Source organism: Myxocyprinus asiaticus, chromosome 26 (assembly GCF_019703515.2).
Source record: "Myxocyprinus asiaticus isolate MX2 ecotype Aquarium Trade chromosome 26, UBuf_Myxa_2, whole genome shotgun sequence".
Taxonomy (NCBI): Eukaryota; Metazoa; Chordata; class Actinopteri; order Cypriniformes; family Catostomidae; genus Myxocyprinus; species Myxocyprinus asiaticus.
Window position 1 is genome coordinate 5,517,815 of NC_059369.1, and position 244,056 is coordinate 5,761,870.

At 40.1% G+C, this 244,056-nt stretch overlaps 1 protein-coding gene across 1 annotated transcript; it reads left to right on the top strand.

Annotated features, from left to right (window-relative positions):
* Positions 1-12,801: 12,801 nt before the first annotated feature.
* Positions 12,802-211,416, top strand: LOC127417341 (UPF0606 protein KIAA1549L-like). The gene is made up of 22 exons (XM_051657312.1): positions 12,802-13,210; positions 73,534-73,878; positions 87,537-88,037; positions 88,629-88,744; positions 93,254-93,473; positions 97,013-97,146; positions 97,427-97,592; positions 105,737-105,796; positions 105,978-106,129; positions 107,145-107,316; positions 107,696-107,859; positions 124,030-124,065; positions 126,903-127,093; positions 127,622-127,752; positions 142,142-142,266; positions 145,455-145,684; positions 175,528-175,663; positions 192,026-192,394; positions 193,517-193,614; positions 194,619-194,755; positions 200,193-200,344; positions 208,151-211,416. Exons 1-22 carry the CDS (start codon positions 13,033-13,035, stop codon positions 208,433-208,435), a joined length of 4,098 nt encoding a protein of 1,365 aa, XP_051513272.1. The 5' UTR covers positions 12,802-13,032; the 3' UTR covers positions 208,436-211,416.
* The last annotated feature ends 32,640 nt before the right edge of the window (positions 211,417-244,056 follow it).

Consider the following 244,056-nt stretch of genomic DNA (forward strand, 5'->3'; position numbering starts at 1 on the left):
GAAACATCTCAAAGATGATCCAGAGAAATGGGATGCACCTGAGCTAAATTTCAAGTGTCATAGCAAAGGGTCTGAATACTTATGTTAATGTGATATTTCAGTTTTTTTTCTTTTTAATACATTTGCAAAGTTCTGTTTTCTGCTTTGTCATTATGGGGTATGGTGTGTAGATTGATGTGAAAAATAATATAATTTAAATAATTTTAGCATAAGGCTGCAACATAACTATGCATATATATATATACACACACACACACACACACACACACACACACACACACACACACACACAGTACTGTGCAAAAGTATTAGGCACTTGTGAAAAATGTTGCATAGTGAGAATTTCTTCAAAAATAATGCAATAAATAGTTTTCATTGATCAATTAATGTCATACAAAGTCCAGTAAACATAAAAATAAATAAATCAATATTTGGTTTGACCACCTTTGCATTCAAAACAGCACCAATTCTCCTACGTACACCTGGACACCTGGACTGTTTTTTGGCAGATAGGATGTTCCAAGCTTCTTGGACAATATGCCACAATCTATTTAGGCTGTCTCAATTACTTCTGTCTCGTCATGTAATCCCAGACTGACTTGAAGTTCAGTGGTGGGCACTGTGGGAGACATGCCATGTGTTGCAGGGCTTCCTGTTCTTCTATTTCATTCTAATATAAACTCAGCAAAAAAAGAAATGTCCTCTCAATTTCAACTGCTTTATTTTCAGCAAATTAACATGTGTAAATATTTGTATGAACATAAAAAGATTCAACAACTAAAACATAAACTGAACAAGTTTCACAGATATGTGACTAACAGAAATGGAATAATGTGTCCCTGAACAAAGGGGAGGTCAAAATCAAAAGTAACAGTCAGTATCTGGTGTGGCCACCAGCTGCATTAAGTACTTCAGTGCATCTCCTCCTCATGGACTGTACCAAATTTGCCAGTTCTTGCTGTGAGATGTTACCCCTCTCTTCTACCAAGGCACTTGCAAGTTCCTGTAAATTTCTGGGGGGAATGGCCTTAGCCCTCACCCTCTGATCCAATAGGTCCCAGACATCAATCAATGGGATTGAGATCTGGGCTCTTCACTGGCCATGGCAGAACACTGACATTCCTGTCTTGCAGGAAATCACGCACGGAACGAGCAGTATGACTGGTGGCATTGTCATGCTGGAGGGTCATGTCAGGATGAGCCTTCAGGAAGGGTACCACATGAGGGAGGAGGATGTATTCCCCGTAATGCACAGCGTTGAGATTGCCTGCAATGACAACAAGCTCAGTCAGATGATGCTGACACACCGCCCCAGACCATGACGGACCCTCCACCTCCAAATTGATCCCGCTCCAGAGTACAGTCCTCGGTGTAACGCTCATTCCTTCGACGATAAACGCGAGTCCGACCATCACCTCTGGTGAGACAAAACCGTGACTCGTCTGTGAAGAGCACTTTTTGCCAGTCCTGTCTGGTCCAGCGAAGGTGAGTTTGTGTTCATGGGTGATGTTGTTGCCGGTGAGGTCTGGTAAGGACCTGCCCTACAAGCCCTCAGTCCAGCCTCTCGCAGCCTATTGCGAACAGTCTTAGCACTGATGGAGGGATTGTGCGTTCCTGGTGTAGCTCTGGCTGTTGTTTTTGCCATCCTGTACCTGTCCCGCAGGTGTGATATTCGGATGTACCGATCCTGTGCAGGTGTTGTTACATGTGGTCTGCCACTGCGAGGACAATCAGCTGTCCTTCCTGTCTCCCTGTATTGCAATGTCCGTACTGTGAGACACCTAAGACAGCGCCTCACAGTACGGACATTGCAATTTATTGACCTGGCCACATCTGCAGTCCTCATGCCTCCATGCAGCATGCCTAAGGCATGTTCACGCAGATGACCAGGGACCCGGGGCATCTTTCTTTTGGTGTGTTTCAGAGTCAGTAGAAAGGTCTCTTTAGTGTCCTAAGTTTTTATAACTGTGACCTTAATTGCCTACCATCTGTAAGCTGTTAGTGTCTTAACGACCATTCCACAGGTGCATGTTCATTAATTGTTTATGGTTCATTGAACAAGCATGGAAAACATTGTTTAAACCCTTCACAATCAAGATCTGTAAAGTTATTTGGATTTTTACTAAATTATCTTTAAAATACAGTGTCCTGAAAAAGGGACGTTTCTTTTTTCTTTCTTTTTTTTTTTGCCGAGTTTATTTGCAAAAGGAATGTTTGTCTAAAATGTATATTTCCCATTGACATACTAAAACTGAAGATATAAATAACCATCTTAAGACAAATGTTTTTGTGAAATATTATGAGCCTAAGACTTTTGCACAGTTTACTGTTTATATAAATTATATAAATACTGTATGTGTTCCATAATGTTCTATGATGCTTTTATTCTACATAAATCTACATTAGTTCCAATGTTTTACATCAGATTTCACCATCTGTCAAAGATATTTCACACTGCAAGTTAAAGATTACTTTAATTTAGAGTTTATAAAATTTAACTGTTTACTATTTTTATATTGATATTACTTTTTATTTAGTGTTTTGTTTAATTTATTTGATTCAATGCCACTCTAGTTTGTCACAAAGACAAGGAGAACTTTGAATATAATGACTTTTCAGAGTGTAATTGGTGTTTCCTCTCTAGTTCTTAGTGAATAAAGATGTGACCAAGCCTTCTCTTCTTAGTCACATTAAACAGTTTTAAGAGTTTCTAAGTGACTTATAGTGAGTGAATAAGCATTAGTGGTTTTCTTATTGTCAAAATTTAGATTGAACACACACACACACACATACAGTATATATATATATATATATATATATATATATATATATATATATATATACACACACACATATATATATATATATATATATATATACATACACACACACACACACACACACACACACACACACACACACCCCACGGGTCTGTTGAATGCTTCTGATTGGTTGACAGACATTCTAAGGTGTGCAATTATTTTTCAGTAAAAGCACAGCTGTGAAGTAGTTCTAGGTCTTGACCACATAATGGTTCAATATCACTTTGCCCAGTTATTTCAAAGACCCGTACATGCTACCACAACAAAATAACAAATTAAAACAAAGTCACTGGCTAAGTACATCGGATTAGAATGACAATGTCTATATATCCTATATTTATGTAAATTTCGGTTGAAAAGTGCCCTTACACTCCCTCTCTCTCTCTCGTTTCACCCACATTTACACTGTACAGGCTACCAGAGCAAAATAAAGCATAGTAAATCGGTTAAGAACAACAAGAATGTCTAATATGCTACATTTATTTACATTTCGGTTGAAAAGCAGCCTTGTGCTCCCACTCTCTCGTCACCCACACTTACACGCTGACACATACAGAGACTCGAGTCGCAACCAACAGAGTCGCACTCCCGCGACTTGATCAATACAACCATTTTTGTTATCCAAAATAACTTTTAATATGTACAACTTTTAATGTTCAATGTATTTCACCCTAATCACCCTCACATAGCCATAGTGGAAAGCACCATCGCGATACCCCTCCCCTTCTCTTTTGCTCTCACGCAAACTCTCTCAGGACAAAGTCAGCACACCCCCGCGATTCAGTGGGCTTGTAAACAGTTGTTTAGCACTGGAAAAGCTATATACAAGAATGGCGACACTCGCTGCTGAGAAGTATACTTAAACTTACATTTTGGCAATTTCAAACGATGTTATTCCTGGCGATAGCCGCTTCAAACAGGTAATTCCCCTGTGATCTCTCTCCGTTTCTCTCTTTCAAACTAGCAACGAAGGCTTGCGCTTTTTCAAAGCTAGACGCTGAATCCATGGTGGAAGAAAGTAGTTCCTCTCACGTGAGCGTTTTAGGGACGAAAACCAGAACAATGTCTTAAGGTGTGGTAACCATGGTATAAGCAGAATAACTGACTCCGGTTGAATTATTGAAAAATATGTATGTGTGAAAGTGTATGTTAGCGTATGCGCGTATGCACAGTATGTGTGTCAGTGTGTTTTTGTTTGTATGTATGTGAGATAGTGTGTGAGAGGGGGAGGGCGATGGAGCTTTCCACAGGTATTAAAAATTGTTTCGGATAATATAGAAGCTGTTGTATGGATCAAGTCGTGGGGGTGCTTTTACATAAAGGCTCTGTTTGTTGGTCGGTCGAATTCCTGTAACTTGAATTCCTGTACACGTATGTGTGGGTGAGACGAGAGGGAAAGAGAGAGAGAGCAAGGGCGATACGATAGACATTGTTTGGCATTCTTATCCAATGTACTTAAACAATGTCTTCATTTTAATTGGTGATTTTGCTGTGTTAGCCTGTAGGGCTCTTTAAAATAACTTAAATAATTTGAAGTGATATGGAACCATTATTCGGTCAAGACCTGGAACTATTCATAGCCATGCGTTTACTAAAAAATAATTGCACACCTTAGAGCATCTGTCAACAGATCAGAATCAAGCATTCAACAGACCAGTGGTATAAATAAATGTATACCTTGTTTGAATACTCGATTCTGATTGGTTGGAATGTGCACAACAATACAGCAACAAGACAGAGATAATAATAAAAATAAAATAAAAATAGAATAAAAATAAAAATTGAATAGAAAATAAAGTATATATAGAATACACAATAAGACTAATATATATATATATATATATATATATATATATATATATATATATATGTATATATGTGTGTATATATGTGTATATATATATATATGTATATGTATATATGTGTGTATATATGTGTATATATATATATATATGTATATGTATATATGTGTGTATATATGTATATATATATATATATATATATATATATATGTATATGTATATATATGTGTGTATATATATATATATATATATATATGTATATGTATATATGTATATATATGTATGTATACGTAGAGCATATACAAATCTGTTGTAATGGCAGAAGAGGTAGAAGTGTTGGATAAATATAAAATGACTAAACAGTGTATTGCATATAATTATTGCTCAATGGGGCAGTTTTAACTGTTCATGAGATGGATAGCCTTTGGGAGAAAAACTGTTCCTGTGCCTGACTGTTCTGATGCTCAGTGCTCTGTAGCGTCGGCCAGAAGGCAACTGTTCAAAAAGGTAGTGGGCAGGGTGAGTGGGGTCCATAGTGATTTTTCCAGCCTTTTTCCTCATTCTGGAAGTGTACAGTTCTTGAAGGGAGGGCAGGGGGCAACCAATAATCCTCTCAGCAGTCCGAACTGTCCTTTGTAGTCTTCTGATATCCGATTTCATAGCTGCACCAAACTAGACAGTTACAAAAGTGCAGGGGACAGACTCAAAGTCTGCTGATTAGAACTGGATCAGCAGCGCCTGTGGCAGGTTGAACTTCCTCAACTGGCAAAGGGAGTACAATGTCAATGCGGGTCTCCCACTTCAGGTCCTGCGATATGGTAGTGCCCAGGAACCTGAATGACTCCACTGCTGCCACAGTGCTGTTCAGAATGGTGAGGGGGGTCAATGTTGGGGTGTTCCTCCTAATGTCCACAATCATCTCCACCGTTTTGAGTGTGTTCAGCTCCAGGTTGTTTTGACTGCACCAGACAGCCAGCTGTTCAACTTCCCTTCTGTATGCAGTCGCATCATCATCCTGGACGAGGCTGATGACAGTAGTGTCGTCTGCAAACTTCAGGAGATTGACAGAGGGGTCCTTGGCGGTGCAGTCATTTGTATACAGGGAGAAAAGTAGTGGGGAGAGCACACATCCCTGGGAGGCACCTGTGCTGATTGTACATATGCTGGAAGTGAATTTCCCCTGTCTCACTAGCTGCTGCCTCTCTGTCAGAAAGCTGGTAATTCACTGACAGATAGACGTGGGAACAGAGAGTTGTTGTAGTTTAGTCTGGAGAATAGCTGGGATGATGGTGTTGAAAGCTGAACTGAAGTCCACAAAAAGGATCCTTGCATATGTCCCTGGTCTGTCCAGATGTTGCAGGATATGATGCAATCCCATGTTGACTGCATCATCCACAGACCTGTTTGCTTGACAAGCAAATTGCAGGGGTTCTAGAAAGGGTCCAGTGATGTCCTTCGGGTTGGCCAACACCAGTCTCTCAAATGATTTCATGATCACAGACGTCAGGGTGACGGGTCTGTAGTCATTAAGTCCTGTGATTTTCCGGGTTTCTTTGGGAAAGGAATGATGATTGAGCGTTTGAAGCAGCATGGGACTTCACGCTGCTCCAGTGATCTATTGAAGATCAACGTGAAAATGGGGGCCAGCTGGTTAGCACAGGATTTTAGACAAGCAGGTGAAACGCCATCTGGGCTCTGTGCTTTCCTTGTCTTTTGTTTTTGAAAACAAAAGCATTCTCCCACCTCTGTAAGCATTTTCTTTGGCCTGACAAAGCTGCCTGAGTTCTACTGTAAACCACGGTTTGTCATTGTTGTATGTTAAATAAGTCCTAGTAGGAATGCACGTATCCTCACAGAAACAGATATATGATGTGAGCTCATCCAGATTGGTGTCTGCAGCCTCAAAAACTCTCCAATCAGTGCAGTCAAAGCAGGCCTGTAGTTACAGCTCTGCTTTATTGGTCAGTCTCTTTACAGTCTTTACTACAGGTTTAGCAGATTTTAGTTTCTGCCTGTAGGTTGGAAGAAGATGAACCAGACAATGATCAGAGAGTCCCAAAGCTGCTCTAGGGACAGAGCGATATGCATCCTTTATTGTTGTGTAGCAATGATCCAGTATATTTCTGTCTCCGGTTGGGCATGTAATGTGCTGTTTGTATTTGGGCAGTTCACATGTGAGGTTTGCTTCGTTAAAAACCCCAAGAATAATAATAACTGAGTCTGGGTATTGTTGTTCTGTGTCTGTGATTTGATCAGCCAGCTGTTGCAGCGCTGAGTTCACGCACGCATGTGGCAGGATATAAACACTCACCAGAATAAACGAAGAAAGCTCCCGCGGTGAGTAGAAAGGCTTACAGTTAATAAAGAGTGCTTCCAAATTAGGACAGCACATCTTCTTTAACATTGTTACATCTGTACACCAACATTCATTGATGTAAAGCAAGTTCCTCCGCCTCTCGTTTCCCCTGTTAAATCCACGATGCGATCCGTCTGAACAGCTGAAAGCCCGGCAGATGTAACGCACTGTCCGGAATGGCTTCACTCAGCCAGGTTTCTGTGAAGCACAAGGCAGCAGAGGTTGAAATGTCCTTGTTTGTATGGGTGAGGAGATGTAGTTCGTCCGTTTTGTTAGGAAGAGAGCGGAGATTTGCAAGATGAATACTTGGCAGGGCTGTTCAAAAGCTGGGCCAATGGAGCCTGACCAGTACGCCAGCTCATCTCCCTTGCCTGCGTCTTTTGAACAGCACAGCTGTGCCTCTGATTAAAATGTCCAGCAAAGCGTCCGAATAGTCAAAAACTGGGAAAAGATTGTCTGGTATGTGCTGCCAAATGTTCAGCAATTCATTCAAATTCAAATTCAAAAAAGATTACTAAACACAGGACAAACAAACAAAAACAACAAAAGAATTGAAGCGCTCCACACCGAGGCTGCCATCCGCGGCGCCATCTTGTATAGTATTGTGTGTATGTATGTATACACACACACACACACACACACACACACACACACACACACACACACACACACACACACACTGGTGGCCAAAAGTTTGGAATAATGTACAGATTTTGCAGTTTCGGAAGGAAATTGGTACTTTAATTCACCAAAATGGCATTCAGCTGATCACAAAGTATAGTCAGGACATTACTGATGTAAAAAACAGCACCATCACTATTTGAAAAAAGTCATTTTTGATCAAATCTAGACAGGCCCCATTTCCAGCAGCCATCACTCCATTACCTTAACCTTGAGTAATCATTAGGGTTGTACCAATGCATCGCATCGATCTGACGCAAAAAATTAAATGCATAAATTTTTAATTAAAAAAATCGATTATTTATATTTTTATCAATTATTACACATAATAAATAATGCTATATGTATAACACGTACATTTCCTTTGCCAAAATAAATGTAACATATTTTAAGTTTAAGTTTATAACAATTGCCAAGTGCGCAGTTTACAATCAACTTCCGGAGCAGTCATGAGAGTGCCGGACAGACAGGTGAAAAAACAGTGCGAGCGAGGGTGAAGAGGTGAAAACGCAGGTGATGGCGTCAAGCTCTACTTTTAGTCAGGAACAATTATATGATCCTCCTCATATGAAATCGGATGTTTGGAAACATTTTGGATTTAGAAAGAAGGGCAGCACTCTGGACAAAACGGTTGCAATATGCGAAATATGCCGAACAGAAATTAAGTACTAGGGGAACACAACCAACATTGCAATCCATATTAAGCGAAGGCATGAGGCATGCAGTCAGCAAACTTCTAAGGATGTTACACCTAATTCAACATTGTATTTTACAATTTTTCGGCAGTTCTAAGCGGGCTATGGAAGTGACTGCTGCAACTGCAACATTCATATGCAAAGACCTTCGGCCTTATAGTGTGGTGGATAATGATGGATTTCGTGAACTGATGCAAGTGTTGGAACAGAGGTATCAGCTGCCCAGCAGACCATATTTTAGCCAGACTTGCATTCCAGCATTGTATGATGAGGTAAAGATGCACGTTAGTCAGTCTTTGGGGAGTGCTGAAAGAGTTGCTTTAACTACAGACGGCTGGACATCTTGCTCAACTGAAGGCTACATCACAATAACATCACACCATATTTCGCCTGACTGGACCATGGAGAACTATGTCGTACAGACGCGTGAACTTCATGATGCATGCCACAAGTGGCGTATTCAAGACAAAGACCCCACGCTTGTAACTGACAATGCGAGAAACATGACAGTGGCAGCTGTGGAAGTAGGATTTTCCCCCCCACGTAAGGTGTTTCGCCCACCCTTTAAATCTTGCCACCCAGAAAGCTTTGAAGTGTAACAGGGTCCAACATCTGCTTGGCAAAGTAAGGAGAATTGTTTCATTTTTTCATCGAAGCACAAGGGCAGCAGACGTTTTAAAGGTGAAGCAGAAAATGCTTGCCGTCCCACAGCACAAACTAATAGCAGATGTTGTCACAAGATGGAATAGTTAATATGCAGTGTTGGGGAGTAAAGGAATACATGTAATGGGATTACGTATTTAAAATACAAAATATAAGTAACTGTATTCCAGTAATTGTAGTCATTGGTAATTAGAATACAGTTACATTCAAAAAGTATTTTGATTACTGAAGAGATTACTTTGCATTTTATTGTCATTTGTTTCATTTAATATTTAGTCCTTTCAGATGGAAAACATTTATACATATAAATGATGCGATTCAAAGTGCATTTGAACAGCGGTGAAACACTTTCTTATGATGTGTTACATTCATACGAGCAGACAGAGAAGTAAGTTTGAAGTAAGTTTGGAGCAGAAGAAATAGAAATAAACCTTGTGTAAATTGTCAGCTTTACGCTAAGCTAAAATGCTATTTCTAGCCATTTTACATGCACATGTTACCAGGCACGATCATATTTTTTTATCAAGAAAATTCACGTTGGATAATAATTTCTTTTTTTCTAGTAAGACCTTTGATATTAGGGCAAAAATCATATTCTTGATAATAATTTTTGTATTGTTTTCCTGTAAAAATATCTAAAAATCATTAAAACAAGATCAATTTGATTGATCTTATTTTAGAAACAACACTGCATAAGATATTTTGGTTTTTCAGAGAATGTATTTTTAACGTGTATTTTGTCTTACTGTACTGGCAGAGTTTTTATAGTCAAAACAAGTGAAAAAATCTACCAGTGCTGAAGAAGTAATCCAAAGTATTTAGAATACATTACTGACCTTGAGTAATCTAACGGAATACGTTACAAATTACATTTTACAGCATGTATTCTGTAATCTGTAGTGGAATACATTTCAAAAGTAACACTCCCAACCCTGTTCATATGATATTTTGCAAAGGCTTCTAGAGCAACAGACAGCAGTGTATGCTACTCTGATGGACAAGCAGGTCAGAGGAGTATACTTGTGCACTCTCTCTGACAGCGAATTATCAACAGTTGAGGACATTGTAAATCTCCTAGGACCAGTGAAAACTGTAACAACAGTAATTTGCGAAGACAAACAACCCACACTCCCTAATCTGACCACTTTATTCCAAATTAAGGCAACTGGGAGTTAGCAAGCATGGCAAATCTCCTCTCATCGCCGAGATGAAGTCAATAATGGTAAAAGACCTAAAGGACCACTATGACGATGTACAGGATGTACTCCATGTTGCTTCAGCCCTTGACCCTCGTTTTAAGAAGTTGCGCTTTTTGAGTCAAGAAGAGAGGACCCTGACCTACGAGATTGTGACATCAGAGGCAGATGGTCTTAGAGTGAGAAAAGTAAGTAGATGCTACCATTTTAATGTGATAAATTGTTAATTTATGTAGGCCTGTCAGAAAAGATAGTGAAACATCACTGGAAACATAATCTTAATAAACTTGTATTGAAATATATTTAATATTCAATAACATTATATATTAGGTGACTGCTGAAGCCTGTGCCCTCTCCACATCTGCTGAAGCCTGTGCCCTCTCCACATCTGCTGAAGCCTGTGCCCGCTCTACATCTGCTGAAGCCTGTGCCCGCTCCACATCTGATGAAGCCTGTGCCCTTTCCACATCTGCTGAAGCATTTGCCCACTCCACATCTGCTGAAGCCTGTGCCCCATCCATATCTGCTGAAGCCTGTGCCCCATCCATATCTGCTGAAGCCTGTGCCCTCTCCACATCTGCTGAAGCCTGTGCCCTCTCCACATCTGCTGAAGCCTGTGCCCGCTCCACATCTGATGAAGCCTGTGCCCTTTCCACATTTGCTGAAGCATTTGCCCACTCCACATCTGCTGAAGCCTGTGTCCACTCCACATCTGCTGAAGCCTGTGCCCGCTCCACCTCTCAATCACAGTATTCAGTTTAGGTTTTTTAAAATGGGTGTGTGGTTTTCTAGTAGCAAAAAACTTGGAAAAACCTGTTTTAATTCTAAAAATTATTATTATTATTATGTTTTTTATCATTTACCCTGCTCATAGCATAATTCAAAGTCACAATCATTGTATGTTTTATTTCCAAAGAGCCAGAACAAGATGGTGCTCCTGTTCCAAGAAAGAAATCCAAAGCACTAGATGACCTATTTGGTGATGAGTTCTTCCAATTAACCTCAGAGACTGTTAAGACTTCCAGAGACATTGCTTCTAAAGAGTTCAAAAAGTTTCAAGAGAATGATTCTCTCCTGTTGAATGGTGACTGTTTGGAATGGTGGAAAAGGCATGAATTTGAGTTCTTCTTGCTCTCCACTTTAGCAAAACGCTACTTGTGTATACCAGGTATTAGTGTGCTAGCAGATCATGTCTTCAGTATTGCTGGAGACATTGTTAATGCACAAATAAGTACTCTCACTCCAGAGCATGTGGATCAGTTAGTTTTTCTGAAATCAAACCTGGGAAAGAAATAAAGGCATTGTGTTGACACTTAGCTTTGAATGACAACTCCCTTGATCAGGTTCCAAATGATAAGCCACATTTTAAGTAGTTGGAAAGACCTGTTACTGTTTATGTACTTGTGCTATTGTGAGTTTCTGAATGTTGTTCTCACTAGCAGCTCTGTAGGTATTTTATTTCTTGTTTACTGGTGTATTGTCACCTTTGCACTTTGTTTTTGTTTGACACTGTATGGCAAGTACAAAGAACTTGCCAAAATATGAGATTTATGTGCTCATATTATAAAGCATTGATGTCTGATGTGGAGTATTTTTACTTTGTATTACATTTTTGTTTTAGAGTTCAACAGTGGATCCTCAATTCAAACATTGTTATTCTGGATCTACTTTGGTTAAAACCAATGTGCTGTGAATGTAAAACCTCATGTCTGAGTATTCTCACTATGTTGTATGTTGTGAACACTGTTACATTTGTGCTTCAGGAATCGTTCCACTATAGTCAAACTAAATCGAATCGTGGCCAAATTTCAGGTTCCATGATGCATCATAATCGTAAGGTAAATAATGTTAATCGATTCGAATCGAATCGTCGTCTGAGCAAATATTGACACCCCTACTTATAGGTCATGTGCTATAGTAAAAGTGTTTAAATATCATACAATAGAATTGTGTGAGGAACAGGGAAAAAATAAAGTCTTTGTGAACTGATAATCTGGTATTTTGCTTGTGATTTGTGTGAAAATGAAAAAAAGTAATGTTGTTGTAGCGCCTCTAGTGTTCATTTCTCTAGGAAACTGCCGTGATATTTACAAAGAGCCACATAAAAATCATTTCGCAAAAAAACTGAGGTATAGCAACGTGACTCTATGAAACCAGGTTGTTAATTTTGGTTTGTTCATCACACGATGCTGTTGTATGGCTTCAGAAGACTTATCGTGCATTAGACCTATGGACTACTTTTTTGGAAATGGAAGCTCATCTCCTTTTGTTTAACATAAAAAAATAAAAAGTCCTACAGATTTGGAGCGACACAAGGGTGAGTAAATAATGAAAAAGGTTCTGGTGGATGCAATGAGCATTATATGTTTGTGTATTACCTACCTTATAATGGAGGTAAAAGGGCACTACAAAGTGTTAGAGAATGTGAATGTTTTATTAGAAGCTGGAGGATTATAAATCAGCCTGATGGTAGTGTGCTCCACTGACCACTAGAGCATGCATATGGCCTAAAACTACAGCCCGCACTCACGCATGCACTTTTTCACAAAACAGCTTCGGTGAACAACTAAACAGAACTACGTGCAATCCTTCCGATATCTGATCATACTATGGCCAGTAAGAGGAGTTAAACAGAGAGACAGATAACCCGTCAGAGATGCAAACCGCTCTCGCATCCCCGGTGTCGCAGCGATGGATAGACTGTGGGCATTTCCACGAATGCAGCTCTCACTGACCACTTCACGTGCCATTGACTCACGAATCTGAACACATGTCCGGTCCGGAATCGAGACCGCGCCACCTTCCCTGGATACACAAATGGCTCGTGGTGTAGAGCGACTCTGGAGAGATTTACACAGATTGAGACGCAGCGTCCCGCGCGCTGGACAGAGGATGAGAGGATGCTCGCGAGATACGGCCGGAGGAATGCGGAGCACCAAACTCTCGTTTTTAGCAATATTCCTACTTCTGTTGCCAAGTGCGCAGGCTTCCGAGGGTAAGAAGACAGCTCATTTCTGCATTTGTGTCTTAAAATAATACCGGACGCGATTTTTCTGTCAGGCAAGCGTTGGCAAAAATGGGTGAAACGTTTGAAAAGAAAGCATCGAGAAAGCATTCACTTGAGAATAGCGCCTCAAATCTGACCACGATTTGCGGATTTCACCGGGTCGCTGTCCAAAAACATCATATTAAACTTTTGCGCAATCAGAGCTTCAAAGTAGCCTATTATGTAAATGTGGCTATTATTTAGAAAGAGGCGGACTGTAGGCTACTTTTAGCGATTTTTTAACCTCTTCACTTTTTCTTATTAGCCTACATTTTTATTCTAATATTTTTATTTATTATTATTATTATTTTTAGAACATTTGCGCTCAAAAATTGTCTAGGCGACATGAAGTTGAGTGTGTACTTAACTAAAGTTTGGGGACAAAATTATTGTTTGATAAATCTGACAAAATAGCCCTTTGGAGATATTTTGGGGACTTAGCCTAGCCTACTTATTTGGCAAAAAAAAAAAAAAAAAAAGGCATTACCCGCGCGCGTGTGTGTGAAATGCGAGTGATGTAATGTGATGGAGCGCACGTGAGTGCGGTATGTAATGAAGTGTGTAGGCGCGCGCTTGAGACTGCAGCTCTGCGCGAGATTGCAGCATTCTTTTGTCTTTAAAATACACAAATAACACGCTGAAATCACCTCAGTTTCCTCGACATAGTGAATGCATATCAGTTTCAATGCATACATCTTTTAAAAGCATGACATAACTGCACACATTCAAGCCCAAAGCGTCTAATCGGGACTAATCATGTGTTGAGAATGAGATCATATTGCAAGGCACGCCTTCATAAATCAAGCAGCGCAAAGCAGCATTAAAACTGTCTGATTTTAAATGTTGAGGCTGCTGGTTGATTTTGTGCCCTGAAAATGCTGGAGGAGCATCTGCAGAGGTCCTAGTTTTCTACACTTGGTGTGTGTGTGTGAGTGTGTGTGTGTATGTGTGTGTGTGTGAGAGAGAGAGAGAGAGAGAGTTGGTTTTTGTGGTTTACAGAGACATTTTTTTAGGTTACACACTAGTAATTACGAGAGTATTATGCTATAAATGTGGTTTATGAGGACATTTCTAGTGTCCCTGTAATTCAAATGGCTTAAACATACTAAACGATGTTTTATTGAAAATGTAAAAATGCTGAAAAGTTTCTGTGAGGGATAGGTGTAGGGTTAGGGGATAGAACAGCAGTGTAGTCTAGGGCATACGCAGGCATACGCCGTATGCCCACCCATTTTCTTAGGATTTTGCGTATGCTCACCTAAAATAAGTGATGATAAGTATGGCTGCCAGAACAACGAGTAGGCGTTTGACCCGGAACTTTTTCCAATCGGTAACACTTTATTTTAATGTGTCCTTGTTACACATATTACATGTATTTACTACAGAAATAATAGTAAATTATGCGTAGTTACAAGCAACTATTCTTAAACCAAACCCTTACCCTAACCCTATAGTAAGTACATGTTGTTAATTAGTAATAATCAGTAATTACTTGTGTAATTACACTGTAACAAGGACACATTAAAATAAAGTGTAACCTTTCAATCTACTAACGCGATGCCGCAGCACCGCTGAGTGAATTGTGAATTTATTTTAATTTTAAAAAGTGTACAAAGATTCTCTCTAAACGCGAACGGAGCTGTGGGAGGCAGGAGCGCAACTGATGGCACGGGCAAGACAGACAGTCCAACGAAGCTGATTTTTCCATGCACAAGTATCCCTGGAGTAACATGCAATATATATAGCCTATATTTAAATGTAACTTATGCTATTAAACTTTGAGAAATACTGCATATTATTGCACCTGTGCTAGTTTTTGATGCTCTTCGCAGATGCTGGGCAACTGTGTCCCATAATTATATCATTGTTTTTTTCTTTTTTTTGCCTGTTACTGCTATCAGTGGTGCTTTTTCTCGTGATATCAAATCATTTCAATTTATATTACGAAGTAGGAAACAGTTCCACTATACACAAAAGCACATGATACTGCACAAATAAAACAAATGACCATTCATTCTTATGTAGGCTATATACTGTATGGTAATACAAGATAATATGTTAACTTGAACATTATACTACACTCATATTAGCTATACAATGCTTAACAGTTTATTGCATATTATGTATGTATAAGCTTATTAATTAGAGTAATTATAAAGTATTAGCAATTTTTATAGTAGCCTAATGAAAGGAACATTAATGACACCTATACATTTAAATACATATTTACCATGGTTCTTATTAGTGTACTGTACACCACCCCAAACTTACCCTGATATACATTTTGGAAGCTCATGTGGGACTACAGTCTTTTTTTTTTTATGGAAAAATATATCTTACACATTTTAGATATGAAATGTATATAAATGTAAATCAATGAATTTTAGATATCAGGTAAGTCACTGTAATGATAGGAGTACCAACATGTATGTGTGTGTGTGTGTGTGTGTGTGTATTCAGTGGTGAAATGAAGTTACATTTACATTTACATTTATTCATTTGGCAGACACTTTTTATCCAAAACGACTTACAAAAGAGGAAAACATAAGCGAATCATCTTAAGGAGACAGTGGTATGAAAAGTGCCGTATTACAAAGTTTCACTAGTATCAGAATAGAATTCAAAACAGAATAATGTGCAACAGGAATTATTTATTTATTTTTATTAATGACTGGTTAAGTGCTCATGGAAAAGATGTGTTTTTAGTCGTTTTTTGAAGACAGAGAGTGAGTCAGCTTCACGGATGGAGTTGGGAAGGTCGTTCCACCAACGTGGTATGATGAAGCTGAAAGTCCGGGAAAGTGTTTTGGTGCCTCTTTTTGTTGGTACAACAAGGCGACGTTCCTTAGCCGACCACAGGCTTCTAGTGGGCGTGTAGCTCTGCATAAAAGATTTTAGGTATGCTGGAGCAGACCCAGTGACTGTTCTGTATGCCAGCATCAGAGCCTTGAATTTGATACGTGCATCAACGGCAGCCAGTGGAGAGAGACAAGGAGTGGTGTAACATGCACTCTCTATGGTTCATTAAAGACCAGATGTGCTGCTGCATTCTGGATCATTTGCAGGGGTCTAACTGCACATGTAGGGAGGCCTGCAATAAGAGCATTACTGTAGTTCAGTCTAGTTATGACAAGTGACTGAACAAGAAGTTGTGTGGCATGTTCAGAGAGGAAGGGTCTTATCTTCCTGATATTGTAGAGTGTAAATCTACATGATCTTGCAGTCTTTGAGATGTGGTCTGTGAAATTTAGTCTGTTGTTGATGGTTACCGCTAGATTTCTGACTGTTTTGAAAGGTGTTACTGTAATTGAACCCAGCTGCATGGTGATGTTGTGTTCAACAGCAGGGTTGGCTGGAAAGACAAGGAGTTCAGTCTTGGCTGGGTTGAGTTGCAGGTGGTGCTCCTTCATCAAGGCCGAGATGTCTGCCAGGCAGGCAGAAATTCGAGCAGTCAGTGTGGTGTCGTTGGGCTGGAAAGACAAGTAGAGTTGCGTGTCATCAGCGTAGCAGTGGTAAGAGAAACCATGTGCCTGAATGATGGGTCCCAGTGTTGTTGTGTATATAGAGAAGAGAAGTGGCCCAAGCACTGATCCCTGAGGTACCCCAGTAAGTAGCTGATGAGGCTTGGATACCTCAGCTCTCCAGGCTACCTTGAAGGACCTACCAGAGAGATAGGAGTTAAACCAGTCAAGCACAGTTCCTGTGATGCCCAGCGAGGAGAGGGTAGAGAGTAAGATCTGATGGTTGACTGTGTCAAAGGCTGCAGAAAGGTCCAGCAGAATCAGGACGGATGATCTGGATTCAGCTTTCGCCTGTCTCAGTGACTCAGTGACAGCCAGCAGGGCAGTAAGTTTCAAGCATTAACTGGATAACTGTGCTGTGAGTGAGCTGATAGATCAGCGTTTGACCTGTTTGAATACTTCTCTTAAAGATTTTAATTAAATATTTAGTACATGCATTGGCACTGCCAAATAACTTCTATATGTGGGAAACCAGGGCTAGTTGCCAAATGGGAAAGTTGTCACAAAGCAACTTTTTGGGACAAAAGTCCAACAACACAAATGTGTGTTTTCCTAACAGTGGATTTACATGGTGATTGATTTCAAATTTATAACTCAAAACTCTCTTAGATTAGGATTATTTTTTATGAATTCTTTCACAACTCAAGACAGACACTATTGAAGGGCTTGGGACCCCCTCTTTCAACACACCTGCCAGTCATTTTCAAGATCTTGATTCAGGTGTTAAAGGTACATCTGCAGGAACAGGTCAGGACTGAGCACTCCTGCTCTGTACTAAATATTTTAGTTCATCAATATTTCTTTCGATGTCTTGGCTACCTGCCTTCATGTCAAGCCGCAATATTTGAATGGGATGAATTTGAGTCTTAGAAGAGAAAGAAACGTAGTCACTATACAATTATAAAATATAAAATATATAGTTCCAATTCTGACAAATTCTGATTGAATGAGCTGCATTTGAAGCCATTGTAAAATGCACACCCCTGTGACAACATGTTCTGTATTAATGCTTCAATTTACTGTGTTGCTTGGCAACTGTAAACAGCCTACAGTTAAAGGTGCACTCAGTAATTATTTATTTAATTATTAATAAAAAAATAAAATACAAAAAAATTACTCCTAAAAATCCTGAATAGTTATTTGGAGACATATGTATAAAATCATGACCGCACATATGAGATGAAGACTCCAGTCATATTAGTAACCTTATAAAAGCTGTTATATTCTACATGGGGAGGGTCCCCTCATGGGGGCAGCCATGTTTAGGATCACATGACCAGCTGAATACTACTTGCTTAATCTCAGTAACTGCCCTGTTATTGGAAACTTTCACTCATGGATTAAATTAATCCTGACTGTAAGTAGTACATTTGCACAATGGCCTCTCTATCTGAAAACTATTGATTTTAGTCATACACACCACTTGGTGACACACTGGAAGTCAAAGATGACAAAATCAAAAAAGTTATTGAGTGCACCTTTAACATAAAGAACTTTGTTAGGCTACTTGACATAAAATTGTTTATCCCGATTATTAACCTAATATTAATAAATTGAACTTTGGTGTCTTTTGGTGGTGTCCGTTGTGACTCATCTTGCTGTTATTTTTGGTGTCTCGTTTTTAAGATGCCATATTTACATTTACATTTGTAGCAACTCATAATGTAATAACTGCACATAATGTAATAAGTATTACATTATTAAATGTGCTATATGTAATATTTTTACTGTACTAAATCATAAAATGACCATAATGTGTCATTAGAGAATTAGGAAACATGCTAAGTTGAAATGCTGGCTTCTCCTATAACAATGCTACAGCCAGTATATTCTACTTTGAAGTTTCCATTCCGGCAGGAATTTCTGTTTATGTTTTGGCCTGTGTGATCCCGCCCACTGCCCACTCATCAATAGTATTTAGACACCGCTGGGTTGCCAGATTTGAACAAGTTTATAGGCAAACAACACTGCATGCAGCAGCCATGGAAGCCAGCAAACTAACTGGATCAGAGACAACAGATTCCACCCAACCTAAAAAGCCGTGCTGTACGTCTAAAAACCACCATGATCAGAGGCGTAGTAAAACAAGGATAAATATTGGAGATGCCTTTGGAAGATGGAGATAGCTTAAAGCCCAGAAATCCTTTAAAACGGATGCTGAGTTGGCTAATTTGTGTGTCAACATTCTGGCAACCCGCATGAGCTTCGAGTCTGGGGCAGGACAGACAATTCTCCAATATTTAGAATTTGGGCTGAAGTACCCATTTCAAACGCTTGTTGTCAATCTTCTATATAGCACCTTTAATGTAATAAAATGTTCATAATGTAATAATTTTCTCTAAACTTCTTAAATCTTGAGCTTATTATGTAATAACATTTTTTATATTATGATAAATGTATTACATTATGAACTCAACAAAAACATTTAAATTAAAATGTAATACATTTGTCATAATGTAATAATTTCCAAAAACAAAACAAAAGGATACTTTTTAAGGCATAAGACTTTGGTATTCCTTTACAGTACATTTTTAAAATCTAAATCTTGTCTTAAACTACCCACAAAATGCACCAGATTAAAATATTAATGCATTTATTATTATTATTATTAAAATGAATATTATTGTTGTTGTCAATGTTGTTGGTGTTATTATTATTACTGTACATTACTTCTAATATATATACATAAGCCAAAGACACTTGTAGTCTTTAGTTAGAAGAGGATATAAAATGCTTTTCTATTTGACAATGAAATGGTAAATATGTGGGCCCCATAGATTATACAAGGGTCCCTCAACAGGGCCCTGTGACTATGAGGGCCCCCAGCACTATTATAGGACCATTTTGACTTCCTGTTTCTCATTACATTTTTTGAGCCACTCTTTAATCTTATAACGCCACCTGGTGAAAGTTTCCATGCTCTTCTGGATGTACAAGACCTTGTAAAATTATTTTCAAAATAGTTACCTTCATATTTTGATGCACTCATCTTTTTTATGTGAAATCTTTGCTGATTTTGATAAAGTAAAATTAACAATAATGATTTTATTGTTACTGATATTTCAAAATGAGTATTTATTGAATTCAAGCAACGTGCTTAAAATGTTATTATTTTATAGAAAATAGGTTTAAACAGGTTTAAAAAATATAAGTTTCTGACTATTATTTCATATGTTAGACTTTATATAGTTAAGCTTTATTCGTTGTATAAAAGGGCTGTCGAACAAAAACTTTTATTATACTATTCATTGCTATAACTGCATGTTTGCCCTACATTTCCAAAAAATTACTTGGCTTAGGTGGTTGGGAAAAAGAAAATATTGATATTTTATATTGTGTGGTTCAGAAGTACTGATTAAACTAGATATGTAAAGTTTGTTGAGACAAACTATAATGTTGTTCTGATAAAACCTTGTCTGAAAGTTTTAAATAGTTTTAAATGCTTGAAGTTAGAATTTTTTTTACAGGTTTAACAGTAAGAAAGAATGAAAGACCATCTAAAAGCAGATTAAAGGGCTTGTATGTAAGTTTTGACAGCTAAAGTCTGAAATTACGAACATTCCAAAACAGACTCGTAGCTCATTTAAATATTCTGTCAAATGTAATGTAGTCTAGGGGATTTTTGTACACTTTGAAAAGGCTTAAATGATGCCTTAGCAAGGCTTTTTTGATGGAAGAGTATTAATGGTAGCCAAGCTGTGGGGTCATTACAAACATGGTTGAGGGGGATGCATATTCAGCCCAGAAACATTTATTGTTATAGCATTATAACAATAAAACAAGAACACAGCATGCAAATAATAATAATAATAAAATAAAAAAAATATGCAATTACTTGAAAATTATTTAAGCTCTCCATGTATTTATACCACATATGGCATTCACTTAGATTTACACTTACTGATATAAGACTTCATTGTCAACATAAAAAATAAGTGAATCTTAAAGAAATTGTTCACCCAAAAATAAAAATCATTTACTCACACTCATGCCATACCAGATGTATATGACTTTTTTCTTCTGCAGAACACAAACACATTTTTTAGAAAAATATCTCAGCTCTGTTGATCCTTTCAATGCAAGTGAAAGAGAAACAGTGAGAAACAGATCAATATTTAAGTCCTTTTTTACTATAAATCTCCACTTTCACTTTTCTAAGGGCACTTCTATCTTAAGAGTTCATTTTTTGTGATTTATATTCTTTGTGCAAATCAACACCTACTGGGCAGGGAGGAGAATTTATATGATGGCTGGAGGGTGAGAAAATGAAAGAATTTTTATTTTTGGGTGAACTTTCCCTTTAATGTCAAGTTTATCTACCTAGGTCTACCTAGGCAAATAATAACACTATAGAACTGTAACTGTACATAAATATTTCAAGATGTACAGACTCAATTCAAATCTTCAGTGCTTTGTATTTTAGATAATTAGCATAGCAACAGATCCATTGAAACGTGCAACAATGAAATGCTCAAGAAACAATGAAGGATGAGTGATTGTCTTTACATTTTTACATGCCATTTAAGAAAAATGCAATTTACCAACAATAAAGAGTGAAAAAAAGACTAAAAAATAACAAAATTTCACTTTTCTTTTACTTTGAATGTAAATGATGTGGACAGCGGCACTATGGTTATGGAAAAGAGGGTTTTCGCACATGATACAATATTGAAGGCACTCTACAGAGTTTAATCGTTTGAGAGCTGTAAAGTCCCATTATTTTCGTACAGTGTTTTGCTGTTGCATCTGTACTAATTTACTTTAAGTATTCTTTTATTTTGTGACAGTAAACAATATTGTTATCATTCTGCAATGCTAGGAATGAGGATTTCAGAGATTAACTGATTGAGATTGTGAGACTAAAGTCAGTATTAAACTTGTGATGATCTTGTACCTGAAGCACGTTGTTCATTCATTCAACTAATAGTATCTGTTCTCGCTGGATCTTCCGTGATCCTTCTCCCGCTGTTAAGTGAAGCGTCCGTAATGGCGCAACAGCCAAATGTGTCATCTCTCACAGCCCGCTCCCTCATTTGTTTGGGTGTGAGATGATAAAATACAGTAGAGATTGCATTTGCTACGGAATGCAATACTGATCCCTTAAATACAGGATGACACAGATGGTCGGCAACCGTTATGCGACACACAATGAAAGTTTATTAATATACATGCAAACCTGCAGACCCAATTTTTGACTGGCCCACCGGGATTTTTCCCGATCCTCCCGATTAGCCACTCCGGCCCTGCATCCAACTAATATGTTGAAAAATACAGTACAACTTACATTTACGTATCATCTCTCATGTATTTGCCTAAAGCTGTTTCAACCACGGGAAGACATTAGTATAACAGTTTGTGAAGAACTTGTCACCTAATGTTACCTCAGGAAGATTTAGCCAACAGTGTCCTTTGCTTGTTAGTTAGCTAGAAAAATGAATGACAGCCATTTAAATTATATCTCAATGATTAGAAATGTAATAATTACATCATTAGAAAGCGGTAACTTTATATTTCAATTTAGTGCATAAAACTTATAAATGTGTTTCTGGATCAGAGCGACTCAGAATTTTGGAGCAAGTCATAATCACAAAATTAGTAATGTAGCCTAATTAGCCTACATTTCTTTAAATGTAATAAAAAAAACTATAATTAAGTTTTGTGCCCATAACTTTATTATGTTGAGAGAAAATTATTATATTGTAAACATTGTTTCACTTATACATTATGTGCTGCTATAATGGTGATTATCAGAATCAGAATCAGTTTTATTGCCAAGTATGCTTACACATACAAGGAATTTGTCTTGGTGACAGGAACTTCCAGTGTACAACAATACAAAAACAATACAAAAACAGCAGCAAGACATAGATAATAATAAAAAAATAAAAAATAGTTATACACATTCGTACATACACACACAGACATGTACATACATACACACATACACATACGTAGTGCAGTCTAATACAAATCTGTTATCTGTTATGTACAGAGCAAATACAAATCTTTTATGTACAGTGCAAATGTTTTGTTTTGTTTTTTCCCCAGAGGAATGAAATGGCAGAAGAAGTTGGATGTGTTGGATAAATATAAAAAAGACTAAACTGTGTATTGCACATAGTTATTGCTCAATGGAGCAATTTAACTGTTCATGAGATGAATAGCCTGAGGTAAAAAACTGTTCCTGTGCCTGATGGTTCTGGTGCTCAGAGCTCTGAAGCGTCGGCCAGAAGGCAACAGTTCAAAAAGGTAGTGGGCAGGGTGAGTGGTGTCCAGAATGATATTTCCAGCCTTTTTCCTCACTCTGGAAGTGTATAGTTCTTGAAGGGAGGGCAGGGGGCAACCAATAATCCTCTCAGCAGTCCGAACTGTCCTTTGTAGTCTTCTGATGTCTGATTTCGTAGCTGAACCAAACCAGACAGTTATTGAAGTGCAGAGGACAGACTCATTGACTGCTGAGTAGAACTGTATCAGCAGCGCCTGTGGCAGGTTGAATTTCCTCAGCTGGCGAAGGAAGTACAACCTCTGCTGGGCCTTTTTCACAATGGAGTCAATGTGTGTCTCCCACTTCAGGTCCTGTGAGATGGTAATACCCAGGTACCTGAATGACTCCACTGCTGCCACAGTGCTGTTTAGAATGGTGAGGGGGGGTCAGTGTTGGGGGGTTCCTCCTAAAGTCCACAATCATCTCCACCGTTTTGAGTGTGTTCAGCTCAAGGTTGTTTTGACTGCAGCAGACAGCCAGCTGTTCAACCTCCCTTCTGTATGCAGACTCATCATCATGTCGGATGAGGCCGATGACAGTGGTGTCATCTGCAAACTTCAGGAGCTTGACAGAGGGGTCCTTGGCGATGCAGTCATTGGTGTAGAGTGAGAAGAGTAGTGGGGAGAGCACACATCCCTGGGGGGCACCAGTGCTGATTGTACAGGTGCTGGAAGTGAGTTTCCCTTGTCTCACAAGCTGCTGCCTGTCCGTCAGAAAGCTGGTAATCCACTGACAGATAGACATGGGAACAGAGAGTTGGTGTAATTTATTCTGGAGTATAGCTGGGATGATGGTGTTGAAAGCCGAACTGAAGTCCACAAAAAGGATCCATGCATATGTACCTGGTCTGTCCAGATGTTGCAGGATATGATGCAATCCCATGTTGACTGCATCAGCCACAGACCTGTTTGCTCAATAAGCAAATTGAAGGGGATCTAGAAAGGGTCCAGTGATGTTCCTCAGGTGGGCCAACACCAGTCTCTCAAATTATTTCATGACCACAGACGTCAGGGCGACAGGTCTGTAGCCATTAAGTCCTGAGATTTTTGGTTTCTTTGGGACAGGAATAATGATTGAGCATTTGAAGCAGCATGGGACTTCACACTGCTCCAGTGATCTATTGAAGATCTGTGTGAAGATGGGGGCCAGCTGGTTAGCACAGGATCGAAGACACGCTGGTGAGATGCCATCTGGGCCTGAAGCTTTCCTCGTCTTTTGTTTCTGAAAGACGCGGCTCACATCATCTTCACAGATCTTAAGTGCAGGTTGAGTAGCAGGAGGGGGAGGAGGGGGGTTGCAGGAGGTGTTGGTGTTTGTGCGAAGTGAAGGTCAGAGTGGGTGTGGGGTGTGAGATTGGGCCTTTCAAATCTGCAGTAGAACACATTCAGGTTGTCAGCCAGTTGTTGGTCCACCACAGGGTTGGGGGTAGGAGTCCTGTAATTTGTGATGCAGGGTCGTTAGCTGAAAACTTGTTTTTCAGCTTCTCAGAGTATCTTCTTTTAGCCACTCTAATTTCCTTGTTCAGTGTGTTCCTGGCCTGATTGTACAAGACTTTATCCCCACCCCTGTAAGCATCCTCTTTGGCCTGATGAAGCTGCCTGAGCTCTGCTGTAAACCATGGTTTGTCATTGTTGAACTTTAAATAAGTCCTAGTAGGAATGCGCATATCCTCACAGAAAAAGATATATGATGTAACAGTATCTGTGAGCTCGTCCAGGTCTGGGGCTGCAGCCTCAAAAACACTCCAATCCGTGCATTCAAAGCAGGCTTGTAGTTCCCGCTCTGCTTCATTGGTCCATCTCTGTACATTCCTTACTACTGGCTTGGTTGATTTTAATTTCTGCCTGTAGGTTGGAAGAAGATGAACCAGACAGTAATCAGAGAGTCCCAAAACTGCTCAAGGGACAGAGCAATATGCATCCTTTATTGTTGTGTAGCAGTGATCCAGTATGTTCCTGTCTCTGGTGGGGCATGTAATGTGCTGTTTGTATTTGGGCAGTTCACGTTTGAGATTTGCTTTGTTAAAAATTCCAGGTATTGTTGTTATCTTATAAGTTGCTACAGTGTGTTCATAATTTAAAAAATTTCCCATACAATAACCTATTTTGTTATGTGAAAAACATTATTATGAGCTCAAGATTTTAAGTTTTGAGAAAATTATTACATTATGAACATTTTATTACATCAATAATGTAATTCTCATTACATTATGCTTTGTTATTACATTATGAGTTGCTACATTCATTTAGCAGACGCTTTTATCCAAAGCGATTTACAAATTTGGAATACAGCATAAGCGATTCGTCCTGAGGAGATGCTGCAATACACAGTTTCAGATTTCTCAGAAAAGTACAAGTAGATAGGAAAGTGAGAGACAGTGGTGAAAGAATGGATTGAGAATGTTTTCTTTTTTTAATTTAAAGACAGTGCATTCAGTTCATATCAAAAGATTTTAAAATAACGTGTCTCTAGACACCTGCATTCTCTTTCATTGCACTGTGCTCCATCTAGCTGTTTTGTAACAAAATAACATGGCTGCCCTGTGTCTACACTAAATTTTTGATTTTAGCCATTGTTTTTGAAAAGAATATTCTCCTGTGATTTGGATCATTGTCATGCTACCCTGACATTGTTGTAGATACATCACTGGTTGGAATTTGTCCTTTAAAAATCACAAGCAATCCAATCAGTCATGCATTTGGTAAGTTTGTATTTTGGGAGAGGAAAAGACAAATGCACATCACTTATCCACCTTATTTTTAGGGCTAGGTATTGCCAGCCACCTCACGATACGTTACGTATCACGATACATATGTCACAATTCGATATATTGCGATGTATGATGATATCATGGATTAATTTCCTTATGATTCACATGCTCTCAATTTAATTCCAGTTCATATTGTTATATTTCAGTTATGTCCATTTTGCTTACAAATGAAAGAAATTCTCTCTCAGCTAATGTTTTTATCAGTAGTTTTTATAATTTTGGTCACATTTTAGTATTTAAAAATATACAAATTTCACGTATTCCATCAGTAAATATGATGTAAAAAGAATGCATGTGTGTGTGTATATATATATATATATATATATATATATATATATATATATATATATATATATATACAGTTGAAGTTAGAAGTTTACATACACTTACTGTAGGTTGAATTCATTTAAACTCATTTTTTTAACCACTCCACATATTTAATATTAGCAAACTATAGTTTTGGCAAGTCGTTTAGGACATCTGCTTTGTGCATGACACAAGTAATTTTTCCAACAATGGTACAGACAGATATTTTCACTTTTAATTGACTATAATCACAATTCCAGTGGATCAGAAGTTTACATACACTAAGTTAACTGTGCCTTTAAGCAGCTTGGAAAATTCCAGAAAATTATGTCAAGCCTTTAGACAATTAGACAATTAGCTTCTGATAGTAGGTGTACTGAATTGGAGGTGTACCTGTGGATGTATTTTAAGGCCTATCTTCAAACTCAGTTCCTCTTTGGGAAAATCAAAAGAAATCATAAAAAAAAATTGTGGACCTCCACAAGTCTGGTTCATCCTTGGGAGTAATTTCCAAATGCCTGAAGGTACCACATTCATCTGTACAAACAATAGTATGAAAGTATAAACAACATGGGACCACGCAGCCATCATACCGTTCAGGAAGGAGACACATGCTGTCTCCTAGAGATGAATGTAGTTTGGTGCGAAAAGTGAAAATCAGTCCCAGAACAACAGCAAAGGACCTTGTGAAGATGCTGGAGGAAACAGGTAGACAAGTATCTATATCCACAGTAAAATGAGTCCTATATCGACATAACCTGAAAGGCTGCTCAGCAAGGAAGAAGCCACTGCTCCAAAACCGCCATACAAAAACCAGACTACAGTTTGCAAATGTATATGGGGACAAAGATCTTACTTTATGGAGAAATTTCCTCTGGTCTGATGAAACAAAAATGTAACTGTTTGGCCAAAAAGACCATCGTTATATTTAGAGGAAAAAGGGTGAGGCTTGCAAGCCGAAGAACACCATCCCAGCCGTGAAGCATGGGGGTGGCAGCATCATGTTGTGGGGGTGCTTCGCTGCAGGAGGAACTGGTGCTCTTCACAAAATAGATGGCATCATGAGGAAGGAAAATTATGTGTATATATTGAAGCAACATCTCAAGACATCAGCCAGGAAGTTAAAGCTTGGTCACAAATGGGTCTTCCAAATGGACAATGGCCCCAAACACACCTCCAAAGTTGTGAAAATTTGTGGGCAGAACTGAAAAAGCATGTGCAAGCTAGGAGGCTTACAAACCTGACTCAGTTACACCAGTTTTGTCTGGAGGAATAGGCCAAAATTCCAGCAACTTATTGTGAGAAGCTTATGGAAGGCTACCTGAAACGTTTGACCCAAGTCAAACAATTTAAAGGCAGTGCTACCAAATACTAACAAAGTGTATGTAAACTTCTGACCCACTGGGAATGTGATGAAAGAAATAAAAGCTGAAATAAATCATTCTCTCTACTATTATTCTGACATTTCACAAGTAGTGATCCTAACTGGCCTAAGACAGGGAATGTTTTCTATGATTAAATGTCAGGAATTGTAAAAAACTGAGTTTAAATGTATTTGGCTTAGGTGTATGTAAACTTCTGACTTCAACTATATATCAGCCACAACATTAAAACCACCTGCCTAATATTGTGTAGGTCCCCCTCGTGCTGCCACCACACCAACCCGCATCTCAGAATAGCATTCTGAGATGCTATTCTTCTCACCACAATTGTACAGAGCGTTTATCTGAGTTATCGTAGACTTTGTCAGTTCTAACCAGTCTGGCCATTCTCTGTTGACCTCTCTCATCAACAAGGCATTTCCATCTGCATAACTGCCGCTAACTGGATGTTTTTTGTTTTTGGCACCAATCATTGTAAATTCTAGAGACTGTTGTGTGTGAAAATCCCAGGAGATCAGCAGTTACAGAAATACTCAAACCAGCCCGTCTGGCACCAACAATCATCCATGCGATTATCTAATCAGCCAATTGTTCAGCAGCAGTGCAATGCATAAAATCATGCATATATGGGTCAGGAGCTTCAGTTAATGTTCACATCAACCAGAATGGGGAAAAAATGTGATCTCAGTGATTTGGACCGTGGCATGATTGTTGGTGCCAGATGGAATGGTTTGAGTATTTCTGTAACTGCTGATCCTTTATGCAGCAGCGAAGCGCCTCCCCTCACCCGTTTGGACCGCTGCGCTAAAACAATAGTTTAAACTTTGCCGGTTACAAGTGGTTTAAAAGGAAATAACTGTCCGAAAAAAAATAAAAAAGCGGATATATACACAAACATGAGAACTTCATAGATCTTCTTCAGTATGTCTGAAATCAGCATGCAAGGACACTTATGAGAAGCACGAACATCTGCAGCTCAATACAGAGTCCCTCCCTTCCAAATCCGAACACAAGTGGTCAGAGGAGACACATTTAAGCGACCAGGTGTAAACAGTGATGTGTCTCACCAGACCACATGTGATCAGAGACGCATCTTAATACCTGTTTTTTTTTTTTTTTTTTAAATCAACAACTAACTGTAAAGACAAAAGAGGGAATTATAAGAGACATTATCAATGATGAATGGATTACGTGGATCTCACCTTTGGACACACATTACAAGGCAAACCAAACTTTTACTCTCAACACGCAGTGAAAGGATGCTGAACTTGGTGCTGAACTGGTGAGTAAAATCTGAAATATTGCCAGGCAGTGGCTAATTACAGACATTTTATGTTGCGTATGTGAGTGATATTCTCATTGTAAAGTGCTGTACATAGAGTAAAAGATTGGTTTTGGGATGTTAAGAATCAATATAGATATAATCAAATGAAGATCGCGATTAGTTGGAAAAATCAGTATTTTTGCACGGCCCTGGTGTTGAACGCGTGAGAGAGGACAAGCGTGTCTGCGAGAGAAACGGGCTCATTTTCAGTCTCTCTCGCACTTCATAGAAGTGTCTCTAACTGCACTAAGAAATGCCGCTCTGAGATTGCACTTATTTAGACAAGCGTACAAACTGAATCATATAACAGTGCTCGATCATTTTTAACACCCAGTCTAACACGCCCTTGAGGGTTTGCCACGCATTCGCGCAGCAGGACAGCAGCCTTATTGATTCATCTGGAACAACCTCCATCGAGTTATTTGCAAGATTGTGTATTACGGCTCGTAACACTGGTGCATCTTCGGACAGAACTGTGGAAGACAGAACACCGTTGAAATGGGGTGGCCGATGTGCAAATTGGATCGTATAACCATGTTCGATAGTTTTTAGCACCCAATCGGAAATGCCCGTAAGAGCTCACCATGCGTCCGCGTAATGGGACAGAGGGCGATTTGGCTCATTCATTATATGATACAGTGCGCCACTCATCATTGGAAAGCGGTTGTGCGTAATGTGTGGGCTTTGAAGTGGAAAAGAGCTCTTTATTGAGGAAGTGCGAGCGTCTCGTGCATGTGCAATGTGCGCTGTACTCTTTTTTTACATTCTTTATTTGAATGTGAGACACAGAAGCAACATTTTGAACAACATTTTAAACAAAAATATTCCTTTCTCTACAAACAGCAGTGGGGAAGAGGGGAACAGCATTGTGTGTCTCTAATCGAGCCTTCTTCGGGACAGCTCCGGAAGGAACTGCAAGCTCTGCATTCCGCTTCATAGCACTGTGCTCGTTAGGAGTCCTTTTGCTGCATGGGTTTTTTTCCCCATCGGTGCAGGGCTTGCGTTGAGGTGGCTGCTTATGTTTGGGCCATAGCTTGCACGGCTTTACCAGTGCTGAGGCAGAAGGCGTGGGGGTTTTAGCTGGGCGCTGGCCCGAGACAGAGTGGGAGTGAGACGGTTGGGATGAAGTACTGCTCCATTTTGGCATAAAATGTCTCATCACCTGCAAGTGTTGCTGAGCTGTGAGGTAGCGCTCAGCGTACCCATCCACAGAGCTGCCGAATAGACCGGCTGGAGACACGGGAGCATCAAAGAGGGTGGCTTTTTCCGCATCACGCATTTTAGTGAGGGTCAGCCAGATGTGACGATCCAGGACCACCAGGTTGCCCATTGATTTGCCAATGGCCTGTGCAGTGACTTTAGTTTCCCCCAGCGCTAAGTCGGAGCTCTTTAAACATCTCTGGATCGTAGCCTTGCTCATCCATTTGCTTGAGGAGCTTAGCTGGAAAACTTGGAGCACTGCCTTCACATGGAGTGCTGAACCAGCTTGGCCCGCTGCTGAGTATGCTTTTCCAACCAGTGCGGATGTTAGTTGACACGGCTTGGAAGGATGAGTGGGGCATGATTTCTACGCCCTGCTACTCGCCGGGCAGAGATATGCCTCTACCGCAGGGGTGTCAAACAGAGTTTAGCTCCAACCCTAATTAAACATACCTGAAGCAGCTAATCAAGGTCTTCAGATGCGAACACATAAGCGGCAATTTTATATATATATATATATATATATATATATATATATATATATATATATATATATATATATATAAAAATACACAGATATAGCAATAAAGGATACTCAGGCCGAAGCGCTGTGTGGAGCAGTTGTGTCGCTGTAGCAAGGACCCGTTCACCAACGAAGCATCTAGCGGCGAGGTATAGAGTGTCCACCGGAACACTGCAGAGGAGCGGAGAGTCTTCTAAGCTTGCGAAGGTTCCATCCGCTGACTCGTGTATTTCTACAGCAATGAATGTAGAGGGCTTCTAAGATGAGAGATGAATCGCTTTCTTGAAGGAAGAAAATTTTGAGGAATCGTGTTTCTGCGCCCGCTTATATACCGGACAGCTTCGTGCCTAAAATGGCAGGGCTTAAACATCATAGTGAATCTTAGAATTGGCATTATTGTAGAAGGGTTCCAACTAGGTTGTCAGAAAAGGAATTTCCCATATGTGTCAGCATGACGCAATGTCGATTTAACTGAATCATAAGGGAACTCTTGAAGTGCACTGCAGAAAAAACTAGCTTTACCGCAAAACTGAACAATTTAAATGTTAGACAAGAGACGCTAGTTGATTGGCTAACCAATAACAAGTCAGAGGACCAATCAGCTTATGCCATGCGAGCCAATTGGCTTAACATGTCACATGTGAGCAAGCTGATTGGCTAACAGATAACAAGTCAGATGACTGTCATGCTACCCTTCGGATATTTAGCATGTAAATGTGGGTATGTCATATTGATAGGATATTGGTCTTGGCGGACTAGATCTGCTACACTGCTGCTGCTACGGAGAGCAACTACAGAGATTTGTTACTGCTAGAAAATACACAAATACTGAGTTAATCTGTTTAATATAATGACTTAAGATAGTGATGTGTGCCAGCCAGATTTGGCTAAGGCTTACCTTTTTAAGATGTGCTCCTATGTGTCATGGCCAAAGCAGACCTTACCATGCAAGCTGCTAGAAGGAAACCCCTAGCAAACTACCTGAGCAATTAGCATTTTCAGAGAGAAAACTCTCAAAGCGTACTGCAGAAGAAACCAGTTTAACTGGAAAACTGAGTCATTTAAATGTTTACAAGAGAGAGACGAAAGTTGACTGGCTACCCTATAACAAGTCAGAGGACCAATCAGCTTACGCCTTGCGAGCCGATTGGCTTAACATGTCACATGTGAGCAAGCCGATTGGCTAACAAGCCAAAGAGCCTATCAGCTTGTGCCACATAGAGTTGCATGGCTGAACTTTGGTCATTTTTGATTTGGCTTAATCGGGTTTGCTGAAATAACTACGCCATTTGTTAGACTGGCGTTGACAGTCTTTGAGGGGAAATCCCATTTGAATGTTTTGTCATCACTAAGCACTCAATTTGGAACGGGACACACCTGTGAAAGTTTGGTTTGTTAATGTGTCATTGTTTGGTTGCCTTGTTAATTCACCAATTTGTAAGTTACCTGTGTGCAATATTGTTCGTCTTTGAACTTGGAGCTTTCCCCTGATAGGTATAGCAAAGTGTTTCCTTTGAGATATGTAGGATGTTTTGTTTTAGTAGTGTTGTGGTGAAAGCGGGTAGAAGCAGTTGTCTCAGGGGGCACATCCGTGGTGTTGTGAGTGCCGCTGGCCTGACCAGTAAAATTTTTCAAAATGAACTTAACTACTGAACAACAGAAGGAGTTGTGATTTTACAAATGGAGAATGAATAAATAAAGCAGCGATCTGAACAATGTAGGGTTGATTTGGAGAAAGCAAAGATAGAGTTGGAATTTCTCAAACTTAATCTTATAAAAGAAGGTAAGATTATTGGTGATAATTCAGATGACAATGATGGTTGTGGTTTCTCTTTCATACCAAATTTAAAGTTGAAATTTAATTTAACAAAGATGATCCTGATGCTTTTTTTTTCAATCTGTTTGAACGTGTTGCTGAGTTGTGGGATTGGTCTGATTCACATTGTTTTAATGTTGCAGTGCATGCTGACGGGAAAAGCCAAATTAGCTTTTTCCTTTTTAAGTTCTGAAGACTCAAGATTAAGACAAAGTTATATCTGCAGAGTAGAAGGCATATGAATGTGTGTCTGAAGTGTATCAACAGCATTTTAGGTCTCACAAAAAAAGAAGAGATGCAAACTCACATAGAGTTTGACATTAAAAATTTTGATTATTTCGATTATCAACTGATGATACTAGAACAATTGAAAAACTCTGTTCCTGACCATATTGCCACACAAATCATGAACATAAATTAAATTCCCTGAAGAAGCTGCTGCATTAGCTGATGATTTCATACTCACCCACAAAGGTAGCTTTGTTGATTGGGGTACTCGTGATGGAATTAATGTTGCTCGCCCTGATGCATTTTTGAATAGTCCTTCAAAATCTGGCCTTTTTCCCACTGGTAAATTCATTCCAAACAAGATGTGCAATTATTGTCGCGAGAAAGGTCACCGGAAAGCATACTGTCATTTACGTTCTGGATTTAATTCACATTTCAAGTTTGCTGTCCTTGCAGCCCCTGATTGTTTTTCCTGATATTCCCCTTTTATTACAGAAGGTCGTGTGTCTCTTGTTGGCAGTGATGAGGAAGTTCCTGTTAAGATATTATGCGATTAATGGAGCTATGAATTCATTCATTTTGGAGTCCATGTTGTCGTTTTCTTTGAAGTCTGACATTTCTAAATCTGGTTTTATTATTTACTAACTGTGATGTGTTTAAATACATGTTTTCTGGCAGCCTATCCGTTACTTAATATCACCTCTCATTCGATAGTGAACGCTTTGACACAATTTATATCTGTTTTTGGCATTCCTAAAATTATTCAGAGTGACCAGGGTACTAACCTTACCTCTCACCTGTTCCAACAGGTTTTGAAACAGCTGCGCATTAAACATAACCTCTCTTGTGCGTATCATGCGCAAAGCCAGGGCGTGCTGTAAAGATTACACCAGATGTTAAAGTCTGTGGGAATACAAATTAATGAGTTGATTATCTTTTTTTTCTAATGTGTGTTGTATCTAGCATTCAGGACGAGCACAGATAAAAGATGCCTGTTTCTTAGTTCATTCTTTTCTGAATCAAACTGTGCGTGAATGTTGACCTGTCTCTTGTTCTCAGGACCAGTTGGGCCTCAAGCCCTTTGGTGATACAATTTATCTTGATTAGGTATGCTGGAGCAATATACTGTATACTTAGAGTTATATAGTTATGCTGATTTGATTGAAATGCCAGTCTGTGGCAGGTTCCTATAACTGCCTTCTCCCCCTTCATTCTTTGTTTAAGGTTATAATCTGAGTGCTTTTTCTCCACTTATAAGGACTGCCCCCTAAAATGTATATATAACTACAATGCATGCCCCACAAAGTTAGACTTGATGACTGCAGCACGAAACGGCACGTTCTGATGTGTAGATTGGTGTTTTGATCTTCTACAATAAAGACTTCTGCTGAAGCTTTATCCAAGTCTCCTGGTCTTCTCTGCGAGTTTCCAACAAGTTGCTTCTCCATGCTTATTGTATGCAGTTTAAGAGGGACTGGGAATAGGGTTTACATTTGCTGATGTTGGCTTCATGAGAGGTGGTAAAAGAAAGTACAGGGTTCAGTCCAAATGATTTAGTGTTTGGCCACAAGGTTTGTGGGCTTTTGGCTGTGCCGCTCTCCATGCTGTTTGAGTCTCTGGCTGTAGTTCTGACATAGTGTGGAGATATTGCACCCAATGACTGCATTTTGCATGGACGATCTTATTGTCTTTAGCGATAGCTGGGACACCTTCCGTGTTTAAACTCTTGTCTGAGGCACGGCTCAGTGTGAATTTAGCAAAGTGTGAGTTTGCTTAGGCCACCGTGACATACCTTGGGAAGGTGGTAGGAAATTCTGACGTTCGTCCTGTGCAGGCTAAAATTGAAGTCATTTAAAATTTTCCGTCTTCTATGACAAAAAGGAGCTTGTGCGGTTTTTGGGATAAGTGAGATATTATTGCTCTTTTTGTAGAAAATTGTCAACCATTGTAGCTTCAAGTCCCTGTTATGCTCTGCTCATGTTCTTGCAGAGTCGTGCTTTGACAGGCCATTTTTTTTGCAGGTCGATGCCAGTAATGTCAGAGTTGGAGCTGTACTCCGGCAGTCTGACTCGCAAGGTGTGGTCGATCCTGTCAGCAGCTTTTCAAGAAAGTTTAACTCATACCAACTTAGCTACTCAGTTGTGGAAAAGGAAATGTAAGCTCTCATTTGGGCATTGAGACATTTAGCTGTTTATGTTAGTTCAAGTGTGCCTGTTGTCATCTATACGGATCATAATCCGTTAACATTCTTGAACTCTCTTCAGAGACTAATCCACAGGTCTTTGTTTCTGCAGTCGTGTTGTCTTGACATTCCATGCATTCGTGGGTCAGAAAATGACAACGCATCAGCCACGACATGCACCTTATATATTAAAAGTACATGCTGCTCAGTTGGTTATTTTTTGTTTTGTTTTGTTGTTTTCTAATGATGATATAATCTTTCAAAATGTGTAACAGGGTGTCTGAGAGAGAGAGAGAGATGTGACCCACCTTAATTTTTTGTTTCTTATGTGAACAGAGATTTGTTTTTTTCTTTTTGGCCATGTGTGTTTTTAAATTGTACAATGACTCTTTGCTTGTGTTAATTATCTCCCCACACTCGCATACATCCTCACCATCAGTAATTGTCATTGAGCATTTGTGATCAGCCTCTTTCTTATAATATCTGACAATCCATCTTTGTGTGTGACCGTTCAATTAGGCATGATCTTCGAACAGCAAGAGAAAACTGTCTGACAATCCGACTTTCAGAAAAACCTCACCTTGCTCAAGGCAAAATCATGCTCCCACTCTGCACTTCTCACTTGTACTGTTTGGGGGCCCTGCTACAAACCGGGGATCTGGGCTGCAGCCCAGGTTAGCCCATGCATTAGCCCATGCGTTAATCAGCCGCAAATTTTCCATTGATTATTTTCACATGCAAATTAGCTTTGTGGCAGACTGTCCATTGTTTGCAAAGGTTTGCTGCAGGTTCACCACTACTGGTGAAGAGCTGGATGTTGCCGACAGATGCTGAGCGGTGGCAGTGGTGTGGGTACCTTCATAGAAAATAATTGTCTCAAATTTTAGAAAGCACCATGACGTCCGCCAGACATGTCCGGTGTTCGACCCCCTTTAAGTTACCCTGCCGCTCACACTTTACGTTTTACTTTACGCTCGTAGTTTAAGTTGGGTTGAGAAATATGTATGAAGTGACAAAGACTATTGTGCAACAAGTAGCCCTATTTACAATATATCTAAAATAATGCAGACATAGATCGATAATCATTCAGAAAATTTTCTGATTATCAATGTGTGAAAAAGGCATGGATCCCAAGCCTACTAACAAGGCAAGCAAATATTTTGTTGGTTAAAAAAGCCTTTATGATTGTGCAAGAAAAAACAATAATTTGATTCAACCTGTTTTTGAGCAGGACTAGCTTTGTTAGTCTCAAAAAAAATCCCCTTTTTTGAATTGAAGTTTACTTGAAGCCATAATGCTATTTGTTTTCTTGCACTATGGAGAGATACAGCAGTGTGAACTGTCAGGGTGCATGAAAGCACAGGAGAAGTATTTGATGTTAAAAAGCGTCTGTTCTTTTCCACCTACATAGATTAAAGGCAGATTGTCAATGGATTACCAGCATCTTCTGCTCAAAGTCTCCATGTAGAGAAGTGTTGCTCTGAAATGGGATTATTATTGACAATTTAAAGAGATTACAGAGTGTGAGGTTTGCATGGATTTATTCCGAGAGAAGAACTGGAGATATTTCTGCTGCTCACATGGAGACAGTTTAGCGTTTGGAAATTTACTGCCTGGGGTGCTCCTTTGTGAAGTCCGTCCTGGAAGTGTGAGTTTAATTGCTTTTCAGGAGCAGGGAGAAAAGCTTTGTGGGATTAGATGAAATGTGTTCCGTCTCTGGCCTTGTTGGAAGTCTCATCCACGAAATGATGCGAGAGCAGGATGTGCTGCTATTCAGCAGAGGCATTAGTATTTGGCTGTGAGTGATGCTTTACCAGTGCTCATTATTTTATTAAATGGGATTGGCTAGTAAAGCCGTGATCTCTCTCTCTTGTGTATGATAGGCTGTTCTGTGCCAGCAGTGGAACCTCTGTCACCATGCAAACTGATGCATTCATAAGAGGGAGGATAGAGGCAAGAGGAAACATGATGCATGGACATTACATACAGTATACTGTCTTGATTATCTGCTAGCTGAGAGAAACACACAATGTATGTTTTTAGGAGACAGTACTGTATGTAATGCATGGGAGTAATTGTACTTCATGATTACTTAAAGGAATAGTTCACCAAAAAATGAAAAGTAATTATTTACTCACCCTCGTGTCGTGTCATGCTGTTCTTTTTAAAGGGACACTACAGAGGATTTCTTGTGGCCCACAATAATGACTTTAAAATGTTCGTAAACGAAGAAAAGAAGGTCCAGTGGCAGATGACACTTTTTTTTTTTTTTTTTTTTTTCAGATAAATGTCTGGTAGGATTTTCTTCTTAGTATCAGTGACTCTTGATCATAGTGACCATCAGTGTTAATCTTGTCAGTGAATTTACTGACAAAAACATTTGTTGACAAAAGTTTAAAAAAATGTTTTTATTATTTCGTCAATAATGTAGTGTACTGGTCACCCTGGGACCGCAGGACTGATGAGAGAAACTACAATGAAGAGAGAGCTGTAATATATGAATGAATGACTACAAATGTTTGCAGTATGTACACCAGGAAAAGACAGACACCTCTCACACATGCCAATAATCAAGTCATTAACAACTAGTTGTTCAGTTCGGTTCCGTACACACTACGTGGAATTTCTGTAAATGCAGTTGCCACTACCTGAATTTTTCAGGAGTTAATTCGGTTGTAGAATGCAGTTGTCATTCTCGTTTTGCTGAACTGCATGTGTACAGAACAGGATTAAGCACTAAAAGGTGAACTGACAACTGAATTTAGCTGCAGTGTGTACTTGGCCTTTTATATGTTTGATAAATGCTTAAATTAATAAATTTGTATAAATTTTTTCTAAATGTTTGAATATTTGATTGAAGTTTAGTCTGTTAAGGTTTAAGACCCTTTTTTGTCATTCTGCTCATAATCATCAACTAAAATATGATATTTTCATTTGACTACAATACAATGAGTAAAACTGACTCAATTAATATGACATGTCGAAATATTAACTTAATGTAAAGTATATTTTTGTCAGAAGATTAAAGCTATGACTAAAACAAATTTACACTGGTGACCATGTCTGTCAAGCTGCAGAAAAGACAAAAATGGCAGAACTCGTGCACTTCATTTCTTTTGAAGACATACAACTGCTTTGTGTGAGAAACAGATTTAAGTCGTTATTCACTGAAAATCCTCTCAAAGTCCTGAAATCGTTCTCCTTCTGCGTATTCCAGCTGGTGTGATACGTTCAATGTTCGATACGTTAATTTAGTCAACCCTGGTACAACTTAAAAATGAGATTTCGGGAAATTTTTCAGTAGATAACAGCTTAAATTTTGGCCTATTTCTCACACAAAACTATCGTAAGACTTGGTTATTGCTTCGGAAGACTTGAGATATAACACATAAGCCATAATGACTGCTTTTATGGAATTTTTGTCCTTTTTGGAGCTTGACAACCGTGGGCTCTATAAACTGGCCTTGTATTGAAAAGAACTGCTTGAAGATTCTTCAAAGATTCTCCTTTTGTGATTCACTGAGAATAAAACAACATACGAGTATGAAATGACATGAGGTTAATGTTCCCTTTTTATAGGTTTAAACACGGGTTCATTACTGACTAATAATTCATTTTCAAATGCTATAAATCATTGATATGCAGTTATAACAACATGCATAAAAAGGGTTGACTTTCATGCAATACTGTACCTGCCAAAGATTGAGCCATTTCACATCACATCACATTTTATAAATGCTTAAAGGAAAATTCCGGGTTCAATACAAGTTAAGCTCAATCGACAGTATTTGTGGCATAATGTTGATTACCACAAAAATGAATTTCAACTCGTCCCTCCTTTTCGCTAAAAAAAGCAAAAATCGAGGTTACAGTGAGACACTTACAATGGAAGTCAATGGGGGGCCAATTTCTGAACAGTAAAATTGTCACATATTCCCTGTTTTTTGTCTTGACTTTTATGTTGAAATTCTAGTTTCTGGTTTCTTTGTCAGTCTTCATCTGTATTATGCTGTACTTTGTTCCCTGTGTTTTGTTTCATTATGCTCTGAGTTACCTGGTTTACCTTTATTTTATTAAAAAGGCTGCATTTAGATCCTCATTCCTCTCCTGTCTCGTCACAGAAAGACTGACCAAGAAATGGATCTAGTGGCCATCAAGATTCTACTCCTTCAGCAAGGGGACCGTCCAGTTGAGGATCACGCCCGTGAGTTTTTAGAGCTGGCAAATGTAGTGCACTATCCAGACCGCTCTCTGGTGGTTTTCTTCCTGGCCGGTCTGAATAGTGCACTGAGGCAACTCATGCCTCCGGCTGATCCTCACTGGACACTTGGCGATTATGTGGAGAAGGCTCTGGAACTTAGCGGTTCCCCTTATACAGTGGATTATGGCAGGAACCCCGGGCCAAAACCTGCGTCCACGGCCCCTGTCTCGAAGCCTTCCACGGCCCCTGTCTCCAAGTTGTATGATCTGCCACTGATGTCGGTGCATAGGTCCATGAAGACCCTACCTCAAAAATTGTCTGCGCCCATGCCTGCCATGGCCAACGAGCCAGTGCCCACTCCTGCCAAGGTCAACAAGCCAACGCCCACGCCTGCCACGGCCAATGAGTTGCCAGCCTCGCCCGTCCCAGAGCCAGCATTGCCAGCCTCGCCCATCCCAGAGCCAGTGTTCCCAACTTCAGCTATCCAGAGGAGGAGGAAGAGAGGAAATGTTTCCGTTCCCGAGTCTCATCCCATGTTCACGACCACGGAGGTCGTTTCCGAGTCTCTGCCCATGCCCACGACCACAGAGGTCGTTCCCGAGTCTCTTCCCATGTTCGTGACCATGGAGGTAATTTCCCATTCATCTAGGTCTCTTTGTCTCGAGCCTCCCACGGCTCCGCCTTCCACGGCTTAGCCCCTCGAGCCTCCCACGGTTCCGTCTTCCACGGCTCCGCCCCCAGAGTCTTCCACGACTCCACCCCCAGAGACTATTTCTCCAGCGGCTCTGCCCCAGAGGCTATTCCTCCAGCGGCTCCACCTGCTCCCCCAGAGACTATTCCACCTGTCCCTGTCCTATGGCCACCTCCTGACCCTGTCTCGGCCCTGCGGCCGCCTCCCAGGATTCCTGACCCTGTCTCGGCCCTGCGGTCGCCTCCCAGGACTCTTGACCCAGTCCCCACCTTGAGGTCATCTCCTTGGTCTCCTGGCCGTCCTGATCTGCTCTGGTCTCACTGGTCGCCTGGCCGTCCGTCTGATCTGCTCTGGTCTCCTTGGTCTCCTGGCCGTCCGCCTGATCTGCTCTGGTCTCCCTGGTCTCCTGGCCGTCCGCCTGATCTGCTCTGGTCTCCTGGCCGTCCGCCTGATCTGCTCTGGTCTCCTGGCCGTCCGCTTGATCTGCTCTGGTCTCCTGGCCATCCGCCTGATCTGCTCTGGTCCCCTGGCCGTCCGCCTGATCTGCTCTGGTCCCCTGGCCATCCGCCCGGTCTGCTCTGGTCTCCTGGCCGTCCGCCCGATCTGCTCTGGTCTCCTGGCCGTCCGCCAGATCTGCTCTGGTCTCCTGGCCATCCGCCAGATCTGCTCTGGTCTCCTGGCCATCCGCCAGATCTGCTCTGGTCTCCTGGCCGCCCGCCTGATCTGCTCTGGTCTACTTGGTCCTCCGAGCCTGCAGTGTCACCCTGGCTCTCCATCCCTCCAGCTCCACTTTGGTTTCAAGCCTCCATGACTTTGCCTTGTTCCTCTGCTCCCCTTGCCCCTTGTGCCCCCTTGAACTACCTATTTTCCCCCACACCCAATGGACAATTTGTTTTTGTTTTGTTTTTTGGAGCATCTGGAATCCGCTCCTTAAAAGGGGGGCTCTGTCACATATTCCCCGTTTTTTGTCTTGACTTATGTTGAAATTCTGGTTTAGTTCCCTGTTCCTGTTTCCTGTTAGTTTTGTAGTCCTTTGTAGTTTCTTTTCATGATTGGTTTTCCCCTGATTATTTCCCCAGGTGTTCCTCATTCCCTAGTTTCCCCTGGTTTCTTTGTCAGTCTTCATCTGTATTATGCTGTGCTTTGTTCCCTGTGTTTTGTTTCATTATGCTCTGAGTTACCTGGTTTACCTTTATTTTATTAAAAAGGTTGCATTTAGATCCTCATTCCTCTCCTGCCTCGTCACAAAAATACTAACTTTTTCAAAAGTTTAGCCACAAAACATAAACAATATGCATGTAAACATGATTTTAGTGTGATAAAATTGCTTACTATTTATGTGTGAAGTTATAGCCAATTTTACAACTACGTTGCCATGACTATGTAATGTCAACAAACCCTAAAATGACTATAAAAATGACAATTTAAAGCTCAAATAATACAAGTTTTAACAGAAGAATTAATGTATGTGCTTATATAAAATTATAAGCTTCACATTTCTGCCTTTTAAACCCTCAAAAAATTGGCCCCATTGACTTCCATTGTAAGTGCCTCACTGTAACCTCGATTTTTGCTTTTCTTTCAAAAAAAAAAAAAAAAAAGGAGGGACGAGTCTAAATTAATTTGAGTTAATCAACATTGTGCAATAAATGCTGTTGATTGAGCTTAACTTGTATTAAACCCGGAATATTCCTTTAATAACACTTACTCAACATTATCAACCCATGAAAATATACCCTAATTTAAAGTAAACACAAAGCATTTATTACGAAGTTGCCAACATTAGAAAACTACGGACATAAAGTTCAGTATGGTTTAATGGTCATCAGGCTTTTTTATATGATATCTACTGTGAATGAACATGAAGAGCTGAAAAGTGTTTTTACAGAGGACTTTAGGTAACTAGGACTAGTTAAATTGTGACAGCACTCTGAGTAGTATCATTCTTTTGACATCAACATGACAACACAAGTGAGTAAAGACATTACAGTAATGACTATAAACACAAAATGACATAAACCCTCCTTTTAATCTCACTATAATAGTCTATTTTTGCTGCATTGTGACATATATAATATATTAGGGTATTTTATGTTTTTGATTAATGGAAGCATGAATAAGGGAATTTATTTACTAAGCATTTATAAGATGTAAATTAAAATGCTTACTATTTGACAAGTATTTGATGGAAATTGCCCCATTTGTGCATGTTCCTATAACTGCAAATAAACGATTTATAGAGCATTTGTAAATGAATTATTAGTCATTAATGAGCTCCTTGATAAACCCTTAACAAAGGGATCATTAATGTAAAGTGTTACCAGGTTGACTAAATGATGAACCAGAGTAAAGTTTGTGTATACTGTATAAGACAGACATTCACATTCAATATATGTTCTCACTCTCTCAATCCTTGTTTTATTCATTCTCTTTATAACACTTTGGCATTCTCTCTTCTTCTCCCACACAGTTACTCCTTATGTCTTAGAGCTGTGCTAGAAAATGTTCCCTCTTTACAAGATATTAATAGACCAGTGGTTCTCAACTGGATTTGCTTCAGGACCCAGATTATACATTGGAGATCAAGTGGTGACCCACTATAGTAAAAACGTAAATGTATTTAATGTATCCTGGGTCGCATTTCCTTTTATCTTGCATGGTTTTCAAGTATAAGGACATGCATCAAGTGGTGTTATTTTGGTTGTTGACGTCAACAACAAAATCGACAGGAAGTTTTCTCTCTCCCCTTTTAAAAATTGAAGAGCACATTTACTTATATGAGCCCATTCTTATCGCATTTGTTTCCTAATTTCAAACATAACTCAGACAAAACATACATATTACACAGGAGGAAAGGCTCCTCATTACCATGGTTAGGTCAGTGTAGCTAGTCTTAAATAATAACAAATGATAGTATTTATGAAAAAATAAATACTAGCTGAAACTGTAACGTGGGTGTCTTGGAGAGGAAGAGAGGAGATGCAGGAGTAGGTTTTTTTAAATCTTTTTAATTATAAATGTTGGAGTAGAACAATTGCAGGAGTGGAACAATCACTGGGGTGGAAACATAAGAAAGGCTCAACAATAGTAATTGCTGGAGTGGAACAAACACTAAATCTCAACATTCAACCTAAGCTTAACATAACACCTCATAACAAAACACATCAAGGACTGACAAAGACTTAACAGAACTAGAGGGTATTTATACACTGAGAAACTAATGAGGGAATAGAATTCAGGTGCAGATGATGAAGAACTGATAGAATTGATTAGGACAGTGAATCCTGGGAAATGGAGTCCGGGGGGAAAACTTCAAAATAAGAGTCCTTGAAGAATGAGGGAGACAGACTGTGACAGAAACACATCTTGAAACTTTAACTACAACTGCCATTGTTGATATAAAAAGAGGTCTAATAGATTCTACCTTTAGATTATTTCATATGAAGCTATAACATTTTGTCAAAATAGTTACTTTTACTCATGTAAAATCATGAAACAATTTTGTAAAGGTGATGATGTGTAATGAAAAAAAAATAATCGCATAGCACAGTGTTGCTCTTTTCCTCCTCAGTGCTGTTTGGCATGTCAGGACTGCCTACTGTTTGATGGGTTTGACTTGACTTCCTCCGTAACGCTTTAAACTAGAAAAGTCTTACTAGAATTGAAATTGGTCACATCAGTTTTGAGGTCTGCACTCCACAATATCGAGGGAAGCCCGGTTGTTGCACGCGTGCGACAGAGAGAAGAGCAGATCATGATCGCGAGCTGGTTCCGTTACACTCGTGCTAAAGTGCAGATGAGAAGCCTTTAGCTGATTGCGAGATTATCAATAAATCTGCCTCGGCAGTCCTAAATAGCCTATCACTTGGGCAGCCACCGAAATATCTTCAATGGGAGAACCATGGCATTGTTCTTTCCCTGCTGTCCGCGATCCAGTCCGAATAGACCTTGCGACCCACTTTTGTGTCGTGACCCACCAGTTGAGAAACACTGTAATAGACTATATTTCATAACACTCCCATTTATGCAGAGCAGTCCAATGCTGCCACATTTCTTTCCACAATAAACACTTGATAGTAAAGTACAACATAGGAAAGTAGACTGGGCAAGATAAATCAGTAAACAGACTAATTTCCTACTATCAGAAAGTTTATGTTGATGTGCTGTTCCTGTGTGGTGTGACTCAAATTTTGAATTACAAGGTAAAGCTGAAGTGTGTAGTTTTGATGTTAAATACTTTTCCTATCCCAGCTTAATATGCAGAGACAACTATAAGTTAGCCATTTGTAGGTTGATTCCCTGAACATTATAAACACTGTGACTGTGGTACTTTCAAAACATTGCTCTGTTTGTTGAGTTTGGGGTGGATCTATCTGTTTGGGAGATGTTCAGATGGGGGTGTTTTTGGGAAACGTATTTGAAAACACATAAGGTGGAGCAGAAATTGCACAATTCATTTCTAACATAAGAAAACAACAATAATTCATGAAATGTAACAAATAAATAAATAATTAATATTGCCTTAAAGCAATTAGATTGTCTTGATAGGTGTTATCCAACACTCGCATAGCATATCTGACTGCCTCAGGCATCATCTCACTCTCAAACTCAGCAAGGTACTAAAGTAGGTTGAGGTTTTGATGGATTTTTTTATATTATTTAGGTCAGTGTACTGTGACACAGATTCCACCGCACTGCTGTGCATTATCTACATGATGGAGTCTCTCTGCTGTGAAGTTCAAGGTTGAGGTAGTTTCCTATATAGTCCATCTCTCACTACAGCTAAGGTTTCAGAAAGAGTGAGACAAAATGTTACCTACATTTTTCTTTTTTTTTTAATTAGAGGTGTTGCTAAGGCAAACATCATTGTCATAATGACTCATACTTAAGAGTTTGGGATTTAAACAAACCTCAAATCATGCAGCTTGTTGAGGAGCTTTTAATTTCGTAAGCGATCAAACTTACAGTTTTGACCTTGCAGACATTAAAACAGGTGCTGCAATCCAAAAGACTTACATTGAAGGAGGTACCGGAGCCATATCATATTTTGCAAAATGATTTTCATGTGGCTTGTTGTACATACTGTTTCGTGTCAGTTTCCTGGTGAAATGTACACTACAACAACAACAATGACTTTTATTCACTTTCACACAAATCACAAGTAAAACAACCGATTATCAGTTCATAAACACTTAAGGCACTGTCACATTTACATTTGCACAGCGAAATTCTACAGGCAAAGGCGTGGGGGAGGTTAAGCGTGTGTGAAACTAGCAAAAAGAAAAAAACAACAACTGCCAAACAGCTTCTTTATAATATTGCACTTTATACTCACCGCTAAAATGATATCCTTGTCCATTGTGAATATTCAGTGTAGCTGTGTATGAAGCCCGCCCACACAAAGGCCACTGACAAACCATACAACTTCCTATTGGTCAACCCTGGCAAATTCACATGTCAAAGTTCACGAGTTTGCGAGCGGAAATTCTTCACCCCTGGAAGTCCATTGCATGAAATTCACGATTGCACGGATTCCCGTTGAGATGACTATATTTCACCTGTGAAATTTCACCGTAAAAAGGACTGGCTTTTTGTCACATTTTTCCTTATTACTTCCTGAAACATACATATTTCATAGGCAATGACTTATCATAATTTACAGCAGATTATCCCGATTCAAACAAGCCCAAACACAACATAATATGATAAGTGCACAAAAGGGTGCTCAACACACATTGTGTGTGTTGTGTGTGTGCACATGTCGGAGGACTTTGTGTGTGAAAACACACATATGTGCTCATCTAAAGGATTGGGATGATCCGGAATACTTAATATTTCTAATCCATTCATTTCCAATGGCCGGTCATTTTCGACCGGGAACACAAGTGCAACAAAGTTAAATAAAACCAAAAAAATGTTGAGAAAATTGACAATTTGTTGTGTGTGGTTTCAGGTCCCATATGCTAACAGAGACAAGGAATTTTATTCCTACTGGATTAAGTAAAAAAAAAGTTGTCCGAGTCAAAATTACTAGAACACAACATAAGGGTTAAAACATAATGCTAAATTACTTTATTTTGTTATGAATAATCTTACCTTAAGATAAAATACACCTTTAGAAAAAAAAAAAAAAAGGTACCCAGTACCCAGGTCCCAGAGGAACAAAACATACAAATGTATCTTTAAAGGTATATATTAGGTCCTTAGGGTACAATTATGTACCCAAAACGAGTTTTACTTTTTAACTAGAAGTAAAAAAAGGTAAAAAATGTTAACCCTCTGGGGTCTGAGGGTGTTTTGGGCCCTGGAGAAGTTTTGACATGCCTTGACATTTGTGCTTTTTTCAGTTGCTTAAAAACATATTAATGGCTAAAGTCTGATAACACTGTATTCAGCACAAACTGGGCTACAATAATATGTGAACAACATGTATGTACATGTTTGTATTTTTGAGAAAACGTTTATGCGTGGTTTTTGAAAAAACTAAAATTGTAAGTCACTGAAATAAGGCCATATAACACATACTAAACATTTGTTCACAAAACTTTTGAGAACTGGATCTTGTAGCCTAGAGTTTCTGCTACAAAAATGATGTGAAACCATCCTGATCACCCATTCATACAAAACAATATAGTCATTTAACTTTTGTAAGACCCTTTTAGTGTTAGAAAGGCCATATGCGTGGAGGCGTGGATGATCATGAATATTGATGTGATTCACACCTGAGGAGACAAAGACCCCTCCCCTGAGAGAGAATGAATGTGAGGAGACTTAATGATTGAATGTATTATCTGACTATACATTTTCTTTACATAAAGACTTTACTTAAAAACTTTAGACCTACACTACCGTTTCAAAGTTTATAGATCTGAAAGATTTTTTAATGTTTTTAAAGGAAGTCTCTTCTGCTCACCAAAGCTGCATTTATTTGATCCAAAATACAGCAAAAACAGTGATATTGTGAAATATTTTTACAGTTTAAAATAACTGTTTTCTATTTGAATATATTGTAAAATGCAATTTATTTCTGTGATCAAAGCTGAATTTTCAGCATCATTACTGCAGTCTTCAGTGTCACATGATCCTTCAGAAATCATTCTAATATGCTGATTTTCTAATATGGGCATATTTACAGCACATTTTACACATTTACACCCGAACAGATATTTGCAAGCACAAGCTTCATTGATGATAATGAGGCAGCATAAACACTAGTTAAAATATAATCTAAACATTCATATTATTTTTATATCATATTACATATCATATTTATATCATACAGCATACAATTTAAATACCTGCTTTAGCTGAAACAACATTTAAATGTAACTAAAACTTGCCTATTAGGACATATTTCAAATTTCAATACTTTGAATCCTGGCTGGCAAGACTGGAAATAGTCCAGCTAGTAAAATATGTACATGTTTATATAAAATAGCATGTCAACTAATGTAAGTAAAACTAAATGACTTACTCATCCGGAATTGTATCCTCGACTGGATCAAGACACTCTTCAAAATGTAAACGTTCATCGTCGGATTCCCGCTCTTCTTCTGAGGAAAATGTGAACTCTTCGTCACTATCCAGTACCATCTGTAGAGCTTCCTCACCTGTGTAGCATGCCATCTTCCAAACACGCAGGAAAGTGAATGAATTTGATGATAAACTTGATGTTTTTTAAGGCATTGTTGGGGGTGTTTACCATTTGCATTGATCGCCTCAGCACATTACCGTATGAATAGCGCGCTCTGTTGGTGGGTGGGATCACATTAGCGATAACGAGCTGAGCCAGGAGAAACTGTACATCGCTTTGTTTGATACAGATTACATTGCAGGAGAAAACATTTCTTTTTTAAATTTGAATTGTTTTATTTAAAAGTAGACATTTTAAGCTTTCTTTAGACATATGTTTCATGTTTGTGTGATAAATATTCGCGGAGTTTCAGTTCATTTTTGTGACGTGTTTCAGAAAGATGCTCACGGAGACAGAGACGGCTGAAAGCGCACCCTGTTTATTTTCTTTATTTTACAAAAGCACAAGGTTTTGTTGTTATTGTGAATGTACACAAATAGTAGACACTTTATAGTTTCTAATGATGTCTTACACTTATCTGTATTCCCAAAAATGACGGAGTATTTTAAATTGTTTCCGCTGTTATGCAGAAAAAATCCAGCAGGACGCGCCGGCACGTCCGTCGACCCCAGAGGGTTAAGGGGGGCTCTGGAGAGAGTTTAGGGTCAGCTGTGGCCGCTAGGGAAAGGACAGAGTCGAGAGCTGCAGAGGCGAGGGTGGGTGCCTTCATGGGACAGCAGCGACGAGGGCGGGCACCTCCAAGGGGACTGCAGGGTGGGTGCAGGTGCCTCTAGAGGGGCTGCAGTGGCGAGGGCAGGTGCCTCCGGCAAGGAGGCACACTGGAAAACGTAGCCAACACATCCCAGAAAGAAATAATCCCCAGCCTTCCAATCTGCCAAGAGCTGAGGGGCTTTTTGACGCAGGTGTTGAAAATGTCCTTGAGAGAAGCATCTTTGAAGTCTAGCCCGTCTGCTGCGATAAGGAAGTTGCAAGCGAAGTCCCTGATGTTAGCCCTCCCATGACAAGGGGGAATAGATCTGGTTGAGCTTGAGTATGCGCTCTCTAATGGACGCCCTGTGGGTGGGAGATGGGAAGACACAGATGCCCATCATTCAGCTGTGTCCTCTTCTTTGGGCCTGTTCTTTCAGGTTTAGAGAAGGGGTGAGGACTCAATTGCAGAGATAAACAAAAATCTATTTAAAAAGCAAACAAAACAACTAAAAGTTCCCCGAAAGGCAAGAAAACTCAGTCTGGGAGGTGAGCAGACTGGTTGGACTGGAGAGGGGAGCATGGTGTAAGCTGATTGGTCCTTTAATGGGGTATCCAACCAACTTGGGCTCTCTCTTGTTTAACATTTAAATTTCTCAGTTTCAATGCAGCACACTGCAAGAGTTATTTCTCTGAAATGCTATTTGCTCAGGTGGTTTACTGAGGCTTTTCTTCTATCAGCTTGCATGGTAAGGTGTGCTTTTGGCCATGACACATAGAAGGGCATCTTTAACAAGGCAAGCCTTAGCCAAATCTGGCTGGCACATATCGCTATATTAGGTCATTTGATTAAATAAATCCTCTCAAGTCACTAGTTACATAAGCTCTGTGCTTTCCTGGTTAAGGTACACATTATGAATTGGGTCACTAACAGTTTAAGCCATTTGGCCAAGCAGGCCAAGGCACACACAGTAAATAATTTGTTCATTAGCTTTATGCCATTTGGCCAGTGGCCAAAGGCACACCAAGCTAGCATACACTTATAGCTGCACATGGCTCTTTGGAGCAGCAGTAGTACATAAGTGTTGGTGATAGATCTGCTTGGTTGGAGGGTTCTGTTATGTGTTCATGTTGTGAGTTTTATGCAGCTTCCCTGCTTTGTTCAGGGATTGTTTGTTATGTCTGTTTGTGCAGCTGCATATCATACATGCTCGATTGAGCATGTCTTGCGTTTTTTGTAATTGTGTAGCAGCAGCATGTAATCTTGCTTAACTCAGTATGTCTGTGTATTTTTTTAGCAGTAGCAAGTCTCCATACTTGCTTTGCAGCAGCAACGTAGCAGATAAATTTCACCAAGACCAATATCCTTTCAATATGTCATACCCACATTCAGGGTTGGGAGGGTTACTTTTGAAATGTATTCCACTACAGATTACAGAATACATGCTGTAAAATGTAATTTGTAACGTATTTCGTTAATTACTCAAGGTCAGCAACGTATTCTAAATACTTAGAATACTTAGAGGTAGATTTTTTCACTTGTTTTGACTATAAAAACTCTGCCAGTACAGTAAGACAAAATACACATGTTAAAAATACATTCTCTGAAAAACCTAAATATCATATGCAGTGTTGTTTCTAAAACAAGATCAATCAAATTGTTTTAAAATCTTGTTTTAAGGATTTTTAGATATTTTTACAGGAAAACAATACAAAAATTATTATTAAGAATATGATTTTTGCCCTAATATCAAAGGTCTTACTAGAAAAAAAGAAATTATGATCTAACGTGAATTTTTTTGATAAAAAAATATGATCATGCCTGGTAACATGTGCATGTAAAATGGCTAGAAATAGCATTTAAGCTTAGCGTAAAGCTGACAATTTACACAAAGTTTATTTCTATTTCTTCTGCTCCAAACTTACTTCAAACTTACTTCTCTGTCTGCTCGTATGAATGTAACACATCATAAGAAAATGTTTCACCGCTGTTCAAATGCACTTTGGATCACATCATTTATATGTATAAATGTTTTCCATCTGAAAGGACTAAATATTAAATGAAACAAATGACAATAAAATGCAAAGTAATCTCTTCAGTAATCAAAATACTTTTTGAATGTAACTGTATTCTAATTACCAATGATTTAAATTGTAACTGTAGTGGAATACAGTTACTTATATTTTGTATTTTAAATACATAATCCCGTTACATGTATTCCGTTACTTCCCAACCCTGCCCACATTAACATGCTAAATATTTCCAAGAATTGTCATGACTAAAATGACCAAAGTTCAGCCATGAATTTCCATGTGGCACAAGCTGATTCTTTGAGCTTATCTGTTAGCCAATCAGCTCGCTTACATGTGACATGTTAAAGCAATCAGGTCACATGGTGTAAGCTGATTGGTCCTTTGACATGTAATCAGGTAGCCAATCAACTTGCGTCTCTTTATTTGTGTAATATTTAAATTGCTCAGTTTTGCAGACAAGCCAGTTTCACTGCAGTGTGCTGCAAGAGTTTTTGTCTAAAAATCACCTCCACCCCAGCTCCACGTAGATCTGCTATATGGGATTGTTTGTTATGTCTATTTGTGCGGCAGCATGTGCATACATGCTCAATGCAGCATGTCTTGTGTTTTTTCTAGTTGTGCAGCAACAGCATGTCCTCATGTTTAACTCAGTGTGTCTCCGTGTTTTCTAGCAGTAGCAAGTCTCCGTACTTGCGCTGCAGCATCAGCATCATCATCATCAGCAGCAGCAGCAGCGTAGCGGATCTAGTTTGCCAAAACCAATATCCTATCAATATAGCATACCCACATCAACAGCTAAATCTTTCCAGGAGTTGTCATGACTGAACTATAAACAAAGCAAATAGGATACTGACTATATGAGATACTCTTCAGGAGTTTAGAACCATAAAGATGTCTTTATACCCCTTTAGACTCGTTATAGGTTATAGTTATAGGTATCTCCTCACCTCCTCACACACGTGCTCTTGACGTGCACATCCACTGTTGTTGTTTCTACCTTTGTCTTCTGATGTTTATGCCGATTACGTCGTCTTCTAACGCTTCTTCATGACAGCAAAGGCTCAATTGCTAGTGTTGCCACCTTGTGGACCCACTAGTTAGTGCAAATAATTCCAGGCGCATGTGCATTCTGCGTATTCAGAGTACACATGGTTAGAAAAATCTGGCTGCACGCGTTCAGTGCGCGATCACTCTGCTGATGGTGACATTTGCATCACGCCTTCTGTACACAGAAGCTTAGCATTCACGTCAGACACTTTGGGCTTACATTAGGTTACACCAACAAAACTAATTTTAATCAGGTAGAAATAGCTCCCTATGGTAGCAGCCTACTACTGTTTACAGTGTATATCATGACACCATTTCAGTGATATGAATTCAATCATACATCACTCATACAGGATATACATTTTGGTCCTACCACCCATCTAGTATCAACTTCTTAGGAAAAATACAAATATACACATAATTCAATTGTTGACATAGTAAGAGTGTAGAGCTACACAATTAAAGTGGAGAGCACTGGGCATGAAAGAATTTGAGTTCATATTGAAATTTGTGATTCTTGATTGCAGACTCTGAATCTCTTTTGAAATTCTAGAAGAGACACTTGTGAGATTGCTGGGGTCTTTTTTTCCCAGAAAAAAAAATAAAAAATAAAAAGAAGATAATCTTTATTTAATCTCTATTTAATGCCATTGCTGTCTAAGAGAAACAAATCAGATATGAAATAGATCTTGTGTGTTCTTTCCTGTGGGGTGTGCCTTGTAGAAACTTGCAGAAAGTATAGTTTGCCTGTTCCACACCACAGGGAAATGGAGAAGTGTGTCAGGCAATGGTGTATGAAGTATGGGACAGAGGGACACTTAGACTTTCACTGTTATTCAGCATAAGTAACAAAACTCTGAACAATAGTGCGTTCCAGATTCTTTACAGAATGGCCACTCGGAGCTCATGGGATCCAGCTGTGCTCTATTAGCACCTACAGCTCTGTTCTCCATCTCTAGAGATTTACTGTATTGACAGAGGGGAACTCAGACAGAGACCTGGTTATATAACACACTATAACAGATCCTGAAATAAACAAACTTTGACATTTCATGAACTATTGGGATCCCTCAATTATTTGTAGATTATTAAAGGGATTTTGGAATATTATCTTTTAAGGGACACCCAAAAATGTATTTTTGAAGAATGTCTGTGCTGCTCTTTTCCACACAGTAAATGCATAGTGACAAATGGCTGTCAAGTAGTACGTTTCTTAATTTGAGGAAAATCTCCCCGACCCTCAGTAATTGTTCCTAACTATCTATTAAACGAAAATACTAAACAAAACAATATTATTTTTGATAATTTTATTTTATTTATTATTAAAATACCATTTATTACTAAACAGCTCCAGGTAACACTTTACAGTAATGTTCCATTTGTTAAGATTAGTAAATGGATTAGGAATCATGAACTAACAATGAACAATATTTTTTAAACAGCCTTTGTTAATCTTGGTTAATGTTAAATGATAAAAACACAATTGTTCATGTTTAGTTTATGTTAGATTTTATTGTATTAATTAATGTTAACACACAACTTTTAATTTAAAACATTTAAGTAAATGCTGAAATTAACTTTAACCAAGATTAATAAATGCTGTAAAAGTATTGTTCATTGTAGTTAGTACTGTTGAAATGTAGTTAACTAATGTTAAAGGTGCAGTAAGGGATTTTAGCCGTAAGGTGAGCCGTTGGATTAGCAATGCCCCTTTTTCCAAAACCCTGCACCCCAAAGATACCAAATGAGCTTTATTGAGACCGACAGGAGCAGGAATGGTTGTCAAAAACAACAGCAGCAAAATAGCGCCCTCAACTGACAACTGTTATGAGCAACATGCCATAAAAATGTTGTTACCGAGTCTAGAGCTGTCACAGAGACCGGTGGGATATCTCATGACACTTTCAGGGAGCAGTAACATTTTTGCATACCTTTTCATGAAAAAAATCACTTACAACACCTTTAACAAATAGAACCTTACAGAACCATAGTGTGATGTGTAGGATGTTTTGGCCATGTTGTTGAACAACCAATCAGTAATGAGTGAACAACCAGTCTCGCACATAAATTGATAAATCATGAGTTTAAGGCTAAATTGAGTTAAGATTAATTTGTGATTTTTATTTAATTTTTTTGCTGATTCATTACAGTCATTTGAGTCATTTGTTCATGAATCAGACTACACTGATGTGTCTTTGGGGCTGGATCTGTAGATTCAGTAGCAGTGTACTACCGCCACTGAATAGTGATACAGTGATACAGAGAACAGTGTGTTGCAGTGTTATGCTCCAACCATTTTGGTATAGGAATGCAGAAATTTGAGAATCATTAACCAAACCAAATGTCATGAAAATCATTTGGTTCCATTATTTTTAATTAATACATAAATGGTTAAGAATGGCATTTAATTCTCAAACCTATTGTCAAGCTCTAAAAAGGACAAGCAAGCACCATAAAGACTTGTGGGCTATATTCCAATTCATCTGAAGCCATATGATAGCTTTCTGTGAGGAACAGACCAAAATTTAAGTCGTTATTCACTGATATTCTTTCCCCAATGGCATTTGGCATCATTAGCTGGGTTTCCATCCAAATGTTTTGCAATTTAACGTGCGTTTCTGAAAATTAGGCTAAAAAAATGTGAGACATCCCATGTTTCAATCACATTATCTTAAGGCGGCCTGTCATGTGTCATGGAACAGCTGAACAACCTCCTTGTTTAGGGGAGATTTGTATTTGCTGTAATAGAGCAATTGTGCATTATGTTAAATGCTGCCAGGAGACTCAAGGGACACATCATCCATCACAGGTTTCCATCAATTTAATGTACATTTTAAATTATTCAAAACTTCATAAAATCCACCTCATCCTAGCAAATAAACTGTTAAGTGAAATTTGAGAGTTTTGCATAAAAAGCGTGAGGTTTTCTTATGCATAATTTTAAAGTTTGTAAAAAAGTAGTTAGATTGAAACCGGGCTATTGACATCAAACGTTGTGCGACATGTCTTCATACGCCAAGTTTGTGTACATTTAGTGTACATTATACATGGATACACTTGAGTAACATCTGTAATAGATGAAGACTTAAGCAAAATTCACAATTTTCTCTCCATTTAATGTCCATTAATGTCCATAACAAGATTCTATTAATTACTTGTTTGTATTAATCAAATATTTATGGAATCCAGATCCTTTATGATAATGTGAAGCATTTTTTATTTTTGTAGATGCTATACTAATTGTGTTTGTTTGTAAATTCTGTGTGCAGCTCTGAGATATATTTTTATAGAATTTTCTTTTTTGATTTTACAATGTTTCTTTTTTCAGTGGGCAGACAAAGATGTATTACTACACGAACAAAAACAGGACAAGCTTAACTGATTATATGTCTACCAGTAAAGTGTTTTGGTCACTCATAAACTTGGTTCCCTGAAAAGAGGGAAAGAGACGCTGCTTTAGTAGCTGACGCTATGGGCGAAAACGTCCTGGTTATTTGCGTAACCTCCATTCCCTGATGGAGGGAACGAGACGTTGTGTCAATGTAGTGACACTAGGGGTCACTCTTGGGAGCCCAAAACACCTCTGGTATTTGAAAAAAGGCCAATGAAAATTTGCATACCACTCCCCCGAACATACGGGTATAAAAGGAGCTGGTATGCAACCACTCATTCAGGATTTGTGCTGAGGAGCCGAGACAAGATCCTGGCCATTTCAGCGGGTAGTCCAGCGTTGTGGCAGGAGGGACACAAAGTCTCATTCCCTCCATCAGGGAATGGAGGTTACGCAAGTAACCAGGACATTCCTTATCTGTCACTCACTCGATGTTGTGTCGATGTAGTGACACTAGGGGTCCCTATACAAAACGCCGCAACTGGCTGAACTGTGTTACGTGAACTGGCGGTGTGTGATGGGCAGACCACTGTGTGCCTCATAGCCAGCGCACCAGGCTGACACGTAACCTCTCCCAATGCTGTTATGAGTGTCAAACGGCCCTTCGGGGACAAGTCGACTGCCCAAAAGATAGAGACAGGCTAGCCTAGTAGTTTTTCCTCTCCCCAAAAAAAGAGTGAAATTTGTTAACCGACTGGGGCCACCAGGTCTACACTGGGGGGGGGTGTCCCTCCCAAGGGGAAGACACTGCGGAGACCACACCCCGCCCAGAGAGAGGGGGGATATTTTGAGTGGAAATACATCACATGGTCTTGCCAAGCTTTGTCGGAAGTATGTCATGTGGAGAAGTCCCATGGTAGGTCCTACCCTACGGGGGAGGAGTTTCTACAAACATGGTGACTGGGGCAGAGGGGCCTCTGCCCAAGGAAGACGCAGTTTACCAACAGGGGAACGAATTAGCAGAAGATATACGTCGCATGGGGTTACCTATGGGGAACCAACACATGCGGAGCACCTACCCCAGTACAGGGCTAGTTAGCACATGTACTGAGCCGGCAGCGAGTTTCTCCGCAAACTCGTCTGCCACAGGGCTCGGAGGAAGTCATCCAGGGAACACAGTTTGTGAACACTACTGGGAGTCAACAGTGCATGTCTTCAGCTTAGGGGAGGTGAAAGGCGCTATGCGCAAGCGATACACCCGACCAGCTCTCCCGGACTTACCTACTTGTGCCTGCCACTACACGGGACGAAACCGGTTCCACCCGGAGATTGTAGATCCTTGCAAAGGTGTTAGGTGTTGCCCAGCCCGCTGCTCTGCAAATGTCTGTTAGAGAGGCGCCACTGGTCAAGGCGCAGGAGGCCGCCACACTCCTGGTAGAATGGGCTCGTAGCCCTGCTGGGGGCGGCACGTCCTGAGCATGATATTCCATTGCTATGGCGTCAATGAGTCAGTGGGCGATCCTCTGCTTGAAGACAGCGCTTCCTTTCCGCTGTCCACCAAAGCAGACAAAGAGCTACTCATAGATGTGTAAAGCACGCACCGGACACAGCAATGTCAGGGCTGGGTCTGCCTCGTCCTGGGGCAGTGCTTGCAGGTTCACCACCTGGTCCCTAAAAGGGGTCGTGGGAATCTTGGGCACATAGCCCAGTCGGGGTCTCAGGATCATGTGAGAGTAGCCCGGACCGAACTCCAGGCACGTTTCGCTGACAGAGAACACTTGCAGGTCTCCTACCCTCTTGATGGAAGTGAGTGCAGTCAGGAGGGCAGTCTTTAAAGAGAGTGCCTTAAGCTCAGCTGACTGCAGGGGCTCAAAGGGGGCTCTCTGTAGACCCTGTAGAACTACAGAGAGGTCCCATGAGGGAATGAGGTGCGGTCTGAAGGGATTCAACCTCCTGGCACCTCTCAGGAACCTGATGATCAGGTCGTGCTTCCCTAAGGACTTACCGTCCACTGTGTCATGGTGTGCCGCTATAGCGGCTACATACACCTTCAAGGTGGAGGGGGACAGCCGCCCTTCCAACCTCTCCTGCAGGAAGGAAAGCACTGATCCAACTGCGCATCTCTGGGGGTCTTCGCATTGGGAAGAACACCACTTAGCGAACAGACGCCACTTCAAGGCATACACTTCAACAGGTCTACCTGTGCCTGCCTGAATCGACTCCAAATCAGCTAGACTACCTGAGGGTGGAGTCTCCACTCTCCCCTGAGGGAAACCTGTCGTGACAGCGCATCCGCTGCAGTGTTTAGGTTGCCCGGGATGTGAGTGGCCCGCAGCGACTTGAGGCGCTGCTGACTCCAGAAGAGGAGACGGCGGGCGAGTTGTGACATACAACGGGAGGAACGTAAACCGCCTTGACGGATGATGTATGCCACCATTGCCGTGTTGTCTGTCCGAACTAACACATGCTTGCCCTGGATCAACGGCCGAAACCTCCGCAGGGCGAGCAGAATTGCCAACAACTCAAGGCAGTTGATGTGCCAATGTGGCCGCGGGCCCATCCAGGAGCCGGCAGCTGCGTGCCCGTTGCATACAGCGCCCCAGCACATTTTGGAGGTGTCTGTCATAACCACGACACGCCTGGAGACCTGCTCTAGGGTAACGCCTGCCAGTAGAAATGTGAGGTTGGTCCAAGGGCTGAAGAGGCGATGACAGACCGGCATGATGGCCACACAATGTGTCCCGCAGCGCTATGCCCATCGCGGGACTTGAGTCTGGAGCCAGTGCTGAAGCGGTCTCATATGCATCAACCCAAGTGGATTGGCCACCGCTGAGGATGCCATATGCCCCAGGAGCCTCTGAAACCCTGTGTGCACACAACACATCCTGAGAGTGAGCTATGATTAGCCAATCATCGAGATAGTTGAGGATGCGAATGCCCACTTCCCTTAACGGGGCAAGGGCTGCCTCTGCGACCTTCATGAAGACGCGAGGGGACAAGGATAGGCCGAAAGGGAGGACCTTGTACTGATACGCCTGACCCTCGAATGCAAACCGCAGGAAGGGTCTGTGTCGAGGTAGAATCGAGACGTGGAAGTTTTTGCATCAGCATCTTGAACGGGAGTCTGTGTAAAGCCCGGTTCAGTACCTGCAGGTCCAAGATTGGCCACAACCCACTGCCTTTCTTCAGTACAATGAAGTAGGGGCTGTAAAACCCCTTCTTTATCTCGGCCAGAGGGACAGGCTCTATCGCACCCTTCCAGAGGAGGGTAGCGATTTCCGCGTGCAAGGTAGCAGCGTTCTCGCCCTTCACTGAGGTGAAGTGGACGCCGCTGAACCTGGGTGGACGCCTGGCGAACTGAATTGCGTAGCCGAGTCGGACGGTCTGGACAGCCATCGCGATGGTTTGGAAAGTGCAAGCCACGTGTCATAGCTCCGGGCGAGGGGGACCAAGGGGACAATCTCGTCGGACGTACCGGTGGGTGGGGCCGTGTGGCAGGGTGGAGCCTGAGGTGCCACGCCGTGGCATGGCTGTGCTGAGTTCAGAGATATCGAAGCACTTACCTGGCTCCTTGTGACCACCCCCGGAACAGCCTGGGACGGGGGAGGAAGAGGCCTGTCCTCGTGGCACGTGGAGACCATTACATCGGGGGTGGATTTGTGCCACAGCTAGGCGTGCAGGAGCGGGGAGACCGCCGCTGGAGTGCCAATCCTGCCAAAATGGAATGGTGGACAGTGGTCGTGATGACGGCTGTGCGCACCGGGTATGTGACCCAGGGAACAAGGAAACCACTCTTTTGCTGAACTTTTGGGTACCGCAGCCACTTGGGCATGCGGCGAAATTAAATGAAAAGGTAACAAAAGATTCTCCTCCCGGCCCTCCACCGGGGGATGGAGTGGTCTGCTTATCAGCTCCACAGCAGCGGGTTCTTGGCGGCCGGCCGTGAGACGGGTTGCATCTGCTTCCTGCGGTGGGCTCCACGCCGGGCACAGGGGCGGGCTGCGGCAGAGCCGGTGCAGTCACCGCAGGGGGACGCCCTTGGCGATGAGCAGACGGGGTGCATGATCTTGAGCCGCGCCGGGGCAGGATGTGCTGGATAGCCTCTGTCTGCTGCTTCACCGCCGAGAACTGCTGGGCAAAGTCCTCGGTGGTGTCGCAGAACAGGCCAACCTGGGAAATGGGGGCGCCAAGGAACCATGCCTTGTTGGCCTCTCCCATCTCAACCAGGTTGAGCCAAAGGTGGAGCTCCTGGACCACCAAGGTGGACATCGCCCGCCCGAGAGACCGCGCTGTGACCTTCATCACCCGGAGAGCGAGTTCGGTCGCCGAGCGCAGCTCCTGCATCAGTCCTGGGCGGAACTACCCTCGTGCAGTTCCTTTAGCGCCTTAGCTTGGTGGAATTGCAGGAGAGCCATGGCATGCAGGGTGGAGGTGGCTTGTCCAGCGGCACCGTAGGCTTTGGCCGTCAGGGACGATGTAAACCTACAGGCTTTGGACAGGAGCTTTGGGCACCTGTGCCAGGTGGCAGCGCTCTGCGGGCATAGGTGCACTGTGAGCGCCTTATCCACCGGGGGGATCGCCGAATAGCCCTTGGCCACCCCACCATCGAGGGTAGTGAGGGCGGGGGAGCTGAAAGATCAGGACCGGGCAGTAAAAGGTACCTCTCACAACCTTGTCAGCTTCTCGTGCACTTCCATGAAGAAAGGAACTGGGGCGGGGCGTGGCTGTGAGCGGCACCGCAAGCCCAGGAACCAATCATCGAGCCACGAGGGTTCAGGGGATCATCATCTCTGCATCAGCCTGTGACTGGGCGACCATACCCGAGGGGGGGAGCCCAGCTGAGGCTTCCGCATCCGACTGGACAAGCCCGTTCTCCGATGCTGTGCTCGAGAGCTCATCACCTTCGCGGGCTCCGAACAAGAGGTCAAACTCGCCGTGAGACGAGACGGCGGACTCATACGGAAGCCCAATTGGGGCAGATGAGCGTGCTGGGGAATGGGAGGTCTGCGGGGGGATACCCGGCGGAGGTGGTCCCATTGGGGTCCCCAAATCACCCCCAGTGATAGCCGCGCTGGTCTCATACCCATAGGTAGAAGGACCGAGGCGGAGAGCCACTGGGGTGGCGTGGTCATGTTCTCGCAATGAGTACATGATCCATCCATGAACGCTGTCTCCACGTGGGTAGCGCCCAGACATGAAAGACAATGATCATGACTATCAGAAGGCGAGAGATAATGACCGCAACCAAGAATAACACACAAACAGAAAGGCATCTTTAAAAAGACGTGTCTTTAAAAAAACATTGCGTGTGTGCTGCCCTTTTAGAGAAATATACTCTTTTTTTTAAATATACTCTTTTATTTCTGCTGAAGCACCCAGGGGCATTCTCTTCAGTGCACCAGTACAGAGGGGGGAGAAGCCGCTGAAATGCGGCGTCAGATCCAGCAGAGGTGAATGAACAGCCGTCGGAATTCAGCTCAGTGAACATCGACCGTTTGGCTCCGAAGAGAAAATCTGAATGAGTGATTGCATACCAGCTTCTTTTATACCTGTATGTTTGGGGGAGTGGTATGCAAATACCACTTGCCAATTTTCATTGGCCATTTTTCAAAGACCAGAGGTGTTTTGGGCTCCCAAGTGTGACCCCTAGTGTCACTACATCGACACAACATCGAGTGAGTGACAGATAGGGAAACTTGAACACTTGAAATCCTATACCATCATGCCAATTTGATTGGCTGGTGATGCTTGGTGCTCCGCCCCATGCTCGCATCATTGTGGGCATGTTTGCCAGAGCCCAGCGTCACACAGTCAGGATTTTCAGACTGAAAGGCAGGAGAGTGTATCTCTAGTCTCTAAACAATGAAATAATCATTAGCTGCAGCAAAGTTATGCAGAGTATTGTTCCCTACTTTCAGAGAACCAAGGTAACAAGAGTAACCAAATCATTCCCTTTCAAGAAGGTAACTTCGATGCTGTGTCAGTAGCTGACGCTGTGGGAGCCGTATACCAATACGGCATAGTACTGATGGGGCAATGACCACTAGCCAGCAGGGTGGTAACAAGGCATTGCTATAACCACCCCATATTTTTGAAAAATAGGAAAGGATAGTGGGGGAACAATAAACCAATGGTTCGATGCCAAGACAAAGACACTAGCCATGCTGGGTAATGGTCCAGTATCTTAACACATTTTCCTTGGTTAAGGGAGCATAGTAATTATCTGGCAAAGGATTTTGGTACATGACACAAGCCAACAGAGTAGTGAAACATTGTTCGCATGCTCTCATTCATACCAGTTGGTCAGTGATAAGCCCTCATCTTTTGTGAGATCTGGTAAGAGAGGGAAGATACATGCAGGTTATAAAACCTGGCTAAGGTGTGTGGGACAAATCATAAGCAAGCGCAATAGCATCCATGACCCAGTGGAAATGTATTTGCTTGGAGACGCTAAACCATGTGTACAGCCTCCAAAGCAAATAAATAGTTTTTACAGATATCCTACAGATAGTAGATTTGTTCAGTCAATGTACATCAATGTACCCTCACAGGGCAGAGCATGTGTAGTCTTTTACCCTCATCCACCTCAAACACCTGCAGGGTAACAACTTGAGCCCTAAAAGAAGTTGCCAGCGCTTAACCCACTCTATGCTTGAGAATGATTTTGACAAGCCCGGTACGAACTCTAAGCAAGAGTTTTTGACTAAAAGTGTTTAGTCAACAACGGCAGTGACCCTGTTCTTAAGGCTCAAGCAAAAACTTCAAGCAACTCAGTCTCAGAGGCCACTTTGTCCCGTTTCCCTCCTGAACATAACTGTATCACGTAGTGGTCGACCGATATATCATAGAGGCCGATAAATAGGCCTCTACTATAGATAGACTTTTTTAATTATCGGCACCGGACAATAATTTTTCCATTTTGGCCGATTTGTTTCTTGAGAATCAAGAGCTTGATGTGAAGTGGCTGAGACATGTAAACGACAAGTCACGGTTCATTTTGTTGTTACGTGCCATCGTGTTACTACAATAATAGACCGGTGTGCAACACAGTGTTATTTAAACGGTCCGCATATCAGAGGCAGATGCATTTGAGCTCATAATGTTAAAGTGCTCACCTGTTTCATTCACCCTCTCTCTCCTCAACAGTTCCCTGTAACATTTAACTGTCTTTTCTAATGATAAAAAGGCAAATATCAATAAAACTAATATCATATACCATCTGCAAATATGCACATATCTCGTTTAAACAGATATAATAACCCAACCTCACACAACTTCAGCAGATCCAGCATCCTGTGGATAGCTCATATATCTTCCTCTGAAGCACGTATTCTAACAGTCTCCCCTCAACAGTTTGCTGTCACCTTTAACATTCTTTTCTAATGATAAAAGATAAATATCAATAAAACTTGTATTATATACCATTTGTAAATATGCAGATATCTCGTTTAAACAGATGTAATTCACGAACCTCACGAAAATCCAGCGTTTTCTTCCCATCGAGCGCTCATCTGATATCTTCCTCTGAAGCGCGTATTCTATCAGCAAAATAAAAAACTTCAGGATCAGAAGTTCCTCTGATTCACAGATCATGTTGGTCGGTTTGTGTCAATCCAAGTAGGCGATCCAGGCCATTTAAACTGTCAGGAAATTGTTGCTCGAGCTGGATGCGCACGAGCGCGTGAGTGCAACATCAAGGCTGCATCCGAAATCAGGAAAATGCTGCCACTGGAGGCTGTATATGGATGTAGTATAAGAATACCAGTTTCCTTAAGAGTTCCATTCATTCAAAACAGCAGTCCTTTTTCCTAATATATTAACAATTTCTTCACGTGCAAATAAATTACAAAAATTTGTTGACAACATAAATCTGAAGAAACTGTTATCTACCATTTAAAATACAATATTATTTTTTAGTTTTGTGTGAAATTGAGTAAACATAGTGCTAAGTAAGAGTTCAATAATTTTATATATATATATATATATATATATATATATACACACTACCGGTCAAAAGTTTTGAAACACTTGACCGAAATGTTTTCCATGATCTTAAAAATCTTTTGATCTGAAGGCGTATGCTTAAATGTTTGAAATTAGTTTTGTAGACAAAAATATAAGTGTGCCACCATATTAATTTTTTTCATTATAAATCTAAAATTTAATTAAAAAAAAAAAAAAAGTTTTTGAAATTGATGACTTGGCCCAAAAAGCAGCCAATAAGTGCCCAGCATAGATGGGAACTCCTTCAATACTGTTTAAAAAGCATCCCAGGGTGATACCTCAAGAAGTTGGTTGAGAAAATGTCAAGAGTACATGTCTGCAAATTCTAGGCAAAGGGTGACTACTTTGAAGATGCTAAAATATATTTTGATTTATTTTGGATTTTGTTTTGTCACAACATAATTCCCATAGTTCCATTTATGTTATTCCATAGTTTTAATGACTTTACTATTATTCTAAAATGTGAAAAAAATTATAATAAAGAATGAGTGTTTCAAAACTTTTGACCAGTAGTGTATATATATACATACAGTACTGTGCAAAAGTTTTAGGCACTTGTGAAAAATGTTGCATAGTGAGGATTTCTTCAAAAATAATGCAATGAATAGTTTTCATTGATTAATTAATGTCATACAAAGTCCAGTAAACATAAAAAAAGCTAAATCAATATTCAAAATAGCACCAATTACACCATGAAACACATTTTATTTTTTTATTTTTTTTGGTTCCTGGGTGGTAAATGTTTTTTCCTAATTGCTTATGCCTCAGAAGTATAGAAAACGTCTATTATTCCCCACAAACTTTGCTTTTGTGACCAAGACAGTGATATTTTGAAATGTACCTATTTTCCAGAACATTCCAGATAGATTCAGTGCTGAGTAAACTTGGAGTATTCCAGTAATGCAAATAGTAGTATAAATACAGGGGCCTTAAGCCCACCAGTTCAGTTTACTTCCAGCTGCCTAAGTGGGCACATACACTATATTGCCAGAAGTATTCGCTCACCCATCCAAATAATTGAATTCAGGTGTTCCAATCACTTCCATGGCCACAGGTGTATAAAATGAAGCACCTAGGCATGCAGACTGCTTCTACAAACATTTGTGAAAGAATGGGCCGCTCTCAGGAGCTCAGTGAATTCCAGCATGGTACTGTGATAGGATGCCACCTGTGCAACAAGTCCAGTCGTGAAATTTCCTCGCTACTAAATATTTCGCAGTCAACTGTCAGTGGTATTATAACAAAGTGGAAGTGACTGGGAATGACAGCAACTCAGCCACGAAGTGGTAGGCCACGTAAAATGACAGAGCGGGGTCAGCGGATGCTGAGGCGCATAGTGCGCAGAGGTCGCCAACTTTCTGCAGAGTCAATCGCTACAGACCTCCAAAGTTCATGTGGCCTTCAGATTAGCTCAAGAACAGTGCATAGAGAGCTTCATGGAATGGGTTTCCATGGCCGAGCAGCTGCATCCAAGCCATACATCACCAAGTGCAATGCAAAGAGTCAGATGCAGTGGTGTAAAGCACGCCGCCACTGGACTCTAGAGCAGTGGAGACGCGTTCTCTGGAGTGACGAATCACGCTTCTCCATCTGGCAATCTGATGGACGAGTCTGGGTTTGGCGGTTGCCAGGAGAACGGTACTTGTCTGACTGCACTGTGCCAACTGTGAAGTTTGTTGGAGGGGGGATTATGGTGTGGGGTTGTTTTTCAGGAGCTGGGCTTGGCCCCTTAGTTCCAGTGAAAGGAACTCTGAATGCTTCAGCATACCAAGAGATTTTGGACAATTCCATGCTCCCAACTTTGTGGGAACAGTTTGGGGTTGGCCCCTTCCTGTTCCAACATGACTGCGCACCAGTGCACAAAGCAAGGTCCATAAAGACATGGATGAGCGAGTTTGGTGTATATTAGAAATGTTATGTTTGTTTATTACTATATTAAATTGTGTGATGTTTCAGCCTATTGGCCACCCTGCCTCTGGATATCAGCATCGGCCATTAAAAACCCCATATCAGCTGACCACTAGTATCATGCATGCCGATTCCTCCTAAACTCTCTGCGCTCTATATCCCATCTTCTCGCATCTCTCTCATACGGTCCCTCGGGAGCCGCAGAGGAGCAAGCAGGAGGAGAGGGGAGTAGCTTTGGCTTTCAGAACATTTTCATGTGCTCACAGTGAATGCAGTCAGTCTCAAAGAGCACTGTTTTTTATCCCCTTATCTCCCAATTTGGATGCCCAATTCCCACTACTTAGTAGGTCCTCATGGTGGCGCGGTTACTCACCTCAATCTGGGTGGCGGAGGACAAGTCTCAGTTGCCTCCACTTCTGAGACCGTCAATCCACTGTTATAAAACAGCACTCATGCACCTCAGACAGAGGGATGTATTGCTCATAAGGTGGAAAACACTTGCGAAACATTGCCATCTTTAAAAAGATATGTTTCAGCAAGAGACTATTTTAGTTTTCTCTTTTAGGAGTGCAATGTAAACACTGCAAACCTGGAAAAGTTTTGAAGAGGTGCTTCTTTTGCTGAAACACTCTAGGGAGAAGAATATAACTGGTTCTTGCTGACTGGGTGCAGATCAACAGCAAAGCATTGGGTTTAGGGTTTCAGAGCACAAGAGATGTCTACGCTAACCTGAAAGAGGAAAATTCTGATGGTGTGATGCTCAGCTATGGCTTATATGCCCACAGTGACGTGAGCATTGGGCGGAGCACCAAGATTCACCAGCCAGTCATATTGGCATGATGGTATAGGGTTTCAAGGTCATCGCTCCAGGGAAGTGCTTCCATAGAATCAGCTACTGGCGCAGTGTCAAAGTTACTTTCTTGAAAGGGAACCCCATTGCACAAATCCACTAAATAAGTGGTTCTCAACTGGTTTTGTTTCAGGACCCAGATTTAACATTGCACATCAAGTGGCAACCTAACTTCTAATAAGACTTTAAAACAAGTATAGGCTAACAAAATATTCTCTATATTAAGATAGATAGCCCTATAAAAAAGTTTAGTGTCAAACTGAAGACAAACTGATAACCCAGAGGTGCAGTTCAACTTAATGTGATGTGTTTTGGTTATTGATTCATTGTCATTATTTCATATAATTCTTAATATTCATTATTTTATTCTATTTTATTTTTTCATTATATTTAATACATTATATTATGGTGTCTTAATATTGTATAAAGAATTATTATATTTCTAAATGCCTTCCCTGACTTTTCATTTAGTTTGATGATTGTATTAATAGTTGTTGCTGCTTGAACTTTAATGAGGTGAACGTGTGCTCTCTCATGAGGGCAAGAGATGAAAGGAAAGCAGAGAAAGAGTGCATGTTTCTGGATCTGCAGGTGTTACAATTGTTAATGCCGTTTACCAGGAGATATTTAATAAAGATGTTTGAATTACACCACATCTTGTAACTCGTGTTATTACTGAGATGCTTATGCCTGGCAGAGACTGAGAAGCTGCTGCCATAAATGATAAAAAAGGTCCGTTTCACATCTCGCACTGTTTTCCCTTTGCCTTGTCGAGTGTGAAACGCCGCATTAACAGTGCAGTACACAAACTTTTCATATTCGCCATACCTCTCCCACTGCGTCGTTCTTTACTGCTGAATCAAGTTTGTTGTCTTACAACACTATGCCAGTACGCTCCCCACACTCCTAGTCCGTGATGCCATTACAGTGCTGCTTAATTCTTAAAGGAGCCACGCGTCTTTTGCGACATGAGCGATCGGTTTATGCGACCGGCCAAATTACTGATCACCAATCGAGTCCTAGGACATGAATATCAGCCGATACTGATCAGTGGCCGATCGATAGGAGCATCCCTACTTTTAAGACTTTAAAAACGTATAAATGACATGAAAAATAATGTTTTAAATATCAAAATATTTCTAAATACTTAAAATATGTCTCTCTTTTTGGTCAACTTTAGTTTTGGTAAATTTTACATTTACACAGTTTTTTTTTTAATTTATTTTTTATATTTATATTTTATTAGATTTATATAATATTTTATTATATTATGCAATAGTACAATATTTCTGTCCTAATTTCTTCACTTTCACATTATTTTAATGCTCTGATTAAACCCACAAGCTCTTATTTCTCATGAAGCAAAACCTTTGAGATTTCATTTCATAATTTCATCACTGCACAGAAATAGAGTAAGGTGCATCTCCTCTGTGTTACTGCGTGTATGAACCAGGAACATTTGCCATTACACGATCTTTTAAAGTGAAACAGGAGTGCTTTGCGTTCACTATCAAAGTTTTTATTTGTTCATTTATATTTTTGCGGGAGTTTGGTGCGAGCCTCTGCTGAAAGCACGTGCATCAGAACAGTTGCGAAGAGATTCACGCGCTCTTCTGGACAGGAGCTGGTTGACCTCCGCAGTGCGGTTCAGTGACGCTCGGACTCAGAGTTCAATTGAATTATACACATGGCATTTATACAGTAAATTCTCTTATTTGGGAATTTAAATGTGATTGGAATTAGAATGCCCAATAATCACGGTTATATCAAATAACCACAGTTAGATCAAGTAAACGCGATAAGATGTTTTTTTCATGATCGCGACAGGCCTACCCAGCACAGTACCAAAATTGTTTGTGTTCAAAAGAAAGCAAAAGTGTCCTTAAATTTAAACATGAAATTTATTAGTCTTACCCAACACTGCATAGGCCCAACAATTATTAATATGATATAGGCTGCATAGGAACACATTGAGGTTTATCCTCATTACAAGTGAACCCATATGTAATGCATTCTGGTTTCCTTTACCTTGCATAGTTTTGTTCATAGTTTTTGAGGATGACGGCATGTCACATAATCTGTCCATGTTAGCATCTGCCTAGTTTGACTAGCCTTTACCAAATCGCAGATGAATTTGGGCCAAAATACTGTAGAGATTGATTGGGTGCACAGCCATAGATGTCAAAAACAAAAAGCGTTTTCTCCTTCTTTTTAAAATTGATAAGCCTACAATTATATAATTAGTTGCATTTCATTATTTACATTGAGTTACATTCAGATTTATTTGTTCTGTGTGGTCCATTAGAACAGAGCTGTGACCCATTTTAGAGTAGCGACCCACCAACTGAGAACTACTGATTTAATTGTGCTGTATAATGGCTTTGCATATGTGTTATCCTAAATATGTTGATGGAACCATTATTAATGTTTGTAGGTAATTTGAAGAGGACTTAACTCCTTTCATGACTATCATAATTTAAGACAGTTTCAAAACAGTGGTTCCAAACTATTGATAGCTGAGAAAGTACTTTAGAGATTATGGTTGATTAACATACTGTAATATTTTATGGTGACCTTGGGGCTGCAAATTTCAGCCCCAAATTACATCTCCAGCATCCTTATATAACACCATAATGTATTTCATTCTTCTCAGTGCTCTTTGAAGCATCAGCATCTTTATTGATGTGCTTTTTATTGAAAAGCCCTTTTGTATTGTGAAAGGTTTGTTGAGAGCTGTAATTTCCCTCGCCTTTATCTCACGGAAACAATTTCTGAATAGTTGAGAAGAAAATTGCAGTGTGCAAAAGTTTCTCTCAAAATGAACAAACTGTAAGAAGAAAGGGGATTGGTCTGCCTCAGGATCAGGGGCACATTTATCATTTCTGGGGGCCCAAGCAAAGTTTGGTTTTGACACTTTAGTAGTGTTGTGTAAGTTACTCAAAAAAGTAATCCACTAAAAATTACGAATTACCTCTCTAAATATTTAAACAAGATAACTTAACTCATTACTTATTTGTTTTTCCATTCAATAAATTCAAAATAATGTTTTGCATTTTCTCGTTAATTGGTGCACAGGTTACATTTTACATTTACAATTACATTTCCTAAAAAGTACTTAATTGAATTGACTTTTAGTAGGGATGTGCCCGAAGACGAATACCTTATTCGGAAAGGCACGAATAATGACTTCAAAATGAATAACGGATTCATCCGAATAATATAAAAAATATTGGTATGACTGATTATCCAAGAGGCACAAGGATAAAGCGACATTTTAAATAAACATATACAAAATTACAACGAATTTATGAATCTGTGCAGCCAGTATTTCTAAAGTGAAAATCTTATGAATGAAAATGCGCACGTTGTGATTTCAGATCGGATGGGTGCATCTGGAGCTTATAATGTGTAACATTAACTAAGATACGACATCCTGTACACTTTCCACTTCTTGAAATGTCTTTGTTAATGTATCACATGATGCACACGTGATTCTCATGTATTAATTTATAGCCTAAACCTGAACGCAATGTTAAATTCCTGACCTGAAGTGATGATTTCACATCGGAGCTCGTCTAGCCATCTCTTAAAGTTCACCACATTTATGTCCACATCAGCGATTAAGAAAATGATCTGGTTAAGACTTTATTCTGAAAAAAAAAAAACAAACAAAAAAACAAATGCTCCATAGAGTATTCATCTATTAGGAATATTCCTCCTTATGTAAAACGAAGAAACTGAAACATTCTCTGTCTTTTTTTCTCCTTATTTACTGGGCTACCTCTGGTAAATGTAACATTATTATTATTATTATTATTATTATTATTTAACTAAATAATGGTGTCTTATCGTAAAAATTCCTTATAGATTTACGGGACTTTCACCTGTTTGTAGGCTATATTTTATTTTCATTTCTTTTAATGTTTGAATTTGTATTTATTATTCACTGCAAAATGTGTGCTTGACATTTCACATTTTGCTTGATACCTCCTGCCTTCAGAATATTGTTGTTATACATGCACAGACAAATGAAAATTCTGTTTCATGCAGATTTTATTATCAGAAATACCAGGAGAAACCACAGTTAACAACATATTCCACAGTTAATGTAGCCTACAAATTCAGCTTCATCTGGTAAGAAAAATAATAAAATAATATTTGTTTAAATAATTGTTGTATAGTGATAATAATAATAATCATTATTAGGCTATTATTATGAAAAGGCATATACAAGGTACATTTTATTAATAGAAACTATAAATGTAAAAATAACATTAAAAAATGGGCATTTTATTTAGTTTTGATGCAATTCCAGTTTAAGCCCCGCCCACATCTGGTTATATCAGACAGATCATTTTTAGGAACTGTAATCTGATCACAAGAATTTAATATGTAATGCTTTACATTACTTTTTGACATACAAGTAATGAGATTACAGTAATTAATTACTTTGTAATCAGATTACACCCAACACTGATACAGAATTGGATTCAGAGCATTGGTCAGTGGCACTTTGACTTGGTGTAAAGTAGCCTACACAGTGATGACCCAGTGATGCTCTATGTTCCTCATTGTCTTTTAAATGAATGCAGTTATTCACACACGAGTGAAATCCCCTGCTACTAAGAGATTGCTTCGTCTTTCAAAAAGCATTCGTCAGGATTACGGCTGTCAATCAATTAAAAATGTTAATCAAATAATTTAATGATATGCCAATTAATCAGTCAGTCAACCTGATCACAATTAATCGCATATCTCAACATTTGCAGAGAAAGGCCTCCAAATAAAAATAATTTTATTTATGATTAAATAGCCTAATTATAAATAATGATATTTGAATAATTATACATATGATATGTATAATACATATGATTATACATATATTATACATATTAGTGGCTTTAGAATATATATTTTTTTTTTTTTCATTTCTATATTATTGAACACTAGCCTATCATTGATCTTCAGTCCACAGCAATACATTTTGCAACTGAATTCATCAGTCTGTCCGACATAGATTTATTATAAGGGCTTTTCTTAGGACGTGTCTATGTACACGTGATAGACTGATGCTTTGAGCATGTCACATTGGTTGCGTCACATCATAATCAATGCTTTTAAGATGCTGTATAAAGTTAAACATAGAATGAAACTTAGGCTTTTTTCACTCTGCTGGAAAAATAAAACATTTTCTCAAATCTGATTTTTTAAGACTCACTTTTCAAACTGCAAGTTATATGTGGACAGAGCTGAATTTTTTTTTTTTTTTTTTCTGTTCAGACTGCAGTCACTTTTGCTAGCACGTCTACAGTAGTTGTCATAGTTAACAATGCAAACTTCCATATGTTCACTATTCTTGAGAGTTTAGCCATGGAAGTTTTGCCAATGTTTTTCATGAGGGCAGTATCCAAATATTAACACATTTGTCACAGACAACAGCTTAAAAAATGGGAGAGGTGTCATATGCAATGCTTATTGCTGCTAGGCTTTATAACTGTCCCGTTTCAGCCGGGACATCCCATATTTTGGCAGAAATTACACCGTCCCATATGGGACACCTATTGTCCTGTATTTTAGCATGCAACAAAACGTCTTGTATTTAAGGCTTTGTGTTTTGTATTGAAGCATAAAAGGGTCGGACAGTGAGACCATCGAAGAGAACCCCGTCCTGTATTGAAGTGCTCACAATTCTCATTCATATGAGACATTCAATACCTTATTGTGTTGTGGTGGCTCGCAGCCAGTGTGTGTTACCGCACCTTAGTGCATCTCTTTGGGTGGGTAAATCCAATATCTGTATTATTTTAAAAGAGGTTTGCACTGCTTTGGCTGCCTGTAACTTATACATGACATATGGTTGTGTTCCATTCAGAAGTGATCATCCCTATATGCCCTATTCCCCTCAAAGACTTTCCCTTCCACTGTCGGACAACTGAAAGGTGTAATTAAATGGTCATTTGAACTCACTTTTTAAGTAATTTTGTTATTGAAAATGATCTTGTAATGATCCTACAGCAGGCCATCAGTATTGTTTTCCCTTCGAAGTGCCCTGTAAAGGCATCATTTATGCCATTTGGAACACATACAGTGCATCCGGAAAGTATTCACAGCGCTTCAGTTTTTCCACATTTTGTTATTTTACAGCCTTATTCCAAAATGGATTAAATTCATTATTTTCCTCAAAATTCTACAAACAATACCCCATAATGACAACGTGAAAGAAGTTTGTTTGAAATCTTTGCAAATTTATAAAAAAATAAAAAAAATAAAAAAAATCACATGTACTCGCATGTGATTCACAGCCTTTGCCATGACACTCAAAATTGAGCTCAGGTGCATCCTGTTTCCACTGATCATCCTTGAGCTGTTTCTACAACTTGATTGGAGTCCACCTGTGGTAAATTCAGTTGATTGGACATGATTTGGAAAGGCACACACCTGTCTATATAAGGTCCCACAGTTAATAGTGCATGTCAGAGCACAAACCAAGCCATAAAGTCCAAGGAATTGTCTGTAGACCTCCGAGACAGGATTGTATCGAGGCACAGATCTGGGCAAGGGTACAGAAAAATTTCTGCAGCATTGAAGGTCCCAATGAGCACAGTGGCCTCCATCATCTGTAAATGGAAGAAGTTTGGAACCACCAGGACTCTTCCTAGAGCTGGCCGCCTGGCCAAACTGAGAGATCGGGGGAGAAGGGCCTTAGTCAGGGAGGTGACCAAGAACCCGATGGTCACCCTGACAGAGCTCCAGCATTTCTCTGTGGAGAGAGGAGAACCTTCCAGAAGAACAACCATCTCTGCAGCACTCCACCAATCAGGCCTGTATGGTAGAGTGGCCAGACGGAAGCCACTCCTCAGGAAAAGGCACATGACAGCCCACCTGGAGTTTGCCAAAAGGCACCTGAAGGACTCTCAGACCATGAGAAATAAAGATTGAACTCTTTGGCCTGAATGGCAAGCGTCATGTCTGGAGGAAACCAGGCACCACTCATCACCTGGCCAATACCATCCCTACAGTGAAGCATGGTGGTGGCAGCATCATGCTGTAGGGATGTTTTTCAGCAGCAGGAACTGGGAGACTAGTCAGGATCGAGGGAAAGATGAATGCAGCAATGTACAGAGACATCCTTGATGAAAACCTGCTCCAGAGCGCTCTGGACCTCAGACTGGGGCGAAGGTTCATCTTCCAACAGGACAACGACCCTAAGCACACAGCCAAGATAACAAAAGAGTGGCTCCGGGACAACTCTGTGAATGTCCTTGAGTGGCCCAGCCAGAGCCCAGACTTGAACCCGATTGAACATCTCTGGAGAGATCTGAAAATGGCTGTGCACCGACGCTCCCCATCCAACCTGATGGAGCTTGAGAGGTCCTGCAAAGAAGAATGGGAGAAACTGCCCAAAAACAGGTGTGCCAAGCTTGTAGCATCATACTCAAAAAGACTTGAGGCTGTAATTGGTGCCAAAGGTGCTTCAACAAAGTATTGAGCAAAGGCTGTGAATACTTATGTACGTGATTTTTTTTTTTTTTTCTTTTTCGTTTAATTTTAATACATTTGCAAAGATTTCAAACAAACTTCTTTCACGTTGTCATTATGGGGTATTGTTTGTAGAATTTTGAGGAAAATAATGAATTTAATCCATTTTGGAATAAGGCTGTAAAATAACAAAATGTGGAAAAACTGAAGCGCTGTGAATACTTTCCGGATGCACTGTATGTCTTCTCGTCGCAAAACCTGACAAAACAACCCGTTGCACACAACGAATGATGAAAAAAACACATACAATCTGATCTAACCATTATTTTTTTTTATAAACGGTATGAATGTGGTCTGGATCAGGCTTGTAAAAATTGGATTTTATGTGTTTCTCGAGACCCCTGTATTCAGAGTTGTGATCAACCTACAGTAACTGTGTTTGAGCGCAAGATCTTGTGCTGTCTGCTGACATTAAGTGAGGTTTGTTGCCTGTACAGCTGGAGCTGAGCTTACTGCCCCCTACTGACTGGAATGTAAAGTTGGTACTTCAAGCTTAAATTGCTCCGATGGTGGAAATATTCCTTATTAGTCTGGGGGCATGATTATTTTCATACATCGTTTTAACAGATTTTTTTTAAATAATTAATCATGCTGAATTAAAATTAAATTGACAGTCCTTGTCAGAAACTATGTATAAATCACCATTTCTTAATAAACTAACCATTTACTGTTTATTTTCACTGTTTTTAATTTTCTTGTGTTAACATTGTTACCGACAAGGGAACTGTAAACCAAAATTTTTTGATGAGATTTATTATAAGTCCTGATTAGCTGACTGCCAAAAACCTCTCTGGCCCCAAGTATGTGTGTGGTTTGCATCAACAGCACTGTTCAGAATAGATTTATCATGCTCTTTCTCTCTGTTTCAGAAGACTCTGGGTCGGCAGGATCATTTCTGGATGTGGCCACCTCACCATCCTCAGCTCATCTTTTGGGTGGCTTCATCATTACAGACAAGAACGCAGTGTCCGTCATCCAATCAAATCTCTCGGGCTCATCAAAGGGCAACAGAGAACAGCCTGAGTTTACTTTACTGGCCAGCACAGCTCAAAAACCTCCTGAACTTCTGCTGTCAAAAGCCACTCCTGAGAGTCCCGTTACAAGAGTCAGTGAAACTCATCGATGGCCTTCAAACGTATCTTTAGAGAGATTGGAGTTGTCATTCACCCTTCCATCTTCTTCTGAACTGGTCAGCAACCACTCTTCCAACTCAGGTTTGTCTCTCAGCTTGTTGAAAATGCTTCTTCCAGCCTGAAGGGGCAGTCACACTGACTTTGTGTTCCACTAACTTCCCTTCATACGCATGCAAACGTGGCAGAGCAGGAATGCAAGCATATGCATAGAAATTGTTGTCTTTCTTTGTGTACAAAATTTAAGGTTTGATATCTGTCTTGCAAGCTCGTTTAGCAAAAAAACATTTGACTCATAAAAGAATCGAAATATCACAAACTGACATTTTGACTGATAATCAAACATGCAGGGAATTTTCATTATGGTGGTTTTAGACCAATGCAAGAAATTAAAAAGAAGCTGTGTGGTTTCCAGTGTGTGGGAAACTTGAGCAGTTGGTAAAGTTCTACATTTGTATGAATTATTATTAACAATTTATTATTTGTTCAAAACAGAAACCATGGAGTATGACATCATATCCTGTTGCCAATATGTCTTGTGGGGTCTGAAATAATTTTGCATGCTTATAATCTAATGTGACCATCCCTTAACACTGTCTTGGCCATTATTTTACTCTACAGTGTGACAGTCATTATCACCATATTTATCCCCTTTGAAACAGTTCTATTGAAATCTTCTCAGTGACCCAGTGAAATACTACCAACTTCAAAACTGTTGTGTAAACAGCTTATAAAATCACACTTCCATTTCAGAACTGTCTTTTCTAAAAGCTGTTTCAACAGCCACAGGGCATTATATAAATGACACACTGTTGCTTCAACACAGTATGCTGCTTCAGGACAGAAGCAGTTTACTAAAGTATGTGCAGTCAAAAGCACTAAAACAAGACTTGATGTTTTATTAAAGGCATTTACAAAAACTGGCAATGGGCTGGTCTAAAGATGTCTTCCACATGCAGTGGCTACAACTATCCCAAATTGCAAATTGTCCATTAACTGCATTCGTTAATGGACCCCCATTGATCATTATTGGATGTTTCTTCAACTTCGGGCACTTTTGTGGATTTCTTAAGTAAAGTCTCATTAAAGCTATTTTTACACTCTCAACTTTTTCTATTTATTTGTGTATTACCATTGCCCGACAGTGTATGTACATGCAACACAGGAGATTTATGTCATTTTTGTCTTTTTTTTTCCCTGAAAGTCATGAAAATTCCAATCACAGTGTCATATCCAGCACATCTCAAATTCTGTATTGTTTAATAGAATTCTATGATGGAAATTACACAGATAGAAATTATATTATATGTTTTTTTAAATAAAATGGATGACTCCTTCATAAGGGGCAAAATTGTTAGGTGTGGTAGAAATAAGTCATAAGTGTTGTTACAGAAATCATTTCCACACAATAAATAAATGTTTTATGTTTATTCTCTGTTTAGATTATCATACTTTTAATCATGTAATAATTTGTGTTTTTATAATGGATTTTCACAGTTTAATATTGAAAGTCTGGCCAAAAATAAATGATTATGGCCTGGTAAAAATATAACAAAAAAAAAAAACAATGTTTAAAACTTTTTTTTTTTTTTTTAATAAACATTAATTTGCCCAAAGTTGAAGAAACGACCATGCAGTTGACTGACTTACTAATAGTGATTTCCAATTCTTGAGCGAATTGTTCTTTTGAGCAGATTTTCAGCAGGTAACCGGTCGAGCCAGTTTACAAAATCGAACTGAATCAAGCTTTAGTTCCGGGTTGATGACACAAGACGCACAGCTGAAACTGTACTAAGCAGCACGTCGAACTGTCTGACTCAAAAAGAACCGAATGAGCCGGTCCCACTAACTGTCAAAGTTTGCAGAGGATTACCGAGGACTTGCTATGTGTTGAGAGGTTAATGGCAGTAGCCGAATAAAACATATAAAAACCTACAGATGTTTCTTTCTGTGTTATTTTTGAATTATTTTAAAAATATTTGCAAATGAAGGTCTTGAGAATTAAGAAGGCATTTTTACTAATTCAAATTATTAATAATACATTTGTTTTCTAGTTGTATTTTTATGTAATGGACATTTTCAAGAAATCTGAATTTCATTAACTCATGTATCAGCAACAACATAACAACGCTAAATGCTGACATCTTGAGACTAATACAGGCTGGGCGGCTCTTAAGGGCTACTAGACCATTGCCAAAGAATCTGTCCGAAATGAATCAAATCTACAGGCAGAATTGAAAGTCAGCTTTTCAGTTGTGTATGACTCAAAAAGAACCGAATGAGCCGGTCCAAATAACTGTTGAAGTTTGCTGAGGATTACTGAGGAGCTGCTGATACTATGAGCATGCATGTACCGAGGACTTGAACGAGCCTGGGGCAAAATGTAAGTTTCTGTAATAACAAAAAAAACATATTGGAAATATGCTTATGACTAGTTTTATTAAAACATTTTTTTTTTATTAAAACATGCAAAACCTTTTCAGTCGAGAGATGTAAATGAATTTTACTATTGTTTATTGTGCATGTAGATTATATTTTAAATTGTTATAATCTGAATCATGTTTTCTGCTAAATTGATTAAGACTAGTTTATTTTCTCTATATGCTATAGACTTATACTGTAGAACACGCATTTGTGCATCAGTGTCTATATTGGCCACTTTAGGTGCAAAACTTAATGTTGTAAACTTATCCAAGATGTTATCAGTATTTGTCAGTCGTGGCTATTCGACATGCAGGATCATAGAATAAAAAACTGATGACAATAAACACCCTTATTATTATAATTTAATTGAATAAAGGTAATAATCAGCAATAAGTTTTCACATATGACTTAAGCGAGAATACCTTTACACCGGAATGTTAGAATTACGTACTAATGACGTCATTACGTGAGAATGTAAAAGAACCACTGAATCATTTTTTTAATCCCTTTCATTGAAAAACCGTCTGAAAGAACCGATTTGCGGAAATGAATCAGACTTCCTATCACTACTTACTACCACCAATAATGACAATAATAATAACATTTTTACTTTATATAGCGCTTTCAGCCAATGCTCAGACATAAAAGTATATGATTCAAACAAAACAAACAATAACACAACAAATCCAGTATACTAACTACAAACAACAACAGAGCCCAAGTCAACAGTATAGTCCAGAGTGATAGTATATGAACAGGAGTGTAATCCACCAGACAGTCTGAACAGAATGAGTGCAAGTTTAAAGATAAAATGTCCAAACAAGAGGTCCCTGCTGGAGTCATAAAAAAAACAAACTGCTACTACCTGCAGCTCTCACGGCGTAGATCAAGGATAAATGGCACAACATCAAATGGCAAGCGTGAATACATGTCGGTGTTTAGTCAGCAAAGAGCTTGCGAGTCATGGCTGCCCGGTCACAGTCCAGCGCGCAACAGTGCACAAAAATTTGTTTGGTTGAATGCAAGAATGTCCATTATAGGGATGTGTGGATTATGAAATGGCTAAAAATGCAGACTAAAAGTAACAAAACAGAAAATAAACATATCCAGTCTAAAGCGGCAGCACTTAGTAAACAAACTTCCAGTATCAAGGACGACAGGTGTCAGTATAGAGTCCAGAAGCACAAGTACTACTGGGATCGATGGGACGAGTAAGAGCCAGCTAAAAATCTTACTGAGTGCACCTTTAAGCTTTGGTATTTTTTTGGGAGGAAATGGTAAATTACTTTGCCCATTGTGTGGCAGGTGTACCACTCTTTTTAAGTACAAAAAGCCTCTCTCTGCACCTGCTGATTCATCAGTTTTTGGAATGCATCATCAGGAAACACCAGATTTATTTAATCAAATTTGCTTGGGTCAAGGAGTTCAAGAAAACTTCAAGAAAAATTTCCAAATTCAATGTGAAATTCCATCATGTGTGAGCATTTCTAGGCAGCCGGGAACATCCTATGGCACTCAAGGATCTGTATAGGAGTATAAGCAAGCAGGAAACCGCGCACCCTGAGGCTGCGTTCATTGTGACCGGGGACTTTAACAAAGCCAATTTTAAATCAATTGCACCAAAATACCACCAAAACATCAGTTTCAACACATGAGGGGACCGGGTTTTGGACCATTGCTACTCTCCCTTCTGGGATGGCTACAAATCCCTCCCCTGCCCACCATTTGGCAAATCAGACCACTCTTCCATTCTGCTTCTGCCCGCTTACAGGCAGAAACTGAAACAGGAAGCACCCACCCTCAGAACGATCCAATGCTGGTCGGACCAATCAGATTCCATGCTACAAGACTGTTTGATCACGCAGACTCGGAGATGTTCCGGTCCACCTCTGATGACGAAATCGAGCTTTACGCTGATAGCGTAACATGTTTCATCAGAAAGTGCGTAGAGGATGTTTTTCCGACCAAAACAATACGGATCTACCCCAACCAGAAGCCATGGATAAATAGCGATATTCACGGTGCACTTGATGTGCGGACCTCCGCTTTTAATTCCGGGAACGCGGAGGAGAATAAACAAGCCAGTTATGCCCTCCACAAAACTATCAGAGCAGCCAAACACCAGTACAGGGACAAGATTGAAGGACAGTTTAACACCACCAACTCTAGAAGCATGTGGCAGGGAATTAATATCATCACGGACTTTAAAGGGAATAAAAACTCTGTCATGAACACCGCTGCCTCACTCCCAGATGAGCTAAATACTTTTTATGCTCATTTTGAGGGAAATAACTCCGCCCTCGCAGAGAGAGCTCTCGCAGCCAAAGCTACAGAGGTTAGTTCACTCTCCGTCTCGCAGCGGATGTAACCCGACCCCTCTGACGGGTGAATATCCGTAAATATCCGGGTCCAGACGGCATTCCGGGCCATGTCATCAGAACGTACGTGAACCAACTGGCTGGTGTTTTTATGGACATTTTCAACCTTTCCCTCTCCTTGTTTGTGGTCCCCATGCTTTAAAACATCCACCATTGTGCCTATACCAAAGCAATCCAAAATCCCTTGCTTAAATGACTGGCGCCCTGTTACTCTGACCCCCATCATCAGCAAATGCTTTGGAGACTAATCAGAGATTACATCTGCTCTGTGCTGCCTCCATCACTGGACCCATTGCAGTTTGCTTACTGCAACAACCGCTCCACTGATGATGCCATTGCATCTACAATACACACTGCTACAAAGGGATGCTTTTTAAACAGGATTGAAGGAGTTCCCATCTATGTTGGCACTTATTGGCTGCTTTTCTTTATTATTTGGTCCAAGTCATCAATTTCAAAAACTTTTTTATTTTTAATTAAATTTTAGTTTTATAATGAAATAAATTAATATGGTGGCACAATTATATTTTTGTCTACAAAACTAATTTCAAACATTTAAGTGTATGCCTTCTGATCAAAAGATTTTTAAGATCATGAGAAACATTTCAGTCAAGTGTTTCAAAACTTTTGACTGGTAGTGTATGTGAGAATGCTGTTTGTAGACTACAGCTCAGCATTCAACACCATAGTGCCCTCCAAGCTTTATGTGAAACTCCGGGCTCTGGGCTTAAACAGCTCGCTGTGCAGCTGGATCCTGGTCTTCCTGTCAAGCAGATGCCGGGTGGTTAGAATGGGCAGTAACATTTCATCATCACTGACCCTAAACACTGGAGCCCCGCAGGGCTGTGTTCTCAGCCCACTCCTGTATTCCCTGTACACACATGACTGTGTGGCAACACATAGCTCCAATGCCATCATTAAGTTTGCTGATGATACGAAGGTGGTAGGTCTGATCACTGACAATGATCAAACGGCCTACAGAGAGGAGGTGCACACTCTGACACGCTGGTGTCAGGAGCACAACCTCTCCCTCAACGTCAGCAAGACAAAGGAGCTTGTGGTGGACTTCAGGAGAAAAGACAGAGAACACAGCCCCATCACCATCAATGGAGCACCAGTGGAGAGAGTCAGCAGCTTCAAGTTCCTCAGTGTCCACATCACTGAGGAACTCACATTGTCCGTCCACACTTAGGCCATTGTGAAGAAGGCTCATCGGCGCCTCTTCTTCCTGAGACGGCTGAGGAAGTTTGGAATGAACTGCCACATCCTCACACGGTTCTACACCAGCACTGTAGAGAGCATCCTGACTGGCTGCATCACTGCCTGGTACGGCAATAGCACCGCCCACACCCGCAAAGCACTGCAAAGGGTGGTGGGAACTGCCAGACACATCATCGGAGGTGAGCTTCCCTCCCTCCAGGACATGTATGAGCCATGGGCTGCTCTCACTGCCACCATCAGGCAGGCGGTATCGCAGCATCAGGACCCTCACCAGCCGACTTCATGATAGCTTCTTCCCCCAAGCAATCAGACTTTTGAACTCTTGATCTCTCACAATCAATATACATCATCACTGCACTTTATTAATATTATTATCTCACACTGGACTGTCATAAATTATATTCTCTCTTAACAACACACTGGCAACTGACTATCAACCAACAGCCTGAATGTCAATACAGTACAAAACCTACTGTATATTTTATATATACTATATATACTATTTTTATTGTATAATGTGTATTCTATATTGTGTGTATGTGTATTCTATATTGTGTGTATTGTATACTGTACAATATTCTATATTGTGTGTATTGTATACTGTACATTGTATATTATTATTTGTATATTGTGTGTAATTATGTATATATTAGATATGTAAATTGTGTTGTGTAAATCTGATGTTTATTGTAAATTGGTATATGTCTCATCACTGTCATGACTGCTATGTTGCTCGGAACTGCACCCAAGACTTTATGACTATAAGACTATATGGTTGTGACAATAAAAGTGATTTGATTTGATTATATATATATATATATATATATATATATATATATATATATATACAGTTGTGCTCAAAAGTTTGCATACCCTTGGAGAATTGGTAATAAATGTACCATTTTTAAAGAAAACATGAGTGAGCAGGCAAAACACATTTCTTTTATTTCTTGTGGGATTCATATTCAACTGTAGGTTATAACAGAATGGCACAGTCATAAAACAAAACATGGCAACAAAGAAAAAAATGAAATGACCCCTGTTCAAAAGTCTGCATACCCTTAGTTCTTAATACTGTGTATTGCCCCCTTTAGCATCAATGACAGCGTGCAATCTTTTGTAATAGTTGTCTATGAGGCCCCAAATTCTTGCAGGTGGTATAGCTGCCCATTCGTCTTGGCAAAATGCCTCCAGGTCATGCAAAGTCTTTGGTCATCTTGCATGAACCGCAGGTTTGAGATCTCCCCAGAGTGGCTCGATAATATTAAGGTCAGGAGACTGTGATGGCCACTCCAGAACCTTCACCTTTTTCTGCTGTAACCACTGGAGGGTCAACTTGGCCTTGTGCTTAGGGTCATTGTCATGCTGGAAAGTCCAAGAGTGTCCCATGCGCAGCTTTTGTGCAGAAGAATGCAAATTGTCTGCCAGTATTTTTTGATAACATGCTGCATTCATCTTGGCATAAATTTTCACAAGATTCCCCATGCCTTTAGAGCTCACACACCCCCAAAACATCAGTGAGCCACCACCATGCTTCACAGTGGGGATGGCATTCTTTTCACTCTAGGCCTTGTTGACCCCTCTCCAAACATAGCGCTTATGGTTGTGACCATAAAGCTCTATTTTGGTCTCATCACTCCAAATTACAGTGTGCCAGAAGCTGTGAGGTGTGTCAAGGTGTTGTCGGGCATATTGTAACCGGGCTTTTTTGTGGCATTGGCGCAGTAAAGGCTTCTTTCTGGAAACTCGACCATGCAGCTCATTTTTGTTCAAGTATCATTGTATTGTGCTCCTTGAAACAACCACACCGTCTTTTTCCAGAGCAGCCTATATTTCTCCTGAGGTTACCTGTGGGTTTTTCTTTGTATCCCGAACAATTCTTCTGGCAGTTGTGGCTGAAATCTTTCTTGGTCTACCTGACCTTGGCTTGGTATCAAGAGATCCCCGAATTTTCCACTTCTTAATTAGTGATTGAACAGTACTGACTGGCATTTTCAAGGCTTTGGATATCTTTTATATACTTTTCCATCTTTGTAAAGTTCCATTACCTTGTTACGCAGGTCTTTTGACAGTTCTTTTCTGCTCCCCATGGCTCAGTATCTAGCCTGCTCAGTGCATCCACGTACGAGCTAACAAACTCATTGACTATTTATACACAGACACTAATTGCAATTTAAAAAGCCACAGGTGTGGGAAATTAACCTTTAATTGCCATTTAAACCTGTGCGTGTCACCTTGTGTGTCTGTAACAAGGCCAAACATTCAAGGGTATGTAAACTTTTGATCAGGGCCATTTGGGTGATTTCTGTTATCATTATGATTTAAAAAGGGGCCAAACAGCCATGTGATAATAAATGGCTTCATATGATCACTCTCCTTAAATAAAAGACAGTTTTTTTGCATGATCAGTCATATTTTCAAAATCAATGCCAAAATTTCACAATTTCTGCCAGGGTATGCAAACTTTTGAGCACAACTGTATATATATATATATATATATATATATATATATATATATATATATATATATATACACATATCTGTAGATAGATAGATAGATAGATGTGTATCATTTTATCGATCTTTGTATTGCAGCACTTCTCATGGTATTGCCCCCTTTAGGATGAATCATTTATTTTGAATCACTCATTTGTAAGCCGCTTTGGATAAAAGTGTCTGCTAGATGAACAAATGCAAATGCACATCTACTTCTATTAAATAGCCCTTTTCATAAAGTAGAATCTTGCAGAAATATCATGTCAAACCTTTCACCTTTACAAGCAATCATGTCTGACAGCACTGACAGAACGTTCATAGAGAATATGAGAGTATTGACCTTGTCACAGTGTATAGTGTCTGTTACCACATCTAACACCACAGTAACACAAGTCATTACTGTACCATACAGCATCAGCAGTGCTGATTGACAGAAGTCACTCACAATCCCAAGGTCTTACACCTAATCTGTTGAAATCAATGTTAAATTCAACTCATGTAAGACAGTGTGCCATCTAATTCCCCTGGATCAGAGGAGACTTTGGTTGTAGTTAGTCATGCACAGTGCAGACTCTTAAATATTTAAAGACGAGGCCATCATCCCTGTCAAGGGTTTTGAATGAGAGTTTTCCTGACTCTATAAGAAGTCACATCGTTAGATCCTCTGAGAACATTTTCAACACCAAGACGAGATTCTATTTTACTGAAATAGTATTATAAGCCTCAACCTCAAAAGAATATCCAACAACACAAGAAAAGGTAATTGACTAAATTTAAATATGACAATAAGTTTTATACAATGGGAATGAATCATTCAGACCAGTTTTGTAAACCGGATCTCAAAAGAATGATTCATCCACAAATCGGACATTGCAACTTCTCTAATGAACTCAATATAGATCTATAGTGAGAAAAAGAACTTCAGTGAGTAACGACATAAATTTTGGTGTGTTCGTCACACAATGTTATAAACTTTATATGAGTGGCCAAGACATTCTTTAAAATTTCTCCTTTTGTTTTTGACAGAAATTATGCTGGATTGAGCAGTTTACCAAAGTCATCTGAACAATTTGTAATGTTTTCCCGTAAGGATAAAGTTACATGTGCTGATATTCAACCACAGATGCATTTACTTGGTGAATCTATCAATTCAATATGAACATTCCTCATATATATATATATATATATATATATATATATATATATATATATATATATTCTTTTTATTTTTATTTTTTTATTTAGTGACCAAAACAGAGGAACCTGGAAATGCTCTTATTGAGAAAAGACTAATGGCAAAGCCAGTCATATTGTTGATGAAATCTCTTAGATTCCTGGAAGAGATGACTACTTCTGGCTCAAAGGTTGAGAACATTCATGACAACTGTACAGAGAGAGAGAGAAAGATAAACAGAGAGGGGTCATGGAGCACCATCTTTTATATCAAAGGCCAGATCAGATACAGTTCACTTTATGCCATCAGCGACTAGACACTTTAAGACTGAATCACTCTCTTTAAATTACCTTGCAGCAGAGAGTTACACAATTACCATCACCACCACCATTACGTCACCATCATCTTTATTGTCATCATCATCACCATCACTACCATCATCAGAATCAGCATCAGAATCAGCTTTATTGCCAAGTGTGCTTACACATACAAGGAATTTGTCTTGGTGACAGGAGCTTCCAGTGTACAACAATACAAAAACAATACAAAAACAGCAGCAAGACATAGATAATAATAAAAAATAAAAAAATAATTATACACATACGTACATACACACACATACATACATACATATATACACATGGGTAATGCAAATCTAATACAGTCTGTTATGTACAGTGCAAATACAAATCTGTTATGTACATTGCAAATGTTTGTTTTGTTTTTTTTTTCAGAGGAATGAAATGGCAGAAGAGGTTGGATGTGTTGGATAAATATAAGGAAGACTAAACTGTGTATTGCACATAGTTATTGCTCAATGGGGCAATTTAACTGTTCATGAGATGGATAGCCTGAGGTAAAAAACTGTACCTGTGCCTGACGATTCTGGTGCTCAGAGCTCTGAAGCATCGGCCAGAAGGGAACAGTTCAAAAAGGTAGTGGGCAGGGTGAGTGGGGTCCAGAGTGATATTTCCAGCCTTTTTCCTCACTCTGGAAGTGTATAGTTCTTGAAAGGGGGGCAGGGGGCAACCAATAAAACTGTCCTTTGTAGTCTTCTGATGTCTGATTTCATAGCTGAACCAAACCAGACGGTTATTGAAGTGCAGAGTTCAGACTCAATGACTGCTGAGTAAAACTGTATCAGCAGCACCTGTGGCAGGTTGAATTTCCTCAGCTGGCGAAGGAAGTACAACCTCTGTTGGGCCTTTTTCACAATGGAGTCAATGTGGGTCTCCCACTTCAGGTCCTGTGAGATGGTAGTGCCCAGGAACCTGAATGACTCCACTGCTGCCACAGTGCTGTTTAGAATGGTGAGGGGGGGGTAAGTGTTGGGGTGTTTCTCCTTAAGTCCACAATGATCTCCACCGTTTTGAGCATGTTCAGCTCAAGGTTGTTTTGACTGCACCAGACAGCCAACTGTTCAATCTCCCTTCTGTATGCAGACTCATCGTCATCTCAGATGAGGCTGATGACAGTGGTGTCATCTGCAAACTTCAGGAGCTTGACAGAGGGGTCCTTGACGATGCAGTCATTGGTGTAGAGTGAGAAGAGTAGTGGGGAGAGCACACATCACTGGGGGGCACCAGTGCTGATTGTACAGATGCTAGAAGTGAGTTTCCCCTGTCTCACAAGCTGCTGCCTGTCCATCAGAAAGCTGGAAATCCACTGATAGATAGACATGGGAATAGAGAGTTGGTGTAATTTATTCTGGAGTAGAGTTGGGATGATGGTGTTGAAAGCCAAACTGAAGTCCACAAAAAGGATCCTTGCAAATGTCCTTGCATATGCAATCCTATGTTGACTGCATCATCCACAGACCTGTTTGCTCGATAAGCAAATTGAAGGGGATCTAGAAAGGGTCCAGTGATGTTTTTCAGGTGGGCCAACACCAGTCTCTCAAATGATTTCATGACCACAGACATCAGGGTGACAGGTCTGTAGTCATTAAGTCCTGTGATTTTTTTGTTTCTTTGGGACAGGAATAATGATTGAGCGTTTGAAGCAGCATGGGACTTCACACTGCTCCAGTGATCTATTGAAGATCTGTGTGAAGATGGGGGCCAGCTGGTTAGCACTGGATCAAAGACACGCTGGTGAGACGCCATCTGGGCCTGAAGCCTTCCTCGTCTTTTGTTTCAGAAAGACGTGGCTCACATCATCTTCACAGATCTTAAGTGCAGGTTGAGTAGCAGGAGGGGGGAGGAGGGGTGTTGCAGGAGGTGTTGGTGTTTGTGTGAAGTGAAGGTTAGAGTGGGTGTGGGGAGTGAGATTGGGCCTTTCAAATCTGCAGTAGAACACATTCAGGTTGTCAGCCAGTTGTTGGTTCCCTACAGGGTTCGGGGTAGGAGTCCTGTAATTTGTGAGCTGTTTCATGCCAATCCACACTGATGCAGGGTCATTAGCTGAAAACTTGTTTTTCAGCTTCTCAGAGTATCTTCTTTTAGCCACTCTGATTTCCCTGTTCAGTGTGTTCCTGGCCTGATTGTATAAGACTTTATCCCCACCCCTGTAAGCATCCTCTTTGGCCTGACGAAGCTGACTGAGCTCTTCTGTAAACCATGGTTTGTCATTGTTGAACTTTAAATAAGTCCTAGTAGGAATGCTCATATCATCACAAAAACTGATATATGATGTAACAGTATCTGTGAGCTCATCCAGGTCTGTGGCTGCAGCCTCAAAAATACTCCAATCCGTGCAATCGAAGCAGGCTTGTAGTTCCCGCTCTGCTTCAATGGTCCATCTCTTTACAGTCCTTACTACTGGCTTGGTTGATTTTTATTTCTGCCTGTAGGTTGGAAGAAGATGAACCAGACAGTGATCAGAGAGTCTCAAAGCTGCTCTAGGGACAGAGCGATATGCATCCTTTATTGTTGTGTAACAATGATCCAGTATGTTCCTGTGTCTAGTGGGGCATGTGATGTGCTGTTTGTATTTGGGCAGTTCACGTGTGAGATTTGCATTGTTAAAATCCCCAAGAATAATAATAACTGAGTCCGGGTATTGTTGTTCCATGTCTGTGATTTGACCAGCCAGCTGTTGCAGCGCTGTGTTCAAACATGCATTTGGTGTGATATACACACTCACCAGAATAAATGAGGAAAACTCCCATGGCGAGTAGAAAGGCTTACAGTTAATAAAGAGCACTTCCAAATTAGGACAGCACATCCTCTTTTACATTGTTACATCTGTACACCAACTTTCATTGATAAAAAGCATGTTCCACCGCCTCTCGTTTTCCCCGTTAACTCCGCAATGCGATCCGCTCTGAACAGCTGGAAGCCTGGCAGAGGTAACGCGCTGTCCGGTTTCTGTGAAGCACAAGGCAGCAGAGGTTGAAAAATACTTGTTTGTGCAGGTGAGATGTAGTTCGTCTGTTTTGTTAGGAAAAGAGCGGAGATTCGCTAAGTGAATACTCAGCAGTGCTGTTTGAAATCTGTGCTGACGGAGTTTGACCAGTGCACCGGCTCGTCTCCCTCACCTGTGTCTCTTGAACAGCAGAGCTGCGCCTCCAACTAAAATGTCTAGCAAAATGTCTGAATATTCGAAAACTGGGAAAAGATTGTCTGGTATATGCTGTCGAATGTTCAGCAGTTCGCCTCTGTTAAAACTGACTGGAAAAAGATTACTAAACACAGGACAAACAAAAAAACAAAAACAAAAGAACTGAGGAGCTCCACACCGAGGCAGCCATCCGCGGCGCCATCACGATCTGCAACCATCATCATCAGTATCATTACCTACCATAATCTTTTCACCATCATTGCCACAATTATCCTTATCATGATCATCTTTATCACTGTCATCACCACCATCATTATTATCACCACCATCATCTTTATCACCATCATCTTTATCACTATCACCATCACAGCCATCATCTAAATCACCATCGTGGTCAGCACTATCATTACTATTATCCTCAAAACATCATTGTCATCACCATCAGCTTTATTTCAATCACAATCAACAGCACTGTCTTAACTGTCATAATCTCAATTGCCTATAGTCTCTTTCTCTCCTTCTTCACTAAAAGTTTTGTGTTGTTGCAGAGTCTGAGTGGATATCTGAACTAGTTTCATCTGAGTCTACATCCAAAGCTGCAGACCCTCACCATAAAGCCAATGATTCCAACATATATTCATCTGAGCAGAGAAACACTGCTACACCCAACAAAACTTCTGCCACAACTGTGTACACACAACGAGAACGAGTAGAGGTCACGACTATTACTGTATCTCAACCTACAATGTTTACCAGCAATACTGTTACCATGACCACAACCAGCACCCCATCTACTACAGCCACAAAGCTGACCAGCACTACTCATTTAACCAGTGCTAAACGAAACGCTAAAACAATTACAACAACTATCAAAACAACAACCCCACTCCAAGAATCATCAAGAACAACACGTAGAATGCTGTCCCCCTCAACCTCAAAAAGTGCTAAGACCACCCTATCAAGAAGTACTTTAGGCCCTCTAAGACCTGCTGCCACTGAAGCGACGTTGCTCATGTGTAACATCACTGACAGGATGTGGATAAAGACAGGTGGGATTGCTCAGTTCAGATATTGAAACCATCATTACAAAATGACTAATAACTGCTGTAAATATCAATGTGTGCAAATTGGTGTATGCAACTCAAGTTACTGTTACCTACAATAAAACTGTGTTAGCCCCTGCTGGTAGATGCTGTAGCTACAACATTATTCAGATAAATGGCATGTTTCTCCATTAACTACCATTCAGAAGTAGCCTTGTAGTATGACGAAATAATTTTTTTAAAGCAACATATAATTTGCTAATATTTGATTATATTATAGTAGATGTTTCTCCAGTGACCTATTTTTTATTTTTTTTTGGATGGCTTTTAACTACATGAAAATACTTGTGTCTGTCTGCAGAAACTAACCAGCCAAACCTTGACCCCATTGCACTATGCAATTTCTGCTGGATTTTACAGTAGTAAAAATAACTGTAGTAACTATAGTGTTATGATGAAAACTATGGTTACCATGGTAATGTATTGCAAGGTTCCCAATTAAAAGGTTTCAATTGATTAGACGTTAAGTTCTTCACAGTTTCACATACTCAACATTTGAAAAGCTCTTTGAGTAATTAACTTTTTTATTTTGGTCAGTGCTGTCCATACAGTTACGGAGGAGTCGTCTAGACAGCATTTTGAAGCAGAATCTCCCTAGAGGACTCACTCAAGCACTGAAGAAGGCCTTGAATGATAGCACTGTTCAGGCTAAGGTTTGAACTTTAAGTTCATGCATGCATTTGAATAATATGCATGCATATATATAATACAGTATATGTATGCATTTCTTCAGCCTAAAATAAGCACCAAACACAAGTACACTTAAAGCTGCTGTAAATGATCTTGCAAATCATGCTTCAGAGCTCTGATGAAAACTAAAGGCTATTGGATATTTAAAGTAATAGTTTACCCAAAAAGCTAAATTCTATCTTAATGTACTCACTCTCATGTCGTTCCAAACATGTATGACTTTCTTTTGTATGAGAAACTCAACAGATGTTTCATTGAATATCAATTTTTTTTTAGCGCTAAACAACACAAGTTATTGTGTGAACAAACGATCCACTGTGAACGTGCTTCTATCATAGCACTCAAGAACGTGCAACTGCGTCAAGATTTACACTGAAAAATTACTTACATTTCAGGTGGTTTCTCACCAAATCCTCTCGGATACCTTCAGAAGACTTGGATTATGATGCACAAGTCATATGGACTGTTTTTGTGATACTTTTGAATCCTTTTTTAAGCTTCCACTGCCACTGTATTCAAAAGACAGCCCATGATATTTATACATTTTTTGTTGTTGTTGCTTTTGTTGTGTTCCGCATAAGAAAGAAAGACATACAGGTTTGGAAAGACATGAGAGTAAGTAAATTATGATAAAAAAAAATTATTTTTGGGTGAACTAATCCTTTAAAAGGGACTCAATAGGAAAAACGGCAACAGGAAAGAAAACTGTGCTGGTCAAGCCATTTTTCTTTAAAGAATCATGCTTTAATATCAGTGCAGCTCTCATTTTGGTAGCAATCAAGGGAAAAATGACAAGTTAGCAGGTCTTTGTCCATCAAAGTGGTAGTTGAAGGAACTTAAGGGTTGTCAATTTGACAGTCATTTCTTTAAACTCTTTATTTCTCCCCACCCCTCCCATCTTCTCTTTCTCATTTTAATATACATTTACTTCAGTTGAGTCACTTAGTGAAGGCTGTGGACTTTGGGACAAGCATTTTTGTTTGCTTTTAATCACAGAATTAATGTGGCACCAGTTTGGAGGAATAGGGCAAGACTATAATAGAAGAAAAGAACAATCTGCAATATTGTATCCATTAATGAAACATAATGAAAAAAAAACAACAACACCACAGCCACAAGTATATCTTGTTTCAGCCAAGAGATGTAAATTAATATAATTCTCTGGTTAAATGCTCCAATGATATTTTGAATTAAAGGCTCAGAGTTTCAGATTTACACAGAGGCTACATGAAACTGAATCACTCAGTAACACGTGTTGGGTTTTTGCAAACACCATTCACACAGTCAATCAGTATGAATTTTCATGCTAGTCCAGGCTGGTTTATGATGGTTTGGTGCTGGTCTAGATGGGTGGACCAGTATAGCCATCATTATAAAAAAATATATATATATATATATTTTGCCTTTTAGTTATCAAAACCTAAAATGTAGAGTTAGAATATCTGCCCTTGATTGATCTTGTTGAGTTTTTTGTTGGCTGAACTTGTCATAAGTTATTGAACTTCGAAAAACTATTCAGCTGAAATAAAAAAAAATAAGCCAAGAGAACGAAGCACATCACGCTAACATATTCCGAGTCACAGCATGCACTGCAGCATGAATAAATTATACAAATTGTAGTGTTACTGTCTTTTATTTATTTAGTTAGTTATTTTAACTATTTGCTGCTTTTATTTATGCTGGTGGTTATTGTGTTTGTTTTCACTTTCAGTTATTTGTCATGTAAAGTGTTGAGGCCCATGTGTGTCTCCTTAACAAGCTTAAGTCTTATTATGATAGAAGGATCAGACATTGGTCTCTGATTTTATTTTATTCGTTGTATTATTTTATTTGACCTCTGACAGTGGGATGGCCCTACCTAACTCTATGGTTATTAGTAATATTAAATGATAATATTAGTGGTGGTGATTTTTATTTATTTCAGTGACTCGAGTCTTTTGAATCCGTTCACCCAAAATATTCGGTCAGATTCTTTCAATGACTCGTTCGTTGACCATGTCTGCAAGTTACGTTTTTGCGGCAGTAGATGGTGCCAAATGACGTCTTTTAAGTTATTGCATTGAACTAAAAGCAGTCATTCACAACCAGAACAAGTCTAATTACCCTTTATTAAAATTTGCATGTCTACAGTTCTATTAGAGACTTCTACACTGCAGAGTGTTTAAGCATTATAAGCGTTTCTCCACAAATGACAGCAAGGCATATCTATCATACTCTTAGCTACTAAGCATGACTTTTCAAGCTATACAGAAAAAGACAACAATACTAGCCAAAAAAATAAATAATTAATATTGAGTTTCAGAAACATTCGTATATCATTGTAATGTGTGGTCATCAGTCACTTTTTTTCATAATTAATCCAGCCCCTTTTCTAGTAGATTGACAATTTGAACAAACGACATGTAGCTCCTCCTCTTGTTCAGCCGGTCAACAGATCCTCATTTATTATGACTGATTCATTTTGTTTGTGAATGAGTGTACCAGTACATTCAGTTCGGTCATGAACGAGATGACCGACTGGTTCAGTGAAGGGGTGTATTCATTCAGTGGGTCAAATCAATGATATGCTCCTTCACAGCCCGCTCTCGAATGCTATTGGTTCGCTTTATAGTCACTCTTTAAAAGCAGGACAAAGCAAAACAAATAGAATTTGCATGTCTACAAACGTATAAAGCCACTTTAAAAATGGAGTTTAAACATCATAACCGTTTTCACCACAAATGGTAGGTCTGACTTTTACCAAGACATCGAAAAAGTTCAAGAAAAGCCTAATGATATCGTACACTCTGCACCAAAGCACAACATTTCCATTCGTAATTCATGTCATTTTAACTGTGTGGTCTTTATAATTTTGTACACATTCATTAATTGGGGATTATGTTTTGTGCATACCTATAAACTTGTCTTAGTGCATTTCGCCCCGTTCTCTCCTTGTTGACCGAGATTGACTCACATGCCGAACTGAACAAAAGACATGCCTCCTCTTGTTAAGCTAGTCAGCAGATCTTCGTTCACGAACGAGATGACTGAGTGATTCATTCATTTCGATCGCGAATGAGTTTACTAGTACATTCAGTTCGTTCATGAATGAGACGTCTCATCTCATTTAGACTCAAATGACCGACTCGACTGGTTCAGTGAAGGGGCGTATTCGTTCAGCAGGTGAAATACCGAATGCTTTTGGCTCATGCTATAATCAGTCTTCACAGGCATAAAAACTAACAAATAAGCCTTTCACTTCAAACTAGAGCTCATTGGCTTTGAAAGAGAGAGACGTCATTGAACGTGAAATATGAGTCAGTGTATTGAGGTGAATGAGAATGTTTCGTTCACTTAAAAGATTAGTTCAAAAAGACAGATTTATTTTTTATTTTATTTTTTTCTCCCCAATTTGGAATGCCCAATTCCTAATGTGCTCTAAGTCCTCGTGGTGGCATAGTGACTCGCCTCAATCTGGGTGGCAGAGGATGAATCTCAGTTGCCTCCGCATCTGAGATCGTCATCCCATGCTTCTTATCACGTGGCTTGTTGAGTGCATTACTGCGGAGACATAGCGCTTGTGGAGGCTTCATGCCATCCACCGTGGCATCCACACACAACTCACCACGCACCCCACCGAGAGCGAACCACATTATAGCGACCACGAGGAGTTACCCCATGTGACTCTACCCTCCCTTGCAACTGGGCCAGTTTGGTTGCTTAGGAGACCTGGCTGGAGTCACTCAGCACCCCCTGGATTCGAACTTGCGAACTCCAGGGGCGGTAGTCAGCGTCTTTACTCGCTGAGCTACCCAGGCCCCTAGAAAGAAAGATTTGTTCATGAACGAAACATTACTAACTAGATAATATATTTAATTGAACTTCTATATTTGGTTTGATCTGGATTGGAATGAAGCGGATTGAAATAAGAAAGTCAAGTTTACTTAAAAAGACATTAAGCTCATTTAACAAGGTATATTGATTTAAGTCAACTTTATGTACTGTACAAACAACTTTCCCTCTTATGCTGACACAACTTAAAATTTTAAGGCAGCAAGAACACTTACTTTTTTTATTTTGTAAAAGTGATGCTCTTCACCAGAAAAACTTGACTGGTAAAGCTGGTCAACCAGCAAGGATCCTCTAGTAAAGCTGATTGACCCAAAGTATACAACCTCAAGCTACATATATATAGTTATCTAGCTAGTTACAGTATTAAGACTGTTAGGGACACAGTGGGATATTTTACACTTTGACACATTAGACTCTTCCTTCATTTTTTTTTCTCTTTGTCTTTGTCTTTGTCTGCATCTTGTGTTTTAATTGAATTAATAAATGCCTCCATAGGCACCCTTGCAAAAATAATTTATTTGAAACAAAGTAACAGTAAATATGTAGCAGATTTGCAGCAAACAAAACAATCTGAAGAGTTTACCGCAAATATCTTCCTATATTATAATAATACAGTTTCAAAACTATGATATCTTTCTCAGATTGAGAGCATCTCCAGCGCTCCTAACGTGACAGTTGGTTACTATGTGATGGGTGGAGGGATAGTATATACTGCCTCAGTGGTGGTAGAGGCTGTGATTGTCTACGGTATTGAGAGATTGATGGCGGACATCCGGCAGTTTGTGCCACTGGTGCAGGCCGTACCCGTCCCAGCTGCCCCCTGGAGATCCAGCCCTGCCATCTCACTCATGCTGAAGACAGGTCAGACACACAGCTGACTAATATGTTCATGCTGCTTCTCAGAATGTACGTTGGTAAGAAAAACTGTGTAACCCAATAATGAAAATTCATAACACTCTACAGTAAGGTTCTATTCTTTAACATTAGTTAATGCATTAGGTATCGTGAACAATGAACAATGACTTTTAACAGCAAATATTAATCTTGGTTAAGGTTAATTCATGAAAATACAATTGTTCATTGTTAGTTCATGGTAGTTCATAATGCATTAACTAATGTTAACGTATACTTTTTTTTAAATTGATGTTGAATTAACATTGAAAATGCTGTTAAAGTATTGTTCATTGTTAGTTCATGGGAACTAATGTTAATAAATATAACCTTATTGTAAAGTGTGAACATTCGGCAATCATTTACTTATTTTATGATGTTTTTTTTTTTTTTTTCTTCGCCAGCTTCTGGTCACTGTATGCTTGTGTTGTGTGGAAAGGAGTAAAAGAGTAGCATGATGGTGGATAAGTGATGGCGGAATTTTCAACTTCCACAAAGACCCTGTTTTATAAAAATCTCATAGTAATTAGTAATGTAATAGTCATAAGAAACATTAACATTAAATATTAAGTATGCTACTTTTGTGAATGCCACTGTCTTGTTTTCTGTATGTTTGTGCTATACTATACTATGTAGTATGTTCATTTTTTTCTTTCTTTTTTTTCCTGATATTTAGTAAGTTGTCTTTTTCTTTTTGTATTTGTATTTATTTATGTATTGGGGATGATACACATTAATTAACATCATGATGAAAATGTGCCAGATTTATCCAAGAAGGCAAATTTGAATCTGCTGTCCTTGGGCAGGTTGGGGTTAAAAAGGAAAAAATTGCACTAAACCAAACAATCTTCAGACTACAAACTATACATCTAAAAAAGAATCACCATACGAATCAAATCAACTTACAATAAACAAGTACCAGTGCATATGAATCAAACATATGCAAGATTAAACATTAAACAGTTTTGATTTTACAACAGCCAGATTTAAAATGTTCTTGTTTGTACTTGTCAGGTCTTTTAAGTCTACTGAAAGTCTGCTCCAGTCATTGGTTGCTCTGAAAGCAAGGGCTTATTGACTAAAGGTGCTTTTTCTTAATGGTATGTTCACAATCATCCCTTGTACCAGCCCTTGCAAACTTTTTTTTCAATTGTTTTTTATTTTTATATGTACTCCTTGGATACAGGGAGAGCAAGACCATTAAGAATAAAAATAAAAAAAAACATGATGTGCCAATTAATTAATCACAATTAATCACATATTAATATTTACTGTGAAAGGCCCCCAAATAAAGGTAATTTAGAATACTGTATAATAATTATAAATATAATACATATTATAATTCAGATACATTGCTCCAAGAGTAGGAACATTCAATATTATTATGGAATTTACATACAGGTCAGGGGCATGATTAAGACGTTATTTTTCATCAAATTAATCGCACAAAATTAACGCCTTAACGTCAGTAAATACATCTGCAAATTTGACATGTAACGATACACAAATTTCACTATACGATACGATAAAAAAAATTAATAAGAAAAAAACAGCGCCCACAAATGTTTGCTCAAACTTATTCAAGGATTCAACATAAATGTTTTTTTTTTGTTTGTTTTTTTTTTTCATAAATGACAACAGTGTCTGACATTGGCAACAAAAAGCAGAGCTCTATAATAAATTAACTTAAACAACAGCACTGCGTTTATTTTGTTTAATTGTAATGAGACGCTAGTCATTTATATTTGTATAGCACTTTTCACAAAACACATAGTTTCAAAGCAGCTTTGTAGAAAATCATGTCTTGTTGTCTGAAAGCCCCCAGAGAGCAAGCGGAAGGCTGAAGTGACTGTAGCAAGGAAAAAACTTCTTTCAATGTTATTTATTGGCGAGAAAAAAAAGAAGAAGAAAAAAACTCTAGAGGAATCTGACCTCTGGTTTTGCCGATCAGCACACCTGATTTGTTTGGCCCCTTCCCCAGTGTTCGAATTGAGTCTGAGCATGTGGCTGAGAAGCATAGTGTATTGAAGAGCTATAAGTTAGATGTAGCCCTCTTCTGATTGTTGTGTTTTGTCCAATTGAATTGTTTTCTTTCTTTTGTCATCGCTATCGTTTATCAGCATGGATTGCATATTTAAAGATATTGAGAAAGGGCTGCTCGTCACAGGCGCAGCATAATAAATGGACAAAGATAATCTTAACTGTTCAATCGTGAGCTAACATGTAGTGTTAGATACAGTAAGTACCGGCAAAACGAAGTGCATATTAACTGCGTGAATATTAACTGACCTCTAGCAACAAAAAAAAGATGAATGTTAGTAATTGAGGAGTACCAACAATCATATATCAAAGAAGAATTATATCCTGCCATGATTGATAGGTGAAAATCAGTATCCACTCTGCCAGTGTCACTTAGTCACCATCTGTAAGTTCCTTTAGAAAACAGCGCACTGCGCAGTCGGGCGTGTTTAGAACTTTTCGACATAAAAAAAACAACTTATTTGGATTATTTTTGAAAACTGGGCCTGATAATGGCCAATGTTGCATTGTATCACCACAAACATGTAAAGAAATCTAGTTTTATGTTTGTAGTATTCTAGTTTTGATGAAACAGCAGAGGACCCCCCCAAAGTTACATTATGTTCAAGTGTTGTACTCATACCTGTTTACATTTAGATGTCAAAACCAGAGAATAATACGTCTCATGTAAAGTTGTCAAGTTTTTAAAAAAACTTGTTTTTGTTACTTATGAGCATTTTGCTCAGTGTCTTCTGGGAGAGGCGTAACTTTGCTGCTGCTGTTTCTGCATCGCATATCCACTGTTTCGCGCTGATGTCGACATAAATAAAACGACATGTTTGATGTACTGTAGTGCCGGGACATGACACTGTTGTTTGGCAAATTCGACAAGCTGTACCGCTACAATCTACTTGGTGTTTTCCATCAATCTTCTCGCCTATGTACTGTAGATCTTTTGCTCTGTTTTCTTGTGAGCGCTCAGCGTTGCCTCTCCATAGAGGAGACTGTTTCGTTGGTCTCAATGTTGCGCTGATTGGTTTTAATTACACTATAATGTGTTTGTTTATGTATCGTATGATACATATGGTATTGAATCATGAGCATCATATCGTAAGATACAATATTTTTTTACACCCCTATGGCAAATCTAATCAGATGTTCCTAACAAAAATAAATAAATAATACAAAATAAAATCAAATATTTGGCTAAAATACCACAATGATGAAACCTATTTAATTTTTTGAAAAAAACCTTAAGAGCTTGCATATAAACACTTTCAACTGGCTTGAGAATGTGATATGGGGAAGAGTCGTAGCTGCCTCTGTTGTCAAGCTGTTTCTAATAAATCTAAAATCAGCTAAATTGAATTTCACTATATTCACAAGTTTCTGTGGGATCTTCTGGTCAAGTTTTTTTTAAAGAAAGGTGGGAGTTTTAAGTCTTTGGTCCATGTACATGTCTTTATGTGTCTCTGTGTGTGTGTGTGTAGTTCTGAGGTTTGTTGGTGGGGGTGATGACCTTAGGTCCTGTAGATTTGCTCAGACGATGGAGCAGAGACTGGAGAATGCTTTTGCTGAAGCAGAGGCCATTGTTCTCAACTCACACAACGCTCTCAATGTTCAGGTGCGACAGTTCAACACCTAACATTTTATTAACTCATAACATCCACTATGTGAGGTTTTAGGGACATTGCATCTTGTGCTCTCAGCTTTAAACTTCACATTTATGTTTATGATATACATTTCTCTTTGAATAATTTAGTTTATTGTGGACAAAAGACAATCTTGGACATTTTGAGAACTTGAAATGGCTCTCAAATAAGAAGTTGAAACATGCAATGTAATTTCTTTATTTCTCTCTTGAATTTTTCATTTCTCTTATCTTTTCTTTTCTTTTCTCCCAGATCTTGAGTGTATCTCAGTCTTTGGGTTCTGCTGTATCTCTCATATATGTGGTGCATAATGGAAGTGTCATTCTCAGTGGAATAACAGCAAGTAACCTCCTTAGCCGCTTGACAGCTGAGCTTGTGGGCTACTTTCTGTTTTACCCTCCACTGATCACTGCTGAGCGTAAGTGCTTCCTGGAGTTTCTTTAAATCTGCCAGTAGGATGTAACATATGCAACTGCTAAACTTTTTGGTTTGATGGATATATATATATATATATGTACACACACACAGTACTGTGCAAAAAGCACATAAGATGTTTCACAAAAAACATTTATCTTAAGATAGTTATGTATATCTTCAGATTTAGTGTGTCAATAGGAAATATACATTTTAGACTCCCAAACATTACTTTTGTTAATAGAATAGATTAGAATAGAAGAACAGAAAGCATGGCCCCCACTGACCCCTAGAACATTGAGTCAGTCTGGGATTAAATGAAGAGATAGAAGCAATTGAGAGAGCCTAAACAGATAGAAAAACTGTGGCACATTCTCCAAGAAGCTTGGAACATCCTATCTGCCAACAACCAAGAAAAACCAGGTGTACCTAGGAGAATTGGTGCTGTTTTGAAGGCAAAGGTGGTTACATCAAATATTGATTTAGCTTTTTTGTATGTTTACTGGACTTTGTATGACATTAATTGATAAATGAGAACTATTTGTGGCATTATTTTTGAAGACATCCTTACTCTGCAACATTTTTCACAAGTGCCTAAAACTTTTGCACAGTACTGTATATATATGTGTGTGTGTGTATCCCCCCCCCCCCCTTTTTTTTTGTTTTCTTTTATCCTAGTTTTACCATTAATATTTGTATAGCTTTGAAATCTGTGAACAAGGCTGTTCAGACAGAGAGAGTGAGAGAGAGAGAGATTAAATTAAAGAAGGAGGGGGGTAAAACATGGGAGAACAAAACTTGTTTTGTAGGTGTGGTGAACAATCGGACCAGATGACATTCCATGAGCCAGTTTATGGCAGAGCCCCTCTCTAACTTTCAAGGCAAAGAAAAGTTGCTCCATTTTGATTAGATCGTGGCAGGACCAACACAAACAAATGTCGAGCACAGCCATCAGATAAGCTACCCGGACAACTCCCAGACACCCCTCACAAGGCAGGAAAGGCCTTCCAACACCTTGGAAAAGACTTCTCATTGGTCCATGTGTGGTTTCTTAGCAACCTCTCATACCCCCCATCCTAAGGCCAGAGGTGAGAAGAACCATACAATTCTTCAAGACCTCTCGAAGCAGTATTAACTTACCATGTGGCAAAAGCTGAAACTAAGAAGCCACAAAGACAAATCTTTACACACAAACTTTACTCCTAAAATGGACTTCAACTGCAAAACATCTACTCCATGTTTGTTCACTGAACTGTTGATGTAAATTTCAGTTGTTCAATTAGCACAATAGTTCACACAAACTGAACTATAGTGGTATAAATTAATGCATGCGTAATATTTATGCATAATATTTAATCTTTCAGTATTATGTTTGGAATTTTTGAAGAGGTTTGGAAAAGGATCAATGCATAGATGAAACTCTAAAGACATTGTTCTAACAAGTTGTGTGCAAATTTTCCACACAGAGAAGGGAGGGTGAGCCACACTGTGTGGGCCCCCTCCGATCTCAGCAGCCAATCATGACCCTGAAACAGGAAGGCGCCAAACTGAAATCTCCTCCTCATCAGGAAGGTATAAATCTATCCACTGGATGACCACACCTTTGTCCTGAGTTTCTGAAGAAGACATTAACAAGACACACTTCTAAAACACCTTTGTTCTGGTCTCACTCTACAAGAGAGAGGCAATAACAGAATAATAATCAATGTTCTGAGTTCCCAGCTGTTTGAGTTCAGGAGCAATAACAGAATAATAATGAACATTCTGAATCTCTGGTCTGAGTGGTAGGAGATGTAACAGAATACAAACCATCCAGCATGCTAAGTCTCACACCATGAGAGAGAGAGGATAACAGATCATCTAACTTTCTTAGTCTCCATCTGAGAGACAGTAGAATTTCGACCAAGTACCAGTCTCACTACAAGAGACTATTGCAATGGCAAGTTCGGAATCCCTATACCAGTGAGATAACTACAGCGACCAGGTTTAGCTCTGGTGAGCAAACCTTCTCTTCAAGTTCCGTGCATCTATGTGTTCCAGATGAAGAAACCTGCACCGACCAAAGGGCTATATATCTGCATGTTCCAGATTGCTTGAACCCCCTCGGTGCTTCCAGGAGATCAGTATTCCTCAGCTCCTTCATGCCCAAGGATGTTGAAATGGAATCCAGCTCCTTCCCCTCTGTAACGTGGCGCTAGAAATGTCTTCATAAACCACATTTATAGCATTATACCCTTGTAATTACCAGTTTGTAACCTATAAAAATGTTCTCGTAAACCACCCACACACACACACATGTCAGAAAGTGCATAGGCAAACCAGACTGCTGATATTATTTGTTCATTTGTTTTTTACAGCTATAAAAACAAAGTAAATAAAACAAAAACAGTACAGCAGACATAACCCATTTGTTCACGTTTACTATATTATATACTGTATTTTTTTATGCCAAGAAATAAAAAAATTATAAAATAAACAAAATACTAGTCTACACTCTACCCCCCTCTACCGGCTGTGCAGTGTCATGTGCAAAAATAACTCACTCCAGGGGGCACTGCAGAGGAATTTAGACCCTACTCATGAAAATGTTAAGAACGGACCACTAGGGCTGCATGGTTAGGAAGAAAAATGTGATATGCGATAAAATTGGATAATGTGACAGGGATATACGGTGTGATAAACTTAAGTTTAAGGGATCAAAATCAAATGTTATCTTTTTTGAGAACATTTACCTCAAGAAAATGATATCCTAGGGACATGAAGTGAATTTCTGTCAAATATATTATCCATCATTAAACAAATGGAAATCTAAGCAAAGTGTAGAGTAAATTTACAATTAACGTGCAAAATGATATCATAAAATAAACAAAATTATGAGGAGAATGGAACATGGACATTTTTCCCCACTTTCTGCTTTTCAACTCCCCTCACTCCAACATAATCTTGTCTCATATTTCTTATTTATATGTACTTACACTTTTAGCTAAATAAGTAGGCCTCCTGAACAAAGTAGGCTTTAGGCTTAGCTTACACCTAATGACACAAATGCCTTTTTTTTTACTGACAAAAAAAATCTATTTTCCAACCTATCCCTATGTTCTTCTCTAATGTGCAAAATAAAACATTTATTGAGAGTTAGACTAGCATCTTAAAATCCTGCATATTTGACACAATCGTTTACATTTTAAAGTGGGCGCTTACCGGTTGTAAAAGCAGAATTTTCCATTGAGCTGCATGCAAAACTCAGGACATTTTTTACTTTTTGACTGGAAACATTTGTACACAAAAAATATGCTTGTTTAAATCAATTAATTTCAAAGATTGGACATAAGAGACTGTTGTAGGATGGCGAGACCTTTATTGAGTTTTACGGAGATGCATACAGCAAAGCCGGGTCTATGCAAAGACAACTTAGTGGTTACGAACACAGATTTTATAGCCATGAGGCACCTGCAGAAGAGAAGCAAATCAAACAAAGAACATTCTAGAAACTAATACAGATAACAGCAGAAGCATTTCACCACAGAACAATGTAGAGACTTACACAGATAACAGAAATAGCACAATATTTTGTGAGAAACAGACATAGGAACAAAGACATTATTCATTGAAGTACATCTCTGGGGCCTACACAGACTTTAAATTTGTTTCACCTATGTCCTCCCTTCTGCCTGCCCAGGCGCTTGCCCAGGTCAAGGACACAGATGGCCCTCTGAGGGAATGTGTGCAGAACACTGCTCGCTGTATAATCTCCCATAACAGAGACCAATGTAAATCCGACCGTGTAATCTCCAGAAATGTATTTTTTAGAAATCGTACAAATGACTGTACAGTGCTGAGGAAAGTAACAGGTGCCACGACACCATTTATGCGCTGCTTCAGAAGTGGTATGACAATAATTTACACATTAATAATTATACTAAGGAACTTTAATAATTGTCATAATTAAAATAAATTAAAACATAGTATAAAATTAAAGAATATTCCATATGGTAAAATTGCCCAAATGTTGGTCGGGACATTTTCAATTTTCTGAGAGTTGGTAGGGACAATCTACACCTAGGCATGGTCCATTTAATAAATTTGAGCCATCAACATATTTTGGCAAAGTGCATTAAAACAGCATTGATGATACAAACTTTTTTCAGGTCATGTTCATCTAAACATAAATGAGGTATAATAATATGATCCTCTACCAGAGAGATGAAATTATTTGCTGTTTGTTTTGTACTGTTGTCATTTGTAAAATTACAGCATACACAGGAAGCAGAAACTGTTCATGCACACATCAGCTAGGGCACAGCACGCACATCAAAGCCAATTATGAGGAGAAATAATTAACAGTGGGGAATCCTATGTGTGTGTGTGTGTGTGTGTGTGTGTGTGTGTGTGTGTGTGCGCCTGTGAGAATCTAACACCTCTTAGTGTCATGCTTGCTCATGTTGACTGCGAGGCTGCTTGCGACAGACCTGTTTTCTAAAGTGTTTTCTCACTTTGTCCTTGCAGTTGGTCGTGACTGCTTTGACTTTGCTTTGTTGACTGTTTTATTTATCTTTTCCTGAAGTGAATTCTCTCCCGTTTAACCCTTGTGTTGTGTTCGTTTTTGTGCTAACACATTTTGTGTTCCCGGTCAAAAATGACCGGCCCACTAAGATTGTTTATAAATCTCTCATATTGCATATATTATCACAGGATATTGCATTAGATCTTTTATCAACTTCTTTTTTAGTAATTATGTCCTTTTTTGAACATATTTAAATGGCACTACCTGCGAAAAAATAAAATAACAATTACGTAATAAATTAATAATCACTTGCTTGATCTGAACAAAATAGATGTCATTTTTTAAGCCTAGAATCTGGACTTTACAATACTGATAGCATGTCTGAGGACTTTTTGTATGCAAACACACATGTACAGTATGTGCTCATATAAAGGATTGGGATGTTCCTGAACACTTAATATTTCTGTATTTTGTAGTCTAATCCATTCATTTCCAATGGTTGGTCATTTCTGACCACAAACACAAGTGCAACAAAGTGAAATAAAACCAATAAAATGTAAATAAAAAAATTAAAACAAATAAAAAAAATAAAAAATCAGATACCTTATGTGAACAAAGTCAAGGAATATTATTCCAATTGGATAAAAAAAAAAAAAAAAAAAAAAAAATATATATATATATATATATATATATATATATATATATATATATATATATATATATATATATATATATATATATATATATATATATATAAACGTCTGAGTCGAAATGACTGGACCAAAACAAAAGGGTTAAAGGCTGATAAACACTATACGTTTTTTCCTGATCAACAAAAACACGACAAAAACACATCTGTATATTACTTTGGGACCATTTTTGACACATTTTCAAGTATTACTTTGTGAAACATTAACGGAATGTGGAAAATGTCACTAACAACATACAATCTTGATTAAAACAAGCCCAAAAACAATGTAACATGGTGCATAGCTGTTAAAATAATCCTTACAGAGCGACATGAGACGTTAACCTGGTTAAAACACTGTATGTTTACACACTAAAATTGAGCCTGTTTACATGCACACCAACACGTTGATAACTCCCAAAAATCTAATCCGCTTTTACGTGAGATTTGAAATAATCTAGTTATTCTCTGCTTTTGACATCAAACAATGAAGAGGCATGCAAACAACACCCTGGATAAGCCGGTAAGAAGGCCAGTAAAGGTGTTTGCATGCAATGCGAAAACAGGGTAAAGGTCAAAAATCTACCCGTGTTTATCGGTTTATTCTTAAACTGTTTAAGTCCTTACACTGATACCGTTTAAGGTGTTTACATAAACCACACACTGTCCGCTTAAAAACATGCATGCAAAGGTGTTCATTGTGAGTGAAATTAATGTGCTTGTAGTATTTAATTCATTTAAACTTTTCCAATTATATGACACGACTACCTGATCTGTATGATGTTTTTACCTGTTCCAATTATGATTATTATGATCATATTTAAATAAATTATAAAATAGAACTGTCACAGATGAGTGCTGCACAGTGTGTTTGCTGCCATAAATATTACGCATGGTTCCCATGGGTCCTTGAAATGTCTTTTATGTCTTTAATGATTATTGAACTGCAAAATGCTGCAATATTATTCAATAAGTACATGATCTGTGTATTGCACACTTTAAAGTGAAAATGCAGCACTGTTGCATATCCTCCAAGCATCCTAGCGATTTTCTTCCAACACCTTTTTATCATATCAGCTAAATCCAATATATGTCACTAATTTTATTTGCTCAGTTTAAAAAACAAAAAGGCCTTTAAAAAGTCTTAAATTTGATTTTAAAAACTGTGATGCAGCCCTGTTAAACCACGTTTACAGATATTTGTGTTTTCATCGTGTTTGTATTGTTTGATTTGTTGTTTAATGTATGTGACTTGCTTTAATTTCTTGTTTTGGTTTCATTCACTATTACATATGTTTAATGGCACTTTGATAGCAATTCATCAGGATTACCATAAATACTCATATAAATGGACATGATAAAATTTGTGCAGGTTTAAAATCATTTATTTTTAGAATCAAACCAGCAGAACATATGTAATACAATCACATTTACTGATTCAAGTGAGCAGTTTTTAATGAATTAGCCACAGTAGCAGCTCTATTTTAAATGATCAAAACACAAAAAGATAAATTAACTGTTATCTGTATTGGTCACAGATATCTGCAAATTATTGGTTATTGAATTGCCCACAGTGAGCTGTAAATTATTGATTATCAGTATCGGTCACAATGAGCTATAAATGATCGTTTATGGATATTATTTGGCCATGGATATAATATTAGGCTAAATCACTTAATCACATATCAAGGTTTTAACTATGACCTAACTGTTTCCTCTGTCTCCTCTGGCAAATCACAGTTGTTCTATCCAACCCTCCCCTTAGAAATTCCATAAAACAGTTTAGTTTCCTGTTTGTACCTCTTTGCTGGTGGACGAGTCCATCTTAAGGAACTCGCAGCAGGTACCAAACATTTTAGTCAAAGAAATGAGAACAGATCTAAATAATGTTTTAGGGTACCGTTGTAGTCAAAAGGACTTTTGCTGGTTTTGGCCACAACGAGTTGTGAATTATCAGTTATTGTATTGACCACAACGAGCTGTTAATTATCAGTTATCGTATCGGCCTCAATGAGCTGTAAGTTATTGTTATTGTATATGCCTCAACAAGATGTGAATTATCATTTATCAGCATCGGTCCAACAAGTCGTGAATACTGGTTATCGGTATCAGCTTCAACGAGCTGTGAATTATTGTATCGGCCTCAATGAGCTGTGAATTATTGTTATTGTATTGGCATCAATAAGATGTGAATTATCAGTATCGGCTGCAACAAGCTGCGAATATCGGTTATCAGTATCAGTTTCAATGAGCTGTTAATTAGTGTATCGTCCTCAATGAGCTGTGAATGATCGGTTATTGCATTGACCACAATGAGCTGTGAATTATCAGTTATCTTATCAGCCTCTACGAGCTGTGAATTATTGTTATTGTATTGGCCTCAACAAGATGTGAATTATCAGTTATCAGTATCGGCTTCAACAAGCTGCAAATATCAGTTATCAGTATCAGTTTAAACGAGCTGTAAATTATTGCATCGGCCACAATGAGCTGTGAATGATCTGTTATTGTATTGCCCACAACGAGCTGTGAATTATCGGTTATCTTATCGGCTCAATGAGCTGTAAATTGACGGTTATTGGTGTTGAAACAGAAATTCCAGATCAGTACATCCCTAATCTTAGCCTCCAATGAAGTTCTGACTGTTCTCTACTTAACGGTTCAGATTTAGATCTTAGTGGAGTAAAGTAATACAGCATCTGTTCAAATTTCACAGGCTGCTTTGAGATATTCCCTTGAAGACAGTGTGCCTTTAATCACACTGCCAGTATGCAATAGAGAAAAAGTTTAATTTGGGAAATGTAGCTAGACTCCCTTTAATTTCTTCTGGAGAGTAGATGTGCTAAGCTGAGTCTCTGGACTCACGATCAAAGGAACTTTCTTTGGAAACAAGCCCTCTTATCTATTCTCTCTCCCACATTCTTTCTCTCTTCCTCCCGCTACATTTCCTCTTTAGCGCTGGAATACCACAACCTCAACACTTCTATAGCAACCAGGCCCTTTTGGGTGATCACAGGTAATCATCTCACCGTAATTATACTGTACATAGCCAACCATATCAGTGAAAGAGCTTAATTTACAAGGTAGAATTTGTTTACTTTCTGTTAACAATACAGTGATGGATCTACTTGGAAGAGAGGATTTCTTCCTATAAAACAAGTACAAGTAAACTTCTTCCTCTTTCCATGTATGTGCAGTGGTTCAGGATGTGGAGAACTCGTCTCTTGAGGGACAGTACCAGAGCTTTGCCAGTCTGATGGAGGAGCGTTTCGCAGAACTCTTTATGGTGGCCCATCAGCAGGGTGTTCGCTTCAAACGGGCAACAACAGTGGGCAGTTACACCGTCCAGGTACATTAGGAAATAAGGGTGCCTAGATGTTGGTATGTACTACTATGTACAGTTTATCATGAGTTCTTTCCATTGGGTGGGTACATCAGACATCTGTTATTGAAAATGGCTGAGATACCCACCTATTTAATTCTCTTAGATGAGTGTATTTGTTTACCAAAATAAATGAAATGCATTAATAATTATATATTCATTTGTTCACCAAAAAAAAAAAAAATCAGCATTTAGTGTATATATATATATATATATGTTTAGTAGGGGTGTAACGGTACACAGAAGTCACGGTTCGGTATGTACCTCTGTTTTGGGGTCATGGTTTGATACGAGTTCGGTACAACAGGAAAAAGCAACAAATCCCAAATGCTAGGTTTCTTTTCATTTATTTTGAACAGACAGTAGTGCAAATTACAGTTTGTTCCACCTAGCGGCATTTAGTCCCCCCTGAGGTAGTTGGTACAGTACAGCCTCCTTTAGTGAATTAAGCACTAAGTAGTAAACAGAATGCACTCTTGCATAGGCCATATTTTTTTGTAAGGTTGATAAAAAACAAAAGGTATTTGGTCACAATCAGCTACAAAACTGAAAGGCATATCTTGTGTTATAAAAGTACAAAATAAATAGAATAATGAAAAATAAAACTTGTGCATTAGGAGAAGCCATTCTTGTTTTGGGTTGGTGCGTTGATGGTCTCTTCTTCTTCTGCTTTTTTTCCTGTTGTGGCAGTTAGCAAACAGCATTGCATTACTGCGCGCACCCCCTTCTGGATTGGAGTGGATCGCCTGTAACTGACTCAGATGTATTCTTCATCTGACTGCATGCACCGAACCGTGATGTCAGTACCGTGACGGTTCGGGATGATTACATGTACCGTTACACCCCTAATGTTTAGTATGAGACAAATTCAGTATGAGAATGATGCCCTTGAGCAAGACACTTAACCTCAATGTTAGAGTGAAATTAATGTCACCAAGTAACCTGCCGACAGCTAGTGATCAAGATGTTTCATTGAATTCAGATGGTGAGCATCAGGCGTGTGCATGGTCCAAAAAACCCAGCTGAGATGACTTACTACGTCCAGCAGAATGGGACCCCACTACTCGGCACATCCGCAGCCAAACTTCTCAACACAGTGGATTCACAGACCATGGCGCTCACGCTGGGATATTTTGTCCAACTGCAGGCTGAAGGTGAAACAACCTTCGCTCGCCAAGCTTTACATATTCTTCATACCAGTTAGAGTTACTGAGCCTTATACATGAAAAATGAGGAGTACACATTTCTATCACATTCATTTATATGGTTAATTAATGAGGCCCAATATGTACAAAGTTACCTAAATCACTTAAGATTGAAGATTTTGAAGGTGCACTCATGTTTTGTTTATTTTGCTGTGGTTGACATGGTAATCATCTTGGACCTATACTGACACCCAACAGCATGGATGCAGCATGAACGCATTGAATTCACGGAAATTGCCACTGGCATGTTTTATGTCAAAACTTTATATAAACACATTTTGCATGTTGCAGTGGTTTCATGTGACCAACATTATTTCCCGCCGTGCAGCTGTGGTGAAGAATCCACCCAACAACCTGTGGATCATCGCTGCGGTGCTGGCGCCCATCGCTGTCGTAACCCTTATCATCATCATCATCACCACGGTGATGTGTCATAAAAACAAGAGCGATTTCAAAAGTGATCCCATTGGTAGCTTCAACCCCCGAGTCAAGGTATGCTAGCACAGGGATATTATCGTTTTTAATTTGTACTGTTTTTTTTTTTTTTTTTTAAAATGTTTTCACTCTAAAAAAAGTTTCAGTTTAGTTTTTGTTTTTCAGTATATTTAGTTTTTATTTTAGTTTTAAGAGTTACCAAAGTTAATGCATTAACTGATATAATTTAAATACTGTATGTCGCCATTAAAACTCTCAGGGCTGTTTAGTGTTATTGCTATCTAGTGGCATTTTCACATTTAATGAAGGCAGGTTGTGTTTTAAAGGTCTAAAGATTCATAATATACTGTGTATCCATAACTAAATTTAATTTGTGGTCATTTTTATTTTACTTTATTTGGGAGGGAATTTATTATCTACATAACAGTTCTGTTCCCTCTCAATAAGTTTTACCTTCCCTTGCAATAGTTTTGCTTTCTCTCTCAAAAAGTTCTGTTTTCGATCGCAATAAGTTTTGTGTTCCCTCGCAATAATTTTTGCCTTCCCTCGCAATAGGTTTGCGTTCTCTCACAATAGGTTTTGTGTTCCCTCGCAATAAGCTTTGCGTTCCCTCGCAATGATTTTTGCATTCTCTTGCAATTGTTTTGTGTTCTCTCACAAAAAGTTCTGCTTTCCATCTCAATAAGCTTTGCGTTCCCTCTCAATAAGTTTTACCATTCCTCGCGATAGTTTTTGTGTTCCCTCGCAATAAGGTTTGCATTCCCTCACAATAGTTTTGCGTTCTCTTACAAAATGTTTTTTGTTCTCTCACAAAAAGATTGGCCTTTCCTCACAACAAGTTTTGCCTTCCTTGGAAATAGTTTTGTGTTCTCTCACAAAACATTTTGCGTTCCCTCTCAATCAGTGCTTGAAGTGGAAGAAAAATTGCAGGTACTCTCCTTTTTAGTATTAAACTTTTTTTTTTCTTGGTAAATAAATGATGCTGAGAGACTGTCTTTGTTCACAACATATATTTATTTAAAAATAAATAAACTTGGGGTTTTATATTTACAGACGGGTTCTTCAACTAGCCTACTTTCTTGCGGGGGCCAGATTATCCAGATGAAAACTCAACTGGGTCCAAACTTTTTTCTGTATTTATCTTACCTAACACATTTACTATAACTAACATGTTAACATGAAAAACAAAACGGTTAATAATGTGTTTCTTTACATTAAAATAGTATGTAATTACATTAAAATAGGTATTTAATTAACATATTTAAGGTCTGGCTGTAAATTCCTTCTTAAGATCTGGCTGAAGAACAAACATGACCTCACATCCTCAACTAAAACATAGGTTTTGATTATCTTTACTTTGAAAATAAAAACATACAATGTAGGATTATTGTTTATGAAAACTGAGAAAGAATATTTAGATCTGCTAAAGTCTGTATCTTTGACAATATGAACCCACATAAGAGAACAATGGCAATCTAATGTAGAACTGTCTTTTTACACAAAATAATGTATCCTAAAACTGAAAAAAGAGCATTATGTCTGTTTTTCCTTTTTCTTTATTATCCTCCCATTCAAACAGGGCAAAATTAGCCTTTCCTTGTCCTGCACACATGAATTTGCACACAGCAGCCAATTACTTGTGCAGATAATAAATAATCATTAGAAACTGGTGAACAAAGCTGATTTGATGATGTTCAGGATTGTGAACACTGATGCACATCTATATGTAGAACTAAATACTGTCAGGATTTTGTCATGTATTTTGAGGAAGGACCCAAGATGAAGGATGGCAATGAAAGGGGTTTTATTGAAAAAACAAACAAAAAATCTCACAAGGGAGAAAACAAGTATGATAAAACAACAATAAAACTGCAAACAAACCGACTGGAGATAATTGGGAATGACAAGTACAACACGACTAGACTGGAAGCAAAACACAATGATATGGCAAAGAAGATGAGACCAAGGAGAGAATATATCCCCAATATTCCTGAGTCCCATGATGCTTTGCGGGCGATGTGGGCGGAACTTCCAGTTAAGCGTAAACAACCGTTATGTTTTGTACTCACGCAGCATTAAAAATGACAGAAACGATCACAGAATTAAAGCGAGGTGATATTGTTCTTTCTCACCTATCTGTTAATGATTATGGGTTTGAGGATGATGGCCAAATATCGCAAATAGAACCATTTTAGTTATGCTTATCCATAGATGGAAGAATCTGAACAAACTAACCTGAAAAGCTATGTAACCTATTAGCGACTTCACAGCTGTAAAGTTGGACATGTTTTGAGAACTGTAGATAATTATGTTGATTTTAAAGCATATATTGAGTTTAGTCAGAACCTGAAGAGTTTGTTGTACCGAGATTATGTACTTACAGCAGATACAGGGGAGGTCCAGACAGCAGGATGCTCATGTATTACAGGACTCAAATACAATTATTTTGTGGGAGATGACTGTGTAGTAAACTCAATCTAGCTTTATATTTGTTAGTTTACATACATAATATCCGAATCTAAATGCTATATACATGAAATGTTTTAGTGTTGACTGAACAACTGATCCTGTTGATAGATTTAATTAATTGTTCTTGTGTAGGAAATAACGATGTATTAGCAGCCATACAATAAATGGTACCTTACAAAAAGATCTACATGCAATACAAATAAGCATATTTATTTTGACATACATTATAAACATTGTACACAAAAGTTCAATATTCTCTGTAAAGCAACTATAAAACAGTGTGTATTATTAAAAGCACTAGCTGTACAATGACATTTAATTGATACTGAATTAATGTCCATACTGTTTTCCAAATCACCTTTTCCCCTGAAGGGAAGACATGCACATTCTGCAAAGACACTCAAAAGAAAGTGAATTGCAGGAAAATTGCTGGAGGGAAATAATAATACAGTTAATTTCAAACGTGATAAAACATCTCACTACTGTACATGTCTTATCTAATAATTATGGTCTTCCACTGTAGAATTATTCATTTAGCATTACAGAAGGAAAACATCATTACTCACACAGTTCAGGTAAAACACTATTCCATTTTGTACTCAGTAATAATGCCATTTCAAAATATCAAAATCAGAATCAGAATCAGCTATATTGCCAAGTATGCTTACACATACAAGGAATTTGTCTTGGTGACAGGAGCTTCCAGTGTACAACAATACAAAAACAATACAAAAACAGCAGCAAGTCATAGATAATAATAAAAAAAATAATTATACACATACGTACATACACACAGACACACACATACATACATACATACATACACACATACACATACGTAGTGCAAATCTAATACAAATCTGTTATCTGTTATGTACAGTGCAAAATACAAATCTGTTATGTACAGTGCAAATGTTTTTTGTTTTTTTTCCAGAGGAATGAAATGGCAGAAGAGGTTGGATGTGTTGGATAAATATAAAAAAGACTAAACTGTGTATTGCACATAGTTATTGCTTAATGGGGTTATTTACCTGTTCATAAGATGGATAGCCTGAGGGAAAAAACTGTTCCTGTGCCTGACGGTTCTGGTGCTCAGAGCTCTGAAGCATCGGCCAGAAGGCAACAGTTCAAAAAGGTAGTGGGCAGGGTGAGTGGGGTCCAGAGTGATTTTTCCAGCCTTTTTCCTCACTCTGGAAGTGTATAGTTCTTGAAGGGGGGGCAGGGGGCAACCAATAATCCTCTCAGCAGTCCAAACTGTCCTTTGTAGTCTTCTGATGTCTGATTTCGTAGCTGAACCAAACCAGACAGTTGTTGAAGTGCAGATGACAGACTCAATGACCACTGAGTAGAACTGTATCAGCAGCGCCTGTGGCAGGTTGAACTTCCTCAGCTGGCAAAGGAAGTATAACCTCTACTGGGCCTTTTTCACAATGGAGTCAATGTGTGTCTCCCACTTCAGGTCCTGTGAGATGGTAGTGCCCAGGAACCTGAATGACTCCACTGCTGTCACAGTGCTGTTTAGAATGGTGAGGGGGTCAGTGTTAGGGTGTTCCTCCTAAAGTCCACAATTATCTCCACTGTTCTGAGCGTGTTCAGCTCAAGGTTGTTTTGACTGCACCAGACAGCCAGCTGTTCAACCTCCCTTCTGTATGCAGACTCATCGTCATCTCGGATGAGGCCGATGACAGTGGTGTCGTCTGCAAACTTCAGGAGCTTGACAGAGGGGTCCTTGGCGATGCAGTCATTGTTGTAGAGGGAGAAGAGTAGTGGGGAGAGCACACATCCCTGGGGGGCACCAGTGCTGATTGTACAGGTGTTGGAAGTGAGTTTCCCCTGTCTCACAAGCTGCTACCTGTCCATCAGAAAGATGGTAATCCACTGACAGATAGACATGGGAACAGAGAGTTGGTGTAATTTATTCTGGAGTAGAGCTGGGATGATGCTGTTGCAAACTGAACTGAAGCCCACAAAAAGGATCCTTGCATATGTCCCTGGTCTGTCCAGATGTTGCAGGATATGATGCAATCCCATGTTGACTGCATCATCCACAGACCTGTTTGCTCGATAAGCAAATTGAAGGGGATCTAGAAGGGGTCCAGTGATGTTCTTCAGGTGGGCCAACACCAGTCTCTCAAATGATTTCATGACCACAGACATCAGGGTGACAGGTCTGTAGTCATTAATCCTGTGATTTTTGGTTTCTTTGGGACAGGAATAATGATTGAGCGTTTGAAGCAGCATGGGACTTCACACTGCTCCAGTGATCTATTGAAGATCTGTGTGAAGATGGGGCCAGCTGGTTAGCACAGGATCGAAGACACGCTGGTGAGACGCCATCTGGGCCTGAAGCTTTCCTTGTCTTTTGTTTCCGAAAGACCCGGTTCACATCATCTTTACAGATCTTAAGTGCAGGTTGAGTAGCAGGAGGGGGGAGGAGGGGGGTTGCAGGAGGTGTTGGTGTTTGTGTGCAGTGAAGGTTAGAGTGGGTGTGGGGTGTGAGATTGGGCCTTTCAAATCTGCAGTAGAACACATTCAGGTCATCAGCCAGTTGTTGGTCCACCACAGGTTGGGGGTAGGAGTCCTGTAATTTGTGAGTTGTTTCATTCCATTCCACACTGATGCAGGGTCGTTAGCTGAAAACTTGTTCCCTTTCTGTCACTCACCCGACGTTGTGTCGATGTAGTGACACTAGGGGTCACCCTTGGGAGCCCCAAACACCTCTGATCTTTGAGAAAAGGCCAGTGGGAATTGGTGAGTGGAATTTGAATGCCACTCCCCCGGACATATGGGTATAAAAGGAGCTGGCTTGCAACCACTCATTCAGATTTTTTCTTCAAAGCTGAGCGGTTGTGTTCAGCGAGCTGAATTACTCTGCCGATCCATTCACCTCTATCCAGTGAAAGCTGTTGGATTTACAGCGGTTTCTCCCCATCTTGCACCGGCGTTGTGCAGAGAACGCCCCTGGGCGCTTCAGCAGCTAAAAGAGTATATTCTTTCCTCATAAAGAGTATATTTTCTACTAAAAGAATGGCACTTATGAAAGCGTCTTTTTCAAGATGTCCTTTCGTTTTTGTATTATTCCTGGTTGCGGTCACTATCTCTCCACTTCTGATGGCCACGATCGCTGTCTCACGTGTTTGGGTGCGTCCCATGCGGAGACATCTTTCGTGGATGGTTCGTGTCCTCATTGAGAGAACATGACCATGGCAACATTGCAGTCGCGGCTTTCCTTCATCAGAGGGAAAGCCATCCCAGGGGCTCCCCACCTCGGTCCTTCTACCTATGGGTATGAGGCAGAGATGGTTAGCACTGGGGGCGATTTGGGGACCTCAATGGGAGCTTCTCTGCTGGGAAACCCTCGCGGACCTCCCATTCCCCAGCATGCTCATTTGCCCCAGTCGGGTTCTGGGATAAGACCGTGGACTCGTCTCAGGGCGAGTTCACAATCTCATTCGGAGCTCACGAAGAGGATGAGTTATTGATAGCAGCATCGGAGAGCGGGTTCGCCCAGTCCGGCATGGAGGACTTGGCTGGGCTCCCACCCTTGGGTGCTGTAGCCCAGTCGCAGGCTGACACAGAACTGCAAGCATCAGGCTGGAGTGGAATCCTCCACTCTCCCCTGAACCCTCGTGGCTCGATGATTGGTTCCTGGGCCCAGAGCGCCGCTCACGGCCTTCGCCCTGCCCCGGTACCTTTCTTCCCGGAGGTGCATGATGAGCTCACGCGATCATGGCGGGCACCTTTTACTGCCCGAACCCGGTCCGCATGCTCCTCCAATCTCACTACCCTCGATGGTGGGGCGGCCAAGGGATATTCGTGATTCCCCAGGTGGATCAGGTGGACTTGGAGTGTGACAGCTGGCTGGGTGTACCGCTTGCGCATAGTGCCTTTTCCCTGCCCTGAGGTGAAGATGTGCGCTTTTTACCCCCAGTTGTGTTCACGAAGTCATGGACCCTGGATGTCCTTCCTCCTTAGCCCTGTTGCAGGCGGGTTTATGGAGAAACTCGCTGCCAGCACAGTACGTGTGCTAACTAGGCCCTGTACTGGGGTAGGTGCTCCACATGCGTTGGTTGCCTATACGTAACCCCATGTGATGTATCTTCTGCAAAAAGAGTTTCCCTGTTGGTAAACTGCATCTTCCTTGGGCAGAGGTCTCTCTGCCCCTGGTCACCGTGTTTGTAGAACTCATCCCCTCTCGGGTAGGACCTACCACAGGACTTCTCCATATGAGATGCTTCCGACAAGACTCGGTAAGACCATGTGACGTATTTCCACTCACGTATTTCCACTCCGGGTGGGGTGTGGTCTCCGCAGTGTCCTCCCCTTGGGAGGGACACCCCCCGACGTATGACCTATATGGCCCCCAGCTGAACAATTTCATTCTTTTGCGGAGAAAAAAGAAAAGAGGCTGCGGCTGGGTCAGCAGGTCCCTAATTTTGGGCAGTTGACTTGTCCCCGAGGTGCAGGGGACCGTTTGACGCCTGTAAGAGCATTGGGGGAGGTTACGACGGCCGGGTGCGCTGGCTACGAGGCACGCAGGAGTCTGCCCGTCTCACACCGCCAGTCCATGTAACACAGTTCAGTTAGTCGTGGCGTTTTGTATAGGGACTCCGAGTGTCACTACATTGACACAACACTGAGTGAGTGACAGAAGGTGAACGTCTTGGTTACTGTCATAACCTCCATTCCCTGATGGAGGGAATGAGACGTTGTGTCCCTCCTGCCACAACACTGAACTACCCGCTGAAATGGCTGGGACCTTGTCTCAGCTCCTCAGCACAAAACCTGGGGGGAGTGGCATGCAAATTCCACTTGCCAATTCCCATTGGCCTTTTCTCAAAGATCAGAGGTGTTTGGGGCTCCCATGGGCGACCCCTAGTATAACTACATCGACACAACATCTCGTTCCCTCCATCAGGGAATGGAGGTTATGACAGTAACCGAGACGTTTTTCAACTTCTCAGAGTATCTTCTTTTAGCCACTCTGATTTCCTTGTTCAGTGTGTTCCTGGCCTGATTGTACAAGACTTTATCTCCACACCTGTAAGCATCCTCTTTGGCCTGACGAAGCTGCCTGAGCTCTGCTGTAAACCACGGTTTGTCGTTGTTGAACTTTAAATAAGTCCTAGTAGGAATGCACATATCCTCACAGAAACTGATATATGATGTAACAGTATCTGTGAGCTCGTCCAGGTCTGTGGCTACAGCCTCAAAAACACTCAAATCCATGCAATCGAAGCAGGCTTGTAGCTCCTGCTCTACTTCATTGGTCCATCTCTTTACAGTCCTTACTACTGGCTTGGTTGATTTTAATTTCTACCTGTAGGTTGGAAGAAGATGAACCAGACAGTGATCAGAGAGTCCCAAAGCTGCTCTAGGGACAGAGCGATATGCATCCTTTATTATTGTGTAACAATGATCCAGTATGTTCCTGTCTCTGGTGGGGCATGTAATGTGCTGTTTGTATTTGGGCAGTTCACGTGTGAGATTTGCTTTGTTAAAATCCCCAAGAATAATAATAACTGAGTCCAGGTATTGTTGTTCTGTGTCTGTGATTTGATCAGTCAGTGTTGCAGCGCTGTGTTCGCACACGCGTTTGCCACGATATATACACTCACCAGAATAAATGAGGAAAACTCCCGCGGCTAGTAGAATGGCTTACAGTTAATAAAGAGTGCTTCCAAATTAGGACAGCACATCCTCTTTAACGTTGTTACATCTGTACACCAACTTTCATTGATGTGAAAGCATGTTCCACCGCCTCTCGTTTTACCCATTAACTCCGCGATGCGATCCACTCTGAACAGCTGAAAGCCCGGCAGATGTAACACGCTGTCCGGAATGGCTTCACTCAGCCAGGTTTCTGTGAAGCACAGAACTGTGTTGTTAAACTCACCGCTGAGTTTTGCGCAGAGAGGGCTCGGGTGTTTACCGCAGTTTTATCAAAACCATTTGGAAGGTCAGATAAAAGTCATTGGCTGGCCTCATCAAATCACTGACTTACATTAAATAAAGACTTATATCATACCGGTAGACTCTGTGAAGTAGTGGTATGCATGAAAAACTGCCGGTACTCTGTAGACTAAATTACAGAAGTGCAGGTACGGCATCCCAGATGAGTACCCGCCCACTTCAAGCACTGCTCTCAATAAGTTTTGTGTTCCCTTGCAAAAAGTTTAGCCTTCCCTCCCAATAGTTTTGCATTTTCTCTCAAAACGTTTTGAGTTCCTTCTCAATACATTGTGCGTTCCCTTGCAATAGTTTTCTTCTCTCACATAAAGTTTTGCATTCCCTATCAATAAGTTTTACATTCCCTTGCAATAGATTTGCGTTCCCTCACAAAATGTTAAGTTCCCTCTCAATAAGTTTTGCATTCCCTTGCAATAATTTTGTTCTCTCACAAAAAGTTTTGCATTTCCTCTATATAAGTTTTGCCTTCCCTTGCAATAGTTTTGCGTTCCCTCACAATAGTTTTCTTTCACATAATGTTTTGCGTTCCCTCGCAATAAGTTTAGCCTTACCTACATATTTTTGTGTTCTCTTACAAAAAGTTTTGCGATCCCTCTTAGAGGTCTGCACGGGCCTTAAAATGAAACCCGAACCTGACCCTTACCCGAGACTGTGTGGCCCGACCCCACCCGGCCTGAACGATACCGTCAGATTTTAAGCATGAACCCGACCCCGACCTGAACCTGAAATCTAATTTCTTCTCCTAGCAAGTACTGTTGCAATAGGCTATTTTTTCTGTAAGCATATAGGCAACATTTGTAACAGTATTGAAACAGTAAACATACACAGTTTTAACAAGGCACGGCAGCCCCTTAGTACACTAGAGCAGAAGGTAAAAAAAAACATTGCCTTACTGTTTATGCACTGAAACTTCACCTGGTGCAGGACAATCTGGAATAATATGAAACAATACAACAGTCCCCTCTTTACAGCCTTGTTTAGAATGTTGAATCTTTGTGACAACTGTGCTGAAAACAATCTAGACGCAGCGCAAAGAATGAAACAGAGCGCAGGTGTCTCAACATGCGTTTTTGACAATTTGAAGTTCTTTTTAACTTGACATGGTGTTTAAAATATGCCGGTCCTGCGCGAGACACTGAAGAAAAAGCGAGACGCGGTGCAAATGTCAAAGACATTCATCCAGCATGTGTTTAAACAATGGGAAAACAGAACAGATGTTCAAGACAAAAACACGTTTGGTGTGAACGGACCCTAACTTGTCCATTCACACGTCTGTGAGTGAGAGCCCGTGTGCGAAACAAGTTCGGTAAGCCTGTTTATTTTTTCAGTAATTAGAAACCCGAACCCAACCCGAATGTGAAGTCCTACTTGAAAAACTGACCTGAACCCAGCCCGAAACCCGTTGGGTTCTCGGGTCCCGTCGGGCCTGGGTCAGGTTGCAGACCTCTAATCCCTCTCTATAAGTTTTGCGTTCTCTCACATAAAAAAATGTGTTCCTCTCAATAAGTTTTGCATTCCCTCGTAATTGTTTTGTGTTCTCACACAAAACATTTTTGCGTTCCCTCCCTGTAAGTATTACGTTCCCTCTCAATATGTTTATCGTTCCCTCGCAATAGCTTTATCCATTCCTTAATTACACAAATTAACCAAGGTTTTATTCATTGCGAAAAATTAATTGTGAGGGGACTCAAAATAATTGTGAGGCAATGCTAAACTTATTGCGAGGGAATGCAAAATGTTTTGTGAGAGAACGCAAAAATATTTCAGAAAATAAATTCCCTCCCTGTCCTCTAATGGGCTCCATATTTTGTCAATGATAATGGGTCTTATTCACTAATGGTGTGTATGCACGTATTTGTGTGTAAAACATGTGTGCAAAAACGTTCACGTAGTAATCATGAATAGGTTCACATTTAAGTTTATTTTAAATCTATGATAAAATATACAGCCAACTAAAACCACACGTAAAAATCACAGACTCCAGAAGCATGAAGAACTTGGATTGTGTTAAGCCAAAAAGTTTTTAATAGATATTACTATTATTAGAAATTGAATGACTAAGTTATCCTACAATAAGCCTTATGTTAGAGACAAAAAATTATGGATGTCATCATAGCTCCATCTGAGATTACGTGTAGTCTAGGCCAGTGGTTCTCAACCTTTTTTGAGTACTGGAACCTTATCATATCAAGCACCCCTGAATCAGTGTTTTAAAGTTATTAAACATTAACCTTTTTTTCTATTTTTGGAAATAATATTACCATGAAAAAAAAATATAGTCCTACCTACCATATTTTCTGGTATAAGTCATGTTTATTTGATTTTTTCATCATACTAATTTCCTAAAAGTCCTGCGATTTATAGTCCAAAGCTACTTTTACATGATACGTACTTTAATTGATGTCAGCTGGTCAAACACGCTGCTCCACACATCAGTGGCTGCTCACCAAAACACATAGAGACAGTAGTGTTTCAAAGTAGTCTATTCAAAGTATTTCGCTTTTATAGAGTATTTTATGCAACCAGTTTAAATATTCTGTCCATCATATAATATTTTTGTACCAACAAACAAACGCAACTCCTTACATGCCCACAAAATGACATTTCATTGTATAGTAAAAACATTCAGATAGTGTACCGGATAATAAATACATAGCAGAATGGGTTGCAAATAACCACAAAGACAGTCGCTAACGTTAATGAATGAATAAAATATAATAGTCATACAGTTTTACTCATAGACTAAAAGCTGATTGTTTGTATACAGCGTAGAGTAACATATAAACAGATGTGGCTTACTTGTCACATTTTTTTTATCATGAAACAAACAGAATATCGTTACGCATTGAAGCAAACACTTTATTTTGTCAATAAAAGTGACATTCCTGAGTTGGAGTCACCGTCTCCTGCTTCCTCATTCCTTTGAACTTGTTACACTTGTGCCAAATCCCGGGAAAACGAGGAAGAGGATACGCTGCCATGGAGTCTTCGCTGCTGAAGAGTGTCTTCAGGTTCCTGGCCAGCATCCACCAGGCCCAACACCAGGCCCTCATGGACCTACGCACGGAGCAGCAGCAGCGTTTCGAGGTGCTCCTGCGGGCCCAGGAGGATGACTGACGGGTGCTACGGAGCCTCGTACCCTAGGAGGAAGCGGCCACCGCCCTTTCCCTGGCAGCAGCGAACCCGCACGTGTTGCTCTCTAACATGGGCCCTGCCTCAAGCTCTTTGAGCACACGGCCAAAGCCCTGAGAGAGCCACAGGAGCAATGGGCATTACATCTTCTGCCGCTGCTGACCGGGGAACCCCAGATTGCAGCTCAACAACTTCCAGTTCGCCTATGAGTTATTGAAGAGGTCCATCCTGCAACAGGTCGGCAGCAGCCCAGAAGAACACCGGCAGCACTTCCACTCCTTGAAGCCGAGTGAGGTCGGCCGTCCGTTTGCCTTTGCTCAGCAGCTCCGTGTTGCCTGCCGGGGGTTGGTGCTGGCTAGGGAGAACAGCTGCCGAAGGGGACGGCCGAGTGGGTCCAGTGCCACCAGCCGGCATCGCTGGATGAAGTGGTCCAGCTGGCGAAAGTACATCTGGTGGCGCATCCGGGGGCCGGTGCGCCCGAAACCCTTTCCCGCATGGTGTCTCATCCCCAGCTCACTATCTCCCCCCTCCTCCCTTCCATCCAGTTCTGTTCCTCCAGAAACCGGCTCTCCAGTCTTGGGGGTTCCCTGTACCACCAAGCCCTGTCTCTCTGCAACAGGTGTGGGCGGGAGGCTTGGGCCAGTCTGCTGGAGTTACAGGGAGCCGGGTCATGTCCAAGATTTGTGCCTGGTAATTGAGGTGGGGACCTTGATCCGGGTCCCTGACACACCAGAGACTGCCTCTGATTGAGCAGGGACATACAGATACCAGTGAGTGTCAAGGGGGGTACATACCAAGCCTTGGTGGAATCAAGTTGTAATCAAACCTCCATTCATCAATGCTTGGTTCAAAACGGGGCATTGGATGCAAATAATCAGGTGAGGGTGAGGTGTGTGCACAGGGATATTCAGGATTATCCCGTAGTGACTGTCACGTTAATGTTCCGGGGACAAAAGCATAATGTTGAGGCGGTGGTTAGTGCTTGTCTCACCCATCCACTAATTTTGGGAACTAATTGGCTGGCTTTTCGATTATTATTGAAGGGGTTGTGTGTGGATGGGTCCTGTAAGAAAGTGAGTCAGTGTGATATGGGCGAAGAGCTGGCTAGGGAGGCGTGGCCTGGACCATCTGCATCTGGTCCACATCAGGCTATCGCAGGGAAAGAAGAGGTGTCATCCTCCCCTGTCCTTAGAGAATTCCCGATAGAGGATTTCCCTTTAGAGCAGTCATGAGACGAAACCCTGATTCACGCATTTGGCCAAGTGATATTGATTGATGGTCAACGTCTTCAGCCAGGCATTGTCCTCGCATATCCATATTTTTCAATTATAAAAGAGTGGTTGTACAGAGTGACACATGACGCTCGGACAAATGAAAATACAACCCAGTTGTTGGTACCAAAGAGCTGTCGGGAAATGTTATTTCAGGCAGCTCATTATAATCTGATGTCAGGTCACTTGGGACAGGGTTTATCCCTCTCCTCGGCTGATTAGCCCAATTGGGGGCCTCGCGTGCGTAGTCACGGCCCGGCCCCACCCTTCTCCTTGCCACAGCGCCATTGTGCCCCTTTCCAATGATTGAGGTCCCCTTCGAACGAATTGATATGGACTTCATCGGGCCATTAGAATGGACAGTCCTGGTGGATTACGCAACACGATATCCAGAAGCAGTGCCTCTGCACAACATCTCCGCACGTAGTGTTGTGGAGGCACTCTTCAGAATTATCTCCCGAATGGGAATTCCGAAAGAAATCCTCACTGATCAGGGCACTGCTTTTATGCCACGTACACTACATGAGCTGTACAAATTAATGTGTATTAAATCGATTCGGACAAGCGTGTACCATCCACAAACGGATGGCTTGGTCAAACGATTTAATAAGGCCTTAAAGAATATGAATCTGAAGTTCGTGCACGAAGATGCTCAGAACTGGGATAAGTGGCTCTAACCCTTGTTATTTGCAGTGCGAGAGGTCTCACAAGCTTCCACGAGTTTTCCCCGTTTGAATTATATGGGCGTAAGCCCCATGGCGTGTTAGACGTCATAAAGTAAAATTGGGAGGAGGGAACTTCACAGAGCAAAAATTTAATTAAATATGTTCTTGACCTGAGAGCAAAACTCCACACTGGGTGTCTATCACAGGAGAATTTTCTACAGGCGCAAGAATGTCAGTCCCGTCTAAACAGGGGAACTCGTCTATGGGAGTTTACGCAGGGAGATAAAGTACTTGTATTACTGTCCACATTGAGCTCAAAATTACTCGTGAAGTGGCCCTTTGAGGTCACACGGCAAGTTGGGGAAGTGTACTATGAGGTAGTGCAGATGGATGGATGGGGGGGGACAAGTCAGATTTACCACCTCAACCTACTAAAACCATGGAGAGAGGCGGTCCCCGTATCCTTGGCGATGGTAGTTCCGGAGGGGGAGGAGCTCGGACCAGAGGCGAATCTAAAAGCCAATAAATTCATCCCGGTCCCTTGTTGAGACCACCTCTCGCCGTCACAGCGTACGGAGGTTTCCAGGTTGTAAAAGGATTTTTCAGATGTGTTCTCGCCTCGCCCCGGCCGCACTAATCTCATAGAACACCACATCAAGACCACCCCCAGGGCAGTGGTACATAGTCATCCCTACCGCCTACCCGAACACAAGAAACAGGTAGTACGGGAAGAATTAAAGGCCATGCTCGATAGGGGGGTAATAGAAGAATCCCACAGAGATTGGGCCAGCCCAGTGGTTCTGGTGCCTAAGAGCGATGGCTCGGTCTGGTTCTGTGTGGCATATAGGAAAGTCAACGCAGTGTCGAAATTTGATGTGTATCCAATGCCACGTATTGACGAACTGCTCGATCGGTTGGGCACAGCTCACTTTTATTCGACACTGGATTTAACAAAGGGTTATTGGCAGATCCCCTTAACACCAATGTCCCATGAAAAAATGGCCTTCTCCACACCGTTTGGGTTACACCAATTTGTGACCCTTCCGTTTGGTTTGTTTGGGGCACCGGCTACGTTTCAGCGTCTTATGGACAGAGTCCTCAGACCGCACACTGTGTATGATTGGCAGCGGCACATGCAGCATCTGGGGGCCGTTCTGAGGTCGCTGCGACGAGCGGGGCTCACGGCAAACCCGAAGAAGTGTGCAACTGAGCAGGTGAAGGTACGGTATCTGGAGTTCCACTTGGGTCACAGGGAGGTGCAGCTTTGCAACCTGCCCATGACACAAGACCAAAAATAGGTGAGACGGTTCCTGGGGCTGGCTGGCTATTATCGAAGGTTTGGAGGGGAGTTGGCAGTCCGGATGGTTCCCCGGCCTGTGTCGGGTGCTGGGGGTATGTGGAAGCGAGGGCATGGTCGAGCGTTTGTCTGGAAAGAGAGAAAGTGGTAAGGGTTCTCACCTGAGATTAATTGCTGGTAATTGCTTGTTTCTGTGTTCACTGAGAGAGATGGGGGAAATAAAAGGGCCAGTCCTAAGAGTGTGAGAGAGCCCAGCTGACAAGCTGTTTGTGTGTGTTAGCCAATGCCTTTGTGAAAATTTTAGTTTATGAAGCTATATATTTGAAGCTATATTATACAGTTTTTTCCCTCAGGCTATCCATCTCATGAACAGTTAAAACTGCCCCATTGAGCAATAATTATGTGCAATTCACAGTTTAGTCTTTTATATTTATCCAACACATTCTACCTCTTCTGCCATTGCATTCCCTTGCACTGTATATAACAAATTTGTATTTAAATTTGCACTACGTATGTGTATGTGTATGTGTGTATGTATATATACATATGTGTGTGTATGTATATGTCTGTATGTATATATATATATATATATATATATATATATGTATATGTATGTATGTATTTATGTATATACAGTATGTTACTGACCTTGAGTAATCTAATGGAATACGTTACAAATTACATTTTACAGCATGTATTCTGTAATCTGTATTGGGATACATTTCAAAAGTAACCCTCCCAACCCTGTATATATATATATATATATAGAGAGAGAGAGAGAGAGAGAGAGAGAGAGAATGAGAGTCTTATTGTGTATTCTATGAGGAAGTGGGGGATGGAGATTCCAACTCAGGAATGTCACTTTTATTGACAAAATAATGTGTTTGCTTCAAAGCGTAACGATATCAGAATCAGCTTTATTGCCACATCTTTAAAGATAATTTGCAGAGAGTGACAACTGGCTGTACAGGAGAAATTCTGCAAAAACTTCCTAAATGGAGATGATTTGGGTGTGTTTTATCCAAATGACTTAATGCAGGGATGCGCTCCTTCATGCACAAAAGTCCAGCTTTATCAACATTAGAAAGAAGCTAAGAACAAATTGATGTGTGTACAGTTGTGTATCAGGCGGAAATGTTGCATGAGAATTTTTTCTGTGCACATAAGTTTGCAGCCTTATACGCATTTATTAGTGAATGAGACCCAGTAACACTTGGCCAGCTTGACCATTTCCCTTAAGCCGCTGCTTTAATCTTTATTTCATTATAACTCATTACAGTATTTTGTACACAGCATATTTTACACTGGCTTCATCAACAATTCTCGAACTCTTATATGCTTTGCTTTCTTTGCCTCTGGGAATATATCCCGAGAGAGTGATGGAAATGATTGATGACTCTTCATGCTGTTTTCTCTCATTTAGACTGCTTACTGGAGAGACGTGGGTTATTACCCTCAGGTAGTTATTCAGCTCTACAATTATCTTACCTGCTGCTCTGGGCTCCTGATGTGCACTCTGTGTAGTGTAGACAGGTCACAAGAACAAATACTAATCTTTCTGCTCGGTGAATGGATTAGTCCAGCCAAAAATGACAATTCTGTCATCATTTACTCTGATGTTGTTCTAACCCTGTATTATTTGTGTTTCGTGGTACAAGCTTGCAATGACATGAGAGAGAGAAAATGATGACAGAATTGTCATTGTTGATCAAACTATTTCTCAAATGCACACAATTTTGTTGACTAACTTTATTGTGAAAATTATGTTGAATTATGTAAAAAGTACAGCAGATTGAATGTGTGTACATGTGACTACATTTGCGTGTTTCTTTGCGTGCTTGTATTCCAAACAAGCAGACTATGTTAGGAATGAGGTCAAAAATTCTCTGATGATTTGATTGAAAGTAGGCTAGCAGGACTATGGAAGGGAGAGAAAGTTGTTTGGAATAAAAATGTATTTCATACATCAATTCAATGAAACCATTAACCATTTAACTTCCTCTCTAAAGTAAATGCAGAGCACAGCTCTCTGTTAAACATATGTCAGATGCATCTTTATATTTATAAAGTATAATGATTTGACCTGGTTTTCCCCCGAACACACTACTTGGCCTAGTTTATCATTCACTACAACTGACAAACTACCGCCCAAATTATGCCTGACCACTACTGATCATCTCCCTGCATTCAGTTATGCAGCCGAAGACGAATCATAGGCGTATAATTATGAGCTATATTCTCCTGAATGTTGCTGTCGGGAGAAACTATAGGCCTATCTGGAAAAAAAAGATAGCTATTATATTATCCTGATGACAACAGATCAACACCAACATGAAAATTTATATGTAAATATGTGGTGTTTGCCTGAAAAGTCAAACTTTTTGAGCTTTTCTGAATTGCACTCTAAAGTCAATCACACTATCATACTTTAATTGTTTATTGATGTCAGTTGATTCATTTATTAAACAAATCGTTCTTGTTGCATGAATGACATGGTGTTGTTTCAATAGTAAATGTTTTAATGACTCACTCACAACATAAAAGACACTAATTTGTTGCCAACTATTGGTGAAAAGATGTACTGTGAATGAGTGAGTGAAAGAAATCAAAATGACCAGTGAATCAAAATCCCCACCACTATTTGGAATGCCGCGAACACAGCCAAACGGGGTGATACAAACAATGAAGTGTCCCAGTGCTGTTTTACTGATGACATTTTTGTTTGAAAATGCATTGCTTTTTTTTGTATACACCTCTCAATAACAGAGGAGCAGCATTTTCTTCCAACAAAATGGAGACTGTCATCGAAAAAATACAATATCTGATATCTATGCTTGGAACGCTGCTTTGTCAATCAAATTCAAGTCTTATTTTTATTTATTTTTACTCACCAGCCCTACTATACCATCTCAACTGAAATCAACACAACAATAAACAGTTAGACAATTAGAGTGTGATAGATTTCAGATTAAAGCTCATATACTATTTACAAGATGTGTTCCAAATGACGCACTAAACACTGTACACTACTTACACTATACATTATGCACTCGGCTATACAGCTGATGAAAGTGACAACCGCACAAGGTGTGTTGCCGCTAGCTATAGCATGTTAGTCAACCTCAGTTCATACTTGTATCTCAAACAGCGTACATATTCATACAGCGTGGGGTGATGGTAAAGCATTCAACCCACATTTATAAGGTGCTGTGATTCACAGATATTTCGCTAGTTGCCTCATTCAACATTAATTATAATTGTTTCGTCATGCCAGCGTCGCATCCAGGCAACTCTGCCCCTTCCACTATGTACGGCAAGCCGCGAGCGCTAAGTGCATGAAGTGTTCAATTCCACACTCTGTTTTTTCTGTTGAAGAAGTACATCATCTAGGTACTCACATTACATTTATTTTCGTTGCATTTTCAGCATAAACATACAACTTGCCTACTTACAACACAAAATGGCCAAGAAGTGCATGTATGCAATTTGGGATGCACTTCACACATCTACTGTCTTTTAGGATCCAAACTGGCAATAAATTTGCAACTTTTTTTCTAAGTTAAAATATAACACTGAAGAAATTGATTTGAAACTGCTGTGAAAAATCCTTTAAGACATATTTACACCACTGCAATAATATGATGAATGTTATACTACAATGAGTTACAATGTCAAAAAGTTTGACTTTTCAGCCAGGTATTTACTTGCACTGTAAAAAGTTAATCTTTGCAGATGTTACCTTAAAAAATGCTATTCTTACCTGACATAACTCTTAAAAATAACTTTCATTGTTATTTATTATATTGTACATTGTACATTAATTATATACTTGTACCTTATATGCATTATTATACACACTGGCCCCTATCTAGCACTCAGTGATGTCATTTTCCAATTGGTAAAAACAAAGATCAGTTGATAAATAATACTGTTCTTGTGTTAATACAGATTCTTAGAAAACTGGTATTTCATATAATGTATTTACTGCACTTGAAACCAGGATAAAAAAAAAAAAATAAAAAAAAATGGAGCAGTCATACAGTATGTCTGACAGAGCACACTTATTTATTATTAACTTAACATTTATACAAATAATTATTCCAAAGCAAAGCTAGGCAGCTGATGTTTGGAAGTCAAACAGTTTCACCAGAAAGACCATGCTTGTCTACCCGCTTCACCAGCTATATTTTTTGAAAGATCATGCTGGTCTAAGCTGGTCTTTTCCTTTCTATTCTTCATATTTTGTAATCAGGTTTAAAAATGTGTAATATCCCTGATATGCTGTGCTTTGCTTAGCCTGTTCAGGGGTTTGACTATGCCAAGCAGCACCTGGGTCAGCAGGGTGGTGATGAAGAGTCCCTCCCGGTTACCCAGGGCACTATGATTCTGCCCCACCCCATTCGAGATGCCCCACTGTCCTTAGACAAGACCGTACGTCAAGATGTGTCTGCCTCAAAAAAGAGCTTGACCAGTCAGATAAGGAAAAGGTATGTTTGAAGAAATTCCATCTACAATTTATACTATGTATTCATATGGCAGATGTAGCAGCAATGCTTCCATTTGGTGTGATTCGGCACAGGGCCACAAAACTACTTGTCACGGAAGATGTAACCTGCTGACACTATACAGTGCTCATGAGACTTTTTCAGTGTAATCAATAGCCATAATATCAACATAATCTTAACACAGTGTAATGAGGTCACAAATCTTTTTTTGTATGATTATTAAAAGAACACTTCACCCAAAAATTATAATTCTCTCATCATTTACTCAACCTGCCACAAATTACAGCTTTGTAAATCCCACAATGTATTTTTTATTGAAACTGTTATCGAAGTCTGAGCTAAATTACACACGTGTTTGTGTTTGTGTGTGTGTATGTTTCTGTATTAATATGTATGTATGTGTATGAGATGAGGAAGCAGAACAAGAAAATTGCATAACCATCCTCCATCCCCTCAGCTTCACACATTCACTGACTCACCACTGCTCCTTGTTGCTATGGTTACTTGCAGTAAGTTGCCGAGTGAGGATGGCTCTGTCATCAGCAGTGAATCAGTGAAGGGGGTCTCAGGCAAGAGCTTGAGTGTGCAAAAAGCCAGAGCACAGCAGAAAACCGTGAGGGAGGAGACAAGGAAGAGTAATGGTGAGAGATGGCTCCACAGTTTTAGTACTTCTCACATTCAGGCCACAAATAGATTTCAGTGCAATGGAAGTTCTTAGCACAGTTCCGTGGTGTTGTCATTATTTACTCACTCTCATGTCATTCCAATTGTGTACGACTTTCTATCTTCTGTGAAACACAAAATGAGATGTTTAGCGGAATGTTCACACTGCTCTTTTCTATTCAATGAAAGTGGATGGGGACTCTCAAACTACAAAATAAAATAAAAAATAAAAAAATCACTACAAAAGTACCATTACATTGGGTTGAATGATTCTTGCACTATTTATCAAGTTTTCTGAAGTCATAGAACCCCCCCCATATTTATATCATGATCAATGGAAGCATGTGTAGAATTAACTGTAATTTGTTTGGTAACATTATAGGTATTTCAAAATGACTGTGAGTGTTTTTCAAGTCTGGCGCAATTGCAGAGGAATGCAAAATGGAGTTAATTAACAGAGGTTCGGGAGGTGCATGCTAATTTTAATCATACAAATCACAGCCCACGAGCAGGAGTATATAAGCTGCTGCTTACCTGCTTCCTGTGACAACTCTCCTGACATGAGAGTCTTTCCGGCATTCAGCCCCGCCCATTTCCCCATGAACAGACCCAGGCAGACGGATCATCGGATGCAACTTCCTTGCAAAGCATTCAGCTCCACCAGAACAGCTCTTCCACCCAAACATCTCGTCTCGTTATTCAACAGAAGCTGCCACAGCAGCTCTTTGTTTTTTAACAGTATTGGCGGCTATTGAGTGTTTTATATATATACACTGTATTGCCAAAAGTATTCGCTCATCTGCCTTTAGACGCATATGAACTTAAGTGACATCCCATTCTTAATCCATAGGGTTTAATATGATGTCGGCCCACCCTTTGCAGCTATAACAGCTTCAACTCTTCTGGGAAGGCTTTCCACAGGGTTTAGGAGTGTGTTTATGGGAATTTTTGACCATTCTTCCAGAAGCGCATTTGTGAGGTCAGACACTGATGTTGGACGAGAAGGCCTGGCTCGCAGTCTTCGATCTAATTCATCCCAAAGGTGCTCTATCGGGTTGAGGTCAGGACTCTGTGCAGGCCAGTCAAGTTCTTCCACACCAAACTCGCTCATCCATGTCTTTATGGACCTTGCTTTGTGCACTGGTGCGCAGTCATGTTGGAACAGGAAGGGGCCATCCCCAAACTGTTCCCACAAAGTTGGGAGCATGGAATTGTCCAAAATCTCTTGGTATGCTGAAGCATTCAGAGTTCCTTTCACTGGAACTAAGGGGCCAAGCCCAGCTCCTGAAAAACAACCCCACACCATAATCCCCCTCCACCAAACTTCACAGTTGGCACAATGCAGTCAGACAAGTACCGTTCTCCTGGCAACCGCCAAACCCAGACTCGTCCATCAGATTGCCAGATGGAGAAGCATGATTCGTCACTCCAGAGAACGCGTCTCCACTGCTCTAGAGTCCAGTGGCGGCGTGCTTTACACCACTGCATCCGACACTTTCCATTGCACTTGGTGATGTATGGCTTGGATGCAGCTGCTTGGCCATGGAAACCCATTCCATAAAGCTCTCTACGCACTGTTCTTGAGCTAATCTGAAGGCCACGTGAACTTTGGAGGTCTGTAGCGATTGACTCTGCAGAAAGTTGGCGACCTCTGCGCACTATGCGCCTCAGCATCCGCTGACCCCGCTCTGTCATTTTACGTGGCCTACCACTTCGTGGCTGAGTTGCTGTCATTCCCAATCGCTTCCACTTTGTTATAATACCACTGACAGTTGACTGTGGAATATTTAGTAGCGAGGAAATTTCATGACTGGACTTGTTGCACAGGTGGCATCCTATCACAGTACCATGCTGGAATTCACTGAGCTCCTGAGAGTGGCCCATTCTTTCACAAATGTTTGTAGAAGCAGTCTGCATGCCTAGGTGCTTCATTTTATACACCTGTGGCCATGGAAGTGATTGGAACACCTGAATTCAATTATTTGGATGGGTGAGCGAATACTTTTGGCAATATAGTGTATATATATATATATATATATATATATATATATATATATATATATATATATATATATATATATATATAATATTATTATTATTTTCCTTTTTTTTTAACCCTGTCTGTCTTTCTATGCTCCATTCGATGAAGCAGTTTATAGCGCGAAGTTGCTGCCGCAAACTGGCTGCTCCTGCACTTTAAAAAAAAAATGTGAAACAGCTCTCTACGACTGCTCATATGTTCTCTTATCTAAACTTTCCACCTGGAAAGCAGTGCGAGCTGCCTCCGCGAATGGGCGCCATTCCAGCTTCATGTCATTAGAATTCAATTTTATTTGAAAGCGAAATAAACAAAGATTAACTATTCAATCCAACCTCCATTTCAACCCCCAGCATTTTTAATCAGGTTCTGCCGCACAGGTGATGCCTGTCAGCCTCATTACCATGCCACAGCTTGTTTAGGGGGTGTGCTTTATTCAGCGATTGTTCCTCATCTTCTAACATGAATATCATGATTGTTTCTCCCTCCAAAGTGCCCTTTGGAGCGTGATTTATTTCATTCTGAACAGAGGGGCATCATGCAACACAGAACTACCTTCAATCGACCGATAATCTAATGACAAATTATTTTCATACCAACGCAGCCATTTTAACAAAAGCTCGCTGCCGCGCAGCACTGGCTCTGACCATTCAACAGAATGCTGCAGTTATACACAGCCTCTGTCCAAACAGACACAAGCCGAATTCAGCTCTGCAAGAGGCGGATCATGCGCCGCGTTCCAACTCATTCATAATCATTCTGCAAGGTGTCTCGCTTCCTCTCAGCATTATTGACATATATTGACGTGTATTGTACAGCAGGGGGCAGTCGTACTCCTAAGGAGCGAATGACCACAACTGTATCCTTCAATAATGATTGCAAGTCCATTTCTCCTGCACATCTGCATGCAGTTCAGAGCCAAAGCTCTTATTTCTCAGATAATTTTATGCTGTTTTTCACATTGTTTATTAAGATGAACTGTATTTCCCAGCACATATCTCCTGCATTTCTGTATGCAGTGCAGAGCTGCAACTCAATGCATTCCTAGATAATTCACACCTATTGCTATGCGATGCATTTCCTATGCAAGAAGTATATTGTACTACAGGTGACAGTTATACTCTAAAGAGCGAATGGCCTAAAGTGAATTCTTCAATGATGATCTGTACTGCATATCTGTATGCAGTACAGAGCCAAAGCTCTTATTTCTCAGATCATTTTATGCTATTTTTTCACATTGTTTATGAAGATGTACTGTATTCCCTAGCACATTTTTTCTAAAGTTTCACCTAAATATGATTATTTTGTCTTTTCTACAGCAACGCCTGAAATTGTGCCTTCCGCAGGGTCTCACCAATATTACTTCCAGCAGGTCTCTGCGAGAGCCCATTTAAATTCCTGTCACTGGATTGTACGCAGGTTTACCTCTCACTTTCTCTATCTAGGTGTCTTTCCAAGACTTCACCATTACCTACTGAGGAGCCAAAGATGGCAACCATTTTAGCTAAGAAAGCACAACTGCGGTGCTTCTGCCTTCGGCTCAAAACATCCCTAAGCAGCACAAATGTGCTGTCCACTGCCACAACTGCGGCATATTTTGCATCATGCAACAAACCCCCACGACACCACAAAGCAGTGCAAATGTGCTGTACAGGTGCCGCAACTGCAGTGTCCTTCTGACCATGCGATAAACTTCCACCACACCGCAAAGCAGCGCAAATGTGTTTTTCCAGGTGCCGCAACTGCGGAACCTTTCAGGCCCTGCCACTAAATCTCCCACAACACCGCAATCATGTTTCCTGTTTCCTCTTATTTTTCCTCTTATTAAGACTCGAGGGGCACAGCTCAAGTGTATACCCATCAAACCGCTATCCAGCAAGGTTCTTTACTCTGCGGCACCAACCATTTGAATGCAGTGTGGGCCCTCCCGTTCGAACGCTATGCAGGCTTTCCCATCAAATTGCAGTGTGCTTTAAACTCCGCTCCCACAGAAGGCCCACTTTACTCTACTGCCACAGCAGCTTTTTTACCATGCTTCCACCGAAGCCTTTTTTTCTTCGCTTCTCAGCAGCTGCAGCTAGCATTGCAGGAGATAACGGTCACCACCTCCTCTTCTCAAAGCACCATATTTCCCTATCGATGGGTAGTCTATTGAGTGAGGCTACCCCCGCAAACAAGCCCCGTTCCTCTCGTTCTCACTTTCCCCGTTTGATTGCTTGCTGGGCTTACCCGTTCGAATGCCGTGAGCGCTCTCTCTCTATAGAGCACTCTCCCGTTCGAATCGCAGTGTGAGCCCTCCCTTTCGAACACAACATGAGCCAACTCTCATTTTCGTTCTTCCCATTCGACTGCTTGCTGGGCTTACACGTTCAAATGCCGTGAGCGCTCTCTCTCTCTATAGAGCAGTCTCCCATTCGAATCACAGTGTGAGCCCTCCCTTTCGAACGCAGAGCAAACTAACTCTCGTTCTCATTCTCCCCGTTCGACTGCTTGCTGGGCTTACCCATTTGAATGCCGTGAGCGCTCTCTCTCTATGGAGCAGTCTCCCGTTTGAATCACAGTGTGAGCCCTCCCTTTCGAACGCAGAGCAAACTAACTCTCGTTCTCATTCTCCCCGTTCGACTGCTTGCTGGGCTTACCCGTTTGAATGCCGTGAGTGCTCTCTATCTATTGAGCAGTCTCCCGTTCGAATCGCAGTGTGAGCTCTCCCTTTCGAACACAGCATGACTGTTGGGCCTCATGTATTCAGATAGAATACAAAGGCAGGCCTAACACAGTTGTAAAACCTGACTGAGGCCCACACACACAAAGTCATAAATCTTACTGATAAAAACCGCGCCAAAATCAAACAAAGGGAGTCCAAAACAGACTACAAATCCCATGAAGCCTTGCTCAACTCCTATTGGATGAGGCACACAGCCCTCAACCATGACGTCATTGGGAGTAAAAATAACTCTGAGATCCTTCCGGGATTTTGCTCGCCGTGTGTAGACGCAGCTCATCGCTGCTCGCAGGTGTAGTCTCGTGGCACAAGGAAGTAACATCCGACTTGAAACTGTGGCCATACAATCCCCATCTCGCTGGACAAGTTGAGATTACTCTGTGTTCCACCGAACACTCTAACAAATCCGAAGGAGACCGCCAAGCAATCCGCATCTTCATCCGTTTGCCTGCAGAAGTGAAGAGAAAAAGATTTCTCTTCCATCTTCAATCAAGTCGATGTCGCTGATTTCTCCGCCAGCCCGGCAAGAATCAGCAGCCGTACCGCCCGCCGACAGAGCGAGGAAACGGCCTGCCGTCATCGCCCGAGCCTCTAGGAACCGAGTCGGAGTTAAAGGACGGATGAACACACATTCGTCTGTGTCCTCATACAATTCAAGTAAGAGGTTTACGTCTGGGCAGAGATAGAATATTATAGTGTGTTATTCTTGTGTATCAAGGTTATTGCTTGTACAGTTTACGGACCGCCGAGTCTGCTCATTGCTGCTAATAATACTCAAGGTATTACTGTAATGTACTGTTATCATGAATGAGATCTGCTGTGTTGCAGTCCAACCACATTGGACTGCTGTGTATTTCTGCCATTACGGGTGAGACCAGCACACTGAGTTTATCCACTAAAGAATCAAAGACCACAGGACGGTTTACGAGCCGTCCACCGCCTCTCTGAGTGATAAACTAACAGCTGCTTTCTCTCCCACGATCGCGAAACCGGCTTTGGTGCCGCCACTTTATTCTCTCTCTCTCGTACTAACCACACACACATGCGACCCCTCACAAACATTCTCGCACACACTTTTGGCTAGTAGATAACTTCGTGATAAATCTCAGCTTTGTCCCTAAGTTATTGTACAAGCAGAGACACGTGGTAAACGGGCAGACGCCATTTTGATAATTGATAATTTTCTTTGATGATTGTTGAATTTGAAGGATCAATAAGCTAGTGTTAATTTTAATCAATGTTTCATTGATGTTAATAATTAATGATTATCTTTGATAATTGTTGATTTAAAGGATTAAAAAAGCTAACATTGATTTTCATCAATGTTCTTATTGATTTTAATAATTAATAATTATCTTTGATAATTATTAATTATTGCTAATAACCAAACCCACTCCTGAACGTGGCGCACTACATTTAATGGTGCGCCGTGTGAGGTTTTAATGAGTTAGATTCTATTATTTAATTTAAATATTAATTCATAACTAAAGAAATAATTATTAATTATTTCTGATAGTAACACAGATCTAAACAACCAGTAGATCCTACATGACCATCTAGTGCTCACTTTCCCTGTTCGACTGCTTGCTGGGCTTACCCGTTCAAATGCCTTGAGCGCTCTCTCTCTATAGAGCAGTCTCCCGTTCGAATCGCAGCGTGAGCCCTCTCTTTCGAACGCAGCATGACCAACTAGTGCCCACTTTCCCTGTTCGACTGCTTACTGGGCTTACCCGTTTGAATGCCGTGAGGGCTCTCTCTTTATAGAGCAGTCTCCCGTTCGAATCGCAGTGTGAGCCCTCCCTTTCGAACACAGCGTGAGCCTTGTCCCCGTTCGACTGCTTGCTGGGCTTACCTGTTTGAATGCCGTGAGTGATCTCTCTTTAAAGAGCAGTCTCCTGTTCGAATTGCAGTGTGAGCCCTCCCTTCTGAACACAGTGCGGGTCAACTCTCATTCTCACCTTCCCCATTCGACTGCTTGCTGGGCTTACCCATTCAAATGCCATGAGCTAAACCTCTCTCTCTTAGAACAGTCTCCCATTTGAATCACAGTGTGAGCCCTCCCTTTCAAACGCAGCACGAGCCAACTCTCATTTTCACCTTCCCTGTTCACATACACTTCTACGACGAGTGGTGGTCTCTCATTGGAATCACAGCGTAGCCCTCTCGACCAGCAATCGTACAAGAACGCAACTTCAAACAAATGCTTAAAGCACTCCCTCTGTACAAATTGTTTTGGGGGAAAAACAGTTTAGAAGCATCTGCCAAGCCAATTTGCCAAATAGAATTGTTGCTGGCTTGCTGTCCTAAATAATTCCTGCCATAGTCATGGTACTGTTCTTTCATCTTAACGCCTTTTTGGGGGTAATCAGGACTCGAGTCGAGTCTCGAGCTCCGAGCCCTCCAGTATACGGACAGCAAGCCAAATAGGTTTACTGCTTCAACACAAGACTGTATTAACATACGAACAACTGAAATAGAGTTAATTAACAGAGGTTCGGGAGGAGCATGTTAATTTTAATCTGATAAATCACAGCCCACGAGCAGGAGTATATAAGCCGCTGCTTAACTGCTTCCTATGACAACTCTCCTGACATCCCACCTCCACCCCATCTCCACATATTCTCTAGATCCATTATCTAAATAAGTAAAGTCCGGAGGGGGGGGGGTTAATCAGGACTCGAGTCGAGTCTCGAGCTCCGAGCCCTCCAGTGTACGGACAGCAAGCCAAATATGTTTACTGTTTCAACACAAGATTACATTAACATACAAACTAATGAATAAGAGCAGAACACTCAGAACAGAGAGCAGTATGCAGTTAGGGCAGTCAGTGTTTAATTCACCAGCATTTTAAAGTCTCCACCCAGTATATAGTATTTGTAGTACAGGTGATGTGTTCAATGGAGATGTTTAAGGTATCCATAGAAATTATTTGTTGTTTATATATATATATATATATATATATATATATATATATATATATATATATATATTTGGTTTGTGAATATATCACAGTGAGGGACAGGATGTTGACTGCATTCTGACATTTCAGATGGGCATGTAAGAATTTACATTTTCTGATAGGGAAGAATATTTGATACGGTACTCTTAAATATTTGTATACTGTATGCTATGAAAGTGCATTTTAATTTTTATTTATCTGTGTATTCATTTTAACTATAGATAAATGGACGGACGGACGGTTGGATGTGTGTTTAGGTGCAGTGTTAGAGTGTCTTTGGATCTAAAGTGACTAGTGTAGTGAGAGTGTGTAATGCGAGTGTTTGGGTGCAGTGTGAGGGTGTCTGAGTGCATTGTGAGGGTGTCTGGGTGCAGTGTGAGGGTGTCTGGGTACAGTGTGAGGGTGTCTGGGTACAGTGTGAGGGTGTCTTTGGGTGTAAAGTGAGAATGTGTTTGGGTGCAGTGTGAGGATGTGTTTGGGTGAAGTGTAACTGGTGCAGAGAAAGTGTGTGAGTGCTGTGAGAGGATTTGTTTGGATGCAGTGTGAGTGTGTTTAAGTGCAGTGTTAGAGTGTCTTTGGATGTAGAGTGACGGTTGCAGTGAAAGTGTGTTTGGGTGCATGTTAGTGTTTTGGTGCAGTGTGAGGGTGTCTGAGTGGAGTATGAGTGTTTGGGTGCAGTGTGAGGGTTTTTAGGTGCAATGTTAGGGAATTTGGGTGCAGTGTGGGTGTGTTTGCGTGTAGTGTGAGGGTATTTGGGTGTAGTGTGAGGGTGGCTGAGTGCAGTGTTAGAGTGTTTGGGTGCAGTGTGTATGTGTGTTTGAGTGCTGTGTGAGGGTGTTTGGGTGCAGTGTGATTGTGTGTGTTTGGGTGCAGTGTAGGAGTGTTTGAGTGCAGTGTGTAAGGGTGTTTGAGTGCAGTGTGCGGGTTTCTGAGTGCAGTGTGAGTGTTAAGGTGCAGTGTGAGGGTGTTTAGGTGCAATGTGAAGGTTTTTTGGGTGCAGTGTGAGGGTGTTTAGGTGCAATGTAAGAGTGGTTGGGTACAGTGTAAGGGTGGTTGAGTGCAGTGTGAGTGTTTGGGATGCAATGTGAGTGTGTGTTTGGGTGCAATGTAAGAGTGTTTGGGTGCAGTGTAAGGGTGGTTGAGTGCAGTGTGAAGGTGTTTAGGTGCCATGTGAAGGTGTTTGGGTGCAGTGTGAGGGTATTTGTGTGCAATATTAGGGTGTTTGGGTGCAGAATGGGTGTGTTAAGGTGCAGTGTGATGTGTTTACGTGCAACGTGAGGGTGTTTGGGTGCAGTGTGAGGGTATTCAGGTGCTGTATGGGTGTGTTTGGGTGCAGTGTGAGGGTGTTTGTGTGCAGTGTGAGGGTGTTTGTGTGTAATGTTAGGGTTTTTGAGTGCAGTATGGGTGTTTGGGTGCAGTGTGAGGGTATTTGAGTGCAGTGTTAGGGTGTCTTGAATGCAATGTAAGAGTGTTTGGGTGCTGTGTGAGAGTGTTTGGTTGCAGAGGGAGAGTGTTTGGGTGCAGTTAGACGGTGTCTTTAGTGCAGTGTAAGAGTGTTTGGGTGCAGTGTGAGGGTTTCTGAGTGCAGTGTAAGTGTTTGAGTACAGTGTGAGGGTGTTTAGGTGCAATGTGAGGGAGTTTGGGTGCAGAATGGGTGTGTTTTGGTGAAGTGTGAGGGTATTTGGGTGCAGTATGAGGGTGTCTGAGTGCAGTGCAGGAGTGTTTTCGTTCAGTGTGGGTGTGTGTTTGGGTGAGTGTGTTTGGGTGCAATGTGAGTGTTTGGGTGCAATGTGAGTGTGTGGGTGCAGGGTGAGGGTGTTTGGGTGCAACGTGAGTGTCTGAGTGCAGTGTGAGTGTTTGGGTACAGTGTGAGGGTGTTTAGGTGCAATGTGAGGGAGTTTGGGTGCAGAATGGGTGTGTTTTGGTGAAGTGTGAGGGTATTTAGGTGCAGTACGAGGGTGTCTGAGTGCAGTGCAGGAGTGTTTTCATTCAGTGTGGGTGTGTGTTTGGGTGAGTGTGTTTGGGTGCAATGTGAGTGTGTCGGTGCAGGGTGAGGGTGTTTGGGTGCAACGTGAGTGTTTGGGTGCAGTGTGAGGGTGTTTGGGTGTAGTATGGGTGTGTTTGTGTGCAGTGTGAGGGTATTTGGGTGAAGTGTGAGGGGGTCTGAGTGCAGTGTAAGAGTGTTTGGGTGCAGTGTGAGGGTGTTTATGTGCATTGTGAAGATGCTTGGGTGTAGTGTGAGGGTATTAGGGTGCAGTGTGAGAGTTTCTGAGTTCAGTGAAAGTGTGTTTGGGTGCAGTGTGTGGGTATTTAGGTACAATGTTAGGGTGTTTGGGTGCAGTGTGAGTGTGTGTTTGAGTGCAGTGTAAGGGTGTTTGAGTGCAATGTGATTGTGAGTGTTTGGGTGCAGTGTGAGTGTTTGGGTGCAGTGTGATGGTGTTTAGGTGCAATGTGAGGGTGTTTGGGTGCAGTTTGAGAGTGTCTGAGTTCAGTAAAAGTGTGCTTGGGTGCAGTATGGATGTGTTTGGGTGCAGTGTGATGTGTTATGTGCAATGTGAGGGTGTCTGAGTGCAGTGTGAGAGTGTCTGAGTGCAGTGTGAGAGTGTCGGAGTGCAGTGAAAGAGTGTTTGGGTGCAGTGTGATGGTGTTTAGGTGCAATGTGAGGGTGTTTAGGTGCAGTGTGAGGGTATTTGGGTACAGTGTGAAAGTGTCTGGATGCAGTGAAAGAGTGTTTGAGTGCAGTGTGAGGGTGTTTAGGTACAATGTTAGGGTGTTTGGGTGCAGTGTGACAGTGTTAGGTGCAACATGAGGGTGTTTGGGTGCAGTGTGAGGGTATTTGGGTGCAGTGAAAGAGTGTTTGGGTGCAGTGTGAGGGTGTTTAGGTGCAATGTGAAAATGCTTGGGTGTAGTGTGAGGGTATTAGGGTGCAGTGTGAGGGTGTCTGAGTTCAGTGAAAGTGTGTTTGGGTGCAGTGTGAGGGTATTTAGGTACAATGTTAGGGTGTTTGGGTGCAGTGTGAGTGTGTGTTTGAGTGCAGTATAAGGGTGTTTGAGTGCAATGTGAGTTTGAGTGTTTGGGTGCAGTGTGAGTGTTAGGTGCAACATGAGGGTGTTTGGGTGCGGTGTGAGGGTATTTGAGTGCAGTGTGATAGTGTCTGAATGCAGTGAAAGAGTGTGGGTGCAGTGTGGATGTGTGTTTGAGTGCAATGTGAGTGTGTGTGTTTGGGTGCAGTGTGAGGGTGTTTGCGTGTGATGTTAGAGTGTTTTGGTGCAGTGTGAGAGTTTCTGAGTGCAGTGAGAGTGTTTGGGTGCAGTATGAGGCTGGCTGAGTGCAGTGTTAGAGTGTTTGAGTGCAGTGTAAGGTTGTTTGAGTGCAATGTGAGTGTGTGTGTTTGGGTGCAGTGTGAGGGTGTTTGCGTGCAATTTAAGAGTGTTTGAGTGCAATGTGAGGGAATTTTGGTGCAGTATGAATGTGTTTAGGTGAAGTGTGAGTGCATTTGGGTGCAGTGCAAGGATGGGTGAGTGCAGTGCAGTAGTGTTTTCGTTCAGTGTGGGTGTGTGTTTGAGTACAGTGTGAGGGTTTCTGAGTGCAGTGTGAATGTTTGGGTGCAGTGTAAAGTGTTTAGGTGCAATGTGAAGGTGTTTGGGTGCAGTGTGAGGGTGTCTGAATGCAGTGAAAGAGTTTTTGGGTGCTGCTTGAGGGTGTCTTTGGGTTTAAAGTGAGGATGTGTTTGGGTGAAGTGTAACTGGTGCAGAGAATGTGTGTTTCAGTGCTGTGAAAGGATTTGTTTGGGTGCAGTGTGAGTTTGTTTAAGTGCAGTGTTAGAGTGTCTTTAGATATAGAGTGATGGTTGCAGTGAAAGTGTGTTTGGGTGCAATGTGAGTGTTTGGGTGCAATGTGAGGGTGTTTAGGTGCAATTTCTGGGTGCACTTGCAAGCCAACATTTCGGATATACATTTCTGACCAAGTGATTTCCATAGCTCATCTTGCGAGAGGACATTTTTCTGCGCACCGCAAGTGAGAGAGGGAAGAAGCACGTGCAGCTTGAGGTGAAATTAAACTTTGTATACATATTCTCCAGATATTCTCTTTTTTAAATAATTGTATTATTAATTATATTTAAAATGTAAAATTAACATGACAGTAATTTCACAGCAGCCTTTGTAAACATATAACGACAAACGTAAATTTGTAAAAACAGTTTAATGGGGGAAAATATTGAACGACTTGTAAATCCAGTGTTGACTAGCAGCATCAGTATTGTTTAGTCGACTAGTCGACTAGTCTCACACATCCCTAGTCTGAGTGCAGTGTGAAAGTGTTTGGGTGCAGTGAGAGGGTGTCTGAGTGCAGTATAAGAGTGTTTGGGTGCAGTGTGAGGGTTTCTGAGTGCAGTGTGAGTGTTTGGGTGCAAAGTGAGGGTGTTTAGGTGCAATTTGAGGGTGTTTGGGTGTAGTGTGAGTGGGTCTGAGTGCAGTGAAAGAGTGTTTGTGTGCAGTGTGAGGGTGTTTGGGTGCAGAGTCAGAGTGTTTGGGTGCAGTGTGAGGGTGTTTAGGTACAATGTGAGGATGTCTCAGTGCAGTGTGAGAGTGTTCCGGTGCAGAGCCAGAGTGTTTGGGTGCAATGTGAGTGTTTTGGTGCAGTGTGAGGGTGTGTGGGTGCAATGTGAAGGTGTTTGGTTGCAGTGTGAGGGTGTGTTTAGGTGTATTTTATGTGTGTTTGGGTCTAGAGTGAGGGTGTGTTTGTGTAACCAGTTCTGCTCGACCTGCTCTGAACGGGATTTGAACTGGCGTTAGCAGGTTCGGGAAGTGGACGTGCTAACAAGGAAGCTAAAGGCTACAGCCTCTAGTGTCAGTTGCTAGTGTGCCTCTTGAGGGTAGGGGAGTGAGGTTTACACATACCACACAGCTATCACACACCAGCTGGCTCCGTTACATTTGGGTGCAGTTTAAGTGTGTTTCGTGCAGTGTTAGTGTGTTTGTGTGCTGTGTGAGTGTGTTTAGGCGTGGTGTAAGTGTGTTTGTACAGATTGAAGCTATATTTTCGGGTCTCACATCCACTGTAAAATCTTCAGTACAGGGTCACTCTCAGCAGTAAAAGATTGCGTGAGTTCATAAATATGCATGAGACCATCTCTTCAGACATGATTCAGTCTGCCACTCTGACTACCAGCATCAGTGGAGGGAGCAACAGTGTCCCATGCACACATGCAGACAGACATCCTGAAAGACATGCAGACATTCACAGACACACACTGAATCCTAACTTCTTTATAACATTTTCATGTTATAAAGAAGGTCATACGAATACCCTCTTGGTACTAAATTGTTTACAGAAAACCCTTCAAATTTAGTGACACACTTGCCAGGATTACACATAGACTCGCCAATATGCAACCCCTTTGCGCCACACGCAGACTGAAAAACAGTTACTTTTTCCTCACAATTACAACAAAGCCCATATACTTCCATATGTTCAAGCCCTGTTAGCACATGGTGTGTTTTACCTTCAAGAGATTCGCTTTTGTCTGTGGAGAGATCAAGTGTGCATGACTCTTTTTTTCAGGTATTCAAATCAGTCTCAAAAAGCACTTAAATAATGCACAGTATTGTTGGGTTAAGCCACTTCACACATTTTCTGTTTGTAAATTGTCAGTGGAGAGTAATAACTTTGTCAGGTGGAATTCATCAAATGGAGTTTAAAACATGCACACAAAAGCCTCCACACAGATTAAGGTTATAGTATATAAGTTATAGTATATGAATGGGTAAAAGGACAATACCCCAGATAAATGTCTTTACAGTACAGTACAGTTAGTACTTAGTGTGTTTTTCCCCCACTTCCTTATGAGTATATTAACTAGATTTGCATTTTCTGAGGGAAGTAGCAGTGCTTACAAGGCAGCAAAATGCAAGTGTTAAAGTTTTAAGTAATTTTAGGTTTAGACATTAGTTCTGTAATGATTGTAATTGAAATGTTAAAATGATTGATATTTTGTTTTGATTGTAATTAATATGATTGAAACGATAGCAAATGAAATGCATTTCTGCTGTTATGACCGTCTTGTTTTCGAGTCAACTTATAGTCAGTGTACAGTGAAAGGTTGGCTATAATGTCCATGGGAGAGTATCAAACTAATCTTAAATTTTTTTTTTAATAATATAAAGTTTACAAAAACTAAAAATAGATAGAACACCTCGGCTGAAATTAACTACAAAGCAAAGTTGAAATGGAGTCAGAATGTTAACCGGTTCAGGCTGAATTAATTTAAAACTTAGGAATAGCAGTTAAACAAATCTGTAACCAGAATGATTAAGGAATATTAATACAGTACTGCCCTTGCGAGCATTGTAAGATAACCTTTCATAAGTGAACAGCTACACATCTCATCTGTTTTAATAAATGGATCTAGTTTATTAAAATGAAATGATACGCTGAAATGTTTCTAATCAGCTCAGGTTTGTGAGTTCTTTCCACTTATGTTTAAAACAGGAAATGAGAGCTAAAGACAATAATTAATTTGCACAAGTGAAATATATGCTGGCCAGTGTGTCTATCACATAATGAAGATGTGAATTTGTCTAGGTGATTGTACTTGCAGAATCGTATTTAACCCTTGTAGTCTTGGTTTTTGTTTGTTTTTGGCAGATCATTATGATAGTTCCTCAGGATCGCTTCAGCTTATTTCCACAAAACCCATGGCCGCCCAATCCACCTACTCGCACCCTGCATCTTCCGACCGCAGTCAGGACTCTGCCATACTCAGTGGAGAGGTAAGACCCTGTACTAGTGCACCTCAGATGGCATGCCCCCAGACTGGCCACAGTCCGTTCACTGACTGTCGGATGCATAGAGTTCTTCGAGCTCCACGGTTTTAAACTGGGAGGCGCACCTCACAAGGTGGACACCAGACCATGTCAGGGGAGGTGTGGAGATTGATGATAATTTTACCAATTAAAATAAAAATAAAAAATACATAAATAGAATAAAAATGTATTGTGAAGCTAAATGGCAATTATTGGCATAATGGGCCATATTCTAGCTTAATAGACCGTAGCTCTATGGCTTCATAATATTGTTAATGTCGATATCACAACAGGCATATCATGCGAGAGCGCATCCATGTACCGGCTGCGACAGCGCGAATCAGCTCTGCCTCTGTTCATTTCTATTCTGCTTCTGCAGATGTGTTATATCAACGGAGAAACGATACCGGAGTTTGAGTAATCAACTCATCATTTGGCTGTTAAAATTTTTTTAATTATTATTATTATTTAGAGAATGCAGCATAATATGGTTAAATTTGCTCGCTGATGATGTAAGTGATGTGAGCAAATAAAACCGTCAATTAAACATCTGTTGCGACTGAACTCTTCTGTCACCTCAGTGAGAAAACAGCTGCAAGTTAATTTAAGGCGCAGAAAATCCGAAAATAAGCGGAACAAAATCACGCGTGTCCATTATTACGTTCAATGTAATATTGGGTCGATGCGTCTTCATGTGTTTGTGACAAGTGCAGTTTCACAGAGACGGAGATTGGCTCATGTGCTGTGAGTTTTTCACATATATAGGCTAAAAACAATTAAGTAATCCCATTGTTATGAGGACAAACCGGTATTTTTAATAAAAAATAATTCAGAATTTAGTTTCTTATTATTAATAGAAACATTTATAGCCGTTAATCACGCATCAGGGTTTAACGCATTGGCCGAATGAGTCTGTCAGACTGAATTTAAGGTTATTGATCATCATTGGTGAATTTCTCCAACATCTGAAATATGATGCATTTTAATAATATTACACTAGAGGAAAATACCTGATAAAACTTCAAATAAGTGGCAAGAATGTACCTGCTGTCTTATAAATTTTCTCAGAGGGGACTTGACTTTGAAAACCCCTGCTCTAGCTCAACTGGTAGAGCATGGTGCTAGCAACTCCAAGGTCATGGTTTCATTCAAAGGAAACGCAAGTACTAATAAAATGTTTAATATGAATGCACCATAAGTCACTTTCGATAAAAGCATGTGCCAAATGTATTCACCCTTTAATGCATACCTTGCGTCTTTAGTATTTCTTCTTTCTGTTCTGAATAGTGTAACAAAAAAAAAGAAAGAAAAAAAAGGGCAAGGTTGCAAAAAATATATTTTTTTTATAACTGCTTGTTTACCAAAACTGAAACGTAAAAATTAAATGTTATATTTCATTAAAGACCCAAAATATGTAATAGTGTTTTTTTTGCTCATCCATAAATGTTATTTTTAATCTTATGTCATATCTAAAAAAAAAATTACAATCACAGGATATATATTTATTAGTTTATTACAAGACAAATGAGTACTATATTCATACAATTGACTACTATATCATGTTGATTTTCTGTGTGACATATACATATTATACTTGCTATTTCTTACTCAAGGTGGCGCTGAAGTTTCAGTGATTCACTTGATTTACATTTGACTGTGTGACATATACATCTTACCTTGCTATTTGATGAAGAAACAACATGGAAGTAAACTACAGCAATGTAACACATGTACAGTATCATATCACTATTGCCATTTGGGTGTACTACTGAAATTATGTAAGTTGTGCATCTATTTAGACTCAAAAAGTGCCTGAGAATATATACATGTGTAGCTTACATTTTATGTGTAGCTCAATATGTGTTTGACAGCCAGTCGCGTCTCATGAAATTTCAGTGTGGAAGTAATGAAATCTGTTCTATCTGTGTTGCATCAACTCTTTGATATATGAAAAATAAAACGTCAAAATATATCAGAATATGTTCTGTTCTATTTTTTTCTAATCGTCTTAAAAAAAAAATTGAAAATGTGACACTATCTGGGCAATTTGTAGATTCAATTGTGATTAGATATATGTGCCGGGTCACTAAAGACTGTGTGTAATAATGTTAGGCTAAACACCCATGCATTTAAGGGTTAATATAAATGCATATTCAACACAAAATAGGCAAGAGTTGTTTGAAATTGCCAGTTATCATCTGATTGGCTGTCTGATACACTATTAATCTCATCAACAAAATTACTGAAGAAAATGTTAATTGACAGTTGTTTTTTTGTCAACAATAACAAAGATGAGACGATAAAGACGCATCATGACGATAATAGAAATGTTTTAATTAAAACATACTGTTAAAGAAAATATGACGAGAAAAAAATATTAAAGCAAGATATTAATGCACTTGCACTCTTTTTTATTTATTTTTCAAATAATCCAATCATTGGAGATTTCCCCAGGTAAGCTGAACACCTGTACAATGAAATGTACTAATGGATTAATGACATGATGAATTATTGACTAATTTAAAAATATATATATATATATATATATATTTTTTTTTGTCAAAACACCAAAAAGTTGACAAAAATAAATAATGATAATAATAATTTAAAAAAAAAATGAATTTGTAACATCACAGCTTTAAAAGATACTTACTGTAGATGTTTGTTTGAGACATTTCGTAGCAAGTACACAGTAAAGTAAACAAAGACTGGAATGACATAATTTGAGTGCAATTTTATTGTACTGTAATCTATTTCAGATAAACCCACCCCTTAATGGCAGATAAAAACAAACTGTGATTGGTTGCTTTACATGTCAATCAGTCTCTTCCTGTATTAGTGGGTGTTTCTTGGACAGAATAAATATAAGTAGCCCTAACCTTTTTTCAGTATTCTGGCTCTGCAAGACTACAACTGTACAAACTGTTTCTTAACAACATGTGCATAGTCCATGTAGTCAACAATAGCAACCAATCTTCCTGTCCCTCAATGAATGTTCTTGCTTAATATAGTCAGATTGGAGCTTCAGAGAGACCTGACACAGTTTTCTTTTAGAAAATGAGTTTTCCAATGGGAAATCAATTTGAGACACATTTTGATTGTATGATTTTTTCAGCCAATCCCTCTTCTCTTTGTCTCTCTCTTTCTGTGTTCAGGTGAATCTGGCTCTGAAACAGAAGTCTGACATCGAGCACTACAGGAATAAGCTCCGGCTGAAGGCCAAGAGGAAGGGTTACTATGACTTCCCTTCTGCTGAGGGGAGAGGCAGCACCAAAGACCTGAGTGAGCGACACAAATACAGCCACAGCAGGCCCCCAGAACCTCACAGCAGAGCACAAGAACCTGAAGACGACAGGAGATCCACATATTTGAAGCACAGCAGGAGGTGAGGGCTTTCACTTTTATGACAGTGTGTGTTTGTAAATGGTTCATTCCTGTTATGTCGTAGCTTTTGAGCTCTGTAACTTGAATAAAAAATAAATACACCAGTGTTGTGATTTAAGTAATTATTTCTATAAATGACAAGCTCAGGCACTTAAACTTTATAAATTATAATTTGGTTATATACACAATGGCAAGGAAATTAAAAGTCTTTAAATCAGCTTCCCAACGACACCTAAATTAAGCTTCTTGTCCACTCAGATGCCAAGATATATTATGAAACATTGGGGAAGGTTGTGTGGGGTCACAAAAGTCTATGTCTATGAATATGACTGAATGTCTAGGACAGATATACAGTATATATATGAAAATCATTGACAACTAATTAAATTATTAATTAGTTGGATATATGCAGCAAGCACAAGGAAGCTCCGTCAGTGAGTGTCACTTTACAGCCCAGTAAAAATGTGTTGCATGATAACTCGTTTGAAAAATGACAGAGACATGTTGAAGCGGAAAAAACACGACCCAAGTTGTCCAGCGCACAATAGCACTTAATAAACATGTGAGCATGTGCAACGCATCCACATCAATCATACCAATCGCAATGGAGAAAGGGAGCGCAATCATTTTGATTGAACTGTACTTTGCGGTTTGGTAATTGTGCAACATCATACCTCGATTTCAGTTTCAATGTAACAAATTGTGCAGCTGTAATGGATATCACACTGATGTCTCAGAGCTCAAAGTGTGTCGGTTTTTGATGGTTTCTCCTCATCATGTAAGACAATGAGCATTGGGATGAGACTTTTCAGCTCGAGAGTGAATCTGCACTGCGTTTACAGATGATTATACTATATTAAACTATATATAAAGGTCAATATAATGTATAATAATGCTTAGGATCCTGAAATTTGATAGTCCTGATAATGCCAAATGTAATGTCTGATTTCACCAGTAAATGTTTACTATGACAAATATTATTTTACTGGATAAGCATACACTACCGTTGAAATATTCCTGTCTGCCTCTGATAACGACATCGAGGTCTATGCAGATTCTGTAATGTGTTTCATCAGGAAGTGCATAGAAGACGTGGTGCCGACCAAAACAATACGGATCTACCTGAACCAGAAACTGTGGATCAATGGCAATGTTCGTGCAGCACTTGATGCGCAGACCTCTGCTTTTAATTCCGGGAAAACTGAGGAGTATAAACATGCCAGTTATACTCTCCGCAAAACAATCAAAACAATCAAAGCAGCCAAACACCAATACAAAAACAAAGTGGAAACACAGTTCAACACCACCGACGTGAGATGTATGTGGCAGGGAATTAACATAATCACAGACTTCAAAGCAACTAATCACTCCACTGTGAACACCACCGCCTCTCTTACGGACGAGCTAAACACATTTTATCCTCATTTTGAGGAAAACAACATCTCCTCCACGGAGAGAACTCCCATGCCCAACACAGCAGAGGCTAGTTCACTTACTGTCTCTGTTGCGGACGTAACCCGATCTCTCAAACGGGTGAATATTCGCAAAGCTCCTGGTCCAGACGGCATTCCGGGCAGCGCTCTCAGAGCATGCACGGATCAACTAGTGGGTGTTTTAACTGACATTGTCAATCTCTCCCTCTCCCTGTCTGTGGTTCTTACATGCTTTAAGATATCCACCATTGTGCCCATACCAAAACAGTCAAAGATAACTTGTCTAAATGACTAGCATCCTGTTGCCCTAACTCCCATCATCAGCAAGTGCTTTGAAAAGCTTATCAGAGACCCCATCTGCTCTGTGCTGCCTGCCTCACTGGACCCACTACAGTTTGCTTACAGAAGCAACCGCTCCACTGATGATGCCATTGCAGTTACGATACACACTGCTCTTTCCCACTTGGAAAAAATAACACTTATGTGAGAATGCTTTTTGTGGACTACAGCTCAGCATTCAACATCATAGTGCCCTCCAAGCTTGACGTGAAACTTCGGGCTTGAACAGCTCGCTGTGCAGCTGGATCCTGGACTTCCAGTCAGGCAGACACCAGGTGGTCAGAATGGGCAGTAACATCTCCTCACCACTGACCCTCAACACTGGAGCCCCGCAGGGCTGTGTTCTCAGCCCACTACTGTATTCCCTGCGCACACATGACTGTGTGGCAACACACAGCTCCAATGCCATCATCAAGTTCACTGATGATACGACGGTGGTAGGTCTGATCACTGACAATGATGAAACAGCCTATAGAGAGGAGGTGCACACTCTGTCACGCTGTTGCCAGGAGCACAACCTCTCCCTCAATGTCAGCAAGACCAATGAGCTTGTGGTGGACTTCAGGAGAAAAGAGAACACAGCCCCATCACCATCAATGGAGCACCGGTGGAGAGGGTCAGCAGCTTCAAGTTCCTTGGTGTCCACATCTCTGACGAACTCACATGGTCTGTCCACACAGAGGCCATTGTGAAGAAGGCTCACCAGTGCTTCTTCCTGAGACGGCTGAGGAAGTTTGGAATGAACCACCACATCCTCACACGGTTCTACACCAGCACTGTAGAGAGCATCCTGACTGGCTGCATCACCGCCTGGTACGACAACAGCACTGCCCCCAACCGCAAAGCCCTGCAATCAGGCAGGCGGTATCGCAGCATTAGGACCTGCACCAGCTGACTTCATGACAGCTTCTTCCCCCAAGCAGTCAAACTTTTGAACTCTTGATCTCTCACGATCAACATATATCAGCACTGCACTTTATTTGTCTCACTCTGGACTGTCATAAATTAAATTTCTCTTAACAACACACTGGCAACTGACTACACCGTGTAACAATTTGTATTTATTTTTTGGTTCCTGGGTAGTAAGTGTTATTTCCTAATTGCTTATGCCTCAAAAGTGTAGAAAATGGCTATTATTCCCCACAAACTTTGCTTTTGTGACCAGGACAGTGATATTTTGAAATTTACCTATTTTCGAGAACATTTCAAATAGATTCAGTGCTGAGTAAACTTAGAGTAACTTCTAGAACTTTCCAGTAATATAAATAGTAGCATAAATACAGGGGCCTTAAGCCCACCAGTTCAGTTTATTTCCAGCTGCCTAAGTGGATACATATCTGCATTTCTCTGAGATGGCATCAAGAGGCTGCAAGCATCTGGCAGATGCATTTTGCTATGTCTGCGGCCAATTCATCAAGATAAGAGCAAAAAAGTGCTCCGTGGAAGCATCTGCTAAGATGTGTGAGGCCTACAAGGCATAATTTGTCATGCCTGTTTGGGATCAAGACAAACCCTGGGCACCTCATTTAACCTGCGAGCACTGTAAAAAAAACTCTGGAAGGTAAGGTGGACAAATTGTTGCTCAGAATTTTATGTTATAAAATTTGTTAATTTTTAAAATTGTAAAAGTTTGTAATTTTAAAATGTTTTACAATTTTCAATGTTATTGAAAAAAATATATCATATATGAAAAATGATTCGAGAATCTCTTACACATTAGTCATGGGTGAAATAAATGTATTTTTGTAGGATGGTACAGAGGGGAAAAAAGAGCCATGAAGTTCGCTATCCCAAGAATTTTGCGGGAAACCACTGACCACTCAAGCAACTGCTACTTCTGCATGGTGGACCCTTCCAAAAGTCGGACTGGCAAGAATGCACCTGCTATCACGTATCCAGACCTTCCTTCATCCATCGCCCCGGTGCCACACTGCCATGAGCTCCCCGTACCCACTCCTCCGGCGAGAGAGCAGCCGTCTTTAGAAGAGAGCAGCAAGTCAGAGAGCGAGGAAGAAGTTGTAGATCCAGATGACAATTTCAGAGGTGGAGCTGAGGAGAGAAACCCATACTACCCCAACCAAAAAGACCTCAATGACTTGATTAGAGATCTTGGTCTCACCAAGTCCAATGCTGAGCTTTTGACGTCTAGGCTCAAGCAGTGGAACTTGTTGGATGAAAGTGTGCAAGTCGCAGACCAGAGGAAGTGTCACCAACATTTTTCCAGCTTCTTCACCCGTCAAGATGGGCTCTGCTTCTGCCACAATGTGACCAGTCTGTTCGAGGCAATTGAAATCACCTGTAACCAGAATGAGTGGCGCCTCTTCATTGACAGCTCATCCAGGAACCTCAAAGCCGTCTCTTCCCCTGGCTCACTCAAAGAAGATTACAACAGCATCAAGACCTTGCTGGATGCCTTGAAGTATGATGAGTACATTTGGGGGCTGATTCGTGAAAGTGATTTACAGTATAATCGTAAATCTCGAAAAACTACTCACTTCTAAATCTTTTGTAGTACATTTTTGTATTACTTTAGAATAAATAAATGTTAATTTGGATTCATATGTTGTTTTTTTCTGACTTTATGTGAACAAAAAGACACAAATTCGACCGTTTTCTAATTGGAAATAGGTAAATTTCAAAATATCACTGTCCTGGTCACAAAAGCAAAGTTTGTGGGGAATAATAGCCATTTTCTATACTTTTGAGGCATAAGCAATTAAGAAATAACACTTACTACCCAGGAACAAAAATTGTGTTACATAGTGCTATCAACCGACAGCCTGAATGTCAATACAACCGCTATACAACCTTACTGCATATTTATATATATTATTTTTATTGAATAATGTGTATCTATATTGTGTGTACTGTATAATGTACATTGTATATTATTATTTGTATATTGTATTGTATGTAATTATGTGTATATTAGTTTTGTAAATTGTGTTGTGTAAATCTGATGTTTATTGTAAATTGGTATATGTCTCATCACTGTCATGACTGCTATGTTGATCGGAACTGCACCCAAGATTTTCACCCACTGTTAGGAACATGTAATCAGTGACAATACTATTTAAAAATTACAATATTAATTTAAAATACTTAAAATGTATGTAATCAGCATATGAGTCTATCATAATTATGAATTTTTCAGGGGAGCAGAATTATTAATATTTCTATTCTGTTGTCACCATTGCCCTCTGCTGGGCTGATTTGAAGTCCCACTCCATTCCTGATGGATAATTTTGCACTTTAATGAACAGTACTTTTTGTTAAGTTTTACAGGTAATGGAAAGTAACTGCATATATCCTGAAAATATATATATATATATATATATATATATATATGTTATGGCTGTCAGTAGATTAAATGTTTTAATCGTGATTACTCTCATAATTTTTCATAGTTATTCATGATTAATCTCAGATTTTAAAAGTAAAAGTAAAATTTTACTCTATATATACTTATTTCCTGCCATAATGCATTTATTTGTTCTTTGGAAAGAACAACACAGTAGAACAAAACAATACAGTATGTAACAAAAATGCTTTATTAACATTTTAAATCAAATCAAATCACTTTTATTGTCACACAACCAATACACAAGTGCAATATTATGTGAAATTCTTGGGTGCAGTTCCGAGCAACATAGCAGTCTTGAAAGTGATGAGACATATACCACTTTACAATAAACATCAAATTAACACAACACAATTTAAACATCTGTTATACACATAATTACACTCAACAATATACAAATAATAACATACACTGTACAGTATACAATACAATACAATAAAAAAGTATATATAGAATGTACAGTAGGTTGTATTGTACTGTATTGACATTCAGGCTGTCGGTTGATAGTAAGTTGTTAAGAGAGAACATAATATAATAATAATATAATTTATGACAGTCCGGTGTGAGATATAAGAGTAATAAAGTGCAGTGCTGATGTATTTTGATCGTGGGAGATCAAGAGTTCAAAAGTCTGATTGCTTGGGGGAAGAAGCTATCATGGAGTCGGCTGGTGCGGGTCCTGATGCTGCGATATCGCCTGCCTGATGGTAGCAGTGAGAACAGCCCATGGCTCGGGTGGCTGGAGTCTCTGATGATCCTCCGAGCTTTTTTCACACACCGCCTGGTATATATGTCCTGGAGGGAGGGAAGCTCATCTCCGATGATGTGTCTGGCAGTTCGCACCACCCTTTGCAGGGCTTTGTGGTTGTGGGGGGTGCTATTGCCGTACCAGGTGGAGATGCAGCCAGTCAGGATGCTCTCTACAGTGCAGGTGTAGAACCGTGTGAGGATGTGGTGGTTCATTCCAAACTTCCTCAGCCGTCTCAGGAAGAAGAGGCGCTGATGAGCCTTCTTCACAACGGCTTCAGTGTGGATGGACCATGTGAGTTCCTCAGTGATGTGGACACCCAGGAACTTGAAGCTGCTGACTCTCTCCACTGGTGCTCCATTGATGGTGATGGGACTATGTTCTCTGTCTTTTCTCCTGAAGTCCACCACAAGCTCCTTTGTCTTACTGACGTTGAGGGAGAGGTTGTGCTCCTGACACCAGTGTGTCAGAGTGTGCACCTCCTCTCTGTAGGCTGTTTCATCATTGTCAGTGATCAGACCTACCACCGTCGTGTCATCAGCAAACTTAATGATAGCATTGGAGCTATGTGTTGCCACACAGTCATGTGTGTACAAGGAATACAAGAGTAGGCTGAGAACACAGCCCTGCGGGGCTCCAGTGTTGAGGGTCAGTGATGAGGAGATGTTGCTGCCTATTCTAACCACCTGGCATCTGCTTCACAGGAAGACCAGGATCCAGCTGCACAGCGAGCTGTTTAAGCCCAGAACCTGGAGTTTCTCATCAAGCTTGGAGGGCACTATGGTGTTGAATGCTGAGCTGTAGTCTACAAACAGCATTCTCACATAAGTGTTCTTTTTTTCCAGGTGGGAGAGAGCAGTGTGTATTGTAGATGCAATGGCATCATCAGTGGAGTGGTTGTTGCGGTAAGCAAACTGCAGCGGGTCAAGTGAGAGAGGCAGCACAGAGCAGATGTAATCTCTGATTAGTCTCTCAAAGCATTTGCTGATGATGGGGGTCAGAGCAACAGGACGCCAGTCATTTAAGCAAGTGATTTTGGATTGCTTTGGAACAGGCACAATGGTGGATGTTTTGAAGCATGTGGGGACTACAGACAAAGAGAGGGAAAGATTGAAAATGTCCGTAAAAACACCAGCCAGTTGGTTCGTGCACACTCTGATGACGCGGCCCGGAATGCCATCTGGACCCGCGGCTTTGCGGAAATTCACCCGTCGGAAGGATCGGGTTACATATGCTACAGAGATGGAGAGTGAACTAACCTCTGTAGCTTCGGCCGCGAGAGCTCTCTCCGCGAGGGCAGTGTTATTTCCCTCAAAATGAGCATAAAAAGTATTTAGCTTATCCGGGAGAGAGGCAGCGGTGTTCATGGCAGAGTTTTTATTCCTTTTAAAGTCCGTGATGATATTAATTCCCTGCCACATGCTTCTAGAGTTGGTGGTGTTAAACTGTCCTTCAATCTTATTCCTGTACTGGCGTTTTGCTGTTCTGATAGTTTTTCGGAGGGCATAACTGGCTTGTTTATGCTCCTCCGCGTTCCCGGAATTAAAAGCGGAGGTCCGCACATTAAGTGCCGCGCGAACATCGCTATTAATCCATGGCTTCTGGTTCGGATAGAGCCGTATTGTTTTGGTCGGAACGACGTCCTCTACGCACTTTCTGATGAAACACGTTACGCTATCAGCGTAAAGCTTGATGTCGTCATCAGAGGTGGACCGGAACATCTCCCAGTCTGTGTGATCAAAACAGTCTTGTACTGTAGAGTCTGATTGGTCCGACCAGCACTGGATCGTTCTGAGGGCGGGTGCTTCCTGTTTCAGTTTCTGCCTGTAAGCGGGCAGAAGCAGAATGGAAGAGTGGTCCGATTTGCCAAATGGTGGGCGGGGGAGGGATTTGTAGCCATCCCGGAAGGGTGAGTAGCAATGGTCCAAAACCCGGTCCCCTCGTGTGTTAAAACTAATGTGTTGGTGGTATTTTGGTGCGACTGATTTGAAACTGGCTTTATTAAAGTCCCCGGTCACAATGAACGCAGCCTCAGGGTGCGCGGTTTCCTGTTTGCTTATAATCCTGTACAGTTCCTTGAGTGCCAGGTCTGTGTCGGCTTGTGGGCGGGATGTACACAGCAGTGATAATGACCACTGTGAATTCCCTCGGTAGCCAGAATGGTCGACATTTTCCAAACTCCACAGTATAAAAACGGAAATTCACTAAAATAGCTCCAGTTCAAGTAACATTAATAATTTCCCAAAGTCTAACTGGGATGTTGACTGATTGAAAGAACTAGTATTCATTGCAATGCGCAGTAAACCCTCATTTAATATGAATCTTTTCACTTTAGATTTGGAAAGCTCATGACTCGTGTCAGGACATCCAGCGCTGCATTGAACTCCATATGAAAAGCACATCTTGTTCTGCTTTTAGCGCTGGCACTTCCAATATTAAGATAATTCATCTGAACTGTCCGGTGATCATTAGCTGACACTTAAAAAGCTTGGCGGCAACGGGTACGAAGTTGAAATTATGTGAAATCTGAGCAGAGCATCAACAGGGAGAAAAACTAGCTGCACAGCGGACTTGTAAGAATTGACATGCTTATATGTGGTAAAATGAAGACAGGTGAAGGACTTCAGTAAAGTCCCGCAAAGTTTTATAAGAGGTTTTTCTCCAGCACTTGATCATTGGCACGGACTCGCTGTTGTGTGTTTATATATATATATAAATGTATGTTTAATCATAAGATTATAAACATATACAATAATATTTATGAATTATTTAAATCTTTTTTTATTTGGGGGGATTTCTGTTAAATGAGAATAATATTTTGCAATTAGTCAGTTGTATGTGTGTGAGGTGAGCTTGGAAATTTGGGTGTGAAAAATTGCAGACAGCAGCCATAAAAAGCAGCAGAGTGTAGGGGGTTAAGAAGCTGTTTTTTGTTATTTACAGGAATATTACAAAAGACTAACAGAATGGAAAGTGGTATTAGTGGACAGTGGGAAAACCTATAAAATGATAACCAATTAAAAACGATATTCCCAAGAAAACATGTTTTGTTTGAATTTTGATTACAACATTTTGATTAGAGAAAGGGTAATAAAATACATTTACAAATATTCATAGAGACATTTGATGTTTACTTTTCATACTATGTTAGTTATATGATAAATAATAGTTTTTCAAACATATCTAATAATATTCACCCAAAAATAAAAATAGATTTGTGCCTCTAATGATTTATAAAATAATGGGATGTTGTATTCGACTAGCTGTTAGCCGGTTTGGATGAAGCAAACTTTGAACTCTGTGCTTAGACATGACTGCTGTTCTTCCCTCAGAAGTTCCGGACTAGACACAAAAGCTGCAGACACATGACTGGATCAGATATCAGTACAGTGACATTAGCTTAAATGCCCTCGCTATGCAGCTTTGTCTCAGTTTAAATATTTTATTTCTCGTTGGATCCGTTGGCACCCTGTCTGGAGTAATTTGCTGCTGATCGTCTAATGAAACAGCATGTATCTCTCGGAGCACTAGCGTCCCGTTCTGAACTCCTCATCTGATTAAGTCTCAGTTGTCACGGGTAACTGGCATGGCATAAAATCTTACCCCATTGATTCACTCTGATACCCTTGCAGCAGATATGATTGTAGTCTTTTGATTTTGGTAGACGAGGCTTTGGGAAAGTTGTTTGGCTTGAAGCTCATGTGACAAACTAAAAAGAACTGACCCACAATGTTGTCAGATCAAAGGACTTTAGCTTCACTTTCATTTTCTGTCTGTCTGAAGCTGCTCCATTAGAAAAGTCCAATGCAATACAATGAGACAGAGTTAAAGGAATAGTTCACCCAAAAATTTAAATGATGTCATCATTTACTCACCTAATGTTGTTCCAAACATATATCCTTGAAACACATAAGATTGATTTTGGAAGAATGTTCTGAATGCTCTTTGAAAGGAAACGAGGACTGGGGTTGTCATGCTCCGAAATGACAAAAAAGCACAAGTACCATAACAGTAGTTAAATTGACTATAGTCCTAGTCCAACCGAAATTTCAGTTGTTATTACAAGAAAATTGTGCATCAATGCCAAACACCATTGGTTCTCTCGGGTCTTGTGACCAAACACAATTGACGTCAATGCTGACATATTTGATTTGAGCGCTGCTGCAGAGGAGAATATTTTCAGTGAATAACAACTTATATTTCAGTGTGTTCATCACATGAAGCTATCGAGCAGCCTTGTAAGCTATACGTTATTGAATATAGCTCATGAGTCATGCTGACCAATTTTTATTTATTTATTTTCATTTTGTGCTTAAAAACTCCAATCCACATTCACTTTCATTATAAGTAAATGGTTGCCCAGAATGTTCTTAAAAAATTGGCCTTTTGTGTTCCACTGAAAATTAATAGCAAATGGGTTTGGAACAACATAAGGAGTAAATGATGATGACAGAATTTAAATTTTTTGGTGAACTTACATTTTTCTGAAGAGATTCTAAGGAATTTTTCTAAGGATTTGGAGGGCTGCTGTTGGTGCTTCATGTTCTATTGATGCACTTTTAAAACTGCTGATGACATTTATTGAACATTTTTCATCACTTGTGATCTGTGTAGTTAACTGTGTTATTTTGGGGGTGAAAATGCTAACCTCTGCTGTTCTCTGATCTGACTGGATGATTACTCTGAAACTGAATGATGAAATCTGACAGACACAGCAGCTCTTTTGTGCTTAATAAAGTGTCCTTATCAGCTACCAGATTATTTTTTTCTCAGAACAGTTTTGATCTCCCTGAGGATCATCCCTCTGTTGTAATATTTTAGAAACTAGCATTTCATTGTGTGTTAATGTAGTATCTCCAAAAGACCTATATTTTCCTCCAAAAGTAGGCCTGTATTTTAAATAAAACTTAAATAAAAAACAACAACAACATACTAGATTTGTATTGAAAATACCAGTAAATGTAAGAAAACAGCAGTGCTTGCGAGTCAGAAAAAAGAATTGCGTTAAAATTTGAGGTATATTTTTAGGCTTTAGTTCTGTGTAAATTAAATGCTGGTTGTAGAGTTTTCAAATTGTATTATATAATATTATAACATACTATTTTTTACAATATAAATTAAATAATAGTCATTTTACTTTAGTTTTGGAGTCATGTAAATGCATTTTAGTTTAGCTTAAGTTTTTACAATTATGGTATGTTATTTTATTTTATTAAAATGTTATACTTTTATAATTTTTTTAATAACTTTTTAAGTTTTCATTAATGATAATAACTAGGGCTGTCGTTTTAATGTGTTAATATAGTGTGATTAATTATATAAAAATAACACACAAAAAAATAACAATTAATCAGTCTCCCTGTGTAATGATGAGTCATCAGTGTTGAGATCCATGTGCAGCTTTAATAATGATAAACGTTGTAATACAGACAGGCAGGGTCAATCACTAGCAACAGTAATAACAAAGGCAATCCAGAGTGGTAGAAAATAAACAGGCAAGAGGTCAGGGCAGGCGGCAGACAATCACAGGTTATTTCCAGGTAAACAAGGCAGTAGTAGTAGGCAGGCAGCAACAGGTAATGCAAAACCTCAGAGAACGCTTAGAAATGTCAGCCAGGGCAAAACAAGACTTTGCAATGGTAGAGAGTGAGACTTAAATAGCTGAGTAAATGAGAAACAGCTGAGCAGGTAATCAGTGACAGGTACGGTGATTATGGGAAATGGAGTCCAGAGAGTTAAAGTCAATCCCCAGGTGATGGAGCCCTCTGGTGGTGAGCGGGAGGAACAACAAAGGCGGGATTCATGACACCCTGTCCCTTACGTAAGTTCTGCAACAAAAGTATGCATTTTCCTACCATCTGAGCAATTCAAGCTTAAAGTACATGTAACGTCATGCTTTTATAAGCCATGTCAGCAGGGGGCAGTCAACTGGATGAAGCACGCAGGGAACAGAAAGCAGGGGTGTCCAAAAGCGATTTTCAAAGTTTCAAACTACTTTTAACTTGATACAGCATCTTAAAACAAAGCGGTCAGTAGTGAGATGCTCTAAAAGCGTCAGTTTGACGCATCTGTACAGACCAACAATTAAATATTGTGCAGACGGAACACAAGAAAGCATCCTGTGAGAACAGGATATATTGATGAACTCAATTACAAAATGGATTGCTGTGGACTACAGGCTAATGTTCAATGATATATGAATAAAACAAACAATATATTGACTTTTAAAGCCACTTTTTTGCATTGTCTAATTTATGCTTCACTCTTCTGACACAGCAGAATTATATTAGGGCTAGGAAATTTAAAGTGTTAATTTCTGCAATTAATAGTGGACTATTTAACGCATTAGAAAAATTAACGCAATTAATACAGTATCCTTTTTTTTTTTTTACTTCCTGAAACTTGCCATATATAAATGTCCAGAAGGTACATGCTCGACTCGACTGCACACCCTAGCACAGAAACTAATTGTGTGGAGCAGTGCATGCTTATTCTTTATGTACGACACATGTTCCGGGCATAATAAACAGAGAAGCGGATTGGGCAGTGTTAATTTTTTTAAAAACAGTTTTTTGTTTTAGTCATAGTTTTAGTGTTTGGATGAAAATGTCCTTTAAATTTAGTCAATATTTTGTCATGTCATATTCATTTATTTTAGTTTCACTGTGACGAAAATGATATATTTTTTAGTCAACGACAATTATATCTTTCAGTTGATGATGACATGCAAAATGGACAAAAAGTGTGTCAAACTGTAACAGACCAAACTTTAATCAAATATTCAAACATTTAAAAAATATATACACTGGCAGCCAAAAGTTTGGAATAATGTACAGATTTTGCTGTTTTGGAAGGAAGTTGGTACTTTAATTCACCAAAGTGGCATTCAACTGATCACAAAGTATAGTCAGGACATTACTGATGTAAAAAACAGCACCATCACTATTTGAAAAAAGTCATTTTTGATCAAATCTAGACAGGCCCCATTTCCAGCAGCCACCACTCCAACACCATATCCTGGAGTAATCATGCTAATTTGGTACTAGAAAATCACTTGCCATTATATCAAACACAGTGGAAAGCTATTTTGTTTGTTATATGAAGCTTAACGTTGTCTTTGTGTTTGTTTTGAGTTGCCACAGTATGCATTACACAGACTCCCGTTCAAGATGCTGATGCAAAAACGCATTCTAGTGAGCGTCCAGCACCAAGATTGGTTCGCGGCGGTAGACCCGAAGGACGCGTACTTCCACGTCTCGATTCTACCTTGATACAGACCCTTCCTGCGGTTTGCATATGAGGGTCGGGCGTATCAGTACAAGGTCCTCCCTTTTGGCCTGTCCTTGTCCCCTCGCATCTTCACAAAGGTTGCAGAGGCAGCCCTTGCCCCATTAAGGGAAGTGGGCATTCGCATCCTCATCTATCTCGACGAGTGGCTAATCGTAGCTCACTCTCGGGATGTGTTGTGTGCACACAGGGACCTGGTGCTCTCGCACCTCAGCCGACTAGGGCTTCGGGTCAACTGGGGAAAGAGCAAGCTCCTTCCGGTTCAGAGCATCTCTTTTCTCGGCTTGGAGTTGGACTCAGTCTCGATGAAGGCGCGCCTCATGAACAAGCATGCACAGTCAGTGCTGACCTGTTTGAAGGCGTTCAGACAGAAGACAGTGGCTCCACTGAAACTGTTTCAGAGGCTCCTGGGGTATATGGCATCCTCAGCGGTGGCCACTCCACTTGGGTTGATGCATATGAGATCGCTTCAGCACTGGCTCCAGACTCGAGTCCCGAGATGGGCATGGCACCGCGTGACATATCACGTGGCTATCACGCCGGTCTGTCAACACCTCTTCAGCCCTTGGACCGACCTCACATTTCTATGGGCAGGCGTTCCCCTAGAGCAGGTCTCCAGGTGCGTCGTGGTTACGACAGATGCCTCCAAAACGGGCCGGGGCGCTGTATGCAATGGGCTCCTGGACGGGCCCGTGGCTGCGTTGGCACATCAACTGCCTCGAGTTGTTGGCAATTCTGCTCGCCCTGCGGAGGTTTTGGCCGTTGAACCAGGGCAAGCATGTGTTAGTTCGGACAGACAACATGGCAACGGCATACATCAACCATCAAGGCAGTTTACGCTCCCATTGTATGTCTCAACTCGCCCGCCGTCTCCTCCTCTGGAGTCAGCAGCATCTCATGTCACTGTGAGCCACTCACATCCCAGGCAACCTCAACACTGCAGCAGATGTGCTGTCACGACAGGTTACCCTCAGGGTAGAGTGAAGACTCCACCCTCAGGTGGTCCAGCTGATTTGGAGTCGATTCGGGCAGGCACAGGTAGACCTGTTTGCTTCCCAAGAATCCTCCCACTGCCCGCTCTGGTACGTCCTGACCGAGGCACCTCTTGGTATAGATGCGCTGGCACACAGCTGGCCCCCTGGACTATGCAAATATGCGTTTCCCCCAGTAAGCCTACTTGCACAGACCCTGTGCAAGGTCAGGGAGGACGAGGAGCAGGTCGTCCTGATAGCACCCTACTGGCCCACCCAAACATGGTTCTCAGACCTCACGCTCCTCGCGACAGCCCCCCCCACCCCCCCCATGAGGCGCCTGTATGCCTAAGTGGTGTTCTTCCTGACGTGGACACCCCCAGAGATGTGCAGTCAGATCAGTGCTTTCCTTCCTGCAGGAGAGGTTGGAAAGGCGGCTGTCCCCCTCCACCTTGAAGGTGTATGTAGCCACTATAGTGGCACACCATGACACAGTGGACGGTAAGTCCTTAGGGAAGCACGACCTGATCATCAGGTTCCTGAGAGGTGCCAGGAGGTTGAATCCCTTCAGACCGTGCCTCATTCCCTCATGGGACCTCTCTGTAGTTCTTCAGGGTCTACCGAGAGCCCCCTTTGAGCCCCTGCAGTCAGCTGAGCTTAAGGCACTCTTTTTAAAGACTACCCTCCTGACTGCGCTTACTTCCATCAAGAGGGTAGGAGACCTGCAAATGTTCTCTGTCAGCGAAACGTGCCTGGAGTTCGGTCCGGACTACTCTTACATGATCCTGAGACCCCGATCGGGCTATGTGCCCAAGGTTCCCACGACCTCTTTTAGGGATCAGGTGGTGAACCTGCAAGCACTGCCCCAGGAGGAGGCAGACCCAGCCCTGATGTTGCTGTGTCCGGTGCACACTTTACGCATCTATTTGGATTGCACGCAGAGCTTTAGAGTCTCTGAGCAGCTCTTTTTCTGCTTTGGTGGACAGCGGAAAGGAAGTGCTGTCTCCAAGCAGAGGATCGCCCACTGAGTCATTGACAGCATAACAATGGCATATCACACCCAGGACGTGCCGCCCCCGGCAGGGCTACGAGCCCATTCTACCAGGAGTGTGGCGGCCTCCTGGGCCTTGACCAGTGGCGCCTCTCTAACAGACATTTACAGAGCAGCGGGCTGGGCAACACCCAACACCTTTGCGAGGTTCTACAATCTTCGGGTGGAACCGGTTTCGTCCCGTGTAAGTCCGGGACAGCTGGCCGGGTGTATCGCTTGTGCATAGTGCCTTTCACCTCCCCTGAGCTGAAGACGTGCACTGTTGATTCCCAGTAGTGCTCACAAACTGTGTTCCCTGGATGATTTCCTCTGAGCCCTGTGGCAGACGAGTTTGCGGAGAAACTCGCTGCCGTCTCAGTACATGTGCTAACTAAGCCCTGTACTGGGGTAGGTGCTCCACATGTGTTGTTACCCCCATAGATAACTCCATGCGACATATATCTTCCACTAATTTGTTTCCCTGTTGGTAAACTGCGTCTTCCTTGGGCAGAGGCCCCTCTGCCCCAGTCACCATGTTTGTAGAAACTCCTCCCCCGTAGGATAGGACCTACCGTGGGACTTCTCCACATGACATACTTCCGACAAAGCTCGGCAAGACCATGTGATGTATTTCCACTCAAATACCCCTCCCCCCTCTCTGGGCGGGGTATGGTCTCCGCGGTGTCTTCCCATTGGGAGGGACACCCCCCCGACATAGACCTGGTGGCCCCAGTCAGTTAACTCTTTTTTTGGGGGAGAGGATAAGAGGCCACGACTGGGTTAGCCTGTCTCTATCTTTTGGGCAGTCGACTTGTCCCCGAAGGGCCGTTCGACACTCATAACAGCGTTGGGGGAGGTTACGTGTTGGCCTGGTGCGCTGGCTATGAGGCACACAGTGGTCTGCCCGTCACACACCGTCAATTCACATAACACAGTTCAGCCAGTTGTGGCGTTTCGTATAGGGACCCCTAGTGTCACTACATCAACACAACTTTGAGTGATTGACAGATAGGGAATGTCCTGGTTACTTGCGTAACCTCCATTCCCTGATGGAAGGAACGAGACGTTGTGTCCCTCCTGCCACAACGCTGAACTACCCGCTGAAATGGCCGGGACCTTGTCTCGGCTCCTCAGCACAAAACCTGAATGAGTGGTTTCATACCAGTTCCTTTTATACCCGTATGTTGGGGGGAGTGGTATGCAAATACCACTTGCCAATTTTCATTGGCCTTTTATCAAAGACCAGAGGTGTTTCAGGCTCCCAAGAGTGACCCCTAGTGTCACTACATTGACACAACGTCTCGTTCCCTCCATCAGGGAACGGAGGTTACACAAGTAACCAGGATGTTTTCTGCGTGGGTCATCTGGCTACAGAGACCTTGATTCCTTTGTCATTTCACACAGCAATTGTGTGGGAGATCTGAATACAGACTCCCCGAGCTCCTCTGCCATCCTTCCTTAAGTACCAAACGATTCTATTGTTATTTCAGATGTGTATGTTTGATGTTATTTAGGGTCTGGTTTTACAATTTAGGGGGTTGCAAGCAAGTTCTTTGAAGCTTGCATTTATGTTTACAAAGAATTCCATATGGTTCCTGTGGGAGGGACATACTGATACTTACAGAATTCTACTAAACTCTGAAACCTTACTAGTGACTTGATTTTGCTGGAAGGCAATGAGATGGTGTTACCAGTCGCAATGAGATCTTTCAAATGATACCAAATATGCATGATCACAGAACAGGATAAGTTATAACTTAGTTTTTTGTTGTCCTTAAAGTGACCTGAGGTGAGAGACAGAGAACAGATGTGGTTTGATTTGTATTTTATGGTCCCTAATCAGTGGGGTGTGTTTTCTCAGGTGGAGATGTCTTCTGTGAGAGAGTTTTATGACGTTGGTTCTCACAGAGTTCTTTGACTTTTACCATAAGTGATTCAGACAATTTTGTGCCAGTCTTACAAACTAAACAAGAGGATAAGTACATCAGAGTCTCTAGTTTGAGAAATTGATTCCTCACATGTCCTCAGCTGACAGATTCATTGAATTCTACCCGCTCAACACCAGTTTCATGCACAGTAAAGAGAAGACTCAGGGGTGCAGCCCTTATGGGAAGAATAGCAAAGAAAAAGCCACTTTTGAAACAGAAAAACAAAAAGAAAAGGTTAGAGTGGGCAAAGAAACACAAACATTGGACAACAGATAATTGGAAAAGAGTGTTATGGATCTTAACCCCAATGAGCTTTTGTGGGATCAGCTAGACTGTAAGGTGCGTGATAAGTGCCCGACAAGACAGCCACATCTATGGCAAGTGCTATAGAAAGCATGGGGTGAAATGTCACCTGAGTACCTCGACAAACTGACAGCTAGAATGCCAAGGATCTTTAAAGCTGTCATTGCTGCACATGGAGGATTTTTTTGATGAGAACTCTTTGAAGTAGTTTAAGAAGTTCTGAATTTTTTTTTCAAATGGTACTATTACCATTCACGTTATTAATGTCTTGTCTATACATTGTGATCAGTTGAATGCCACTTTGGTGAATAAAAGTTCCAATTTCTTTCCATAAGAGCATTTGGAATAAGTACATTATTCCAAACTTTTGGCCGCCAATGTATATAAGCATTTTCTATTGTCAACATGTATCAAACACACAAATATACATACTGTCCTTGTTGTGAAAAACCTGAGCTCCTGAAATAATAATGAATAGACTAAAGTATTAGCTACTTTTTAGGAGTTAGCCTACTGTATTCTGAATTCTTAATGCTTTAGACCCGTATTAATTTTCTGTGAAAGGATTTTACATTGCGTGTAGTGTGTTTCTTACGGAAACAGCATATTCACAATGCAAGTTACGCAATGCAAATTATGCAAGTTCTGGCTAGCGCATCATTTAGTTCAAGTTCACCTGTTCATTCACTTCACTGTGCAGATGTAAGTTGTTATATTACATATAAAGTATGTTGTGGGTATAATGATTAAACTCATGTATAAATAGGATGCATTTGAATGAGGTATTTACCCCATTTTGAAGCAGTTCATTATGCATGCAGCTCAAGTGGAGAAATCCCTAACATACTGGATTAATGGATTAGATGAATCTATGTCTAATATCTTCTTCTATATACAGAATCTCAAGATGTTTCTTCTGTTTATATCTTTCACTGTTAATATTTTGCAGTATAATTTTTAGCTCGTCATATTTTTGTCAACAGTATGCTTTATTTAAATTGTTCAATTATCATCATGATGTGCCTTTTTTGTCTCCTCTTCGTTATCGTTGACAAAGTCAAAAAACACTTTGTCAGCTAATGTTTTCATCATTGATTTTGTTGACGAGAGTTACACTGGGATTGGGAGGCGGCCAAGATGGCGTCGTTGGAAGACAATCTCTTGAAAATTTTGCTCAAATCCCAGCAATTTTAAACCATTTATGTTCAGAACTGACAAAAATTTGCTTTTAATACTGTCAGTACAATAACCTTTTTTTAGACTGTCCTTTTTAGCTATTATGTTTTAAGTGGGTTTTGCTGATGCAACTGGTTTTGATAGTTATTTTAAACCATGCTTTCAAGCTACAAATTGCTGTTTGTCAGTATAGAAGAAAAAGAAGAAACACATCTTGCTATGCATAGCAATGTGAGAAGAACACTAAACGCTGAACTGGATGCTGTTGCTGGACAGTCTGGACTGGGCCTTTACCTGATACACCTGAACCAAATCCTGCCAAAAAAGCTAACTGAGGACCGATAGTCCAGTGGTGAGTGACGCTCTGCTCCTGAGATTTATGCAGAGAATAGAAGCCATGCATGACAAGACACTATGCCGAATTCAGGGGGTTGAAAAAATGGTTATTGATAATACCACTTGTATTAAACATATCATTGACTCCTTGGAATATCACTGTGAACATGTGAAGGGTTTGACTGAAAAAAACTGAAGGACTCAAAAAGAAAATGGAAAAACTTCAGAAAGACAATGCCGAACTTTGTGAAAGGTGTAATGATTTGGATGCTTATATGAGAAAGTGGAATCTGCGTGTCGCCGGAAATCCAGAGAAAGAAGGATAGAATGTAAAGCAAATGATCATCGAACTCTTCAGCCAAGTTTCTCCAAGCATCACTGCGGAGCTACTGCATGGAGTTGACATCGCTTACTGGTTGGGGTCGCATTCTGCTGCTAAAAATATTCTTGCCGCATAATAGTTCTCCTTTCATCACGTTCTCAGTGGGACAAAGTGTGGAAAGACGGCAAAACTTCTAACCTTCTCAAGGACAAGAAGATTAAGATCTTCGAGGATACATCACTACTGTGAGGTCTTCCAAATAATTGGGTGGATGTCTAATCACTTTTTCAGGTTATTTGAATAGTTAATTTTTGTTGTTGTTGTTGTTGATGGTGTTTTCTCTGAACTCAAAATTTGAACACCTTGTTGCCAGGTGGGCATGTCGGTGGTTGTGTTTGCATTTTCTTGATGAAGTAGTAGTTTGAGCGAGTGTATTTCTTCGGTTCACTCAGTTTACCTTTCTTATTTTTTTCGTAATATTTTTTTTCTACTATTGTTGTTTGTTCATGTCATTGTCGTTAATTTATTTTAATACCAGGGGGCTCAGGGATAGTGTGAAACATAATTATTTATTTATTTTTGCAAAAAAACACAAATTATATATATATATTTTTCCCCCTTCAGGAATGTCATTAAACTAAAGATGATTACAAATGGTGGAAATCGCAAATACCATTGATGTAATGACATATGGAGTTCACATGGCACTGAACATTCAGCTGGAGTAAGCAATACAATTGGCGGGGACATATTAGGGTCAGTTTCTGATAGTTTGTCTCCCATTCATTTGTTGGTGATTTTATTGAATCAACAGCATATAGTTATTCGGGGCAACATATATGGGTACAGCACTTCACTGGATAAGTACTTTTTTTTTTTTTTTGACAGACTAGATGTAGACTAGACTTACCGTTACTATTGACAATACTTTGGATCTAGGCAAGGTAAGATCTTGGCTCATATCAAAATGTATGTTCAATTATGACCTGTCTATTGGCATTCAAGGTACTCCCGTAACATATCACAAAACTATCTTTATAAATACCCCTTTAACAGCAGATTATGCTCCAGGCCATAGCAAAGCTTCTTTGTGGAAACTTAACAGTTCACTTCTAGAATTAACAGAGGTTTAATTGCTAATTATTGGGAATCAGCCACAAGTCAAAATCTCTACGGTACTAACTGGTAGTTACTTAAATTTGAGAATGGAGTACTAAGAAGAGTTGGAGCAAATTTGGCCAAAACAAGAAGAGCTTTAGAAGACAGCCTGATCCTAAGATTATCTTAGTTTTTAATAGCATATCTTTAGAGAAAAAATTTGAAATTGCAACTTTGCAGACTAAATTGGATGAGATATACATAGGGTGCTTTCACACTTGGTTCGATTGCTTGGACCAAACCAGAGTTCGTTTCCTCCCCCCTTCCACTGCTGGTGTCTGTTTACAACACATAATTTGGGTGCAAAATGCAGTTCCATTGCGTCATCAATGTGAGTGCAAGCAGCAGCTGTTTATCATTGAAACTATGTAACAACTCAAGAAGACATCAGCTTCGCTATGTTAGTAAAGTATACATCTCTTTGGATATACCACTAAAATATTACATGCACAGAACGACACTTGTGTTTGTCTGCCACAGGTGCATTGAATGTGCAATGATGTGAATGTTAGCGTTTGTCTTCCGTGAGCCCGTGAATGCGTTGCAAAAGATGTAAAGAATGTGAGTTGCTTTCTGAAGGCAATTTATTTGGATACAAACAGATGAGAGAAATTCATTATACCATAACAATTGCAATCGGGAGCCTGCAAAGATGTGGATTATACGTCATCGCAAGCGTTACTTTAGCACTGGACTAGAGTATATCCAACAATTTACTTATAAAAATGTATTTACTTATTACTTATAAAAATTCATATTTGGTTTTCATCAATGTAAAAAAAAAAAAAGAAAAGGAAATGATGCCTTTATTGTAAACCTTATTTTTCTGTTATCAAAATACCATATCCATAAAAGCAAATTCTCCAAATGAAAACTGCTCTTTTTGAGGTTCAAACTTGAAATTAAATTTTATTTTGAGTCTATTGAACTTTCAAAAATTTAAGAGCAATAAATACCTTATGTTTGGACTTGGACTTCAGTTTGGACTCAAATATTTATAAAGGCTTGTAAAAAAAATATTTACCCTGGCTTGTTGTGTTGTTGTGTTGTGACAATGTAAAAAAATAAAAAAATAAAATAAAAACAACTTACAGGAGCGAATTTGCTGTACATAGAATGGAGACTTCACCCGCAAGTGGTGATCCGGGTGTGGGAGAGATACGGGCAAGCTGGTGTATCTCTTTGCAATGCCCGAAAATGTTCTTTCACTGTCATCTGAACCAGTGTCAAAAGCAAAACCGCATGACAGAAACCCAGTGTGCGTGAAAGAGACTGAACAGCAGCCAGAGAAAACAATAGTTCTGAGATTTTAAACTTCAGAAAATTAAACTTCAGCATTCAGTGTTTTATATCTGTTTGTATAGTGTCTAATAATGCATTGGTAATGTACACTTAACTTTCTCTTGCCAATAAAGTTTGATATGAATTGAAACTGCCCATTTAAACCTTCCAGTCCACTGGAAAACATCCTGGTTACTTGCGTAACCTCCGTTCCCTGATGGAGGGAATGAGATGTTGTGTCGATGTAGTGACACTAGGGGTCACACTTGGGAGCCTGAAACACCTCTGGTCTTACATAAAAGGCCAATGAAAATTGGCGAGTGGTATTTGCATGCCACTCCCCCGGACATACAGGTATAAAAGGAGCTGGTATGCAACCACTCATTCAGGTTTTATGCTGAGGAGCCGAGACAAGGTCCGGCCATTTCAGCGGGTGGTTCAGCATTGTGGCAGGAGGGACACAATGTCTTGTTCCCTCCATCAGGGAACGGAGGTTACGCATGTAACCAGGACGTTCCCTATCTGTCACTCACTCGACATTGTGTCGATGTAGTGACACTAGGGGTCCCTATACAATATGCCACAACTGGCTGAATTGTGTTACGTGAACTGGCGGTGTATGACGGGCAGACCACTGTGTGCCTTGCAGCCAGCGCACCAGGCCAACACGTAACCTCCCCCAACATAGTTATGAGTGTCGAATGGCCCTTTGGGGACAAGTCGACTGCCCAAAAGATAGAGACAGGCTAACCCAGTTGTGGCCTCTTTTCCCCTTATTTTTTCCACTCCCTAAAAAAGAAGGGGGATTATCCAACTGGGCCGCCAGGTCTAGTTGGGGGGTGTCCCTCCCAAGGGGAGGACACCGTGGAGACCACACCTCACCCAAAGAGAGGGGGGATATTTAAGTGGAAAAATACGTCACATGGTCTTGCCGACCATGTGGAGAGTCTCATGGTAGATCCTACCCAACGGGGGATGAGTTGCTACAAACATGGAGACTGTGGTAGAGGGGCTCTGCCCAAGGAAGACGCAGTTTGCCAACAGGGAAACGAATTAGCAGAAGATATACATCGCATGGGGTTACCTTACAGGGAACCGCCACATGCGGAGCACCTACCCCAGAACAGGGCTCTTAGTTAGCACGTGTACTGGGCCGGCAGTGAGTCTCTCCGAAAACTCGACTGCCACAGGGCTCGGAGGAAGTCAAACAGGGAACATAGTTTGTGAACACTACTGGGAATTAATGACACATTAATTAATTAATTAATTAACAGCTCAGAGGCGGTGAAAGGCGCTATGTGCAAGCAATACACCCGGCCGGCTATCCCGGGCTTATCCGCTTGTATTGCGTGCCACTACCTGGGATGAAACCGGTTCCACCCGGAGGTTGTAGAACCTTGCAAAGGTGTTGGGTGTTGCCCAGCCTGCTGCTCTGCAAATGTCTGTTAGAGAGGCACCCCTGGCCAGGGCCCAGGAGGCTGCTACACCTCTGGTAGAATGGGCTCATAGGCCTACTGGGGGCAGCACGTCCTTGGCGTGATATTCCATAGCTATGGCGTCAGTGAGCCAGTGGGCTCACTGATCCTCTGCTTGGAGACAGAGCTGTTCAGAGATCCTAAAGCTCTGCGTGCGATCCAAATAGATACGTAAAGCACGCACCGGACACAGCAACGGCAGGGCTGGGTCTGCCTCCTCCTGGGGCAGCGCTTGCAGGTTCACCACCTGATCCCTAAAAGGGGTCGTGGGAACCTTGGGCACATAGCCCGGTTGGGGTCTCAGGATTACGTGAGAGTAGCCTGGACTGAACTCCAGGCACGTTTCGCTGACAGAGAACACTTGCAGGTCTCCTACCCTCTTGATGGAAGTGAGCACAGTCAGGAGGGCAGTCTTCAAGGAGAGTGCCTTAAGCTCAGCTGACTGCAAAGGCTCAAAGGGGGCTCTCTGTAGACTCTGAAGAACTACAGAGAGGTCCCATGAGGGAACGAGGCGCGGTCTGGAGGGATTCAGCCTCCTGGCGCCTCTCAGGAACCTGATGATCAGGTCGTGCTTCCCTAAGGACTTAGGTGTCATGGTGTGCTGCTATAGCAGCTACATACACCTTCAAGGTGGAAGGGGACAGCTGCCCTTACAACCTCTCCTGCAGGAAGGAAAGCACCGATCCGACTGTGCATCTCTGGGGGTCTTCCCGTCGGGGAGAACACCACTTAGCAAACAGACTCCACTTAAAGGCATTCAGGCGCTTCATAGATGGGGCCCTAGCCTAAGTGATTGTGTCTACCACCGCGGGTGGTAGACCGCTTAGGTCTTCCGCGTTCCGTCCAGGGGCCAGACATGGAGATTCCAGAGATCTGGTCGTGGGTGCCAGATGGTGCCCCATCCCTGAGAAAGAAGGTCCTTCCTCAGGGGACTTCGCCGGGGGGGGCTGTCGCGATGAGCATGAGGTCCGAGAACCACATCTGGGTGGGTCAGTAGGGTGCTACCAGGACAACCTACTCCTCGTCCTCCCTGACCTTGCACAGAGTCTGTGCAAGTAGGCTCACTGGGGGAAACGCATATTTGCGTAGGCCAGGAGGCCAGCTGTGTGCCAGCCGTCTATGCCCTGGGGTGCCTCGGTCAGGGCGTACCAGAACGGGCAGTGGGAGGATTCTTGGGAGGCAAACAGGTCTACCTGTGCCTGTCCAAATTGACTCCAAATCAGCTGGACCACCTGAGGGTGGAGTCTCCACTCTCCTCTGAGGGTAACCTGTCGTGACAGCGCGTCTGCTGTAGTGTTGAGGTCGCCTGGGATGTGAGTGGCTCGCAGCGATTTGAAGTGCTGCTGACTCCAGAGGAGGAGACGGCAGGCGAGTTGTGACATACAACGAGAGCGCAGACCGCCTTGGCGGTTGACATATGCTACCGTTGCCGTGCTCGCCCTGGATCAAAGGCCGGAACCTCCGCAGGGCAAGCAGAATTGCCAACGAGTCGAGGCAGTTAATGTGCCAATGCAGTCGTGGGCCCGTCCATAAGCCGGCATCTGCGTGCCCATTGCAAACAGCGCCCCAGCCTGTTTTGGAGTCGTCTGTCATGACCACGACGCGCCTGGAGACCTGCTCTAAGGGAACACCTGCCCGTAGAAATGAGAGGTCTGTCCAAGGGCTGAAAAGACGGTGACAGACCGGCGTGATGACCACATGATGTGTCCCGCGGCGCCATGCCTGTCTCGGGACTCGAGTCTGAAGCCAGTGTTGAAGCGGTCTCATATGCATCAACCCGAGCGGGGTGGCCACCGCTGACGATGCCATATGCCCCAGGAGCCTCTGAAAGAGTTTCAGTGGAACCGCTGTTTTCTGTTTGAACGCCTTCAAAAAGGCCAGCACCGACTGTGCGCGCTCGTTCGTGAGGCACGCTGTCAAAGAGACTGAGTCCAACTCCAAATCGAGGAAAGAGATGCTCTGAACCGGGAGGAGCTTGCTCTTTTCCCAGTTGACCCGAAGCACTAATTGGCTGAGGTGCGAGAGCACCAAGTCCCTGTGTGCACACAACATGTCTCGAGAGTGAGATAGTATTAGCCAATCGTCGAGATAGTTGAGAATGCGAATGTCCACTTCCCTTAACGGGGCAAGGGCTGCCTCTGCGACCTTCGTGAAGACACGAGGGGACAAGGACAGGCCAAAAGGGAGGACCTTGTACTGATACGCCTGACCCTCGAATGCAAACCGCAGGAAGGGTCTGTGTCAAGGTAGAATCGAGACGTGAAAATACGCGTCCTTCAGGTCTACCGCCGTGAACCAATCTTGATGCCGGACGCTCGCCAGAATGCATTTTTGCATCAGCATCTTGAACGGGAGTCTGTGTAAAGCCCAGTTCAGTACTCGCAGGTCCAAGATTGGCTGCAACCCACCGCCTTTTTTCGGTACGATGAAGTAGGGGCTGTAAAACCCCTTCTTCATCTCGGCCGGAGGAACAGGTTCTATCACACCCTTCCGTAGGAGGGTAGCGATCTCCGCACGCAAGGTAGCAGCGTTTTTGTCCTTCACCAGGGTGAAGTGGTTACCGCTGAACCTGGGCGGACGCCTGGCGAACTGAATGGTGTAGCCGAGTCGGACGGTCCGGACCAGCCATTGCGACAGATTGGAAAGCACAAGCCACGCATCGAAGTTCCACGCAAGGGGGACCAAAGGGACAACGTCGTCGGACATACCGGAAGGTGGGGCCTCGTGGCAGGGTGGAGCTCGAGATGCCACACCGTGCACATGTGTCGTGGCCGTGCTGAGTCTAGGGACATCGAAGCACTTACCTGGCTCCTTGTGACCACCCCCGGAACAGCCTGGAATGGGGGAGGAAGAGGCCTGTCCTCATAAACCATGGAGACTGTCACATCGGGGGTGGATGTGTGCCACAGCTGGGCGTGCAGGGGTGGGGAGACTGCCGCTGGAGCGCCAATCCTGCAAGGAAAAACCCTTTGGATGGTGGTCGTGATGACGACCGTGCACACTGGGTATGTGACCCAGGGAAGGAGGAAACCGCTCTTTTGCTGAATTGTTGGGTACTGCAGCCACTTGGGCATGCGGCAAAATCAAATAAAAAGGCAACAAAAGATTCTCCACCCGGCCCTCCACCGGGGGATGGAGTGGTCTTACTACCAGCTCCAATGCAGTGGGTTTCGTTGACCCTGGGTCGCCCATCTCAGGGGCGCTTTGACGACCTTCGTGGGTTCTTAGCGGCCGGCCGTGGGACGGGTGGCGTCTGCTTCCTGCGGTGGGCTCCCCGCCTCAGTCCTTCTACCTATGGGTTTGAGGCCGCGACCGCAACGTTGCCATGGTCATGTTCTCGCAGTGAAAAACATGAACCATCCACAAATGCTGTCTCCGTGTGGGTCGCACCCAGACACGAAAGACAGCGATTGTGACCATCTGAAGTTAAGGGGTAACTAAGATTTATACCTGTAAAAAGGTGTTTTATTAACTCTGTTTGTCAAAAACGATTTACAACCACCCTACGCAAATTGATTAGTTACAGCTGTCATAGAATTTTTGCAGCGCAAATTTTGACTGGAAGACTAAAAAAATATGGTTAAAGTCAGCATGAAATTAAAATTCACCCTAACTATTTTCTAAATGCTTGTTATTGATCTTATTGTGAAAGATTCATCCCTGCATATGTTTTATTAAATTTTTTTTTAACTGTAATAAAAATTTCATAACTCGATCTTTCGGTAAAACGACAGACTTCTCTTTGGTGACGTATGCAAGACTTCTCCAGTCATTTAGTCCACTTAAACCCTGTCCCTTTCTTATAAATACCATAACCTTGCGTAGAGTTGAACGAAGCATCAATTGCATGTTGGTGAAGATGGCAAGGTGTATTTTTGTCTGTTTTACTTCAAAACTATCGTTCCTTAACCCAAACTTCCTTGGTTACGGGTCAGCTGGCTTGAAATAACATTTCAAATGAGGAGAAATTCGCGAATGTGTTCGAGACATTCCACGCCTGAATTGCTGAGGTGATCACTAATGAATACAATGCTTTGGATACCTCTGGAGTTTATTTATATTTTTGAATGCAGTTATCTTGGGATGCACAGCAAGTGTTTTTTCCCTTTATATTTAGTATATTGTGATTCAAAACGTAAAAATATGGTTATCTTTTACTCACTCATATTTCAACGGCTACAACCTCTTCGTAAGCAAAGACCCCGATGTGCTTGTGTGTTTATGTTGTCATTTTGATCATAAATGTGTTGAGATTGCTGCTCAATTTCACCGATAACCGGCTCTGACTCTAGCAGCACAGTGGTAGGGGTGTGTGTGTCCGCTGTAAACTCGCATTCACATCTGCCTCTGTTCCGCTATGCAACGCCCATATATTCACAATCCAAACAACAAACAACAACCAATGGATAAACTTAAATGGCATTAATGCTGCTTCGGGGCCTGGACCGCTTGCCATCATCGAAGAAAAAATGAATTCCCAAGTTTATCAAGATATCCTACAGGATAATGTCAGGGTGGCTGTGCACCAGTTGAAGCTCAGTAGTAGTTGGTTGATGTAGCAGGACAATGACCCTACCCTAAACATCGATGTAAATACACTACAGAATGGCTTAAAAAAAGAAAATCCACCTTTTGGAGTGGCCCAGTCAGAGTCCAGAACTTAACCCAGGGTTGGAAGGTTTACTTTTGAAATGTATTCCACTACAGATTACAGAATACGTCTCCTAAATACTTTGGATTACGTCTTCAGCACTGGTAGATTTTTTCACTTGTTTTGACTATAAAAACTCTGCCAGTACAGTAAGACAAAATACACAAGTTAAAAATACATTCTCTGAAAAAACTAAATATCTTATGCAGTGTTGTTTCTAAAACAAGATCAATCAAATTGATCTTGTTTTAAGGATTTTTAGATATTTTTACAGGAAAACAATACAAAAATTATTATCAAGAATATGATTTTTGCCCTAATATCAAAGGTCTTACAAGAAAAAAAGAAATTATGATCCAACCTGAATTTTCTTGATAAAAAAAAAATATGATCGTGCCTGGTAACGTGCATGTAAAATGGCTAGAAATAGCATTTTACATGCACGTTATTTTCAAGGTTTATTTCTATTTCTTCTGCTCCAAACTTACTTCAAACTTACTTCTCTGTCTGCTCGTATGAATGTAACACATCATAAGAAAGTGTTTCACCGCTGTTCAAATGCACTTTGGAACGCATCATTTATATGTATAAATGTTTTCCATCTGAAAGGAATAAATATTAAATGAAACAAATGACAATAAAATGCAAAGTAATCTCTTCAGTAATCAAAATACTTTTTGAATGTAACTGTATTCTAATTACCAATGATTTAAATTGTAACTGTAGTGGAATACAGTTACTTATATTTTGTATTTTAAATACGTAATCCCATTACATGTATTCCTTTACTCCCCAACCCTGCCTTAACCCAATAGATATGCTGTGGAATGAACTCAAGAGAGCTGTTCACACCAGACATCCTAAGAATATGGCTGAGCTGAAGCAGTTCTATAAGGAAGAAAGGTCCAGAATTCCTTCTGAACATTTTGCAGGTCTAATCCGCAGCTACTGGAAACACCTGGTTGAGGTTATTGCTGCCAAAGGAGGATCGACCAGTTACTGAATCCAAGGGTTCACATACTTTTCCACAGCACTGTGAATGTTTAATGGGATGTGTTCAATAAAGGCATGGACGATTATAATTGTTTGTGTGTTGTTAGTTTAAGCACATTGTGTTTGTCTATACTTGTAACTTTGATGAAGATGAGATGTATGAGTATGAGTGTGTGTGTGCGTATATATATATATATATATATATATATATATATATATATATATATATATATATATATATATATATATATATATACACTACCGGTCAAAAGTTTTGAAACACTTACTCATTCTTTATTATACATTTTTTTACATTTTAGAATAATAGTAAAGTCATCAAAACTATGGAATAACATAAATGGAACTATGGGAATTATGTTGTGACTAAAAAAAAAATCCAAAATAAATCAAAACTGTGTTATATTTTAGCATCTTCAAAGTAGTCACCCATTGCCTAGAATTTTCAGAAATGTACTCTTGACATTTTCTCAACCAACTTCTTGAGGTATCACCCTGGGATGCTTTTTAAACAGTACTGAAGGAGTTCCCATCTATGTTGGCACTTATTGGTCCAAGGTTATTGGTTTTTATTTGGTCCAAGTTATCAATTTTTTTAAAAATTACATTTTAGTTTTATAATGAAATAAATTAATATGGTGGCACATTTATATTTTTATCTACAAAACTAATTTCAAACATTTAAGCATACGCCTTCAGATCAAAAGATTTTTAAGATCATGAGAAACATTTCAGTCAAGTGTTTCAAAACTTTTGACCGGTAGTGTATATATATATATACAGTATATATGAATATTATGTAATTATTTGATTATTATATATTGAATTTATTTGGGGGCATTTTTGATCAAATATACTGCATATTTTTTTATAAAAATATATTATCATTGATATATGCAATTAATTTTGATTAATTATTTGGTAAAAAAAAAAATATTTGGTAAAAATTTTTTTTATGTAAATTAACTAGATTATAATTTTAATTGATTGACAGCCCTAATAATAACACTGGTGTGTGTGTGTGATGGTTTCAGAGGTTCTCAGGTGAGGCAGCAACCCACTCATCGAAGTAGACAGTCTCTCAACAGTCCAAGTCCTGGGGAAACTGAGATGGATCTTCTGGTCATGAGAGAGAGACCCAGAAAGGGGATCCGCAACAGTGGCTATGATGTGAGTGTCTTTCTTTTATTCACTTATCACTTACTTCCTGCATACTGTGTCCCATATTGATCCATGATGTTTTAAATAAATTAATGGCTGTTTTAGCATATAAGGAAATATTTTCAGAATAAGAGGAAAATTGGCCTTGTGAAACATTTAGTATCAAAACATGTCTCAAAGTATTTGTCTTTGTCCTCATATTATGTGATACAGTGGTGGACTCAGCTCTTTTCATCTGTACCATGTATACTTATACTTAGTGTGCACTCAGGCTCTGAGTGAGAAATGGCTTTAGTTCTATTGATTACAACATGACAGCAACTATTGGACAGATTGCTGCAGATCCTCATTCCTGATGGGCTGTGCTGTAAAAGGGACTAATGTATGTGTTGTGCTAGGCTAAGTTCAAAGTGGTAATGTGAAATGTTACAATTGACCACGACCACAGAGTCAGTTGTAACATGGTATGGGGAAAGTTTTAATGTCTAGTTTATTGAAGCCTTTTTGAAAAAGATACATTTTTTATTTCATTTATCAGGCAGTAAAGGACTCTTTTAATCACCATTTTTTATTTATTTATTTTCTGACCAGAAGAACCAATTTTCTCTTTTAAACAGCATTTTAAGTGCTGTTTGAATTGCAGCATTACACACAGACATCAGTGGCTGATGTCTGACAAACAGACATGGCCTATCTTGATCCAGACATATCATGAGAATCAGTTTGTGCCTGATTTTCATGAAAAGCACACAAATATATAGTCATGAATTTCATTATATATGCATGGGTTGGCAAAAAAATAAAAAATAAAGATAAACAAGAGATTGAAAACAGTTGATAACAGGAGTGAGTTGGATTGGCCAACATATAAAAACAAAATAAAATGAAGAGTATTTCATTCTATTGCACTGCCATTAGTGTATCTTTGTGTGCTCATTGTTTGGAACATCAACATTGCTCATGAGGGCAAGAGCTCACATGGAATAAAATACAGAATGGTAAATAGTGGATATAAAATAATATAAATATTAATTTGTATTAATTTACCTTCTTACTGCCATTGGTCCACATCATTGGTCTCTAGGCACGATCATGATTTCAAGCTCGATTACACTTCCTATAGTGGCAGCTAGCATTCTGTGCATGCGTCAAGCACTAGGAAGTGTAATCAAGCTTGAAATTATGATTGTGCTTAGAGACTGCAATGGCAAGATGTACAATGTAAAGGGAGTTATATTTTGGTTTGTTCTTAACCAAAATCCATTAGATTGCTTCTGAAGACATTGATTAAACCACTGGAGTCTTATGGATTACCTTTATGATGACTTTATGTGATATTTGGAGCTTCAATAATATCATCTCATAGAGTGTTGGAATTTAGACTTGGAAGATGGCAGTTCAAGCCCAGTCAAGCACACAAGCTGACACGTGAGACGAAAGTGTCATAGAAGCAACAGGAAATGATGTGGTTGCTTCAGAAAATGGATAGTGGGAGAAAGGAAAGACAAAATAAAGAGACCCATCAGTTTGGTAGATTACTGCAGTCTCCAATTACGACACTATTAGCTACTTAAGTGTGTGTACATCAGAGAGAGGTGAACCACAACCATCTGATGAATTAACAACAGTCCCTCATGAGCAGACTGCACAGCATTCATGGTCCATTTATTGTGTTTTTGAGTATGTCAGTGTTACATAATCAAGAATATAATCAGAGTTCATTGCTTTATTTTAGAAGAACCCTCTGAATGTGCTTGTTCGAGTAAAGCTCAGAGGAGACATCATGAAAAGTTTTCAAATGAAAGTGGTAGTTTGGGATAAAAGAGAATGTTTAATGTAAACCTGATTTATAAAGAATCTCAGAATAGCAGGACTGTTTCACAATAAGATTTGCTCTTGTAGATTATGATTACCGAAATGAGTCTTGTTATGGCAAGATAATATACTGTATGTTATATATATATATATATATATATATATATATATTTTTTTTTTTTTTTGAAATACAAGAACTTGCCATTGGAATTATTCTCAGTGAAAGCTTTACCGGCACAGAGGCATTAGTAAAATACTAGCAACATTTTATTCTACTATGAACATTAGTGCACTCCAGGGCCGTAACCACAATATCAAGTCCACCCCAATAATCAGATATGGCCAGCCACCCCCTCCACCCCCACCACACATACACACACACACACACACACACACAATAATAAGCTAACTCTGCATACATACAGTATACTATTCATCTTATCCTGTAAATCTGGAAGTTTTTGATAAGAGGCCTAATTCCTTGGCAATAACGATGTGATTGATATCCTTGTTGTTCTTCTGCAGTCCATTATGCACCGCTGTCTAATTGTCATTAAATTGTTGCAGGATCAACCAGTATTGGGCAAGCTACTCAAAAAATTTAGCTAGCTAAGCTACCAACTACTCAACAGAAAAATTTGTTAAGCTAAGCTAAAAGCTATACTTCAGAAAAAGTAGCAAGTTATACTACAAGCTACACGCCAAACGTAGCTTGCTACATTTAAGCTACTTTTTCAACCACAGGTGCACAGAGCATACTGTCATAGACAAAGCACCTAAAAGATGTATTCACATGACATTTATCAAAGCCATGGTACAGTATATTACAGTTTAGTGCAATACAGTATACAAGTATACAGTAGGTGCAATATGTATGTGCATGTAAAAAACAAACAAACATGTAAATTCATAGTTAGACATTCTACCTATACAAACCCATGTGTTCAACATGTAAAATCACTATTTTTACATTTTATTTTTCATATTAATACTACTACCTCTACAAACACGTGTTCAATATGAAAAATCACAATTTTACATTTTTATATATATATATATATACAGTGGTGTGAAAAAGTGTTTGCCCCCTTCCTGATTTCTTATTTTTTTGCATGTTTGTCACAATTAAATGTTTCAGATCATCTAACAAGTTTAAATATTAGTCAAAGATAACACAAGTAAACACAAAATGCAGTTTTTAAATGAAGGTTGTTATTATTAAGGGAAAACAAAATCCAAACCTACATGGCCCTGTGTGAAAAAGTGTTTGCCCCACCTGTTAAAACATAACTTAACTGTGGTTTATCACACCTGAGTTTAATTTCTCTAGCCACACCCAGGCCTGATTACTGCCACACCTGTTCTCAATCAAGAAATCACCTAAATAGGACCTGCCTGACAAAGTGAAGTAGACCAAAATATCTTCAAAAGCTAGACATCATGCCGAGATCCAAAGAAATTCAGGAACAAATGAGAAAGAAAGTAATTGAGATCTATCAGTCTGTAAAAGGTTATAAAGCCATTTCTAAAGCTTTGGGACTCCAGAGAACCACAGTGAGAGCCATTATCCACAAATGGCAAAAACATGGAACAGTGGTGAACCTTCCCAGGAGTGGCCGGCCGACCAAAATTACCCCAAGAGCGCAGTGACGATTCATCCAAGAGGTCACAAAAGACCCCACAACAACATCCAAAGAACTGCAGGCCTCACTTGCCTCAGTTAAGGTCAGTGTTCATGACACCACCATAAGAAAGAGACTGGGCAAAAATGGCCTGTATGGCAGAGTTCCAAGATGAAAACCACTGCTGAGCAAAAGAACATTAAGGCTCGTCTCATTTTTGCCAGAAAACATCTTGATGACCCCCAACACTTTTGGGAAAATACTCTGTGGACTGACGAGACAAAAGTTGAACTTTTTGGAAGGTGTGTGTCCCATTACATCTGGCGTAAAAGTAACACCGCATTTCAGAAAAAGAACATCATACCAACAGTAAAATATGGTGGTGGTAGTGTGATGGTCTGGGGCTGTTTTGCTGCTTCAGGACCTGGAAGACTTGCTGTGATAAATGGAACCATGAATTCTGCTGTCTACCAAAAAATCCTGAAGGAGAATGTCCGGCCATCTGTTCGTGACCTCAAGCTGAAACGAACTTGGGTTCTGCAGCAGGACAATGATCCAAAACACACCAGCAAGTCCACCTCTGAATGGCTGAAGAAAAACAAAATGAAGACTTTGGAGTGGCCTAGTCAAAGTCCTGACCTGAATCCTATTGAGATGCTGTGGCATGACCTTAAAAAGGCAGTTCATGCTCGAAAACCCTCCAATGTGGCTGAATTACAACAATTCTGCAAAGATGAGTGGGCCAAAATTCCTCCACAGCACTGTAAAAGACTCATTGCAAGTTATCGCAAACGCTTGATTGCAGTTGTTGCTGCTAAGGGTGGCCCAACCAGTTATTAGGTTTAGGGGGCAATCACTTTTTCACACAGGGCCGTGTAGGTTTGGATTTTGTTTTCCCTTAATAATAACAACCTTCATTTAAAAACTGCATTTTGTGTTTACTTGTGTTATCTTTGACTAATATTTAAACTTGTTTGATGATCTGAAACATTTAAGTGTGACAAACATACAAAAAAATAAGAAATCAGGAAGGGGGCAAACACTTTTTCACACCACTGATATATATATATATATATATATATATATATATATATATATAATACTATCTCTACAAACCCATACCCATTTAAACGTAATTTCAGTTGCACATTTCTGTATAAAAACTCTGCGTACATACAGTATACTATTCATCTTATCCTGTAATTTTGTGTCTAGCTGATGTATTTCTGTATATACTGGAAGCTTTTGATAAGAGGCCAAATTCCTGGGCAATAACAATGTGATTTCTGATGGTATCAGATGGTAATATCATGGTAATTTGATATACAACTATTTATGCACCATTCTGTAGTTGCATGGTGCTTCAAAGTACTTAAAAGAATACCATGTTACTACCATGGTAATTTGATATATGATTACCATATTCATATATGATTGTATTTACATTGTGCTTCAAGGTAATTAAAAAAATACCATGATACTTCGCTATATTACTACATTCATATACCATTGTAGTAACATGGTGCTCCCAGGTAATGGTACATGTCCAGAAAACATGGTAATGTCATGGTACTTTTTTAAGTGTTTTCGTGTAGGATAATAAGTGTTTTGATACTCTTTTAGTTTGAAAATGTCTTTACCTGCAGAAGTCGTTCACAAGCTGCACATGTATTGAACTTAATAAAGACTTTCTTCATCACTGGCAAATGATAGGATGTATTTGCATGTTTGTTTTCCATCGATTGATTGTAGATCCACTGCAACCAGCATTATCTTTATTTTCCGTGTTATAAAATATTCCATGAACTTGTTGACAAGTGAGAGTGTGCGCCAAATGATTCATCAGCGCAAGCGCAAGCTTTCGGAGTCATTCAGATTGAATCGCGAACCGATACAGACCGCTTTTCTATCATGGGTGACCAATTAATTGTAAAGAACCTACTCAAATAAGTGATTAATTTATGATTGGACTTTAGTTCTGATTCAAAACTGGCATTAGTAAACACTGGGTACAAGGCATGATGTAGTGGTGCAGCTTTTGTCAACGCTATGACGCTACCTTTTCAAAAATATAGCTTTGCTACTGAAAAGCTACTTAATTTAAAAACTAGCGAAGCTCCGTCTCGCTACTCAGAAATGTAGTTACGTTAATAGCTTCACTATTTGTATCGAAGCTATTGCCCATCACGGAATAACATAACGGTTTAAAAAAGTCACATTTTTAGCATCCTCAGTATTCTAACGCTGCTCGTCAATGTCATTTGAGATAGCCACTCAAATCGATGAAGGCGGGACTCAAGTTTAAGAAGCTAATTGGGAACCTTGTGGATTATTCCAGTGCCAGACATCAGCAAGTAGTTCATTTTAAGAGTGTTTGTGTCTTGTAAGATGTAAGTATCTAACTAAACATGCAATAACTGTCCACTGTTTTATGACTGAAATGCTGTACCGACCAAAAGTAATTTCCAAGGGTGCAAACTATTCTCCATTTTGTGAAATTCACTGTTTTTAATTTAAAATATGTTATGTACAGTACATGATTTGTATGTCATTCATAATTGTGAATGTGAAAACATTAACGGAGCAGTTTTCAGTGTATCAGGCTTAAAGTTGGCATGAAATGGAACTTGCGACCGACTTTACTTCTGTATTGTGACGTATTTCCGAGTGAAACAGCTTATTGAACAAGAAAAAAATGTAGGGCAGTGATTTGAGTTCATCCATTGGTTGTTGACTGGATTGTGAAAATATGGGCATTGCATAGCGGAATGGAGGCAGATCTGAATGCGAGTTTGCAGCGGACACACACACCCCTATCACCGTCCTGCACAAATCAGAGCCGGTTATCTGTGAAATTGAGCAGTGATCTCAACACATTTATGATCAAAATGAAAACATAAACGCACAAGCACATCACTGTCTTTGCTTACGAAGAGTCTGTAGCCGTTGAAAAACGAGTGAGTTAAAGATAACCATATTTTAACCTTTTGGATCACAATACACAAAAAATTTAAGGAAAAAAAACACTTACTCGTGCTGTGCATTCCTAGATAACTGCGTTCAAAAATATAAATGAACTCCACAGGCATCTGAAGTGTTGTATTCATTACACTACAGTGATCACCTCAGCAATTCAGTCGTGAAATGTCTTGAACACAACTGCGAATTCACCGTTATTCCTCCTCATTCGAAATTTTAATTCAAGCCAGCTGACTCATAACCAAGGAAGTTTGGGTTAAGGAACGATAGTTTTGAAGGTAAACAGATGAAAATACACCTTGCCATCTTGACCAACATTTGATTGACGGTTCAACGCAAGGTTGTGGTATTTATAAGAAAGGGGCGGGGTTTAAGCGGACTAAAAAAGTCCTGCATACATCACCAGAGAGAAGTCTGTCATTTCATCTAAAAATGTGCTGTTACTCACTCATTTACTCACTCCTATGGTGTTCAAAACCCCAATGCTGTTACTTTTAATTGGAACATAAAAATAGATATTTTAAGCAGCTCTATTCCATAGAATAACCGTTTATAGTGAGCAGGAGCTGTCAAGCTTCAAAAAGGACAACAACTATAAAGCACTGTTAAAGGTTCAGTATAAAGACATCGTAACAGTAGTCTATATGACTTGTGCACTATACTCCAAGCTTTCTTGGGCCATACAACAGCTTTGTGTTGTATGGACTACTTTTATTATATTTTAATAATGATTTTTTGTTCTCTTTGGACTTTGACAGCAGTGGTCAACAGGGGTGTAAAGTAGCGAATTACAAACACTCACATTACTGTAATTAACTACTTTTTCCCAATAATTTAAGTAGTTTAAAAACTGTATACTTTTACTTTTACTTGAGTACATTTTAAGTTCTGTAGCTGTACTTTTACTGCACTATTTTCCCACCCTCTGTGTTCACTACTTCCATCTATCAACATGATTGGCTAGGGAGAGTCTCGTGACTCCCATCCAATCAAATCACACATAAAAAACTTGGCAGCTGTAGACCTGGCACCATTTGTTATGGATACCTCAAGCACAGTTCAACACCTGAACATCTCGGCCGCACCTGAAAGGGCTTTTCGCAGTGAAAAAGGCCAATTGCTTGACTGTGTCATGTGAGTTTAACTTGCTCAAACTAGATATCAGCATTAATCCTGCCTCTAATTTGAAGAAACATATCGAGGTAAATTTCATATTTCTGCTTACTAAATTATGTGTGTCTATAACGTAGCCTGTAAATGAGCTATCTATCACTGAGATTATTGGGTTGATGTGAGAGATTAAGGCAATGTTATCAATAGGGCTGGGCGATAAAACAATCTTGATGTTTATCTGAAAAAAAAAAAAAAAAAGAAAGAAAAGAGAGCTGTCTCCAATATCGAGGGGTGTTCATTACATCGATCGCGATAACAAGACAACCACTGGTTGGTTGATATAGATTAGGGGTCGGCAATGGGGTAATCACTGGCACCCAGCAAAGTTGAGAGAGGAGTAGACTATTTTATTTATATAAATTCGCACCTGCATTCCAATCTACATCTCGATGTAATCCTTCCTCATGATCATGCAGCGTGTTTTCATCAGCTGAATGGGAGACTAAACGTTAAAACGAGTCTACAGTATACCCAACAGACTCGTGCAGCGCGTGCAAGCCATTCGCACATCACGAGCCGGCAGAGCTTCACGTTCGGTTAACCGCGCGAGTTAATGCGCCCGCTGTGCTTCGGTCAGGCTGCGCGGATAACACCCTAACAGTGTTTCATTTGTTGCTTTTTTGCTTTCAGAACAACACGTGATGTAATAAGGAAAACACCACTATTAATCCTTGAGATTTCCAACCCTGCTTAAACCATGGTCACACTCAGTAAAAAACATAAAAATCTGAGTCTATTCAAAATCTAAATTAAACCTGGAAATAAAGTTTTAGGATTTTGCAGGTGCGATTAACTGAAAAGGGCTAAATAGTTGATCGGCTTGTGATGCGTGAATGGCTTGCACGTGCAGCGCGAGTCTCATCACACTTTAATACTGTTTAGTCTCCCATTCATCTGATGAAAACGCTGTGTGATCATGAGGAAGGATTACATCAAGATGTAGACTGGAATGAAGGTGCGAAAAACATAATATAAATAAAATAGCCTGCTTCTCTCTCGTTGTTGCTTGCCTGCTAGTGATTACCCCTCTGTGTGATTTTGAAAAATATACATTCATAATATAAGAAATATTTAAGATTCTACACAATTTCGTGATCAGTAATCAAATAAGAAAATGTATACCACCGGTCTGTTGAATGCTTGATTCTGATTGGTTCACGGACGTTCTAAGGTGGGCAATTATTTTTAAAGTAAATGCACGGCAATAAACCGACAAATAGAGCCGCACCTCCACGACTTGATCAATACAACAATTTATATTATACGAAATAACTTTTAATGTTTCAATATACTTCGCCCTAATCAGCCTCATATAGCTGTAGTGGAAAGCACCGCTTACACACACACACACAGAGAGAGAGAGAGAGAGAGAGAGAGAGAGGTAGAGGGGCAGCGCATCCTCCATTGCTGGTTCTAACATGACGTTTTCGACTTAGCAACGAAGGCTTGAGCTGTATCAGAGCAAGATACAATTGATCAGTACAACAATTTCTGTATGATCTGAGATATCTGTGGTAAAAAAAAAAAAAAAAAAAACTCTTACTCCCCCTCTCTCTCTCTCTCTCTCTCACACACACACTCCCACACTCGTGGACACAACATTATACGCGTAACGCACACACTTAAGGCCCAAACATACTCGTGAGAGAAAAACAGAGTCCTCGTGTCAGCGCACTCTGCATCTCAGTGGGGATGAAAAAAGTTGTTAAGGTTTATAACGGGAATATGCCGATTTTGAAGCGATGTTACTTCTGACGAGAGCTGCAACAAAAAAGGTAATCCCTGAAGCGATCTCTCTCATATTCTGAGTTTCTCTCTTTCGATCCCTCAAATGCAAACTCACACAAACGCACTAACTTGTTACCCCTGTAAGTCCTCGAGTAAAGCAGCACAAGCCTCCGTTGCGAGTTCTAACATGACGTTTTCGAATTAGCAACGAAGGCTCCGACTGTATTAAAGTACGACTCTGAATATGTGGCGGAAGAAAGTAGTTCCACTCACAAGAGCGTTTTAGGGACGAAAACCAGAAAATGTCTTGAGATAAAACCCTGAAAGATGTCTTAAGGTGTGGTAACCGTGGTATAAGCGGAATAATTGACTCCGGCCCGTTGAATTGTTTAAAAATAATGCACACCCGAGGTGCAACGGTCACTCCGCGCCTCGGGTGTGCATTATTTTTAAACAATTCAACGGGCCGGAGTCAATTATTCCTTACTTGTGACATTAACTGTGTTAACTCATTTTGTACAAAAGGACAGGTTTTCTTTCATTAAAGAACTTTCAAAAGATGGCACAGGCACTGACCAGGAAAAAAAATGGCACTCCATGTCTAAAAGGTTGCCGACCCCTATCTAGATAACATATAAAATATTTACTTTTTATTTCCTGACTTCTGTAGCTGCGTGCTGTTTGTGCTAATGTTTGTGCGCTAATGCGGGTTCGCGCCTAAATGATCAAATACACTTTATAATTCCGCCAATGCCCGTCTTGAGGCATTAATGTAAACGCAGTCGGTTTGGTCTAATGCGAACGTATGTTGTTGAACATATCAAATGTTGGACTTGAAGTGTACATGTAACCGAATAGAGCACTGTCTAGTAGACTACGTCATATAAAGGCTATTAATCAAACAACAATAACAAGGAAACGAGAAAACCACTCTATGCTTTTGGCTGAATAACTTGAGTAGTTTTAAAAGTATTAATGTAATAGAATAAATGTAATAATAATATTTTAAATAATATTGTTATTTTTTTTTAAATAATACCCCTGATGTAGAGAGAGTGTTAATTTGTATAATAAATTACCAGGAAAGTAGAGATGATAAAATAATTTATAATTATGCTTAGACTTTATCAAGTTTTTTCTAATGCCTGATAGAAAAGTATCAAACTTTGTGGAGCAACACTTCAGACAGAACATTCCACCAGTCACAAACTTCAGAAAAATGTGCATCATGCGAATGAGAACACAACTATTTCTGGGCTTAAACGATACAAGAACTAAATCAATGTGGAACATTGTATCTCAAAAGGAGGACAATGTGGCCCCCATGTGCTACTTAAAGGAATAGTTTACTCACCCTCATGCCATCCCAGATGTGTATGACTTTCTTTCTTCAGAACACAAATTAAGATTTTAAGTGAATGCATGCCAAAATTTTGACGCTCCAAAAAGCACAAAGTCAGCATAAAAGCAGCCTAATCCATGTGACTCCAGTGGTTAAATCCATGACTTCTGAAGTGATATGATAGGTGTGGGTGAGAAACAGATCAATATTTAAGTCCATTTTTGCTAGAAAGTTTTCTCCCTGCCCAGTAGATGGTGATATGCATAACAAATGTGAATCAACAAAAACAAAAGAAGAATAAAGTGAAAGTTAAAATGGAGATTGACTGAGCAGGGAGGAGAATTTCATGTACATGTATGTACATGTTTGTATTATTCCACATATACCACAGTTATCTCACCTTAAGACATCGTTCAGGGTTTTATCTCAAAACAAAGTTTATGCGTGGTTTTTGAAAAAACAAAAATTTTAAGTCACTGAAATAAGGCCATATAACACATACTAAACATTTGTTCACAAGACTTTTGAGAACTGGATCTTGTAGACTAGAGTTTTTGTTATAAAATGATGTGAAAACCATCCTGATCACTCATTCATACAAAACAATATAGTCATTTAACTTTTGTAAGACACTTTTAGTGTTAGAAAGGCCATATGCGAGGAGGCGTGGATGATCATGAATATTGATATGATTCACACCTGAGGAGACAAAGACCCCTCCCCTGAGAGAGAATGAATGTTTGTAACTTATTCACAAAATCAAGTTTAAGTTAAGAAGTAATCTGACTATACATTTTCTTTACATAAAGACTTTACTTTAGACCTACACTACCGTTTAAAAGTTTTAGATCAGTAAGATTTTTTAATGTTTTTAAAAGAAGTCTCTTCTGCTCACCAAAACTGCATTTATTTGATCCAAAATACAGCAAAAACAGTGATATTGTGAAATATTTTTACAGTTTAAAATAACTGTTTTCTATTTGAATATATTGTAAAATGCAATTTATTCCTGTGATCAAAGCTGAATTTTCAGCATCATTACTGCAGTCTTCAGTGTCACATGATCCTTCAGAAATCATTCTAATATGCTGATTTTATAATATTGGCATATTTACAGCACATTTTACACATTTACACCCGAACAGATATTTCCAAGCACAAGCTTCATTGATGATAATGAGGCAGCATAAACACTAGTTAAAATATAATCTAAACATTCATATTATTTTTATATCATATTACATATCATATTGATATCATACAGCATACAATTTAAATACCTGCTTTAGCCGAAACAACATTTAAATGTAACTAAAACTTACCTATTAGGACATATTTCAAATTTCAATACTTTGAATCCTGGCTGGCAAGACTGGAAATAATCCAACTGTAAAATATGTACATGTTTATATAAAATAGCATGTCAACTAATGTAAGTAAAACTAAATGACTTACTCATCTGGAATTGTATCCTCGACTGGATCAAGTCGCTCTTCAAAATGCAAACGTTCCTTGTCAGATTCCCGCTCTTCTTCTGAGGAAAATGTGAACTCTTCCTCACTATCTTCCATCTTCCAAACGTGCAGGAAAGTGAATAAATCTGATGATGAACTTGATGTTTTTTAAGGCATTGTTGGGGGTGTTTACCATTTGCATTGATCGCCTCAGCACATTACCGTATGAATAGCGCGCTCTGTTGGTGGGTGTGATCACATTAGAGATAATTAGCTGAGCCAGGAGAAACTGTACATCGCTTTGTTTCATACAGATTACATTACATTGTTTTAAATTTAAATTACTTTATTTAAAAGTAGACATTTTAAGCTTTCTTTAGACATATGTTTCATGTTTGTGTGATAAATATTTGCGGAGTTTCACTTAATTTTTGTGACGTGTTTCAGAAAGATGCTCGCGGAGACAGAGACGGCTGAAAGCGCACCCTGTTTATTTTCTTTATTTTACAAAAGCACAAGGTTTTGTTGTTATTGTGAGTGTACACAAATAATAGTAGACACTTTATAGTCTCTAATGATGTCTTACACTTATCTGTATGCCCAAAAACGACGGAGTATTTGAAGTTGTTTCCGCTGTTATGAGGGAAAAATCCAGCAGGACGCGCCAGCGCGTCCTTCGACCCCAGAGGGTTAAAACCAAAAATTAAAAAATGTTGGGCCTTTATCGAATTTAAAGCCTTTATTCAGAAAATTATTGCATTCAGCACCTTAAATACACTGAAGGAATTAAAAGGCTCATTACACCCACGACCCCCACCCCCAACATTTTTTGGTCCCCCCCCCAATGTTCAAGACATGTTTACGTACTATCACATACTGATAAAAAAAAAGAACTGAATGTGCTGTAAATTGCTTTTGCTAATATAATCTGCTATATTTCTGTTTTAAAATTATATATGCATATAATGTACTGAATACATCTGTAAGACGGCTGTGTCATGTGACTTATGTGATGTGTTCAAGGGTATTTATATGGGGTGTCTTATGTGATTTTCAGTCTAAAGAAGAGCATGTAGCTGGAAAAGTCATGTGTATGGTGAGAATGAAAGTTTGCTTTGGAGGAGCAGTGTGTTTATATTAGTTATTTTTGGGCTTTTTTATTTTTTTTTTAGCTCATCATATACACAAATATTACATTTAACCCTTAACTGTTTGGGTAATTTTTGACCGGCCATAGGAAATGAATAGGTGAGACTATAACACAGAGCATTTTTTTTTTTTAAATGTCAAATAAAAATCTATAAATCAGACACAATGTAGAACATCAACACAAATAAATGAAGGTGTGAGACTGTAAAACACCCACATACATACACACATGTATACACACTGTTACACTTTAAAACTAAAATGCAACAGAAGATGTAGGGAGACAAGGATAAGGAGTAACAGGCATGTTGTATTTAGAAAAACAACGAACTCCGGAGTAGCTTGGCACATTACAGTCAACAGATAATTACTACTGGGTTTAGACCGAGGCAAATGACCCTCGCAATCCAAAATCAAATACTCAAATGGCTTTGCATCAACTTCAATGGGGCGAAGAGGAGCAGGTTTTATACTCTGATTTGGTTTTCCGACCATCTGACAGGCATGACACATTTTACTGTATTGTGAAATGTCTCTCTTGAGATGCAGCCAAAAAAAATAAAAATACCGGAGCACATGATCATAAGATTTTTTTTAACACCCAGATGGCCAGCAACCTCATCATGGCCGATTCTCATTACGACCAAGCGCAGTGGAGCAGGAACCACAATCTGACTCACGCAATCATTCAACAAATTCTTGCGCGTCACAACACAAGCCATAAAAACATCAGGGAATTTCTGTGCACTCTCATTCTGTTGAGTGCTCAGAAACCACAAGTAAATGGTGACATGTAACTCCAAATGCTCGCACCTGCCAAATCATTTCCAAGAAACAGCTAAATCCCTTCCACAAGAAGAGCGGGATGCACACCAGTCGTTACCTCACCGTGAACAAGATCGGAATCCAAACCAATTTTATGTATAGGTACAGACACTGTTCCTAGCTCAATTCCCCGAACCAACTGATCACTACCAATGTAAGAGTTTTTGGAAAACGGCAAAACTGATTTTAAAATAAATGATTCTGAAGCACCTGTATTTCGTAGAATGCTAACAGAAATTCTCTCATCACTCCCCACCAACGAAAACATGCACCACTGAAATAAACGGCTCTTACAACTTTTGCATCTAAACATTCAAAATTGTAGATGTTGGCACAGGTGTTACGAGAACAGAGGGTTTAACCGGAGAGCTACAAGATTTTCCTTTCGCATTTAATACAGGGCATTTAGCTTTCCAATGGCCTTTTCATAAACCGTAGTTAAGATTTGGGTCAACTTTGCTTTTGAAAGATTTGTTGTTATTAACCACAGTTGAGCCAGCATTAGTAGAAAAATCAATAGATGCCTCAGAACATGGAACATTTCTCTGTGCCCAAGCCTGACCCACACGGATATCGCTAATGTGGGACTTATGAGTTAGCGCATAGTTATCTGCTATCACAGCAGCATCAGATTCAGAAGCAACGTGACGTTCATTATTATAAGTGGTAAGTTGTGGAGGAATCATACACCTAAATTGCTCCAACACAATTAAATTGGCCAAAGCCTCAAAAGTGGACACATTCAATGCAGTACACCAACGGTTAAAGAGCAACCGCTGGTTACAAGCAAACTCTACATACGTTTGATCACTTTTTTTCCTGAAATCCCTAAACCTTTGGCAATACGCCTCTGGCACTAGTTCGTATGCTTTTAAAACAGCTGCTTTAATGGTGTCATAACTTTATACACTTCCAGTACTTAGCAATGAATACGCTTTTTGAGCTTTTCCTGTTAAAACGCTTTGGAGCATCAAAACACGATCGGCATCAGGCCAATTCTGTGCATTGGAACAGATTAAAGAAAGTGTCAACATCGGTCTCATTAAATTTGGGAACAAGTGTCAAATTTCGTACTACATAAAAATTCATAGCAGGACCTGGAGACTGAACCAAAATGTTAGTAACCTCCCCCAGAGTCAAACCAGAAATGTTCCCCTCCAGAATCAATTGAAAATATTGCACTTCGATATCTAATTTTCTCCATTTCTTGTTGAGCAACTTCCGACTGATGCACCAATTTTTGTCTTTCCAACTGCAATTGCAACTGCATCATTTCTTTTTGTTGCTCAAATGTCAATACCACAGGAGCAGGAGAACATGATTCATCCAAATTTACCAATACTCCCAAGTCTAATAAAGCGGACTTAACTACATTAAGACGCTAATCAGATGTGGACAAACCAAGCTTATAAAACTCAGCAACTTCTATCAGCTGTTCTTTTGACAGTCAATCCAGAAGTGCTTCAAATGGAGCTTGAAAAAATTTCTTCAAATCAGACGATATGATTTAGGCAGCTGGTGTACTTTCACACAAAAAGAAATGAATGGGTGAGACAATAACTGGCCTTTTTTTTTATTTTGTCAGCCACAATGCAGAACACACACACACTTCAAAGTTTTTGGCTGGCCCCACTGTGAGAAAGATAATGCTCAGGTGTGGGAGCTGCACACCATGGTCAGGTTTGACTGAAAGTATATTGTGGCATCATTGCACTATCTCACCCTTCAACACAAGTGGTTTTTAAAAAAATGCTACAGTTTACAAATAATTGACTTATGTCGAAATATATATCCAATGCAGTATATACAAATTAAGTTTGTTACAACTTTGGCTTATTGAGATCAGCCAATGCATGGAGCACTGAAGCTATGTACTGGACATAGTTGTCATTTCATTTAACTGTTATTTTTATTCCAGCAGATGTCACCAGAGACCCCAGTGCATGACATATTTTTATGTTTTGACAATCTATTAGTTTACTGAAATGAAGGTTTTTATTGAAGTGAAGATAACATAAAATGTGTTTATTTATAGGTAAACATGAACTGAGTAATATAGAGGAAAATAAGTTCAAAAATACCATAACATACCAAAAGAAATGCATAACTTTAGTGTCTTTACTGTGGTGAAGAGAGTGTTATTTATTTATTTATTTTAATCGTGGGTTCCACAATTAATGCTTTTGGTCAGATTTGACCCAAACAGAAGGAACGGGGTTCTCAATTGACAATTTTACATCTGTTTGTTTGTTAATGTTGGTTTGTGTTTGTTTGTTGGTTGCAGACCGAGCCAGAGATTATCGAAGAGACTGACGTGGACCGACAGGTGGGCCGTCATTATTACGGTTGTGCTCGTCGAATCAAAGGTCAATCTGAGGCGTCGACATTGAGCTCTCAGCCCTCCATAGATGAAGTCCGGCAGCAGATGCATCTTCTGCTGGAGGAAGCCTTCAGTCTGGCTTCTGCTGGACACTCCAGCTCCACCAGACACCACCATCAGCATGCTCCACTAGGGCCCTACTGCCTTGGGCCAGTCATCCCATACTCAGAGGTGGTGACCAGCACACCAGGCACCTCGATTCGAGGGCAGAGGGGCATGCAGTGGGTGCCAGCCTATAGACCTGACCCTTACCAGTACAGTCTGGCCAAACAGGTATGGTTCCCATTCTCAACTGACATTGAAACCATTTTATAATGACCAAAAATGCACACTTATGACCGCACTTATATTAAAGTGCCAGGATGCTACATTGTTTGGCAAATGCAAGAAGCTTACTGTTTAGATAATGAACTGTACTGAGAAGAATTGTGTAATCCAATTAATAATTAATGAATAGTTCACCCAAAAATGAAAATTCTGTCACAGTTTAATCAACCTCATGCCGTTTGTTTTCATTTTTTCAGAAACACAAAAGGAAACATTTTAATTAATATTCTGGTCCATCTTTTCAATATAATGAAGACTCATTTTTAAGTTTACAAAAGTGTCAAAAGTAGTCCATATGACTTGTGTCATATTTCAAGTCTTTTGAAGGCAAATAATAGGTTTTGGTGATGAACAACCCGAAATGATCATTTTTCTGTGTTCATGAGTGCAAGAGAGGTACTTGTTCACAGTGGGTTGTGTGCATTGTTTTTGTGCTAAACAACACAAGTTCTCGCGTGAACACACAAGCCACTAATTTTATGACACTTCTGGGTCCTTGTTTGAGCTTTGAATTGAGTCAGCATCAACTGTCATTGTATTGAAAAGACTGACCAGAATATTCAATAAAATTGTCCTTTGTGTTCTGCATAAGAAAGAAAGTCAAATGGGTTTGGAACGACATGAGGGTGAATGAATTATTTGGGTATTGGGTAATGATTCCTTTAATAACCCAATAAATTGGACTGTTTATTAAACATTGTTGTTTTTATTATAATGCTGTTGTTGGGATTTTGTAAAAGCGTTGTGCCTAAGAACACCCTTCACCCATGGTAAAATCACTGTAGCGCATAATTTTTATATTTTTTACTAACAAGAACTGTGGTGAAAAATAAATTTGCTAGATTTCATTTCTTGTACAATACATTATATAATGGGAATCAATCAGTCACCCACTCAAAATTGAGGCTCTGTGTTTGCCCACTGGTCACAATTGAGGCCGCTTACATGTTTACTTGTCCTGTGAGGATGATGTACATGAGCTAGGTCACAAATGTAATAAGTAGGATTAAATGGGTTGATGTGAGTTTTTTAACTCTGTGAATTCTGATGCGTTAATTTCTCCTGAAGGCGTTCAGGTTCACTCAGCTGCCAGATATGGCTCTCGGATCACCACCACCACCGATCCCACCGAGAACAGGCCCTCCACCTGAGACATCATTGAGACGGTCAGAACACACACATACACACATCTCAACCATCTTAGAGTTGGTTTCTTTCAGGCAGAACTTCTGCTTGAGTTTATTCAACAATTATTTAAGGAATAGTTCACTCTGTCAATCTCAAAAAAACAAACAAACAAACAAAAAAAACACCATTATAGTAGTAAATTCAACTCACAAATTATATTACTAAACTATATTATTCAGACCTAGCTCACAAAAATCAAAGGTCAGGAATACTCCTTTGGCAAAGCCATCATATGGGTAACACTCTACGTTAATGTTCCCGATGTTAAGGGGTTTATAAAGGGGTTCGTTAATGACTAATAATTCATTTACAAATGCATTGTAAATCATTTATATGCATTTATACAGTAGCAACATGCATAATCATAATAAGTTTCATGCAAAACTTAACAAATAGTGAGCATTTTTACTATATTTTAACATGTTATGATTGCTTAAATACTCTTGTTCATACTTATACTTCCTTATATAATCATACTTACTTATATAAACAAAATGCCCTAATTGATGATTTGTGTCACAATGCAGCAAAAAAAAAAGAAAAAAAAAAGACTATTATAGTGATATTAAAAGGAAGGAATATGTAATTTTGCTACAGTATGCTTTGTGTTTATATTCATGACTGTAGTGTCTTGACTCACTTGTGTTGTCACTTTCCTTGTCACGTTGATGTCAAAAGAATTGTGCTACTTCGAGTTCTGTCACAACTTACCTAGTGCATTAAATGAACCCTTTTTACGTATGTTATTTAACTGCATATCAATGATGTATAATGCATTTATTTAATTATTATTCATTAATGAACCCCTTTATAATGACTTAACAAAGGGGACTTCAAAAAGTGTTACTTCCACATCCTATTCCAAAACCAAATTCATTTTGAATAGTAAATATTTGTGGTGAAGTCCGCTAGTCAGGCAATACTGTCATCTGGTGGTGAAATCATTTCAGTGCATGTGTGAAGTTGTTCTCATGATCCTCAGGTCATCATCTGATCTTGGTCCAAAAGGTCACTACCCTGAGTCATCAGTGCAGAGTCAGCATGACAGCGCCCCCTATATGCCAAACGTCAGAGCACCATTTCCGCCGGTCACTACAGAACCCATTCCCAACCCCTCAGGTAAGTGTGGGGGTCTCCCGTTTTTCCACCCCTCCTCCCACTGGACTCCCGATTTACAATTTCTCCTGATAAACTCACGACTTTCCGCATCCACACTTTGCTCATGATAATGTTTTAGACCTCCAGGTAGGGTTGCCACCCGTCCCGTAATATATGGGATCCTCCTGTATTTAAATATGAAATGATGTGTCCCATATCGAATCAATACATGACACGATTTGTCCCATAAGCTGGTCAGATGGCGTCACGGCGAAATCGTTCCAGATCGTTAATTTAACATTGATATAAGTTGGAACTTTTTCATACGGTGGGTAAGGGGTCATCTAAAAAGTCCACACATTATGCTGAAACTTGGATTTTTTTTTATTTTTATTGAAAAACAAAAGGTTCAATATAAATGTACAATTAGACGTACAAAATCCCATAGATCCAACAATGTATGAACACTATGTATGAATACTATCACTATTAAAGACAAGAAGTACAGGTGAAGGAAAATACGAATTTAAATAAAGTAAATAATAAAAACTTAAACATACATATAAACCAACACAGATGTATACATAAATAAGCTAAAGAAGTTAAATAATCAAATAAATAAAAATAATTATATTTCTTATGTCATGGGTCAGGAAATTTCTCAGCATATGAGAATGGATATACACTTTTTATAATTAATTACTCTATTTATTGCTAAAAGTAGATGGTGTTAGATGGGACAAAATAGTAAATATCAAAAACATTTCTTGATATTATTCATCTTCAGTGTAGTATTACTGACCTGTACTGCCGCTCCCTATATGCATATTACCCTAGGGGGCACCAGAAACTCCACCGGCTGCCATTGTAACAAATGAGGCTAGTATCCATTCAGCCGACTGTCAGAGGGAGCCCTCTCCCGAATACTAGCCATGAACTGTTTCTTCTACATTTACTTCCTGTTATCACCTGTATAAATAGCCATGCCATGCCATAGATACTTTGCGAAATATTGCCAGTCATTTCACTGCCTTACCAAGCGTTTTTCCATTGCCTGTTTCATTGCCTTTTTGTTATGACCATTGTGCCTGTTTTACTGGATTACCGATTGTTGGATTACTGTTTTTGCTTTGTTTGCCTGGTTGGACTGATTACTTGTCACTGATTACTTTGCCTGCTTCATCGACTACGTCTCTGGCTTGTGTTTTGGATTTGTTTGCTGAGTTTATTAAACTTCCTGGAATTGGATTCTACCTTTGCCTCCATGTCGAGTCCCTCACAGCCGTTCCTTGCACATACGAATCACATCTATTTTTCACAATCCGATGTTGGCAGGTATGGCTTAAGTATTGAAGTTATAATGTTAGATAAAAGTCATTATATATACACACAAACAGTTCCATACATGCATTGCCAGTGCATTTTGATACAGTTTGAAAAACAGTGTTATAAGTGCGAATGAGATGAGTAAAGAGCGCTATTGCATAAGTCAACATTATGAGTGTCATCCATACAAATTGCCAAACCTTATAATTAAACATAGAGAAATCATTTAGTTTTCCTGGAAATTGATGTGTTAACATAAAATATAAATAAATGAATAAATAAAAAATGCAATTATTAGTGGTTAAATATTGATTTACAGCCCAGTATTAATTTCATAACAGGGTTCCCACGTGGAAATCATGGATAACCTGGAATTTTGCAATGCAGTTTTCCAGTCATGGAAAGTCATGGAAAATTAGAAAAATGCCTAAATGTCTTGGAAAATAATTATTTGTTCTGGAAAATATTTTAGTATTATTAAACTGTTTTGATTGTGCTGCTGACAAGGTTTTTGTTACATGTACAAATATTGATATAGTGCAAATTTATTTAGTTCCAACACTGCTGTAGTGTTAACTACAAAAACAGTTCAGACAATAGCGATGGTCGAACTACAGATTTTTAAAAAAAATTAATTTCTATCTTGGTGGTAGTGTGGTGATGCGGCATTTACACCTTGGTATGTAAATTCATTTTCAAAAATTCAACGATCGGAGTCCGCTTGCACCGCTGTTACCTCAAGTGGGGCTTGCACCGCCATTACCTCGCATGGGGCCCTATGATTTCTGTGGTGCGGAAAACATGGATGAAATCACTGAATCCAGTCATAAAAATTGGATTAGCTATAAGATGTGGAATGTCACAGAATTTGACATAATTTGGACATAAAATAATGTTTGAATGCACAATTAATAAAATTAAAATCTCAGTATATCCAAGTGTGTGTAAGATAAATCGTCTAGATATGCTGGGATGCATCATCAGTGTTGTGACCTGGGGTCCTCAGGTGTTTCGGGTCTTTCAACATCAGACACCCTCTCCCAGGCAACCCGGCTGGGGTTGATCAGGCACCGACCTGCGTCCCAGCAGCAATCACCCACGGATCAGCCCTCTTGATCCATAGCCACCTGGTGGCTTTCTCTGCGGCTTCGCTCATGGATTTAATGGCCAATCTCTTTGCCATCCCAGTGATGCCCAACAGATTCAGGACCTTGCAGAGTAAGCATCCAGCAAAGCCCCTACAGCTCACCTCTGTGGGCTCACAGTGTGTGTCTCTATGGGCTAGATCCAGGCTTTGAACCTGTCAGGCAGGCCTGACTTGTCATGAGCCAGTCTTCAAGCTCTTTGTTGGACTTTTAAATGGCAGCAGTCTTTCAGAGCTAGGCTCTTGATTGGTTTCTTTGTGATGGACAGGATGGTAGTTCCAGAGAGTTGGAAGCAGAATTTATCAACCACCTTTCCCCTGTTCAGCACCATGACTTGACGGGTTTAAAGCTCATTCTTGCCCAGGTGATGAACCTCTCGAGCCTTTATAGGATCCACCTACTCCCTGGGACAAATGTTGTTGTGATGGTTGTCCGTAAATGCTCTTATCAGGGGCTGTCGCACGCCAGACTTGGTTAGGGGGCCTCTGCACTCCACCTCAGCTGACTTAGCCACCATATTCATGGCAAGGGCAAAAAGAACAACAGAGATGGTGCAGCCTGTTATTATTCTTTTCCCAAGCATGTGCCAGTCCGATATTTCTGATCCCAAAGTAATCCTCAACCTGAATTTTTTTGTAATAATCCAGGATCAGGTCCTTGATCTTGCTGGGATCATGGTGGCACTGTAGTGCCTACTCAACTAGACTATGCGGTATGGACCCACAGGCATTTTGCCAGGTCCAGCCACAGGACAAATAGACTGCCTCTATTTTCATGGGCTTCCCTGATGAGCTGTATGACCACACCGGTGTGCTCCAGGCAGCCTAGAACTCCTGGAATCCCCGCCCCCCCCCCTTCTGCACTGAGGGGTTGATGTAGTTATTTTTTAGGAGAAACTCGGTCAACCTTTGGGAAGCAATGCTGAAAAACACTTTCCCAGCGAGATTGACTGAAATTGGATGATTTCCCTTGAGTTTTCCTCTTTGGAGATCCAAACTCAGCACACCTCCACTGGTCAGCTACTCTCCCCTATATCATATCACCCTTAAGATCTTCCACAGGTGCCAGAGGAGCACTGGGGAATGCTTGTAAATGATGCAGGCTACACCACTGGGACCTTGAGCAGAGGCAGAGCATGCTGCCTTAATTACCTCCTCAACCTCCTTCAGGCTTGGCTCCCTCAGGTTGAACTCTGTTGTTGGTAGCTGATGACAGCTTTGTTAGGTTCAAGCTCCTGTTCCCTCATCGGATCGCTCAGGGTATCATGGAGGAAGCGATTGACATCCTCAGTTGAGAGCTTGAGATGACTACTACGCTGTCAAGCAGCTGTTTAGTAAAACCAAAGGGATTGGCAGTGAACGCAGCATACTTCCCGGCTCTCTCTCTCCCCCTTCTCCTGTGCCACTCTGCTCTGCGGAGGGTCATAAGCCTTTCCTCAGGATGTCTCGAAGTTTGGCTAATGCTAACTTCTCTTCGATGGAGGTATTGGACTGCTTTTTGAGGGTTCGGAGCTCCTGCCGCAGTTGGAGTAGTTGGTGGGCTTGGTATTAAATTTTTCAAAATAGCCAAACCTTTCAGAAGCGTAACTGACAATGATGGCAGTCATGGTTTTGAGTCAACTGTCTGCATCACCTTTGGCTGCAGCTTGAATGATGTTGACCACATCTCTGTCAAACTGTAGCCATTCACTCCAGTTGCTGGCTGGGGGCCACTTAACCCATTGTTTTTGAACTACTCAGCAAAGCTCAGGAGGCTCAGATACGTGGAAGGACTGGGCTCTCTGGGGTGAGTCCTTGCCGGGCTCCTCCTGTATCTCACTGGGTACAAGACCTGTGCACTGCACCTCATTCTTCCGCTCAGAGCATTTCATTCTAGCCTGATGGATTTTAAAGCCACGTTGGTTCTTACACAATTTTCCGCAGTTACATCTTATACTCATAGTCAATAAGTCGTTTTTGTGGGTTTGTAACCTTTGATCCGTCCTATTGGAGATCTCACTCTCCCCCAATATTTTTCATTGGGCCTGTCTGTAGCTTGCTGAGATTCTTTCTTGCGAAAGACACAGTCTGGGCTGCTAACTCATCCTGTCCAGGTTGCCGTCTTTCCGTGCTGCCAACTGTCTCTCCAGTAGTCACCAAACTATTGTTGGTTGTCACCCAGTCTATTCCTAGGCGTCACTGGCAAGGCCAGGTTTCAGCGTGTAAAATACATCGTCTAGATTATTAATCCGCAAAAGGTTGGGATTTAAATAAATATATAATTTACATGTGCTGCGTGCTTCAAAATGAGTATGTGAAGCAGACGCTTGCACACTGAAAACACCTCATCCCGTGTGCTCTGGGTGTGTGTATGTGTGTAGTAGATGCGGTGAGCAGAGCGCTCTGAGGCATACAGCACATACAGGCTATTATGTATTTTAATGACATTAGAGATTTTTGTGGTTTAATTCTCTAACTGGGACATGTAGCAAACTGCTTATCCAGATATGAGAAACTACCATCAAAAATACACAAAAATGCCAAAATAAAAGCTTGATTAAAATGGATGCATGAAATGTGAAAAATATTATGTTTAATGCAATTAAATAATAATACTAAAGCAATATCTCACATCTGTGGTGTTCTGTTGTGCAGCACCTCATTTGACAAAAATATCTCCAATGTTTCAGATTGTGCTGTGAGGATTTTGTAGAAAATATTATGAAAATATTATGAATTAAAATAATTATAGTTTCATTTGATTGAAGTTTTAACAAATTCTTAAAAAAATGGTTAGACACAATTTCAGTGATACAATTGAATTAAACTTGAAAAAATAACCCTCGTGACATCTTGTGTGTCGTTATTACAACCGTGTGGCACATAAAATGTCCTGGAAATGTCCAGGAAAATTGTGCCTTGAAAAGAGTGGGAACCCTGCATAAGCTTCCCTAATAATATTATGTGTAAATATTTCAAATATACCCTAAACTTTTTTTTGGCCCACAGGAAATCCCATGACAGCAGTGTATGCCATTCCAGCCACTCGCCCTGGATACACGGGCTACTTCATCTCCACGCCGCCTTCATCCTATCACAGCCCGTCTTGGATGTCCTACCCGCCTGAGCCTGAGGACGTGCCTCCTCAGTGGGCCGAATCTGTAAGAACTCATTTACACATGACACAATCCTGGACACTGTCAGGTGCCCAATTCTGCTTCACAATCTGCATTGCATCCCAAGACCCCAATGCATGAACCATTAAGGCATTTTAAGTCATTTACATGGAATGACACAGAGAAATCTATACCTGAGAGATATCAGAAAATAGGTGTCCTGAAATATCACACCTGTCTCTGTGACAGCGCTATAAGCTCTGTAAACAGCAAACTAAAATGTTCTTCTTTTAGCCAATCAGAAGATTTTGTGACACTTTCTGCCTGTCAGTCATTTTGTGCATTCACAGGGCAGCCCATAAATGAAAAGGCGGGCGTCTCTAATTCAGTGTCCAACTGAAGTTCTAGAGCAGCTAACGTCATTTGGTGTGCCTATTTCAGTGCCTTTTTGCAGAACCAGTTTCATTTAGAAACCATTTTCTGAACTAAATTTATAGCTATGTAAGTGCTGTCAAAATACTTATACTACATACACTGAATATGTTGTTGTAATATATACTAGTTTTGGAATTGGTTTACTGTTTTAGTTTTATTATTTGCCTCAATTTACACCAGGGTAAATAGCCTTACCTTATTTTGAAAATGTAATTCTTTTTTAAATTTTTTTATTTGCACAGTCTTGGAATTTCATTAAAGATATTTATTAATTTGTGCATGTGATTAGTGCGTTTGTTTAGTTTAAAACTCCAATTCCGAAAAAAGTTAGGACAGTATGGAAAATACTAATAAAAACAAAAAGGAGTGATTTGTAAATTCTATGTACTCTGTGCTATATTGAAAGCTCCACAATCAATCAAATCAAAATCAAATCACTTTATTGTCACACAGCCATATACACAAGTGCAATGGTGTGTGAAATTCTTGGGTGCAGTTCCAATCAACATAGCAGTCGTGACAGTGATGAGACATATACCAATTTACAATAACATCAAATTAACACAACACAATTTAAACATCTGTTATACACATAATTACACTCAACAATATACAAATAATAACATACACTGTACAGTATACAATACGCTGTTTTTGTTTTTGTTTTTTGTTTTTTTTTGTTTTTTACTATATAGATACACATTATTAAATAAAAATTAAAATATATATATAAAAAAAAAGTATATATATATATATATATATATATATATATAAATGTACGGTATTGTACTGTATTGACATTCAGGCTGTCGGTTGATAGTCAGTTGTTAAGAGAGACATAATATAATAATAATAATATAATTTATGACAGTCCGGTGTGAGATATAAGAGTAAGGGTAGTAAAGTGCAATGCTGATGTATATTGATCATGAGAGATCAAGAGTTCAGAAGTCTGATTGCTTGGGGGAAGAAGCTGTCATGGAGTCGGCTGGTGCGGGTCCTGATGCTGCGATACCGCCTACCTGATGGTAGCAGTGAGAACAGCCCATGGCTCGGGTGGCTGGAGTCTCTGATGATCCTCCGAGCTTTTTTCACACACCGCCTTGTATATATTTCCTGGAGGGAGGGAAGCTCACCTCCGATGATGTGTTTGGCAGTTCGCACCACCCTTTGCAGTGCTTTGCGGTTGTGGGCGGTGCTATTGCCATACCAGGCGGAGATACAGCCAGTCAGGATGCTCTCTACAGTGCAGGTGTAGAACCGTGTGAGGATGTGACGGTTCATTCCAAACTTCCTCAGCCGTCTCGGGAAGAAGAGGCGCTGATGAGCCTTCTTCACAACGACTTCAGTGTGGACGGACCATGTGAGTTCCTCAGTGATGTGGACACCCAGGAACTTGAAGCTGCTGACTCTCTCCACTGGTGCTCCATTGATGGTGATTGGACTGTGTTCTCTGTCTTTTCTTCTGAAGTCCACCACAAGCTCCTTTGTCTTACTGACGTTGAGGGAGAGGTTGTGCTCCTGACACCAGTGTGTCAGAGTGTGCACCTCCTCTCTGTAGGCTGTTTCATCATTGTCAGTGATCAGACCTACCACCGTCGTGTCATCAGCAAACTTAATGATGGCATTGGAGCTATGTGTTGCCACACAGTCATGTGTGTACAAGGAATACAGTAGTGGGCTGAGAACACAGCCCTGTGGGGCTCCAGTGTTGAGGGTCAGTGATGAGGAGATGTTGCTGCCTATTCTAACCACCTGGCGTCTGCATGACAGGAAGTCCAGGATCCAGCTGCACAGCGAGCTGTTTAAGCCCAGAGCCCGGAGTTTCTCATCTAGCTTGGAGGGCACTATGGTGTTGAATGCTGAGCTGTAGTCTACAAACAACATTCTCACATAAGTGTCCTTTTTTTCCAGGTGGGAGAGAGCAGTGTGTATTGTAGATGCAATGGCATCATCAGTGGAGCGGTTGTTGCGGTATGCAAACTGCAGCGGGTCAAGATTGAGTGGCAAGACAGAGCAGATGTAATCTCTGATTAGTCTCTCAAAATATTTGCTGATGATGGGGGTCAGAGCAACAGGACGCCAGTCATTTAAACAAGTTATTTTTGATTGTTTTGGAACAGGCACAATGGTGGATGTTTTAAAGCATGTGGGGACTACAGACAAAGAGAGGGAAAGGTTGAAAATGTCCGTAAAAACACGAGCCAGCTGGTTCGCGCACGCTCTGATGACGCGGCCCGGAATGCCGTCTGGGCCCGCGGCTTTGCGGATATTCACCCATCGGAAGGATCGGGTTACATCCGCTACAGAGACAGAGAGTGAACTTACCTTTGTAGCTTCGGCCGCGAGAGCTCTCTCCGCGAGGGCGGTGTTATTTCCCTCGAAACGAGCATAAAAAGTATTTAGCTCATCCGGTAGAGAGGCAGCGGTGTTCATGGCGGAGTTTTTATTCCCTTTAAAGTCCGTGATGATGTTAATTCCCTGCCACATGCTTCTAGAGTTGGTGGCGTTAAACTGTCCTTCAATCTTGCTCCTATACTGGCGTTTTGCTGTTTTGATAGTTTTTCGGAGGGCATAACTGGCTTGTTTATGCTCCTCTGCGTTCCCGGAATTAAAAGCGGAGGTCCGCACATTAAGTGCCGCGCGAACATCGCTATTGATCCACGGCTTCTGATTCGGATAGATCCGTATTGTCCTGGTCGGAATCACTTCCTCTACGCACGTTCTGATGAAACACATTACGCTATCAGCGTAAAGCTCGATGTCGTCATCAGAGGCGGACCGGAACATTCCCAGTCCGTGTGATCAAAACAGTCTTGTAGCATAGAGTCTGATTGGTCCGACCAGCAGTGGATCGTTCTGAGGGTGGGTGCTTCCTGTTTCAGTTTCTGCCTGTAAGCGGGCAGAAGCAGAATGGAAGAGTGGTCCGATTTGCCAAATGGTGGGCGGGGGAGGGATTTGTAGCCATCCCGGAACGGAGAGTAGCAATGATCCAAAACCCGGTCCCCTCGTGTGTTGAAACTAATGTGCTGGTGATATTTTGGTGCGACTGATTTTAAACTGGCTTTATTAAAGTCCCCGGTCACAATGAACGCGGCCTCAGGGTGCGCGGTTTCTTGCTTACTTATACTCCCATACAGTTCCTTGAGTGCCCGGTCTGTGTCGGCTTGTGGGGGAATGTACACAGCAGTGATAATGACCGCTGTGAATTCCCTCGGTAGCCAGAATGGTCGACACAGAAGCATAAGAAATTCCAGATCAGGAGAACAGAAAGACTTGATGGAATGTACGTTCCTCTGATCACACCAGGATTTGTTGATCATAAAACATACACCACCTCCTAGTTTTACCTGAGAGGTCTTTCGCTCTGTCTGCTCGGTGCATGGAGAACCCCGCGGGTTCAATGGCTGAGTCTGGAATCTCCGCAGACATCCAAGTTTCTGTTAGGCAGATAATGCAGCAGTCCCTCGTCTCTCGTTGGAAAGAGATCCGCGCTTTCAGCTCGCAGAGCTTGTTATCCAGAGACTGAACATTTGCCAGTAGAATAGTGGGTAGCGGGGGTCGATTTGCACGGCGTCTTACTCTGATGAGAACCCCGGCTCTGTTTCCCCTTTTCCTCCTGCGTTTCCGCGGCCGTGCTGCCCAGACAAAGGGCTCCGCTTGCGTGTTTGTAAACAGCGGGTCGGCATTGAGGAATGTGAAGTCCGGTTTTCAGTGTGAGATCGCTGAACCAATGTCCAAAAGTGTTTGTCTGTCGTAGACAATAAGGCAGACAACATCCAAGACAAAAAACATAAGAATTGTAAACAAAACAAACAAAACATTGCTATGTTGTGTCGGAGCTCGCAACGCAGCAGCCATACTCGGTGCCATCTTGACCTCTCAACAACACATTATTTGATATACCTACATAAAAAATAAAAAAATACACTCATTTCAAATCGGATGATTGCAACATGCTCTAAAAAATTTGAGACGGGGGCAATTTAAGACTAATAACAATCTGGTGAGTTAAAATTAAAAGGGGATGTGAAACAGGAGATGTTAAACAGGTGAGGCAGTCGTGTTATATAAGGAGACACCGAAAAAAGGCTAGTCCTTTAACCCTTTCATACGTGCATGGCCCCCACAGAGGAGCGTCACACATATGTGTTTCTGCAACAGCCAGTTACGTTACAAGCTGCCAGATTCAAATAGGCTTTTGCACTGACACGGCTGCACTGTTCAAGCGCCTGTAATTATATTTGCACAAACAGTTACTCATACAGTCTTTTCAAGCACATGATATGCTTATTTTATATTACAAACAGCCAAATTGTCACCAAAGTACCATGATAACAGTTCACAGCTTGTATATGCAAAGCCATCACATCTAAACGTGATCTTCCCATGCATGCAGCACGTCTGGTTATTAGGCAAGGCAAGTTTATTTATATAGCACATTTCATACACAATGGCAATTCAAAGTGCTTTACATATACATTTTAAAAAGTTATATAAAAATAAAATAAAAAGAATAAAATAGCATAAAAATCAGGAGATCAGGTATTAAGAGCAAGACTTCAGCGAATTGAAAAAGCAGAGAACATGAAATGATCTAAATCATTATTGAATTTCTTTTCCTTATTAGATGCAGATGCGGTTTTCATTCACACAAACAGCAACTCAAACAGTCTTTTCAGGCATATGATAAATGTGTTTTATGAAACAGACAGCCAAACTATCACAAAAGCACAACAATAACAGTTTAAAACTCGGATACTCACAGTGAACACATACTTAATGCGGCTGCCCGATGCACGCAGCCACGTCTGTTTACATTAGCATTTGTCACACACACACACACACGTTGGTGCAGCTATCCTTGTGAGGACTCTCCATAGACATAATGATTTTTATACTGTACAAACTATAGATTATATCCCCTAACCCTACCCCTAAACCTAACCCTCACAAAACACTTTCTGCATTTTTACATTTTCAAAAAAACATTGTTTAGTATGATTAAGCGATTTAAATTATGGGGACATTAGAAATGTCCTCATAAACCACATTTATAGCATAATACCCTTGTAATTACCAGTTTGTAACCTAAAAAAAAAGTCCTCGTAAACCACTTAAACCTGCCCACACACACACACACACACACACAATGTCTGAGATGTCAAACAGGCAAACTGTATTGTTGATATTATTTGTTCATTTATTTTAATGCTATATTTAAAACAAATACAGCACAGCTGACAAAACCCATTTGTTCATATTTTTACTATAGTATATACAGTATTTAAAAAAAAATTATTTAGGGGAATTTAGACCCTACTCATGAAAAGGTTAAGAGCAAGAATGTGTCGAGGCTTTCCAATTTCTTAACAGATGCGTCAGCAAATAACCCGGCGCTTTGAGAACAATGATCCTCAAAGAAATATTGGAAGGATTTGGGGCATATCACCCTCTACAGTGCTCAATATAGTTATATATTCAAGAAATCTGGTCAAATCTCAGTGCGCAAAGGGGAAGGCTTAAAACCACTTATGAATGCGCATGATCTCTGATCCCTGAGACGTTACTGTCTTAAAAATCATCATGCATCTGTAATGGATATCATGACATGGGCTCGGAATACTTCGGTAAATCTTTGTCAGTCAACAGCATTCACCACTGCATCCACAAATGCAAGTTAAGCTTTATTATGCAAAGGAGAAGCCATACATCAACACTGTCCAGAAGTGCCACAGACTTCTCTGGGCTCATTCTCATCGGAGATGGAAAGTAGAACAGTGGAATCGTGTTTTGTGGTCCGACGAATCCACATTTCAAAAGGTTTTGGAAAAAACAGCCTTCGTGTACTCTGGGCGAAAGAGAAAAAGGACCATCCGAGCTGATCTCAGCATAAGGTCTAAAAGCCAGTTTCTGTCATGATATGGAGGTGTGTCAGTGCCCATGGCATTGGTAACTTGCACATCTGTGAGGGCACCTTTAAGGCAGAAATACAGTATGTGTATAAATTTTGTAGCAACATATCCTGTCATCCAGATGCCATCTTTTCCAGGGACGTCCCTGTATTATCCAGCAGGACAACACCAAACCACATACTGCCTGGATTACAAGTGCATGGCTGCATAAGCAGAGAGTGCAGGTTCTAGATTGACCTGCCTGCAGTCCTGATCTGTCTCCATCCGAGAATGTGTGGTGCAATATGAAGCGCAAAATAAGGCAACGAAGGCCCCATACAATTGCTCAAATGAAGACCTGCATAATGGATGAATGGGTGTCTTCAGTGCCCAAACACTTAAGTGTTAAGAATTGGTGATGTTACGCAGTGGGGAACTCTCAACTGTCCCAACTTTTTTGGAGCATGTAGCAATCATATGATTTGTAATTAGTGTATATTAAAAAATCAAATTAAAATAAATATTACTTCACAAGGTAAAACATCAAATAATGAATTTTTGTAGTGCATTTAATATAGGGTGATAATATATATTAATATATATACAGTATATATGGTCAATTAAAAATTAAAATTTGAATGCATAATTAAAATCTCGATATGTCCAAGTGTGATTATTAAACTGCAAAAGGCTGCAATTTAATTAAATATATAATCTGTATGTGCTGCGTGATTAAAAATTAGTGTGTGAAGCCGGATGCTTGTACACTGAAAACACCTTAACATGAGCATCACGTACTCTAGGTGTGTGTATGTGTGTAGTAGATGACAGTCAGCAGAGCGTTGTGAAGCGTGCAGCACATTCAGACTATATATATATATATATATATATATATATTATTTTTTTTTATGAAATCATAGCTTTTTGGGGTTTACTAATCATACATTTTGATAATTAAATGTAATTAAATATGGAATAAAAAAAAAATAAAATAAAAAACCTCCAATAACGAGAATTTTAATGACTTCCCATGTGTTTTTGCTTAAATATTACAACCGTGTTGCACATAAAATGTCCTAGAAAATTGTGCCTTAAAAACAGTTAGAACCCTGACATCTCGTGCGCTAAAACCAAGTCACCTAAAGGCATACGTAATGTCTCATAATGACTTAAATTTTGGTTTGTTCCTCATTTAAAACTATTGTATGTCTTCAGAAGACTTGGAAAATAACGCAAGTCATATGGACTATTTTTAACGGCGGTTTTTTTTTTTTTTTTTTTTTTTTACAGCTGTAGCCACTATGAACTGTTGTTGTATGGAAAACACCTGTAGGGAACATTTTTCCAAAAAAACATAACAGCATATGGGTTTGGAACAACATGAGGGTGGGTAAATAATGACAAAAAAAAAAAAAGATTAATTTGCATTTTTGCACCAACGGTTCCTTTAACTAGAAAAATACACTTCAGAAGACTGTCTTTTGCATAGCTTTCATTAAAGTTTACCTGGTATTTCTTTCAGGTGCCCTTACCGGGCTATGCAGAGGCCTTTCCTCACCCCCACTATCCTCAGGGCAGCCCGCTCCTGTGGCATCACAGCCAGGCCATGTCTGCTCAGGGCGGTCCAGACCACCGGCCCTCCTCATCCACAGCAGCTTCCCAGCAGAGTCTAACTGAGCCTGGGGATCCGATCAGCCCTGACACCCCTCTCAGCAGCCTTTCCACCTCAGCCCTGGTCCAAGCCATCCGCGATGAGGTGGCCAAACTGGCCAAGAAGCAAGCAGACATGTTGGAGTTCCAGGTGTAGAGCTTCCCTGCTGAAAAAAAACATTAGCTGGTTTTCTGGTCTTAGCTGTTTTAAGATGGTATCCAGCCTGTTCAAGCTTGTGCTCAGGTGGATTAGCTGGTCTCCCAGCCTGACAGCTAAAAAGCACTCAAAAACCCTCTAAAACCAGTCTTACCAGTATGGGAGACAAGCTAAGACCAGCTAACCAGCTTAGATGTTTTTGTTTTTTTTCTTATTTCAGCAGGGTTTCCGGTGGTTTATTGAACCAGCTGCACTGCGACGAGACTCAGAGATTAATGCATTTATGACTTCTGTGCAAATTAGACTCCTGATTATATTTAACTGGATACTTTAATTTATTCAATTTAATTTTGTCTGCTGTTTATTAAGGTTTTGTGTGCTTCTTTTAGTATGTATCATTGTAGTATAACATTAATATTTAATTCAAGTTTTCAATTGGACAAGAAGAAAGTTTCCTTTGTAGAAATGTCAGAAATAACTCAAATTGGCTTGAAAAAGTATCCGGCTCCCGAGTCCCCGTGCTCATTAAATCAGTACCACTGGGGGGAGCTATGTTAACAAAAACTTAAGTTCATTATTTCATAAAACAAAGGTAAATACGTTCACATTTACATAAATACAAATTCATATCCATAAATCCATTCAATAGTACTAAGCCCCTATGGGAAATGATGGTGGGAAAATATGAGTAGGGAGGGAAATAATTATTGATGCTTTTGCGTTCGCTCGCAAAACTTCTACGTTCATCCAAGAAACATTTGCGTTCTCTCACAATTCTAATGTTCTTGCAAGAGACTCTCAGATATGCATTCCCACAACTGAATGCTCTGCGGTCTGTACTTTGTGAAATTACTGTCATGTAAGAAGAGTGAGAAGATACAGCGACTCTTTCTGTATTGCGTCATTACACCAGCAGGTGGCGAAAAGTCTTAATAGTTAACACAGTCTAAATGTAAATGGTAACATAATAGTGGTCATTTAGTTTAAAACACTAACACTATGTTCCAAATGGCATAAATGATGGGTGTGACTCAATCAGCTCCCTAGTTCAGTAGTTAGGAGGACACTGGTCAGGGAGTCGGCCATTTCTAGGGCTGTCCCAATCACAGAATTGTTCCAGTGCACGGAAATGTTTGCTCCCTGAAAACTCCCAGAATGCACGGTTAAAACCAGGGAACATCTTTGTTATCTTGTTCTAGGTTCCCTTACTGTAACGGTCATCATTTCTTCTGAAGTCTTTCAAGTCGTTACAGGATGAGCGTAAGTGCAAATATATGATGCCAAAGCCTTATTTTCAATTTAACAATTGTCTTTCATCCATAATGTCCATGAAAGGAAAACAATCTTTGAAATATTACAGTTGTTAGAAAAAGATTAAAAATACACTCCTTGGGGGCCAGGGTAGCTCAGCAATTAAAGACCCTGTCTACCACACCTGGAGTCGCAAGTTCAGATCCAGTCAGGCTTCCTAAGCAACCAATTGGCCCGGTTGCTAGGGTGGGTAGAGTCACATTGAGGTAACTCCCTCGTTGTCACTATAATGTGGTTCTCACTCTCGGTGGGGTGTGTGGTGAGTTGTGCGTGGATGCCGTGGAGAATAGCACGAGCCTCCACACGTGCTAGGTCTCCGCGGTAACGCACTCAACCAGCCACGTGATAAGATGCGCAGATTGACTGTCTCAGACACGGAGGCAGCTGAGATTCTTCCTCTGCCACCCAGATTGAGGCGAGTCACTACGCAACCATGAGGACCTAGAGCGCATTGGGAATTGGGCATGCCAAATTGGGGAGAAAAGGAGAGGAAAAAAAATGCACTCCTAATTAATTTCTTAATTTATGTCATTTATTTTTCAAAATAACACTGTATGTTTTAATATCTACCTCAAAAAAACACACAACAGTGTCATTTATACAGCGATGTTGCTGATTAATAACAGGTGCGTTTGAATGAGCACAGCCTTGTTATCGTGTCGCAGGTGATTGTGTCATAAAGTCCCGATGTTCAGTGGATCGAGTTTGTTCACGATATACTGATTCACGACAAAGGAAGCTCGGGAGCGGATTGAGACACAGGGGATGTCTTCACAGGGCACTTAAGAGAGAACATTCATAGTAGCAAAGCTCCAGTGTTGTTGGACATGAGTTCCAGCAAATTTTAGGCCTTATGGAGGGGGAAACACCACCATCACCACCACAATAATAACAACAACAATAAGCATAATAGTAATAATAAGTATATACAGTTACCATGTTTACCATCATGTTCGTTATGCTCAGTACTATTTAATGGATTTATGAATATGAATTTGTATTAATTTTGTGAATATGTATTCAAATTTAAATGTATTTATAATTTCAGAATATTACTTTTTAAAATGCATTATTCATAATCCTCAAAAATTGCTTGAAATAAAATGGTCATAACATCCACTAGAAAACCTGGTATGGTAATTATTCACAGTTATAAATTGCAACAATATCAAAACAAGCAATATCAGTCATTTTGTTTGTGCGTAAAATGATGTCTACACTAGACGTGACCAGAAATGTTGTGTTGTCTTGGGTTTGTCTACCAAGGTGTTCTAATATACCTAGAGTTCTCTATCCATTAGCATTTCCATTCATTGCAGTTGCTCTTCTGGTGCTTGCAGCCCTGGAAGTTTGTGACAGTGATGCTGCCTTTTTTGCCACAAAGACACCTTTTTGTTTTTTTGTTTTTTTTAAAAGAGTCAGATGCTATTTACACTCCAGTCCAAATTGTGTCAGATAATATTTGCACCCATATTTAAATACTAACATAAAGTATGGGCATCACTGCAGTGTGTTTCTTGTGTTTATTTGGAGTCCCACAGACACACTACATTAACCCCTACCACTAAACCTAACCCTAACTTTCCCATAGAAAAAATAATCTTGGTTCCCTATCTGTCACTCACTCGACGTTGTGTTGATGTAGTGACACTAGGGGTCACTCTTGGGAGCCCGAGACACCTCTGGTCTTTGATAAAAGGCCAGTGAAAATTGGCGAGTGATATTTGCATGCCACTCCTCCGGACATACAGGTATAAAAGGAGCTGGTATGCAACCACTCATTCAGATTTTCTCTTCGGAACTGAACGGTCATGCTCACTGAGCTGAATTCCCACGACTGTTCATTCACCTCTGCTGGATTTGACGGCACATTTCAGCAGCTTCTCCCCGCATCTGCACTGGTGCAATGCAGAGAATGCCCCTGGGCGCTTCGGCAGAAATAAGAGTATATTTCTCTAAAAGAGTATATTTCTCTAAAAGAGCAGCACACGTGGAACGTCTTTTTAAAGACGCGTCGGATTGTGTGTTATTCCTGGTTGCGCTCGTTATCTCTCGCCTTCTGACGGTCATGTTTGTAGTAACTCCTCCCCCGTTGGGTAGGATCTACTTTGATGACTCTCCACATGGTTGGAAAGACCATGTGATGTATTTTTCCACTTAAATAGCACACAGTAGTCTGCCCACCACACACCGCCAGTTCACGTAACACAGTTCAGCCAATTGTGGCGTTTCTTATAGGGACCCCTAGTGTCACTACATCGATCCTTTTCGATGTCCCTCCTGCCACAACGCTGAAACTACCTGCTGAAATGGCCGGACCTTATATCGGCTCCTCAGCATAAAACCTGGATGAGTGGTTGCATACCAGCTCCTTTTATACCCGCATGTCCGGGGGAGTGGCATGCAAATACCACTCGCCAATTTTCATTGGCCTTTTATCAAAGACCAGAGGTGTCTCGGGCTCCCAAGAGTGACCCCTAGTGTCACTACATCGACACAACGTCTCATTCCCTCCATCAGGGAATGGAGGTTACACAAGTAACCATGACATTTTACTACAGTAACCATAGTTTCACCATGGTATTTTGTTGTAATTTTACAGTAACCATAAAATTACCATAGTTTTATGATCACAATTTTACTGTAGTAACACCATGGTTAATTGCATTAAAACTATGGTTTCTGCCAAAAAAACATGGTTTCTACAATATTACTATAGTGAATACAGTGATGCAATCTTTAATTGCTGCCAATGGAGAAACGGGCTGATTTCGGAATGGCATACTACAATACTACTCTTTCTATTTTTACCATAGATAGATACAACAGAAATAGCAAGAGTATGTAGAGCGGCATTATGTAGATCCGACCTCAGACATGCTTTTTTCCTGCATAATTACGGCATCTACCAGTAGGGGCTAACAAAATCCACCAATGAGAAGATGTGGCGCAATGCACTCCATTTGGTGCTCATGTGTATTAGTCTCATTAGTTGTGATTTAGTTTTGATGCTTCGCGACACACCACTTGCATTAGGTGTAGAGATGGATCATTCATAAAGGAGCTTCATTCATCTAAGAGTTTAATTAATTTACGTAACCAATAGAAGGAATGATTTATTGCTCTAATAACTTGAGGTGTAACAGTATACCTTGTAACAGTGTTCTGGTGCTAAATGGTGGAGTTAAATGTGAAACAGCTTTATAATAATTTTCCTTTTTGCTCTTTTAAAACAATTTTTGTAAAATGTAACTCATTATGTGTTGGACATAAGGGCTTTCTTTAATATTGTAACATGAACTATGCTTGAGGTCTTAAAGGTGCACTCAGTAATTTTTTTAGTATGTGTATTTTTGAAAAAAAAAATAATAATAATTTAATGATTTACAGTCACATGAGATGAAGACTCTTGTCATATCAGTTTTAAAAAAGCTGCTTTTTTCTGTGTATGGTGCTGAGTGCACATTGAGTGTCACCATGTTGAGATCATGTGACCAGCTGAATATTACTTGCTTTATCTCAATAATCCATTGTAATTGTACATTTTCACTTTCAGGATAAATTAATAATGGTTAACTGCAAAATTTTATTTTTACAATGACATTGGTAACTAATGTCATTTTTGAGTGATGCTGCACCGCTAGGAGTCAGTTCAACATAAACAGAAATTTTACTGAGTGCACCTTTAAATTCTCACACATTTCATCTATTTCCTTCAAAACAACTTTTTGGTAGTTTGTGAGTTGGTTATGCATGGATCAAGATAAATGATTTGACTAACTCTCTGACGTGTACTGTTTAAAATGCACTTTATTCTTCACTTCTTCCCACATGATCTGAAACCTAGGCCACTAGTTTGATGATGGTCATTGTAATATCTCAAGAATAATCCAGTATTTTCATTAACAACTGATTGTTCTGCCCAAACAAAACTATAAGCAATCGACTTGTGCATGCTAACGCCGGGTTCACACATCATCCGTGAGCGGGGTGTGAGCTACGCATTTTCGTTTCAGCCACTGCAAGCATGAGTCACGAGGTGACGCGTCCCAGGCGTGGCAGTGAGCAGATAGTTTCGGCGTTGAGCCTATTTTTGCCATGCGGCTCATGCTGAGCTCAGCGGTTCTGGGTGCAGTACAACACTAAATAATCAGGAGATTATAGAAAAGACACAAAAGCAAGTCAAAATTATTCAAACCGAAACTAGTACACTACAATTTATATGTCTGCATGCAAGTAAACTCAATAAAATAACTTGAAGGAAAGAATTAGTAAACTGCTGGATCTTTTGCCGTTCTATGTATATAGGTGTACAGTGTAGACACAACATTAACCAATCACCAAGTGTGCTGATAAAGATGAACTGCACGTGTGCCCGCTGTTGTCCTTGAAGCAGCAATAACCTCATTTTATTATGACCTTATTAAAAACTTTTTTTTTGCCATAGGACCCCATAGATAACTTTATTTTCTGCACAGATGCACTGCTGTTTCTCGCGGAAGAGACACGGCCAATGTGAATGTCCAACTCGACTGCCGCTCACGTCTCGCTCACACCCAGTTTACGGAGGATGTGTGAACGCGGCATAATAGTATCATGAAGTGGCTACTGATGTGATAATATGAGTGTAAACAGTTTTTGTGCTTCGACTGTATGTAAATTAAGTTTTATTGGACCTACTGTATGTATCAAGCGGCCACAGTAAGACATTCTGCTTGTATTCCTTACAGTTTATTTAATTTATTTGTGCATTTTTACATAAATATACTTAATCTTAATTCTGATTTGGAACCAATATCTAATAAGAGCACTATCAAGAAATGGGTTTGAGCCATTTATGATTATAATTAAAATGATAGTTCACTCAAAAATTATCATTCTCTCATAATTTACTCATGCATCTCAAACTCATATGACTCTTCTGCACCAAGGAGATTGCATATGTCAAGATTTATAGTGAAAAAGGACTTCTTACCCCAAAACCACCGATCATATAGCTTCAAGAGATTCTTAATCCATTGGATTAAACCACTGGAGTTGTATGGATTATTTTTGCCTTTATGTCATTTTGGAGCTAGGAAGTTTTGGATGCCACTGACTTGCATTGTATGGACAACAACACCTCATACATTCTTCAAAATATCTTTGTTTGTATTCCACAGAATAAAAAAGGAAGTCAAACAAGTTTGAGCCGCAGGAGAGTGAGTAAATGAGAGAGTTCATTTTTGGGTGAACTATCACTTTAATTTCATATGAAAAATGAGAATAGAATGAATGAATTTTTTATATATATATATAGAAGATCTCTTGAAACTTGCTGTCCAGCTTTATTTTGTTCCCAGCATCTGTTTCCTTGCTTCACAAAACAGACTTCAGGAAATTATCTGAAGAAAAAAAGGAAAAAAAAAAAAAAAAAAAATAGAACAGATGTATCCAGAAGAGGTGTAAACTGTAAGGGTGATAAAATATTAAAAGATAATGCATTAGGGAACAATACTGTATATCAAAACAAGTGGTATCTGTAACCAAATACTGCTATATAATTTATCAGAACTAACTTCACCTTTAACCCAATGGTGTCGATTTTTTTTTTCTTTTTTTTTTTTTTCTGTTGAGACCACAAAAATCTGAATGGATTTGAGTCAGACTGGTAAAAAAAAAAAGCTGATTTTGTGTTTTTTATTATTATTATTATTATTATTTATGATTTTGCTTGTGAAGTGTGCCTGTGCTATTTCTTTATAAATAAGAAATAAAATAAATACCACTTTGTTTGATAGTTTTTTTTTTAATAAGTGTGGCCTTTCTATCTGTCTCTATAGCTATATGAATGGATCAATATATAGATTCTACTTATTATAACAAAGTGTTGTTAATTACATCTTGTGCTGTCGAAATGTTCTCCCAGTAGCAGGTGGAGCAGCTCCATTTCTTTGAGTCTGATGGCGAGCTCGCAGAAAGCATCATGTTCACTCCAGGTGTCGGCCGGCCCCGCGGGAGGCGCAAACTCGTCAAGCGGCTCATATTCGTGCGCGGCCAGTGTGCTGGTGTCAGCGGGCCACGGGTGCGGCTCAAAGTGCGTGTCTGGAGCGCTGCTGTGCTGTGAAAACAGCGTGCTCCACGTGTCGGCGATGCAGCTGTGCAAGTCGTGTAGAGATGGGAAGAATTCTGGCCCACTGGCCATCCTTTTCTCTGCTGATTTAGCGAACTCAGTGTGGGTAATGTGACGGTTTTTGTTTGAATTTAAAATGGTTTATCAACAGTTGCGTAGCAACCCTCAATTAAATAATTTTCATCGAATATTTTTCCCCAAGTCAATTAAACTTCCACGATTTTATTAACACTCGTTAATCACCTTGAACATGCCACAGTAGCGCTCACACTATGGGGTATGTTGTCACAGTGTTAAATATTTATTACAAAATTGTGACGTTTTGTCAAATATTTCGTGTCCCTGGAAAATAATGCAGATTTTAATGGGTTATTATGGAAATATTTTGTGTAGTTGTAACTTGTATTTCTGTTCATTTTGCATTCACTTAACAGTGAACAACACTATATTATAAAAAAGTGTGATGCCTAAATAAGCTTTTAAATAATGCCTTAAAATAATTAGGGGTTACACTTGAAATTAGTGGTCCGTTATTAATAGGTGATAGGAATTAATACAGGACAAATGAGTAGAGTGGTACTACATTAACACTTTAGTTACTACCTAATATGGTCATTTTTATTTGTATAACGCTTTTTACAACACACATCGTTTCAAAGCCGCTTTACAGAAAATCATGCATTAACAAAAACATTTTTAACTGTAATATCTATAAAGTCTTAGAGTCATAATTGTGTAGTTTGATTAAATATGATTGTAAATTGTTTAAATAATTTTTAGATAATTTTAATAATTTTATTTAGAACCCCTGTGAGCAAGCCGAAGGCGACTGTGGCAAGGAACACAAAACTCCATAAGATGTTGGTTAATGGAGAAAAATAACCTTGGGAGAAACCAGGCTCACTGTGGGGGCCAGTTCCCCTCTGACTAAACAACATGAATATAATGCCAATATTAGTTATTTATGTGCAGTGCAGGTCATGGTTTAAGATTAGTAAACTAAGTGTTAAAGGTGCTATATATAAGATTGACAACAAGCGTTTGAAATGGGTACTGCAGTCAAATTCAAAATATTGGAGAGTTGTCTGCCCCATCCCAGACTCGAAGCTCATGTTAAACAACAAACATAATTTTAAAAGAAATAATACTTCAGGAAGGGGCATATGCCAAAATAATAAACATAACACCCTCTATCTTCCTGCCTACTCTATCCATTCTAAAGTACTACCTAATTTTGCATAAAAGAAAATATGCTGACTCCCTTGCTATCCAAAAACAATAGAAAAGTGAAAATAAAGAGTTAAAAATAAAAGGCTCCCCTTCCCTACCACTCTTGTGTAATTCCAGGGTTTTACTAGAATTCGTGCAGCTCATCCAGTCCAGGGTCTATGGTACATACGGTGGCCCCAATATCAATTCCAGATAGCTTTACAGACATGCTGATCATCTGTTTGGCTACAGCACTGGCCAAAATTGGTCTGATGAGAGGCACAACACAACAAAACAACAACACACAAAAATAACAACAGCTATGGCTATTATTACTCCCATTTTAGTAAGCCATTCTTTCCAGGATCCAAATAGTTTGTCAAACCAATTTCCAACCATGCCATTTTACTTGTGTTGTGGCTTCTGCCACCTCTGTGAAACATCACTCTTGAAGTCTTGGGGTTTTGATGCCAGAAGATAGACTTTATTATCAGAGATAAAAAAGCCGAGTTGCTCCCAGCACAACTGAACTTTCTGTGTTCAAACATGCCTATATACACATATCCACCAGGGCGTGACCAATACATTCCATACATTTTGTTCTGTGTCTTCAGTCTGTTTTTTTTTATTTAGAGAACATGATACTATTTGAGAGGCCCCTCTCCATCTGGAACCTCTTTATGGGGCCTTATCCTATATTTTCTCTAGTGTCAAAACATGAGACTCAAGTTTACCATATATGAGTACCATATGTGATCACACATTCCATTTTGAGGGGCCTCCTTCCCACAGGCCTCTACACACACACACAGTAAAATACAGGATATACCATCAGAAATAATTGTAGAATAAAATGTCTATATTCACATTGATTATACTTTAATTTATATTAACTTGATAAAAATATTCCACATATCCCCCCTCTGTGACTTTCGGAAGTCACACCTTCACTTTCTTTATTCAGAGTGCAGTTTCATAATTCAGTCGCCTCAGCTATGCTATCTAGTAACTAAATTGTCACACAGCTTCACTACCAATGACCAGATTATGCAACCACACTCCGGTGGAGATTTGCAGAACCAAACATCACAATTCAAATTTGATTAAGAATGGAGTAAAAATATTCTGTCTCCTTATATCTTCATTCAATAAATGAAACCTATAAGCATGTTATACTGTAATCATGAGCGTGCAATTGGTTCAGCCTTGCCTGTGGTTGTCACAGTCATGTAGAGTATTTCAAACATAAAACAAATATTCATCATCATATTAAGAGTTCTCTTTTGTAGTGTAGATATCTTCAACCCAGATACTTTGCACGTCGTAGAGGGTCACCTCCGGGGAGAGGTTAGGCTAGCACTTTCATCCCGGGGCATGGCTCATCATTCATTTCATCATATATAATCATTGGAGGAATCAATTTCCTCCCAATTTGGTCTTTCTGTCCATCCAGGGTAGTTGTAATTGCATTGCATCGGATCATTTACATTGATCAATGTCATCTGCTTCACTGTTGCTTGGATCAAGAATGATTTTACTAATGGTAACACACAACAGAATATTATTCCTTCCACAAGGATTGTTATTCGAATCATTATATTAATTTTAGTCAATCGTGCACCCCATTTCTAAAACAATTCTATTTAAATTGTTATAAACAAACAAGACAAGCAATGTTAATCTTTAGTCACCACCATGTTTTCTTTTTCCATACTTCATTAATATTAAAATGTACATGAGTTCAATAAAAGCATAAGTAAAAATAATAATCATTTTTCAATCTTAATTCTTCATCATACAAATATTCCCAGGTTTGTTTAATACTTCTTTAATAAATCAGGCACTCATTTGTCTGCAACGGTTCTCAAAACTTTACCCCCAAATTCTATAATTAATCTTCCACACAGGGTATGATCCCCTGATGGCACAATGACAGAATGCTTGGTATTTAACACTATGATAAGATGTTTTAATAAAGCGGTTATTAAAATGCAGCCGGGTTGATTGGAACTCACAACTTTCGGACAGGTTTCTTCTAGACCTCCCTTTTGATGCTTCCGACCTAAAAGCATCCATCCACTTCCTTAAACCCAAATCACCCCTTCCAGGACAGTGATGCCCTGCCTTAGGTTGCCCCCCCTTCTTGCCATTGGAGAGTCTTACCCATCATTGGGCCATCACCTCTTGCCACTGGTCTTGATACCGTTCAGTCCTATTAGCTAAGCCTTAATAATTTGGTATCAGTAAACAGATATTTTCTGTTGTTTCAGGGAGTATCACCTGAGAACCATCACAGCCAATAGAACCATCTACAACTGCTTAAATATGGAGACAGTTCATAACATGGTTAAATTCACATGGTTAAAAAACATTATTCAAAATTCAACAATCTATTAAATTGTCCAAATTAAAAGTAAAATGCTACGATTTAACTCATTTACAGATCATTAATATCCATTCAGGTTGTATTTCTGTTTCCATTAGCAAGCATCACAAAAGACCATGTATCACAGTGGGGACAAACATTAGAACAAAACAAAATAAAGGGTAGCCTCTGTCAAACTTCTTGGAAGCTTAATTAAAAAACATTACCTTAATTCAATAATAGTCTCTAGATAGTTTTTGAATGTACATTTATTCTTTCAGATGAACGTTCAACTGAATCTCTTATATTTAGTATATACACTTAACTTCAAATTGCCCTCTGAATATAAAATCTTTAATCATGATGAGGAAAGCTTTTTGAACCTCTCCTTCATATCACTGTATCTAACATTATTGTCAAATCACATCATTTTACATATAAAAAGAAAAGAAAAGAAAAGAAAGCAATTTAGAGATGTGCCTTTAGCACACACTTCAACATCTGCTTTTGTGTTTCTGTCTCAAGCAGACACTTATCAAACTTGGACTGAGAGTTTGAAAGAGTGCCGGGTGAGTGAGGAACTCGGAGGGGGACACTCCACTCCCCCACACTGTCTCTACTGTCATTATAGTCACTCCTTCTTTATCATTTTACATCTCAAAATAATATATTTAAGTTATTCTTCAACAGTAAAAATAGTGATAATTATAATAATTCATTATATTAACTGCTTTCAAACTTTCCCATCTTAAACCATCTTCAAGAAAACTTCTTCCAGAACTTTCAGTCTACTCATTCCCTACTTTCTGTTGTCCATTCAAACAACATACATCAAAAATTGTAGAACCTTTTGGTATTCCGAATCTAGGTATTATCTCTCTTGTTATAAATTTGATTAGTGTTCCTGACCCTTGATCTGCTGATGGCACTGCTCTCAGCCACCTGCTAAGTCTGCATATTACTACAAGCACATAATGCTTTCCATGCACTTTCTTTATCATGTCCACATAATACATAACCAAATGCTTGAATGGTCCTTCTGGCACTGGTATGTGACCTATAGGTGTTTTTATTTCTTTTCTGACATTGTTTTGAGTACAGACTTCACATGTGGACAGAAAATCGTCTATCATTGCATATAAGTATGGAGACAAATATCCCTGTTGTTTAATTTTCCTTATCACTTCCCCCCTCGCGCAATGGTCAAACCATGCGCATCGTAAATAAAAACACTGAGAAATGTAGTTGATGCAACAGTCTGTCCTTCGTGAGAATGCCATGTACCTTGTGAATTTTATTTGCACCCCTATTTTCCCATGTAATATGTTCATATGGACCTTTATTTTGAATTTGAATTATATCATCCTATTGTGGTTGTGATTCAATAATACTTCAATTGACAAAGAGAGTTTTTAATTCTGTTAGTTGAGCAGAACAAGGTTGAATGCAATATTGTGAAAATAATCTCTGTCTTTTTTCACAACTGCTTATCCTGCATGATTTCCCAAATGATCCCTAAAACAAAAATGATCAAATCTTTAATAAAACACAAACTTTGCCTTTCTTTCCCCAACATTCTCTTTACATTTAATACAACTTTCTTTTTCCCGTCATTCTCTTATTTATTTATTTATTTTTTTAATATCTACTGTTTCAGCATCATTTAACAATAAGATTTTTCAGTTATTATTCTTTTATACTTCTCAGTATTTCTTGACAAATTATTCAGTTAAATGGTAAAACCAAAATTCACAGTGCAGAAACTGTAGGCCTCTAAAGTGATACTTTCATGGATTAATCTCAAAATAGAAATAGTTTACTAGAAAAAGACACTCAATCAACTCTTTGTAGCACCCACTAACCTTTTTCTTTAAAGTGAGGGTACTCTCTGGAAAATTTGGGGGAGTAACCAATCCAATAGGTAACTCTAACTTTGCCATCAAGTTTGCAATATTTAACCTTAACATCAATAACTCAGCGGTTAGATGCTGGATTTAAATTTAGACCCTCAGAACAATTTAGACCTGGGTATTCAACCCATTGATGGCAGTCTGGTAAATTATACACCCCATTGATGGTATAAGACTGAAATCAATTTATCCAGAGAGATTTGAATCCACATTTGAAATGTTAAATCAGTAATGATTACCAGCAGTCATGTGAGCGGGAGGAACAATCGTATAAAAGCCCACATCATTCTCAGTCTTTTTTCTCCAGACTTCCTCCTGCAGTATTAGCAGCCTCAATAAATCATCTGGCCCAGACATCTGCAATGGTGAGAGACTGGTTCCAGACTGATTTAATGAAACAACATACACATAATGATGATAACAGAAATAAAACATAGTTAGTATCAAAGACTAGATGCATGAGTATAAAATTATTTATGATGTTCAATTTAATCTTAATGTTTCTTCATGGGTTTCACTTACCACCAATTTTTTCCTTAGCATTATCAATAATTTGTACAATCAAATAGGTCCAAGATATTTCTTAAATATTCAAATCAGAACTTCTAGCGCGAATAACATTTCCCATTTTATGTACTTCCAAAAGAAGAAAACTTCTATTTTGTTAGATATCAGAGCATCTGAGCAAAACTGTTTACAACGTTTGCTTAGTTCTGCCTCCTTATCGGAGATTGGGACTTTATTTTCCATTTTATCTGGCATGATTGGTCACAGAATAACCCAAGAAAAAGCATCACAATGTTGGTTAGGTTGTCACACATAAAGATCATGAGAACAGATATTAAGAGCACAACTTAAACAAATTGAAAAAACAAAGAACATGAAATGATCCAAATTATTCTTAATGTTCTTTCCTTTAATTTTAGTCTCAAAGGCATCTTCTCAGTATACCCATGATCAACCAATGCCTACACTGTGTATATAAAACAAGAAAATAAAATAAAAAATATCTAATCTTAACTAAAACAATCTGCTATCTATTTTTTCTGAATTCGGGGTGCCCCTGTCTGAGTGGAGACACCAAGAGAGATGAGTTCTCCCATTCAAAGTCTGCAGACGCCATCCTTAGAGAGTAAGGGGTATAACCCCTCCCGCTCACTCTCCTTACAGAGCATGGGGTCATAGGTCCTTGTTTATTCAGGGCTCTAACAGGTCTCACTCAATCTCTCCACCAGACAGTCCCTAACAAAAATAATAAACTCTACCTATCTTAGTTTTGTTGGTTGATCAAGTTTAAACCGATAAAGTTGCAACTCACATACAAATTTGTTCTCCAAACATAAACACATAGAAAATCAAAAACAAAACAAATAATCATGGGTTCTTACATTTAGATATCAAGACTTAATAGTGTTTAATTTAATATTGTTAAAGATGGTATTCTCTCATAAACTGGACCAGACAGAACATAAAACAGACACATGAATGTGAAGTTTTCACATTTATGGTTTACTTTTCATACTCAAGTTACAAAATATAATTTTCTTATTAGTCATTTTCACCCTTCTTTTTAATTTCTCTTCCTCATTTTCTTGACATCTTACATTTCCATTTGCTTAACCGTGGCTTTAATAACTAGTGACCTCAATAAAGGAAGTACACAACAAAACAATAGCCCTCCTATCATTATTGTAATTCCCAAAAACATTCCCAATTTACATAATGCATCTCTCCCTAACACATTAACAGGAGTCTGATTTGTAGCCTTTTTCTCTTCCCTGTGCCCACCTTCCTTCATCAAATGATGACTCCTTTTCACTTTTTCTCTCCCTACTGTCTAATAGTCTACTTCTATTTCTCACCAATTTATCTGTGTCTTGTATTAATTTTTCTGTTTCTCTCATTTTTTCTATCCTTTCCCTTCTTCAGTCCCAGCCTTGTTTGTCTTTATTTTCTAACTCCACATGACCCTCCATCTGCATTTCTCCTAAAACTTCTACAATTCCCTTGAGTATTGGGAACTGACCTTCTGAGGGCACATGTGGAGGTGATTTGACAAGGGCTTCTCCTTTTTTACTTATCTCTTTTCCTGCATCCTTCAGTATTTTTCTTGCCAGTCTTATATTTTTTCCAGATAATTTTCTCCTTTCAGTGCTAGCACTTCTCTCTCCCTTTTTACTTTTTACTCTTATCTTTAGTTTTATAATTTTTTATCAAAGTTTCCATTTCCTCGCACAACGCTACATCAAATGTCCCTTCCTTTGGCCATTTTGTCATCATATCTTTGGTTCTCTTTTGCCATTTGCTTGAGAGCTTATCTATAAGTTCTCTACACAATGGATATTTTAATCCTTAATTTGTCCACAGGAGTGGTTGCCATGATTTTTCCTATAATACTACAAACTCTATCTTTAGAAAAAATGTATCAATGTATTAATTTTTGTAACAATTTCTGGATTTTTGGTCAATTTTTATTTGTTCAAATAATATGATCTTCCAAAGGAAATTCAATTATTTTCATTTATTTATAAACCAATTTACATGCACTTTAATAATTATTATGCCACATACATGTCCAAATTTCCTATGTTGTCAATTTACTTTTAGGATCACTCTGCATCCAAATAGTGTCAAATCACAATAACAGCTGCTTTTTCTTAGGTTAGCTGAATCTTTATTTCTTTCACCTTCACCTTTTTAATACATTCTCATTTCTTTGAGATTTTATCAATCAGTTATTTACACAGTGGATTTCTAGATTTTAGTATTTCCACTGGAGTGTTTGCCATAATTGTTCCTTATGTAATATAACAACACTTATCTTAAATACAACCTTTGTTTAAATCCAATTACTTTGTTGACTTTAGTTTAATGCAATACACTGGACTCAAAGCTTTATTGTTTGTCCAGATAATGTGATTTCCCAAATGGAATTCAATCACTCTATTGTTCTTTATAATTTTAATATTCTTCTTTGTCACTGTGATATGAACTTTAACTCTAAGCACAGTTATACAACTTGAATATATAAATTATCTGTACGAAGTCAAATAAATTTCTATGCTACAGTCTAGTTTAGGAGTTATGATCTGACACATGTCCAACAACAGCTGCTCTTTCTCAGTTTAGTTAATCTTATATCAGGCTACCTTCATGGCATGAAAAGAACAGCCCAAGACTACATTTTTTCCAGCCAGCTAAGAGTTAACGTTTTGCTTTCATGCACATTTTGTTTTACAGCTGTGTTGTCTCATTGTCAGTTTATTCTGTATTATATTTACCTTTCCATATATACAGGTGCATCTCAATAAATTAGAAAGTTGTGGAAAAGTTCATTTATTTCAGTAATTCAACTCAAATTGTGAAACTCGTGTATTAAATAAATTCAATGCACACAGATTGAAGTAGTTTAAGTCTTTGGTTCTTTTAATTGTGATGATTTTGGCTCACATTTAACAAAAACCCACCAATTCACTATCTCAACAAATTAGAATATGGTGACATGCCAATCAGCTAATCAACTCAAAACACCTGCAAAGGTTTCCTGAGCCTTCAAAATGGTCTCTCAGTTTGGTTCACTAGGCTACACAATCATGGGGAAGACTGCTGATCTGACAGTTGTCCAGAAGACAATCATTGACACCCTTCACAAGGAGGGTAAGCCACAAACATTCATTACCAAAGAAGCTGGCTGTTCACAGAGTGCTGTATCCAAGCATGTTAACAGAAAGTTGAGTGGAAGGAAAAAGTGTGGAAGAAAAAGATGCACAAGCAACTGAGAGAACCGCAGCCTTATGAGGATTGTCAAGCAAAATCGATTCAAGAATTTGGGTGAACTTCACAAGGAATGGACTGAGGCTGGGGTCAAGGCATCAAGAGCCACCACACACAGATGTGTCAAGGAATTTGGCTACAGTTGTCGTATTCCTCTTGTTAAGCCACTCCTGAACCACAGACAACGTCAGAGGCGTCTTACCTGGGCTAAGGAGAAGAAGAACTGGACTGTTGCCCAGTGGTCCAAAGTCCTCTTTTCAGATGAGAGCAAGTTTTGTATTTCATTTGGAAACCAAGGTCCTAGAGTCTGGAGGAAGGGTGGAGAAGCTCATAGCCCAAGTTGCTTGAAGTCCAGTGTTAAGTTTCCACAGTTTGTGATGATTTGGGGTGCAATGTCATCTGCTGGTGTTGGTCCATTTTGTTTTTTGAAAACCAAAGTCACTGCACCCGTTTACCAAGAAATTTTGGAGCACTTCATGCTTCCTTCTGCTGACCAGCTTTTTAAAGATGCTGATTTCATTTTCCAGCAGGATTTGGCACCTGCCCACACTGCCAAAAGCACCAAAAGTTGGTTAAATGACCATGGTGTTGGTGTGCTTGACTGGCCAGCAAACTCACCAGACCTGAACCCCATAGAGAATCTAGTGAGAATGAGAAACAAGAGACCAAAAAATGCAGATGAGCTGAAGGCCACTGTCAAAGAAACCTGGGCTTCCATACCACCTCAGCAGTGCCACAAACTGATCACCTCCATGCCACGCCAAATTGAGGCAGTAATTAAAGCAAAAGGACCCCTCCCAAGTATTGAGTACATATGCAGTAAATGAACATACTTTCCAGAAGGCCAACAATTCACTAAAAATGTTTTTTTATTGGTCTTATGATGTATTCTAATTTATTGAGATAGTGAATTGGTGGGTTTTTGCTAAATGTGAGCCAAATTCATCACAATTAAAAGAACCAAAGACTTAAACTACTTCAGTCTGTGTGCATTGAATTTATTTAATACACGAGTTTCACAATTTGAGTTGAATTATTGAAATAAATTAACTTTTCCACGACATTCTAATTTATTGAGATGCACCTGTATATTTTTTATCATTGGTTTTAACTCAACTATACAACCAGAATCATTTTAAGTGCCCTCTTTGCCTCTAATCATCATATCTTTTCTGTCTCATATATTGATGGATGGTTGAAAATAGGCCTAAATAGATTTTCTTTGTTGTAAATTGCATATATACTCCTCATTAGTTACGCAGCAAAGGCTGATTCTCACAAATTCTACAATTTGAAGAATGGCCAAACAACCTACAAAGCCAATATCTCGTAACGTTTTTAGTTTTCTCTGTGTTAACAAAGGAAATTCCTTTCCAAATTTTCACAAGAGACAGGCTTTCATTCCCAACTTCCATTCAACATATAAAAGACAAACCTTCTTTATTTAGACAACATATACTCCATTCATTGTATCCCTTTAATTTGTTTTATTTTTAGGGCTCATATTACATTCAAATTCACACTTGTCCCCTTATTTATAGGACTCATATAACATACACTCTGTGTTCTTTTTATTTTAAGGACGCATCATACATTCCAGTCCCTCTACTGGGCTCATATTTGTACTCAGTCATACACTTCCAGATGCAATTGCACTTCAGTCACACTTCACACACTTTCAAACACAGACATAAACACTCTCACAGACACAGAAACTTTCACACTTTTTACAAACACAGGGCCTTTATAAACACAGAACTCTCAAAAAATACTATAAAATTCTAAAACGCAACTATTCTACCACCTCTCTTAGGTGACCTACCAAACAGCCCTTCTCACAGATTCACTTCCTCCACACGACGAAAAGCGTATTTATTAGGATTTTGCATACCCGTCAGACCTCTGTGATTCACTTCCTGAACACAACAGAGCAATATCCGCATGACTTTTACACATACACTTTTCCTATTCTACATTCCCTTGAGTTCTACTCTCACTGATACACTTCCTCAACACAGTGAAAAGCAATGCCCTGCGGGATTTTTGTCTTCCCAGTCAAAACTCTGTGATTCACTTCCTCAACACAACAGAGCGTTACACGCAGGGCTTTTGCCTTTTTCCTTATACTGTTACTTCCACTTTTTTCTTATACTTTATCTGCTTTCATTTACTGCTATATGTCAAGGCCCTCTTAACAGTAAAAACAAAACAAAACAAAAAAAAACAGATCATTGCATGCAATTATTTCTTCTGGAATCAAAACCCTTTTAGTCTTTTTTGCTCTTTAAATTTGGAGGAGCTTTTTGAGTGTCCTTACCACCACGGGCAAACTCTGGCAAGCAACACAAACTAATTATAAGCAAAAATGCTTACCCCTTAGGTGGCCACCTATTTGTGTCACTTGTCCAGCCTGCCCACTGTGGCCTTCCAATTTTCTGCTCCTTTCCAATCCCATCCTCGTCGCCAAAACATGAGACTCAAGTTTACTATATGTGATCACACATTCTATTTTGAGGGGCCTCCTTCTCACAGGCCTCTACACACACACAGTAAAATACATGCTATACCATCAAAAATAATTGTAGAATAAAATGTCTATATTCACATTGATTATACTTGATTAATTTATATTTAACTTGATAAAAATATTCCACACTTGTAAGTCCTAGTTGTTCTCCTAAGTCCTTCAATGCGTCATCAGTGTAATTAATGAATCTTTGCTGATTGTAGTAAATGTAATTAATCCATTCTGTATTCTTACTGGGTGTTATCCATACAAGTATAGACTCAAAGCCTGATTTTATTTCATCCCTAGCTTTAAATTCCTGTGGTATTCCTCTTGGTTGACCAATTGCATCTAAGTATACATTAGGGTCAGGCTGATAAGCTCTTTTTTCTGTACAGTTTCCCTAGGTTCATCCAGGTTTTCAGATTCGTTTAGGTTCCAGTCTAATATTGTTATTTCTTGCACTAATCTTACTCTGGTACACCTTTGAGTAATGTAGCCCACAATCGTCTTCCTCCACAGATCCAAAAGTAGTCTGCTATGGCTACTGTTTGTTCCTCAAATGTTCTTATCCTAGGAAAAACTAGAGTTTGGCTTTCACAATTTAAAAGGCATCCTTCCCCAGTTGTATTAAAGCATCCTGGGGCTTTGTGGCTGTTGCAAATGGGGCTTCTTTTATTGTACAAGTTTTGGGGACCAATATCCCTGTCATTTTATTTTTCTAATCACCTCCCCCCTTGCACAATGGTCAAAACCATGTGCATCTGAAATTAGAATAGTAAGGAGTGCTGTTGGAGCAATAATGTGTCCTTCATGTGATCGCCATATACCATTTACATCTCTGCTGGCTGTTACACATTTACACAGTTTTTGTTCCACCTTCTCTCTTTCAGCTGGTCATCCTGACCCAGCTTGCTTCAATGATGGCAACAGCATGACTATTTCATTTTATATGCATAAAGCACACTGTAATCACCTCATATGGTTACATATTTTATATTAACTAACAATCATTACTTTCTGCATTCATTTGATTAGTATATTAAATGACTTCCCTTATTACAGTCATTGGATACACACATTCTTGTAAGATTAGATATGTGTGCACCCACATACATTCGTTTCATCTCATTGCTAGCACTAAATAACACACATGGGTCCTCTGCCTCTTTCAGGCAGGTACCAGGCAGAGCCTTTGTTCTAATTAAAAACATTAGATCATCCGTTTAGTATCAATACACAATTGTTTTCTGGGTCATACACAGAAAAGCTGTAATTCAACCTAGAGGATGTAAGCTGCCACAGGTGTTCCTTATCTTAAAACTCCCTACTCATTCGCTTATCACATACATCCTGTCTCCTCCTGTTCTCCAAGGTCTCTCACTGTCTGTATCACATCAACTCATTTTCCCTTGACACAGAAAGGCCACAGAGAGAGACTGCAAGCTAAGCTGTTTTCCATAGTTTCAGACTGCATCAGAGTAAATCAGAGTATTAAATCAATAAAAGAATGATTCAATATGTAACATATCATTCATCTCCTCATACATATCTACATTGGAGGAATCAATTTCCTCCCAATTTGGTCTTTCTGTCCATCCAGGGTAATTGTCATTGTATTGCATTGGACCATTCACATTGATCAGTGTCATCTGCTTCATTGTCGCTCGGATCAAGAATGATTTGATCAATGGTAACACACAACAGAATATTATTCCTCTCACAAGAATTGTTGTTTCAATCATTAAACCAATTTTAGCCAACAATGCACACCATTTCTTAAACAATTCTATTTAAATTGGTATAAACAAACAAGACAAGCCTATTAAAATGTACATGAGTTCAACAAAAGCATAAGTAAAAGTAATAAATCACCTTGCAATCTAAATTAATTATCATACAAACATTCCCAGGTTTTGTTTCATACTTCTTTAATAAGTCAGGCACTCGTTTGTCTGCAACAGCTCTCAAAACTTTACCCCTAAAACCAATCTATAAGTAATCTTCTACACAGGGTATGATCCCCTGATGGCACAGTGACAGAATGCTTGGTATTTAACACTGTGATAAGTTGTTCTAGTAAAGCGATTATTAAAATGCAGTTGGGTTGAGTGGAACTCACAATTTTTGGGCAGGTCTCTTCTAGACCTCCCTTTTGATGCTTCTGACCTAAGAGCATTCATTCACTTCCTTAAACCCATATCAAACATCCTTGGGCAGGTTTCCAGGCAGACTGTTTTGAACCTACATTTATTCTTTCCAATGAACATTCAACTGAATCTCTTATCTTTAGTATATACACTTAACTTCAAATTGCCCTTTGAATATATAAAATCTTTAATCATGATGAGGAAAGCTGTTTGAACCTCTCCTTAATATCACTGTATCAACCATTATTGTCAAATCACATCATTTTCCATATAAAATAAAATAAAATCAAAACAAAACAAAACAACCCAGAGATGTGCCTTTAGCACACTTCAAAATCTGCTCTTGTGTTTCTGCTTCAAGCAGACACTTATCAAATTTAGACTGAGAATGAGAGAGAGTAGGGCATGGGAGAAATTAGGAGGGGGGATATTCAACTCCCTCACGCTGTTTCTAATCTCATTACAGCTATTCCTTCTTTTTTCATTTTAGTATCTCACGATAATATATTTAAATTATTCTTCAGCAGTGAAAATAGTAATAATAACTCTCTTATATTTACTTTCTCCCTTCCCTTTCTCTCTCAGGATAAGGAACTTCCATTCTATCTAATAAAATAACGTAAATCAAGTTTTTAAACTAACAGAAAAGTAAGTAAAAGTTTAAACAAAATAAAGTAGTAAAGAGGCACAATGGAAATTCAAACAAATCTCTTTTCTTGTATTTTGAAATAATTGCTCAGTAAAATACAATACGTCCTTTTAATTTCTCATGACTCTCAATTTTTTTCTATATCCAAATATTTCAGCATCATTTAACAATATGATTTTTCAGTTATTATTCTCTTATACTTATTGGCATTTCTTGACAAATGATTCATAGGTCAATTCATAGGTCATTATAGTATCAGGACGGCATTTTAAACCTCAAATGCAATGTGGTTTTTGACTACCTTTGGATGTTTTTTTTGTGATCCAATCACAAAACATTTTGTACCCCATATACAACTGTATTTAGTGATAACCATTTGCAATCGGATCATCCGAAACGCATCTTATCACCTTGTAAACAGGGTCTAAAATGACTGAAGCCAGAGCTAGGTAATGCTATAGAATGACTTCTGGCAAAAGTCCCACCCACATTTGTTTCCCCAGTAAGACCCCAGGAAAAAGGTGGATAGCTTTGAATAAACCTCACAAATATCGATATCCTATTAATATAATATCTGAGTTTTAGACGAAAGCTATTTATATTGTACAAGAGTAAAACTCTTCTTCTGACAATTATTTAACACTGCAAGCATCCCTTCTCTTGCTGTTATAAATACCTTTTTTTTCTTTTTCTTAAATGATTAAATGCTCCGTTCTGCAGCCATTATTGTTTAATGATTTTTGAGTAGTGTCCCATCTACAGCTATTGTTTAAAGTCCATATTTTGTTTCTATTCCACATCTGTAAACTTCAAGGACAACAAGGGACAACACCCACCTGTCTTTACCTCGTACTCGCATCCAAAGCAGAGATATATGCAGTTATATTGGAGGAGGAATGGGCATGAGGCAAATACATGGTTATGTAAGACAGGGTATTAGACGCTGCTTCTAATTCTTTGCTTGCTGAGTAGAGTGAGTAACATTTAAGAAGAAAGATTTTCTGTCATATATTTTAGATATCTCAACAAAGCAAAAATGTCAATTATGGACTTTGGTGCCATTCTCACTTTCTCAGACTTTCTCCACTCCTTCAGAATGCGATGACTGATGTGCACAAGTTTTGTTTGGAATACATGCAATGCACATGTAAACAAATATTTGTATCAGATTGCAAAGTTTAGGGGACATATAAACAGTACATTCGGAATCTGCAGTCATATTGAATTTATTTGGAATGAGGTAAATTAGTGCATGAAAACATAGCTATTTACTGCAACCGCCCCTGGACATAATTTAAAAAAATAAAAGTCCAACATTGAATGAACTCATTTTAAAATGAATATGAACATGAATTACAATAGAAAAATACAATATTTTACAACAGATTATTTTAGGATACCCTACAATATAGTGAAATTAACCTGATATTCATATTCTTTACAAAAATACAAATAATGAAAGATGAATTGTAATATCTTCTGCATAGCTTATAGTAAAACTGTACATATCTAACACAGTCTATATGCAATTTGGAACAAACAAAAGACAACTATGTTTGTGATATCTGGATAATATATATATCGGATATCTAGCAACACCTAGCTAAGTGCTAAAACATCCACTCCCTAGCAACCAGGTGGAACTCCCTAGCAACCATCTAGCAACACCCTAGAGACCAACCAGAACACCCTAGCAACTGTCTATTTGTCTTATCTATCTATCTATCTATCTATCTATCTATCTATCTATCTATCTATCTATCCTTACTAACTTCAAGCTAACAAAGCTGTTTTAAAGTTTTTAAACTTTAAGCCAACATCAAAATTTGTCCTCAAACTTTAACTATCAAGTTGAAATTAGAATGAACCATATAGAACCCTATTAAACTAAACAATATTTAAGCTTGTAGAATAATAATGTTATATCTGCATTTTAAACCTGGTATAAAATAAATAAAAACGAAATATGTTTGTGTTTTTAAAATGTAAACTTGAAGCACCTTTAAAGAGTAGTAGGCTTTGTTGAACTGTTGTTGAAGGTTATGATGAGGTCTGCTAGCCTGAGTATCAAAGAAAGCCCTGAATTCATACAAATATTCAAATTTTAGGCAAACTTACATAACAACTGCTTGAGGATTTGAAGCATTTGTGTATTTGGCACTTTGACACAAACAAATTCGTTGAAAATAATGGTTATATTTGTGTAGTTGTCCTTTTTGTTTAGATAACAATTATGTACAAAGTCTTTATTTTAGGTGCTATTACTGGTCACCATTTCTTTTATGTTTTTCAGCATTTGTAATGACATTTTAGCTGTTAGTTGCAGTTCAGTTCACTTCACAGTCATATACATTTTTTAAAGTACATATATTACGTGCACAGTCTCTAAATTAATACGAGGTTACACTGTATTTGTGTAATAATTATAAAAGAAACAAATGCTGTCAAAAAAAACTGCTGTCACTGCACGAAATGTCATGTCAAATTACCTATATAGTCCTATATGCCATTAAAGGCACTGTAACAACCTTTTGAAGTTACTTCTGGATGAACAAAATGGTCACAAAATAGTGTGCAATATTTATAACAGGACATTCTGTTTCCTTCTCTATTGAGCAAGCATGCTAGTCTGTTAACTCCATGCACTTTATTAGGTACACCTGTACACCTACTTATTCATGCGGTTGTCTAATCAGCCATTCGTGTGGCAGCAGTGCAATGAATAAAATCATGCTGATACTGGTCAACAAAGGGAGTCCAAACAAAGGGAGTCCAAAACAGACTACAAATCCCATGAAGCCTTGCTCACTTTACACCTAAGTGTGAAATTCTGAAGGATCAAACTCTCAACTCCTATTGGATGAGGCACACAACGGAACGTGCCCTCAACCATGACGTCATTGGGAGTAGAAAAACCTCTGAGATCTTTCTGGGCATTGCTTCCAGCGACATTGCGTGCCGTGCCTAGAAGTAGCTCTGCTGCTCTCAGGTGTAGCCTCGTTGCACAAGGAAGTAACGTATGACTTGGAACTTTGGCCATACAATCTCCATCTTGCTGGATGAGTTGAGACTTTTCCGTGTTCCACCGAACACGCTAATGGATCCGAAGGAGACCGCCGAGCAATCTCTTCTGATGCGATTCAAGTAAGAGGTGTTACGTCTGGGCAGAGATAGATTATTATAGTGTGTTATTCTTGTGTATCAAGGTTATTGCTTGTACAGTTTATGGACCGCCGAGTCCATTCATTGCTGCTAATAATACTCAAGGTATTACTGTAACGTACTATTACCACGAATGAGATTTGCTGTGTTATCGGATTGTTGTGTATTTCCGCCATCGCGGGTGAGACCGGCACACTGAGTTTATCCATTAAAGAACCAAAGACTGCGGCGGGCAGTTTATTAGCCGTTCAATGCGTCTCTGAGTGATAAACTAACAGTTGCCTTCTCCCACCATCACGAAAACCGGCTTCGGTGCCGTCACTCTGTTCTCTCTCTCTGACCCCTCACAAACATACCCGCACCCACATTTGGCTAGTAGACAACTTGGCAATAAAGCTCAGCATTGTCCATAAGTTATCGTACAAGTGGAGACACATGCTAAAAGGGCAGACCCCATTAACCAGTCTCTCTCCGCTCACATTTGCGCCATATTCTCTGGCTGAAAACCTCACATGACATACTCTCCACAAGAGCCACGTCTGCCATTTTGTGCGCATCACTCCATACACATGTACACACACACACACACACACACACACACACCCATTCACACACACATACCTTCCTCTCATGTATTATAGGCTTATAATAAATGTACATTTTGTTACCATATCTAATCATGTTACTGTTTAGTTTGTAGTTGGAAGTCAGAAGTTAATTGACTGCATTGTATTGATTATTAATTGATATTACTGCATCAGTAAACTTTGTTATACTTTAAAGAGAAGTGTTTTGGTTTGTTTTGCATACACCTCTGTCAAGGGCTGGCAGGGGATGTCTGCTCGAATTCAAGCCTTCATTGTTTTCCTTTTGAATGTCAATGTTCTCCGGATGTCGACCTACTTAAGAGAACAATCCTATATTGAGACTGTTATACTGTCTGGTTATTAATCCCTGATTCCAGGGTGGTGCCCCGGCGATATTAATCCTTATTAATATTCTATTGATTTTGACAATTGATAATTATCTTTGATGATTGTTGATTTAAAGGATTAAAAATCAAACATTGATTCTAATCAATGTTCTATTGATTTTAATAATTAATAATTATCTTTGATAATTATTCATTATTGCTAATAACCAAACCCGCTCCTGAACGTAGCGCACTACAGGATGCTAACAACAACATCAGTGAATCTGCGAAAGCTAGAACTAGTCATGAAGAGGCCAGCAAAAGCTGCAATGACCATGACATCATTGATTTTAAAAGCTGCAGGGATTTGCCTTCTGACAAGCCAAATTCACTTTTGGTGTCTGATGGCGATGAGGGACAACCATCAGAGACCCAAGCATAGCAGGCATAGCCACTGCGATTAGGAGAGGAGGCACACCCACCTGCCACGGAACATCAGCAATGCCTACCGTGCGGCAGCATTCATCGCAAGAGGACTATGGAATTCCTGGTGCTATGAAGTAACTGACCCTGCTTTATGGCAAGATGCATCTTGTGACAAAGTCAAATCAATTATAGTAGAAAGAGGAGCAACTCTCTTTCAAAACCAGAGTGTAAAATAACCGGCCTCAAGAAAGGGACAGAGCACTTGTGAGTAAAAGTTTTACTAATGAATTGCTCAAGATTGCCAAATGGGCAGACTGTATCTCGACAATGGCTGCCGTACTCACACTCAATGGGCTGTGTGTACAGTTTCATGTGCAAGTTTTTTTTTTTTCATTTTTTTTTTTTCAAAAGCCCAATAATTTTGTTTAGGGTGTTTGTGATTGGAAACACTCAGAATGAATAGGGGGTCATGAGAGGAGTGCAGATCACAGATCGTGCATGTTTTCTTTACCTTAACGATTAAAGGGCACCACAACTAAAGACTACAACTTATTATAACAAATGGATGGAGAGAGGCAATATTGAAGAGAGGTTTTGAGAAGAGTTATTGCAGTCATAAAGTTTTTGGGGGAGAGGGGGCTTGCTTTTATGGGAGGTGATGAACTACTTGGGTCTCCTCACAATGGCAATTTCCTTGGCCTTTTAGAATTAATTGACCCCTTCCTATCTGAACACACACACACACAAAATAGTCGAAAAATGAACTGTGTCATATCTATCATCCACTATATGTGAAGAATTCATTATTGTAATAGGTGAGAAATCCAGGCAAGCGATTGCAGATGAGATGTGGGATGTGAAGAATTTTTCTGTAATTGTAGACTCCAACCCAAACCCACCACACATTTGGATCAACTAATATTTATATTCACATTTGCCAAAGATGGAAATATTGTGGAGCGTTTTCTGGTATTCGAGCCACCACACTGATAAAATCTTGGCAGATTCCATTATTTCCATGGTGGATAGTCTGAGATTAGATCTGTTGAACTGTAGAGGTCAATCATACGGCAATGCAAGTAATATGTCTGGAAATTACAATGGACTACTGGTGTACCTAAACTGGAAAAAAGTAAAAAAGGCAGATGCTATGTGCACCCCAATCCTGGTGCAAATAATGGTACATACTAATTACACCCTTGTGCAAATAGTGTCAGATACTATTTGCACCCATATTTAAATACTAACATACAGCATAGGCATCACTGCAGTGTGTTTATGTAGAGTCCCACAGTCACACTACATTAATCCCTACCCCTTAACCTAACCTTAACCTTACCTAAAAATAACCTTGGTTTTAATACAGTAACCATGGTTTCACCATGGTATTTTTTGTAAATTTACAGTAAACACAAAATTAACCATGGTTACTATATTAACAACATATTACTGTACTAACGCCATGGTTAACTGCATTAAAACTATTGTTCCTGCCAAAAAAACATGGTTACTACAATATTAGTAATACAGTGATGTAATCTGCACACATATGATGCCGAGCTGTGGGAACGAGTGTAATCGACAGACAACTCGTCTGGATCAAACCCTTCTCTGCACTCCCCGACATTCACCGTGATGAAATCACTAAAGGAAATATTAAGAGTGGAAACAGGAAATCGGATGGGAAACGAGTGGGACAAAAGGTGCATTTGAGCCGCGGTCACTAGGACAACAATACAGATTCACACATCATCTTTACACCCCACGCCACTGCAGCGACATCTATTGACTAGTTTGTTGTATATTTCTCTGGTTCCACCAGACTATTGGGGTGCAAACAGCCGCACTGTGTGGCAGATACTATTTACACCGGGGTGCAAATAGACACTCAGAGAAAAAAACAAACAAACATTGATACCCTATACTGTGCACAGTACATCCGTTAAATTTAGCTATTTTTTTTTTATACAATACAATGACTTTATACATTTTGCTCTTCATCCACAAATAGGTGGAAAAACAATTTCCGAGACATAAATGTCAAACTAACACTGAAATCACAGTCTAAATCTCGGTGGAGCACACAAGCCGAATCAACCAAAGCACCATGGAGGCATTATGCACAAATTAAGAAGGCCTTATGTAAAATATCCGAAGATGTGAATGAGAAATGAGAAACAAGAAATAAAGCCACTGCACCCTCTGCCAGATCTGACACTTTAGATATGGCATTCATGGCACATTCTGGGAAATTATACTGGACCTTTTCCAAGCCACAAGCCAGCACTTACAGAAAAGTGATATTAACATTTACACAGCAGTGCAACTCTTATCTGTATTGCACAAGTTTGTTGTGACACAGCGAGACAAATTTGAGACTATTGAACAAGCAGCCTTAAATGTGACAGATGTCTCGCACTCATAGGCATGATCTCCAGAGAATAAAAAAACGGAAAGCATTTGCGAATGTGACCACACAGCCAGACGTCACATTTGATGGGAAGTGGTTTCAAATTGAAACATTTAATGTGATCATTGACAAGTTGGTGTCTTGCCTTGACCACCATTTGTTTGGCTACAAACACTTGACTAACCTCTATGGTGTTCTTTTTATATCTGAAAATGAGGAAATGTTGAACAATGGCATAACAGAAAAAGCAAATACCCTCTCAGCCACTTATCCATCAGACTTGAATATGAACCTGACAAACGTGCTGATCCAATAAAATAAAAAATAAAAAAATCTGATTCAGATAAATGTCCATCAAAAATGCTATCCCATGAATTACAGTCAAGGTTTCCCAATGTTTACATGGCACTTCTGATTTCTTAAATTGCGAGGGAGAATGCTCACTTTCTCACACTGAATGTGCCAAACATTTGAATCAAAACTAAATAAATACATAGGTAGGCACAGATTTCAATATGTTATCAGATGTATGCCGTGTATGCCACTTAATAGCTTGTATACAGTCCACTTGGAAGTCAGAACTCCAAACATATCCAAATAAACCATACTGTATATAGAGTACATAAACAAAACTATAGTACATAAACAAAACATACTAACTACAACACTCCTTAGGGCCAGTGATCAAAAGGCCACTTTCTGGTTAGTTCCACTCCAGTTCAATTTTACTGCCAAGCAGCTGGTCAAATCATTCCCCATGATCCACCACACTGTCTCTTTATTGGAGTTCCCTCCAATTTTTCCATAGTAGGCACCCTGAAAGCAAAATAAATAAATAAAATAAAAATTATATATATATATATATATATATATATATATATATATATATATATATATATATATATATATATATATTAGCTTCAATGTCCTGCAGCTTTAATAAATAAAATAGAACAGAATAACTATAGAAATAACTACTAAATACAAAACACTATTAAACTAACAGACTGATAACAGTATCGGCATATACTGTATAAAAGATGGATCTGACAAAAGAAGGCCAAGTTTGCTGATGTATGGTACTTTACTAGCGCTTGGAGACGATCCACCCCTCGCTCTTGTCATTGTCACCACGCCTCTTAGTGCCATCCTCCAGCCAGGCTCACAATGGGAGTGGGTTGGAGAGAGAAGCAGCATAACTTTATGAGCCTCATTTGGACAGCAGATGATGAGGCAAACCTGATTTGAGTGGAGCCTCATCAACGCTGCCATAAAAATGCAGCATGCACCTCCTCAGGAAGCCGGCTTCTGTCTCCTTGTGTGCACACACTGGCGTCCTCGCATGTCCAGGAGTAGAGTGGGAAGTATAGGATGCCTGGCCACCTTTCTCCTCCCACACCACAGCCCCAGGGAAGAGAGGCCGCCAAAGAAGCCTCTGCCCCTCACATGTCAGAACCTTAAGAGGGGAGTGCGTGCTGCTGTCAGACCCTGCTGATTACTTGACCATCCTTTGGACACTCCCCATCCTTCACATTCACTATGAGGGACCATCCATTTGGACACTTTTCTCCCCCTTTTTGGACATTTTCTGTTTATTATTATTTCTAATAAATGCCTCTCCGAGGCTTGACACCACACCCACTATGTCTGTCTCTTGCTCACCCCATCACATGTATAAGGATCAATTAATTCTGCTCCAGTTTCTAGCAAGATAAATTGAGGCATTGAAACAGTACCTTTCCATCTGCTGTGGAAAAATGCAATCCAAATAAATGAAATTAGCTCTTTACCCATTGTAGCACCTCCTACCCTCCCAGACTTTTCAAACCTGAGCTCTTTTAGGGCGGGTACCGGGTTCTAATAATATGTGTCTCTCAACTAAGTATATTAATCCTCTCTTAACTCCTATGTGCAGGATGGGACTCAACTGTTGGCGGCTGCCGTATTGGCACACTGAAACAGATTGTAAGCAGATTGTAAGCAGACATTTAAAGCAAGGGCTGATATTTGATTGGCTAGGAGCTAACTAGACAATGGTGTGACAATGTACAGCTGCGATTCTTCCTGCTAGAACTGTTTACGCTTACATTTCTCATCATTCCACATACTGCTGGTATTCTACTTTCTTTTCTCCATCTGGTGTAGTACAAAAGCACAATTCACAGACAGACGAGCTTCCCATCTGAACAAGAGATAATATGGAGAGTAACCAGTCACCTCATTCTTTGATCAATCGTATACGTGCACCAACTGGCTGATAGGCTGGCTCCACTGGTTTTTCTTGGCTGGATCAAGTGTGCCTAACATGGAAAGAAGTGTTCTGTTAAACCATTTAGGCTGAAGGTCACCTTGTGGATGGCAAGGCATGGTATGTGATTTTAGAATTCCTGGCATCCCAAGGAGCGCTTTAATGAGATGGCTCTCAAAATCCCATTCCTGATCAGAATGGATGCAGGCAGGTAGTCCATAGTGCACAAAGAACTTCTCACATAAATCTAAAGCCACTGTTATGGCTCTCTGATCATTTGTAGGGAAAGCTTGGGCATACCATGTAACATGGTTGGTGATGACCAGAACATTGGCAATCCCTTTTGAATTAGGCTCTATAGAGAGGAAGCATCTTGGTTACTGACGTAACCTCTGTTCCCTGATGGAGGGAACGAGACGTTGTGTTGATGTAGTGACACTAGGGGTTCGATCTTGAGAGCTCCAATCACCTTTGCTTAAAATAGAAAAGGACAATGAGAATTAGCGAGTGGAATTGGATGCCACACTCCACCCCGGACATACGGGTATAAAAGGAGATGGCATGCACCACTCATTCAGATTTCTGCTGAGGAGCCGATAGAGAGTCCCGGCCATGTCAGCAGCTGGTTCAGCACTGCGGCAGGAGGGACACAATGTCTCGTTCCCTCCATCAGGGAACAGAGGTTACATCAGTAACCAAGACGTTCCCTGTCTGTCACTCACTCGACATTGTGTCGATGTAGTGACACTAGGAGTTCCTATAGGAAATGCAGCAGGTGCTGAAACGTGTCATGAGGTACGAAAGAATGGACATGGGCAAGCTGCTGCGTACCTCGCAGCGAGCGCTCAACCATGTCATGACCTTCCAGTGAGTTAGGTAAGGTGTCTCCCTAGTCCCGTTAAGGGGGGAGGAGGCACTTACCCAAGGAGGCTACCGGCAGAGCCTTTCCTGATTTGCTGTTGAGCAATTTCCCGCTGAGCACTTTCTAGAATAGCGCTGGGAAGTGCTCTTCCATCTCCAGGAGGGAGGGCACTACAGAGACCACATTCTACCAGAGGGAGGTTAACATGTGGAGAATACCTCACGTGGACTTACCAACGGGAAGTTTACATATGGAATGATACCACCGGAGGACCCTGTCTACAGAGAGGGTACGCAGCAACAGTGGCCGAGGCAGAGAAAGCTCTGGCAAGGTGAAACACAGGGTTCACCTACGAGGAAACCGAACAGTGGAAACTCGTCATACGGGATTACCAAGGGGAATCACCACGTATGGAGCACTGAGCCCGAGCACATGTGCTCACCTGAAAAGGGGCATACCACGAGTACTGGGCCTGGTGCCGTAACTCCTCCGCCGAGTTCGTCACCGAACAGTGCTTAAGAATTAAAGAGGCGTCCGGGGTTCACCGGATACGGGGAACTGTTGTGGACAAAAGGAGCACATTATCACCTTTGAAAAAGCATAAAGGTGCAATGCAAGCGGTACACCCAACCGGCCACCTGGCCTACCTGCTGTTACCGCATAACACTCGGGTCGATACCGGGTCTATGCGGAGGTTGTAAAACTTCACAAAGGCATTGGGTGTAGCCCAGCCTGCAGCTCTGCATATGTCTGCTAGAGAGGCCCCCCTTGCCAGTGATCAGGAGGACGCAACACCTCTAGTGGAGTGCGCCTGGACTCCCAAGGGGCATGGCAAGTCCTGCAATTGGAAATCAAGGAAAATGGCATCCACAATACAATGGGCCAGCCTCTGCTTGGAGACAGTTTTCCCCTTCTGCTGCCCTCGAAAACAGACAAAGAGCTGCTCCGAGCATCTAAAGCTTTGCGTGCTGTCCAGATAGATGTGCAGGGCATGAACTGGACACAACAATGGCAAGGCCGGGTCTTGCTTCTCTGAAGGGAGCACTTGCAGGTTCACCATCTGGTCCTGAAAGGTGGGTGGGAACTTTGGGCACATAACCAGGCCGGGGTCTCAAGGTCACATGAGAGTGTGCCGGCCCAAACTCCAGGCATTCGCTGGTGACAGAGAGCGCCTGCAGGTCCCCCACCCTCTTGATGGAAGTGAGCGCCACCATGAGGGACGTCTTCAGAGATAAAGTGCTGAGCTCAGCCTGCTCCAGGGGCTCAAAGGGGCTCTCTGTAGGGCAGGTAGGACCACAGAGAGATCCCAAGAAGGAATCAGGCGCGGTCTAGGAGGATTCAACCTCCTCATGCCCTTGAGGAACCTGTTGATCAGGTTGCGCTGTCGTGAGAGTCTCCCGTCCAGTGTATCGTGGTATGCTGCTATGGCAGCCACATACACTTTCAGGGTAGAGGGAGACAGCTGTCTCTCTAGCCCTTCCTATGGTGCATCTCTGTGGGTCTTCCCCATAGGAAGAACACCAGTTCGTGAAGAACATAAATAAATCTGGCGTCACGCATCTCCGCAAGGTTGAGCCACAAGTGGCGCTCTTGGACCACAAGAGTGGACATCGTACAGCCCAGGGCACACGCCATGAACTTCGTCGCACGTAAGGCAAGGTCGGTCGCAGTACACAGTTCCTGCATCAGCCCCGGGTCGGTCCTACCCACGTGCAGATCTTTCAGCACCTTAGCCTGGTGGACCTGCATGATGGCCATGGCGTGCAGGGCAGAAGCAGCCTGACCCGCATTCTTGTAAGCCTTCATCATTAAAAAGGAAGAGAACTTACAGGCCTTGGAAGGGAGCCTTGGTTGGTCGCGTGAGGTGGCTGCACCCTGCGGGCATAAATGCACCACTATGGCTTGCTCTACTTGGGGAAGCTCGACATATTCCTTAGCCGCTCTGCCGTCGAAGGTAGTCAGAATGGACGAGCCCGCAAAGCGTGTACGGGCAGAAAAAGGTGCCTTCCACGACTTCGTTAGCTCCTCGTGCACTTCTGAGAAGAAAGGCTCTGGGGCGGTGCGCGGCCGTGAGTCACGCTCCGAGCCTAGAAACCAATCATTCAGCCGCGAATGCTCAGGGCAGGGTGGAGGGTTCCACTTTAGCCTGATGTTTGCAGCCGCCCGGGCAAACACGGCTGCCATCTCAGCATCCATCTCATCCTGTGCTCTACCACCCGTGGTGGGAGCTCAGAAGATTCGTCCGCTTCCGATAGCAGAAGCCCACCCTCCGATGCTGCGACCGAAAGCTCATCCTCATCGTAAGCCACAAACGACACATTAAACCCGCCCTGAGGCGGACGGCCTGCATCGCTTGACAGCTCTTCCGGGTAGAACGAACGTGCTGGGGGATGGGAGGTCTTCGGGGGCTGAGCCAGCGGAAACGGTCCCGTGTCCACATCCAGATCACCCGTGGTGCTTGCTGACCCGGCCAGCTGAGCATCAGCCCAGGACGGACCAGGTTGGGGAGCAGCCGCGGTGGCTCCTTGCTTCATGAAGAAGGAAACTGCAACATTCTCATGGGCATGTTCTCACAATGAGCTGGCACCCCAAGCACTCGAGACAGATTTCATGGCTGTCCGGAGGGGAGAGATAATGGCCACATCCAGTAGCGCAAATGTGGAAGGACATCTTTAAAAAGATGCCAAATATACTCTTTTGAATATACTCTTTTAGCACCCATAGATTCAGCCGCCGAAGCGCCCAGGGAAAGCACAACACTCGTCCGTGCGAGGGTGACCACTGATATGCGCCATAAAATCCAGCAGCGTAAGCGAAAGGCGAGAGGACGAACACAAGCATGCATTCGGCTCTGCCCAAAATTCATTACATAGTGCTTGATGTCATGGTTCATTTTAGACCAATAGAACTTTTTAGACAATTAGAATCTTTTAGGAGTTCAGCTGTCTTCTCCACTCCCAGGTGTCCCGCATCACCATGTAAAGATTTCATCACTTGAAGGTGGTATTTGGGAGGTAAGACAACCTGTATTTTTTCACTCCCATCTTGATATTTGATCATTCAATAAATTAGATTGTCTCTGATGGCTAATGTTTAACTTTGCCGCTGGAACAGCGCTACAGTAGGGTTTGAAACCTTGGTCATACAAAATGATTCCGTTCAAGTCTATATCTTTTTTCCTCTAGGCTGATGGTGGGGTCTTGATCTTCAGCTGACCTTAGGTCTGATTTAGTCAACCACTCCATTTGACCAGTTTCAAGCTGTGCAGGACAGGTATACATTGGTGGAATGCTTTGCGGAGTGACACCAGAGTTTATCTATCAACACTGAAGTGGAATAATTATATTAGAACTGGTAGAGCTGGCTAATTGACATACAGCCTTCACACCTGATTGTGATACCTCCTTACACTCTATAGAATCCGTGCTGAACGGAGAAAGGGACAGTACATCCACATTGTGTTTCCCTGGTTTGTATTGCAAGCTGAAATCATCGGTAGCAAATTTGGCTAACCACCAATGTCCTGTGGCGTTTAACTTTGCACTCGTCAAGATGTAGGTAAGTGGGTTATTGACTGTTCTTACAACAAACTTGGCTCCATACAGCTAGTCGTG

Excerpts from the sequence above, each read along its gene's own strand:
- LOC127417341 (XM_051657312.1), top strand. The coding sequence starts at position 13,033 with ATGGCTCGTGGTGTAGAGCGACTCTGGAGAGATTTACACAGATTGAGA. Across the intron at positions 73,879-87,536 it reads CAACCACTCTTCCAACTCAG|AGTCTGAGTGGATATCTGAA; the intron begins GTTTGTCTCTCA and ends GTGTTGTTGCAG. Across the intron at positions 124,066-126,902 it reads ACGTGGGTTATTACCCTCAG|CCTGTTCAGGGGTTTGACTA; the intron begins GTAGTTATTCAG and ends TGCTTTGCTTAG.